The sequence below is a fragment of the Stegostoma tigrinum genome, chromosome 16 (genome assembly GCF_030684315.1).
Source record: "Stegostoma tigrinum isolate sSteTig4 chromosome 16, sSteTig4.hap1, whole genome shotgun sequence".
Classification (NCBI taxonomy): Eukaryota; Metazoa; Chordata; class Chondrichthyes; order Orectolobiformes; family Stegostomatidae; genus Stegostoma; species Stegostoma tigrinum.
Genome location: NC_081369.1, coordinates 56,744,836 through 56,996,556, shown reverse-complemented (window position 1 = coordinate 56,996,556; position 251,721 = coordinate 56,744,836). Strand labels below are relative to the sequence as shown.

General features: G+C 43.1%; 1 protein-coding gene across 1 annotated transcript; it reads left to right on the top strand.

Annotated features, from left to right (window-relative positions):
* Window positions 1-48,673: 48,673 nt before the first annotated feature.
* Window positions 48,674-242,386, top strand: vat1l (vesicle amine transport 1-like). Its single transcript, XM_048546232.2, has 9 exons — window positions 48,674-49,068; window positions 76,680-76,809; window positions 82,047-82,262; window positions 106,987-107,129; window positions 119,469-119,572; window positions 119,728-119,783; window positions 121,932-122,126; window positions 221,885-221,968; window positions 241,566-242,386. The coding sequence occupies exons 1-9, from the start codon at window positions 48,860-48,862 to the stop codon at window positions 241,662-241,664; spliced, it is 1,236 nt and encodes a 411-aa protein (XP_048402189.1). The 5' UTR covers window positions 48,674-48,859; the 3' UTR covers window positions 241,665-242,386.
* Window positions 242,387-251,721: the final 9,335 nt, after the last annotated feature.

The following is a 251,721-nucleotide window of genomic DNA, read 5'->3' as shown; positions in this document are numbered from 1 at the left end:
TGAGGACGAGGGGGATTCTCTATTGGCGGTTATTGCGGGGGCGGTTGTGGGTGAATTAATGCTTTTTCTATTCTTTTCCAAGTGTGTTTGTTTTTAAAAGAAGGGTTGTACACATTTGTACGATTTAAAACCTTTGTTAACCTGAACCTATTGTCTATTGGGTTATGGGGATAAGGCTGAACAGGATACTGATTGTGGATGATTAGCCATGATCATAATGAATGGTGGGGCTGGCTCGAAGGGCCAAATGGCCTACTCCTGCACCTATTGTCTGTTGTCTATTAACAATCCTTATATCTTTGATGAAGTAAGTTTTGTTTGCAGTAAACCACCTCTTTCAATATTATGTAATTCCACATAAGAACCACTCTCCATGTTTAAAAAAAAGTTGCACCTCATGTCCTTTTAAAATCGTTCTCATCTCGCCTTAAAAATATGCCCCCTAGTCTTAAAAGCTCCAACCCTAGAGAAAAGACAGCTGCTATTCACCTTAACTATAGCCCTCCTGATTTTATAAGATCACCACTCAATTTCCTACACTAGTTGATTTGCTTCTGATATTGAGTTACATACAATCTGATATTTATATAATTAGCGATATCACCTCCCTTTTTAAGTTCAAACTTTGTTGTGACCAGTGGACAAATGGGATAAGGAAAGCAATCAGTTTGCATTTCCTAACAGGGTTATAATGATGTATAGCCACACGTTTCATGCATTGTTCTTGTGAACCTTAGCTGGACTCTCTCCAAGGTTTCAATATTCTCTGTATAGAGTTGACCTGAGAGCAACGCCTGTCATTGGACTGGGGACAATCATCTGCTAATGACCACTGGAAGAAAGTGAGCATTTATAAAAAGCTAAAGCTGCCATAGTCCTGCTGGACCATAGGCTGCTGTCTCTTTAGAAGGAGAGAGAGAGAGATGACTGGCAGTGGATAACCTGAGGGTCAATAGGCAAGTGGAGAGGATGAGAAGGAGAGTTCATCTTAGTGACCTGAGTCAGTGCGGGAATTGAATCCACGTTGTTGATGTTACAAGCCAGTCATCCAGCCAATGGAGTACATGTAACTGTGGTGGTAACACCATCACTTTTGATGCTTATGCTCCCATGGTAGTATCTAGGCTTAATAGAGTCATAGATTCATACAGCACGGAAACAGACCCTTAACTCCACCTCGTCCATATCAACCACATTCCCAAACTAAACTAGTCCCATTTGCCTGTATTTGACCCATAACCTTAAATATTTCCCATTCATGTCTCTGCCCAAAATATCTTTTAAATGTTGTAACTGAGCCTGCATCCACCACTTCCACTGGCAGTTCATTTTTTATATGCACCCCCCCCACCCGTGTGAAAATGTTGCTCCTCATGTCCTTTTTGAATTTTTGCCCTCTCACCTTAAAACTATGCCACCTAGTTTTGAACTTCCTTACACTAGGGAAAAATAATTGTTTGCTATTCATATTATCTATGCCCCTCATAGTTTACAAACATCTACAAGGTCACCCTTTTACCTCCAATGTTCCAGTGGAAAAAGTCCCAGCATATCCACCCTCTCCCTGCAACTTTTGTAAAACTTGCAAAACTTTTATGCACCCTCTCTAATTTAATAATGTCATTCCTATAGCAGAGCAACTGGAACTGTACACAGTACTGCAAAAGTGGCTTCATCAATACCCAGAATATTTATTTGGGAAAGGTACAGAACATCTGTGGGACCTCATTGAAATAAAAATGATCATTTTTGAAAGAAGAAGAGAAAGTGGATCAGAACACACAAAAGGAAGGGTGGCCTGAGGTTTTTAACTTTGCCAATGAACTTGATTTCTATAGATCCTTTCCAAGGACAACTTTCTACATTGAAAGCATGCTGGTGTCTGATGACCCATGGTTTGAATATTCATTAATCTAGGGTTTGTTAGAACTTCATACTTACATGGTTGTCCAGGGAAATCTGTGTACGAAAGAAAAGCCAATCTATCATTGTAAATCCCGTTAAGTATTGCAAGAAGCTATCCTATGGGCTTAGAGTTAATCTTGTCTGCAGCATCATCCCACATTCTTGGTGTTTCCACCTATTAAATCTCTTTACCTGGATTGCCACTAATCCGCACATGTGGCTGTACAGAGTTGCATCAGGTTGTCCTTGCTGACTTGTGTTCATACATTCCAAGGTGGGAGGTGGGGGCATTACATGGTTGGTGGGTAAGGCAGAGATGGGGTAGTAGTTACTGAAAAGCTATGAAATTTGTCAGCCCTGTATTCAAATCTATATCTGCAACTGCATCCTCAAAACAGTTCTCTCCTTCAGTAAACTGTGAGAATTTTATATAAGGATGATATGAAAATTGTACCACAGATACAAGCTATTCAGCACAACTCGTCCATACTGATGCATATGTTCCGTGTGAACCTCCTTCAGCCTTATGTCATCATATTCCTTCCTTCCTGTTAACATATCCACCTTCCTCTTATCTGCTCTATTTGTCTCAATGTATTAATTACTTCACATGACCCAAAGCAGGGAAAGCTGAATCGGCAGAAGGGATTGACAACTGACCATATTTTTAACAAAGCCAGGAAATAAATAGCAGGGGAAGTACCCATCAAAATAGTTTCACCGATAGCTCAAATTGGGCTGCTTGAAATAGCTAAACAAGTGCCTAGTGGTATGATTGCTCAACTATTAATCGAGAGACCTAGGGAGTATTCTGGAAACCTGGGTTCAAATCCTCCCATGACAGATGGTGGAATTTGAATTCAATAAATATCTGGAAATAAGAGTTTAATGATGACTATGAAGCCAATGCTAGTTGTCAGGAAAAACGTATCTGGCTCACTAATGTCCTTTAGGGAAGGAAATATGCCATCTTCACTGGTCTGGCCTACATGTGACTCCTGACCCAAACAATGTGGTTGACTCTTATCTTGCCCTCGGGACAATTAGTGATGGATAATAAAAGCTGGTCCAGCAGTGACACCCACATCCAGTCAATGAATAATAATGAAATAATTAACTGGGTGAATGGAAATTGCAATTACAAGATCACTTCTTGATTCAGACTCCGATGAACTATTTGAATTCACTATTTGCTTCAATGATCTCAATTTTATCAGAGGAGTTTTAGTATTATGTATCTGAGATGTTCTGTATTGCAATGATCATATATTCTTTGAAAATCCTGCTTCTACCATTTTACAGCTTTAGTTTTCCCATAGATTGAAACCAAATTGAAATTGAGGTGTTGATGCATTGATTTTTTTTAAAGCTTTGCTCAATGCTCTAATTTAACCTATTAACCTATTCGGAGGAGCTGACTTTATTTGTACTGCAACACTAGAGAGAGTAGCTTCTGTGCAGATGCAGAAACAGTGTCAGAGTCTGAACATCATTGACATCAATGACTTAGGCAGCAGAATCTATTAAACACTAACTCAATTGGGAATGAGGCATAAAGATAGCTTGTTCTCTGTTAGGGTTTTTCCCAGTATAGTAATTGTCCCAGCTTAATTGCTTTCATAACTGGTTGTTGGCACAGATATTTGGACCTTGGCATAAGATTTATGAGCAGAATTAGACTGTTCAGCCCATTCAGTTAGCTCTGCCATTTAATCAATTATCAACTCCGTTCTCCTGCTTTCTTCCCATAACACTTGATCCTGTTGCCGATCAAGAACCTATTTGTTCTGAAGAAAGGACACTGGACCCAAAATATTAACTCAGCTTTCTCTTCACAGGTATTGCCAAATCTGCTGAATTTTTCTAGCAATATCTGTTTTTGTTTCTGATTTCCAGCATCTGCTTTGTTTGTTCAGTGCAAGAACCCATCTGTCTCTGTCTTAAATACACTCACTGACTTGGCTTCCACTGTCCTCTGGTAATGAATCCTGCAGATTCACCACCACCTCGCTGAAGAAGTTCCTCCTCATCTCAGCTCTAAAGCGTCATCCTTTCACTCCAAAGCTGTGCCCTTGGGTCCTGGTCTCTGCTACAAATGGAAACATCTTCTCCACATCCTCTCTATTCAGGCCCCCTCTCAGTATTCTGTAAGTTTCAATGAAATCCCCCCCCCCCCCCCCATTCTTCTACATTCCATTGAACACAGACCCAGAGTTGTCAACCGTTGCTCATATGACAAGCCCTTCATCCTGGCGATCATTCTTGTAAACTGCCTGTGGACCCCATCTAATGCCAGCACATTCCTCCCAAGATACCGAGCCCAAAATTGCACACGATATTCCAATTGCCAAAGACACATCTCTGCTCTTGTATTCTAAACCAATACATGTATGGAAAGAGGAAAAAATGTGGTGAAGAAGAGAATGGCTCCCATACAGTCAGAAACTGAGGAATTTATAATGATTTGATTTGTTTTATTACTGTCATGTGTACCGATGTACAGTGAAATGTATTGTTGTACGTGCTTTTCTGGCAGATCGTACTATACAAGTACATCAAGGTAACAGAAGAGTGCAGGATACATTGTTACAGCTGCCAAAGAGGTACAGAGAGAGAGAGACATCAACATTAACATTACAGAGGTCCATTCAAAAGTCTGATAACAGCCAGGAAGAAGCTGTTCCTGAATCTGTTGACATGCGTACACAAACTTTTATATCTTCTGCTCGATAGTAGAGAGCACAACCAGACTGAGAGGGGTCTGTGATTATGTTGGTTGTTTTCCTGATGCAGAAAGAAGTTTAGATCAAGTCAGTGGATGGGAGGCTGGTTTGCAGGATGGACCATGCTGTGTTCATGACTCTCTGTAGTTTCCTTTAATTTTAGGAAGAGCAGTTGCCGAACCACACTGTGATACCAAGTTGCCATGATGCATCCAGATAGAATGCTTTCTTTGGTGCATCTATAACAGTTTATAAGAATCTTTATGGATAAGACAAAATGCCTTATCCTGCTGAGGAAACAGAGGTGTTACAGTGCTTTCTTGACTGTAGCGTCAATGTGGGTGGGCCATGACAGATTGTTGGTGATCATCACTCCCAGCAACTTCACACTCACGACCATCTCCACCTCAGCACCATTAATGCAGATGGGGGCATGCCCTCCACCTCACCTTCTGAAGTTAATAACCAGCTGCTTCATTTTGCTGACATTGATGGGGATATTGTCTTTACACCAATAGCACTCTATTTCCTTCCAGTATGCTGTCTCATTGTTGTTTGAGATCTGACCTACAACAGCGGCATCTTCAGCAAGCTTGTAAATGGAGTTGGTGCAAAGTTTGGCCATAGTCACGTGTGTATAAGGAGTATAATCAGGGGCTATACTGGAGAACAAAGAAATGGCAAACCAATCAAGACAAATAATATCCCAGAACTTTGGGTGAAACACAGGTCCTAATGAAAAGGAGGAATTGAAAGAAGTTAATGTTAGTAAGGAATTCATGTTGGGGAAACAAATGAGATAAAAGGCAAATAAGTCCTTAGGGCCTTATCATCTTCATCTCAGAGTACTTAAGGAAGTGGCCCTAGAAATAGCAGGTGCACTCGTGGTCATCTTCCAAAATTCTACTGACTGAAGGGCAGTTTTTATGGATTGGAGGATAGCTAATGTGACTGCACTGTTAAAGAGGTGGAGCAGAGAGAAAAAAAAGGCACATTATAGACTGGTTAGTTTTGCACTGGTAGTGGGAATTATGCTAGAATCTATATTTAAAAATACAATAGCTGTGTATTTTTAAGATAGTGGCAGGCCCGAATAGAATCAGCAGGAATTTGTGAAGGGGATGTTATTCTTGACAAATCTGCTGGAATTTTTTAGGAGATGTAACTAGTCGAATAGATAAGGTTTACAGGGAGGGTTTTTTTAATTCTTTGCCTTTCTTCAATAGGGTGTTTCTGTCAACTGTGGAAAAAGCCTTCTCCATTGCCTTGTAAATGCAGAGGCTCTGTGCTGCCCTCTCTGTTGAGAATTATGTGAATAAAGTTAATTGATCAATATTTGGCTGTAGGCATTGATGTTGATCTTCCGCAGTGTGATACATTATAGAAAAATGGTGACAAGACTGAGATTGAATTTTCTTTTACAGTTCATTTGAGAGATTTAAGACTAAAGAACATTATGTTTGGCATGTTTGGAATTCCTAAAGTTGATTTTGAGGAAGTTTTGGAATATTTCTCTATACACCCATTATATTCAGGTCCACAATGAATCAGTGTGATGTGTAATTGTAAAAAAGAAATGGGACTGCAGGCATACTTAGAGACAATGGGGAAATTCAACCTTAACAAAGAGGAACTGGTGGAATTATGTATGAACATTGCATATTTGGCTCAAAGCCATGAAAATAGGAGATGTGAATAAAGTAAATGTATCCCTCACAGTGATGAGTGTTTTGCAGTAGGTTTTAATCAGCATTGTCCCAGAGACCCAGTTTGAAGGAATATGCTGAAATTAATGACATTCTGGAACATTTAACAATGAGATTTCATTAAGAGCTGCAGTTGGAAAAGAGAGCAATTGCCAGATGAGACTGTTGCAGACTGCACCTCAAATTAGAGAAGCTCTCTTGTCAGTGTGACTGTGGTACTAACTCAGGACTCAATCTCACAGCCGCATTTGTCAGAGGCCTTAGGAACAATAGAATCCAGGCCGAAACTCACCAGCAGGAGTGAAAGGGGGCCTGAAGTGAGACAACAGGCCATGGAGAAACCAGAAAGAGATAGTTGCAAATTGGAAGGGAATTCTTTTCTCGAACGGTCTGGGGAAGATTAAGGCCAAGGCAGCCAGGCTCACAGTCACACAGTCAGGAATTTAGATGCCACGATCAATGCTCCCACTGAATATTTTTTTCTGCTGAATTCTGCTCAGATGGCCACACATGGTGGTGGATTTTGGGAGCAGAAGCCAATGCATTGCCATTGGTGTGCACAGATCCTCCCAGCACCCATACAGACTAGAGGGAATATTGGCCAAGGTCGCCAAAAAGCATTGAAATGCCGACCTTACCAGTCAAAGTGCTTTCCAATCATGCCCAGGAGCATGCAAGAGCCAGGAAAATGACAATGATCCAAGTTGCATCTTACATCACAGCCATGCACCAGGTCGAGTTCATGGCAAATTTAAAAGTAGGTGACATGGTGGCTCGGGGCTTAGAACTGGTGCCTCACAGTGCCAGGAACCCAGGTTCGATTCCACCTTTAGACAACTGTCTGTGTGGAGTTTGCACTGTAGGTTTTCAGCCAGGTGCTCCAGTTTCCTCCCACAGTTCAAAGATGTGCAGGTTAGGTGGTTTGGCCATGCTAAATTGCCTGTAGTGTCTAGGAATGTGCAGGCTAGGTGAATTAGCTATGGGAAATGCAGGGTTACAGAGCTGGGTAGGGAGTGGGATGCTCTTAGAGGGTTGGCGTGGACTTGATGGGCCAAATGGCTTGCTTCCACACTGTAGGGTTTCTGTGATTCTATAGTTCAGTAGTCTGCAAAGCCTGAAATGTATATCTTATGGATATAGAAACAGGCGTTGATTTAATCAAGGAGTTGTACTCAGCAAAATCATCAGCACATGGGAGTTGAGAGTAGCTGGGACGAAGGAATGATTCCAGTGCACACATGGTGAAAAATGGAAGTTAAAAATTCGCAACTTACTCTCATCATTGATACAACTCTGAAGCTGTGTCTCAGAGAGTGCAGGAGATCCCCAAGTCACATTCCCCTCCACAAAACTGCCATGAAAACGCCTCACTACTGCAATGATGAGGAGGTATGGTCTTGGACTAGGGTGGACAAGGTCAAATATTTGTAATGTCATTATATTCCAATGACAGCTGAAGTTAGTGTCAGACTGGAATATGCTGACACATCCTATTACTTTCCATTGGTAGTGGCAAAGGCAAAGGGAATGATGGTAGTCAAAAGATTAATCCAGATTTCCAGCATCTGCAGTACTTTGGCTCTTGTCTGAGAAATCACAAAGGTCATAATGCACGGAGGGCCAAATGATAACATTTGGGATCACAAGGTCAAGATAAAAGACAATGTGCAACTGACATTCGGTCAGCAAAGTCAGTGTTTTATGCACAATTTGAAGTACATAGAGAGCTGGCTAGATTAAAAATAACACGGTAAAACACAAGAAAAACATGGGAATTAGTGTTTGTTAATTTCTTTGGAATGGAAAGGAATATTTTGAACGATAACTAAAGAAAGTTGGTCAATGTTGACTCCACCCTATGTCACTTAATTGTCTACAGTTTATATCGGAAGTGTTAGATTTATTTCTAAGGACAGATCAATACACTGTCATCCCACTATATCACGCAGTATCAAAAGGTGCCGCAGAAAATAAGTCTAAAGATTGCAAAGGGATCTTTACAGATATATTTGCTTTGTGACAAACTTGTCAATCAATTCCATATTTCTCATTGTGATAATTTATGTTCTGTTTTAGTATAATCTCAAATTTGATAACAGGCTGCTCAACTCACTGGCGTTTAAACACATTCTTAGGACACAGTTTCCTTTGCTTAAGGCTGATGTGAAAAGCAAAGTGAGACAAAAGCAAGACAATGTAATAGATGGATTCAGTTCAAGAGCTGTGAAGTTTTGCTCCAGCTATACAAAACCCTGGTTCGGCCACATCGGGAGTACTGTGTCCAGTTCTGGTCGCCTCATTGCAGGGAAGTTGTAGAAGCATTGCAAAAGGTGCAGTGGAGATTTACCAGAATGTTGTCTGGAATGGAGGGAAGGTCTTACGAAGAAAGGTTGAGAGAGCTAGGGCTTTTCCTTTTAGAACCACAAAAGAAAAGTGGTGACTTGATAGAGCTTTACAAAATGATCAGAGGTATAGATAGACTGGACTGCCAGAGACTTTTTTCCTAGGGTGGAGGTAGCTATTATGAGGGGGCATAGTTTTAAAGTGAGTGGAGGTAGATATAGGGGTGATGTTGGAGGTAGGTTCTTTACTCAGAGAGTGGTAGGGGTGTGAAATGCATTGCCGGAGAGAGTAGTGGAGTTGGTCTCATTAGGGGCATTTAAGCGGCTATTAGATAGGCATATGGATGATAGTATAAGGTAGCAGGGGAGGTTAGATAGACCTTAGGTTGAGGGTAAAAGCTCGGCACAACATCGTAGGCCAAAGGGCCTGTGCTGTGCTGTACTGTTCTATGTTCTATGTTCTAATAAATTATACCAGCACCAATACAGTCAATATACAATTGGAAAACAATCCTTTGTTAACACTTAGCACAAGCTGAATCAGAAAATTATAAATCTATCTGCATTGTGCACCATCATTTCATAAATTGTGTTTGCAACAGTTTTGTCAGTGGAATCAAAATGGTAGTGCTAACACCTTGTTAGTAAATGGCGCATTCTTCAGCAAAAACATGCCCGCGAGCTTTTATTACTAGTTTTGCATCTTGTATTAACGACTTAAGGAAATTAAAGCATGACCAGGAGAGTGGAAAGAGATACCACCTGCTTGTGGCTTGCTCCCACACTGTAAGGATTCTATGATTCTATGTATCGGAATTCACTGGCCATTGCATCCTGCTGGGAGTATGTGAATCAGGAAATTGTAATATGTTTGTGCCTAACCATCATTTGCTTTTTAGATGAGATTAGATTAGATTCCCTACAGTGTGGAAACAGGCCATTCGGCCCAACAAGTCCACACTGCCCCTTGAAGCATCCCACCCAGATCTATTCATCTATAATCCACTCACCCCTGAACACTATGGGCAATTTAGCACCGAGCTAATGCACCGAGCCTGCACATCTTTGGATTGTGGGAGGAAACCGGAGCACAAGGAAACCTAACCAGATAAGTAGAAAGCGGGACATAACACCAGCGCTTCGTTGGAAGCTCACTGATGATGTTACCTAGAATGGTGACGAAACGTCTGTAAACGAACCTTCCAGCTCAGCGAGCAAACTCACATCCAGAACCTCAACCTGAGCTACAAATCTTCTCAAAACTCGCTGAAACTCATGCAGACACGGGGAGAATGTGCAAAGTCCACACAGCCAATCGCCCGAGGCCGGAATCGAACCCGGGTCCCTGGAGCTGTGAGGCTGCAGGGCTAACCACTCAGCCACCGTGCCGCCCTACAGTTTCCTTTGACACTTTTGACATTCAGGTTTGACATTTTGCTTCATAATTCCAATGGATTTGTGCTAATTCATGTTTACTTCTAACAACTTCAAAAGGCACCTGACCTCTCTCGAAGGGCAACTTATCTCCCTGAAATGTGTCCTCCCTAAAGGTACCTTGCCTTTCTAAAACGGTATCCTACCTCTCCAATGGACTCCACCAAGTTTAAACTTACTTTAACTATGCCTAATCTGCGTGCATCTTTTTACTATCTCCTGGCTAATGAAAATCAAATGTGACTAAAGGCAGCTTTTATTTTGTATGGGTGACAGTTTCTGTGAACCATGGATGTGTATTTTGGGATGTGTCCCATTCCCCATGACCAACGGTCCCCAACTTACTCCATATCAAACCCATGCAAATGGTACCTGCAGAATGCTGGGGTGAATCTTGTGGATTTCAGCCCCAGGAACCATTCTTGTAAAGGTAGAAATGCTCTTCATTATTATCAAAGTCAAGGCCTGAGTGTGGCAGGCTGATTGTACATGGAGCCCACCGAAACTTATTCAGTCCTCTCTGACCAATAAAAGAAATACAGTTTTTCCAACAGGAATCGTTAGGTAGTGATCAAGTGCAGACATTGATGCAATTGCATAACTCCTAACACAGTGCCCAAAAACTGACTGTAGACCAGAGATTATCCCATGTTTTAACTTGCTTTTGTGTATTATCTGCAAGTTGGGAAACTGACTGTGTACTTGGATAATCATCACTAGGCAAAAATTGACAGGAAGCACTTCAGAAGATATTGGCAGAGTTGGCAAGGAAGCTGAAAGCAATATCTCAAACAAGGAGAGAAAGGCGAAGGTATGGAGAATTAGGGAGGGCATTTCAGGGCTTAATATCCAGTTTGGCGCTGAAGGCATGATCGCCAATGGCAGAAAGATGGAAATCTGACATATATAACATGAGCAAATCCTCATTTCAGATCTTTATTTTGATAGATTTGGTTTGATAAACTTGACCAATTTTCGAGGCTTTATACAAATATGAGTATTCTGCGAAATGTATTTTTTTTTCATACGTCATCTTGAAAGAAGCCATATTAATAGTTAGAGAACAGTGACATCTAAATTTGAGGAGCAGCCAGCCAGTAACAGAGGAGTAATTAAAAGAAGCACCTCACTCAATGCATGATGTCATCAAAGTACAGGAGAAAAAGTTACAGGAGGGACCCAAGTCAGACTGAATAAAGAATAGCATCTCATTTTCCACTTGGTGACCCTGCAGCCTTCAGGGCTTAATGACAAATTCAATTATTTTAGGGCCTGAACTCCTTTTCCTCTGTCCTACCCCCAACACTCACACACCAGACTTTGTCATCACATGAGCTGCTACCACAACCAATGCATTTGGAGATAGCAAGACCTGCAGATGCTGGAGCTGAGTCGATACAGTGTGGAGCTGGAGGAACACAGCAGGTCAGGCAGCATCAGAGGAACAGGAAAGTTGACATTTTGGGTCAGGACCCTTCATCAGGACTGGGAACAGGGAAGACAGCTGGGAAATAACTAGAGGAGCAGTGGGGCTGGGGGAAGGTAGGTGGGCTGATGATAGGTGGATGCAAGTAGGTGTAGTGGGGATTGGTCAGTGGGAAAGGTGGAGTGGATAGGGGGAAAGAAGTTGGGCACGTGATGTCAGGTCAAGGAGGCGAGGATGAGAGGGAGGGCTGGTCATGGGATGAGGCTAGGGGGTGGGGAGAATTTAAAACTGGTGAATTCGATGTTTAGGCTAACAGACTGTAGACTCCCAAGGCAGAATATGACATCTGGTTCCTCCAGTTTGTGGGTGGCGTCATTGTCACACTGGAGGAGGCCCAGGATGGACATATCACTCAGGGAGTGGGAGGGGGAGTTGAAATGGTTGGCGATCGTTGTTGTTTATAGGTTACGGAGCGCAGATGGTCTTGCTGATGTAGTGGAGGCCAACACCAGGTGTTCAATTCCCAGCCAATACAAGGAAGCCCAGGTTTGATTCCTGGCCAATGAACTCACATACCACTAACCCTGCCGCACCCGGCACCCGGCACCTTTCCTCGCAACTGCAGGAGGTGCTACACCTGCCCCTACGCCCCCCATCTCACCTCCATCCAAGGCCCATAACGAACTTTCCATATCCGACAGGGGTTCACCTGTACATCCTCCAGCCTGGTCTACTGTATCCATTGCTCCTGATGTGGCCTCCTCTACATCGCTGAGACCAAGTGCAAACTCAGTCACCGATTCACAGAGCATCTGCTCTTTGTACACAACAAATGACAAGACCTTCCGGTTGCCAACCATTTTAAATCCCCATCCCATTCCCTGGATGACATGTCCATCCTGGGCCTCCACCAGTGACCTGACACAACCTGTCTGCCCCACCCATCCCACTGACCAATCCCCATTACCCCTAGCTGCAGTCACCAATCACCATCCCACCCCCTTCATCCAGCCCCACCCATCCTCACTCTATTTACATCCCAGCTTCCTTCTCCCTTCCTGGTGCTGAAGAAGGGTCCTGACTCAAAGCATCGACTTTCCTGCACCTCTGATGCTGCCTGGCCTGCTGTGTTCCTCAATTAGCAGCTATTGATTTTCCCATTCCGTTGTCTGCCCAACTTCTGTTCTGTCTCTCTGAGTTCCACCTTCACCTATCGTTTGCTCCCCTCTCCACCCCCAAACCCTATCCCCCGACTCCACCTTTAACATATATACCAACCTTTTCCTAGCTACAATCAGTTCTGAAGAAGGGTCATGGGACTCAAAGTATTAACTCTGCTTTCTCTCCACAGATGCTGCCCAGACCTGCTGAGTTTCACCAGCAATTTCTGTTTTTGTTTCGGATTTCCAGCATTTTCAGTGCTTTTTTTCTTCAAATCCTCCTTCTACTTGACGTAACTCATGCTTTTTGTTGGTAATTAAATAGTCCTTTGTTGTTATTCAATTGTGTTCTTTTGTTTGATTATAAACAATGGAATTTTATGTTGTTCATTATTCAATGTCCTAATTTAGCCTGATGGTGTATTTCTGTCGAAGTTGCAGTTTCTGAAACTAATTGCTTTAAAGGGATTAATTTGAGAGTTCAATTTGACCTGCAGAGCTAACTTGGACTAACTTAAATTAACTTAACATCTTTTTAAAACTGACCACAAGAGGTCAGAAATGGAGAGGCACAGATATATCAGGAAATTATCGGCCTGGGAGTGTTACAGCGAGAGTTATGAGGGCACGAGGAGTTTTGAAATCAAGGCTAAATCTTGAACAGCCTCATCAATGGAGAATCCACATCTCGACTGGACAATTCAGAAGATTTGCAACCATCTGAGATTGTCAACAGCCAAGGAACAGCTCAAGTTATATTATTGTTAAATGCATACCATAGCTACAATGCAATTTGTGTTAAACTTCAAATAGCCATCGTTTCACCAGTGAATTAATTGGAATCCTATCTGTCAGTGCTATTGTACTGCCAGTGAAATAGCTTAAATAATGGCTTTGAAATGTTCCAGTAGTGTAAACTACAGTACTCTTTTCAAAGCTGACTATTAGAAATTCTTCACATTACTACTTAATTTCTTTCTAAATAAATTATTATGGCAGGACACAATTGTGTAATTTTTGAGTTGGATACTTTGCTACATATTTATGGGATTTGTACAATGACAGGGTATTGTGCATAGCTCTTTCTCCCGATCTGTTTATAGTTACAGCGAGTATTGTCACTGTCAATAATAGCAGAATGCATTAGATTCTTTCTCAAAGCCACAAAACATTTTGTGAACTCCTGAAAAAATTGAAAAGATGTAAGCTAACAGATAAAGATAAACTATGACAGAGAGGGTGCAGAGGAGATTTACCAGCATGTTGCTTTGTTTGGAGAGTTTCAGATATGAAACAAAATTGGACAGACTGGGTTGATTTTAGGCCAGAAGAGGCTGAAGGGGGGCATGATTGTGTTGTATAAAATTATGAGGGGAACAGACAGGGCAGACAGGAAGGAAATCTACCCCTTGGTGGAGGAATCGATGAAAAGGGTTATTCATTTAAGGAAAAGTTTAGAGAGGATGTGAGAAAAAAATTTCACCCAGAGGTGGTGGGGTGTGGGCATCAGGAACTCACTGCTTGTAACAGCAGTAGAGGCAGAGACATTCATATCATTTAAAAAAGCGTTTCGATGGACACTCACAATGCCAAGATCCACAAGGATATGGGTCAAATGCTAGACAATGGGGTTAGAACAGTTAAGTCCTTGTTTTTGACTGGTGTAGACTTGATGGGATGAAAGGCCTTTTTCTGTGTCAAAGATCACTAAGATCTCTGACCTCTAGTAGCAAAATCAAGAATTTGGGAAAATTATCTCAAAATTAGAGTGAAGTCTTATAAAAATAAAACCTAGGCAAACAGACAGGATTTAATAGAAATCTGGACTTGCCAAAAGTCATTGGACACTTTGAAACAAATGCTTTTTGTTGGGGAAGGCTATCAAGATATATAAAGCTAGTAACAGCAAATGGAACTGAGTGTGAATCCCCCAGTCTGATTGAATGGCAGAACAGGAACAAGGGGCTGAATAGCCTCCTCCTGTTCTTATGACTAGTAATGACAGTGCTGCACCGTTGCATTGGGGAGTAACGTTAGATTAAGAATGGAGGCTTTTTTTGAGAGTGCAGCAAGAGCATTAATCTTCAACAATCAACACAATTTCTTACTGGAATTTGCTTGATGGCTTAGTGCAGAAGATTAAATCTGCATTGATTACATGCTCTTTTTCCATTCAAGTTCTTAATGTCAGTACTAGCGAAAAATTAGAATTAGTAGTAGATTTATTGTCACATGTACTCAGCAGGAGTACAGTGAAAAGCTCACAATGTTGCCCCTCTCAGTGTGATCTTAGGTACTAAGTACCTAGGTAGAAATCTTAAACACAAAGTCGAGAAATAAGGAAAAAGTTACATTACCTCATAGTGATTCAGAGTATAAGTTAGAAAGTAAGAAATAAAGTTGAAAGGGCACAGTGCCGGGGACCTTGGTTCGATTTCACCCTCGGGCGACTGTCTGTGTGGAGTTTGCACATTCTCCTCGTGACTGCGTGGGTTTCCTCCGGGTGGTCTGGTTTTCTCCCACAGTCCAAAGATGTGCAGGCTCGGTGCATTAGCTCGTTGCTAAATTGCCCGTAGTGTTCAGGGATGCGTAAGTTATGTGGGTTATAGGGGGATGGAGATAACAAGATGTAGAGCTGGATGAACACAGCAGGCCAAGCAGCATCTTAGGAGCAGGAAAGCTGACGTTTCGGTCCTAGACCCTTCATCAGAAATGTGGGAGGGGAAGGGGGCTCTGAAATAAATAGGGAGAGAGTGAGAGGCGGATCGAAGCTGGATAGAGGAGAAGATAGGTGGAGAGGAGACAGACAAGTAAAAGAGGCAGGGATGGAGCCAGTAAAGGTGAGTGTAAGTGGGAAGGTAGGGAGGGGATAGGTCAGTCCAGGGACGACGGACGGGTCAAGGGGGCGGGATGAGGCTAGTTGGTAGGAAATCGGGGTGCGGCTTGAGGTGGGAGGAGGGGATAGGTGAGAGGAAGAACCGGTTAGGGAGGCGGGGCCGAGCTGGGCTGGTTTTGGGATGCAGTGGGGGGAGGGGAGATTTTGAAACTTGTGAAATCCACATTGATACCGCTTGCTTTCCCCAATGTAGAGGAAGCCACACCGGGTACAGCAGATGCAGTATACCACATTGGCAGATGTGCAGGTGAACCTCTGCTTAATGTGGAATGTCATCTTGGGGCCTGGGATAGGGGTGAGGGAGGAGGTGTGGGGGCAAGTGTAGCACTTCCTGCGGTTGCAGGGGAAGGTGCCGGGTGTGATGGGGTTGGAGGGCAGTGTGGAGCGAACAAGGGAGTCACGGAGAGAGTGGTCTCTCCGGAAAGCAGACAGGGGTGGGGATGAAGAAATGTCTTGGGTGGTGGGGTCGGATAGCAGATGGCGGAAGTGTCGGAGGATGATGCTTTGGATCTGGAGGTTGGGGAGGTAGTACGTGAGGGAGAGGGGTATTCTGTTTTGTTGTTAATGCGGGGACGGGGTGTGAGGGATGAGTTGTGGGAAACTTGGTCAAGGGCGTTCTTGATCACTGCAGGGGGCAAGTTGCAGTCCTTGAAAAACAAGGACATCTGAGATGTGCGGGAGTGGAATGCCTCATCCTGGGAGCAGAGGCGGCGGAGGCGAAGGAGTTGGGAACAGGGAATGGCATTTTTGCAGAAAGTGGGTGTGAGGAGGTGTATTCTAGGTAGCTGTGGGAGTCATTGGGATGGGTCTGCGTGGGATGCTCTGAGGGTTGGTGTGGACCTGCTGGTCCGAAGGGCCTGTTTCCACACTGTAAGGAGTCTATGATGACATATGATGATGTGTCGTCCTACTGTCTGCTTCCTTGCTTGCTCTATTCAATGATAAACATTACAGTCAGATAAACTGATTACAGATAAACATTACATTGCATTAGATCAGTGCAGGGGGCTTCCACATATGGTCTGGCTGGGCTTGTGAGCTGCTGACAGCTCAAACTAGTCCTGTCCACTGTTTCTTCCAATCTGCACGAGCACATAGCTGCTTTGAGGTTTCTCCGAGGTTCTGTGCATGATGATCAGTGCACCAACATATTTACTTCTGATTTCAGAAATTGCTGCTGAATACCAGACCTCAAGGGTCTGTGCACTGAAAATAAAATTTGGAGAAGTATTGGTCCCATCTATTCCATTGGCAGATACAGAGTACAATTGTGGTGCAAAGGCCACGAGCTTTTGTGAAGGAGGAAATGATTAATTGTTTTGCGTGCTAGTTAGAAAGCTAGTTTCATAGCTGAGTTAAGAGTACAACATCTCTTCGTTCCTTTTAAACATTGTATGAAAAAAATGTTTTATGATAACAGGAAGCAATTTGATGAATTAAAGGCATTAACAGTACAGGAAAAGGCCATGGGTGTTCAGGGAGGCTTATTAATCATCACAGTACATAACCTTGCTGAACTTGAGGCCAGATAAATCAATTGTTTCCTCTCCTTGTGATCAGAGATAATGGGAACTGCAGATGCTAGAGTATCCAAGATAACAAAGTGTGAAGCTGGATGAACACAGTTGTGCTCCTGAGATGCTGCTTGGCCTGCTGTGTTCATACAGCTTCACACTTTGTTATCTTGTTTTCCCTCCTTACTGCTTATTCATCATCAGAAACATGATTGTTTCATTTAAGCGTTTCCTTATCTTCACTGCTCATTATTCCAGATAATAAATTGTCTGCTATTTTAATGTATGCTCTACTTGTAGTTCTCTAAAGTTTTTTTTTGCTGTCTTTTGATGTGTGACTTGTTGAATACAGGGATTTTAAACAAGAAAGGGTGTCATTTAATAACACTCTAGGGTCTTTGATTTGCTTGGGTTGATGCCATACAATGAGTTTTGGGTTCTTTACAGACATTTTTTTCAATAGTCTGTTCAGAAATGTTATTATACCCTTCTGGAGCAAGTGCGACTTGAAGCCATGTTTCCTGGTTCAGAGGTATGGACGCTACAACTGCACATGCTGTTTTTTTTTTCCTGAAATGTTCTTAAATATAACTGGGTGACATGGGCAAGTTGGGCCATGTAGTAAACTAAAGTAGTAAACCTTTCACAATGTCCACCTCTCTCTAAGAGCATCCAGGGCACTGATGGATTCCTGGTGCTCCCTCTCAAAGGACATCCATTCACAATCTTAACCTGGTAAGGGGAAAGACAGTCGACAGAGATGGCACCCTCCACAGCCAGGTGCTTGGAGTTGTTTATAGACAACCTGGGATCAGTCCTTTAAATCCTAATGCATGGGGCTTATCTCATTCTTATTAGCTGTGTCTTTCATGCACTAACTTATCTGGCCTCTAGTTCAGCAAGGTTATAAACTGTGATATATACACAGGTAAGGACGTAGTGGCAGTGGAAGTGATACAGTAAATATTCATTGTGTTTTTTTGTTTGGTTGGGATGGGGTTATTCTCTGTGTTGAGATATCGAGAGTTGTTTTTGAAACCTCAAGTGATACTTAAGAGAAAGTGCACATTACTGCGAGTGATACATTCTGGTAAGGTAAAGGTGAAGTTGCCATAGACCTGGTGGATCATAGGGCTATTCACTTTAGAGTGAGATCACTGGTAACAGTTTAGCCTGAGGGTCACCATGCCTCAGGTGATGGAGAGTTTGAGAAGGAGCATTCTTCATGCTCACCTCAGATCTTTTGGGAATTGAATCCACTCTGTTGGTGTTACTATGCATTGCAAACCAGCTGTCTCAGCTAACCAACTACCCCCAAGTACACTGTGAGGGACATCAAACAACTGAACACCAATTAACAGCCTTTGGGACCAGTCCTTTACATTCCTGAGGGGTGAAGTTCATTTTGCGTTGCTAATTAATCCTTACAGGTACCAACTGCTTCAACATCCACCAGAACCAAGTGATACCTATTTAGCATCTCACCTGTAGAACAATACAGTACTCTGTCAGTACATCACTGTCAAATTCATGTGCCTAAATCATTAGAGAGTATAATGAAACCATGGACCCTGAGACAGTAGTGCCACTCTGTATCACTGTGCTGTATTCTTGGTGATCCACACTGGAATATGAGAGAACCCATTGCCCACCAACGTGAATCATTGCACAGGGCAGGGTAAAATCTCTTGCATTGTGATTCCAATGGAATGGAGTCAGCAAATGGCCAATAAATCTTCTAATGTAACTAAACTCTTTGGAATAACTCCCCAGCTGGGCCTAGTAATCAAAAACAAGTAGGAAATCAGGAAGCTTTGTGCCCCACATTAATTTAAGCTTCATCTATTGTGTTTTACAGATGCTATTTCTATCGTCTGAGTCTCCTGTCCTGTCGAGATTTTGATTATGTGCAAATTTTGATTATGGGCCAAATGTTGCCAAACAAATAACACTGTGTGAACAATCCAAGCCATGTGGTGATAGAGAGATGCCTCACAAATTACAAATTGCCCAAGTTCAGTCTGATTTGTGTGTATCTCTGTCCATAATCTTCTACAAATAGCAACACACCCTTAACCTTCTAGTGAGCTTTAATGAAGTTGCTCTATTTGTGTCTTAATTTCTGATTAATCTTGCACAGAAATTAAGTCTAACAATTAGCAGTACAAGCAATTATTAGTAATGCAAATTGAACTCTGACCCAGAAAAGAAATAAATTAAATTGTGGTGAAGCAGCCCTTTAGGTAATTAATCGTTTAAGAAAATTTATAAGATTACATTTTAAACTTTTTTTTTGTTTCTCCCAATCCAATTGTCTATCTCACTCTTTTTCTGTTTCTGTACTTTATGAGGCCTTGAGTCAGCTTGAGTCCTTCCTCTATTGGTTTCTCAATCCTTATAATCACTAGTTTGCGAGATACTCTATGATTTTCCCTGGCAGTGTCGGGTTGATCTGATTTTCTAGACAGAACGTACCTGGGCAATTTTCTACATTATTGTGCAGTGTTGCAGCTGCACTGGGACAGCTTGTCTAGGCTTGTGGCAAGATCTAGATCACATGTCTAGTGGTCAGAATGTTGTCAGAACCCGTAGCTTTTGCAGTATCCACCACCTTCAGCCATTTCTTGACATCACGTACAGTGGATCAAATTGGTTAAAGATTGTTAACTATGACAGGATCCTTCTGGAGGAGGCTGAGTTTTGTCGGTCATTTGATATGTCTGGCTGTAGATTGCTATAAGTAAGTTAGTCTTATCTTTTGCACTGAGTGTCCTCCGTCACTGGGGATAGAAATATTTTAGGGTTTCCTCTTCTAATGAGTTGTTTAACACCACTGTTTGTGACTAGATATGCCAGGACTGCAGAGTTTAGATATAAATCATTGGTCATGAGATTGCTTATCTCTGCGTATTGACTTTTATTCATTCATGGGATGAGGGCATCTCTGGCTCGGCAGCATTTATTGCCCATCCCTAATTGCCCAGAGGGCAGCTAAGAGTTAACCACATTTCTGTGGGTCTAGAGTCACATGTAGGCCAGACCAGGTAAGGATGGCAGTTTCCTTCCCTGAAGGACATTAGTGAACCAGATGGGTTTTCCCCCCTGACAATTGACAATGGAGTCATGGTCATCATTAGATTCCTAAATCCAGATATTTATTGAATTCAAATTCCATCATTCACCATGGTGGGATTTGAACCCCGGGTCCCTTGAATGTTATCTAGGTCTCTGTATTAACAATCCAGCGATAATTCCACTGGACCATCGTCTCCCCTTGTGGTTTATATTGGCTGGGACACAAGTAATGCCATTTTGTAGCCTCGCCGGTTTGATACTCTATTTTTAGGTATTCCTGCTCCTGGTATGCCCTCCTGCACTGTCCATTGAAGCAGGGTTGATCCCCTGGCTTGATGGTAATGGCAGAGTAGGAGATTTTTGGGAAATGTAATTTTGTTAGAGAATAATTCTCTGCTGCTTATGACCCACAGCACTCCCTGGATGGGGGAGACAATGGCCTAGTTATCAGTAGACTATTAATCTAGTAGACCCAGGTGGTATTCATAAGACCTGGGCTTGAATCCCACCATGATAAATGGTGAAAATTTTAATTCAATGAAAAGCTGGAATTAAGAGTGTAAAGATGACCTTGAAAATGTTGTTGATTGTTGGGGGAAAACTCATCAAGCTCATTAACATTCTGTAGCGAAGGAAGCTGCTATCCTTATCCAGTCTGGCACTCCAGACCCACAACAATGTGGTTGACTCTAAACTGCCTTCTGGGTAATCAAGGATAGACAGTAAGTGCTGGCCCAGAGTGTGATGCTCACAACCAATAAGTGAAGAAAAAGAAGTCTCCAGTTGCTGGATCAGTTGAAGTCGATCCCATTTATCACAATGATGGTACCAGACAACATGAGAGAGGCAAGATATACTCCAGAGCAGCAGCTCACAGTTCTGCTCTACCAATCCATTGAGATCCAATACTAGTAGCTACCGTGTTGAAAGGATCTCCCGGAAGTGCCTCCAAAATTTTCAAAGAGCAAAGGAGGAGATGTATCTGTAGCAGACAGATTGGTGAGGATGACTTCAAATACACTTTCAGAACCCCCTTCCCCTCCCCTGTTTCTGAAGAAGGGCCTAGGCGCGACACATCAGCCTTCTTGCTCCTCTGATGCTGCCTGGCCTGCTGTGTTCAACCAGCTTCACACCGATGTTATCTCAGATTCTCCAGCATCAGCAGTTCTTACTATCTCTGAAACACTTTCGCTCTTCTGTTGTTGTCCTGACCACTTGGTGCCATCCCTGCCTGGTAGCCATATATTATAGGACTTAACCGGCCCAGTTGGTCGTGGTCCTGTAAGCCGCTCATCGCGGAGGACAATGATGTTGTCTTGCCTCAGGGTGCAATCTGCAAACAAAGCCACCTTAGTGTTTCCTCCAAGTGGATTTCAATATGAAGGAGCCCTGATTCATCAGACGAGAGACAGACAAGAGTGTGTGTGTGGTGGGGAGTAATCAGCAAAATGTTTCCTTGCCCATATGTGACCTGGTGCCATGAGACTTTGTGGAGTTCAGAGTCAATGTTGACAAGTTCTACAGCAGCTCCCTCCCACCTGTATACCATGGTATTGCCACTTTGACTGGGCCTGCCCTGGATGAACACACCCAGGGATGATGAGGATGTTGTCCCGGATATAGTGTATCAGGTATGATTCCTTGAGTATGACTGGTTCTTGCTTGACTAGCCAGTGAGACAGTTCTCCCAATTTTGGCACTAGCGCCTAGATGCTAATAAGGAGGGTCAACAGAGCTGTACTTAACATTGTTGTTTCCAGTGAATGGATCAATGGTAGGCGGTGCATGCAGTTTCATTCTTCTCTGTCATTGATATGACAGAATGGCTTGGAAGGCTATTTCAGAGAAGATGTAAAATCTCATTATGTTGCTGTGGGGCTGGAGTCAGTCAGGAAGTTTCCTCTCCTCAAGGGTATTATCAACCTAAATGGGTTGTTATGACAATCAGTTCATGGTTATCGTGTACCTCTTAATTTCAGACTTGACTTAATTCAAGTTCTATCATCTGCCATTGAGCAGTTCAAACCCCGATCCCCAGAGCATTACTTGAGTAATGGATTACAAATCTAGCTACACTACCGTTACACCATCACCTCTCAATTAAAGACATGATATATATACAACACCAACTTCTTGAGAGATACAAAAGCCACTCTTAGAAGCCTCAGTATGGGTCATATGTGTCAATTATGATCTTGAATGTAAAGTCATGTTTCCTTGCCCATATTTGACCTGGTGCCATGAGACTTTGTAAGATATTATTGCCATGAGATATTATTGAAATCACAGTCGTCCTACACAGCTATGTGGCTGCTCTCTTATTAGCGGGAGATGATTGCTGTTGAGTTTCATATGAGGGGCTCCATGGCTTGGATAAGAGGTGAGATTGAGAAGGTGGAATCTTTGTGGTAACCTCAGCCAGTGCGATAACATACATTGGTTCTACATTAATTACCATTGAACAAAAATTCAACTAGACTAGCCACATAAACACAAATGTTCCAAAAGAGACAGAGACTAGGAATACTGCAGCGAGTAACTCAGCTGATTCCCCAAAGCCCACACACCAAGAATGAGGTACAAATCAGAACATGATGGAATATTCTGAGCTTGCCTGGATGACAAGCAGTTCTGGCAACACTCAAGAAACTGGAAATCCATCCAGGACAAAGTTGCCTGCTTGATTGGCACCACGTCCACAAACATTCATTCGCTCTACCACCAACATTGAGTAGCAGCAGTGCATATCATCCGCAAGGTACATTGCTGAAATTCACCAAAGATCCTTAGTCAGCATCTTCCAAACTCACAGCCACTTCCATCTAGAAGATCAAGTGTAGCAGGTACATGGGAACACTATCATCTGAAAGTTCCCTCCAAACCACTCACCATTCAGTCTTTTAATATCGAAACCTTGGAATTCTGTCTCTAATGACATTGTAGGTCTACTAACAGCACAAGACTACAATGGTTTCAGAAGGCATCTCATCACCACCTTCTCAAGGACAGTTAGGGATTGGTAATAAACACTGGTGATCCAGTCACACCCATAACCCAAAAGTGAATTTTAAAAAAGCGCTTCAGCATAAGCCACATAACATAGTGATGGACCATGTTTCACAAACTAATAGTAATTATGTATTAATAAGGTGAATCAAATTATCTTTTTCAATACAGCTACAATAAAAACATCATTGCAACAAATCACAAAACTCCCCTAGCGCAGAGCAGGATAAATTGGATCCAGCCAATTACTGCGTCATAAATCCAGACTCAAGCGTTAGCAAAATGATGGACATGTGCCATGAAGTGACGATCACTCAGCAACAAATCATTCATTAATATTCATGTTGTGTTCTGCCAGGATCAGTTGATCTCAGAGCTTAGTCCAGATGTGATTTAATAAAAGCAGCTGAGTTCCAGGGGTGATATGAGAGAGATTGTCCTTGCCATGAAGGCAGCATTTAACAGGTTACAGATTTGAGGTGCATTAACTAAACTGAAGTCAATGGGAGTCAGTGGGAAAACTCTTCTATGGTTGGAGTCATAGCTGGAGCAAAGGAAGAGGTTTGAGGTTACAGAAGGACAATAATCTCAGTTTCAGAGCATTGTCACATGTGTTCCTCAGAGTCATGTCTTGGGCCCAGTCACCTTCAGCTCTTTTTCCAAAGACCTTGCCTTCCTTGGCATTTATTGCCAAAGGAATGAATTGTAATATAATATAATTATAAGTATTGTTGCAATTGTACAAGGTGAGACCACGCTTGGAGTACTGTGAATAGTCTCAGTCTCCTTACTTGAGGAAGGATATAATTACAATTCAGAAAAGGATCACATGTTTAATTGCAGAGAAGAAAGGTTTGTCTTATCAGGAGACATTGAACAGTTTAGCCCATACCCCTGAGAATTTCGAAGAATGGGAAGAAATCTAATTGAGGTATATAAGATGCTGGACAAGATTAATAAAGATGTACCACTGATGTTTCTCTTTGTGAGGCAATCTAGAAAGGGAGATTATAGTTTCGGGATGAGGGCTGGCAGATTTAAAACACGAGGAAGAGGAATGAGCATATGAGGGGGAGTTACTTCTCTCAAATGGTTGTGAATCTGTGGCATTCACTCTCCCGCTATGTGGTGATGCTAGGACACTGAATAAATTTACAGAGGAAGCAAACAGACTTTTAATTAGTAATGGGTTGCATGGGTATGGAGAGTGGACAGGAAAATGGAGTTGAGGTTGAGACGAGATCAGACATGTTCCAATTAAACGGTGGAGCATGCTCAAGGAGCTGAATAGCCCACTCCTGCTCCTAGTTCTTCTGATCTTATAAGGTCAGCAGGGATGTTCACTGACAATTGTGCAGTACTGAGTATCATTCACAACTCCTCAGATATTGAGGCAGTCCATGACCATAAGGATATAAGGGTGTGTGGAAAGGGTATAAGATTGTGTGGGTCATGAGGATGGATCATGTCTTTGCATATCATTGATCGAATTAAAAAGCAAGAACAGCAGAGAAGGGTTAATTTTGAGATGAGAGATAATGGGAACTGCAGATGCTGGAGAATTCCAAGATAATAAAATGTGAGGCTGGATGAACACAGCAGGCCAAGCAGCATCTCAGGAGCACAAAAGCTGACGTTTCGGGCCTAGACCCCCTCTCTGATGAAGGGTCTAGGCCCGAAACGTCAGCTTTTGTGCTCCTGAGATGCTGCTTGGCCTGCTGTGTTCATCCAGCCTCACATTTTATTATCTTAATTTTGAGATGATTTTACTGAATGAGACAATGGTCCCCCTAATTAAGTAATGTCTGTATAAGAGATTTTACATCTACTCGCAATTCATTAATAGTAATGATTTACTACTGTCACTTTTCCAGAACTGTTAGTCAGATAATTCGATTTTTTTTGAGTAATGGGTTATTGATTTTGAGTTTCATGTGCCTGGCCTTCAGCTTTCATTGATGAACTTTGTTCACTTTTGTTGGAATAAATTATCACAGCAGTCAGCAGACACCAAATGGTGCTCTTTGCTCCTTACCCCTCGACATGCCCACAGAAATTCCAGTGGGCTTTACATGATGCCTTACAGCACATAGAGAGCTGCACTTTGTGTAGGACAGGGGAAACACAGAAAGTGCTGGCATGTTTGCTAAAGAGATTAAGAAACTGGAGAATCCTTTTCAGACAATGCATTCTGCCATATTTGCTGAAATGGTGTGGAGGTTTGTTTCCCCGAGTGCTGCACGGTTCTAACACTGAGATTTAACATTTCCTCAGCCTGGTTCCCTTCCAGGGCAGAGTCTGATTTGTTGACTAAGCACCTTGTTAAGGTGAGAGTGACAGCCCTTGATATCAAGGCAGCATTCGACCGAGTGTAGCACCAGGGAGCCCAAGAAGACTGGACTCAATGGGTATCAGGGGTCAAACTGGCTGGTGTTTGGAGTCATACCTAACAAATAGGATGATGGCTGTGGTTTTTGGACGTCAATCATCTCAGCTCCAGACATTTCTGCAGGAGTTCCTCAGAGTAGTGCACTCGGTCCAATAACCCTCAGCTACTTCATCAATGACCTTCCCTCCAATTTAAGGTCAGAATGGAGGATGCTCGCTGGTGATTGCACAATGCTGAAAACCATTTGTGACTCTTCAGATATTGAAGCTCTCTGTGTTCAAATGAAACAAGAACTGGAAAATATCCACAAGTGGCAAGGAACATTCATGCCACACAAATGCCAGGCTATGACCATCACCAAAAAGAAACCATCTAACCATCACTCCCTGTCACTGAATCCCTTCCTATTCACATGCTGGTCATTACAATTGACCAGAAACTCAACTGGACTTGCCACATAAACACGGTGGCTACAAGGACAAGTCAGAGGCTGGGAATACTGCAGCGAGTAACTCACCTCCTGACTCCCCAAAGCCTGCCCACCATCTACAAGGCACAAGTCAGGAATGTTATGGGATACTCCCCAGCTGCTTGGATGAGTACAGCCCCAACAACACTGAAGAAGCTTGACAACATGTAGGACAATGTAGACCGCTTGACTGGCACTATATCGTGAAACATCCACTCCCTCCACCACTGATGCTCAGTAACAACAGTGTGTACTATCTACAAGATGCAGTGCAGAAATTCACCAAGTCTCTTTAGGGAACACATTTCCAAACTCACGACCACTTCCATCTAGAGGGACAAGGGTAGCAGGTGCATCGCCACTTTCAAGTTACCCTCCAAATCACGCATTATCCTGACTTAGAAACATATTGACATTCCTACACTGTTGCTGGATAAAAATCCTGGAATTCCCTCCCCAATGGCATTGTGGGTCGACCCACAGCAGGTAGATTGTAGCATTTTGAGAAGGCAGCTCACCAGCACCCTCTCCAGGGCAATTAGAGATGGGCAATAAATGCTGGCCAGCAAGCGATGCCGACACCCCACAAATGAATGTTAATAAGAAGCAGCCTGGAAACAAATTGAGATGTGGCATTAGTTGAAGGGTTGGGTGGTTGTTGCGAAAATGTTTGGACCTTGGTTATGGGATGGTGAGTAATTCTTTGGAGACGGGTAAGTGTTGGATTGTCAGTGCAATAGTGACTCCAATCTCAAAGGAAGTAGGTCCATTACCTGTGATCTATGGATGGATGGAAATAAGTTCAGTTCGTTGGTGAGGAGAGGCAGTCCAGGCCCATGTAGGCATGAGAATATGTAATGAATGGTAGGATGGTTGGAAGCACTGATGATCGGGGAGACCTTTATGTGTATATACACTGGTCCTTAAGGCATCAGGATAGGCAGATAAAGTGAATAAGAAGACATGTGGTACACTTGCCTTCATTAGCTGAGGAATGGATTTTAAGTGCTGGGAGGTTGTGCTGGATCTAGATATGACATTGATTAGGCCACAGCTAGAGTATTGTGTGCAGTTCTGGAATCCACATTATAGGGACAATGCAACAGCACTGAAGAGGGCGCAGAGGAAATTTTGCATGACTTGCCTTGGCTGGAGACTTTTACTTACAGAGAGAGATCGGGCAGACTCGTGCTATTTTCCTTAGAGCAGGGGAGACTAAGAGTGGGTGTGATTAATACGTATAAAATTATGAGGGACATAGATAGAATAGACAGAAGGAAACCTTTCCTCTTGATGAAGGAATCAACCATGAGACAGCATAGATTTAAGGTGAGGGGCAGAAGGTTTAGTGGGAACATGAGATAATACTCTCTCATTCAGATGGCGGTGGGAATCTGGAACTCACTAACTGTAAGGGTGGTTGAGGTAGAAACCTTCCTCTTGGACACCCTCACTGTCCTCCTGATGTTGTTTGTTTATGATAACATTACGCCCTAATGCACTGGCCACACTGCCCTACATCAAAAACATACTGGAACTGAAAACAAGGCTCCCTAAGCTGTGCAGGCTAGGTGGATTGACCATGCTGAATTGCCCGTAGTATTCAGAGGTGTGTGGGTTATAAGGGGATGGGTCTGGGTGGGATGTTCCAAGAGGCAGTGTGGACTTGTTGGGCTGAAGTGCCTGTTTCCACACTGTAGGGAATCTAGTCTAATCTAACCTCAGCTTTGTAAGACTACTAGGAATCATGGCGGCTCACAAGCCCACAGCCAATCTACAACAAACACTCACAAGAGTTAAAGACCCCCATTCTCACAACATGCAGAACCAACATTGTTTACAAAATATCATGCAACGACTGCCACAAACATTACATTGGACAGACAGAAAGGAAACTTGCCATCTGAATACACCAACATCAGCTTACAGCAAAATGGCGTGACAAACTCTCCTTAATGTTGGTACACACACACAATGAAGGCCATCAGCTTAACTGAGATAAGGTAATCGTAGTAGCCCAAGACAAATTTAGACAAGCACGGGAATTCCTGGAGGCATTGTTCTCCAGCCATAATGCAATCAACAAGCACACAGTATTGGACCCCATTTACAAACCTATACAGACCCTTACGGAAATGACAGTATTCACTATAACAGATCGGACAGTATCAATTCCAAGTGGTGTAGAACAACATTGCTTCATTGGTGGCTCCACTGATGATATCACCTAACATGGTGATGAAGTGTCTAAACAAAAACAAGCCAGCTCGGTGAGCAAGTCAACAACTTCATCCGCAGCCTGAGCTACAGATCTTTGTCAAAGCTTTGAACTAAAAGATTTGTTAATAGTGAGGCTCCTCATTTCAAGATAATATTTAAATCGCCAACCTATCTCCTGTGGGTGATCGATCAGTCTGCTCCCCCATTCCACCACTGTTAAGCCAAGAAGTTGAAGTTAGAGTGAGAAGTTTGGTTTTAATATTTTTAAAAATGTCAAATTCCTATACAACTCTAACAAACATGGGGAAGTGATTCCTCTGATCTACTCATAAGTTAGTATGTCTCAATCGGATCGCCTCCTCAGGCTCCTGTACTTCAAGAAAAACAAACCTGGCCTATCCAGACTCTCCTCATAAGAATGTATCAGTGATAATGGGAACTGCAGATGCTGGAGAATCCAAGATAATAAAATGTGAGGCTGGATGAACACAGCAGGCCCAGCAGCATCTCAGGAGCACAAAAGTCTCTGATGAAGGGTCTGGGCCCGAAACGTCAGCTTTTGTGCTCCTGAGATGCTGCTGGGCCTGCTGTGTTCATCCAGCCTCACATTTTATTATCTCCTCATAAGAAACTTTCTATCCCTGCCAACATCCTGGCGAATCTCCTCTGCAATCGCATCCTTCTGACAGGGTAGTGACCAGAATTGCACACAGTTTTCCATCTGTAGCCCAACCAATGTTTTATGAAGTTGTAATTATGACTTTCTTGCTCTTCTCTTCCACATGGTGGCTCATGAAGGCAATCATCCCTTATGCATTTTTCACCACCCTGCCTACCTCTGCTAATACCTTCAAGGATCTATGGACTTGTAAACCATGATCCCTTTGTTCCTACTCCCTCGGGGGCAACCGTTTTGAAGAAGCGTTGCTGGACCCGCACTTTAACTCCGTTTTCTAATTCCTCCACAGATATTGACGGACCTGCTGAGTTTCTCCAGCATTTTCTCTTTGTGCTCCTACATTTCATGGAGAATAATCCTCGGTTATTTGGTTTCCTAAGTGCCTCAACATTATGCCATTTGAATGTCGAATTTCTTGGTATCAAATTCATGGAGTTTGTGGAAGAATAAGCAAAGTCAAACAACCTCTTCCTGATTTTTATGTGTACTTTTGCCTGAGTGGATATTGAAAATTGCTGCCTTACCATTTTGTAATAGTGAACATTGATAGCTTTACTTAGCACAAAATTATGAGCTGGTGCGGTCACAATTTTATACAGAGGATTATGCTTTGTACCTCATGTAATGAGCAAGGAAATGATTTTAAGGCAGATCATTTATACTGTAATTATGTTTGTTTTAACTCGTTGGGTAAATATCAACTTTCCACAGGTGGCCTTGTTCAATTTTTGTACTGAAATCAACTTGATAAAACCATTTGGGTGGCAAATAAAAGTTCTTTCTAATTGATCCGTCCTCTAGGCTGTGTGCCTGACTGGAGTACTGAGAGAGGGAGAGAGAGAGAGAGTTAGACAGTGAGGTGGAGAGGGGAGAGAGCAAGAAGTAGCGAGAAAGAGAGAGTTCAAGAAAGGAGAATGGTCAAAACATTAAACAGAATATTTATGGAACTGGCTTTACTGGTAAGTCAAGTGCCTAATTCCACCTCTTCTGACATACATATATCTCAATGCTATAATTAGTTATTTTTGAACTGCAGTAATTATTTATTTTAAGTGTGTAATATTACCTTTGAGATATTGCAGTACTTATAAGAACCAATAGTTATAATAATTCTCAAGGCTTAACTTCACAATGGAATTAGTTATTCTGTTTCAATGTACTGTTCAGTAACAGTACAATATAATACTCTGTTATTCACTGTTTAAATGTGATATTGTTAATGACTGATTTTTACCTGGATTACTAGAATACGGCTTTCCAGTAGTGACTGGTTCAAAGTTGTGCAACTGGTAGTTCAGTTTGAACTATTTTTTTTTTTAAAAATTCTTGGCTTGTGGCTTTCATTGGCAAGATCAACATTTCTTGTTCATTTCAACTTATTTCTGAAAGGGTGCTGATGTGCCAACTTTTCTAAAATGCTGCTGTCTGTGTGACAAAGTTTCCCCATTGTCCTGTTCATACAGGACGCGCAAAGGTTTGGGGTGGCATGGTGGCACAGCGGCCAGTGCTGCTGCTTCACGGTACCAGGGACCTGGGTTCAAGATCCAGCCTCAGGCCACAGTCTGTGTGGAGTTTGCACATTCTCCCCGTATCTGCATGGGTTTCCTCCCACAGTGCAAAGAGGTGCAGGTTAGTGTGGATTGGTCATGCTATAGTGTCCAGGGTGGGAGGGTTGGTGTGGACTAAATGAGCCGAATGACCTGCTCCCACACTGTAGGGATTCTATGAAAAGTTTGAAACAGAGACCATGAAGGAACAATGGTTTGTGTCTAATTCAGAAAGTGGTGTGAAACTGAGAGGGGTACCTGTTCTAACACAATCCCTTCAGAGACTGATAGTTTTTAAAAGAAAAGGATGCTCACACAGTCAATGGAAAAGAATGGATTGATAAGATAGCACTTTTCAAAAACTTTTATGGAACAAATAGATCAATATAACCCAAACACAAACCAACAGGTGAAACTATAAGGGTAATGTTACTGTAGTCTTACCAGATCAGAGGGCTGCTTTTTTAATCAGAGAGAGATGCCTGGTGGTCGCCTAACCTGAGGGTCACCACACCTCAGGCAAGTGGAAATTCTGAGAAGGACAAGACTTCATGCTAGCCTCAGGCAGTGTGCAAACTGAACCCATGCTGTTGGTGTCCCTTTGCATTACAAACCAGCTGTCCAGCCAACTGAACCCTACAGGCGAAGGATATTCAAATGGAAAGGCAAATTTCACTTTGAAATGATGCGTGTCACGCAGTTACAAGCAAATGACTTCCTGCACAAATGTGGTAACCAGCATAATCCCATGGTCTTTCCAACTTAGCATGCACTGTGTAGGATTTCTCACTTCCCACTGAATTATTTCAGCCCTCGAATCAGCCAAGTCTTTGAATTGCCAACAGGATGTGCGTTATGTATGAATTCTCTCTAAATCAGATCATAACAATTGGGGTGGCACTAAATCTCTAGGACTCCATATGCTGACCTTTAGAACTGGTCTAATCAGTTCCAACAACACTGAAACAGCAATAATGGGTGTTATTCAATGTATAATTTATTACACTTCGTGTTTTCAGTGCTCTGCACTTTACAAATCTATAACAAACAGTAATACTGATCTGAATCTTACATGATTTTACAAAGCATCAGTTTTGTTCAGTTTGCGGGAAGATTTCTTTCTGTGAGGCCTAGTGAGATTATTCATTGCATCTTACCAAACTTGTCGAATTAGTTACCTATCCACCTACAATGGTGCCCTTCTGCACTGACTCTAGCCCCTTCTACCATCCACCATTTCCAGAAGAACTCACCAAATACCCCTCAAAAGACCAGCAATTATTGTGGTGTCCATGCTATCCTTAACAGGCTGCTGCGGACCTGGATGAGCTCTGGCATTTTCAACTGCCCCTTCTCAGGAGTAGGCAGCCACTCTGGAGATGTCAGAGAAGGTACAGTGACTTCCCATCAGGGAACGAGGGATCCTGGTAGACAGGGTGGCCTAGAGGAGGGATACTCCAAGGACAGCAACACCAGTCTGCCCAATCTCTCTTTGCAATTGAAACTGTCCAGCCCCAGGCAACATCCTGGTAAATCTCCTTTGCTCCCTTTGCAGAATCACTTCCTTCTTCTAATTTAGATTTCATGATTGCTAACAATACTGTAGCTGTGGCCTAACTAACTATTATGCAGTTCCAACATAACCTCCCTACTCTTGAACCCTACTCCTTAGAAAATAACCTCCCAGAGGACTGCTAGTGGAGACCAGGCTATCAGACACTAACATCTGACATCACCACTTGAGTCAGTGCTGCTTCCCTGGTCTATGGAAATGCACAGCAGTGTAGAACGAAAGTCAATGACGTCCAGTGTTCCGTCAGGGCGATCTTCTCTCTGCTAACTCACACTCACTCTATCTCTGCGACGACATACGCCTCACACACATAATCGCTTTCTGCCAACCTCACTATTACTCCTAATTTCTTACCTTAATTTTGTTGATTTCCGCTCCACCCCGGCCCACTCTTTGGCTCCCAACCCTGCATGGCCTCTGCATTGACTACTCATTTGCCCCACTGTCCCTGCAGTAACAGCTGTGGCACACTTTCACCTCAATCAATCCCTCCTATTCTCCAATACAGGAATAAATAGCTCACAACAGGGCAGAAAAAGCCAGCTCGGGTATAATTGGCACCTGACATTAGTCTCCTCACCCTTTAGAGCAGAGAATTCTGTCTCCTTCAGGAGAGGACACGTTCTGCTTCTGCAGGGATTTCAAAGCATCTATATTTTTACTCAGACATGGGATTTAGGTGTCACTGTCCATATCAGCATTTATTAGCCATCTCTGATTGCTCAGAGTGCACTCAAGTTTCAACCACATTGCTACAAATGTAGGTTGGATCAGATAAGGACAGCAGATTTCCCTTTCTAAAGGACATTGGTGAACCAGATGGGCTTTTCCCCTGACAATTGATTCACTGCCATCATTTATGGAAATCACATTCCACCATCTGCCATGGCAGGATTTGAACCCAGTCCCCAGAATGGAACCTGGATCTCTGGATTATTAGTCTAGCAATAATGCCATGAGCCATAACCTCCCCATCTGAGTTAGTACCACTCTTCATTCAACTGCAGCTCTTCCATGGACCTCATTGTCAGTGTCATTCTTTGTATACAACTTTGAATCACTGGTCAGTACACACCTCTCTCTTGTGACCCTTCAGGCGATAGCTGGTGGAGAATGAGCCACCAAGTGAGACCTCGTTAATCTCCGAAAAAGAGGGCTGCAGAGGAAAGTTTGTAGAATGATAGAATCCCTACAGTGTGGAAGCCAGCCATTTGGCCCATTGAGGCCACACCACCCCTCCTAAGAGCATCTCATCCAGACCCTTATCCTTACCATATTCCTGTAACGCTGCATGTCCCATGGCTAACCCACCTAGCCTGCACATGCCTGCACACTATGGGCAATTTAGCGTGGCCAATCCACCCCAACCTGCACATCTTTGGGCAGTTGGAGGAAAACCATGCAGACAGAGGGAGAATATGCAGACAGAGGGAGAATGTGCAAACACACACAGAAAGTCACCTGAGGGTGGAATCAAATCTGGGTCCCTGGTGCTGTGAGACAGATAGCTAATCACTGAGCCACTGTGCCATCCATTAGCAACATTGACACCTCGATGGGAATATGAGGTGTAGAATGTTTGGGAGCACACTGGTGAGCACCTCACTGCCACAGCTCTGCGGCCAGCTGAGACAGAAATGTTCCGGGCCACTGGCACTCAGAGTACTGCCAGACTGTGGGCACCTGTTCAGCTCCGGCAGGAGAAGACCCTGTGGTAACGGCAATCAGGATCTTTGTCCATACACACAGAGATAAATTGGAACAGCGGGCAGGTGTGTGGGCAGCAATAGCCTTCATTGCCCAAAGGCTGCAGTAGTGAGGTGGGTCAGGCCGCCATTTGGCTGTCTCCATGGACAGGTTGGCAGCTGTCATGGAGACCCATGGTCAGACCAGTCAGGATCTGATGGAGAGATGCTCACACCGACTTCATCATCTAGACTTTGGTCCTCAGGACAGAAGATATGATGAGGGGAGCTTTGAGCTCAGTCCAGGTCCCCATTCCTCATAAGAAAACACCTAGCCAGAGGAGAAAACACTCACAGGCCTCTCAGGAGTCTCCTTTCAGGACACTCCAGACATGAATGGGCCCTCCACCTCATCCCAGACTGACCAACTGTGCGAATAGCTGCCTATATATCCAGAAGGATGGGGTCAGATCATTCAACACTGTATTCTTGGTTCCCAGGTGTAATGGTTTATGTCCCTCCATCTAGCTTTGCTGCATGTAGGGAACTTAGCTGAAAGACATCAGCCATGACTCTAAGGCTGATCATAATCTGCTGGGAATCATTTCAAGAATTGAGCTCAGAGTTGATTATTCCCCTTATTTGATTCTATCTGGGCAGTCTACCTCATGTTGGAAGATCAGGAGCTGGGATTAAGACTGCTGCAGCTACCTATTCTACAGACCACTCAAACACACTCCTGACAAGAATGGAGAATGTTGAGCTGAGAGAAAAGCCCCATGGTTCCTCGACTGCTTTCGGGAAATTTGAAATGTTCATAAATGAAAAAGTACACAATGTCAGAACTCATGCACAAAGGAAACTTTGCTTTGTATTTTCCAGATTTTAGTTGTTTTCCAGTGTAAAGTGATAAAAAACCTGTTTTGCTTTTACTGAATCTGCAGTTTGTTGCAAAATTGGATCAGGAACCTATTGAAGGCTGTCATTTAATCTTTGGATTCAAATCACAGCTATAAAACGCTTGTGAAAATCTCTTGAAGCTTATGTCATGTTATGCAACCCTTGAGAGAAATAACAATCTGATTTATAGCCCTCTGTGCAGCTCCAGAACTTCATATATTACAAGATTGTTGCATCAATAAATCCTTTTGAGGACGAATTAGAAATCGGGAAAGAGAGGAGGCAAAAATGTTCTCTTGACTACATCTACTCTACAAACTTCTCTTGGCAGCTCAATAAAAACCTGTGATCAGCACTTACTAGGAAGAGAAGGGCGGCAAGTGCATAGAAGCACCATGACTATCAGTGTCATGCGCCATGCTGACTTGATAGAAGAAAACATAGAACCATAGCAAACAAGCAGGCCATTTAACCCACTGAGGCTGGGCTAGCCCTTTTGAAGACCAATTCAGTGTGTCCACTCTCATATTCTTTCCCGCCATCCCTTTCTTTTAAATCAAGAATTCTTATTATTCTCTTTTGAATGCAACAATTGAAACTGCATGCACTACACCACAACAGTGCTTTCCAAATTCTGGTTGCGTTTTGCATAATTTTTTTTTGCCTTTTGCAACTACCTTAATCTATGCCTCAGGCTATCAGTTTTTCAGACACTGGCAACAGTTTCTGTTTATTTGCTCCATTAAACCATTCATCACCAAAAACCATTTAAGTGGACCAACGATTGACATGGCAACATGTCCAGAGAAATGGTTTTGGCTCTGATGGTGGTTTCTTTCATATCTACCAGCTCGTTCATTTGGGCTGGTGACAGGAGACCCAATAGCTCCTCTTCCCCCTGCTTGTCACTGGGTGACCCCTAAAAGATTTTTCTGTGCTTGAAACCAGGCATGAGTTGAGAGATGAGGCACCATTCCAGCCCAAAATATCCCACCATAGAATTCCCACAGTTTGGAAGCAGGGCATTCTGCACATCAAGTCTGCACCAATCCTCTGAACAGCGTTCCATATGATCCCACTCCCCCTCCTATAACCCTGCATATAGCCCTCCAGCTAACCTGCACCTCTTTGGACTGTGGGAGGTAACCGGGGAACCCAGAGGGAGTCCACGCAGACATGGGGAGAATGTGTAAGCTCCACAGGGATAGGTGCCCGAGGCTGGAGTCGAACCCAGGACCCTGTGAGGCAGCAGTGCTAACCACTGAGCCACCGTGCCACCCTGCACCATGTGCAGCTTAATTGTTAGCCCACCTCCATTGAGCAGCTCACCAATTCCCTCAACCCTCGGAAAATCAGAAGAGGAAATGCTGGAATATTGTCCCAATTCAGAGATATCTGAATTTCCAGAATGCCTTGAAACCACCTCCATCTCCATGTCAAAATACAGAAAGGCCAGAATTGGGGCATATGAAAGGATGTTGCATGCCTTGCACTGAGTGTGTTTTAGATGCATTGGAATGTAATGTAGGTCAGATGGCTCATGTCCCATTATGTAGGGTAGGTGCAAAAGATGGCAGCCCTGCCAACATATGTAAATAAATAATTAAGTGTGATCGTGCTGGTTAAAAGTTCACTTGCTCTCAATATTACATTGCCCCTACCAAAAAATACAAACAAAATAAATGGTTAGGCTGGGTAGATAGACAACAGTAAACAGGCAGTTTTATTTTCACTGTGTGTAAAATGGTGTGCAGGAATGAGGTGTGCAATTACTGGATGGCCGCCCGTACTCATTGGAGGCAGCCAGCAAGAAAATAGCTTCTCCTTTGCCTGCCTGTCAATGTACAAAACCCATCCCTCCAACCCCATAGCATCCCCTCTCACAGGGACCAAAATACTTGCTTATGCAAGCACCTTGATTTATCTTTCTCTGAAAAGCATGGAGCTTTCTTCTTAGCTGTCGCTACAGTTCCACCAATGGAGCTCTGGCATTATCAGCAGTTCCAGTGGTGGACCTTCCTCTATTTGTCAGGGACAGAGGGAAATTGCATGGGAGCTTGATTCGCCCCACCAGTAGCTATGACTATGGCGATGACAAAGACTTCTTACCAGCCAGTTCACCTACCACTGACCTTTCTTCATGACTTGCTAATCCCTGAAAATTTCCAGCCCATAGTTTCAGAATGAGGGGGTCAGACTTTCAAGAGTAAAGCAAGGGAAATGTCCTCCCTCTGAGGATTGTGAATCTTTTGCATTATCCACCTTAAAAAGCTGGTGGATCTTCCATCGTTGAGTGTATTCAACACAGAGATCAATAATTCTGGTATTGACATTTGAGGGAATCAAGGGATATGGAGTTAGGGAGAAAAGGTGGACGTGAGGTAGAAGACCAGACACAATCTTAGCAAGCAATGGAATAACTCAAGAGGCAGCATGTGGGAAAAGCACAGCAGGTCAGACAGCATCTGGGATGCAGGAAAGTCAACATTTTGGACCGAAACCCATCATCGCAACTAGGAACGGGCAGGGGGAGCCCAGAAATACATAGAACATAGAACGTAGAACATCACTGCACAGTACAGGCCCTTCGGCCCTCGATGTTGTGCCGACCTGTCATACCGATCTCAAGCCCATCTAACCCACACTATTCCATGTACGTCCAAATGCTTGTCCAGTGATGACTTAAGTGTACCTAAAGTTGGCGAATCTACTACCATTGCAGGCAAAGCGTTCCATTCCCTTACTACTCTCTGAGTAAAGAAACTACCTCTGACATCTGTCCTATATCTTTCACCCCTCAATTTAAAGCTATGCCCCCTCGTGCTCGCTGTCACCATCCTAGGAAAAAGGCTCTCCCTATCCACCCTATCTAACCCTCTGATTATTTTATATGTTTCTATTAAGTCACCTCTCAACCTTCTTCTCTCTAATGAAAACAGTCTCAAGTCCCTCAGCCTTTCCTCGTAAGACCTTCCCTCCATACCAGGCAACATCCTGGTAAATCTCCTCTGCACTCTTTCCAAAGCTTCCACATCCTTCTTATAATGCGGTGACCAGAACTGTACGCAATACACCAAGTGCGGCCGCACCAGAGTTTTGTACAGCTTCACCATAACCTCTTGGTTCCAGAACTTGATCCCTCTATTAATAAAAGCTAAAACACTGTATGCCTTCTTAACAACCCTGTCAACCTGGGTGGCAACTTTCAAGGATCTGTGTACATGGACACCGAGATCTCTCTGCTCATCTACACTACGAAGAATCTTACCACGAGCCCTGTACTTTGCCTTCCGGTTACTCCTGCCAAAGTGCATCACCTCACACTTGTCTGCATTAAACTCCATTTGCCACCTCTCAGCCCAGCTCTGCAGCTTATCTATGTCTCTCTGCAACCTACAGCATCCTTTGTCACTATCCACAACTCCACTGGCCTTAGTGTTGTCTGTAAATTTACTAACCCATCCTTCTACACCCTCATCCAGGCCATTTATAAAAATGACAAACAGCAGTGGACCCAACACCGACCCTTGCAGTACACCACTAGTAACTGCTCTCCAGAATGAACATTTCCCATCAACTACCACCCTCTGTCTTCTTTCAGCAAGTCAATTTCCGATCCAAACTGCTATATCTCCCACAATTCCATTCCTCCGCATTTTGTACAATAGCCTATTGTGGGGAACCTTATGGAACGTCTTGCTGAAATCCATATACGCCACATCAACCGGTTTACTCTCATCCACCTGTTTGGTCACATTCTCAAAGAACTCAACAAGGTTTGTGAGGCACGACCTCCCCTTCACAAAACCGTGCTGACTATCCCTAATCAATTTATTCTTTTCTAGATGATTATAAATCCTATCCCTTATAACCTTTTCCAACACTTTACCAACAACTGAGGTAAGGCTCACTGGTCTATAATTACCAGGGTTGTCTCTACTCCCCTTCTTGAACAGGGGAACCACATTTGCTATGCTCCAGTCATCTGGCACTATTCCTATAGACAATGACGAGTTAAAGATCAATGCCAAAGGCTCGGCAATCTCCTCCCGGGCTTCCCAGAGGATCCAAGGATAAATCCCACCGGCCCAGGGGACTTATCTATCTTCACCCTCTGAAGGATTTCTAATACCTCTTCCTTGTGAACCTCAATCCCACCTAGTCTAGTAGACTGTATCTCAGTATTCTCCTCAACAACATTGTCATTTTCTGGAGTGAATACTGTTGAAAAATATTCATTTAGCGTTTCCCCTATTTCTTCTGACTCCACACACAACTTACCACTACTATCCTTGATTGGGCCTAATCTTACTTTCGTCATTCTTTTATTCCATAAATACCTATAGAAAGCCTTAGGGTTTACCCTGATCCTATCCACCAACAACTTCTCATGTCTCCTCCTGGCTCTTCTGAGCTCTCTCTTTAGGTCTTTCCTGGCTACCTCGTAGCCCTCAAGCGCCCTAACTGAGCCTTCACATCTCATCCTAACATAAGCCTTCTTCTTCCTCTTGACCAGAGATTCCATCTCCTTCGTAAACCACGGCTCCTGCACTCTACAGCTTCCTCCCTGCCTGACAGGTACGTACTTGTCTAGGACACACAGGAGCTTTTCTTTGAATAAGCTCCACATTTCTAATGTGCCCATCCCCTGCAATTTCCTTCCCCATCCTATGCTCCCTAAATCTTGCCTAATCTCATTGTAATTGCCTTTCCCCCAGCTATAACTCTTGCCCAGTGGTATACACCTATCCCTTTCCATCACTAAAGTAAACATAACAGAATTGTGATCACTATCACCAAAGTGCTCACCTACTTCCAAATCTAACACCTGGTCAGGCTCATTACCCACTACCAAATCTAATGTGGCTTCGCTCCTTGTTGGCCTATCTACATACTGTGTCAGGAAACCCTCCTGCACACACTGGACAAAAACTGACCCATCTATAGTACTCGAACTATCCTGTTCCCAGTCAATATTTGGAAAGTTGAAGTCGCCCATTACAACTACCCTGTCTCTCTCACTCCTATCGAGAATCATCTTTGCTATCCTTTCCTCTACATCTCTGGAACTATTCGGAGGCCTGTAGAAAACTCCCAACAGGGTGACCTCTCCTTTCCTGTCTCTAAGCTCAGCCCATACTACCTCAGTTGACGAGTCCCCAAACATCCTTTCTGCAACTGTAATACTGTCCTTGACCAACAATGCCACACCTCTGCCCCTTTTACCATCTTCTCTGTTCTTACTGAAACATCTAAATCCCGGAACCTGCAACAACCATTCCTGTCCCTGCTCTATCCATGTCTCCGAAATGGCCACAACATCGAAGTCCCAGGTACCAACCCATGCTGCAAGTTCATCTACCTTATTCCGGTCGCTCCTGGCATTGAAGTAGACATACTTCAAACCAACCTCTTGCTTGCCGGTGCCATCTTGCTTCCATGAAACTTTATTTCGGACCACCCTACTCTCAACCTTTTCTATAGTTGAACTACAATTTTGGTGCCCATCCCCCTGCTGAGTTAGTTTAAATCCACCCGAATAGCCTTACCAAATTTCCCCCCCAGGATATCGGTACATAGAGGGAGGCAGGTGGAGCTTGGGCGAGGGTAGGTGGGATGAAGGTAGGTATGTGCAAATAGGAAGTCATCACCAGCTTCAATATGTCTCCACCCCCAACATGTCCATCTTCCTACTCGCCTATCTGCTTCACCCTTTCCACTGACTAACCACAATAACCCCTACCTGCATCCACCCATCTCCATCCTAACTACCATCACCCCAGCCCCACCCCCCTCCCTCTATGTATTTCTGGGCTCCCCTTCACCTTTCCCCAGTCCTGGTGAAGTGTTTTTGTCCAAAACATTGACTTTCCTGCTCCTCGGATGCAGTTGGACCTGCTGTGCTTTTCCAGCTCCACATTTATTGACTTCCAGCAGCTATAGTCCATAGTGCCTTCAAGGGTCAGTATATTCCTGCTCCTGTTTCTTGATATCATTGTGTTGAATATTCATTTTGGAAATGATTGGTGACGCATGCATCTCAAAACGGAAGAAGATTGAGAAGGCTTTGATGCACTGAAGAAGTTTTATGCAATTGTCAGCTAAAGCCCAGCAGTGGAACTTTGTACAATGAGCGTTATAATACCTTGCAAAATACCTTGCAAGAACTGTGACAAACACTACATTGGACAAATAGGCAGAAAGCTAGCCACCAGGACACATGAACATCAACTAGCCACAAAAAGACATGACTCACTATCACTCGTATTCTTATATACAGAAGAGGAAGGACACCACTTTGTTTGGGACAACACATCCATCCTAGGACAAGCCAAACAGAGACACACACACGAATTCCTAGAAGCATGGCATTCCAACCGGAACTCCATCAACAAACACGTTGGTTTGGAGCCCATCTACCATCCTCTGAGAAAAAGAACAGGAAATGACATTACCAATGCAGGAAATGACATCACCAAACCCAAGGAAACCTAAACAGAAAAATAGAAAGTGGGACATAACACCAGCGCTTCGTCGGAGGCTCACTGATGATGTTACCTAGAACGGTGACGAAACGTTTGAAAACCAACCTTCCAGCTCAGTGAGCAAACTCACATCCAATGAGCATTATGTTGAAAAATAACGCTCAACTGCTAATTGAAACCAGTGAACTAAGAATCCCAGGCTTCATTGTAAGGATTTTCTCATAGGCACCAAGTGCACCCAAGATCCCACTAATAACCTGCTCACTTCGTTATATCTTTTAGGCATTGACTGACTTGAAACATTTTCAGCTTCTATGTTGGACTTCCAACACTCAGAGGCATGTGCAATGGTGTTAAATCAGATTTAACAAGTTGGTAGTCCATTTCCCATTTCTCACAGCTTTTACTTCTGTCAGTGAGGAGTCCCAAGGAAGTAAAAATTCACGGCAAAGTATCTTACAGTCTGACACATTTTCAAGATATAACCCAAAGACTGATGTTCCATCATAGAAAGTGGAAAGCTGAGTTTTCTTTGGAAGAATTAAGCAATGCTAAGATAATTTGTTGCTGAATTGGGACAGAATTCAGTTCTGATTGCATCAGCAAGTTTTATCAGATAGTCATACTTGTTGTTAGATTTTGTCTGTTTTATTGCTTGGAAAATATTTTTATTTAGGGCCACTTAGGGGAAGGTTCTTTGTTTTTTATGCCTTGCAGTGATTGTGTTTAAATTTTGAGTTACTGGAGCCTTAGGGTTGTACAATAATATTTGAATTAAGTTATAGGCATGGCAACAGTCTGGACCACATACCTAAATCAATCACCATCAGCATTTTAAAGAGTAAGGCAGAAACTGAAGGTGCACAACTCCTTCAAACTATGCACCAGCAGTCAGCAGATGGGCAATACAAATGTTTCAAAAATAATATGAGGGTAAAATTGGTCTTTAGTGGAAGGAGAATAAATGGGTGATGATAAATTTCTTCCTCTTTTACACATTCCTGAATTTTGAAGTTAATGGTACAGAAAAAAAAGGTGACATTTTCAATTCCACTGCAAATCAGTTTAATCCTCATAGTTCCTGAATCCCAGCTTGGAATAAAGGGCCTTTCTCATCTGCCTAGCAGTAGAATTATGCCAACAGTAAGGGTTCAATTCCCACACCAGCATATGGAAGTCCTGCCTTCTCAAGAAACACACCTCTCATCTGAGCAACTCACCACCAGTTGTCTCTATCTAATGAGGAAGAGCCCTATGGTTGCTAGGATTATAACTACTTATCTACATGTCTATCTGTCTACTTATCTATCTATCAAACTACATATCTATCGATCAATCATCTGTCTGCTGTTTACTTGTTGATCTATCTGCTTAGTTTTCCTGTACCTATTGGCTCTTCGTATCCATCTCTCTCTCTGAATTTTCTAGCTACATGCCGTCTACCTATTTTCAACTGACTTGTCTATCAATGGAAAAAGTGATATTGTTTGTGAGTAGCTTCTCTGTGTTACTCATTGCTTGACGCTTTCATAAACAGGCTGACAGAAAAACAAGAAATGATTTGATTTGCCAAGCTCCTGCATGTTGGTCACTAGGAAACAGGCATCTGTGGTTATAGTCAGGAACATCTCTGAGCCACTAAAGACAGGACAAAAAAAAATCAGCAGTTCTGTGTAAAATGGGATCTTATTTATGAGGCAGTTCAGTATCACAAGTTACTATAAGACCATAATCATAAATCTAATTGCTGTTAGATGCTACAAAAGTGAAAATAACAACAAAAATATTTTCAGTGCAAAGTGATTGTCATTTTCTGCTAAAAATAAACCTCGCCATGATTTTGCCACCTGTAGCGTTCATCCATGTTTCCTTTATTAATTGAAGAATTTGATGCATCTCATTTTCTAAATGGCAGTAGCTGTAAAATAACCTGGTCATCGATACCATGGAGCATTCATTTATACAATATAAGCTGGGAAAAGGTGGTCATTGTTTAGACTGATAAGATATTTGACGATAAATATTGCCGTTCGCTTCTGGATTTTAGATATTCAAAGGCAAATGTACAAAGGTTTGGAATTGCTTACTGTCCTACAAATGATCAAATATAATACAGAGCCATGATTCAAATGTTTCAAGTCATATGATTTTTTAAAATCTTGTTTTGCAACTGACCTCCGGCTTCAGGGTGCTATGGAAACAACAAGGGTATCAGGGATCATGAGTTGGCATTGCAACTGAATATATTTCGTACCTAGATTTACATCCTGGTTTTAAAACATCACTTTTTACAAACATTTAAGGCTGTCTATTTACAGAATAAACTTTAATCATTTCAAAGCATTTTATTGTGCTCCCACATACTAGAATTAGTTTAGAAAATTTTTAGAACTACGCAAGTCAATTCTGTTTCAATGATCATGTATTAAAATATGCAATTTGGGTAAAAATTAAAATAAAACTTGCTTTTAATTGATAATAATGGTCTGTGAAACAAATAAAGTAGGGGAATTCTTTCATGCTTCTGTAACTTGCTAGTTCATTCTGAGGCATTCAGAAATCTATCATTCTGACAAACATCATATGTTGTGCCCCATAACTTCATGGGGTTGGTTTGATTGTCTCAAGTTGCAGTGGAATTTTCCAGAATTTTTTTCTGAAGATTCCAGTCTTTTTTGCATGTCAAGGTTAAACCTGGGAGGATGAAATGTGAGGTCCTGTGTTACTGAACATTAAAAAATGGTCACAGAAATCTTTAGAGCATCTGTTACTCTCCCTCCGCGGTGAGTATATCCTTTCTTAGACAAGGAGACAAAATCATGCGTAATGATCCAGACGCAGTTCCAACAAGGCTTTGCACTGCTACAGCAAGACATCTTTACTTCTTTCAATTGAAGAAAACATACAATTTGCCTTCCTAGTTGTTTGATGTACTCACATCCTGACTATAATATCCAATTGTGAAACTATGCTCATGACACAAAGCTAATGCTCAAGTGGGTGTTTACTTCCAGTGGCTGAAGAAGCAAGTAAACCAGATACCATCCAGCTTGAGACAAAGGGGCTACTTTATCTTGTCGGTATCCGCTGACTAGCTGCCCATCCAAACAAGTCAGAAATAAGCTGTTGGTCAGATTGGGGTGGACATGCGATGTGTGAATCAGGGTGCATCATTGAAGAGAAATGTTGGAGAGTTCCTGAAGCGATAGAAACTCGAAGCTCTTTAATCCTTTCATTGGGCCACATGGCAAAGGGTCTCATTCACCTTAGAGGACCTCCTATTCTTTTCTACAAGATTTGATTAAAAAGGCATTTACAGTGAGCATCTCATTTCATGACTGCTAAATGCCATTAGGGTTTGAATGAGCTTGATTCATGTATTTTAAAGAGGCTTTTTGTGAGAGCTCACTTGACACCCTCTTGCCTAAAGTTAGGGTCTAGGTAAGAAGGTATCATACACAATATTATAGCTATAAACCCAGACTTGGATAGAGTGGGTTCAAATTGCCCCATTCCTAAATATCTGATAACATTTCTGTGAGGCATGCTGGGTCATTCTATGGTGCTACAAGCTGTAAAGGTGCAGGTTCTTGCTTCTATGCTAAGGTTACTCATTCATTCATCCCATTTGGAGTATTGCCAGAAACTATGTATAGAATACTTGTACCACTGCAGTTTCTTACAGTTGCATTTTGTAGTGGTATTTTCATCAATAATAACCACACACAAACCTTGGTTACAGCAATCCATAAATATTTATTTGCAAAATTATTCATACATTTTTCTGCACAAAAACACTTTATGACACATTTTGTGCTGAGCACGGTTGAGGTGACATATTAATAAGCATTAAGAATAAGAAAACAACATTGAATAATTCAAGTGACATAGAGAATGTAGAGAAGTAAAATGAAATTTTGGCTTAAGAAATCTTATCTAAGAATGGAACAGACTTGACTGAGTGAAATATTTTTCTTTCAGTCCGTAATTCACTTCAATATACAATGCTGAAATCCATCAAATGGCACAAGACAATATCAAACATGAATCTGAATTCTCAATTTCTCTCTGCTCTCTGGAGTGTGGTTTCACTGTCCTTTCTTCAATACTTTCTACAAGAGGCCATAGGTGTGAATTTAGACATTTGGTGATATCAGACCTGCTTGGCTATTCGATCAACACAGCATAATCCTGTCCTCATTCAACATTCTCACCACTACTCAATTTACAATCAAGCTGGGGTACATCAACACATCACATTCTCCATATCCCTGAGATACTGAAGACAAACATAACTATATATTGCCAAACTGCAAACAATTCACAAATATCTAGTGACAGTGGGAACTGCCAATGCTGGAGAATCTGAGATGACAAGGTGTAGAGCTGGATGAACACAGCAGGCCAAGCAGCATCAGAGGAGCAGGAAAGCTTGATGTTTCAGGTCTGGACCCTTCTTCAGAAAGTAGGGTCCCGACCCAAAATGTCAGCTTTCCTGCTCCTCTGATGCTGCTTGGCCTGCTGTGTTCATCCAGCTCTACACCTTGTTATCTCACAAATATCTACTGATGGGTAGGGCAATAAATTTAGACTATATCGAGCTTTGAAAGGCAACAGTGTTCAACTTATTTGATGATCAGTTAGTATGTCATCATGCGAAATCTTATGTATGGTGTCAACCACAAGGGGAAATTAGATAATTTAACAACAACTATCTCTTTTATGGTTCATCTAATACAGTAAGACATGCCAAGGCACTTCACAGAAGTATAGTTAAACAACTGATATTGTGACGGAAAAATTGAGAGAGATGGCCAAAAACATTGTGAAAGGTAGACTCTGAGGATTATCTTAAAGAAAGAGTTGCAGAGGCTACAGCAGACAATCAGAATATCAGAACTAAAGGCTTAGAGAACTGTTAGCACAGCTGTTTGTAGACAGTAGACTGAAGTAAGATGAAGTGTCACATAAGTCCAGAATTGGGCCACCACAGAGCTCTCGTAGATTGTAGGGCTGGAGAAGGTTACCAAGAAAGGTAAAAGCATGACAAAACATTGTTTAGGTAAAACCAAAACACTTGAGTTTTGACACTTTTTAACTTGTAAGGAAAGTGAAATACCGAGGGAAGTAATATTTTCCAGATCTTTCAGATTCTGGGGAAGGATAAAGTAAGAAGTGGAAAACAGACACTTTATTACAACAGCAAAAACAAATTACATAGCCTGTTTAATGCAATGCAATATTCAAGGCATTTCGCAAGAATGATTGTCAAATAAAATTGGACATCTAACCACATAAGGAGAGATTTGGATATATGACCAAAATGCTACAACCACAAACAGTGAAGCAATTAAAAGATTGGAGGAATATTGATATCTTAGAGGATTGCAGGGACAGAATAGGTTATAGAGGGGTGAGATCATGGAGGAACTCATAATCAAGAAGGCAAATCTTAAAATCAGGGCATTGCTTAACCAGTACTCTGTGTCGGTCAGTGCAAACTGGGTCCAGCTGATCAATTCTTCTTCAAACCCTGGTACTATTCCTTTCTCTCACAGGTTCTTATTCAGCTTCCCTTTAAATACATTAATGTAGTTCATTTCAGCTACTTCATGTGAGAGCAAATTCCACGTTCTAGCCATTATTTGATTGAAGAAGCATCTTCTGAGTGCTCTCTTGGACTTAACAGTGATCAATTCATATTTATGGGTCCTGGTTTGGCCTTTCACAGATCTATCATATGATTTACCCCTTCACTATTTTAAAGACATTTAGCCTTTACAGCCTTTAGCCTTCACATTCAACGAAAGATATGAGTCTCAAATTGCTCAGCCTTCCACAATTGTTATAATCTTTCAATTCTGGTGACATTCTAATAAATTTATTGCACTCTTTCTGTCTCTCATGGTGTTTGCAATGTGGAGATTATGCTTGCATTCCCCTGGAATCTTTCATGACCTCAGAAATCCCCAAACTGTCCTCCAGCTAGTGAAGTTATTTTGATGCGTAGCCACTGTATCATTATCCCATGTGCACACAGCAAACTTCCACAAACAGCAATGTATTAGCTGAAAGGCACAATTCCACATAATGCTGGAATGCAAATTCCACACACTGGAAAGCTGAAAGAAGAACAGAAAATGCTGGGTTTAAAAAGAAAATTCATCAGGTTAGAGTTTGTTATTCTGTAGAGAGAGACAGAACCTGTGTTAATATTTCGATTCCATGACCAGACAGTCTATGTGAACAAGAGCAGAGCACTCCACCCTTCAAGCCTGCTGTTCCATTCAACAGAATCCTGACATTGTGGAAGCAGGCCATTCAACTCATTGAGTGCACACCAATGCTCTGAAGAGCATTCCACCCAGACACATCCCATCCCATCCCCGTAACTTTGCATTCCCCAAGGCCAATCAACCCAGCTTGTGCATCTTTGGATTGTGGATGGAAACCAGAGCACCGAGAGGAAACCCATGCAGATGCAGGGAGAATGTGCAAACTCCACATAGGTAGTCACCCGAGGATGGTATCAAGCCCGGGTCCCTGGTGCTGTGAGGCAGCAGTTCTAACCACTGAGTCACTGTGCCACAGCTTAGAAGGTCATACTCGATCTGATTTTAACCTCAACTCTATATTCTTTCATATCCCCGATAACTTTTCATCCCCTTGGTGATCAAGAATGTATCTACCTCAGCTTTAAAAATATTCAAAGATTCTGCATCCACTGCCTTTTGAGAAAAGGAATTCCTCAGAGAAGAAAAGAAAATATTTCCTCTTCTCTGTTTTAAATGGGTCACCCTTTTTAAAATTAATGACCTAAACTCCATTCAGTTTTGTGAGAGATAAAAATTGTCCATTACTTGTCTTCATAATAAAGCTGTGGGTTTTGAGGAAGGGTCACTTGATCCAAAATGTTAACTCTGACTTCTCAACACAGACATTCTTTTTCCCCATTTATTCATTGATGGGATGTGGGCATCACTGGCTAGGACAGCATTTATTGTCCATCCCTAATTACCCAGAGGGTAGTCAAGAGTCAACAACATTGCTGTGGGTCTGTAGTCACAGACCAGACCAAGCAAGGGTGGCAATTTCTCTCCCTGAAGGACATTAACTAGATCAGATGGGTTATTCCCAGCAATCAATTCATGGTCATCATTAGACTCTTCATTCCATATAGTTTTTATCGAATTCAAATCCTACCATCTGCTGTGGTGGGATTTAAACCAACTCAGCGATTCAAATCCTGGGTCTTTGAATTAACACTCCGGTCCATTGTCTTCCCTGCTGCCAGACCTGCTGAGCTTTTTCCAGCAATTTCTGGTCCCTCCCGCTCAGAAAGCTCAGCCCAGAGTGACCTGTTCCCATCTTGAGCCATGTCAGTTTGAAATTGAATTTCGGGTTTGCTGTGTTACATTAATTTTGCAATGCAGCATCTGGAAGGTGTTAAATCGACCCTTCCTGCAGTCGGTCCGCCCTGCTGGGAGGATAACTTTACAAAGGAAATCCACATTCCTCCCAGCCACCGCGAGTTATACTCGCTGCATTACGACCAGTTTTGTCTGGCTACGCCAGTGCTGTCGCCTTGGTTCATTTACGGGCTCAAGTCAGCGGCGCACTCGCACTGCCTTGTGCAGGAGGGACATTTCAGCCAGAGCATTTTGCTCCTCAGCCATCCGACCCCAGCACCCATTCTCCAGCGGGCCGTCTCCAGCACTGTCTCCGATGGCTAACGACGGCGTAGATAAGAGCGAGGAGACCGAGCATATGATCGAGAAGGATGCGGCCAGGGAGCGCGGCACTGTGCTGGGGGACACCAAGGAGATTCGAGCCGTCATCCTCTCCGGATTTGGGGGTCTAAACAAGCTGAGGGTGGCCAAGAAAGCGATGCCCGAGCCCCAAGAAGGAGAGGTGAAAATCCGAGTCAAGGCCTGGTTAAGTAACAGCTTTCAGACTAATCTGTAACATACACTTCACCTTATAGGCAACAACACTCTGTATATTCGCCGCTATCTTGTGTCCTTATAGAACGACAGTGTGCTGTACGTTTACCGTCTATATACTGTGTGCGCGGATAGACCGTTAGAATTTCATACATTTATCATCTACATTGTGTGCCTATAGACAGTAAGAATTCCATACATTCACCATCTATAAAGTGTGTGTGTAGACAGTCAGAATTCTATACTTAGCGTCTATACAGTGTGTATAGACGGTCAGAATTCCACACATTTATCGGTTACATACTGTATTTACAGACAGTCCAAATTCCATACATTTACCATCTACATAGTGTGTGTATAGTCAGAATCCCATACGTTTACCCATCTTTATTGTGTGTGTGTGCTGTTAGACAGTCAGAATGATGTAGAGTCACCAGCACCATGTACACTGCGTGTGCTGATAGTCATCCAGCGTCCTATACATTATTATCTACGCACTGGACGTTTACTTATGAAGACCCAGTATCCTATACATTTACTATGTACAGACTGTATATGTTTGTTGACAGTCAAAATCATTTACTAGTATGTACTGTCTGTTTGTACGCAACCAGTATCCTTTGAAATTGCCACCTATATATAGTTCGTGCTTATTCACAGTCAGCATCTCAGACATTCAGCGTATGTATACTGTATTCATAGACAGTAAACATTCTATCGTTCATGTTCCTACAGAGTGCGAACGTGTCAGTGCTTATAGACTGCAAACATCGTATACATTCATAGATTATATACTGTTCTTATAGATTAACACTCTCCCATATATTTGTATCTACATACCGCCTGTGTACTTATTGACGGTTAAAATCCTTCATCTGCCCTACCAATATACGGTATGCTATGCATTTATCATCTGTGTTTGCATTTACGTATACAGTCAGTTTGCCATACATAGACTTATGTATACTGTGCACATTTTAACGAAAGACAGCATCCCATACTTCCTAAATTGTGCAGATTCTTAGAGAAGGCAACCCAGTATGCGAAATATTCGTATATGCTTATGGGGGCTAATCTCATATTTTGGACCCATTTATTGTCCTTTTAGATAAACAGAATGCTATATGTTTACCATCTAAATGCACTGTGTATGATTACCGACATCCGAATCTACGTTTGAGACCGTATCTATAATATTCTAACGCAATGTAGGCAATTTGCAATTGCATTAACGAAATGTATATCATCAATATATACGTTGTCGTACATAAAACAAGCAGCTGTATTTACATTGTAATAAACATTCTACAGAATAGCTTTACTTTTAGAACATTTCACATCCCTCAGAAAGAATTGTATTTACAAGTATGAACATTTTTGGTGTCCTCTTATTTAAAGGGACCCACGGGATTCTAGTCTCATTTGCTGCTGTCCTTTTTCCTCTGTACACTTACTCGAAACGATTTTTTTCATGCTGCGTTTTGTTTTATTGCGATACGTCTTTGATAACTAATGGAATTATCAATTCTAGATGTCGATTGATTCGCTGGATCAAACCATATTCCAGAAACATCAGCAGCGGTCACTGGCTTACCAATGCGTTCAGCACTGGCCGGGAGGGAATTTTTTTATACTAGAGAACGGACATCAGACAAGACATTATACTGGGTGGCTCACATAGCTAAAATGATTTTCAGACTTGTGATCTTTGATTATATTTTCAATGCTGCGCCTCAACTTGAACGAAATCCACTTCAGCTATTTCTTTTGTTTTAAAGCTTAAAGGTGACACCTTTGAATACTGGGAATGCAACGGGAGACAAGGGAAGGTGTTTTAACCTTTAGAAGCTCGCATCGATGTAGCTGTAAGGCGAGGTGCTGAAAGGTACCTTCTGGAGACCGAGCTGGAGTGGTAGTTCAGTAACAGGTATACCTGTATCCGATAGTAAAGCCACGGTAAAGGAGACGGCCGTGCATTCATTTGCAAAATGCAGAGGGTCTTTGATCAGTTCTGTATGAATTCCATTTGGTGCAGTGAGCAATAATGACAGTTGCTAAGTCATGCTTTTTTCTATTGATGCAAGTGAAGCTGCATTTTCAGACGTTATGAATCAGCAAGTGAACTAAATTAGTCCATCAGATGTATCTTTTGGGCAGGAGCAAAGCAATGCAGGTTTTATTTGAAAGAATAAAGGAACGTTGACATGGCAGGCTAAGCTAACGTTTTGTTGGCCATCTCTAATTACCCTAGAGAAGGCGATAGTGAGCTGCCTTTTTTACAATTCATTTACAGGATGAAGGTATCAATGGCTAGACCAACCTTTCTGGCCCATCTCTAATTGCCCAGAGGGTAGTTAGGAGTCAGCCACATTGATGCAGGTCTGGAGTCACATGTCAGAGAGCTGTACGGCGTGGAGACCGACCGTTTAATTCAACTCGTCCATGCCGGCCAGATATCCTAAATTAATCTAGTCCCATTTGCCAACATTTGGCCCATTTCCCTCTAAACCCTCCCTATTCATATAGCTTTTTATTGCTTTTGTGCTCCTGAGATGCTGCTTGGCCTGCTGTGTTCATCCAGCCTCACACTTTGTTATCTTGGAATTCTCCAGCATCTGCAGTTCCCATTGTCTCTCTCCATATAAGTATCCAGATGCCTTTTAAGTGTTGTAATATGCAGTTGTTTCCACACACACACCACTGTCTGTGAGAAAAAAAACTTGCCCCTTATGTCCCTTTTAAATTTTTCCCCTCTCACCTTAAACCTGTGCCCTCAAATTTTCTCTCCCCTACCCTGGGGAAAATACCTTTACTATTCATGCCCCTCATGACTTTATAAACTTCTAAACAGTCACCCCTCAGCCTCTGACATTGGCCAGATCTTCTCCAATGGACATTTTCCCAACCATTAGCAATGGATTTGTACTCATCATTAGACTCTTCATTCCTGATTTTGAATTCAGATTCCATCATTTGCTGTGGTGAGATTCAAACTCAGACCATAACCTGGGTCTCTGGATTACCAGTTCCAGAATAATAGCACCAGTCCATTACTCCCATCTAGCAGTCCTTGGCATTTTGGGAAAGCCACAATGTTGGCAGGGATTGAGTTCCAGGATTTTGTCCCAGCAACAGTGAAGAAATGCTAGATAACAAAATGTAGAGCTGGATGAACACAGCAGGCCAAGGCAGCCTCTTAGGAGCACAAAAGCTGACACTTTGGGCCTAGACCCTTCATCAGAAATGGGGGAGGGGGAGAGGATTCAGAAATAAATAGGGAGAGAAGGGGAGGCGGATCGAAGGTGGATAGAGGAGAAGATAGGTGGAGAGGAGACAGACAAGTTAAAGGGGCAGGGATGGAGCCTGTAGAGGTGAGTGTAGGTGGAGAGGTAGGGAGGGGATAGGTCAGTTCGGGGAGGACGGACAGGTCAGACGGTGGGATGAGGTAAGTAGGAAGGAAATGGGGGTGCGGCTTGAGGTGGGAGGAAGGGATAGGTGAGAGGAAGAACAGGTTAGGGAAACGAGGACGAGCTGGGCTGGTTTTGGGATGCGGTAGGGGGAGGGGAGATTTTGAAAACTGTGAAATCCACATTGACACCCATTGGGCTGCAGGGTTCCCAAGCGGAATATGAGTTGCTGTTCCTGCAACCTTTGGGTGATGTCATTGTGGCACTGCAGGAGGCCCATGATGGACATGTCATCTAAAGAATGGGAGGGGGAGTGGAAATGGTTTGCGACTGGGAGGTGCAGCTGTTTACTGCGAACCGAGCAGAGGTGTTCTGCAAAGCTGTCCCCAAGCCACCGCTTTGTTTCCCCAATGTAGAGGAGGTCACAATGGGTACAGTGGAGGCAGTATACCACATTGGCAGATGTGCAGGTGAACATCTGTTTGATGTGGAAAGTCATCTTGGTGCCTGGGATGGGGGTGAGGGAGGAGGTATGGGGGCAGGTATAGCACTTCCTGCGGCTGCAGGGGAAAGTGCCGGGTGTGATGAGGTTGGAGGGGAGTGTGGAGCGGACAAGGGAGTCACGGAGAGAGTGGTCCCTCCAGAAAGCAGACAAGGGTGGGGAGGGAAAAACTTCCCTGGTTGGTGGGGGCGGATTGCAGATGGTGGAAGTGTCAGAGGATGATGCATTGGATCCGGAGGTTGGTGTGGTAGTACGTGAGGATGAGGGGGATTCTCTTTTGGTGTTTATTGCAGGGACGGGGTGTGAGGGATGAGTTGCAGGAAATGCGGGAGACACGGTTGAAGGCGTTCTAGACCACTGCGGGGGTCTGGTTGTGGTCCTTGAAAAACGAGGACATCTGAGATGTACGGGAGTGGAATGCCTCATCCTGGGAGCAGATGCAGTGGAGGCAAAGAAATTGGGAATAGGGGATGGCATTTTTGCAGGAAGGTGGATGGGAGGAGGTGTGTTCTAGGTAGCTGTGGGAGTCGGTGGGCTTGAAATGATATCTAGGTGGTTGCCTGAGATGGACAGAGAGATCCAGGAAGGTGAGGGAGGTGTTAAAGATAGCCCAGGTGAACTAGAAGTTGGGGTGGAAGGTGTTGGTGAAGTGGATGAACTGTTCGAGCTCCTCGTGAGAGCATGAGGCGGTGTCGATACAGTCATCAATGTAACGGAGGAAGAGGTGAGGTTTAGGGCCAGTGTAGGTGCGGAAGAGGGATTGTTCCATGTAACCGACAAAGAGGCAGGCATAGCTTGGGCCTATGCGGGTACACATGGCCACCTCCTTTGTCTGTAGGAAGTGGGAGGAGTCGAAAGAGAAGTTGTTGAGAGCGAGGACGAGTTCGGCTGGGCGGATGATGGTGTCAGTGGAGGGGGCCTGGTCGGGCCTGCAGGACAGGAAGAAGCAGAGAGCCTGATAAATTTCCAAGTTGGATTTGTTTGTGGCTTGGAGGGGAACTTGTAGGGATGGTGTTCCCATGTCTCTGCTGCCCTCGTGTTTCTAAATGGTACAAGTCGCGCATGGATTGAGAGGGTGTTGATCTGAGACAAAATAAAAATTGCAGGCAACATTCAAGTAGCCTCCGTGGAGACACTAAAGAGGCCAGCATTTGGTCAAGGAGGCAGTTTGTTAATAAGGATTTTAAAAGGCAGGGAGGAGGGTGGAAAGACGGGCAAGGATGCCAAAAGCGTTTACAGAGGATAATCTGAAGCCAGAAGCATTGGGAGCTGAAGACGTGGCTCCCAGTGGAATGATCAAAATCAGTAGTGTCCATGAGGCCAGAATTTGAAGAGTGGAGAGTTTCGAGGGGATTGTGAAGCTGGAGGAGACAACAGCAGCAAAAAGGGGCAAAAGGATTTATAATCACACATGAACATTTTAAAAAACCAAAGATTGCTTGACTGGGAAGTGGTGAAGTGCAGAAAGCATCGAGGAATTGGGATCTCCAGTCAGCTCAGACCTGGGCCTCAAATGTTTTTGATGACCTCCTGTTTAAGGTGGTTTACTGGTGGGAGGCTTGCCAATTGAATAGCTAAGTCCAGTGACACCAAAGTTGAGATAGAAACAGACTTTAATCATCTGGTCTGGCAGCGTCTATGGGGAGAAAGCAGAGTTAACATTCTGATGAAGAGTCACTGAATTTGAAATGCTCACACTACTGTTTAGAAATTCATTCATAGGTTCACGGTGTAACTAGCTAGGCCAACATCCCCATTTTATCCACCTAATCTACAGACCCCTGAACACTACGGGCAATTTAGCATGGCGAATCCACCTAACCTGCACATCTTCAAACTGTGGGAGGAAACCAGAACATCCGGAGGAAACCCTGGGAGAACGTGCAAACTCCACACAGACAGTCACCTGAGGCTGGAATTGAACCCGGGTCCCTGGTGTTGTGAGGCAGCAGCGCTAACCACTGAGCCACCGTGCCGCCCTGATGTTTATCAAATTCAAATTCCACCACCCACCATGGCAGGATTTGAATGTGGGTTCCTGAATATTGTCTGGGTTTCTGGATTAACAGTCCAGCAATAATACAATTAGCCATCACCGCCCTAGTATCTCCTCACAGATATTGTCAGACCTGCTGAGTTTCACCAACAATTCCTGCTTTTCTATCAGGTCTCCAGTATCTGCAGTTTTGTGTTTTATTTTAGATTTGAATCATCCTCCTTTTAAGGAAATATATTCCAACCTCACCTCCATTTCTTCCTCTGAATGTCTTAAATCTGTGCCATTACATGTACCAATAGTCAGTAGAATTAATATGTCGCAGTCTCCCCAATGATAGCTTTCATCCACTTGAAGGTTAGGTTATCCCCTAACCTTAGCTCTAATAGAAAACAATTCACATCTCTTTACAGCTATAACCTGATATCACATCCGACTGAATCTGTCCTGTGCTTTTTCCATTGTTATGAAATCTTTTCTATAATGGAATAGCCTGAGGGTAGAAGATAGAGAACAGCGTTACTGAGGCTTAGATGATCGACAGTTGCATGATTTAAGTGCTGTAGTTTGTCTTTAAAGGAATAATATTATTATATTTTGAATATTGCACCCAGTATGAGTACCAGCAGTTTACAAATAATAAAAAGACTCTATTGAGTGGATTTCTGCTTTGATATAAGGTTTTGCCTTTTGTGACTAGTATAGCAACGCGGTTACGTGGTGTGAAACTGGATGAACGCAGCACGCCAAGCAGCATCAGGGGAGCAGGAAAGTTGACATTTTGCCTCGAGACCCTTCTTCAGAAATGGGGGAGGGGAAGGGGATTCTGAAAGGGTTCCCAAACTGCAACCCAAGGGTATCAATATTGAGTTCACAAGCTTCAAAATCTCCCCTCCCCTGACCGCATCCCAAAACCAGCCCAGCTTGTCCCCGCCTCCTAACCTGTCCTTCCTCCCACCTATCCCCTCCTCCCACCTGAAGCCCCAGCCCCACCTCCTACTCACTAATCTCATCCCGCCTCCTTGACCTGTCTGTCCTCCCCGGACCAACCTATCCCATCCCTAACTCCTCACCTACATTCACCTTCACTGACACTAACCCTGCCTCTTTGACCTGTCTGTCTCCTCTCACCCTATCTTCTCCTCTTTCCATCTTCTATCTGCCTCCCCCTCTCCCTATTTGTTTCAGAATCCCCTTCCCCACCCCCATTTCTGAAGATGGGTCTCGACCCGAAACGCCAAACTTTCCTGCTCCGCTGATGATTCTTCGCGTGTGTGTTCATTCAGCTTCACACCATGTTATCTCAGATTGTCCTGCTTTGGCAGTTCCTACTATCTCTATAGCAATGAGGTAGTTCTACTTGTCATAGGAACACCAGAACAAAGGAATTAAGAGCAGGAGTAGGCAATTTTGCCCTCCAAGCCCACTCTGCCATTTAGCATTTTGTGGCTGATCATCTCCTGGTCTCAACTCCACTTTCCTGCCAGCTCCCCCTAGCCCTTTATCCTGCTCTTCATCAGAAACATGTCTGTTTCTTTCTTGAACTACTGCCTCACTGTCTTACCTGTAGAGGTGGTTGCAGTAGTGTAGAATAATAGAGGTATCACTTCTCAAAAAGGAACAGAGGTATAGGAGGAGGCCGTTCAGCCTATCAAACGTTATCACTGTTTAACTAGATAATGCCTGTTCTATACCTCAGTCTAAAGTAGCCACCTTTGCTTCATCCCTTGATAACATGAACAGACAAAAGTCTATAGTCTTGAAAACTTCAACATCCACTGTTTTCATCAAGTAGAAAAGTTCCGTACTTCTGCTGCTTGTTTCATGAAGACATATTTCCTGAGTGACCAAGTTCTAATTCTGAAATTTCACTAACTCTATTGTGAAATTCACTCCCTGGACCCCAGTCACTGTTTCTTTAAAACAAAATACATTAAGCTTAGGACTGTGCCTCCTCAAACCTGTTCGGATGGACATTGCTGTTCTGCACCTGAATAGCATTCACCTCTCTTGTTTTCTGGCCCTATAATACTCTTAGCTAACAAAGATGTCAATGAGCCCCAGACTCAGCAGCTTTCTTGGGGACGAATTCCAGATTTGAACTGTTCTTTGCACTTGGTAGTTGCATGATGGCAACAATACATTGCATGCATATAGCACTTTCACAGAGTAAAGTGCCCCACACTGAGGAGCCAGATTTTACACTGAGCCACTTAAGGAAATTTGAGGCTAGCTGATCAGCAGCTTGGTCAAAGAGATAGATCTTAAGGTGCACTTTTGAAGCCAAAAAGAGAGAATGGGAGGCGAACATGTTTAGTGAAGGAATCCCAGAGGTTAAGGTCTGGGACATTGAAGACAATGACAGTGATAGTGAAAGATACAAAAGCTTGGGTAGAACAAAATGCCGAAGTTCAAACACCACAATCCAGTCGACTTCAGACAGCATGCAAGGGGAGAACATGCATGCCTACCTGTTCAATTACTAATCTAACCCAAGCAGAGATCTGGACAGCTTTGTAGATAGCAAGGGAGAACAAGAAGATAGGTGCATTTTCATTCAGTATTGACAAAGGCCTGAACTAACGTCGACCTGAGTTTATACGTAGAAATTGGTGTATGACACTAAAAGGGAGGGATTCACATTAAAACAGGAAGAGGAAAACAAAATCAAACAATTAATTAGAGAAACAGTTGAATTAAAAAAAAGCTACAAACGCTAGAACTCTGCAACAAATGAAACATGTTGGATAAATTTAGTCAGCCAATCAACTCTGGGGAAGAGACAAGATAAGCCTATATGCATCAACCTGAATGCCTATCTTATTGTGGTGACCGATTTCTTAACTTGAGGATCCAGATCTGCTTGGCTATCTCTGTGTCCTCTCTCCATCATCCATTCCTGCTCAGCCTCCTCTCTTGCAATTAAACCCCGACTTCTTACTTTCACAGTTCATCATAGTTTCAGGGGTAGGCCATTTGGCCCCTGAAGCATGTACAGCCATTGGTTTAATCTCTACCTTAGCTTCACTGAGCTGCCTTAGTTCCATATCATGTGAAACTCTCACACTTTGCTTCTCCTCTGGCTCAGCTTAGGAGTGCTGTCCACTTCTAATTCAAAAGCTCCCAGGTTGAAGTTACCCCTGTAAGGGCTGGGTAGCATAATCAGAACTGCGGGAGAATTGCAGTTACCCTGCTAGAGGCTCTGTCTATTCTCAGAAGTGGATATACAAGAAAAAAGTGGCATGATTTCAAAGTAGGGCAGAAGGGTTTGCAAGGAATTTTCACCTAGTACTTACTTTACCCCCACTCAAAATTAAAATCAGTAGAACAAATTTTCTGAGATAATGGCAACGGCACCTCCCAGTCGCGAACGATTTCAACTCCCCCTCACATTCCTTAGATGACATGTCCATCCTGGGCCTCCTGCATTGCCACAGTGATGCCACCCGAAGGTTGCAGGAACAGCAACTCATATTCCACTTGGGAACCCTGCAGCCCAATGTGGATTTCACAAGCTTCAAAATCTCTCCTCCCCCCACTGCATCCCAAAACCAGCCCAGCTCGTCCCAGTCTCCCTAACCCATTCTTCCTCTCACCCATCCCCTCCTCTCACCTCAAGCCACACCTCCATTTCCTACCTACTAACCTCATCCCGCCCCCTTGACCTGTCCATCCTCCCTGGACTGAACTATTCCCTCCCTACCTCCCCACTTACACTCACCTCTACAGGCTCCATCTCCGCACCTTTAACTTGTCTGTCTCCTGTCTGCCTATATTCTCCTCTATCCATCTTCGATCCGCCTCCCCCTCTCTCCCTATTTATTTCAGAACCCTCTCCTCCTCCCCCTTTTCTGATGAAGAGTCCAGGCCTGAAGTGTCAGCTTTTGTGCTCCTAAAATGCTGCTTGGCCTGCTGTGTTCATCCAGCTCCACACTTTGTTATCTACAACAGAGTTTCTACTCATTACGTGTCTGAGCGAGCCGCTGTGCACAATTTGGCCACTGCATTTATTACAACAATGACAACATTTTAAGCATTGCATTTGCTGAAATGCTTTGAGACACCTGGTAGAAGTGGAAGTCTCTAAGTGTAAGCCTTTCTTTCAAACCTAACAAAAGTGTTATTTTTAACATTTTAAATTGATTCGGATTCCACCAGTTTTGGAGGAAAGAATTCAGAATTGTACCATCACATTTCTTTGAACCATTTCTTACCTTCATCATCTTCTACCTGCACAAATATATGCCATGCTCTTAGACCTTGTGCTGTTGGCAGCGTCAGTGACCCCTTCCTTCAGGCTGTATTGCTGACATCCTGTTTTCATTGTTACGCTTTCATAGCCTGACCTTCATTCTCACATTCTGTCCAACTGGAGCTCCACCTTGAACCTCTATTTATTGGAATGGTATCCTTATGGTATCAGGTCCATCTCTTCCAACCACACTTGTCTTGCATCTCATTGTTCTTTTATCACACGTTGGTGGAAAAATCTTCAAATGCCCCAATTGAACAGCTGTTGCTCAGCATTTGCTTTCATTCATTTTGACCTAACCCTCAACTTACCACAACTTGGTGTCTGTCTTTGTTTAAACAATTGTCTCTTGGGGAACCTATTAGAAACATATAGTAATATTAAAGATAATGTGAAGGTTTATGTTTTATTTCACACCTGCAGTCTGTTGTATAAGTTTTTGGATTAATGGTTCTGAAAGGGTCAATGTTCATGTAACATTGGTTGCACCTATCCTACTGTGACTGTGGGTTGGAGACAGGGAGTTCCACTGTAACATTTGGAGGGAGCAGATGTGTCTGTACCAGATCTGTAATGATGCTGCCTCACCCAATGTAGTTGCATTTACAGATATCATGCAGTTCACCTCAAATAAAATCAAGGTGCTGCGGATACTGGAAATTTGAAAAAAGTGCAGAAAGTGCTGGAAAAACTTAGCAGGTCTGGCAGCATCTGTGGAGACAAAGACAGTCAATATTGCGAGTCTGTTGTGACCCTTTAAAACCAAAAAAAGGTTCTTCTGGAGAAGAATCAAACTGAATTGTTAACTCTGTTTCTCCCTCCACAGATGCTGTCCGACGTGCTGAGTTTCTCCAGCATTTTCTCTGCTTGTTTCGTCCAGTAGATCTTCTTGCTATCTATGTCCAGTACCTCTTCTGTAGAAGCCCCCAGGGTAATGCATCTTCGACTATTAATCCCTGGGTAGGCCCAAGACTAAATAATGACAAAGGAGGATTTCAGGCAGCGAACTATCTCAAGCAACCCTTATCCAGTATCGCATACTAGTAGAGGTGGGTGTCAGTGACCACAAGCTATCAGGCATGGTTATCAGGGAAAACACCACATTGAGTTCCATTTACCCTTAATATTGACAAGAGGTTTACAGTCAAGACATTGACCTGTTTTTTTTCAATAGCCGTTGGCACATAGACTGCTGTGTGTTTCTCGCATTGGGATTCAATGAAATTTAGAAGAGTAAGAGGTGATCTCATTGAAACACATAGAATTCTAAAGGTGTTTGGCAGAGTAAATGTTGAGAGGATGCTTACCCTCATGGGAAAGCCTAGAGGACAGTCTCACCTCAAAGGGAGCACCTGCTTAAGGGTTGGATGAGGAGGAGTGTCTTTTCTCAGATGGTTGAGCGCCTTTGGAACTCCAGAGACCAATGCGGCAGAGTCCTTGTATGCATTTAAAGTAGATAGGTAGATAGATTCTTGATCGGTCGGGAAAAGGCCATGATCCAATTAAATGGAGGAGCAGGCTCAAGGCCTAATCTTGTTTCTATTGCTTATTGTTTTACAGCTCAGTTCATACATTAATGAGTAGTTTGGCTCCTTTTAGCTTTTTAATGATTTTTGCCCTGCCAAGCAGATCCAAGCAGGATTGATTCATTGAAAATTGCGTTTGATGTGAATCAATTGGTGATAACCATTTGTGATTCAATCCAATGCTTTAAAAATTAGATTCCTCACAGTCTTAACCTTAGGACATTTTATTTGTTACAGTAGCTAGATACTAGCACCTTATATTTTTAGCTAAGTAATGGAAACAGGATTACACGATCTGCAGGCATTGTTGGAACTTGCTGAGATTTTAGACATGATATCCAACAATGGCAGCTTTTCTAATTGCAAATTGAAGACAAAAAGACTAGCTTTTTTAATTCTTCAAACGGAGACCAATATGAACATGCTGTAGAATGGTGTTGCAATGAATGAAAGCCTGCGTCACCATTAGTTAGAATCATGGCTTTTCTTATGAAGAAAGATTGAGCAGGTTGGGTCTGATTTCACTGGACCTCAGAGAAATGAAGACAACTTTATTGAGAACTTAGATAACAAGGTATAGAGCTGGATGGACATAGCAGGCCAAACATCAGCTTTCCTGCTCCTAAGTTATCTCGGATTCTCTAGCATCTGCAGTTCCTATTATCTCTTGTTGAAAACTTACTTGGTTTGTTGGGTAGATGCTGAGAGGTTATTTTCCCATGTGGGAGATTCTAAAACCAGAGAGGATAATCTTAGATTAATCTCCAATTAAGACAGAGATGAAGCGGAATTTGTCCTCTCAGAGGGTCATGAATCTGGAATCCTTTACTGCAGAATGCTCTTGAGGCTGGGTCATTAAGTACATTTAACACTGAGATAAACATTTTTAATCAGTGAGAAAATCAGGAGATATGAAGAAAAAAGGAAAAGGAAAGAGAGTGGCTCAGTGACTTAGTGGTTAGCACTGCTGCCTGACAGCACCAGGGACCCAGGTTCAATTGCAGCTTCGGGTTTCCTCCCACAGCCCAAAGATGTGCAGGGTAGGTGGATTGGCCATGCTAGATTGCTCATAGTGCCCAGAGATGTTTAGGTTAGGTGGGTTAGACATGGGAAATCAGGGGTGGGATAATGGTTCTGGGTGGGATGCTCTTTGGAGGGATGTTGTGGACTTGTTGGACTCAATGGCCTATTTCCACACTGTAGTGGTTCTATGAAAAGGAAAATGGCATGGAGGATAATCAAATCATTGATTGGTGGACTGGACCTGCTTCTGCTCCTATGCCATATGGTCTGTGACCTAATTCCATGGACCTGCTTTTGCTCACTTCCTTTAATACTTTTGATTATCAGAAATGTGTCAATCTCAGATTTCAAAACAGCACTCTGCCAATTATCATTGATAATTGTTCAAGAGTTCAAAAATTATTTCAACTTTGATGCATGAAAATGTTTCCTGAGCTCTTGGCTAAAAGGCCTGACTCTTAAGTTTATGCTGTGTCCCTCCTCTATACTCCACACTAGTAACAATAGTTTTTATTTGCTATTTTGAAAACTTTGATCAAGCCGTCTTTTAGTTTGTCAAAGCCTAAAGTGTGTGACTTTTCTTTGTAATTTAGCCTTCAGAATCTGTGTTGTCGTGATCCAAGCTGATATTCCTACTGGAAAAATCAGATTCTGGAATTAAATCTGTCTTGATTGATCATATTTTGTTTTGTTTTCTTCATTTCACAAGGTGGCCTTCCTTTGAAATGTAAGCATGCATAAATGCAGTTTTGCTTTCAAGAATAAAACAGACATTTATTACACAAAAGAAAGAAAGAAAAATGAGATAACATGAACAAAACTACCTACGTGACACTATTTGAAAGATTTCAAATACCCAGCAGAAGAAAATCCTGTATACTCTCAACACCAAGAGTGTAACAAAATATATTGTAACATAAATCCAGAGAAAGTTATCTGCTTCTTTCCAGTTTCAGCCAAAGAATCATTGAATTATACAGGACAGAAGAGCCCTTTAGCCCATCATATCTGTACATCCAAAAATAGACTACATGAGACGGTTAGCCCTAAGCCTCACAACTCTTCAAGTGTTCATTCATGTACTTTTTAAAGTTGTGAGGCTGCCTGCCTCAACTACCCTCCCAGACAGTGAATTCCAGATCCCTTTTATTTTCTGGACAACAAATCTTTTCTACCAATCTCCTCTGAACCTCTTGCCTTTCGATTTAAAATTTTGCTGCCTTGTCCTTGACCCTTTGACCAAGGGGAACAGCTACTTTCTAACTATTTTGCCCGTATGGGCGTCGTGGTGGCTCTGTAGTTAACACTGCTGCCTCACAGTGCCGGAGACCTGGGTTCAATTCCACCCGCGGGTGACTGCGTGCAGTTTGCACATTCTCCCTGTGTCTGTGTGGGTTTCGTCTTGGTGCCCTGGTTTCCTGTCACAGTCCATTGATGGGCAGGGTAGGTGGATTGGCCATGCTAAATTGCCTGCAGTGTTCAGGGATGTTTAGGTAAGGTGGGTTAGACATAGGGAATGAGTCTGAGTGGGATGCTGTTTGATGGGGCAGTGTGGACTTGTTGGGCTGAATGGCCTGTTTCCATGCTGTAGGGACTCTATGATGTTCCTTGTAATCTTGTTCTTCATTGCTGAAATGCTCTATCCCAGGCAGCAACCTGGTGAATCTCCTCTGCATCCCTCCGGTACAATCATATCCTTACTATTGTGTGGTGACCAGAACTGTATGCAGTACTCCAGCTGTGACCTTCTGTACTGCCCCAAATATAACCTTCCTGCTATTATATTCTATGCCTTGACTGATAAAAGAAAGCATCCTGTATGCTTTCTCAACTACCCTAGTAACCTGTCATGCCACCTTCAGGGATCTATGGACAAACATCCCTGGTTCTCTATTCCACTGAGCTTCCTAGCATCCTCCTATTCATTGAGTACCCCATTGTCTTGTTACTCCTTCCAAAGTGTAGCACTTTATATTTCTCGGGATTAAATTCCACCTACCACTGGTCTGTCCATCAGACCAATCCATGTAACCTCCTGTAACCTAAGGCCGCCCTCTTCAACCACCCGGCATATCTTTGTGTCATTCATAAACTTACCTACCATGCCACTCCCCCTACATTCAGATCAACATAATTTATGAAAATCCCAAACAGTAAGGGATAAAGCACTGACTGCTGCAATGTGCCACTGAATTCTTGGCTCCAGTAATACAAGCAGCTTTCTATTACTACCTTCTGTTTCCTGCCCCTAAGCTAATTTCGGATCCATCTTGCCAAATTACCTTGGATCCCATGAGCTTTTACCTTCTTTGTCAGTTTTTCATGTAGGGACTTGTTAAAAGCTTTGCTGAAATCCGTATAAGTTACATCTACTGTTCTACCCTCATCAACACCCTTGGCCAACTCCCTGAAAAACTCAGCAAGACTTGTTAGACATGAGCTCCTTCTGACAAAGCCGTGCTGACTATGTGAGATCATACCTTGCCACTAAAAATGGTAATTACACTTTTCTTCACTTTTTCTCCAATAGCTTCCATATAACTAGTACAAGACTCACTGGTCTCTAATTCCTTGACCCACCTCCACCAGCCTTCTAAGAAAATAGCACTACATTAGCTGTCCCCCAATCCTCTGGCACCTCTCCTATGTCCTAAGATGATTTAAAAAATTAGGCCAGGGCCCCTGCTCTTCCCCCTGTCGTCTCCCACAGGGCCTGGGATACAACTCACCCAAACCTGGATATATATGCACTCTTAAACCTGCCAAAGCCTCAAGTTCCTCTACACTTCTTAAATCAGTCTGCCGAAGAACTTCACAGCCCATCTTCTGTCTTTGCGTCATTCTCCTCCTGAGTAAAGGCAGATGTGAAATACTCATTTAACACTCGAACAATGTCTTCTGACTTTGTGTACAAATTACCTCCTTAGTCACTAATGAGCCCTACTCTTTCTCTGGTTACTTTCTTCCCTTTGATATATTTATTGTCCTGTGAACTGCAATGTCTTTTTCTATGACTCTCACAATTATGATCTTAGACTTTCTCAGCTTTGAATAGCCATGTCAGAATTCTATCAAACACTCCTGGTCTAGAAGTTTCTATAAACTGAAACCCTTTCACTGAGGCAACTTATTCCTTAACTACTTTGGACAAACTGCATTTTATGAGTGAAACAATTCTTGCATCTAACTTCAATCTGGTCTCTTCAGAACTGAATTCAAAAGCTTTTTACTTAATTTAAAAAATGTCCATCCTAGCTTCTGCTTAGCTAATGGCTTTTTGTTTCCCCTCTCTGGTCAAGAACCTCACAGTATAAACAAACTTCCGTTAACACTCCTGGTGGCTTTCAGTCATTTGCTTTTTGACACGTACTGGTTTAAAAACTCATAAATCTTGGATCTGAAAAGGTTGACATATTAATTATTAGAGCGACTCAGAGATACACTTACCATAGAGGGGGTCCAATTAAGGTTCATCAAATTGATTACAGGGATGGCAGGATTGTTTTATAAAGCGAGACTGGGTGAGCCCGGCATGTGATTTCACTGGAGTTTCAAAGGATGAAAAGGGATTTCATTGAAAAAGTATGAAAATCTGATGGGGTTGGACAGGCTGGAAGCAGGAATGATTTTTTTCCCTTGCTGGGGTATCTGGAACAAAGGGCCGCAGCTTTAGAATATGGGGTAGGCTATTTTAGACTGAGATAAGGAGAAAATTCTTCATTCAGTGGCTTGTGAATCATGTGGAATTCTGCGTCACAGAGCACTGTAGGCAGGAATTTATTGATTACATATACAAAAGAAGCAGATTCCTGGAAGTTAAAGGTGTCAAGGGGCTTGGAAGCGAGCAGGAGCTTGGCACAAAGAAGAAGATAAAAATCACAAGAAACAGGAGCAAATGTAGGCCATTCAGCCCCTTCAGGCCTGCCCTGCCATTCAGTAAGATCATGCCTGACCCACCCCAAGCCTTCACTCCTCTTTCATACCAGCTCCTCACAGCTATCACTGCTCCAAAATTTCAAAAATCTGTATACCTCCTCTTTAAATACATTCAGTGATCTAACCTTCACAACTCTGTGGGATGCAGAACTCCAAGCATTCACTATCCTTTGGGAGAATAAATTGCTTCACATCTCAGTTTTAAATAAACATCCACTTGCTCTGTATCTATACGCCCTAGCTTGAGATTCCCCCACTGCTGGAAACAATTTTCGGCATTTACTCTATCAGAGTCAATCATGAACATGTTGGCAGGTAAAACGGGTTTGACGGACCAAGTGGCCTACGTACACTTCTATTTTTTGAGTTTTGATGTTACACACAAATAGGCAAAACCCAAATGCCACTAGTTTAAAAACCAAACTCTAAAAAAATGCTATTAATGTATATGTGTATAAAATCAAACATGTTTCATTGCGTGGTAAATTATGCTGCATTTTGTCCAAGGGTATGATATCCTTCCAACTGCTCACTGTACTAAAGGCATGGTCTAATCAGCGTTTTGAATAGCTGTAGTACAACATCGATCATTGTGTGTTCTACTCCCCCCCGATAAAACTAAAACATTGTTCTTTCACAAAGACTAAAGAGAACACAGGATAGAGAGTGTCATTTTAGGATTGTGTTATCGTGAAGATGGGATGGTGAGAATGGGAGGCAGGAATCTGGCTGAATCCCTGGGGTTGACTTAATATCTGAACAAGGTAATTAACATGTCTCAGAGATAGTAGGAACTGCAGATGCTGGACAATATGAGATAACAAGGTGTAGAGCTGGATGTACGCTGCAGCATCAGAGGAGCAGGAAAGCTGACATTTCGGGCCTAGACCCTTCTTCAGAAATGGGGGAGGGATAGGGGGTTCTGAAATATGTAGGGAGAGAAGGGGAGGTGGATAAACGATGGATAAAGGAGAAGATAGGTGGAGAGGAGACAGACAGGTCAAAAAGGCAGGGGTGGAGCCTGTAAAGGTGAGTGAAAGGGGGAGTTGGGGAGGGGATAGGTCAGTCCAAGGAAGGCGGACAGGTCAAGAGGGTGGGATGAGGCTAGTAGGTAGGACGTGGGTGTGGGGCTTGAGGTGGGAGGAGGGTATAGGTGGGAGGAAGGACAGGTTAATGAGGCAGGGACAAGCTGGGCTGGTTTTCAGTTGTGGCCGGGGGAGGGGAGATTTTGAAGCTTATGAAATCCACATTGATCCCATTGGGCTGCAGGGTTTCCAAGTGGAATATGAGGTGCTGTTCCTGCAACCTTTGAGTGACATTGTTGTGGCACTGCAGGAGGCCCAGGATGGACATGTCACCTGAGGAATGGGAGGGGGAGTTAAAATGGTTCGCAACTGGGAGGTGCGAACCGAGCATAGGTGTTCTGAAAAGCAGTCCCCAAGCCTCTGTTTGGTTTCCCCGATGTAGAGGAGACTACAACAGGTACAGTGGACACAGGTGAACATCTGCTTGACGTGGAAAGTCTTCTTGGGGCCTGGGATGCAGGTGAGGGGAAGGAGTAGGGGCAGGTGTAGCACTTGCTGAGGATGCAGGGAAAAGTGCCGGGTGTGGTGGGGCTGGAGGGGAGTGTGGAGCGGACAAAGGAGTCACAAAGAGAGTGGTCCCTCCGGAAAACAGATAAGGGTGGGGAGGAAAAATGTCTTTGGTGGTGGGTTCGGATTGTAGATGGTGGAAATGTCAGAGGATGCTACGTTGGATCTGGAGGTTTGCGGGGTGGTAAGTGAGAATAAGGGGGATTCTGTTTTGGTTGTTATTGAGGGGAGGGGGTGTGAGGGATGAGTTGTGGGAAAAGTGGAAGACACGCTCCAGCGCGTTCTCGACTGCTGAGGGGGGAGATGTTGTGGTCCTTGAAAAACGAGGACTTCTGAAATGTTTGTGAGTGGAATGCCTCATCCTGGGAGCAGATGCGGCGGAGGCGAAGGAATTGGGAATAGGAGATGGCATTTTTACAGGAAGGTGGGTGGGAGGAGGAGTATTCTAGGTAGCTGTGGGAGTTGGTGGGCTTGAAGTGGATATTGGTTAAAGACAAAGGGGGTGGCCATGGATACCCACATGGGCCCAAGCTCTGCCTGCCTCTTTGTAGGTTACATGGAACAATTCCTCTTCTGTAGCTACACTGGCCCTAAACCCCACCTTTTCCTCCGTTACATCGATGACTGTACTGACGCTGCCGTGTGCTCCCATGAGGAGCTTGAACAGTTCATCCACTTTACTAACATCTTTCACCCCAACCATAAGATCACCTGGACCATCTCCGATACCGCTCTCTCCTTCCTGGACCTCTCTGTTTCCATCTCTGGAAACCACCTGGAAACCAATATCCATTTCAAGTTCCATTTGCCAGCATTTGACCCATATTCCTCTAAACTCTTCCAATTCACATAACTAACCAGATACCTTTTAAATGTTGTAATTGTACCAACTTTCTCTGGCAACTCATTTTATGCACACACCACCCTCTGCATGAAAAAGTTGCCCCTCAGGTCCCTTTTAAATTTTTCCCCTCTCACCTTAAACGTATGGCCCCTAGTTTTGGACTCCACTAAGCTAGGGAAAAGACCTTGACTATTCAACGTATGCATGCCCCTTATTATTTTATATAATTTGATAAGGTCACCCTTCAGCCTCTGACTCTCCAAGGAAAAGCGTTAATCTGGCCCAATCGTGGCGTTCTAGCTGACAGATATAAACAGGGGTGTCATGGGTATTGTTCACTCTAGGAGCCAGCTCTGAGCCAGCTGGGTCAGTGTCATGTACTATGCATATTTAAGTAAAGGATAACTTTATGGAGTTCATGGATTTATTTCAGAGTCCTTTTAAATCATTCCAGGCATAGGCATTAGACTTGCCCTCCTTATCAATTCTCTCAGCAGTTTCACCGGTGTCAACGTCCAACCATGGCTAATTTTCACACTGTTTGGTGAAAATCCACTATCAACTAGGTCATGAATAATCCTAGGAGTTAAGTTCACTTTGAACCAATCGATTCTGAACCCACTCCATTCATGTCTTTTTTCTTAGCAGATTTTAAAATTCTCACTCAAGCTGGTTTTATTATCTTACCTCTTGGGCAAAGCAGCACCAAAAAGTAAAGAGGAAAAATAACCCAAAAGAACTGCAGATACTGTAAACGAAAAGCAAAAACAGAAATTGCTGGAAAGACTCAGCAGTTTTGAGTCCAGTGACCCAGGCCTGCTGAGTTTTTCCAGCGATTTCTGCTTTGGATTCCATAAAGTAGATATTGTAACGCATGTGAGACAAGGATTTAGGATGGCACTTCTGCTGGGAAGGCCAATTTCTCAGTCTGTGAATGTGCGTAATTGTTTTCGTGTCACCACGACTTTCCAAACCTACACAAAAGTATAAAAATAAGTGAAGTTAGAAGTGGACGTGGTGTTCATGGGCATTCAGAAAGTTTTCAGTCAGGCCCCATGTAAGAGGTTAGTGGACAAGGATAAAGCACATGTGATAGAAGGTCATACACTCACATGGAGAGAGAATTGGTTGACGAAGTGGAAACAGAGCATGCAAATAAATTGGTCTTTTCCCGAGTGGCGGGAATGACTGGTAGGGTACCACATGGATCAGAGCATGGGTCCCAGCTATCCACAATGTATATAAAAGCCCTGAAGCAGGATTGCAAATACAAGATTTCCAAGTTGGCTGACAAGACAAAACTGCATGGGATTGTGAGGTATGAGGAGGATGCAAAGAGCCTTCGAGGTGACTTAGAGAAGTTGAATCATTAAGCAATTAGATGGCAGATGCAATCCAACTTGACTAAATGTGAAACTATACATTTTTGTGTGAAAAGCAGAAAAGAAGAATATTATTTAAATGGTGATATATTGGAAAGTACAAAGGCATCTAGGTGACCTTGTACGCCAGTCAATGAAAGTAGGTGGGCACCTGCTGAAGGATTAGGAAGGCAAATTGTATATTGGTCTTCAATGTAATAGGATTTGCAATCAGAACCAGGGATGTCTTATTGTGGTTATACGCAGCCTTGGTGAGACAGTATCTGTGGTATTGTGTATCGCCTCACCTAAGAAAGCATATATTTGCCATTGAGGGATAATCATGGGCACTCACTGGGCTGATGTCCAGGATGACAGGATTGACCTAGGAAGAAAGATTGGTTTGATTGGGCCTGTATTCACTCGAGTTGAGTAGGCTGAGAGGGGACCTGATTGAAATATGTACAATTCAGTAGGGCTGGACAGACTAGATGCAGGGAGTATGTTTTGCCTGATTTTTTTTTAAAACTCATTAACAAGATGAGTGCATCGCTGGCTATTTATTGCTCAGAGGGCAGCTCAGAATCAACCACATTGCTGCCGGTCTGGAGTCACGTATAGGCTAGACCAAGTAAAGATGGCAGTTTCCTTCCCTAAAGGATTTTAGTGAACCAGCTAGGCTTTTCCCAACAATCAGCAATGGATTCATGTTCATAATTAGATTCTTAATGCCAGATATTTTTACTGAATTCAAATTCTGCCATATGCCATGATGTGATTCAAACCCGGGCCTCCAGAATGTTATTTGGGTCTCAGGATTAAATGTCCAGTGATAATACCACTGGGCCATTACATTGAGGAGTCTAGAACTAGAAGACGCAGCCTCACGGTGAGGGGTAGACCGTTTAGGACTGACATGAGGTACCATTTCTTAACTCAACGTGGAGTGAACCAGTGCAGGTTTTCTACCACAGAAGGTGTTAGAGGACAATTCACTGATTATATTCAAGGAGGAGGCAGATACATTTTTACATTTTAAAGTCATCAAGGGGTAAGAGGAGAAAGCAGAAAGGTGGCATAAATAGAGGATCAGCCATGAGAAATGAGATTGAGTGTCAGTGCAGACTCGAAGGTCTGAGTGGCCTACTCCTGCTCCTAGACTCTATGTAAAATTCTAGTTTACTGTTGGTACCTTATTGCAGTAATAGCAGTTTCATGCTATAAGTATGGTGTCATCTGTCTGCCTAACCCATTGTCTGGTAGAAGCTGTATCTGTATTCTGTCCTTGCTGACTTATTGCCACTTTGTGCATAGACCATGACCTTGTTTTCAGCTCCCACTCCCCTTACTCCATCATTTGAGGCAACATCTTCAGACCTTAATTCCATAAAGAATGCAATTTTCTCCCTGAATTTTTGTTTCGGAGCATTAGCAACAGGACTAGGCCATTTCAGTACCACAAGCCTTTTCCACTATTCATTCAGATTATGACTGACCTGGACCTGGGCTCCACTTGGCTGATTTTCATCCATATGCTTTGTGTAAGTTATTGTGGCACAGTGCTTGAGTCCCTACCTCTGATCCAGATGGCCTGATTTCAAGTCATATCTGCTCCAGTAGTGTGTATTAGCAACTCTGATTAGGGAAAAAAAAATCTCCATATTCTTTGGTACCCTTACCTAACACAAACCTATTCACCTCTTGAAAATTTATCATGTTAGCATCCACAGTTAGCAGGTAGCTGCAGGCCTTGTAGTCCAAGCATCCAGCCTGATGTTCTGCATTGAGAAGTTTAAACCTCATCGTGAAAATTGGTGGTGCTTAATTTTGGTTGGTAAATCTGGAATTGAAGGCTAGCCTCAGTGATGGTGAAAATGAGTTTTCACTGATTATTGTTTAATGACCCAGCTGACTCAGTAATATCCTTCAGCAAAGGAAATCTTGCAACCTTACGTGGTCTGGCCTACATGTGCTTCCAAAGCACATCCAAAGCAATGTGATTGATTCTGAAATGGCTGAACCATTCAGATAAAGGACAGTATACGCTGGACAACAAAGGCTGGCCTGAACAGTAATGCCCACATCCTGTGAGGAATGAAGGGTCAGAGACATTTGAGAAGGAGAGTTGCAGATCTCCTCAAACCCTTTGCTTTTCAGACAAATAAATGACCTGACTTTAAGTGTACGGTTTGGATTCATCCTATCAGAGGAAATTGTTTCTTAGAATCTTCTTTAATCAATTGCATTGCCTAACTTTCTGCCTTCAAAAGCTACTTCAGGACTGACAAATGAAGCAGTTGGTGATCACTTCCCTGAATCTTCTCCCACCAATAATTTGCATTTATTGCTCTTCTGCCTTGGGACATTCCTTATCTAAAAGATGTTGCTTGTGTTGTTGGATCTTGTTTTACCAGACTAGGGAAAGACATCAAAAGGCCTCAAGCAAATGGTTTGTTTAACTCATATCTTGTGTAATTTTGGAGAAGAATTTCCTATTGTAAGTGTTTCCTGCAGTGATAATGGATAATGCAATAAAACATTGGAAGGAATTAACTGTTTCAGTGGGAGGGCAGGCTTAATTACATCACACTGTTGAGAATAGGATTAACCATTTGTCAACAGTAAAATCAGGCTACCTGCCTGTTTGTAGAATCCCTACTGTGCAGAAACAAGCCCTTTGGCCCAATAAGTCCACTCTGACCCTCAGAACATCCCACCAAGACCCATCCCCTATAACCCACCAAATCTACACATCCCTGAGCACTGTAGGCAAATTAACATGGCCATGCCATGACCTAGCCTGCACACCTTTGGAGTGCGGGAGGATAGTAGAGCACCCAGAGGAAAGCCCCACAGACATGGGGAAAACATGCAACCTCCATACAGGCAGTCACCCGAGGGTGGAATTGAACCCAGGTTCCTTGGCGTCATAAGGCAGCAGTGCTAACCGCTGAACCACCATGCCATCCTGTTCTCCGATGTACCGGCAACATCAAATGATGACGAGAAAAAAAATGCTCAGCAACGGACATTTTACTTTGTTTCATAGTATAAATACACATCATTATGAGTTAGTATATTTCGGCGACAGTGCCAGTGCACAGAGGATAGTGACTATCTAAACCAACATGTGGAGCAGGCGGTCTAATTAATAGCTTGTGTACAATTGCCAAGAAAGGTGGTGATTAGCGACATTATCTTACAATTGTACTTATACCAAATGCATAAAAGCAAATTATTATAGATGCTGGATATCTGAAATAAGAACAGAAAAAGCTGGAGAAACGCAGCAGGCCTGGCAGCATCTGTGGACAGAAAAACAGAATTAATGTTTTGAGTCTATTATATGACTCTTCCTCGGATTCAGCTCCTGCCTTGTAATTATAAAGGAAAGCATTGATAATTCTGTTAAAATAGAGGGAATTTGCTTTGAGTCAATTCACTCCTGGCTGAGACTAATTTCTACTCTGATTCAATCACAAAGAAATGAATTCTGTTGCTCAGAATAACTCTTGCCTCAATTTCACATGCAATTTCTTGATCCAGTGCCTGGAGTCCTTTAAGACTAAACCATAACTGCAGGTGCTGGAATCCAAAGTAGACAAACAGGAAGCTGGAAGAACACATCTGGCCAGGCAGCATCTGGAGGAAAGGAGTAGTCAATGTTTCGGGTATTACAAGGTCCTGAAAAAGAGCAGTAACCGAAACAATGAGTGCTCCTTTCCTCCAGATGCTGCCTGGCCTGCTGTGTTCTTCCAGCCTCTTGGAGTCATTAGTTTTGTTTTGGATACAATGAATGGAGGAACACCAGTCAGAGAAGATCACACACCTCCAGGAGAAATGTTTGAATATTTCCTGACATTTCAACAACTCAGGTGCAAGAATAGGAAAACCTTCCCCAAAATATACACTGGGTGAAATTGACTAGGACCTCTCCAGTCACTAGTAGAGTATTCCAAGTAGCCTCCAGCTTACTCGAAATTTGCTGGCTGTGATATCTTGAACCTTTGGCAAATCAATCACAATGTGCAGCAAAGTATTGGCCCTACTGCACTAGAATATATAGTAGGACATTTTTCTTGCTCATTCAATGGCTCAATGAACATTATGCTTTATTTCCTTGCATGTAGACATTGTTGCGCACTTTTAATTGCCCAGAGGGCGGTTGAGCGTTGAACACGTTGCTGTGAGATCTGTAGTCACCTGTAGGTTAGACCAGGTAAGGTTGGCAGATTTCATTCCTTAAGTTATGTTAGTGAACCAGATGAGTACTTACAACAATCTTAGGAAGTCTCATTGTCACAGTTATTAAGACCAGCTATCAATTCCAGATTTAGTTGTCGGATCAGTGGTTAACGCTACTGCCTCACCATGGATTCAATTCCACCCTGGGGTGAATGATTGCATGGAGTTTGGATATTCTCCCTGTGTCTGTGTGGGTTTCCTCCAGGTGTTCCAGCTTCCTCCCACACTATAGAGTTGTGCAGGTTAGGTGGATTGGCCATGGGAAATTGCCCACAGTGTCCAGGATTGTGCAGGTTACATGGATTAGCTAAATGCAGGATTATGGGGATATGGTAGGGGTCTGTGTGGGATAAGGGTGAGTAGAATCAGAAGGGACAAATGGACTCTGCCTGCACTCAGGTTGGGGGTGGGGGTGGTTCTATGATTCTATTAATTGGAAATAATTCAAGACATCATGCAATTTGGAACAACTGCAACAAATTTTGGGGATTAATCCCTGGCATTTGCTGATTTACCATGTCTCAAACAAGAATTTTTTGAGGCATATTGCTTAGGGCAGAGGTAGTTAAGGATCTCCATCAGCTGGACTGGAGTTAAGATGTATCCCAATCTGCAATGGGAGGCAAGGGAGGAGATTGCAGGACCTCGGATATTAATTTTCAAATGGTCTCTGGCCTCAGGAGAGGTGCCAGACGACTGGAAGGCAGCTAATGTGTGGCTGCTATTCAGAAAAGGGATAGGGAAAAATATCAGGGAACTATAGACCATTGATGTAACAGCTGTGTTAGATAAACTGTTGAAAACAATTCTGAGGGAAGAAATGAATTTCCACTTGGGAGACAAGGATTAATCAAGGAATGTCACCTTGGCTTTGACAGGGGGAGATTATGATTGAGAGTGAGTTTTTGAGAAGGTGTGTAGATGAGTGGAGTTACCTGAGTGCAGGTAATGAAGTCTACCTAGACTTCAATAGGGCATTTGACAAAGTTTCATATGGGAGATGGGTGAAGAAGGTAAGAGCCCAGAGCATTCAAAGCAATTTGGCAAATTGTGTCAGAAGTTGTCTCATGGGAACAGGCAGAGGTTGATGGATGAAGGTTGTTTCTGTAACAGGAAGCTGGTGTCAAGGGGTACCACACAGTTAATTGGTGAGTCTTTTGCGGTTTATCTAATCTAGACATGGATGTAGGAGGTTTGATCTGTATGTTCATAGATGTCAAGAAAATTGGTGATGTGGCAGGTAGCAAGGAGGAAGACCTCAGACTACAGGCTGACATAGATGGGCTGGTCACATGGGCAGAACAATGACAAATGGAATTTCATCTATAAAAGTCTGAGCTGATGCATTTTTGGATAGCTAGCAAGGCACGGGAGTAGGATTCCAAGAAGTACAAAGGTTGGAGGACATGCCTGTACACATTCGAAGCCAACAGGACAGGTAGATAAAATTGTTGTGATTATCAATTGAGACATTCAGTACAAGAGCAAGAGATTATGGTCTCTCTATTTTTAATTGTTTATAGAATGCAGACATTACTAGCTGGGCCTGCATTTACTGCCTACTTCCACTTGAACTGGCAGAGTAAATGCTGTGAGGATGCTTCCTTCATGGGAAGATCCAGGACCAGAGGGCACAGTCTTAGAATTAAGGGGTGCCAATTTAAGACCGAGATGAGGAAGAATTTCTTCTCTCAGAGGGTTGAGTGTCTTTGGAACTGCTAGCCACACATTATCATCCCTTAATCATTAATATGCAAAACAAGATATCCCAGTGAATGCAAATAAAGTTCGTAACTAAAACCTGGTTAGATCCGGTATCAAAGTGACAAAAATATGCTGCCCCCCCCCCCCCCCACCGAGACCAACATATCTCAATAAACGCCGGTCCCCGTACAGACATACAATAGACAATAGGTGCTGGAGTAGGCCATTCGGCCCTTTGAGCCAGCACCACCATTCATTATGATCATGGCTGATCATCCACAATCAGTATCCTGTTCCTGCCTTATCCCCATAACCCTTGATTCCACTATCTTTAAGAGCTCTATCCATCTCTTTCTTGAAAGTATCCAGAGAGTTGGCCTCCACTGCCTTCTGGGGCAGAGCATTCCATATATCCACCACTCTCTGGGTAAAGAAGCTTTTCCTCAACTCTGTTCTAAATGGCCTACCCCTTATTTTTAAACTGTGTCCTCTGGTTCTGGACTCACCCATCAGCGGAAACATGCTTCCTACCTCCAGAGTGTCCAATCCCTTAATAACCTTATACGTCTCAATCAGATCCCCTCTCATCCTTCTAAACTCAAGTGTATACAAGCCCAGTCGCTCCAATCTTTCAACATATGATAGTCCCGCCATTCCGGGAATTGACCTTGTGAACCTACGCTGCATTCCCTCAATAGCAAGAATGTCCTTCCTCAAATTTGGAGACCAGAACTACACACAATACTCCAGGTGCGGTCTCACCAGGGCCCTGCACAGCTGCAGAAGGACCTCTTTGCTCCTGTACTCAATTCCTCTCGTTATGAAGGCCAACATGCCATTAGCTTTCTTCACTGCCTGCTGTACAATAGCTGTTGTGACTCTGCATTAGCTTTAATGATCTATTCATTTACATCTTCACATCTCTGTGCTCGTCCCAGTTCGTAGATTCCCATCTTTTACAAACTAGCCTGATCTATTTAGTTGCAAGGGAAATGGCCTTACACATTCATACACTGAACTTCATTTTACACAGCTTCACCACTCACTTCGTCTTTCAATGTCCCATTATTTGTCATAGCTATGCTATTTACTGTGCCATTAAATTTAGTTGTGTTTGTAAACGTATACATACAGCTGACTATTCCTTCATAGTTTACAGGATATTCGTATTTGGCCAATTGCCATACTTCTGACTTGATAATTTTTCTTTTCAGTGGCTTGAATTTCATTGACTTGATGGTTCGACAAGGCAATATAGAAAACCCACCAAAGACACCTTTGGTTCCTGGCTTTGAGTGCTCTGGAATTGTGGAAGGCTTGGGTGACAACGCAGTAGGCTTTGAGGTCGGTATTGTCAGTTTTTCTGCATCAATATTACTATGTCCCCTGTCTTTACCTCTGTTTCTCCTGAACTCCCATGAATTCTTCCTTCTTCTTTTTCCTCACTACATCAAAATTCATCACACCACTTCTTAACACACATTGCTCTGTCTTAAAGTATTAAAAGATCTTAAAATCTCAAATGCTAAGATCTTAAAACCTTTTATTATTACTTGGTCCTGGGAGTTGGACAGTGCTGTCTGGATGAACATTTATTGTCCATTCTTAATTGGCCTTGAGAAGGTGCAAATGAGCTACCTCCCTGAATTGCTGTAGTCGGTGAAGTGACAGGCACACCTGCAGTGTTATTTGGGGAGGAGTTCCGGGCTTGTACCCCAGCGACAGTGAAGGAACAGGGATACAGTTCCAAGTTAGAGTAATTTGTGTGTTAAAGGGTCACTTACAGGTGGTAGTGTTTTCACACATCTACTGCCCTTGTCCTCCCAGATGGTGGGGATCATGGATTTGGAAGAAGCTGTCAAAAGTGTCTTGTTTAGTTGCCACAGTGAATTTAGTAAGAGTAGCACAGCACCTCTTTGTGTGGCGCCCCCATCTACAACCTCAAGCATTCAGCCCCTCACCACAGCTACAGCAGTGAGTACCATCTGCAAGATTCTCTGTGGCAGCTGTCCAAGACTCCTACTAAATCTGCAAACTCTACTATCCAAAAGCACAAGGGAAACAGATAGGTGGGAGCACCATGACCTGCACAGTTCCCTCCACCGCACATGCATCCTGACTTAAAGCCATATTGCCTTTCTTTTACTGTCACTGGGTCAAAATTTTCTGTTTCGCTCTGTGATTTTGTTTACCTCTTAAGCCTACTCTGTAAGTCAATGTGATCATGGTTGAAAGCAAACTTCTTACTGTCATGCTGCATATCCCTGTGATAAAAACTAACGTACATTGTCTTTTTTATTTAAATCCTCAGGTGACAGCTATTATGCATTTTCATAAATGGCAACTTTTGTGTTATTATGAAATTGAGCCAAATTTACTGTTTGCGCATTTAAGAGTCCCTGAGCACAAAACAGCCTGGCAACTCTGTCAAGTATTATAGGCACAACCTATAACTTTACTCAGGTCAGCATTTCAAAAGAATTAAAAAAAAAATTCATTCATGGGACGTGGATGTTGCTGGCTGGACCAGCATTTATTGCCAGATCTCTAATTGCCCAGAGAGCAGCTAAGAGCCAAGCACTTTTGCTGTGGGTCAGGAGTTACATATAGGCCAGACCAGATCAGGTAAGGATGGCAGATTTCCTTCCTTAAAGGACATTAGTGAGCCTGATGGGATTTTCCTGACAATCAGCAATGGTTTCATGGCCGTCAGTAGACTCTTAATTCCAGATTATTGTTGAATTCAAATTCCACCCTCTTCTATGGTGGGATTTGACCCCAGGGCCCTACAACATTACCTGGGTCTCTGGGTTAATCGTCCAGCAACAAAGGCCCACAAATCCACGAAATGGGCCTTTACTGATTATAATGAGATTTAAACACAGAAAAGTGGCCTTCAGTATTCTTTTAACTTTTTTGCAACATTATGTTTGGAATGATTAAATCTGTTTCAGGCAATGAAAATATCAGCCCTTATACTAATAGACTCAAATAGAAATCGCTGGAAAAACTCAGCAAGTCTAGCAGCATCTGTGCAGCAGAATTAACATTTTGGCACAAGTGACCCTTCAACTCAACCTGAGTTGCTTTTCCAGCAATTTCTGTTTTTGTGTCTGATTTACAGCATTGATGGTTCTTTTGGGTTTATTTAGTCCTTATGCTCACCTCACTCGTGCATTTTCCCAACCTACCTTCAATAAGTCTCTCTAACTCCTTCTGGGCTCAGTGTTCCTGACCCTCCTGAAGTACTTCATCCTGCCCCACAGAGAGCCCCTTTACCCAAGTCATTCTGTTTCCCCTTCCTGTTCACACTTGCTCCATCTCCTCACTAACCTTAGTCCATGGTTCATTTCAGCCCACTTAACGCTGCTTGATTGGAAAGTAATAACTGGCTTTGACCAGCCATTATCGCAGATCAACTAATCTCGTTAAAATCAAATTAACTGCACTCAGAAAATCATTACACATAACGATTGTCAGACCATTTTCTAATTCTTCTCAGACTGTCATGTTTTATAGAAACACAGCTGCACACTTCAGTGCAGCAGCAAATCCATCTAAATATTTGCATGAAGAATGTAGCCCAACATGCAAGTCATTGCTTAGGGAGCAAATTACAAGAAAACAGCTTTCATTTTGACAGTGCCTATAATCTAGTGAACCATTGAGAAGTCATTGACATGAGTGGAATAAATTGACTCTGTGCCACAAGAGGATGCATGAGGTTTGGATTTTATGGTGTCCCTCCCGGTATCATCTCCTGGAGGTTTTGGATTGGCAGGTTGATGTCACACTCTCCATCTACCTGTCTGTCCCTGCCCCAACTACAATTTTAACTGAGGAGGAGGTGCCATTCACATACATGCCAGCCTGTGGGCCCGCTGAGGTCCAGAAGAGTCTAATTTACAAAGAACAAAGAGAATTGCAGCACAGGAACAGGCGCTTTGGCCCTCCAAGCCTGCTGCCTGTCACAACTAAAACCCCCAACCCTTCCAGGGACCGTATCCCTTTATTCCCATCCTATTCATGTATTTGTCAAGATGCCCTTTAAAAGTTACTGAGGCAACTGCTTCCACTACCTCCCACAACAGCAAGTTCCAGGCACCCACCACCCTCTCTGTAAAAAACTTGCTTCGTACATCACCTTTAAACCTTGCCTCTCGCACCTTAAACCCTTGGTCCCTGGTCACTGACTGTTCTACCCTGGGAAAAAGCTTCTGGCTGTCCAGCCTGTCCATGCCCTTCATAATCTTGTAGACCTCTATCAGGTCACCTCTCAACCTCTGTCGTTCCAGTGAGAATAACCCACGTTTCTCCAATCTCTCCTCATAGCTAATACCCTCCATACCAGGCAACATTGTGGTAAATCTTTTCTGTACCCTCTCCAAAGCCGCCACATCCGTCTTATCACTTCAGGCCCTCGTGCCAGCTGCCCCTGGGTTTACACAACAGCTGGAGAGATAATGCCATGTTTCAAGCCCATCATCACTTCCTGGGTGAATGGGCACCCCCTTGGGACCCAAACACTCCTCCAACTTACCCCAGCTTGTTTGCTATTGATTGGCTTTGGGACATCAAGCTGAAGTGAAGCCAGATTCGCTCTCTCCACCCAGCCTTTACGCTGGCATAGTGCATAGTAAGATCACTGACTAAAGGTTGGTAGTAACTTGAGAAGGAGGAAGAGGTGGAGAGGTTTAGGGAGGGCAATCCAGAGTTCAGAACCCCTAGGTAACAAATAAGCATGCTCCCTGACCCACTATTGAGTATGGAGATAAAAATAGGATAAAGTACTAAATTGAGAGCCAAGAATGATTAGAGTCCAGAATGACAAGTTGCTTACAGCACAGAAACAGACCAGTCGACCCAACTGGTCCATACTGGTGTTTATACCCCAGACGGGTCTCCTTCCACCCTTCTGCATGTAACCTTGAATCTTTTCACTCGCATTTGCCCGTCTTGTTTCTTCTTAAACACATTAACATTATTCACAGCTCAGCTGCTCCATGGTGAGCTCTACATTCTTTATGTTAAAAAAAACAGTTTCTCCTGAATTCCCACTGGATTTATCAGAAACCTTCTTATCTGTCAGCCCGTAGTTATGGTAACGCCTGTGAGCGAGCATGATCTCTACATTGCATCATTCCAATCAAGCCGTTGCATTGTTTTTTTTTAAAAAAGCTCTCCGAGGTCACATCTCGGTCTTTTTTTGGTCCTGTGCCTTTATGTCCTTTCTATAAGGTTGAAACAGGACTGATTAGGTTAATTCAAATAAAGTCTTACCAAGATTCTATGCAAGTTCAACATAATTTCTCTACTTTATAATTGCAAACTGATCCCAGGTGCTTTGTTTGCTCATTTTATTGCCCTTTTTAAGCTGTGTGGCTACTCTTGGGGATTTGTATGCATGTACCTCAGATTTCTCTGTTCCTGTATCCTTATTAAAATTGTATATTCCCCTCAAGGAATGTTTCTTCCTATCAATACATACTACCTCAAAACTGCCCATATTAAAATTTGAGTCAAATGTCCATTCAGCTAATTTATTAAAGCTTTCTTACTGACATAGGGCTGATTGCTTTGTAAATCCCTAGCTTTTCTGTGTCGTGTTCTTACCTGTAATTATCTTGCAATGATCACTCCACCTATACATACTGTGCTATTGTGCTTCCCTCCACTTCACCTGATGAAGTGGCTGCCCTCCAAAAGCTTGTGATTTTAAATAAACCTGTTGGACTATAACCTAGCGCCATAGAACAGCACAGGCCCTTTGGCTCACTCTGTTGTGATGAGCCTTTACCCTAATCCTATATTCTATCTAACCTCCACCCCTACCTTATACTATCATCCATATGCCTATCTATTAGCTGCTTAAATGCCCCTAATGTGGCCGACTCCACTACCCTTTCCAGCAATGCATTCCACGCCCTGACCACTCTCTGAGTAAAGAACCTACCTCTGACGTCTCCCCTACATCTACCTCCACTCACTTTAAAACTGTGTTTCCTCGTAATAGGTACCTTCACCCCAGGAAAAAAGTCACTGGCTATCCACTCTATCTATACCTCTGATCATTTTGTACATCTCTATCAAGTCACCTCTCATCCTTCATTGTTCTAAAGAGAAAAGCCCTAGATCTGTCAACCTTTCATCGTAAGACCTTTCCTCCATTCCAGGCAATATTCTGGTAAACCTCCTCTGCACCTTTTCCAATGCTCCCACACCTTTCCTGTAATGTGGCGACCAGAACTGGACACAATACTCCAGATGTGGTCGAACCAGGCTTTCATATAGCTGGAACATAACTTCACGGCTCTTGAACTCAATCCCTCTAGTAATGAAAGCTAACACCCCATACTCATACTCATATTCAAGGATCAATAAAATCTGGGCCTGACAGCTGATCCCTCTTCAGTGCCATTATTTTTCTCATTGTTCTTTCACTATGTTAATTGTGGTAAATACCTGTCTCCAATACAATGTTAGTTTCTCTCTGGTTTCATGGCAGTTTTGCATTAAGCTAAAGTCATTGCTGTCAGCTCCTCTGTGCTGGTTGGTTCATCTTCTTTATCCCCTGTTTTCAGATTGGAGACAAAGTCATGGCATTTGTTAATTACAGTGCCTGGGGTGAAGTGGTCTGTACATCGATGGAGTTTGTGTACAAAATCCCAGACGAGATGGGATTTGCAGAAGCAGCAGCTTTCCCCATGAACTTTGTGACTGCCTACATGATGCTGTTCGAAGTGGCTAACCTCCGAGAAGGAATGTCAGTGCTGCTGCACTCAGCTGGAGGAGGAGTGGTAATTATATCTCAGACTTGTTACTTTGGCCGTGTTCCCTTGAAGCCTGACATTATTCAATCACATTAATGGCTATCGTTTCGACTTTGGTGGGAGTATAAATCTGGTGTGAGTTCATATCACCTGTTTGATACAAGTCAAAATGATTGCTGTTGTGCTAGTTGAAGGTGAGAGATACCTCATTGCAAGTGAGAATATCTTTCTAATTGACGCCAGAACCTGTAAAATCAATTTGTGCACTATAAGATGTTTTCATATTGAGTGCCTCCAAAGTGGAGATTTGTTAGCTGGGTGTATGCATCGGGAAATTCAGGCCTATGTAGGAATTGTTTGTCATTGGTATTTTTAATGTAAAGGAAATTACAAGTATCATGAATCAGCTGGAGGTCCTAAAATTCTGACAAGCATTCTCAGTGTGTGAAGCTTTGTATTGTTAGAGTGACAGAATGTAGACTTACCCTCACTGTGTTACTCAAGAATGATTCCAAACTTGTCTAAGTTTGTTCTGCCCCTAAAACAAAGCAGGGTATGTCCAATCTGGCAGTTGGCACTTCGTCAGTCCACTGTTGATTATCAGTAAATTGATGGAAGAGGATCAACAGTGTTACCAAGCAATGCTTGCAAAGGAATAACCTATTCACTTAGGTTCAGCTTGTGTTTTGTCAGGGCCGCTCAGCTCCTGATCTTGTGGTAGCCTTGTCTCAACCTGGAGAAAACAGTTGAGTTCCAGGGATTATAGTTATTGGCCTTGCATCAGGGCTGCATTTGACCAATTTTGACAGCAAAGTGCCAAAACTAGACTCAACAGGAGTCAAAGGAGAACTGTCCATTGTTTGAAATCATACCTGGCATAAAGGAAGGTGGATGTGTAATTGGAGGTCATAGGGTCATACAGCATGGAAGCAGACCTTTGGTCCAACTTGTGCATGCTGACCAGGTTTCCCAAACACAGGAGGCAATAGCCTAGTGGTATTATCGCAGGACTATTAATCCAGAGATCCAGGTAATAACCTGGGGGCCTGGGTTCAAACCCTGCCATGGCAGATGGTGGTACTTGAATTCAATTAATGTCTGTAATTAAGAATTTAATGATGACCATGAATCCATTGCTGATTGTCAGGGGAAAAACCCCATATGTTTCATTAATGTCCTTTAAGGAAGGAAACTGCCATCCTTACCTAGTCTGGCCTACATGCGACTCCAGACCCACAGCAATGTGGTTGACTCGTAATGCCCTCTGGACAATTGGGATTGACCATAAATGCTGCTTAGCCAGCGACACCTTCATCCTGTGAATGAATAAAGAAAAAAAAAAGCAAAACTAATTCCATTTTCTTAAGTTTGGTCCATATTCCTCTAAACCTTTCCTATTCAAGTACCTGTCCAAATAACTTATAAATGTTGTAACTGTACCTGAATCTACCACCTCCTCTAGCAGTTCATTCCATATACAAGCCACCGTCTCAAGTGAAAAAGTTACCCCTCAGGTCCCCTTTTAAATCTTTCCCCTCTGACTTAAAATTGTGCCATCTGGTTTTGAACTCCTCTACCCAAGGGAAAACACTTTTGTTATTTACCTTATGTATGCCCCTTACAATTTTATAAACATCTATAAGATCACCCCTCAACTTCATATGCTCCAGGGAAAACATGTCCTCACCTATCCAGCCTCTCCTTATAATTCAAACCCTCCTGTCTTGGTAACATCCTAGTAAATCTTTTCTGTTCCTGTCCCAATTTAACAATATCCTTCCCATAACAGGGCAACCAGAACTGGACAGTACTCGAAAAGTGGCCTCACCAACATCCTGTACTGCTGCAACATGACTTCCTAACTATTACACTCAATGTCTGACCAATGAAGGTCAGTCTTCTCAGCTACAGGACATTACTGTGCGAGTTCCTCAGATATTGTCCTTCATCAATTCTGTTTGATCTTCTCCCCATCATAAAATCTGAAGTGTGGATTTTGCTGATGATTTCACAATATTCATCAATCCTCAGATACTGAAATAGTCCATGTCTAAATGCACTAAGTTCTGCAAAATATCCAGGCTTGGGCTGATAGCTTCACACCACACGGGTACTGACCAGCTCCAACAAGACAGAATCTAACCATTGCCCCTTGACAGTCAATGGCATTACTATCGCCGACTCCCCTACTATCAACATTCTGAGGGTTACCATTGACCAGAAACCGAACTGGATTAGCCATAATTCTGATTGTATGAGACCAAGCCAGAGGCTAGGTTTCTTGCAGTAAGTAACTCACTTCCTGACTCCCCAAACTTGCTCATCATCCATAAGGCACAATTCAGGGGTGTGATGGAATACTCTCCATTTGTCTGGACAACTGCAGCATTGACAGCATCTAGGACAAAGTTCCCCATTTGATTGATACCACTAGCACATACATTTACTCCGTCTACCATTGATACTCAGTAACAGCCATCTACAAGATACACTGCAGAAATTTACCAAGGCTCCTTAGACTGTATCTTCCAAACGCACAAGCATGACCATCTGAAAGACTAAGGGCGGCACATGCCTGTGGGCCTTCACTTATGTGCTGAGACCAAGAAAAATGAAATTGTTTTCATTTGTGCAGAAAAAAAATATTGAGAGGAGATTCAGGTGGAACACTCATAACTCTGACAATTTTGATGGCTGAAGTAAGGGAGTTTCACTGGCAGATGAGTCAATTAACCCAAGGATATAGTTTTAAATTAATTGTCAAGACCAAACAGAGGTGAGATGTGATTTTTCCACATTAAATTGTTAGGACTTGTTACTTTTTTGCATGAAAGAACAGTGAAATGACATTCAAAGGGAATTTGATAAATATTTGATCAGAAAAAAGGACAGAACAGGGGGAGTGGGACTATTTTGACTGATTCTTCAAAGACCCAGCAAAGATATGGTGGATGAATGGTTTCTTTCTGTACAGTAATATTCCATAGTTCAAACTTTGGATTTGGCATTGAATATGCTTGCTGTGGAAAATCTAGTCTTGCTCTTAGTTAATGTCAATCCTTTCACCACTGAATGTAAAGATCAAACCAGGCCAGATAATGCAAGACCATTTTCTTTTCTCTTGACTGGCTCTGAAGCTTCAAAATAAATTGAACCATGACCAGGAGTAAATTAGCTGCTAGCAGGTTGCTACCTATAATTCTGTTCATAATTTGTAAGTAAATTGACAATCTGAGCAGAGAGGATGTCCATTAAAGGAAAGGGAAACATCACAGAAAACCTGTGATGTCTTCAGTTGCTGTGACTGCTATGTGGTAATGGTGACGCTGTAAAAGAGTTTACGAGGTACTGTGTGTGAGCTGAAGTAAGCTGACATTGGATGGATGATGTGTATGCTTCACGGTGCTACCCTGCGCTGAGTGCTCTTGATAGGCAGAAAATATCATTTGTTTCATGAATAAGCAAAGGAAATGTTTGTCCTTGAGTCATAGAGAGTGGCGGGACTGGGTTTTGTGGGGAAGGGTCCAGGGTTATCTACCGTCCTCTACAAGATGGGAGCAAACCCCAATCCCACTTTTCCAGCTTGCCCTTGGGCACCTCAGTGGCTATTAGCTTTAGCGGTCATTGGCTACTTTTCACCCCTTACATAGTTAGGATGTGTCACCAACGACAGACTGGTGGACTTCCAATGGCTAGTGCCCTCTCCAGCCCGATTTCCACCACTAATAGCAAATTACTCCTTTAAAATGTTTTGAGTTTCTCTGGGACTGCTGTAACAGTCAACAGGCCATCCATAATCTTGAAAGTAAATCAGCTCGTTGCTTTCAGAAATTGTCAGCTTCTCTAATCCTTCTATTGTTGGTAAGAATAAAAATAATATATAAAAGGCAATTATGATTTAGTTCAGTGGAAGTTGTGAGTCATTTATTTTTCTTGTACAAGGAAATAATATCATGAGCTTACCACTATCACTTTAATTATACATTCTGCAACCATGCCACTTACTGCCTTGTGAACCTGCTGCTTAATGAGTTGTTCCAATAAGTAAAGCTTAAGGGCTAACTTAATGTTGATCTGCTGCCTCTTGAATACTTGGGGGAATCCTGTTGATGAATAGGTCTGCCCTACCCATTGAAGCTACTTAAAAACTTTCTGCTTCTTGTTCTGGACACACTGTCAAATCGATCTCACTTTAAGGTGTTGAAAACACTGTGAAAACTCACTTGCAAAAACAGCCTGAACTGCAAAAGCCACAATTATATCTGATATTAATGAAGAGGCAACAGAAGTCATAACAGACGATGTGATCGTTCATAGATCGCAAAGAGAAAGGAAGCGGTCACTTTATTTTTAAAGTACATGTTCTTTTCCCCAGTTCTGCAAACAAAGGCAGATCTGACCCACAGCAACACGGCCTCGGTCATGGGTCAGGCACTGAGGCAGGTCACAGATCCATCCAGCCCGGAGTGGGATCAGCCACCTTAGTTCTAGTACCAATCTGGTCTACGTGAGCTTGAGAATCCAACCTGCAGTGACAACATGCACTCTTTCCCTTGCCTGTTGTAGCATAGAGTTATGTTTGGTGCCCAACTTCATTCCATCGCACAGCTGACCAGGAACCTGCCCTGATCTTACCACGTGCCATTCCTGTATTTACAAGTTGGCCCTTGATCTGCTTGGCTGCATTATTGATGCATCTTTCTTGGCCAACATCCCTCACCCGCCGTCCTCACAATAACTGCCAAAAGAGAATCCCCCTCATTCTCACACGCCACTGCACCAACCTCCAGATACAACACATCATCCTCAAACACTTCTGCCATCTACAATCCGACCCCACCACCAAAGACATTTTTCCCTCCCCACCCTTGTCTGCTTTCCGGAGAGACCGCTCTCTCCGTGACTCCCTTGTTCGCTCCACACTGCCCTCCAACCCCACCACACCCGGCACCTTCCCCTGCAACCGCAGGAAATGCTACACTTGCCCCCACACGTCCTCCCTCACCCACATCCCAGGCCCCAAGAATACTTCCCACATGAGGCAGATGTTCACCGGCACATCTGCCAATGTGGTATACTGTGTCTGCTGTACCCGTTGTGGGCTCTGCTGCATCAGGGAAACCAAGCAAAGGCTTGGGGACCACTTTGCAGAACACCTCCGCTCGGTTCATAATAAACAACTGCACCTCCCAGTCGCAAACCATTTCCACTCCCCCTCCCATTCTTTAGATGACATGTCCATCATGGGCCTCCTGCAGTGCCACAATGATGCCACCCAAAGGTTGCAGGAACAGCAACTCATATTCCGCTTGGGAACCCTGCAGCCCAATGGTATCAATGTGGACTTCACCAGTTTCAAAATCTCCCCTTCCCCAACTGCATCCCTAAACCAGCCCAGTTCGTCCCCTCCCCCCACTGCACCACACAACCAGCCCAGCTCTTCCCCTCCACCCACTGCATCCCAAAGCCAGCCCAGCTCGTCCCAGCCTCCCTAACCTGTTCTTCCTCTCACCTATCCTCTCCTCCCACCTTAAGCTGCACCTCCATTTCCTACCTACTAACCTCATCCCACCCCCTCGACCTGTCCGTCCTCCTGGACTGACATATCCCCTCTCTACCTCCCCACCTATACTCACCTCTACAGACTCCATCCCCGCCCCTTTAACTTGTCTGTCTCCTCTCCACCTATCTTCTCCTCTATCCATCTTCAATCCACCTCCCCCCTCTCCCTATTTATTTCAGAAACCTCTCCCCATCCCCCTTTTCTGATGAAGGGTCTAGGCCCAAAACGTCAGCTTTTGTGCTCCTAAGATGCTGCTTGGCCTGCTGTGTTCATCCAGCTCCACGCTTTGTTGTATCCTGAGTGGGCCTTGAAACTCTGGCTCAGAACCAGGGAGGCTACCCATTGTGCCTCCAGACTTGTCCATATCATAGCAGGCTGAGTTTGTCAAACCATAAGTGTTGGCAGTACAATGTTTTGCCTGGCTGTAATTGTAATGCTTATGCTAATTGTATAATCCACACACAGTAACACACCACACACCATATTCAATACTCATGTAAAATTCTTCTCCATCTCCATTACATTTACTATGTTTAATCACTGATTAAATAATGCTTGGAACCTCAGCGGGCTGGCAAGGCTCAAGACTGGCATTGCAGATGCTAACCAGAGACAGGCTGCCACTGCATGCTCAGCCACCCTTACCCCGGGGTTCATGTGCACTGAACCCAGAGCCACTGCTGCTACTGCTCACACAGGCCGAGGGGGAAAGAGACAGCTGGGCCCTAGCCATATCCTCGGCTTCGCGGTGCCTGCATCATGTGACCACTGATGATCTTCCCTCAGAACCGGTGTCAGTGACCCAGTGTCAGAGACTGTAGGAGCACTAACCAGTGACAGAGGCCCAGCTATTGAGGGGCAGTAATAAGGCTCAGTAATACTGTATCCTCAACTGATGGACATTGCTGTGTTTAGCCATATAGATACAATGTGTATGTGTGTGAGCATTTGACTTCAGTTCAATATCAGGAGAAACAGGGCAAAATCTTAACAGAGTCTGAGCAACATAGTGAGATCTGTGGCAGAATTAGACAAGGATTCTGTTGAGGATTATCTCAACACAGGGAGCATCTCATACCTTTTATCCTTCTGCCAAGCAGTGATGAGCTTCCTGTTAGGTAGTGTGAGCTACCAATGAAGGGAGCTTAAAGTCTGTTAAATATCTTCAGAATGGCACCTCATTAACATTCATCTTCCTACTTTACTAAACATGCCAAATGAGCAGGATGTTGAGAATCCTTGATTTGAAAATCAGTGTGGGTACCTGTGACTTCAACTCCAGTGGATCCAATGGATCTGCATGTTGCATACTGGACACTGACATCTCAGAGCTTGTTCCAAGGTCACCAGATATGTGCAGCTCAAATGCATTGACATTGGCATCAGACAAATGCCAAACTCTAAAAACCCTCATTGCCTATCTCTGATTCACTAACAGCGTGCTTCTGTACTTTAGCGCTTCACCTTGGGTTGCGCCAGGAACACTCATTGTAATGCTGGAGCGAGGACACTGTGTATTCGGTGTCACATCTCCAGCTCATAGACTGGAGAAGATTGTATCTCTGGGGTCTTCACTTGCTGTCATTGCCCTCACTCACTCAGGACCTCCCCGGGTTTCCCAAGGGACCTCCCTTGCCTTTTTGCACTTTGCTCCCTCACCTACACCCACCAAGTGCATGTTACTTTGTGCTGCATTTTTGTTTAATATCGAACATAGAACAACACAGCGCAGAACAGGCCCTTCAGCCCTTGATGTTCCGCCGACCTGTGAACTAATCTAAGCCCCTCCCCCTACACTGTCCCATCATTATCCTCCCTAGCCTGTTCTTCCTCTCACCCATCCCTTCCTCCCACCCCAAGCCGCACCACCATTTCCTACCTACTAACCTCATCCCATCTCCTTGACCTGTCCATCTTCCCTGGACTGACCTATCCCCTCCCTACCTCCCCACCTATACTCTCCTCTTCACCTATCTTCTTTTCTCTCCATCTTCGGTCCGCCTCCCCCATCTCCCTATTTATTCCAGAACCCTCACCCCATCCCCCTCTCTGATGAAGGGTCTAGGCCCGAAATGTCAGCTTTTGTGCTCCTGAGATGCTGCTTGGCCTGCTGTGTTCATCCAGCCTCACATTTTATTATCTTGGATTCTCCAGCATCTGCAGTTCCCATTATCACTCACCCATCATTATCCATATGCTTATCCAAGGACAAGAGCTGAAGGACAGGAAGCTAGTCATATTGCCTGCAGGCCTCAGAAAGGTCAAGGTGAATACATCAGAGGGTCCTGGGACAATAAGTCCAGTGTAGCCTTTGATACCAGTCCAGAGGCTTGGACACGGTCAGTCAGCCGTGTGGAATGGTCAGCATCTCCACCATGTTAATAGGGAAGTGGCAAATGTCACGGAGTCCTCCACCCACCTTGCCCTATTATGGAATGAGGGAGAGGCAAGTATTATGGGAGATAACTGTGCATGGCACAGCTGTTACTATTCGTGCAGGTAAGGGACGTGTCCTGAGTGAGTGAATGAGCAGTGCAGATGGGACGGAGTGTAGGTAGAGTTAGAGCGTGGGATGAGTGAGAACACGTGAAGGAAGATGTTGGGTGGCACTGTGACTCAGTGGTTAGTGCTGCTGCCTCGCAGTGTCAGGGGCCTGGGTTCGATTCCCACCCTCGGGCAACTGTCTGTGTGGAGTTTGCACATTTTCCCAATGTGTCTGCGTGGGTTTCCTCTGGGTGCTCCGGCTTCCTCCCACAGTCCAAAGATGTGCAGGGTTGGGTAGATTGGCCATGGGAAATGTGGGATCACGGGGATAGGGTGGGGATTTGCGACTGGGTGGGATGTAGTGTGAAGGGTCAGTGCAAAGTTGATAGCTTGCTTCCACATTGTAGGAGTTCAATGTTGAAGACAATGAGAGTGATAAAGCATGATTCTTATTGGAAGGTGTGTATAGCTGCAGAGATAGGATTCAAGGTAACAGAGAGAAGATAGTGGAACTGGCAGTTCTGGATTGACATTGCTTGTTTGGATGCACAAAGGCCTTTTAAAGGTGTGCAGGCTTAAGAAATACCAGTTTTTTGGAGGATACCCAGTGAACAGCAAGTAGCACTTAGCCAAAAAGTAGTAAGATTCAGCCCACATTTTAATGTCATTCCTGCTCAAAGTTTGGTTGCACTTGTATCAAGTTCTTCGATCTGATTTTTTAATCAAGGATTATTATATGTAAAATATATGAGTTAACAATCCTTCCTAAATTTTGGGAAGATTAATGCCATTGCCTTTAGTTCCTGTCAGAAACTGTCTTTCTAGCCATTAAATTCACCCATCCTCTTTGGCAATTGCCTTGGTAAAGATTGGAACTAGAGCCAGTTGGATCTCATTGACTATGAGACCCTTGATTGGGGTTGTTAATGTGGGCCGATCAGGGAGCCCTGGCTGACAGATATAAGCAGGAGATTCAGAAAATCGCTTTAGTCTAGGGACAGGTTTTGAGCTGGCTGGTCAGAGTTCATGTACTGTGCACACATAAATAAAGGGTGACTTGGTGATGGGACACAGGCCTCCATGCAGTTATTTCGCCTAAGAGTCAACGTGGTTGCCCACAGACTTTGACATCACACTCAACCTGAGTCCACAAGTCCATTCCTCCTCTAAGACCTCTTACTTACATTTCCCTAACACTATTCAATGCTGCCGCACCTCATCAGCTGCTGCAATACATTCCTCCCCAAAAATGGCAGTGACTGAAAAAGGTAGCTCACCACTACAGCTGTCTCAAGGGCAATTAAGAAAATACACCAAGCCCTGGTCTTGCCAGCAGCACCCACATCCCGTGAATGAATATTTTAAAAAAGCCCACCATGATTGTCACACATTCCTGTAGCATTTACTCCCACCTACATACAACCCCCAAACTCCACCTTCAGCTACTGTCGGTGGAGCCCTCAAAGATCGTGCTTCAAGCGACCTTGATGCTTCTATTAAGAGGGAAATGAGCCAAGAATGATCGCTTCACAGTATGTACTCTGACTATCAAATCCTCTTGAATGGATTCCTGGAGATTTCAACTGATGACGTGACTGTGCCCACTTCAGTTGACTGTTTCTGAATCCTCAACAACCTGATATCATTAGGACAAGAATTTTCTTCAATCTAGTTGCACCACTCAAAGTAGAAATGGTTGAGAATCATGCTATGAAGCCTTTTGTTGTATGTGCTCCAGGATAACATGATTTGAGGCAGGCTTTATGACAAACTCTCTGTGCCCAGCAACAAATCCACATAGATTAGAGGAAGTTACTTTGTTTTAACTGGTTCGGTTGCAATTGCACTTAAAAAAAATAGAATAATAAAGTGTAATTACATAAAGTCCAGTGGTGGTTTATTTGCCAATTGAACTGCACCAGTGTTTATACCCCACTCCTTCCGCTCCCCTATCAGCACAATCATTTTCTCCCTCACATACTGGGGGTGAGACATAGTAATAGCTCTCTGAAGAGATATGTCAAGCCACTCAATTGAAAGGCAATTTAAGATGGGAAGAACTGCAGACCTCGCGAGCAATGCTTACGCCTGGTGTCACTTGAAAGCCTTGATTCTGTTGATAGTAATGTCACCTGCATCAGAAAGTTTCGGGCTTAAGGTGCAGGACCTGAGTAAAAAATGCAGGCGGACTCTGCAATGTAGCCCCGGATATTTCAGCCGAAACTTTAAACTGAGGCCCTTACTTCTTTTTCAAGTGGCTGTTAAAAAAATCACATGAAAATGTTTTGAAGACAAGCTGAGGAGTTAGCCCAGAGTCCTAAGTCAGTATTACTTCCTCAACCAATATCATTGCAGGAGATTGGTCATATTCAAATTGCTGTGTGCAAATTGGCTGTTCTATGACCTGCCTCAGATCAGTGACTGCACTTCAGAATGTACTTAATTGGCTGTAAGGTACATTGTAATTGCAAGTTTTTCTGAGTATGTTTGTTATAACTATTCCTGTGGAAATGCTTGAAGAAGTTTCTCCTGAATTTCCCTGCTGAATTTAATGAGAATGATCTTTTCTTTCAAAGCAGAAATAATAATACCATCTGAAGCAAAATTGGAAAGGTACTGCAAAGGGAAGAGTTTCCAATGGATAGGTAAAAAGATCAGGGGAATAAGCTTCCATTAAGGTGCTAGCACGGGTATGATGGTTGAAATGGCCTTCATCCTCTGTTGTCATGGGATGAGCATTTCATGTTCATCAGGACATTTTAATCACATATTTACAGCATTTAAAAGGCATCTGGATGGGTACTTGAAGAGGAACTGTTTAGAGGGATATGGGCCAAATACTGGCAAATGGGTCTGGATTGGGTTGGGATGTCTTGTCGGCATGGGCAAGTTAGACCGAAGAAACTGTTTCTGTGCTGCGTAACTCTATGACTGTATGTGAATTTGACTATAGGCTACAGGCTAGGTTCACGTGCACATTGATATACTAATCTGATGTAGTGACCATATTACTGTGGCTTTTAAGGTACTCATGGATAGGGAAAACAGCAGTCCTCAGGTGAAGGTGTTAAATTAGTGGAAGACAAATTATAACAATATTAGGCAGCAACTGGAGAATTTTGATTGGAGGCAACTGATTGATGGTAAATATACATCAGATATGTGGAAGTGTTTCAAGTAGCTGTTGATAAGAGTTTAGGAGTGGTACATCCCTACAAGAATGAAGGATAGGAATGGCAAATGATGTGAACCTTGGATGACCACAGATGTTATGACTTTTGTCAGAAAGTGAAAGGAAGCATGCATAAGGTCTAGGAATATGGGGGCTGATGGAGCCTTGAAGTAGATGAGGAGAGTTGGAAAGAACTTAAGCAAGGAATCAGAAGGTCACGAGAAGTCATTAGCGAACATGATTAAATAGAATCCCAAGACTTTTTACCCATATATAAAACGTAAAAGGGTAGCCAGGGAAAGGATTGGCCCACTCAAGAACAAAGGAGAGAATTTATGTATGGAGCTAGAAGAGATAGGTGAAATCCTCATCAAATACTTCATGTCAGTATTCACCAAAGGGAAGGAATTGGGCGAAGGATGATCTCAGGGAAGGGTGTATCAAGTTTAAAACCAAGTTGCTACTAAAAAGGAAGAGGTGTTGTGCATGTTAAAATGTATTACGGTAGAAAAATGCCTGGGTCCTATGCGATCTATCCCAAAATATTGAGGGAAGCAAGAGAACAAATTGTTGGAGAATTGACAGACAATGGCGTATCCTCTTTGGGCCACAGGTGAGGTCCCAGACAATTGGAGAATAGCCAGTATTGTCAAATTGTTTAAGAAGAGTAGCAGGGACAATCCTGGAAATTACAGGACTGTGAGTCTCATTTCGGTGGTAGGGAAATTGTTAGAAAAGTTTCTCAGGGACAAAATCTTTTACACATTTAGTAGCAAATGGGCTTATTAATGATAGACAGCAAGGTTTTGTGTGAGGAAGGTTGTGCCTTACTAATGTAATTGAGCTTTTGAGGAGGTGATGAAGATGCTTGGTGAGGGAAAAGTGGTTGATGTTGCCAACATGGACTTCAGTAAATCCTTTGACAAGGTCCTTCATGGCAGACTGGTGCCAAAGTCGAAATCAAATGGAATTGGGGGTGAGCTGGCAAAGTGGATACAGAACTGGCTTAATCGTAGGAGACACAGAGCAGCAGTGGAAGGATGCTTTTTGGAACAGAGGGCTGTGAGTAGTGGTGTTCCAGAGGGATCAGTATTGGGACCTTTGCTGTTCGTGATCTGCATAAATGATTTGGAGGAAAATGTAGCTGGCCTAATTGGTAGGTTTTCAGATGATACAAAGATTGGTGGAGTTGTCGATAGTGAGGAGGATTGTCAGAGGATACAGCAGGGTATGGCAAATGGAGTTTAATCCAGACAAATGTGAGGTGATGCGTTTTGGAAGGTCAAGTATGGGTGGAATTTATATGGTGAATGACAGAACCGTTAGGAGTATTGATATGCAGAGAGGTCTGGATGTGCAGATGCACAGATCACTGAAGGTGGCAGCGCAGGTAGGTAAGGTAGTAGAAAAGGCCCATGGTATGTTTGCCTTCATTGGAAGGGGCATTGAGCATCAGGATAGGCAAGTTATGCTGCAACTTTATAGAATTTTAGTTGGGCTAAACTTGGAACATCACGTACAGTTCTAGTCACCACACTAACAGAAGGACGTGGATGCTTTGGAGAGGGTACAGAAAAGATTTACCAGGGTGTTGCCTGGTATGGGATATTTTAGCTATGAAGACGGGTTAGATAGATTGGGTTTGTTTTCACTGGAATGTGGGAAGTTGAGGCAATCTGATAGACATTTACAAGATAGTGAATTGCATGGATAGCATGGAAAGTATGAGGCTTTTTCTCAGGGTGGAGGGGTCAATTACTTGGGGACACAGGTTCAAGGTGCAGAAGGATGTTTGAAAAAGAAGTGCATGGCAAATTTTTCACACAAAGTGTGGTGAGTGCCTGGAGTGTCTTGCCAGAGGTGGTGGTGGAAGCAGACACGATGCACTGGGACAAATACATGAATAGGAAGGGTATAAAGGGATATGGATCCTGTAAGTGAAGACAGCTTTATTATGGAAGGGCAAAATATGTTGGCACAGGCTTGGAGGGCTGAAGGGCCTGTTCCTGTGCTGTATGTTCTATGTTCTTAAATGGTAATCCACTGATTTGAATAAAACTTAGACAATTGTAGACTTTATGTGAAATGTCTTCGGGAACCATAAACATCTCAGGTGCTTTATGTGGGAAGGAGCACAGATTTTATTTACATATTCTCATTTTATATGTACATGGTGCTCAGGTTAGTAATGTCTGAACTTCATCTTTGAATTCTCTACATGCAGATAATTTGTCACTAAGCTGAATGAAACTGTCAGATGCATTGTATGATCAAGCTGCTATACATACAACTTACTTAATGCACAAGATTGCGCTGTCTGTGTTTTCATTTTGATACAGTCTGACAAAACTAACAATTTCTCTGTTTTCCTGTTGATTCTCCTCCTCGTCTTTTTCCCTGAATTGAATTGAATATCCTTTATTGTCATGTACATTCAAAACAAAATGCATTGAAAGGTTTGCCCTGGCACTCGTACAATAGCGCCTTTTACAGAATAAAATAAAGAAAGATAATTTAAAGAGAGCCCAACTTTCCTTGCTCAGCACTATACCAGCGCCTGAATCCCGCTCCGGACTTTACAGCTTATGCTATGCTGCCGAGAGTGTCCTGCTCTGGGCTAAACCAGTTCATGTCATGCTGCTGTCAGAGGGCCTACTCCATGTGGAAAATGAAGGCCCCGTTCCAGGCCTCACAGGCCGACTGACCAACTCAGCAGCCGCCGCTCGAAATGCTGCCACCACTGAATGGGAGCACATCGAAGCCTCTTCCCCACCGAAAAGCTCTCTCGGCCACTTATTGCCCCGGGACACTGCCCTAGCAATGCCTCGGTACACAGCCTCACCATCGGTCCAGGTACGTGGCCCCTGTGGGACTTGCTCCGACCAGTACCTAATCCCTTGATATCAGTCCGGCCTGTGCTCACTCCGCTGCCACTTCAGGATGAAACGCACGTGCTCAGCTCCCACCTCGTCACCGATGCAATTGCTTTCGTTCAGGTGAAATAATTGAAGTTAAAAAATAGTTAAATATTGGGGGTGACGGGGTGAGGGTAGGAATACTACAAAGTGGAGAGGGAGAGAGAAAGAAAGGAAAGGAAAACGACAAAAGAACTGACAAGTAGAGGAAACTGTATAGAGCTGGATGAACACAGCAGGCCAAACAGCATCAGAGGAGCAGGAAAGCTGACGTTTCAGGCCTAGAGGGAACTAGGCCCGAAACATCAGCCTTTCTGCTCCTCTGATGCTGCCTGGCCTGCTGTGTTAATCCAGATCTACACCTTGTTATCTCAGATTCTCCAACATATGCAGTTCCTACTATCTGTGACAGAGGAGGGCTGACTAGAGCATCTTACCCTGCCACCATCTTTCCAGAGATGCGTTGTACTTTAATTATAGATTGGCTTGAGTTTGTTTTATTCTGGGTCTTGTTCCTTTTATTCCCATGCAGCCACGAGTTCAGTTTTCCCCTCTTCATGTTGCTTTATTTGACGCAGTTTTCCAGAACTGAGGGGAGGAAATTATGACAGACTTGCAAACACAGATTCAGCCTGAGCTGGAGAATTGCTTCCAGCCTTGGCTGCCACTAGGCGTGTGATAATATTGGAGAGTGCGCAGAAAGGATTTTTGAGAGCAGCTCCAGAGATGAAGAAATCAAGTTTACTGGCTATCTGGAGCAGTTCTGGCTGTTCCTCTGGAGAAGGGAAAGCAGAGAGAAGATGTAGTAGAGGTCTGATAGGATGGATGGAAAGATTGGTAGAAGGATTGAGAATCAGAGGACGCCGATTGACACCAGAACCAAAGGTGGCGTGAGAGAAAGCATTTTTATCCAGTGTATGGTTGGAATCTGGAATGCAGTGCCTGAGAACATGGTTGAAGCAAGCCTGCATCTATTGCATTACTAGCCCAGTGACATTACCACTGTATAGAATCACCTCTGTCTGCCACACTCACTTTCTGTGTGTCCCAGTATCATATTTTATTGTGGTCACTCCTGTGATGTGTCTTGGGATATTTTATTACGCTGAAGGCATGACAGAAATGCAGAATGCAGTCTTTTTCAACTTATGTTACAGTTGTTAAGTGTATTAAGGGAGGTGGCCATTGGAAATAGTTGCCTTTCAAAATTCTATGGATTCTGAAACAGTCCTTGGTAGGATACTTAAATAAAAACAATTGTTTTACACACAGCCAACATGGATTTATGAAAGAGAAACTATGTTTTACAAATCCGCTGGGGATTTTTTGAAGGCATAACTAGTAGAGTAGATGAGGTAGAACTAGTGATATATTTGGATTTTCAGAAAGCCCGATATGAGTGAATTGTGTGCTAAATCAAAACATAGGTGGTAATATCCAGGCATGGATTGAGCATTAGTTAGCAGGCAGGGAACAGAATAGGAGCAAATAGGCCATTGTTATAAAATGTTTGAATCCAGGGATCAGCACTTGGGTTTCAGATGTTCACAATGTATATAAAAATGATTTAGATGAGGGAATTGGATGTAATATTTCTGGGTTAGTTTTTATATAAGGCTGGGTGAGAGTGTGAGCAGTAAGAGGATATATTGAGGCTTTAGAATGATTTAGACAAGTTGAACAAGTGAGTAAATTCGTGGCAGGGGGCTAAATGTGAAGTTGTCTACTGTGGGAGATAAAACAGAATGGCAGTGTATTATTTAAATGACAATAGAATGGAAAAGGTTGATGCACCAAGGGTGTGCTGTTTCACTGGTCTTTGAAAGCAAGCATGTAAGTACATCACATTGTTAGGAGGGCAAATAGTATGTTGGTGTTCACTAAGAGAGGGTGGGAATACAGGATTGAGGAAGCCTTACTATAATAAAACAGGGCCTTGGTGAATCCACACCTAGAGTATTGTGTCTGTTTTGTGCTCCTTCCATAAGAAGATAAATACTTGCTATAGAGAGAGTGCAGCAAAGGTTCACCAGACTGATTCCTAGGGATGGCAGGTGTGTTCTATGTGGAGAGATTGGATTGATAGGGTCTGTATTCACTGGAGATAAAAGGTTGAGAGGGAATCTTACTGGCTTGTAGAACTCTGATAGGGCCAGACAGACTGGATGTAAAGATGATATGCCCCTGACCAGAGTCTCAGAACAAGGCATATACAGTCTCAAAAAACTTAATAGCACATTTCAGACTAAGATGAGGAGAACTTTCTTCAATTAGAATATGATGAATCAGTGGAGTTCTCTGCCACAGTAGGCTATGAAGGTGAGTTTATTGATTGCATTTAAGAAATAAGTTGACTAATTTCTAAAAGCTAAAGGTGTCAAGAGGTATATGGAGAGAGTGGGAATATGGTGTTGAGATAGAGGATCAGCCATGATCATGTTGAATGGCAGATTGGCTCAATGGGTGGAATGGCCTGTGTTCACACCAATATCTAATGTTTCTATGCATTTTTGTGGGAATGAGGGAAGATGGAGGCTTGGAAAGCTGGAGTAGATACAGAAATATGATGAATAAGAAAAAAATAAAATATTATGGATACCGAAATATAAAAACAAACTTAAAATTCTGGAACCACTCAGCAGATCCAAGCAGCACTGCTGAGAGAAGAACAGATTAAACAGTCCAGATTTTTAACCCGTTCAAAGCACAGTGTTAACATCTGGCCTGCCATTTTAGCAACAATGACTACGCTTCTGATTGTCTGGCCTATAGAGATTACTCACAGTAATGGTATTTAGAATCAAGGGTGAATTTTAAATCCTCAAAGAATGTAATGAGCCATATTTGAAGCCAAAATCTCCTAATATTTTATGATATAAGCAGATGAAGGCCTAATAACCTAATTAAATTTGAATCCCCTAAGTATTGCAGCTGAGTTTCTCGTGACTACAAATCTAGCCTCTCATTCCTCTTAATATGTCTAAATGGGCATTTAGGAGAGAGCTTTGCCTTGAGAAACACTGAATATAAAATTCCTATTTAATTTGTTTCTGTTGAGTGAGATATTATCTCTTTCCAAGCAATGTTCCACTCTTGTATCTTCTCCTCCAGCTGGCTATATAGTATTTAACCCATTTATTCATTCATGGGATGAGGGCATCACTGACCAGGCAGCATTTATTGCCCATCCCTATTTGCCCGGAAGGCAGTTAAGAGTCAACCACATTGCTGTGGATATGGAGTCACATGTTGGCCAGACCAGGTAAGGCTGGCAGCTTCCTTCCCTAAAGGACATTAGTGAACCAGATGGGTTTCTCCAACAATCGACAATGGATTCATGATCATTGTAAGGTTCTTAATTCCAGACATTCATTGAATTCAGATTCCACCACCTGCTGGGGTGGGATTCAAACCTGGGACTCCAGAGCATTATTTGTGTGTCTGTACTAACAGCCCAGTGACAATACCACTGGGCCATCACCTACCCAATGCTAGGATAAAACTAGAAACCTGTTGAATCTGGACATATTCAACAAGTAACAAGCGAACTGAGGAAGAAGAAACAGAGTTTCAGGTTATGTCCTAATTTTCATTGGAACTGGAAGAAATTTGAGTATGAACAGTTTTTTAGGGGATACAGTATAGAGCTGGGATGAAGTTAAAAGTGAGGCTAGAACCAACATTAAAGGACATGAGAGAGGTCAGCAAATGAGACTGATGAGCAAGATGGTCAAAGAGATCTAGGCTCTCAATGGGATTTGACTCCTTTCCTGAAGGATGACTCAAAAATGTAAATGTGTCTAGAAATGTATCTTTGCGGGGTGTTTGGTCTGGGCTTATAGCTGTGCTATCTGGTTCATTCCAATTCCATAAAATTATCATGGGACTATGTAGAGAAAAGGATTGGAGTAGGTTATGTCATTAAGTGTGTGGCAGATGTAAAACGTACCATGGAACTTAGAAAGATGATTTCAGTGCCAAATCGGCCAGATTTCCTGCTAGATTTTATAAAAACAAAATTCTTAAACATCCCATGTTTCAGGAATCAATACAGATCTTTTTTTGTTGGTTTTGTTTTCGGCTGTTTAGTTGCTGCAACATCTGTGATTAAATTTACTTGCGCCCAGGAGCCAAATCTCTCAGTTTTGCCTGGTGAACACAAACTGAGCAACTTCAAAAACTATTCACTGAAAATGGCCAGATTTTGCTCACTGTCTTCTCTTTTTTACTTCTATATTTCCTCCAGCCTGTGAATTCTTCCTTTTCTCCCTCAGTTTTTCCACCCCCCTCTGGCCCAAGTCACGAATAGGAAATCATGTGGGTTCTGCTTATTGTTCTCTAAATTTAAGCAGGACCCTGAGGATGAGCCCTAAACCTGGGGCAGGTCTGAGAACCCCTGCCACCTCAGTTATATTTGTCATCAGGGCTGCCATCCCTTCAAAGAACGAGAATATGGCTTCCAAGAGCTGCTGGTCAATCAGGAGGCTGACAGCTCCTCAGTAGAGGTGTCACCACTGGCACTGGTGGTGACACCTAGGGCTGCATCCAGCAGTGGTGGTGCAATGATGGACACTGCCCTCATAACATGCTTAGTGGAGCTGTGAGGGTGAGGATGAATGCCTGTTGCCGTGGGTAAGTCAGGCAAGCCTGGGTAAGATAGGAGAATGAATGGTTGGTGGGAATGTTGCCACCTGAATGACCAATTAAGGACCCCTTGCCAACCCCTCAGACAAGCCTCCAGGGCACCTGGTGAAAGGTTGGTTGCGTCAGGGAGAGGGTCTTAATTGTCCACTCAAGTGACTCATTTGGCCCCTTGGTGGGTAGCTATTTTACACCTTATCAGCTGCAGATAAAATGCCCATTGATAGAAGGGGGAGGTAATGGTCAAGTGATATTATTGCTGGACTGTTAATCCAGAGATACAGGTAATGGTCTTGGGGCATGGCTTCAAATCCTGCCACATCAGATGGTGGAATTTGAATTCAATGAAAAGATTGGAACCATCTGATTCACTAATACCCTTTAGGGAAGGAAACTGCCATCCTTGCCTGGTCTGACATACATGTGACTCCAGACCCACAGCAATGGGGTTGACTCTCAACTGCCTCCTATGCCCTTTCCTATTACCCTTGATTCCCTGACTGATCAAAAACCTACTAATCCCAGTGGTACACTTAGTGCACTGTTTAAAGTGGTTGCATGGATTCTTGCATGCAAAGCATGTTGGGATGGGCAATAAATGCTGACTGAGCCAGTGATACCCTCATCTTGGGAATGAATTTTAAAAAGGCTGAGTCCTTCCCACACCATTTTGCAGGCCCCCTAGAGATCTGGCAAAACCCTGGTCAGTGGCCACCCCTTTGTTTTTGATGATTCTCAAGAAGTAAATGTTGCTAGTGTTTTATTGGTTGTCTCTTCATTGTCCCTTGACAAATTGGTGAGCTGTCCTCTTGAACTGTGAATAACTAATCTGTTGTAAGGGATGGATTTCCAGGAATTTGACCCAACAATGATCATGGTGTCAGTTCACCCATTTGGAATAGCGTGATAGGAATCAACACAAACAATTTGGTTCCAAAATAGTAAGTACAATGCAAGTGCAATAAGTATCCGAATAATGATTGAGAATCCCATCAAATCTTTCTGTTAGCAATAATTCACAATGAGATCATGTTGTCAATACTTCCAATAAGGGCTTTGAAGAATTTCCAGTGCTGGTGATAAGAGGTCCACCTTTTCTGAAGAAGGGTCTCGACCTGAAACGCCAGCTTTCCTGCTCCTCTGATGCTGCTTGGCTTGTTGTGTTCATCCAGCTCTACACCTTGTTATCCCAGATTCTCCAACATCGGCAGTTCCTACTATCTCTCCACATATAACTGTTGTTCTGCCTTTCCTGAACTGGAACAAACTAGTAGAATAAGGAAAACTGACCAAGGAGTTTGAATCTAATCTTCCATTGCAAAGATACTTCACTTAATTTTTGCATTGGCTACAGTCAGCAGCAGGGGGCATCAGGACCTGAAACTTAATGATAAGTTGTTAATGAATTTAATTCCTGCTGTGGTTCATATTTGAGACCACAAGACATAACGCCATAAGAAGTACAAACAAGAGTAGGCCATTTCACCCCTTGAGCTTGCTCTATCATTCTATACCATCATGGTTTATCCAGTCTTCCTCATGTCCACTTTCATGCCCTTTTCCCATAACCTTTGATTCCCTGGCTGATCAAGAACCTACCAATCTCAATGTTATATTTAGCTTACTGTTTAAAGTGGTGGTATAGATTCCTGCATACTAAGTGTCAAGACAGTTGCAAACATGTTGCAAGGGCGTGCTATAATACCTAATATGGAATTTGCATAGAAGGCTTGGTAACAAAATGATGTCGTTGAGCCTGGAGACAAGAGTTCAAAGCCCACCACATCTGCTTAAGCATGTAAATGGCATTAATTGAATAAATTTGGGATAAAATTAAAGGTGGCATGATGTAATATCACTGAACTAGCTCACCAGAAACCCAGACTAATGTTCTGGGGACATCAGTTCCAGACCCCACTGTGGCAGCTGGTGGAATTTAAATTCAATGAACAAAATACCAAAGAACTGCGGATGCTGGAAATCAGAAACAAGATCAGAAATGGCTGGAAAAGCCATCTGTGGAGAGGCAGTAGATTTAATGTTTCATGTCCAGTGACCCTTCTTCAGTTATAAAATCATAGAGTCACACAGCATACAAATGGGCTCTTTGGTCCAAACAGTCCACACTGACCATATTCCCAAACTAAACTAGCCCCACCTGTCTGCATTTTGCCCATATCCCTCCAAATTCTCCCAATTCATGAATTTGACCAAATATCCTTCACCTTATCTATATCTCTCATGATTTTATAAATCTCAATAAGCTCACCCCTCAACCTCCTAAGCTCCCGTGAAAAGAGTCCCAGCCTTTCCAGTTTATTTTCATATCTCAAACCGTGCATTCCTGGCAGCATCCTGGTAAATCTTTTCTGAACTGTCTCCAGTTTAATAATGTCTTTCCTAGAATAGTGTGACCAGAACTGCACAGTACTCCAGAAGAGGCCCCACTTATGTCCTTTCTCACCTTAACTTGATGATACAATTCCTATACCTAAAGGTCTGAGCAATGAAGAGAAGCATGCTAAATACCTTCTTAACTATCCTGTCTAATAACTCTACTTTATCTCCACAGATGCTGCCTGACCTGCCATTTTCCAGCAATTTCTGATTTCAATGAATAAATCTAGAATGACGAAGCTAACTTCAGTAATTATGTGACTATGAAACCATTTTTAATAGCCATAAAATCTCATCTGGTACACTAATCTCATTAAGGAGGGCAATCTACTCTCCTTACCCAGTCTGACTGATATTAGCTCTCAATTTCACAGTAATGTGACTGGCTCTTAACTTCCTTGCAATGTCTTAGCAAGCCACTCAGTTGTACACAAGAAAGCAGTTTACTATCAACTTCTCAAGGTCAACTGTGGGTGAGGAATAACTCCTGTCCTTGCCAGCAATACCCGTAACCTGTGAAGAAATGCATGGGCTTCCTTTGGGTGCCGTGGTTTCTAGAGAATGTGCAGGTTAGGTAGATTGACCATGCTAAATTACCCATAGTGATCAGGGATGTACAGGCTAGGTGGGTTAGCCATAGGAAATGTGGGGTTATATGATTATGTCGTGGGGGTGGGTCTGGTTGGGATACTGTTTGGAGGGTCAGTGTGGACTTGATGGACCAAATGGCCTGCTTACATGCTGTAGGGATTCTACGAGAACAGTTTAGGAATTTCTTGTGGATTGACCTTGAAAGGAAGGAATGAGAATAGATTTCTGAAGAAGGGCCTAGGCCCGAAATGTCAGCCTTCCTGCTCCTCTGATGCTGCTGGCCTGCTGTGTTCATCCAGCTCCACACCTTGTTATCTCAGATTGTCCAGCATCTGCAATTCCTACTATCTTTGAATGCCAATACTGTGTTCTGTTCCACACATCAGACTCTAGGAAAGATGTGAAGGCATAAGAGGAAGTGCAGGAAGGAGTAAAGGATGTACAAGAGTGGGTTCAAGGATAAGGGACATCAGTTATGCATTTCGATTGGAAAAGTCAAGACTTTAAAGAGAAGGCTGAGAGGAAATTTGATATAGGTATTCAAAATCATAAGATGTCTGGATGGAGTGGATGGCGACAAAATGCTCCCTATTTGGTCAAAGGATCAAGCATATGTGAGGACACAGGTTCAAGGCAATTATTGAAAGGATCTGTGGTGACATGCGTAAAATACATTTATCATGCTGGGAGTGGTTAGGTTCTGAATTACACTCCCTGAGATTTGGAGCTGGGGGATGCAGAGGGGTGTGAGCAGATTCATTAGAGGCTTTAAGCAAACTGTTGGATGATTTTTTTGGAAAAGGAAGAACGTGCAGGGTTACTGGGAGAAGGTGAGGAAGCAGCATTTGGTACACTGTTCAGTCGGCATGTCAGTACAGAAGCAATAGACTGAATGGCCGCAACCATTCTGAGAGTGGTGAGGAGTTCCGCAGTTCAGAGCTCCTGTTTTCAGCGCCCGCAGCAGATAATGCGATTGTATAGAGTTTGATGATGAGGAATGGGAGAAGCCTTGTGTGGAGTGTGAACACTGTTAAAGATCGCTTGAGCCAACTGTACTGTTTCTGTGCTGTAGGCTTAATTTAACTGCATGCCAAGGATGGATTTTCATGGTGCTGGAATCGAAAACCCTAAACTGTATTTATCTTTGCACAGAGCATCCATATGTTAAAGTCTCTATATATAGAATGAGAGACCTTTGATTTGATTTTACTTTGATGTATATGTTCAGCTTTTGAGAGTCTGTAAAGAATGACCTTTTCAGGTAATTGAACATTTTTCCATGCTCCGAAAGTAATTGATCAGAACAAAACAAAATATTCAGGATAAAACAGAAGCTAAGACAGAACAGGAAAGTAAAAATAGAAAGAGAAAAAAAACAAGCTGCGAATACTTGTCAGATCAGTGAACATTTGAAAGGAACACAAAAAGTGGGCTGACATTTTGTACATGGATGGGAACTTATATTTCTGTGTAATGTGTTTGTGGGAGCAGAAACAGATAATGCGTCAAAACACAAGTGTTTTGATCAAATAGCTCATAGGATTACACGGAATATATAATATTGAAAAGGATCGTTTTGCCCAAAAATCCTGTGTTGGTTTTTATGTTCCGCTCGAGTCTCCTGCCTCATCTATCAGAATAACTCTCCATCCCCAATCTCCCTTTCATACCTACCTGTTAAATCATCCTCTGCAAGAAGGTCACAGTTGCTTTATCTGTGGCACCATCCATGTTTAGCATTCAGCAGGTGAAACTGGCTTATCAGTGGACTAAGTGAGCTCACTTCTGTTGACATGCCAGGTGCGGGGTTTTGTGAGCACAGCAAGATCTCAAGAACGCAATGTGATTCTGGCTGAATGATCTAGTATTAGGAATCAGCTGAAGAATGAATTTTGCCCTAACACAGGGGAGCACACCACTGCGCTTCTTCAAACCAGGGGTGTAGATCCTTTTATACCTGCCTGAGGGGGCTCGGGGTTAACAACTGATTTGAAGAGCCTCACCTTTAGCAATGCAGTGTTCCCTCAGTACTGAACTGGGAGGGTCAGCTCGGATTTTGTGCTCAGCTTAATCGGATGGGACATAATTCCTTTTTATTTCAAATATTCATAAAAATGTACAGACAACATCACTGAAGCAGTTCGCTTCTGTATAATAGCTTATGGTGAAACAAACATTGGATTTGATTCTATCCAACAAACAAACCAGAGGTAACAAAGTGGGGAGCTGGATAAACCCAGCAGGCCAAGAAGCATCTTAGGAGCACAAAAGCCCTTTCTAGGCCCAAAACGTCAGCTTTTGTGCGTCTGAGATGCTGCTTGGCCTGCTGTGTTCATCCAGCTCCACACTTTGTTATCTCGGATTCTCCAGCATCTGCAGTTCCCATTATCTCTGATACAACAAACCAAAGGCATTTCTTGATTGTGCAAGATTATATTTACATGCATTTGAGGACTTGGAAGGTCCAATAACTAAATGAATCCCCATTTAACTTCGGCAGAAATACCTCAGCCTGTGGTCTTTCCCCACTGTATCGTGACAGCAGCTGCGCAAGCTTTGATGTGTCCCTTAGCACCTCGTCCTGGACCTTTGAATGTGCCAGTCTGCAACATTCAGTTAGGGTCAACTCTTTGCTCTGGAAAACCAACAGGTTTGAGGCAGACCAAAGAGTTTCTTTCACCAAGATGATGGTCCTCCAGGCAGAGTCAATACTTGAGTTAATTCACCAGGAAAGGTGCTGGATAGAGATCCTAACAAGGCATTCTCATGCTGGCTCAGGAAAAGTACAGGACCCAACTGAGTCATGGTAACTGAGCACCAATTAAAGCTTAAAAAAAACTCCTTGTTGCTAATCCTGTGGGATGTGGACAGCAGCTGATTATTGAAGTTCTCTCCTCGGGTGATTTCTTTGGAAGTGTCTGTACATCGGTTTTTTAATCCACTGTCAGATGTTGAGGCTGAGATCTGATTTGATTGTGATTACTGCAGGGCCAGGCTGTTGCGCAGCTCTGCTCCACCGTTCCAGATGTGACTGTATTTGGAACAGCCTCCTCCTTTAAGCATGAAGCCATCAAGGATTCCATTACTCATCTCATTGACCGGAATGCGGATTATGTGCAGGATGTGAAAAGGTAAGACAGACCAAGGTAAGGCTTGAATAATTATCACTGAATTCTCAGCATCGAAAACTGGTACCAACAGGGGTCGCTTTAATGGTGGTGGCGCCATGATAATATCAGTTAATGAGTAATTCAGAACCCCAGGCTAATTAGATTAGATTCCCTACAGTGTGGAAACAGGCCCTTCGGCCCAACAAGTCCACACTGCCCCTTGGAGCATCCCACCCAGACCCATCCCCCTATAACCTACACACCCCTGAACACCACGAGCAATTTACCATGGCCAATCCACCTAGCCTGCACATCTTTGAACTGTGGGAGGAAACCGGAGAACCCGGAGGAAACCCGTGCAGACACGGGGAGAGTGTGCAAACTCCACACAGACAGACGCCCGAGGCTGGAAGCGAACCTGGGTCCCTGGTGCTGTGAGGCTGCAGTGCTAACCACTGAGCCACCGTGCCGCCCTAAATGCTGTGCATTCATGGGTTTGCAACCACCTTGGCAAATAGGGAAAATCTGGGCTCTAATGGTGACTACACAGTCACTGTCAATTATCACTAAAAAGAAATCACATCTGAATCACCAATGTCCTTTGGAGAAAGAAATCTGCCCTTTACCTGGTCTGGCCTACATGTGACTCCACACCCACAGTGATATGATTGCCTTTTCACTGCCAGCTAGGCAGTTAGGGGTTGACAATAAATGCTGGTCTAGCCAGTGATGCCTTTATCCCATGACCAACTATTTAAAAGAAAATTGTTAAGTCAGATTCTTTAGGAAATAAAAGCGACAAAGGTGAAAATTGAACTGAAGAAGTGCACATTGGCTCCAACAGAGCTTCATCCGGGGCTTGCGTTTGTACTACACCCAACACAAAGGGTTTCTGGATATTTAAGGTGTGATTAGGGGTAAGTGTTGAAGGAAGGATGTCATTCTGATAGATGATACAGGAGACCAGAGTGAGAATATTTGAGCAAAAAGGCCTTTTCCTATGCCATATGTAAAATGTAATCCAATGAACTATTCAACCAAAACACTTACATACTAATTGGAGAGAGGAAGAATATGAAGTTTTTATTTCCAATGTGCACACACAATTGTTCTGTCATTCTCATATTCTGATTACTTAATCCACTCCATCAATACCCTTTCTCCTCCAGACGTCCTCCCTCCACCATTGCATAACGACTGCAGCCCCACACTTCACGTCAGCTCTGATGAAGAGTCATCTAGACTTGAAATGTTAGCTTGGTTTCTCTCCCCATGGACGCTGCCTAAACCGCTGTGATCTCCAACACTTTTTGTTTGCTGTACATTCTTTATGAGTGATATCTTTGAGGTGGATTTTTGTGCTCATTGAGGTTAAGAATTGACATTTGCTAGAGAATAAGATTTAGAGTCACAGAGACGTGCAGCACGGAAACACATCCTTCTGTTCAACCTGTCCATGCTGACCAGATATCCTAAATTAATCTCGTTCCATTTGCCACCATTTGGCCCATATCCAAATCAATCTTTCCTATTTGTATACCAATGCTGATGTATTTTAAATGTTGCCATTGTACCAGTCTCCACCACTTCCGCTGGGAGCTCATTGAATGCATGAACCACCATCTGCATTTAAAAGTCACCCCTTATATCCTTTTTGTATCATTCCCCTCTCACTTTAAACCTATGTTGTCTAGTTTTGGACTCTCCTAGCCCGAGAAGAAGACCTTGGTTATTCAACCTATCCATGCCCTTCTGATTTTGTAAACCTCTACAAGGTCACCCCTCAGCTTCCAAGGCTCCAGGGAAAATAGCCCCAGCCGATTCAACCTCTCCCTCAAACACTTGCAACATCTTTGTAAATCTTTTCTGCATCCTTTCAAATTTAACTACATCTTTCCTATAGGAGATTTATCATTTGATTTAGAAATCCAAGAGCAGACTTCCAGATTGAAATAAAGCAAAGAATTGTGGATGCTGGAAATTTGAAACAAAAACAGAATGTACTGGAGAAACTCAGTACATCTGACATTATGCTCGGAGAGAGAAACGCAGTTAATGTTTTGGGCCCAATGATCTTCTCTTCACAGATGCTGCCAGACCTGCTGAATTTCTTCAGCAACTTCTGTTTTTGTTTGGAGAAGACTTTCAGCATTGGCAGAGTGGAATGAAGAAGACTGTTTTAATACAGTCCATGTGATTTTTGTCTATAGTGAAAAATGCTACAACTTTTCCAGCCATTTTTTAATGTGAAGAGATGGGACTTTTTAATTCCAGTTTATTCATTTCAACAGTGAGCTAATTGGTGAGAAGTCAACATGGTACCCTTTAGAAGTTTAGGATATCTTATGATATTGACTTCTGATGTCAGCTAACACAAAAATTTATTGAACAAAAATTAACCCCAAAGAACTGTGGACGCTGGAAGTCTGAAAGAAAAACAGAAACTGCTGCAGAAACTCAGCAGGTCTTGCAGCGTCTGTGAAGAAAGAAAAGAGTTAAAGTTTCTGGTCCAGAGACCCTTCTTCAGAACTGATGCTGCCAGACCTGTTGAGTTTTTCCAGCAATTTCTGTTTATGTTGCAAATATTTACTGTTTGATTTACGACAACATAACAGTTTTGTTAATTTCATCAGCATTCCTCATGCAACATCTGGCTTAATAAATTTCCAGTAAAATCACTGATCTCTTCTTGTAGTTGTCTCAGCCACAAAGGAAGCCAACTTGAAAAGGAGAAATAGTTCAAGAACATGCTGATGGGAGTACTGCAGCGTTGTAACTATGTTGATGAGTAAAGCAATCGAAGAGTAGGGTTGGGAGAAAATCAATTTAATTGTTTAAACACATCAAAGATCTGAGGAATGCATTCATTCCAAACGTTGCAATCAGTTGTTTCTCTGGGTCACTCCTTACTCGCATCAACCCCCTGCACCTCAATTGTACCATTATCCAGTCCGTTCTGACTGTAGCATGTTGTGCACTGAATTATTTTGAAGAAAAATTAGGTCTTTTTGCATGGCTTTGGTTGAACACTGTCTGTAAATCTTTCAGGCGATACTGCAACATGACAGAGACATTGAATTTTGATCTCCATACAAGTTCCCAGGGATACAAACTATATTTGAATCTGTTTATAAGAAGTAGAAATTTGCCAGAGGGATCCAGTAATGCTGGGTGATTGAAGAATCAATAGGCAATGGGAATAAAGAAACATAATCTAGTCAGAATGGGGTGGAAGATATAAATGAAAGTTAGAATAGTGATGGGGTTGGAGGGTGGGGGAGGGGGGAGTGGCAGGGAAGATAGAAGAGGGAGAAAAGAACCAAGGACTGAGAAGAGGAGGAGAAATTCCTTCATGTAGAGAATGGGAATCTGTGGAATTCTCTGCAATGACAAGTGGCTGAGGCCAAACCGTTGAATCTTTTCAAGGAGTAAAATATGATTTTCGGGTTTAAATGACAAAAGGGTTTGGGGAGAAAACAGGAACAGGGCAATGAGTCGGATGATCGTCCATAATGGCATTGAATGGTTATCAGACTTGAAGGGCTGAATGGCCTACTGCTGCTCCTATTCTCCGTGTTTCCATGGCAGCTGTTTTCAACCAAGCATTTAATCACCTCTCTAAATCTTTCAGTCTTGACATTTGTTTCTCTCTGTGGAATACTTGGGACTTTTCAACAATAATCTCAACAACAGCAACAACAGTAACTTGAATTTATATTGCACCCTCAATGTCCTCAGGCACTTCCCTGAAGTGTTGTTGGATGCAGTTTAAAACAAGGAAAGAGATATTGGGATTGGGAAAGTAAAAACCCTGGTCTATGTTTTAAAGATGGGATTCCAGAATGTGGGGCCTTAACAGCCAAAGGCTTGATCACTGATAGTGAAGCAGAGGGAATCTATAATCCACAGGAGGGTGGAATTGCAGCAACAAGGCTCTGAGGTATGTATGTAGACAAACAGCAGGCTGGAAGAACACAATGAGCCAGGCAGCACCTGGAGGAATGGAGGAGTCAACATTTTCCGTCCTTGTTCCTCCCAACCCCTTTATCTGCAGCTTCCCCAACCCGCAAACCCAATCCCGAAAAAGGGTAATGTCTGAAATGTTGACTGCTCCTTTCCTCCAGATGTTGCCTGGCTTGCTGTGTTCTTCCAGCCTCCTGTTTTGTCTCCCTTGGATTCCAGCCTCTGCAGTTCTTTCGTTTCTGAGATTGTAGGATTGGAGGAGATGTAGCATTGAATGAGGCCACGGAAGGGTGTAAGCAACATGAAGATAAGAACTTTAAGCATTGATGAATCAAGAGATGTGTGAGGCACGTTTTTCACACAAAGGCTGGTGAGTGCCAGAGGAGTTTGTCGAAGCAGACACAATAGTAGAATTCAAGAAGCACTTGGACAAACACATGAATTGAAAGTAAATAGAGGGATATGGATCCTGTAATTGCTAACAGTTTTAGTATGGAAGTGCAAAATGTGTCAGCTCAGGCTTGGAGGGCCAATGGGCCAGTTCCTGTGCTGTACTGTTCTTTGTTCAGTCATGAGGATGCTGGGTAAGGCAGCGGCTGTGGGTTATGACATTGAGAGAAGGAATTTGGATCAGCTAATGATGGCTAGCAGGTCATTTGAAGTTATTGAGTTTGGAAGTAGGAGATTCCACCAGAAGATATACTGAGGCAGAAATAGAGTCAGTTAACAAAGGAGGTGGATGTAGGTATTGATAGGGTATAAGTTCGGAAGCTCAGATTGGTATTAAGGCTACAAAACGTCTGATCCAGCCGGACACACAGTTTGCAGAACAGAAATTATTAGTGCTTAACGTGTAAATAAAATATAATAAATGAGTAAGCCTCTAGCTCAGAGATATTGACACTACTCATTGCACTAGACAAACTTGCATGTTGTTTCCATAGCAAAGTGTTCCACACTTACATCCAGTTTTTGCTTTCCTTTGATATCACATTCCATGCCATTTTGCCCCATGTCAACATTTCCAATATAATGGAAATTCCACTTATTCAATTCCCCAGTCCTCCCTTCTCTCCCTGACTTCTGATTGCTTTGCTCCACCATCTATACCATCCCAATACACATATCAAACATCTTCCCCTCAGCAGCCTATGCCCCCTTCACTCCAACCCTGTCTCTCAATCTTTTTACTCCACCTCTTTCCTTATTCTCTTCATCTTTGACTAATCTTATTTATTCCCTGCCTCGTCCCCTCTAACCCTAACCCATCCCCTCTGGCTAGCAAAGTACTTACAACTCAGATGCAGGCTATTTGGCCCTAAGGCACTGTCATTGGTCAATACTTCCTTCCACCTTCTTCACCTGACCACATGTACATATTCTTCAATTACTTTCTCTTTCCTGTGCTTACATGGCTTCTCAGTAAATACACCCCTGCTTTTTGCTTTAAGTATTCTTTGACTCATCCTAATGATTCTCTGGGTGGAGGCGTTTCTCCTGAGTTCCCAATGAATCAGTTAACTCACTTGTGTGTGGTCAACATGGACTAGTTGGACCAAAGGATCTGTTTTCAAGCTATATGACTCAATGACTCTATGACTAAATAGTCTAATTCTGCTCCTCTATCTTATGGTCTTATGGTTATTTCAATTCAATTGACTAATGATCTGCAAGCTTATCTCTCAGTATTTTTCTCTCTGTCTTTTCTTTTACCCGTCTCAGTTTTTTTTGTTGTTTTACGAAACACGTAGGAACATCGCGGACACAATATGATTTGTATTTATTTCAAGTGGGTAGATTAGATATTTAGCAGCACAAGGTGATTTCTGAGACAAAGCAAAAAAAATGAGATGAGGACGGAGAGACTGTGTATGCGGCAGGGAGGGTGAGATCGAAGGATAAGATGTGATTTGTTTGGCATATCCCCGATTGTCCCTTAAGGAGAGGAATGAGACCAGAGGGAGAGGGAATTCTCTATGTCTACTTTATCAAATCCTTTTATAATCTTGGAGATCTTTATTAAGATCATTCCTTGGGGCTGGAGATTCCAGCAAAATGGGGCATGCCAAAGCTAGTCCCTGACCTTCAGTTCCCTCCCCCATCCTCACTGGGACTCCTTCTCCATCTGACACATGTAAAAGCTGGGGGTGGTGATGGCTGTCCCTCAGTCAGTGACGTTCTTTAGACCACAGAATGTGGCAGCGTGAGATCTGCAGAAAAAGGCCTGTTCACAGCTAATTCTCAACCATCCCGCCTCAAATCTGGTATCCAACAGTGAACTGTTGTAGCCTCTAGCAAGACTTTTAGTGGCACATTGCCTCTCATCATCAGGGTGCTTCTGTCTGCTGTAGGTTAACCCGCAATGCCCTTGGGAAGGGATCCTGACCTGGTGACATTGAAAGAATGACAATATAGTTCCAAATCAGGATAGTGTGTGACTCAGAGGGGGACTTGCAGGTGGTGGTGCTCCTATTTATCTGCTGCCCTTGTTCTTCTACAATGAAGCAGTCCTGGGTTTGGAAGGTGCTGTCTCTGGTGAATTTCTGCAGTTCACCTTGCAATAGTAGACACTGCTGCTACTGGGCATTGGTGGTGGAGGGAGTGGATGCTTGTGGACGTAGTGCCAGTCAAGTGGGCTGACATGTCCTGGATGGTGTCAAGTTTCCTGAGAGTTGTTGGAGCTGCACTCATCTAGATGAGATGAGGCGTGTCTTCCATGACAGATTTGTGCCCTGTAGATAAGGCTCTGAGGATTCAGGAGTAACTTCGCAGAGTATTCCTAACCTTTGACTTGCTGTCGTAGCCACTGTGTTTATGTGGCGAGTGATTGCATTGGATGGCAGAACAGGCTGGAAGGCCTGAATGGCCTATGCCTGCCTTTATTTCCAATGTTTCTAAGAGTTCTAAACTTTATAAGCCTAAAATGTGACAATTTCAAACATTCGGCAACCAAAAGACAGCCAAAGAATGAAGCACCTCTTTGAGCAGTTAAGGCACAAACACAAATTTTCCACTCTCAAGCAAACTGATTGAAAGACGTTGCTTTAAGAACACTTGGATGTTTTCCATAAATGAACAAAATAAATCCCAGTAATTTGGCAGCGACCAGGAAAACAGATGTTCCAGGTTTGGGTGCTGCAATATTCTTTCACCTCAGGGACGTTTGTTTCAAAATTGCATCAAGATATGTAGACTTTTGATGTCTTTTAAGATACCTTGCTGGAACAAATTAAAGCAATTTCAGAACCGTTCTCAACTCACAGAATAAAATCGGTCTCAAATTGGACATTTTGTTTTGTTTGTTAAAGAATCTTACTTTGTCAGCATTATGCTGGTTAAGTAATACATGAAAAAGAGCCGCAAGCTAATTGATTTATGATACAACCATCAGGGAAATACTTTATCATATCTATGAGTACCAATGAGTAACCGGAACGCATCAAGATTTCCTGCAGTTGAGTTATGCCGTGACTGTTTTAATAAAAAGCTGTGATAGGATACCTAAAACACAATATGCCAAATTTTCATAAAACTTTAACTATTCTTCATTTTAATTCTTTATATCCTTCGTTCTCTCCTTTTGTTCATTCCAGTGTTCCCTTCTTTCTCTTCCTTCTCAGTTTCCTTTTTCTTTCTTTCCTTTCACGTTCCATACCTCCTGCTTCCTTCCTTTCTAAATCTCTTCCTTTCCACTTTACTCTTGCCTTCCCTGATGTCTTTGTTTTCCTGACTCATTCTCCACCTTATTAATCCAGCTCTGATTAATCCACCATTTCTAATGTCAAGTACACAGCAAGTTGGAAGAAGACTGTGTTTCAGTCAGATGAAAGTTCTTACCTTCGTCAATGTTTTCTAGCTTCTCTTCATTTACTTAGACTTAGAAGCTTCCTACATCTAGTGACACAAGAGACAGATGTAGCAAGATAATAAAATGTGAGGCTGGATGAACACAGCAGGCCCAGCAGCATCTCAGGAGCACAAAAGCTGACGTTTCGGGCCTAGACCCTTCATCAGAGAGGGGGATGGGGTGAGGGTTCTGGAATAAATAGGGAGAGAGGGGGAGGCAGACCGAAGATGGAGAGAAAAGAAGATAGGTGGAGAGAGTATAGGTGGGAGGTAGGGAGGGGATAGGTCAGTCCAGGGAAGACGGACAGGTCAAGGATGTGGGATGAGGTTAGTAGGTAGGAGATGGGGGTGCGGCTTGGGGTGGGAGGAAAGGGTGGGTGAGAGGAAGAACAGGTTAGGGAGGCAGAGACAGGTTGGACTGGTTTTGGGATGCTGACCTATCCCCTCCCTACCTCCCCACCTATACTCTCTCCACCTATCTTCTTTTCTCTCCATCTTCGGTCCGCCTCCCCCTCTCTCCCTATTTATTCCAGAACCCTCACCCCATCCCCCTCTCTGATGAAGGGTCTAGGCCCGAAACGTCAGCTTTTGTGCTACTGAGATGCTGCTTGGCCTGCTGTGTTCATCCAACCTCACATTTTATTATCTTGGATTCTCCAGCATCTGCAGTTCCCATTATCTCAGACAGATGTAGCACATGTGAATGCCTATAGTTCTTCCAGGAGCAGGTCACCAGCCTATTGTCAGAAGCTTTGGCTTGAGGGATGTCACTCTGCATCAAGTGTTGCTAACCAAGAGACTCATGAATTTTTATTGTCTGCAAAGGATATACAGGCTGATTATCAACCTGTTTGGCTGCATCATGAATGTTCATTATATTCCCATCAAGTCCACAAGTGCATCACAAACATGAAACTCAAACCTCTGATTCCGAGATAAAAACAATGTTGTTGGAAAAGCCCAGCAGGTATGGCGCATCTGTGAAGGAAAGAAATGTTTTGGGTCCGGTGACCCTTCCTGAGTTCCAGAGACATGGTTGCTGCCCACTGCACGAGAAAAAAATAGGTATTGTTTCTTCACTTGCCTTCAGCTTTCCCTTTGACACCTCACCCCGTCTCATTTTGCCCCAGGTCAACTTTTCCAATCACCCATTTAGTACTGTCCTCCCCTCCACTTATCCAATTTTCCAGTCCTCACTTCTTGCCGTGATTCCTCACTATTTTCAATATAAGTCATTATCTTCTGCCCCCTCAGTCTTATGCCCCTTCTCTCCTACTGTTCCTCCACCTTTGTCCTCTCAAGGTCCATGCTTCATCCCTCAGCTCCTTATTTTCTTCCCTTGATATATCTTCTTTGTTTCCTATGTTATCCCTTTTTCCCATCCATTGTAGCTTTCCCCTTTACTTGTTACTTTGATCTGTCTCTCTATCATTTCTTGCAGCCCTTATCCAATGTGCTGAGAGTAACTGCAGCATAGTTGAGTCATTTCACATTGAATGCTGAAAGGCCCGCTCTTGCTGATATGTTACTTGGCAAGAGGTAACCGGCAACAATACTGCCTGCTGTAGAGACAAAAGATGGATGACTGAGTCAGACATTAGTAATATTGATGGCACTACATTAGCAGAACAAAAAATGTCTGATAGAAGAGGATAATTGAAGAAATATCACTGAACGCATCTATTATACTTGCGGGAAATTCATGTATTTGCAAGACATTTAATATTTTATGAGCAGGTCTACACAACATTATACAAGGTGAGTTAAAGGATATGTTACGAAATTGCAAAAAGGAATTGTGGCATTAAGCCACAAGAAAATTCCTCCCAACTTCTCAGGCAATTCAGGTCACACATAGCAGGAGTAAGTGAAGGAAATTCAAGTGTTTGGAGTTGTTTCAACAACACTTTCGGATGCCAAGGAAGGGCATTTCCAGGAATAAAAACCTTATGGTTAAGATGACAAGAGATAATTGAGAGGATAAAACCTCACAGCTTGGGATTTTTATTCAGGTCCCATGTTTTTCAGAGATAGTAGGAACTGCTGATGCTGGAGAATCTGAGGTAACAAGGTGTAGAGCTGGATGAACACAGCAGGCTAAGCAGCATTCTGAAGAAGGGTTTGGACCCGAGACGTCAGCTTTCCTGCTCCTCTGATGCTGCTTGGCCTGCTGTGTTCATCCAGCTTTACACCTTGTTATCCCATGTCTTTCAGAGTTTTGATTTGCAATAAACTGATCAATGTAGACATTGCGAAGCCCTTGCTAAAGTTGTCATTTTTCTAGTGATCAGAAACATATCACATTGACCTCACAGCCTATTAAACATTAGCCTCCCTCAGTTCCTGGTTATAAGCTGGAACCAACGTAGAGGTAAGATTCAGATTAGCTGTGTCCAAGTTGAGAGTCATAACAGTCTCAAGAGCTGAAAGGGTTCTTCCTGTCTCTATAAAGGAGAATAAGTCTCATTTAATCTTTCCTAATGGGTAAAGCAAGGTGATTTTCTCTGATGTTGAAGCCAGAATTTAATGCCCCACCTCAATGCAGATTTGGTGCTGGGTGGTATATTCAATTAGACAGGAAGGTAATGCTTAAGAACCGTTTTACCCCCACTTATTTCCAGGACAGGAAAGCTCAATTAATGACTCTTTAAGGCACTCATCCCACCATAAGCTGAGAGGAAGAGACTGTACTGTGCAAGAAGCCTGAAAAGTAAACCTTCAGTAGGCCTGGGGTCCCTTATTGTCAATCCATGTTTGAGGGACATGGAATCAAGAAAGCAGGCCTGCTGAAAATCATCCCCTACGTTCAGTGCTAACTCCCCCTCTCTCTGTCTCCTGTGACCCACCTCCTACTGTTACTCACCTTGGATCCTTTGTGCTAAGGGTAACTAATTCTAGGCCTCAGGTGGGCATATTACCAGCAGTAGGTCATTGCTTCTGATTGCCCAATGAATCTTGGAAGTAGTTTGGGGAATGTATTATTTCTGCACGGGGGGTCTTTAATCCCACAGAAGTCCCACTGCTGTCCAGCTACCTGCCTGACTGGCAGAAATGTTGTGGCCCTTCATAAAAGTAAGCGAAGTGGGCTTCTTTTGGGATGACATGATGGCTCAGTGGTTAGCACTGCTGCCTCACAGCACCATGGACTGGGGTTTGATTCCACCCTCAGGTGACCGTCTGTGTGGAGTTTGCACATTTTCCCTGTGTCTGCGTGGGTTTGCTCAGGGTGCTCCGGTTTCCTCCCACAGTCCAAAGATGTGCAGGCTAGATGGATTGGTCATGGGAAATTGCCCGTAGTGCTCAGGGATGTGTAGGTTAGGTGGGTTATAGGGGAATGTGTCTGGGTGGAATGCTCTGAGGGTCATTGTGGACTTGTTGGGCTGAAGGGCCTGTTTCCACTCTGTGGGGATTCTAAGTACCTTTTGGGTCAGACCCCATCACCTGCATTAAGCTTCACCCAGAGATACAAGTTCTTATTTCAAAAAGATTCAGTCATTTCATATAATGCCCAGTAGCCCATTAATTAGTCTGCAGGCTGAAATAAGTCAGTTCATCTATTTTGTTTATGATGGTCCTGATCAAAACAAGTTTTCTTCCTCAGTGAATGAATCTAGGATTATTGAATCTCCACAGCGAGGAAGCAAGCAATTCAGCCGATTGAGTCCACACCAACTCTCCAAAGGGTATCCCACCCGGTAACTGAATTTCACATGGATAATTCACCTAACCTGCATGTCTTTGGACTGTGGGATAAAACCAGAGCACTTGGAAGAAACCCGCACAGACATGGGGAGAACGTACACATTCCACTCAGACAGTCGCCTGAAGGTAGAATTGAACCCAGGTCCCTGGTGCTAACCACTGAGCCACCACGTTGCCCTATTTGGGCAGAGTGTATAATTATTTTGTTGCCTATCCCTCATTGCCCTTGAGCAGGTGTGGTGAGTTGGCCTCTTGAACCATTGCTCCCAATGGAGTGTAAGGACACCCACAGCATTGTTAACGAACTCATTTCAGGATTTTGACCCAGTGACAGTGAAGGAAAGCCCAGTATAATTCCAAGTCAGGCTGGGGTGGCACTTGAAAGGGGACTTGTGGATGGCTCCAATGTATCTGCTAGCCTTGTCTTGTGAGCTGGTGGAGGTTGCTGGTTTGAGTAGTGCTGCCAGAGAGGCTTTTGCAAATTGTTGCAGTGCATTTTACGTCTTGTCCACATTGCTGCCAATGTACATCTCATGGATGGAGTGAATTTTGAAGATAATGGCTTGAGTGTGTATAGGTGCGATTATGCATGAACTATCTAGCAACATGAATGACATAGAGGGACATGATAGAACACCAGTTTTTCTGTAATGACTGGTGTTTGTCAGTTGGCAGTAGGAAGACTGAGATTGTTTTGTATTTTTGTAGCATTAAGTTAATGGTGTTGGATGATGGAACATTGGCATGAGGTCGTTGGTAGAACTGGCCTCTTAATGTGTGGTAAATTCTGTATTAGTCTAAGTCTAAAGATAGCTTCCATAGTAAGGTCTATTTGTGGTTCCATTGTAGAATCTCTCCAGATGGAGTCGACATTGTCCTGGATTGCCTGTGCGGTGAAAATACCGGAAAGGGTCTTGGGCTCTTGAAACCACTTGGAACATACATTCTGTACGGTAGGTGCTGCACTGGTTCACACCCAGTGAGTACTTCAGTCTGAGCATGTTTCAGAAGCAAGTATTTAAATAATAAATGGTTTGTGTTGTTGCATTAATGTGGAAGAATATTCGTATCTTGCAAGCATTACAATCGTGTATTCACCAAATTCCAGGCTCATCAAATATGGTTACCGGAGAAACAAAAAGCTTCTTCAGCTTTGCCAAATCAGTAAGTATAAAAAAATTAATAATTAAGTAGTATGTTGAGTTTTGGCTTGCTGTGGTAAATGCGTATGTTTGTGTTATGTGTGCAGTTATGTTATTTTTGGCAATAGGGCAAGAAATTTCTCATTTAATATATTGTAACTTTACTGTGCTCTGATGCATAACATATAGTTTCCACCAAATAATCCACTTCAGCCAATGGCTGATTCCCACAGCAAAAGATCTAAAGAAGCTTAAGGAATTTTAGCATTTAAACTGCTGGAAGATATTAAGATTCTCCATTTTCGTTGGCATGACTGGTGTTCATCAGTTATCAATGTGCATTCAATGACCCTGAAAACATGATTATTGTTACGGTAAGAAAATTGAAGCTTTGAGAATGTTTTGTATTTTTGATGCTTTAAGCTAAACAACAACAAAAGTAAACACAATTCTAGTTTTATTTACGAATAAAATAATTTACTTGTACGCATTCTAAAGATTACACAGACTTTTACAGCATAAAAACAGGCCATTTTGCCCAACAAGTTACTTTTTGCACATTTGTTCATAGTTGGCAGAGTATAGTCAGTATTCGGCTAACACTTGCTTGCAAAGCCCAGTGTACTTTTAATGTGATTTCATGATTGGGCAACACTTGCTGAATAGTGCTGAATTCCATAATATATATCTGCATACAGCCAACTTAAGATAACACAGTCAAGATTGTAATTTGTCTCATTTACACTTGCTCGAGATGCCATGCATTCTCACACAGGAACTTGTTCTTTACAACCAAAAGAATGTATTCAAGCACTGTATCCTTTTTAAATTACCTGTGAGTGTGGGATATCCTATAGTACCTCTTTCCTTTCTGCAATTAGAATCAACTTGCCAATGACTGGCGTCCTTTTGTCTAGTTGTATAAATTGTCACAATCGTTTGAAATTTAGCATTCTGGATTTTCCCTGATGTGTGCGGGGGAAAAGGCAGTATAGAAGGAGGCGATTCAGCCTCTGTGCTAGATCTCCAGATAACAAAATGCACTTAGTTCCATCTCTCTACTTCTTCCCCTTTTAAGAAATATTCATTCTCTGCACTACGAAGAGACTGTACTCATTTCTGTATGTCCACTGGTCGAGACTAACGGTCAGCTCTCCTGGAGAGTCATGGTGGTGGGTGGTAATATTAGGCTGTGCCAACATAATTCAGTCTCCATTTTAAAGCCAGGCAACCTGTCATGTTTCAACATATTTAAATGATTTTGTTTTGCCACCCACAGTTAAGTTAAACAAGAACCAATTTTGAAGGAGAGAAGAAGAACAAAGAGTTTTCATGATAAATTGGAAGAAAAATTGACAGAAGTATGCTGAAAATATGACAATAGGCAATGAGGTTTTGTCTATAAGAAGTGAATATGAACATATTAATATGTGAACATAACAATTCCTGTCTAACCACCTAGTTGAGGCAAATAGCTTAGATACTTTTAAAGGGATGATAGATCGATAGATAGACAAATAGTTAGATAGATGGATAGATAGAATGTTAGAGAGACAGATAAACAGACAGACAGGCAGAAGGTCGGACAGACAGATGCATGGATGAATCGATGGATGGATGAATGGATACAGAGAAAGAAATAAAAATCATGCTGATGGGATGACATAAAATAGAGGGGGAGGCTTGTGTGGGGCATAAGTACTAGCATGGAGCTGTTGGGCTGAATGGCTTATTTACATGCTATGTCCTCATTGTAACTGGACCATTGAGTGTAAAGGTTCAAGGTTAACCTTAACTTTTCATGGTAAACGTACCCTCTGACACACTACACCTTGATGAACCCTTTATATTAATGCCTAATTCACGTAAAAGGAATTTTCTAAGTGCTGAATCCCACCTTCAAAATAAACACACAATCTCATTTTAAAAGTACCTTTTGCTTTTTCCTTTTATTTAGCCGAATAAGTTAGATTCATTAAACCATAGCCCATGATGTACCTGTAAATCAGTAAATAAAAACCCTGTTGTGCTTGTAGCTCATTAAATCATAATGTCATAGCAATGTCCTGCCCATGCTCATAGAATCATTGAATCTGTAACTCAAGGGAGAAATGCAAGGATGACCTCAAGATCAGCTAAATGAAAGTGAACTTTCGTTTTCCTTTTACAGTGGTGGCAAGTTGAGAAAGTGAACCCCATTAAACTCTATGAAGAGAACAAAGTCATTGCTGGATTTTCATTGCTTAACCTCCTCTTCAAACAAGGTCGGGGAGCCCAGGTGAAAGCAGTGATGGATAAGCTCATATTGCTGTACAACCAGAAGAAGATCAAACCCTTGGTGGATTCATTATGGGCCCTGGAGGAGGTAAGGATGTCATGTTGTGGAGATTGTTTGTTAGTGGCTGAGATGAGAGACAAGCTCTCTCAAATCATAGTAACTGAGCACATGGGTTGACCCCGAATTTTCTGCTAACTGGTGCAGTTTCCTTGAATTTGGCTGGACCAGCAAAATTGATACCAAAGTCTTTAACTCATGTTATGTTGAATGGTATGAGCAGTGGAAAATGTGTTAATGGAACTAACTTATGTAAACCATAACAATGAGGAAGCCATGCCTCAACTGATTTCATGTGCAATAATTCTTCAATTTAAGAACTTCTGGCACATTAAGAATTTTTACATTTGCAGAGAAACTGCAAACCAATAAGAAAAGTCAACAGTTTGCATAGTTTTTGATGTAATTTAAAGTTGAGCTGCTCACAACTAGTGGTTAAGACACTGAAGAAAAATACTTTTCCTTTGTGATGCACCATTTTCAATTGTACTGTTAAAACTGTACCACAGTATGATTCTAATGAGAGCAAATAACTCACCATGGATTGCAGTGATGAAGTACATGCTATGCATTGTTGTTGAATTCTGGGAAGCGGGCGCTTTTCATGTGTCTCTCTGTCAAAGGCATAAGGTTCTGCAGTAAACTGTGCTTGTCAGTGAATTAGATTAAGGTGTAGTTTTTGATTTATTTAATGTTCTTTACTTTCTGTGCATTTTACAATGTAATAATGATGTCAAAAAAGGGTTTAGTTTGACATTAGTTTGCATTAACAATGGTTTCTGTTAAACCCAGTGGATTGTGCTTGCTGTTTCTCATTGTGGTCAGTACTGTGGAAACATCACAGAACTTTGAAATTTCAGAGCTTCTCCATTCTCATCTCATCGAGGTCACAGAGTTATTATGGCATGGAAAGAGAACATTGTGTTCACGCTGATAATCTAACATCTATCCAGTAGGATCCCATTTTCCAGCACTTAACCCATAGCCTTATATGCAATGGCATTTCAAGTGGTCATCTAAATGCTTCTTAAAAACATTGAGGGCTCTTGTTTCAGTCAATCTTTTAGGCAGTGTGCTCCAGACACCCTCAATTCTCTGTGTCATTGTCCAGCAAGTTTATTTAAAATCATAAGCTTTCAGCAGGTCAGGTCGCCTGATGAAGGAGCAGTGCTGTGAAAGCCTGTGATTTTAATGAATCCTGTTGAACTGTAACCTGGTGTCATGTGACCTCTGACAACACCAGCATCTCCACATGATGAATTCCCTGGGTGAAAGACATTTTCATAAAATTCCCTCTATACCTCCTGCTCATTACCATAACACTATGTTCCCAGGTTGCTGTCTCTTCTACTAAGGGGAAATATTTATCCCTATCTGCTCTATTTATGCCACTCATAACTTCGGACACTGCAGTCAGCATGTCCCACCGTTCCCTCATCAACAATCCCCAGTCAAACTTCTCTTTTTAAGAAAAGCAACCCCAGCCTATCTAGAGATAGTGGGAATTGCAGATGCTGGAGAATCTGAGATAACAAGGTGTAGAGCTGGATGAACACAGCAGACCAAGCAGCATCATAGGAACAGGAAAGCTGATGTTTTGGGCCTAGACCCTTCTTCAGAAATTGGGGAGGGGAAGGGGGCTCTGAAATAAATAGGGAGAGAGGGGGAGGCCGATGGTAGGTGGATAGAGGAGAAGATAGGTGGAGAGGAGACAGACCGATCAAAGAGGTGGGGATGGAGTCAGTAAAGTTCAGTGTAAGTGGGGAAGTAGGGAGAAGATAGGTCAGTCCAGGGAGGAGCTATCTTCTCCTCTATCCATCTTCTATCTGCCTCCTCCTCTCTCCCTATTTATTTCGGAACCTCCTCCCATTTCTGCAGAAGGGCCTCGGCCCAAAACGTCAGTTTTCCTGCTCCTGTGATGCTGCTTGGCCTGTGTGTTCATCTGGCTCTACACCTTGTTAGCCCAGCCTATCTAGGTTTTGTTAATTACTGAATCATTCCTGCTCAGGTGTCTGCTCAGCTAACTCACTGGAAGATGGTAGGGAAAAGTTTGATTATACCTCTGCCTATGAGGATGGTGTAGGTAACTAGGAAATGACCAATGAGCTTCTCGTCCTTAGGCCTGTGTCAAGCTCAAACATATAGGGGAATGCGTTAGTTGGGAGACAAAGCCCCAGAGTGGAAAGCCATTTAAAAATAAGGAAGAATACTTCGAAATTAATGTGCTCGAGCCCTGCTTTGAGGGATTTAAAACACATTAAATGTGTCATTGATAGTAGGAAGAAGGGTCTAGATCCGAAACATCAGCACTCCCGCTCCTCTGATGCTGCTTGGCCTGCTATGTTCATCCAACTCTACACCTTGTTATCTTAAATGTGTCATTTACAATTTTTTCTCTTTTCTTTTCCTTCGGGGATGGTTAACAGCAAAATGGCAACTTGTTTTCAACTTTATCTAATTTTCTTTAGCATTTTTGTGGAACAAACTGAACTTATACCAACATATCTACCAAAAATAGATGAAGTGCCACAGTAGCTCAGTGGTTAGCACTGCTGCCTCACAGTGACAGGCAGCCATGTTTGTTTCCATCTTCGGTTGACTGTCTGTGTGGAGTTTGCATATCATCCCTATTTTTGCGTGAGTTTTCTCTGGTGCTCCGGTTTCCTTCCACAGCCCAAAGATGTGCAGGTTAGGGTGGATTAACCATGATAAATTGCCCATAATGTCTGGGGATGTGCAGGTTACATGGATTAACCATGGGAAACACAGGGGGGATGGATCTGGGTGGGAAATCTTTGGAGGGTTGGTGTGGTCTGAATAGCCTACTTCTGCATTCTATGATTATAAGAAGTATCATTAAGTAGGGCCCCCAGTCGGCTAGACTGATCTGCTGTCTTGTGAAAAACATGCCTATGCAGAGTATAAAACATACCTGAATTTCCTTACAATGACAGTTCCTGTAGAATCAAATTTTTACTCTCAGTTGACATTAAAACTGCAATAATTTTTCTATTTGATCTGCGATACTTATTCATGTAGACAGCCTTTTAATTCAGATTCAGAATGTTAAAAGTATCGATTTGGGTATGCAGTCCCTGTGCACCAAGATTTTCTTGTGTGGTAATCATTTGATAAAATTGCAGGAATTAGATACTAAACTGGAGTAGTTCACTTTCTTGATTAACCCGAGATCCTCTCGCATTGTGTGGAATAACCTAATCAGGGCCTGAACTGTAATTTTCACCAGCAGTTCTGAGCAGGGAGAAGCAGTCTCGCCCTACCATATCAACCCAAACCTACACTGAGCAAGAGCTTGAACCAAATTGAGGTGTGTCAGTTCGGTCCTAGCTGGACGGCCGAATTGTGATGCCAATAGAGCGGCTTCAGTTCCTACATCAGCTGAGGTTTCCATAAAGGTTCTGCCTTCTAAACCTTGCCCCTCACCTGAGATGTGATGACCTTCAGGTTGTACTCACCACAGATGGTCTCTGTGTGTGAGAGAGCAGAACTATGGTGACTTACCAGAATTAAGTGACTGAACAAAGTCATTTGGAAACCAAAACAGTGTTTTTCGCACAAGGAACATTAAACCCTGGACCTTCCACTGTGTGGGATATTTCTCCTGAACTTGAGTGGGATTTCTGTTACTGCAGCGTTTAACTTCTGTCATGGTCAAAAGTCACACAATTCCAGGTTATAGTCCAACATTTTTATTTAAAATCACAAGCTTTTGGAGCATAGCTCCTTTGGCAATGCTCTGAAAGCTTGTGATTTTAAATAAATCTGTTGGACTATAACCTGGCATCTTGTGACTTTTGACCTTGTGCATCCCAGCCCAACAACAGCATTCCCACATCTTCTGTCATAGACTGTGCCCCTGGCTTCCCTGTACCAACCTTTCTCCTGCTCAGCGAATGAGTTCTAGTTAACCACACGGTGTTAAGTTGCATGACAGTTTTAGTTGGGACGTTGTCATCTTAAAAATGCCCACCCACTAAAAATTGCTCACTGTTGTCTCCCCGAGCTGCTATTGTTAGATGGCTGTTTTCTTGCCAAATATTTAAAATTGAGTCCCAATTATTTCCACAGCTTGGATATATGGAGAGGTTGAGTCTGTTTGTAATGTTTAACGGTCTGATGCTTGAAACTTTTAACTTATCATGATAATTGATGTGGATGTTGCTTGTCAATCCTTAATTTGAAAAAAAAAAGCTATATTTCTAACAGATATATTACATCAGTTCACATTTATAGCAGGCTGTTTCCCAAAGAGAGGATATGGAATAAGTGCTGTTTATGTCAACCAAACATTGCAGCATAATTTGTGTTTGGTGCTATTTTAAGTGGGGCGGGGTGGACTGAGACCAAGTTAAATTGTTAGCTGCACTCTTACTGTCGGCTAAGGAAATAGAACTTCCTACAAAAATATTTGCAACTGAACTTTGTGTACCAATTCAAACAAAAGTTAAACATTGATGTTTACAACAGCTTGCATTATTATGGTGTTCTGATGGTACATTGGGCTCTTCGCTTACTTTTGGAAGAACAAATATGAAGTTTAAGAAGTTCTTAACTTGGTTAGTTGAGTAGCCTGAGGATTTTCCAAAAGTTTGGTCAGAATAATAATTAAACTGAAGGCAGTTAAGGCCAAATATGTGAGACTACATCATTGGAGACAGCCTTGTTTCATTTGTCAACCTCCAGTCAAGTCAGCCTTCCAAAATACTTCCCCAGTTGTCCCTTTGCAAGATATAAGATGCATTCTGTTCAATCTGTTTAGAACCAATTACTCCCTTTGTATGGCTCAGCTGAGAATAAGTTAAAATTTCACATAAAAGCAGAAGGTGCTGGAGAAACTCAGCAAGTTTGGTAGCATCTGTGTAGAGAGAAACAGAATTAGTGTTTCAAGTCCAAAGTCTCTCCTTCAGCACTGAAGCGGGCTGGAAAATGATGGGTTTTTTGACAAAGACAAAGGGAGAGGAAGAGGGTGTGGAACAGATGGTGAGGGTGCTCACAGCAAAAGACAAAGGGAGTTCTACTGGTGATCAGGGAGTGGTGTTGATGCAAAATAAGGGTGGATGGTTGGTTTAAAGAAGCACAAGGACTTCACCTCTCAGAACCTTGGGCAGTGAGGAGGGAGGAGATAAAAGAACAACTGCAACACCATCTGCAATTCCAAGAGAATGTGCATGGGGATGGAGTGATGAGGGAGTGTTAGGAATGATGAAGATGTGGACCGGAAGAGAACGGACACTGCAGAATGCTGACAGCAGATGGAAGGGCCAGATGTGTAACAGTCTGCCACAGATGGTGGAAATGGTAGAAGAAAAGAAATACAAGTAAATTGTGGCTTCACCTTGAATGTGTGTTTGGGTCTGACTTTACATCTCTGTCTCTCTTTCACCACCATTAGCACTCCCTTTGAGTTTTGCTCTGAGCACTCTCACTATGTAGTCCACTTGTTCTTCCTATTCACTTCCTTAACAGCATTTAAACTATCATTTCACTGCTTCCTTCAATTCAAGGAGTAGTCTTTGATTTGATTTGATTTATTATTGTCACATGTACCTGGTTAAGTGAAATGTTTTGCATTGCATGCAGCATAGGCAGCTCATACCAGGCGAAGATCATAGGGTGATAGAACTGAGCGGGGAATACAACGTTATGGCTCCAGAGAAAGTGTACAAAAAGCAAGACCGACATTAAGAAAATATTGTTAGCAATTTTAACAGACTCAGAATTGAGGTTCAAAAACACAGAATAGTTATAAGAAATGTAAGAATTGGGTTGCTGTAGAGAGCTTGCTCTGTGTCAGTGCTACTTTGATCCAGTATCTGTCATTAAACTCGAAACATTAACTCTGTTTCTCTCTTCACAGATGCTGCCAGACCTGCTGAGCTTCTCCAGCAGCCTCTATTTTTAATTCAAATTACAAGCTTCTGCAATATTTTTCTTTTAACGGATTCCATAATCTTGCCTTGTATAAAAATTACATTTTCAATCCTCTTCACCCTTCTTTCCTTCTCCATAAACAGATTTTTTCGTGCAATTAGACTGAAACTTTAGCAATTTCCCTGGGTAGTTGTGGTGGTGAGGAGGCGGTACAGGCCTAGTGGGTAACATAGTTCCGTGTTATAGTGGAAAAGTATGCCAGCGGTAACTCCCTGATACTCATTGAAGTAGTGCCAAATGGGATATATTACATCCACATGTGAAGGCACATGAATGAGTGATGATTTATTGTCACTTGTAGTTGACAATGAACCTTGAGATGGGACCTCGACTTAAAATTTCATACAAAAAACACGTCTTCTAACAGTATAGCACTCTTCCAGTAATATACTGGCACGTTAGACTTAACTTTTGTGTTCAGTCTCTGGAGTGTGATGAAACATGTTGTCAAGAGCTGGCGATTGGCAATATTTTAACCAAAGAAATCCTGCTGAAGAATCTCCCCAATATAATTCCTGGCAAAAAAAGTTTTTACAATTAAGTTGCTGAAGGACATTATTACTTTAATGTGAGTTGTCATTGTGGATGGTGAAGGACATCTGTTTAGTCTAATAACAGAGTCTCATTGCAATATCGTTGGCAATACCTTCTGGTTTATTCCAGCTACAATTTGGAATTGAAGAAGATTGGAAATAAATCTGAGAAAAAAGTAACATGAAATGTTGCCAATTCCTGTAATGTTGTGGTGTGTGGTAGTGTCTCTATGTCTGGGTCAGGAAGTCCAGATTCATATCTCACTTGCTCCAGAGGTGCATAATAACATCTCTGAACAGGTTGATTAGAAAATATCTGTTAGCTGTGTAGCTATTTGCTTGAAAGAAAGACAAAAGGTGTATTGTTTTGATTAATTATTAATGCTTTCCCTAAGTTTATAGAGTGGGCAAATATCCGTCAGGATCACCATTTTGTCCTCTGACACTTCACGCTCAAAATTAAGTAATAATTCTCTACAGTATAGTACACTAATAAAAAACAGTAGCTGAGTTTAAAGAAACCACAAAGTGTTACATGTAATGTATCCACTGTGGCTCAGTTGGTAGCCCTCTTGAGGACATGTCTAGTCATAGTCCAGGGTCTGAATGCAAAACTTAAAGCTGACAACTGATGTACTGCTGGAAGAGTGCTGCACTGTTGCAAGAGCTATTTTTGTGTGAAAAGTTAAGTCGATGTCCCGTCTACTGTCATATCCCTTATGACACTGATTCAATGAGATCAAGGGAGCTATCTCTAGTGTATGGACACTACCTTTTTCACTTAATCAACATTGCAAAAACAGATTATCTGGTCATTGTCACATTATTGGTTGTGCGAGTTTGCTGTGTCAAAATGGTTGTTGCATTGCCAACATTGCAACAGTGACAGTTGCACAAAAGTAGTTAATTTGGCTGTAAAACACTGACATGTTTGGTGGTCTTGGAAAGCACAATACAAATGCAACTTGCACTTTCCTTTTCTGACTTTTTCATTCTGATGGAAGTGTTGACAAAATTGTCACTGGCTTGTTTATTTCAATGTACAGTCCCTTCTATGTCGTTGTCTGACTACAGACATTATCTCGATGGGAACATGGGTAGTGATCATAGAATTAAGCAATATCTGCAGAACGGGAGTTGGCAATTCAGCCCATTCACCTCATGCTAGCTTTTTGAATGAGCAATTCATTTCGAGCCATTCTTGTAGTACACCAAAGCTTACATTCATTTGAGTAAATATTAATAAGCTTCTGAAACTTATGAAGAGAAACCATCTTTGACAGGCTCAGAGTCCAGTTCCTTGTGAACTTATGTCACTATAACGCTATTACATCTTTCACAGTAGCTCAGCAGCTGATCTTGTAGTAACAACTGTTCCTCCATACCTCCACCTCCCATAGCCCTGCACGTTCTCTTCATTTGCAGATGATAAAAAAAAACTTCCTCTTGAGCATTTCAATTGAACTGACCTCTACTACAGTAATGAGAAGTACATTCCAGATCCTAAACCCCGCCCACTGCTTGGAAGAAGGTCTTTTGCCAATTATCATAAATTTGTGCTCCCTGATTCTTCATCCTTCTCTGAATGGGAATGGTTTCTCTCTAATTACTCTGTTCATTTCTCTCTATTCATGATTTTGAACGTCTATCAAAACGACTCTCAACCTGCTCTTCTTCATATAAAACAATACTAACTCCATTCACATGCCCAAAATCTCATATTCCTGGAAACATTTTCATGAATGGAATGTCGAGGCTCAGTTGATTAGCCATGGGAAATGCAGGGTTACAGGGAAAAGGTAGGGGTTGGGTCTGAGTGGGATGCTCTTCAGAGCATCGGTGTGGACTGGATAGGCCAAATGGCTTGCTTTGACATTGTAAGCGTTCTGTGATTCGATAAATCTTCCTTACCCTCTCGAATGCCTTCAGATTCTTTGGAAAGTATGCTGTCCAGAACTAGACACAGTGTTCCTGTTGAAGCCAAACTAATCTTTAATTTAGTTTTAACACAACCCCCTTCCCCGAATGCTCTGTACTTTGATAATAAAGCCCAGGATTCAGTATGCTTTATTGATCACTCTGTCAACCTCTTCTGCCACTTTAAATGATTTGTTTATGTATACACCACAGTCTCCTTACACTTGCACCCCCCTTTAGAGTTGAACCCTATATTTTGTATTATCTCTCTCTGTTCTCCCACCAGAATTACTCACTTCTCACTTCCTTGCAGCAAATCTCATCTGCCACTTACCCATTCCTTGTATCAATTTGTCTGCGCCCTTTGCAAGTTCCACACTCTCCTCCGACAGTTCAATACTTGAGCTGAAAGGACCATTCTTTGTTGGAATATCTGGCAGGTCAGCCGGTAAATTGAGACTAACGGATGAGGTGCCTCCACATTCTGGGTCACATTCCTTTTAGTTTTCCAGGGCTTAGCTTAAAGAAAGGTCAGCCCTGACCCAACCTGATGGAGCGGAAACTTCGTTTAGCTGACAACTGAACTGACCCCTAGCGACTAGGAATTCCATATTTGACTAGAGGTCTCAAGGATGGGTGATGTGAGAAAGAAATGCGTTGTGCTGGTACAAACTGGCTGAGCCTCACTGTATCACCGGGGAGACAGCTGGTTTAAAGGCCATTTGGTAGACCCACTTGCAGTTTGCTGCCCATAGAGCTACTTCAGTCCATTTTGTTCACCTGGCTTGGCAGGTCGGTTATTCAGTGTCATTCCATGACATTTGTTTTTATTCAGTCATGTGTCCGGCCAGCATTTATTACCTGTTCCCAATTGCCCTTGAGTAGGTGGTGGTGAGCTGCCATCTTGAGCCACTGCAGACCATTTGCTGTAGGTGGACCCACAATGAGGGAGATTGGTGCTGCCAGCTGGTGCCAATGTTGGGTGAATATTTCAGGTCCTGCCCACTGACACTCCAACAATGCATTGATCCTAGGTAGCAACAGTGGCAACTATTTGGAAGAAACCAAGCAAACCATTCCTTCCTAACACTCTGTAACTCTCCTCTGGCTTCCTAGTGGGAAGGAAGTAACATGATGACCCACTAAATCATGACTGATTGACATTTTATCGATACTTTTACTGTGTGGGTGACTCAGATTGTGAAATGGAAATGTCACATAAACAGGAAAGAGCAGATTGGTGAGTTGGTACAAATTTAGAATCAAACGCAATTGAATAATGGGACAAGCTGTGAGAAATAGCACAGCGCTGTCACAGGTAGATAGGATAGTGCAGAAAGCATTTGGTACACTTGCCTTTATTGGTCAGTGCATTGACTGTAGGAGTTGGAAGTTCATGTGGCGGCCGTACAGGACATTGCTAAGGCCACTTCTGGAATACTGCTTTCAATTCTGGCCTCCCTGCGGTAGATGGTGTGAAACTTGAAAGGGTGCAAAAAAGAATTACAAGGATGTTGCCAGGGTTGGAAGGTTTAAAATACAGGGAGAGACTGAACAGGCTGGGGCTATTTTCTCTGGAGTATCTGAGACTGAGGGGTGACCTGATAGAAGTCTATCAAATTGTGAGGGGCATGGATAGGGTGAATAGTCAAGGTTTTCTCCTTAGGGTATGGGAGCCCAAAACTAGGTGGCATAGTTTTAAGGTGAGAAGGGAAAGTTTTAAAGGGAGCTAAGGGATAGAAGATGGTGCGTATATAGAATGAGCTGCCAGAAGAAGTGATGGAAGCTAGTACAATTACAACATTTAAGAGGCATCTGGATGTATATATGAATTGGAAGTCTTTAGAGGGCAAATGGGACTAGATTAATTTAGAATATGTAGATCGCAGGGTGGAGTTGGACTAAAGGGTTTGTTTCATGCTGTATATTTCAATGACTCCATGACATGAAGAGAGTGGTGAAGTAGGATTTATAAAGGATAGCAGGAATTAAATAATTAAATATCAATAGCCCACAATGCTGTAGTGGAAGGGCAGAGGAATGGGACAAAATGGATAAATGTTCCAGGGATTTGGTACAAGCACAGAGGGCTGAATGATCTCATTTTATGTTGTAAACCCTACAGCGATATGTCCAACTTTGGGCTTCAAACCAGACAATAGAATGTCAGTCCACCCATTATCCCCTCAGCCTGATTTCACATGCCCTGATTTCATTTGGAAGGTGTGCATCTCTTTATTTAAATTGGTTCAGAGGGTGTGGGTATCACTAGCTGGGTCAATATTTATTACACTTAAGTGAATGCCCAGAGGGCTGTTAAGAGACAGTCACATTGCTTCTGGAAATTTAATTCTGAACATTAAGAAAGTAGTGGGGTGTAGCCTTGAGAATTATTTGTCAGTTAGTGTGATATCAATCAATGACTTAAAAAATGGAACAGTTTACTATCTTCCATTAAAACTGAAGGCAATAAATGGAAGAAAGGTTGAGCTCATGAAGGCAAGATCACGGTTACCAGATGTATTGGAATGCACTGAGAATGAAATAATAGTTAATGAGAAGAAATGGAAACATCTGTATATTTTGACTTTTGTAAAAGTTTTATAAAGCTCTTCACAAAAGATTTGACACAAGCACAATGACGTAAGGGATGAAGGATGAACGTATTCATTGTAGAAAACAGAAGTTGTTATAAATGGATTTTATATTTGAGCTGTAAGCAAAAGTGATTAATGGAGCCCAAAAGGATTGGGTCTGGATTTGGGAAATCCATAATATTTATCAGTAATCTTGACAGGTAACTTGTAATTGTTTCTTTCTGATAACAGAGTGCTGTACATTGAGGCAAGTTCTGGTAAAGACACGCTAAATGTGCTGCAGAGATTTTGTGCCGTCACTCAAGGATTTCTGTAAATTGGGCTGTTGTCTATCACTGCTGTGAGTACAATTTACAGTTCTAGTGGCTTTACTTGAGCAATGATGTCAGAGTAGGTTCACCAGATTGGTTTTAGAATTGAAAAGCTTGTCTTATGAGGAGAGATTGAGGAGTTTTGGCTTAAACTCCGTAGAGTTTAGAAGAATGAGAAGAGATCTCATTGACGTATATAGGATGCTAAAGGGAATTAACAAAGTGAATGTAGAGAGGATGTTGTCCCTTGTGGGGCAACCTAGAATGAGATCTAATATTTTAGGTAAGGGGTGGAAGATTTAAAACAGCAATGAGGAGGAATTACTTCCATCAAAGGATCCCGAATCTGTGGAACTCCAAAATATATCAGACATTGGGACACTGAATAAATTTGAAGAGCAGTTGGACAAAATTCTAAATAGTAATGATTTGAAGGGTAACGGAGGGTAGGAAAGTGGTTTGAGGCTGAAGTGATCAGCCATGACCATATTAAATGGCAGAGCAGCCTCAAGGGGCTGAATTACCTACTACTGCTCCTAGTCCTTATATTAATGGATGCTTTTGTCAAGATCAGAAGTAGGACTGAGATTTAATCAAAGCTTTTGTGTGTACCTCCAAGTAATGCATCAGTCTGGGCATTCAAGTGGACACTGTGGAAGAAGTGGGTGAGATGGGGGAAGGGACGTACAAAAACAAAGATGCTGGAAAAGCTCAGCAGGTCTGGCAGCATCTGTGAAGGCAAAAACAGAGGAAACATTATGGGCCCAGTGCTCAGAACTGAAGACTGTTGTTGTTGAAGGGAGGTACAAGTTTGGGAATGCAGAGGTGGTGGCCCAGGCTACAATTCTTAGTGAGGTCGGAGGACTGTCCCTGATGTTAGACCAACAACATTAGTATCAAACTGGAGTAGCTTAATAGCAAAGTATAAACTGAGATCAGGGCACTCCAAAGGTTGCAATAAGCCCATGTTGACAAAGGTCAGAGGTGAGAACTAAACACAAGTATTGTAATGTATCTCAACATCTCCACTATGCTAATCAATATAATGGTGAGCGCACCTTTGCAAGAGAGAGCCCAATGACCAATCACCGCAGGAGAACACACTGAAATTATTTCATAAAATCTAATGACATCTGAAGCTGTCAAAGCATTTAACGCTTATCTGGCAGAATGCTCTCAAGCTGCCAGTTAGCCGCTGCTAAGGGTCACAGTTCTCTGGTAATCTGAAAACCTGCCTAACCAACAGAAAATATGCCGAGGGTGGTGGGGGAGGGAGTGCAGATTCTGCCAAAGTGCAGACAATAGCCTGTTGCCTGTGGGTTTGTGAACCAGCTTGAACCTGAACCCTTTCCCAGGATGGGAAAGTTTGCAGAGGCCCACCCAGAAGCAAGAAATCAGTAAAGCTTGAGAATGTTGCAGATTGCTCCGAAGCAGAACAGTGCTGAGGTACCACCAGTGTGTTCATTTCCAAGTATTTTCCTTCTGGCTTTTTTAACATGGGATGTTTAAATCTTTTGTGAAGACGACAACGTTTTCGCAAATCCCAAACCCATTCCCAACTGATAGTTAGGAGGAGGACCTCAAGGTTGGCACCAGTCCTCAACTGGAATGGAAACACGATATTGGACACCTGATCCAATCTGATCAACTCAACGGGTTCAATTTACCAGTTCGCCTTGTTCTGTTTACTAGCATGAGTCGCCGTGAAATCACCGAGTGGACTTGGATAGGTTAAATAAGTGGGCAACACTTATCACATGGTGATTAATGTGGGAAAATGTGAGGGTTTTCACCTTGACAGGAAGCATAGAAAGTTGGAATCTAATTGAATATCCTGCTTGGATAACACAGTAGTTCAGTGATTAGCACTGCTGCCTCATAGCACCAGGGACCTGGGTTCAATTCTACCCTTCAGTGACTGTCTGTGTGGAATTTACACATCCTCTCCCTGTCTGCATGGGTTTCCTCTGGGTGCTTTGCTTTCTTCCCACAGTCCCATTGATGTGCAGGTTTGGCAGATCCTCAATGCTCAATTGCCTGTCGTGTCCAGGGATGCGTAGCTTGGGTGGATTAGCCAATAGGAAATGCAGGGTTACAGGGCGAGGCTTGGGTTGGTTGAGATGCTGTTTGAAGGGTCAGCATGGACATGTTGGACCAAATGACATGCTTCCACACTGTCGGGATTCTATGATTCAAAACTGAAGTTCTTCCTCTTGTGAAGCCAAAAAAGATAATTTATAATATGCCAACATAATTGCTTAGAAACATAATTGTGTCTTTACATGAAATTGGCCCTTTGACACAAGCTTTATAATAAATATTTTAAACATGATATTAGTGATCGGTAGCTTTCAGTGGAAACAATCAGACATAATTTCTATTTTAATGGCCACTGGATAAGGAGTGATATTTGCCTGACTTAATGTAATAAGGGCAATTACATGGCTCCCAGCCAGACACTGATGAAGAGAGACATGGCAGCTGTACATCCTTATACAGTTCAATATTAAAGTTCACGGATGTCCTTTACTGGAATGTGGAGAGACAAGGGCAGACAAGTAAGCCAAGGCAGCATTAAAAGGCCAGGTCAGAATTCATGAATATTTAGCTGGGATATCAATATTGAACCATTGCGAAATTAAACCATGACTGAAACAATGAGAACAAAGCAATTTCCCAAAGGTATTATTGCAGGCTTGGAGTCTTCTTTCTGCTTATTCTTCCATTTTCTGTCTTCTTTTTAATTACAGACAGTCTCCCATGGCACTGTTCTTAGTAATCCTTTGTCAAATCTTGTCTAATTATGCTCCCTATACAGAGCTTCAGACTTCTTTTATTCTTGTTAAAGGACACAATATAAAATGCAAGTGTTGTTTGTCTTGAGAGAGGAACATCACACCCCAATGTTATATACTGTTACTACAATTTAGATGGCAAGACAACATTTAAATAGTGCCATGCTAATAATCTTTCACATATTAGGTGTACAGGGGGACTGATTTTTTTGTGAGGGGTAGGGAGGAATGTGGATTCAAATCTCACTGTGGCATCTGGTGTAATTTAAGTTCAATTAGTAAATGAGCAACTGAAAGCATGTTTTAGTGGCTCTGACCATACAGCCATTTTGAACATTATAAAAAGCCATCTTGTTACTAAGGCCCTTGAGGAGAGGACAACACCTTCCAAACATATGACCATTACTGCTACAAGACAACAGCAACAGATACATGAGGATTCCACATCCAGCAAGCTCCCCTCCGAACTACTCACCATCCTGATGTGGAAATATTTGGGGAGGTGATGGCCTACTGGTATTATTGCTTGACTATGAATCTAGAAACCTGGGGTAATGTTCTAGTGGGCCTAAGTTCAAATCCTGCTACAGCAGATGGTGGAATTTGAGTTGAATAAAAATCTGAAGTTAAGAGAGTAATGATGACCATGTATCGATCGTCAGGAAAATCCCATCATCTTTTATGAGGGGACCTCTAGCTCGGCAGGATTTATTGCCCATCCTTAATTGCTCTCATTGCTGTAGGTCTGGACACAATACAGTGCTAGAACAGGTAAGGATCGCTGTTTCCTTTATGAAGGATATTAGTGAACCAAATTGAATTCATTGTCGTTTGTCAGAAAAAAAACCCGTCAACCAAGAGTCAATCTCATTGCAGAGGGTCTGGAGTCACATGTAGGCCAGACCAGGGAAGGATAGCAGTTTCCTTCTCTAAAGGACATTAGTGAACCAGATGGATTTTTTCAACAATCAAAAATGAATTCAAACTGGTTTGCCAATGTCCTTTAGGAAGGAAATGGTCACCCTTACTTGTTCTGACCTACATATGACTCCAGACCCATAGCAACATGATTGATTCTTAACTGACCTCTGTGCAGTTAAGGATGGGCAATAAATGCTGGCCTCGCCAGTGATGACCTCATTCCATGAATGAATAAAAAAAATTGCATTCCTTCAGTGTTGCTACCCTAAAATCCTGGAACTAACAACATTTTGAGGGTACCAAACAGACAGTGTGGTTCATAAAATCATATGAATCAGGAGCGGGAGTGGGCCATTCAGCCCTTGAGCCTGCTGCATCATTGCCATTTAATAAGGTCATGGCTGATCTGATTGTCACCTCAAATCCACATTCCTGCCTATGCCTGACAACCTTTCAATCCCAGGCTTGATATTCAAAACTCAGAGGCAAACAGGGACATGATAAATGCTGACCCAGCTAACGAAGCCCATGAATAAACAAAACAAGTGATTGCTCTCTTTACCTGAACAGGCCGACACGTGACTCCACACCCACAGCAGAGTGAAATACAAGCAAGAAGTGCTGGCTGCACCTATCCACTCAGAGAGAGAAACACAGTTACCTTCTCAAGTTCAATATGACTCTTTTGGACACAGCTTCATCCTCCACAGATGCTGGCAGACCTGCTGAGTTTCTCTAGTACTTTCTGTTTTTTGTTCACATCGCCTTTATCCTGCTGCACTTTCCTTTTACCCCAACAGTGAGGTAGACTCTTCACTTCCTCCTGAAATAGTCCAGCAAATCATTCAGTTCAAAGGCAACTAAGGATCGACCACTGATGCTATGATACTTCAGATGGTCTCAGAAATTTTGGAATTTTTCTTGTCCCTGATGCTTAAACTGCCTACACCATTGTGTGACTGCTGAATAGAAGGCCTTCAGTTAAAGGGGAACAAAGAATTTGAATTTGTGTAGCACCTTTTGAACTTTAGGAGATCCTGAAGCAATCCATGGCTAAAGTACTTCTGTGAAGTGCAATTGGAATGAAGGGCACTGGTAATTCTTGCATCTCACACTCACATCCAGTGATATGACAGTGTCTGGACAAACTACAGTAATCACTTGATAATAAAGTGTGAGGCTGGATGAACACAGCAGGCCAAGCAGCATCTCAGGAGCTTTTGTGCTCCTGAGATGCTGCTTGGCCTGCTGTGTTCATCCAGCCTCACACTTTATTATCTTGGATTCTGCAGCATCTGCAGTTCCCATTATCTCTGATACAGTAATCACTTGGTTGTCTGGAGCATGAGTGTTGCTGATAGAAGAAATATGCTTCAGAAGCTTGCACTTATCAGAATAGAATTGCAAGAATAACAGACCTCAAAAGGACCCAATCAGCATCCTCTTGTTTGGATGAAAATAATGTCCAAGGATGTGGAGAAAAAGAAAGAGATTGGTACATTAATGATAATAATGCTCAGTTAATAAGCCAGTACAGGCATGATGGGCCAAACAACCTCCATCTGCAATTCCATGAATCTTCACAGACAGTTAAAATCAGACAGGCAAGAGAAAAGTCCACCCTGCAGTGAAAACATGCTGTGGGCAGAAAGGCTGATATGGTAGAGAGTGGGACTTTGGCCACTCACCTGGGGGAGTTGCTAGACACTGTGATTGGCTGGCAGCTTCAACTGTCCCAGCAGCGCCACAGCTCCATGGTGGCCATTGTCAGGACTGCAGGCAGGCCAGTCGAGGAGTCCTAAGACGCCAGAGTGAGATAGCAAGGAGTATTGGTCAGGGAGAATTTCCCTAACTTAGGGAAGGTTCGAGTGGTAAGGACAAAGCTGGTGAGGGGTTGAGTTTTGAAGTATAGGCAGATTTGAAGGAAGCGGGCGTTGTCGTCTCAGAAGTTTCCTTGAATGGACAAAGGACGATTTCTAAAGATAGTAACCCCACTTTCACTTGTGATGTTTTGAAAAACTTTTTTAAAAGGCCTACCTGCCTGTGCTAAACATATCATGACTTGGACCAAGCAATACTGGAGTTAATTTAGCTTTTAAAAAGCTTGGTTGCCTCTGAATTATCTGCCTATTTCAATGCCCTCCCGCTGGGAGTTAGTGCTCACACCTGTGTGTGTGTGTGTGTGTGTGTGTGTGTGAGAGAGAGAGAGAGAGTAAGAGAGATGTATTACAGAAGCTTTTGCATATGTCTGTGCCTACGTCTTACGGTGTTACGGAATTTCATTCCTTTAGCCTTGATTGTTTCATTCTGTTCACCCGACAATTTCATTCCTCCTCTACTTCCTTCTTTTTAAATTTACATCCGATTCCCCTTTGAAAGTTACTATTGAATCTGCTCCCATTATCCTTCCAGGCAGCACTTCCCAAATCATCACAGTTTGCTTTTTTAAAAAAAATCTCCAGGCTGGCTGTTCAACTCAGTATCTTAAATCTTTTCAAAAACAGAAACTGCTAATGAAACTCAGCAGTTCTGGTAGCATTTGTTGGAAGAAAGCAGAGTTAACATCTTGAGTCTGGTGACACTTCATCAGAACTCTGCTTCTTTCCCACTGATGCTGCCAGATCTGCTGAGTTTAGCCTGTAATTTCTGTTTTCATTTTAGATCTCCAGCATCAATATTCCTTTGTTGTATCTGAAATCTTCTGTCTAGTTGCCAACCTTCCTACTAGTGGAACGGGTACCTCTCCTCCACGAACTCACAACAGCATTGTAGAAATTCTGGAAATCATTTTAGTTTTAGATCTCGTTCCACCCTCATTTCAGAAAGGGTAGAATAATTGATCTTTCGTTTTAGGTCAGTCAAAGCTGTGTTCAGCCATTAGTCACTGTGCAGGCGTACTGAACAATGAGCTTAAAATTTTTGTCTTCATCCTCTCTGTGAGATGGGAGAATTTTCCTTTCAGCAGATCCTGATGTGGAATCAAAAATAAATGGGGTGGAGGAGTCGGTCACTGATATTTTTGAAGGATTTCAACTGAAAGTTCTGCTATGCGCAGAGATGTGCCCATCTTTTCAATTTCTGCCTGTCTTTAGGGTCTAGACACTCTTTCTTAAAAACAGTGCAAATGCTCTTGTAACTCTGGAGATTACTGCTTTTAACTGCCCCTAACTGATAGAAATATGACCTTCGCAATGAGTAGGAGCTGTTCAAATAAAGGAGGCACTGTCATTTATTCCTGCCACAAGGGGCTTCCACAGTTCCTCTCCTTGTGATTCCCCGCAAACCTCATGTTATCCTCCACGCCTTCCCCATCCCTACTGGCTTTTCTGTCCGTCTATCCGTCTCACTCTCTACTAAACATGCAATTAGGAGAAAGCTAGTGAGTCAATCCTCTCCCAGCAGCAAGTCCATACAACTATCCAGTCAGGCAAGGAGAATGCTCCAGAATACCTCCATCATTAGTATGACCTGATTGGCTCAGCAGCAAGAAGCCAGCTCAGAAATCCACACAATGGTCGAGTTGGTGAAATTAAGGATTAACCAGGCCTCAGTCATAAATCAATAACAGTAGCACCCTTGATGGATAAAAGGAATGCTTTTGTGTCAAGTCTTCAGATCTTTGGCTTGGCTTTGTCTTTTGAATGTGGTGGCTAAGTGGCTAGCGCTGCTGCATCACAGTGATAGGGATTTGGGTTTGGTTCCTGTCTCGAGCAATTCTCCCGGTGTCTGTGCAGGGTTTCCTCTGGCTACTCTGGTTTCTCCCTCAGTTGGGCCGAATGGCATGCCTCCACACTGTAGGGATTCTATGAATGATCTGTTAAAGTGATGCTCCATTTCCACCCTCTTGATGGACACTTAAGACCACATGGCCAGGGTCTCAACAAAGAGCAGGGAATTTATCCCTGGTGACCTGGTCAATATTTATCCCTCAAACAACTGAAAGAAAGATTACCTACTGTTCATGCCCTGACTGTTTGCTATCTTCAATTAACCTGCCACAATGCGACAGTATTTCAATGGCTATAAAGCACATTTGACATTATAAACTACACTGTACTAAAACAAGCCATCTCTTGCATTTAATTAGTACAGGGATCCAAAAACATGACTGCCAACAAATTCATCAAAAATATAGATTCTTCTTGACTACATCCAGCATTTTGCCCAGGCTAGTGATGCTTGAATTAGAGTTGTTCTGGGGCCAGTGTCTCTGTGCACCTCTGCACAAAATCAATTGATTGCTGCATTATTCTGGTGTTTATAGTCTGTTGAAATGAGATTTTAAAGTGAGCCAGATATTACTTTACTACAGTAGACAGATTTTGTTTATAGGAAACTGCAGCTGACCCCTGGGGTGGGTAAGGGGTTTAGTCAATTGTTTTCGGGCATGTAGCAGATGTTCGGGGAATTGCTGCATCTGAGGTGGAACACTTCGCTTTGCTTAATACCTCATAGGTTTCAATAAATGAGTTTCCTGACCTGGATCAGAATGAGCTGGAGAAACTCAGCAGATCTGGCAGCATCTGCAGTGAGAGAGGCAGCCAATGGTTTTGAATCCAGCGCAACTCTTCTTTGGAGCTAGTATATTGACCTCTTAAAGAACTGAAATAACATCTGTGTAATCTCAGATTACATCCTAACATAAGTGAACCCTCATTTAACTGCAGATTATCTCATTATAAAGCTCACTTCTGATTGCAATTAATATTAATTATCATTGGTATTTTGCTGCACTGTTTATCAAATAAGTTCCGTCTCATTTGCAGGCACTTTTGGTCATCCTTGTTTCTGAGTCAGAAGGTGGTGGGTTCAAGCCCTGCTATAGCCCTGATATTGATGCTATCAGTGCAGTATTGAGGGAGTGCTACACTGTCAGAAGTGCATCTTTCACATTAAATAGAGAATGCGCTCCCCTACCCCTGCCTCTTTGGAGGTACATGGTCTAATGCTACCATTGATATAAGAGCCAGGAGCTGGCCAAGCTAATGTATTTGCCTCAATCACCAACATGAGGAAAATGAATAACTGGCCAATCATGTTTTTGCTGTTTATGGATTTTTATGGTGCATTTGTGGCCATAACTCCGGGGACTGCACTTCAGAACTTTATCCATTAGTCGTGGGAGGTGAAAGAGGCCACATTATTTGTAAATATCAATGTAAATCATAGATAACAAGGAGTGGAGCTAGATGAACACAGCAGGCCGAGCAGCATCTTAGGAGCACAAAAGCTGACGTTTCGGGCCGAGAGCCTTCATCAGAAATGGGGGTTCAGAGTTGTGGATCCTGCGAAGAGTGGGGAGGAGGGAGGTCCTTTGTGGGTCTTGGAGGGGAGTCTCTGAGCTGGGGTGGGCTGGATTGCGGTGCCTGGAGATGCCGGCGTGTTGTTGCGGGTGTGTGTTTCGGGAGTCGCGGGGAGGGGCGCTTCTGGGGGTTCTCAATGTTCTGGATGTGGATGTTGTTGCAGTTGGGGCCAGCTTGGGGGTGCTTGGGTGTGGGCTGTGGTCCATTGGGGGTGGTCTGGTTCCGTGGGTGGGTGCGGGGGTGGGGGGTGAGTGGTGTGGCTGTGGTGCCTGGTTTGCTTCAGGACGTGGTCGAGCGGTTTCGAGGCTGAAGAGATTTCAGAACTCTCTTCCCTTCCCCCATTTTTGATGAAGGGTCTAGGCCCGAAACATCAGCTTTCCTGCTCCTAAAATGCTGCTTGGCCTGCTGTGTTCATCCAGCTCTACACTTTGTCATCTCGGATTCTCCAGCATCTGCAGTTCCTATTATCTCTGACACAATGTAAATCATGCTCCAATCAAGGCTGTCAACTTTGATTGATCACATGATGAGGCTTCATCACACGATCTCCATGCCTCACTGATTGTCAAACATGGTCAGAAGACCATAAGGCATAGGAGCAGAAGTAGGCCACTTGGCCCATCGAGTCTGCTTCATCATTTAATGAGATCATTATTAATCCGATAATCCTCAACTCCACTTTCCTACCTTTTCCATGGAACTCTTGATACTCTTACTGATTAAAAATCTATCTCCTCAATGAATATACCAATGACGCAGTCTTGACAACAATCTGCAGTAAAAAATTTCATAGATTCTTTATCATCTAAGAGAAGAAATTCCTGCTGTGTCTTAAATGGGTGACCCCTTATTCTGAGATGATCGTCTGTTCTAGACTCTCTCACAAGGGGAAGCAATTTTTCCACACCTACAATTTGCGTAATTTGATAAGGTTACCTCTCATTCTTCTGTATCCCAGTGAGCACAGGCTCAACCTACTGAGCCTCTCATCATCGCTACCACACTGCACCTCCCAAGTGAAAACCTGAGCATGGCACCTACCCACTTCGATTTTCAGCAAACATTACCTGTCCCTCCTGTGGCATTGTATGTGGATCCAGTATTGGACTGTTCAGCCAGCTCAGGCCCCACACAACACCAGAGTGGAAGAAAGACATCCTAAATCTGTAATAAAGAGGAGGAGGTACCTTCCCACAATAATCAGAGAGTTGCCAGACTTTATTATTATTCTCCTCCTGATTTTATAAACTTCCATAACATCAGAGCTTAGCCTCTGATGGCCCAATTTACAAATGGAGCTTATTAACAACTAGGTGTACAAAATGATCAGAGGTATAGATAGAGCAGACAGCCAGAGACTTTTTCCTAGGGTGGAGGTAGCTATTATGAGGGGGCATAGTTTTAAAAGTGAGTGGACGTGGATATAGGGGAGATGTCAGAGGTAGGTTCTTTACTCAGAGAGTGGTCGGGGCATGGAATGCATTGCCGGAGAGGTTAGTGCAGTCGGCCTCATTAGGGACATTTAAGCCGCTATTAGGAAGGCACATGGATGATAGTATAAGGTAGCAGTGGAGGTTAGATAGACTTTAGGTTAGGGTAAAAGTTCGGCACAACATCGTGGGCCAAAGTGCCTGTACTGTGCTGTACTGTTCTGTATTCTATGTCAACAAACAAATTATTAATGCAATGCACATAAACATAGATTAGAAATAAATGAGTCCAAAAAGATAAATATTTCTAAAAAATATATATGGATTGGATTCCAAATTGTTTGAGAAGCGTGGATAGTTCCAGAATCTATTAGCACTAGCAATTCCAGGGATATGGAAATATATGGCTCAATATGATCTTAAATGTTCTCTTGAAATTGTGTATTTTTTTCCTCCACAAATGACCTGAAACAGAGATGAGGAGGGATTTCTTTTCTCAGAGGGTAGTCAAGATGTGGAATTATTTAACACAGAAGATCATGGGATTTTAATCACTCAGCACTCCCAATCTCTGATTTTAGACCATTTTTCTACTCCTTTCAGTTTTGTGGAAGAGTTATAGCAGATTTGAAACATTAACTCTCTCCACAGATGCTGCCAGATCTGCTGGCCTTCTCCAATGCTTTCAGGGTTTAATTTATATTTGGGGTTTTTAGGTGATTTCCCTGCTGCAACAGCATAATTTCTTTATTTGTTTCCAGGGCAAGCTCGACTTCCTATTCTGGATTGACTTAATGGTATTAATATTCAGATTAGATTAGATCCCCGACAGTGTGGAAGCAGGCCGTTCAGCCCAACAAGTCCACATCACCCCTTGGAGCATCCCACCAAGACCCATTCCCCTCTAACCCACACACCCCTGAACGCTACGGGCAATTTAGCATGGCCAATCCACCTAGCCTGCACATCTTTGGACTGTGGGAGGAAACCGGAGCACCTGGAGAAAACTCATGCAGATACAGAGAGAATGACCAAACTCCACCTAGACAGTTGCCTGAGGCTGGAATCAAACCTGGGTCCCTCGCACTGTGAGGCTGCAGTGCGAACCACTGAGCCACTGTTCCGCCCCAGCTACCCAGTGTGGATCTGGAGCCAGATATAGGCTGAAAGCAAACTATTGCTGCTGAAAATCTGGAGCAAACACAGAGATTTATTTTTTAAAAAAGTCCTTCATGAGATGAGGGCATCACTGGCTGGATTAGCATTTATTGTCCAGAGGGCTGTTAAGAAAATGCTGGAGAAACTCAGCATGTCTAGCAGCATCTGTGGACAGAAAATCAGAGCCAATGTTTCGAGTACAGTATTAGTTCTTAAGAACAATTGGACTGGGTAAGGGGTAACAGCTTCTTTTCCTCAAAGAAGACCAGTTGGGTGCTAATATACAATCGAACAGCTTTCAATGCCATTTGGTGGTGACAGCTCAAAAATAGTCTTATTTATTTAAGTTGGTTTCACACCTTGCTATGGCAGAATTTGAAGCACAGGTATGTTCTCACTGTAGTGGTGGTATTGAAATTAAATGGTGCATCAATAAAGCCCCATCACTAATTCAAGAATAGGACACTTTTCGAGGATGCATTGACTAACACCACAGCGGCACTGTGGCTTAGTGGCTACCACTGCTGCCTGACACCACCAGGGATCCTGGTTCAATTCCACCCTCAGGTGACTGCCTACGTGGAGTTTGCACATTCTCCCTGTGTCTGTGTGGGTTTCCTCTCACAGTCCAATGATGTGCAGGATGGGTGGATTGTCTTGCTTTAGTGCCCAGGGATGTTTAGGTTAAGTGGGTTAGACATAGGAAAATCATGGTAGGGTAATGGGTGGGATGCTGTTTGGAGGGGTGGTGTGGACTTGTTGGGCCAAATGGCCTGTTTCAACACTATAGGGATTCTATGGAACATTTAGTCCTCAATCAACCTTGTGGTGGGAGGTTGCCCTTCAAATTGACTGCTTTGTATCCCACACTGATGATAATTTGTTGCTGATGAGACACTTTGGAAAGTCTGGAATGGTGCTATATAAATACAATTTTTTTCTTTTTTGTCCCCCTTTGTCTATTTTTTGTTACATTTTTCTTTTCCTTGCCATTTTTCTCAGAGTGTACAAATAGATATAAGATATTACAGGTTGATATTCAAAAAGGTACAGGGAGTTCTTCTTGTTAACATTTTTAATAGAATCTTACAGCCAGGGAATTGATTCAACATTCAGTCTATCGATCCTTTGCCAGCTTTTTGAAAGAGCTTTCCAATTAATACCATCCTCCTGCTCTTTCTGCAGAGCTCTGTAATATTTTTCCTGTCAAAATATATACCCATTTTCCTCACTTCAAATTTAAAAGTTACAAGTAAGGTCAAATCACCTCTGTCTAGATGGCTGCTTTCTCATTACGTGGCTAAGGGATTCTCATACGTGGCTAAGGGATTGGTTTGGGAAAGAGGGATTCCATTTCATGGGGCATTGGCATCAGTTTTGGACCCGGGGGGATCTGTACCATTAGGATGGTCTCCACCTGAACCGATCTGGAACCAGTGTTCTAGCGAAAAGGATAAATAGGGTGGTCAGTAGGACTTTAAACTAGTGAGTTGGGGGGAAGGGAAAGTGAAAGAGACAGGGAGTATGGAGTTAAATGGAAAGATAAGCAACAGGATAGCATGTGTACAGGTGGATTTAAGCTCGAGGCAGACTAGGAATACAGCAAAAAGGAAGGAAAGCTTAAGATATCTTGGGATTTCCAACCTCTCTAATAATGATAAGAAAGCTAGCATTAAGACACTTTATCTAAATGCTTGTAGTATTCACAACAAAGTAGATGAATTAGCAGCACAAATCCTCTTGAATGATTATGATGTGATAGGCATCACAGAGACATGTTTGCAGGGAGCTGAGCAGTTAAATATCCAAGGATTCACAACATATCGAAAAGACAGGGAGGTGGGCAGAGGGGGTCGGGTTGCCTTGTTAGTTAAGAATGGAATTAAATCTACGGCACTGAACGACAAAGGGTCAGAAGATGTGGAGTCTGTGGGGGTGGAATTGAGGAACCACAAAGGCAATAAAACTATAATTGGAGTTATGTACAGACCTCCTAACAGTGATCAGGACCGGGGTGCAAGATGCACTGAGAAATAGATAGGGCATGTCAGAAAGGCAAGGCCACGGTGATCATGGGGGACTTCAATATGCAGGTGGATTGGGTGAATAATGTTGCTGGTGGATCCAAAGAAAGAGAATTCATGGAATGTTTACAGGATGGCTTTTTGGAACAGCTTGTGATGGAGCCCACAAGGGAGCAGGCGATTCTGGATTTAGTGCTATGTAATGAGCCAGACTTTATAAAAGACCTTAAAGTAAGGGAACACTTAGGAGACAGCGATCATAATATGGTAGAGTTCAGTCTGCAGTTTGAAAGAGAGAAGGCAAAATCGGATGTAATGGTGTTACAGTTAAATAAAGGTAATTACAGGGGCATGAGAGAGGAATTGACGAAAATCAAGTGGAAGCAGAGCCTAATGGGGAAGACAGTAGACCAACATGGCAGGAGTTTCTGGGTGTAATTGAGGACACAGTACAGAGGTTCATCCCAAAGAAAAGAAAGATTATCCGGGGTGGGATTAGACAGGCATGGCTGACAAAGTAAGTCAGGAAATATATCAAAGAAAAAGAGACAGCCTATAAAGTGGCCAAGAGGACTGGGAAATCAGAAGATTGGGAAGGCTACAAAGGCAGACAGAGGATAATAAAGAGAGCAATAAGGAAGGAGAAGATCAAATATGAAGGTAGGCTAGCTAGTAATATTAGAAATGACAGTAAAAGCTTCTTTCAATACATAAGAAACAAACGAGAAGCAAAAGTAGATATTGGGCTGCTCCAAATTGATGCTGGAAGGCTAGTGATGGGAGATTAGGAAATAGCTGAAGAACTTAATAAGCACTTTGCGTCAGTCTTCACAGTGGAAGACATGAGTAGTATGCCAACAATTAGGGAGAGCCAGGGGGCAGAGTTGAGTATGGTAGGCATTACAAAAGAGAAAGTGCTAGAAAAGCTAAAGGGTCTAAAAATTGATAAATCTCTTGGCCCCGATGGGCTACATCCAAGAGTTCTGAGGGAGGAGGCTGAGGAAATAGCGGAGGCTTTGGTCGTGATCTTTCAAAAGTCACTGGAGTCAGGGAAAGTACCAGATGATTAGAAAATTGTTGTTGTAACTCCCTTGTTTAAGAAAGAATCAAGGCAAAAGATGGAAAATTACAGGCCGATTAGCCTAACCTCGGTAGTTGGTAAAATTCTAGAATCCATTGTCAAGGATGAGATTTCTAAACTCCTGGAAGTGCAGGGTCAGATTAAAACAAGTCAGCATGGTTTTAGTAAGGGGAGGTCATGCCTGACAAACCTGTTAGAATTCTTTGAAGAGGTAACAAGTATGTTAGACCAGGGAAACCCAGTAGATGTTATCTATCTAGACTTCCAAAAGGCCTTTGATACAGTGCCTCACGGGAGGCTGCTGAGCAAGGTGAGGGCCCATGGTGTTCGAGATGAGCTACTGGCTTGGATTGAGGATTGGCTGTCTGACAGAAGGCAGAGAGTTGGGATAAAAGGCTCTTTTTCGGAATGGAAACCGGTGACGAGTGGTGTCCCGCAGGGTTCAGTGTTGGGGCCACAGCTGTTTACCTTATATATTAATGATCTGGATGAAGGGACTGGGAGCACTCTGGCGAAGTTTGCCAATGATATGAAGATAGGTGGACAGGCAGGTAGTACTGAGGAGGTGGGGAAGCTGCAGAAAGCTTTAGACAGTTTAGGAGAGTGGTCCACGAAATGGCTGATGAAATTCAATGTGAGTAAATGTGAGGTTTTGCACTTTGGCAAAAAGAATACAGGCATGGACTATTTTCTAAATGGTGAGAAAATTCGCAAATCAGAAGTGCAAAGGGATCTGGGAGTGTTGTCCCAGGATTCTCTAAAGGTTAACTTGCAGGTAGAGTCCGTAATTAAGAAAGCGAATGTAATGTTGTCGTTTATCTCAAGAGGGTTGGAATATAAAAGCAGCGATGTGCTTCTGAGGCTTTATAAGGCTCTAGTTAGGCTCCATTTAGAATACTGTGTCCAATTTTGGGCCCCACACCTCAGGAAGGACATACTAGCCCTGCAGCGTGTCCAGCAGAGATTCACACGGATGATCCCTGGAATGGTAGGTTTAACGTATGATGAACAGCTAAGGATCCTGGGATTGTACTCATTAGAGTTTAGAAGTTTGAGGGGAGATCGAATAGAAACTTACAAGATAATGTCTGGTTTAGAAGGGGTGGACGCTAGGAAGTTGTTTCCATTAGGCGGGGAGACTAGGACCTGTGGGCACAGCCTTAAAATTAGAGGGGGTCAATTTAAAACTGAATTCAGATGACATTTCTTCAGCCAGAGAGTGGTGGGCTTGTGGAATTCATTGCCGCAGAATGCAGTGGAGGCCGGGACGTTGGATGCCTTCAAGGCAAAGATCGACAAATTCTTGATCTCAGAAGGAATCAAGGGCTATGGAGAAGAGTGCAGGGAGGTGGTGTTGAAATGCCCATCAGCCATGATTTAAATGGCGTAGTGGACTTGATGGGCCGAATGGCCTTACTTCCACTCCTATGTCTTATGGTCTTATGGTCTTAAGATGCATGGTGCTGGTTAACTTGAGGGTCACTGTGCCTGAGGCAAAGGGAGAGGATGAGAAGGTGGGAACTTTATGGCAACCTCAGCTGGTGCAGGAATTGAACCCACACTGTTGGGCATCACTGTCTATCATAAACCAGCTGTCCAGCCAATTAAGATAACCAACCGCTTTCAACATTGAAAATGAACCTGCCTCAACCATCATTTATAGCATATAACCTCAGATCGGCCTCATTCAATCATGGCACCACCCTGCTGGACCCTCCTTTTCTTACCTTGCAGAAGTTCCTGTACTCAGATGACGGTTTACTGAACATTTCATGCATCAAGATGTTCTGAGGCGATCTTATGAGACATGATATGTCTTTGGCTTTCCTCTGCCCTTATAGAAAACAATAGAAATAGAGTTGGCTATTTGACCCAATGTTAACTCATTGGACAAGTTATCTAATCAATCCTATTCCCTGAGCTTTTTTCAAAGTTTTGTAAATTTTATTTTTTCTTCATCTTCATCTGGGGAGGCAATGGCCTAGTGGTATAATTGCTGGACTGTTAGTACAGAGATCAAGATGATGTCCTGTGTTCGAATCCTGCCACAACAGATGGTGGAATTTGAATTCAATAAAAATAATCTGGTGATGACCATGAATCTGTTGCCAATTGTTGGAAAAACCCATCTGTATTATCTCCCAGTTGTTAATTTGTGAACACAGTTTGAGGAAACTGAAACTGTGAGCATGATAATCAAGTGGTGCTGGATAGGTCTCCTGTCTCACAGATGAAGGCTGTATCATTGAAAAGCTGTCAGGAAGGATGATAAATTCCACAGCTCCAGACATACGAAACAGATCATTGCTCCACAGTATCTGCTGTCATGGAATACACAATGAAAGAGTTGCTTTGGACCTTTGTGTGACTGCAAGTTTCTGCTCTGGTAATTCAGTCAAACTCAGAATGTGAAGCACTGCGATTTGTTGTGGCTTTTTGGCAAATGGGTTCAAGTCCCATTCTGGGATTTGATGGTTGAGGAAGGTACATTCATAACGTGGCCAACTTGTTGATTGTTAACTTGTAACTCCTTCTAACCGCAGGTTGACTCTTAACTGCCGTCTGGGCAATTAGGGATGAGCAATAAATGCTGGCCTAGCCAGCGATGCCCTAATCCCATGAATGAAAAAAAAACAACCACAGCGTGTTAAGAGCAGGAGGGATTCCTGGTCAACGATGTCATGAAAAGAAAATTGGAGCCTTTACCGTCACTATCATTGTTCCAGACCATAATAAACATTTAAATGTGCATGTTGCCACAGCAACTCCAGCATATTGACGTGCTGATGAAGGGTGTAAACCCGAAACGTCGACTTTCCTACTCCACTGATGCTGCCTGACTTGCTGTGTTCCTCCAGCTGCACACACTGTATGGACTCTCAATGTGCTATTTGGCTGGAGAGCTGGTGTGGATCAGATTGGTGCACTGGCTTTAATCTCTGTTGCAGGCTGGGATAGATTCGCGAAGCTCCTCCTTGCCTTATCTTTGTGAGAAGTCGTGATGCTGTGCATTGGACTTACTGTCAGGCAGGAGAGCTGAAGAAGCAAAAGAATTCAAACCAAATCTAAAGTGGTGTTGTAATGATTAGAATGAGGTGGATCTTATTGACGATGTGATCCTTGATTGGGATTGTTAACCTGGGCCAATCAGGGAACTCTGGCTAACAGATTGACATTTCTTGCATTTTCTGCACTTCTGCCCTCAAACCCCCTCCCCCAACAAAAATAAAGACAGAGACCCCCTGGTTCTCACATATTGCCATACCACCTCCACATCCAGAGTATCATTCTTCGCCACTTCTGCCACCTACAATCTGACTCCAACACCAAAAAGATATTTCCTTTCCCACCCCGATCCACCTTTCGTGGGGACTGCTTCCTCTGTAATTCCCTCATCTGCTCCACATTCCCCACCAACTCCACCACACCCAGCACCTTTCCCTACAACTGCAGGAAGTGCTACACCTGCCCCTACACCTCCCCCCTCACGTCCAAGGCCCAAAGCAAACTTTTCATATCCAATTGGGTTCATCTGGACATCCTCCAACTTGGTCTCCACTATCCACTGTCCGGATGCGGACTCCTTACATCGGTGAGACCAAGCACAGACTCAGGGACAGTTGTGTGAAGCATCTGCTCTCTGTACATGACAAATGACAACACCTTCCAGTTGCCAACCATTTTAACTCCCCCTCCCATTTCCTGGGTAAGATGTCCATCCTGGGCCTTCTCCAGTGTCACAATGAAACTACCCTTAAACTGGAGGAGCAACACCTCATATTCTGCCTCGGAAGCCTACACCCCTATGGCCTAAACATCGAATTCACTAGTTTTAAAATCTCCCCACCCTGGCCTCATCCCATGTCTGAACATCCCGCTCAGCCCTGCCACATCAATCCCCACTACCCCCAACCTGCATCAACGTATGACCGTCCCATCTACCTTTCTCCAGTCCTACCCATCCTCCCTCTGCCTCCTTGATCCGACACAAACTGTCCATCTTCTCTCCCACCTATCCGCCCCACCCTTCCCCTGACCGATCCTCACTACTCCCTGCCTAAACTGACCTATCAACATTCCACCTACATTTCTCAAGCCCAACCCTCCTCTCTCTAATTATTTCCCAGCTCCCTACCCCCTCCCCATTTCTAAAGAAGGGTCCTGACCCGAAATGTCAACTTTTAAACTCCTCTGATGCTGCCTGACTTAATGTGTTCCCCCAGCTCCACACTGTGTTTGCCTGTCCCATTCCTTGTAACCCTACATTTCCCATGAGTGACTTACCTAGCCTGCACGTCCCTGGATTCTATGGGCAACTTAGCGTGACCAATCTACTTAATGTGCACATCTTTTAACTGCGGGAGGAAACTGGAGCACCCAGAGGAAACCCACGCAGATATGAGGAGAATGTATAAACTCCACACAGTCGTCCAAGGGTGGAATCAAACCCAATACTGATGCCTTACAGTGCACTGTAAGGCATCAGTACTACCCACTGAGCCACCGTGTCAATCATGGGAACCAGTTACAATGGCAATGCTAATGGCCTATTCAACATGCAGGTTATTTGGGGCTCTTAGTGTGTTTAGACATCCTGGCTGCTTTCAGGGGAAGTTAGGTCTTCAGACATCAGCACAAAGCTTTTTGCTCCTCACCAAAGTCTCATTATCTCTTGTGATGAGGTTCTGGTGCAACTGTTGACAAGTACGAGAAGCATTGTTCATTGCTTGTGTTTCTGATGTTGCAGCTAGTAAATATGTCTAATATGTATAAACTGGCTGATGAACTATACTGCAGGGCTGAGGCAAGGGCAGTGATGGATGTGCAACAAATTCTAACCTAGCTAGCAACAACTGATAAAAACAATTCAGTTGAGCAATTATATACAAATAAGGAGCATTTTAAGCAATTTAGCCACTCAAGCCTGCTCTACCATTTAATAAGATTATGATTGATTGGATTGTAACCTCAAACCCACATTCCAACCTATTCCTGAGAACAGTTCACTCCCTTGCTCATGAAGAATCATCTCTGCCTTAAGAACATTCAAAGACTCTGCTTCTACTATTTTTCCGAAACAACCTGTTCAGAGATGTTATTATACCCCCCGGAGCAGATGAAACTTGAACCTGGGCATCCTGGCCCAGGGATAGGGGTGCTACCATAAGAGGGCCTAAATCTATCACCTTTTTAGGAAGAGTTCCAAAAGACTCAAGATCCTCGTTAAAAATAACATGCCTCATCTCTGTTTGAACTGGAAAGTTCTTATTTGTAAACAGTGACCATTTGTTCTAGCTTCTCACACAGGAGGAAACATTTTCTCCATATCACATTATTTGACTTTTGGCTAAGAAAGAATGACTTGTATTTATTAAGCTAAGAGTAGAAGAACATAAAAACCAGGAGCAGGAATGGGCAATGGGCCCACTCCGCCAATTAATACAACCAGCCCCAATTGATCTTACTTCAGCCTCAACTCCACTTTCCTATCTGCTCCCCATAATCCTTAAACCATTACTAATTAAAACTCTATCTGACTCATCCTTCAATTTACTCACTGCCCGAGTGTCCACTGCGCTCTGTCATAGTAAATTACACAGATTAATAATTCTGTGAGAGAAGTAATTCCTCTTCAAATCTGTTTAAAATCTCCTTAGTCTAAGTCAATGAGTTGTCATTCTAGATTACCCCACGAGGGGAAACATTCCCTCTATGTCAACTTTGTTTTTCCCCTTTAGCACCTCAATTACATTTTTAAAAAATTCTTCTCAACTGCTCAATCTCTTCTCACAAAACAAGCTTTTCACCTGTGAAATTAACTGAGTGATGCATGATTTAAATGATATCTTTCATGATCTCAGGACATGCAATTGTGCTTTACAGTCAATGAAATACTTTCTGAAAAGTAGCCTTTGTAATAATGTAGGAAATACAACAATTTATTCACATAAAGGGTGGCTAATGTTGTCACACTTTTCAAGAAAGGAGGGAGAGAGAAAACAGGGAATTATCAACCGGTTAGCCTGACGTCTGTTATGGGAAAGATGCTGGAGTCAATTATAAAAGATGAAATTACGAATCATTTGGATAGCAGTAACAGGATAGGTCAGAGTCAGCATGGATTTACAAAGGGGAAATCATGCTTCACTAATCTCCTGGAATTTTTTGAGGATGTAACTATGAAGGTCGATATGGGAGAACCAGTGGATGTAGTGTACCTGGACTTTTAGAAAGCCTTTGATAAAGTCCCACATAGGAGATTGGTGAGCAAAATTAGGGCACATGGTATTGGGGGCAAAATACTGACTTGGATTGGAGATTGGCTGGCTGACAGGAAGCAAAGAGTAGTGATAAATGGGTCCCTTTCGGAATGGCAGGCAGTGACCAGTGGGGTACCACAATGTTCGGTGCTGGGACCGCAGCTGTTTACAGTGTACATTAATGATGAAGGCACTAAATGTAATATTAGCAAATTTGCTGATGACGCAAAGCTGGGTGGCAGGGTGAAATGTGAGGAAGATGTTATGAGAATACAGGGTGACTTGGACAGGCTAGTTGAGTGGACAGATGCATTGTAGATGCAGTTTAATGTGGATAAATGTGTGGTTATACACTTTGGTGGCAAGAACAGGAAGTCATATTACTATCTAAATGGAGTCAAGTTAGGTAAAGGCGAAGTACAACGAGATCTATGTGTTCTTGTACATCAGTCAATGAAAGCAAGCATGCAGGTACAGCAGGCAGTGAAGAAAGCTAATAGCATGCTGGCATTCATAACAAGAGGAATTGAGTACAGGAGCAAAGAGGTCCTTCTGCAGCTGTACAGGGCCCTGGTGAGACTGCACCTGGAGTATTGTGCGCAGTTTTGGTCTCCAAATTTGAGGAAGGACATTCTTGCTATTGAGGGAGCGCAGCGTAGGTTCACGAGGTCAATTTCCAGAATGGCAGGACTACCATATGTTGAAAGATTGGAACGACTGGGCATGTATACACTTGAGTTTAGAAGGATGAGAGGGGATTTGATTGAGATGTATAAGATTATTAAGGAATTGGACACTCTGGAGGCAGGAAGCATGTTTCCACTGATGGGTGAGTCCAGAACCAGACAACAGTTTAAAAATAAGGGGTAGGCCATTTAGAACAGAGTTGAGGAAAAACTCCTTCACCCAGAGAGTGGTGGATATATGGAATGTTCTGCCCCAGAAGGCAGTGGAGGTTAAGTCTCTGGATACTTTCAAGAAAGAGATGGATAGAGCTCTTAAAGATAGTGGAATCAAGGGTTATGGGGATAAGGCAGGAACAGGATACTGATTGTGGATGATCAGCCATGATCATAATAAATGGTGGTGCTGGCTCAAACAGCTGAATGGCCTACTCCAGCACATATTGTCTATTGTCTATTGTCTCACAAGCAGCAATCAGAGAATAAACAGGTAATCTATTTTAGGTTGTAAATACAGAATATTGTAAGAGAAACTCAAGATCTGGCAATATGTCTGAAGACAGAACTAAAGTTAACACTTTTAGTCCACTATGTCTCTTTTACAGTAGGTGTTGAGTGAGGATTAATGTTGACAAGATCATAGAACCCCTACAACAAAGAAAGAGGCTATTCAGCCCAATACGGCTGCACTGACATGCCAAAGAGCATCCCACCCAGACCCAGCCCCAACCCACCCCATCCCTGTAACCTCCACATTTACTGTGGCTAATCCACCCAGCCTGCACACTTCAAGGCAATTTAGCATGGCCAATCCATCTAACCTGCACATTTTTAGACTGTGGTAGGAAGTCGGAACACCAGGTGGAAGCCCATGCAGACGTGGAGATCGTGCAAGTTCTACGCAGACAGCCACTCCAGATTAGAATTCAACCCGGGCCCATGGTGCAGTGAGGCAGCAGTGCTAACCACTGAGCCACCATACCACCCATCAGGAAGGGTTCTTCAATTCATAACTTTCAAGACCACCTGACAAAGCAGACACTTTAAAGTTCCATCTAAAATACAGCACCTGAATAATGCAGGACTCCTTCAGTTCTTCACTCGGAAGGACAGCCCTAGATTCATAATCAAGCCCTTGGATTGAGTTTTGAACCTACAACTTTCTTACATGGTGAGAGAATGTGACCCACTGATCCATAGCTGACGACAGTGATGGCTTCAGGGAGCAAATTTTGAAAAACTGTGGGAGTGCAACCTTGTGGTTTTTCCATTGAATTAATGTCTAGAATATATCTTGAATCATTGCTGTTTACTCACAAACATTCTTCATGCAAGTCATGCAGAATTACCCTGACAGTTTGATGCATGTAAATTAACCTAACTGATACGCAGCTAAATCTTCAGTGTCATGCTCATTGCTTTTTCATTCTTCGATATGTCTATCCTCAATCCATACCTGGTGTAAGGACTTTATAGGAGCAGGAATAGATTCATGTCCCCTCAACCTTGCCCTGTTATATTTTTTAAAATTGGTTCTGCTCTGTCTTTATTTCACTGTCTTGCCCATTTCTCTTGTGCCATGATTCCCTGAGAGATCAAGAATTTGTCTATCCCTGCCTTAAACATATTCAGCAGGAGAGCAGCTTGAGTTGTGAATTGCAGCAATGAATGACCGTCTCAGGGAAGAAATTGTATCTAATCTCACGTCTAAACTATTGGTCCTTCATCCTGCATGTGCCTTACGCTTTAAAAAAAAATACAGCATTTACCTTGTTACCTCCCAGAATTTTGTACTTTTTAAATGTGCTCCCCTTTTATTCTTTGAGACTCTACAGCATGCAAGTAAAGCTATCAGCCTCCCATCAAAGTTCAACCCTGCCATCCCAGGGACTAATCTGGTGAAACTTCACTGTAACCCCTCCAGTGCAAGTATATCCTTCCTGAAATATAGAGGCCCAGTACACCAGATGTGGTTTCACAAAACCCGTTTCCAATTGCTCAAGACTCTATATTCTCGTCCTCCAATCCCCTTGCACCGAGGCCACCATGCTATTTGCTTTCTAACTTGATCGTTGTATCTGTCTTTCACTTATGGCCCTGATTATCAACATTTAAATGTTTCATGCATTTTAAAAACATAGCCCGTCTTTCTAGTCTTATGAGCAAAGAGAATAACCTCAGGCATCTGCACATTGTACTCCATCTGCCAACGGTTGGACTATCTAGATCTCCTTTCAACCCGTTTATGTTCCTTTCCCAGCTTACATTCCCACCTGGCTTTATATATACATCAATCTTTTATGCATTACTGTTGATCTCTGTGTCTAAGTGATTTGTTCAAGCTGGGGCCACAACACTGATCCTGTCAGCATTCCACTTGTTATATTGTCAACTTCCAACTGCCTTGCTTATTCTTGTTCATGTATTATCTCTTTATGTGGCATCTTATCAAATTTCTTTTGGGAATTTAAGTATAGTTACATCAATTGGGTCCCTATTACCTGACTAGAGTCATGGAATCATAGAGCTATACAGCAGGGAAACAGACTCTTCAGCCCGACTTGTCCATGCTGACCAGATATCCGAAAATACTGCTGTCCCATTTGCCAGCATTTGACCTATTCCCCCTAAACCCTTCCTATCCAGATGTTGTAAATTCTACCAACCACCACCACTTCTGGCAGCTCGTTCCATGCACGCACCACCCTCTGCATGAAAAGGTTGCCCCTTAGTTCCCTTTTAAATCTTTCCCCTCTCACCTCAGACCTATGCTCTTTGCCACCCTGGCGAAACGACCTTGGCTATTCACCCTATCTATGTGCCTCATGATTTTAAAAACTTCTGTAAGATCACCCCTCAGCTGCCGATGCTCCAGGGAAAACAGTCCCAGCCTAATCAACCTCTACCTAGAGCTCAAACCCTTCAGCCCTAGTAACATCATCCGAAATCTTTTCTGAACCCTTCCAAGTTTCACAAAATGTTTCCTACGGAGAGAGACCGGAATTGAATGCTGTATTCAAAAAGTGGCCTTACCAATGTCTTGTGCAGCCACAACATGACCTCCCAACTCCTCTAATTAATGCACTAACCAATAAAGGTAAATGTACCAATTAAACCTCCCCAGCCAGCAACCCCAGAGGAGACAGCCACACTGAACTCTGCCGCATCTTCACCATCCCCCCAGACCTCCCACTGACTGAGGACGAACGGTCAGTCCTAAGCAAGGGGCTCACCTTTGTCCCCCTACAACCACACATCAACCAATACCAGTCACGATTGGACATAGAGCAGTTTTTCCACTTGCCTTCGCCTCGTCGCCTACTTCTTCAACCGGGAGCCTAACCCTCCCTCCACTGACCACTTCACCCTCCTCCAACACAAGTCCCCCTCCTGGACACCACCCCCAGGCCTCCTACCCTCCCTCGACCTCTTCATGTCCAACTGCCGTCGAGACATTAACCGCCTCAACCTCTCTACCCCTCTCACCCACTCCAACCCCTCCCCTGCAGAACGGGCAGCCCTCCGCTCCCTCCTCTCCAACCCCAACCTCACCATCAAACCTGCAGACAAGGGTGGCGCAGTGGTAGTATGGCGCACTGACCTCTACATCGCCGAGGCCAAACGCCAACTCTCCGACACCTCCTCCTACCGCCCCCTTGATCATGACCCCACCCCTGAGCACCAAACCATCACCTCCAACACCATCCATGACCTCATCACCTCAGGGCACCTCCCACCCACAGCCTCCAACCTCATTGCTCCCCAACGCCGCACGGCCCGTTTCTATCTCCTTCCCAAAATCCACAAACCTGCCTGCCCTGGTCGACCCATTGTCTCAGCCTGTTCCTGCCCCAACAAACTCATCTCCACCTATCTGGACTCCATTTTCTCCCCTTTGGTCCAGGAACTCCCCACCTACGTCCGTGACACCACCCACGCCCTCCACCTCCTCCAGGACTTCCAATTCCCTGGCCCCCAACACCACATTTTCACCATGAACATCCAGTCCCTATACACCTGTATTCCTCATGCAGATGGCCTCAAGGCCCTCTGCTTCTTCCTGTCCCGCAGGCCTGACCAATCCCCCTCCACCGACACCCTCATCCGCCTAGCCGAACTCGTCCTCACACTCAACAACTTCTCTTTCGATTCCTCTCACTTCCTACAGACAAAGAGGGTGGCCATGGGTACCTGCATGGGCCCAAGCTATACCTGCCTCATTGTAGGCTACGTGGAACAGTCCCTCTTCCGCACGTACAAAGGCCCCAAACCCCACCCCTTCCTCCATTACATTGATGACTGTATCGGCGCCACCTCTTGCTCCCCAGAGGAGCCCAAACAGTTCATCCACTTCACCAACACCTTCCACCCCAACCTCAAGTTCACCTGGGCCATCTCCAGCACATCCCTCACCTTCCTGGACCTCCCAGTCTCCATCTCAGGTAATCAGCTAGAAACTGATGTCCATTTCAAGCCCACTGACTCCCACAGCTACCTAGAATACATCACCTCCCACCCACCCTCCTGCAAAAATTCCATCCCCTATTCCCAATTCCTCCGCCTCCGCCGCATCTGCTCCCTGGATGAGGCATTCCACTCCCGCACATCCCAGATGTCCACGTTCTTCCAGACCCGCAACTTTCCCCCCACAGTGGTCGAGAACGCCCTTGACCGCGTCTCCCACATTTCCTGCAACACATCCCTCACACCCGCCCCCGCCACAACCGCCCCTAGAGGATCCCCCTTGTCCTTACATACCACCCCACCAACCTCCAGATACAACGTATCATCCTCCGACACTTCCGCCATCTACAATCCGACCCCACCACCCAAGCCATTTTTCCATCCCCACCCTTGTCTGCCTTCCGGAGAGACCATTCTCTCCGCGACTCCCTTGTCTGCTCTACACTCCCCTCCAACCCCACCACACCCGGCACCTTCCCCTGCAATGGCAGGAAGTGCTACACTTGCCCCCACACCTCCTCCCTCACCCCCATCCCAGGCTCCAGGATGACCTTCCGTATCAAACAGCTGTTCACCTGCACATCTGCCAATGTGGCATATTATATCCATTGCACCCGGTGTGGCTTCCTCTACATTGGGGAAACCAAGCGGAGGCTTGGGGACCACTTTGCAGAACACCTCCGCTCGATTCGCAACAAACAACTGCACATCTCAGTCGCGAACCATTTCAACTCCCCCTCCCATTCCTCAGATGACATGTCCATCATGGGCCTCCTGCAGTGCCACAGTGATGCCACCCGAAGGTTACAGGTGCAGCAACTCATATTCCGCTTGGGAACCCTGCAGCCTAATGGTATCAACGTGGACTTCACCAGCTTCAAAATCTCCCTTTCCCCTATTAGATCCCAAAACCAACCCAGTTCTTCCCCTCCCCCCACTGCATCCCAAAACCAGCCCAGCCTGTCTCTCCTTCCCTAACCTGTTCTTCCTCTCACCCATCCCTTCCTCCCACCTCAAGCCACACCTCCATTTCCTACCTACCACCTCATCCCGCCTCCTGGACCTGTCCATCTTCCCTGGACTGACCTATCCCCTCCCTACCTCCCCACCTATACTCTCCTCTCTACCTATCTTGTTTTCTCTCCATCTTCAGTCTGCTTCCCCCTCTCCCCCTATTTATTCCAGTTCCCTCTCCCCATCCCCGTCTGTGATGAAGGGTCTCGGCCTGAAACGTCAGCTTTTGTGCTCCTGAGATGCTGCTTGGCCTGCTGTGTTCATCCAGCTCCACACTTTGTTAAATTGTACCAAACACCTTTTTTCACTATCCTATCTACCTGAGATGTCATTTTCTAGTCTCATACTCAAAATAAATTTGACTATATTAAGTATAGCAACATTTTAAACAAAAAGGCACTGGATATTTTGTTCAAAAATGAGACCTCAGTCAGATTTTGCTAAGATGAGGCATTCAGTTTCCATTGGCAATTGTCATAATGCTCATGAAGTTATAAGCTCTCTGACTGTTGAACATATTGGGATTATTGTTATTATGTACTAATGACAAAGAGATTAACAATTAATGTTTACTGTGGTTATTAAACAGCAGACAAAGGCTGGCTGTATTCAGAGCTCGATTCCCTGAGGTGCTGTAAATTAAAAAATGTTTCCATTCAGAAATTTTTCTGTGTAAAAAAATGCACAGGAAGGTCTACAGAATATAGTGAAGGACACTACTGAGGTTCAAGAGTAGAGAAGAAAGAAGCATTTGCATTTATATGGTTCCTTTCTTTCACATCTTCCAGACGAAACACTGTACAGTCAGGTACATCCATTTGTTCTGCAGGCAATGTTACAACATCAAACCTCGAAACCAGTTTTGCTCTCGGACGGGAGAGTCCGACCACTGACCCAGCGCTGACATAAGGTGGGAATGAAGATTTGCTTTGGCATTTCATCCTGCCTTCGGGACATTACATAACACTGCACAGTCAAAAACCTACAAACAGTAATGTGATGATGATGATAGGGGATTTCAAGATAAGGAGACATACTTTGAGGTGAGAGGTGAAACATTTAAAAAAGATGTGTGGAGCAGTTTTTTAACACAGTGTGGTTTGTGATTGAGGACTTCCAGAGGAAGTGGTGGACGTGGGTACAGGTACATCATTTAAAAGACTTTTGGGTAAGTACATCAATAAGAAATATTTGGAAGGATATAGGTCAAGTGCAGGCAGGTGGAACTGGTTTAGTTTGGGATTATGATTGGCATAGACTGGTTGGACCGAAGGATCTGTTTCTGTGCGGTAACACTATGATTCTGAATCTATTATCTCTTTCTGTCATATTGACGGGGGAGTAAGTTTTGGACCAGTTCACGGGGGATAGCTCAGTGAAAAAGCAAAATACTGCAGACGTTGGAAAGCTGCAATAGAAACAAAGGTCTACTCAAAGAATTAAGAGTTCAACATTTCAGGCTGATGACTGAGGATAACTTTTGACTCCTCTTCTAAATGATGCTTTTGGTTCTTTTACATCCATATTCGGGGCTGTTGAGACCTTGATGTAAGACCCATCCAAAAGGCATCCAAAAGACAGTGCAGCGCTGGGAGTGTCTGCCTTTCAGACAGGAGAGTCTGACCACTGACCCAGCGCTGACATAAGGTGGGAATGAAGATTTGCTTTGGCATTTCATCCTGCCTTCAGGACATTACATAACACTGCACAGTCAAAAAATTACTTTTGAAATGCAGTCACTGTAGTTTTGTGGACAAATATTGCAGCCAGCATTATGCACTATGATTTCCCACAAATAATGAATTAGACAAAAAAGCCAGTAGGAATATTTTCTCTCTGATGTTGTTTGTTGTGAGAAGAATATTGCTGAATGCACCTTGAACAATGGTGCTGGGTCTTTTAGACACGACTGAACAGACGTCTTTTCTGAAAGACAACATCACTAATATGACAGCTATTTATCTACATAAAAAAGATAATAGTGAGGAGCAGGAGTAGGCCATTCAGTTTTTTGAGCCTGTTCTGCAATTTAATATGATCATGGCTGATCTCACCTAGACGTCAACCCTACTTTCCTGCTTGGTTCCTGTAATTAAAAAATCTATCTCCTCAAATTTATTCAGTATTCATTATCTAGCTCCTTTTGGAAGGAATCAATTGCCTGAAGTTTGCTTGTTGTTAATGTGAACATGTCTGTTGGAGCAGTGGAACTCACAAAGCATCACAGTGACCACTACCACCATCCCTTCCCCCTCCAAAGTATTGTTCCACCTCAATAACTTAAGATATAATTCACACTGCTGCACGTATTAGTTTTAGCATAATGTGGATTTGCTGCCATTCTGCTCTTTCAAAATAGCAATCTCCAGGGCCTGCTTGATTTAGTGTGGTAGAGGAAAGCCATTTGCTAGTCTAATGAAAAGAGGCTCTTGCTTTAACAAGATGCTGCTAATTTCATGACAGCAGCTCTGCACGAGTTGCATTGATGTGATAGACATTACTACAGAGGCAATAGCGTGACCTGGGATGATCAGGGAGCTCTGGAGAAACTCAGCAGGTCTGACATCACTGTGCATAGAGAAACAGAGTTAATATTTCAAATATGGTCATAGAATCCCTACAGTGTGGAAGCAGGCAATTCATCCCAACAAGTCTAGACTGATCCTCCAAAGTACACCCCATCCACACACCCACCCTACGCCTGTAACCCTGTCTAGTCCACCTAACCTGCGAATCCCTAGACACTGTATCACAGCCAATCCACCTGGCAGATCTTTGGACTGTAGGAAGAGACCAGAGCACCCAAAGGAAACCGGAACAGACGTAGGAAGAATGTGTAAGCGCCACACAGATAGTCACACAAGATTGGGATTGAACCCAGGTCCCTAGCACTGTGAGGCAGCAGTGCTAACCACTGATCCACTGTGACACTTCTCCCTCAGTTCAGAAGAAGTCACACCAGACTGAAAACATGAGTCTGTTTCTCTCTTCATAAATGCAGCGGGACCTGCTGAGTTTCTCCAGCTTTCTCTGTGCTGCTTTGGATTTCCAGAAGCTGTGGTATTTTGTTTCTGCATGAATAGGTAGGATGTAGACATTGAGATCCTTAACTGTTCACCTACAAAGACTGTATGACATCACCACGTTGGACAGTGCTTATGGCACTCCTCAGCTTTAACCCTCCCTGATGCTCATACAACAGGGGAGACTGATAAAATATGTTGTATGGAGAGAGGCCATTTGGCCCAATTTGTTTGCTTGCCCAATAAAGGGTCACCCAGCCAGAACCCACTTTCCTGTTGTTCCTGAATTGCTCATTAAGTTGCGTTAATTTTAATTTTAGAAAGTACATATTTGTATACTTTTAAATTATCTGAGTGTTTTTACCTGTATCACCATTTCAGGGTGTGATTTCTAGACCCCATCATCCTTTGACGTTTTTTGTATAACCCTCTCCAAATATACTGCCAGTTATTCGAAATTTATGGCTGTTGATTATTATAATGAAAACACTGTACAACTCTGCAAAAGGAAAGCAACCATTCTTATCCAATCCATTTTGACCTCTCATAATTTTATGTACCTCACGTGAATCTTCTCTTACCTCCAGAGAAAATAACCCTTGCTGCAGACTCGGCACCATCCTGTTAAATTTGCTCTGTACATCCTCTTGTCCAATCACATCCTTCCCTTAATATGAAGACCGTGGTTGAGAGAAATACCTGCCAAGGTTCAGTTGTCAGCAGGCCCCACCCTGTGAAGGCTGTGTGTTCAAGTTCCATTCCAGATTCCTGAACACTAAAATTCAAGCTAGTCGTCAGTGCAGTATTGAATATTGCGGGAGGTGACAGCTTTTGAATGAGAATTAAATTCTAAGATGGAGATAAGGATTTCTCAGTTCTATTTTTGAGATGATAGTAGTCTTGTCCTTAGTGTCCTCACCAATATTTATCCCTGAATCAACATCACAAACACAGATTATTTGCTCACCATCTTATTGCAGTTTGTGGGACCTTTCTGTGTGCAAATTGACTGCTAAATTTCCAACAATATGCATTACTCCTTTAAAATTATCAGCATTATGTGTTTGCTATGAAAAGTATTTTATTGATGGAATTAATCAGAGTCATAGAGTTGTGCAGCACAGAAAGAGACCCTTCAGTCCAGCTCATCCATGCTGACCAGGTATCCTCAGTGAATCGAGTCCTATTTGCCAGCATTTGGCCCATATATCTCCAAATCCTTCCTATTCATGTGGCATCAGATGCCTTTCAAATGTTGTAATTGTAGCAGCCTCAACCACTTTCTCTGGCACCTCATTCCATACATACACCACCCTCTGTGTGAAAAAGTTGCCCCTTAGATCTCTTTTAAATCTTTCCCCTCTCACCTGAAACCAATACTCTCTTGTTTTGGACTACCCTAGCCTGGGAAAAGACCTTGGCTATTCAACCTGTCCGTGCCCCACGTGATATATAAACCTCTACAAGGCCACCCCTCAACCTCCAATGCAGCAGTGAAAATCGGTCTATCTATTGTTTATGCTTTATTTCTTTCTTGATTTGGATGGAAGTGATGAAGTAGTGCCTATACGGAGGTGTGCTGCAGCCTCAACATTATTAGCCATTGAGATAACACACAAGCTGCCAATGACACAAAGATTTATGGTTGGATAGAAATGGAAAAATTAGAGAGGCATTGATACATTAAGAGAGCGGGAGGAACATAACAGATAGATTTCATTACAGCTAAGTGTGAAGTTTCTGCTTTTGAACGAAAAAAGTTCAATCTGGGAGGTTAGGTGTTTGTGGGATGTGAGCCTGCAAAGGAAAGTGAGGAGAACAATCAAAATAAATTGAAGCTGATATTTCTTATACGAGACTCATTCATACTTGGGAAGTTCGCAACTTTATTAGTTCTCATTGGGTGGCACTGGACAAATGTGAGCTAAGGATAAGACTAACAACACAAAGGATAAGACCCCGATTGTGTCAAAAATAGAGCTGAGGATTTTTTTTTAATCTTCTTTCTTCTTTCTATCTTAGAGTTTTATTCTCATCCAAATGCTGGGGTAAAACAGACAACTTCCCCTTTTGTTGCCTGTTACCCCAAAAAACATTAGCAGAAAAATAATTCTCAACCTAACTTTCACCTCCTCATGTTTTTCCTTCTTGTTGCAAAGTCAGTAACTCTTATTTCAGGCTCAGCATCACCAGGCACTCCTATAAGTGGACCTCATGTTCCTTTGAAATGGAGAACATCTTCACTTCCCACACCACCCATTGTCCTGATAAACAATCTTACGATCCAGGGATCTTGATACGAAGGTCTGCCGTTCTGGACTGGATGTTGCACATGCTACCATGTGCATCTTCTTCCTATTCTGATAGGTAGACTGATTTTAGCCTCAGAACATATATCAACAACAACTGGCGTTCATATTGTTTCTTCGAAGAGTGAATCAGAGTTAAATTTCTGAGTCTTTGAGCCGTAATGAGCTTGGAAAGCTGACTCTGTTTCTCCCCCCACTGGTATTGTCAGGCCTGCTGAGTTTCCCTGTTTGTTTTAGGTTTTCAGCATCTGCAGTATTTTGCTTTGTGAAACAGTACCTTTTACAAAGCAAAACATACCAAGGCAGGTGAGGCACAAAGGGATGATGCATTCTAAAAGAGGAAAGACGGGGAGAGAAAGAGAGAGGGAGGGCGGAGGAGGGTAGTTAGCGTTTGGGCAGTTTCAGTACTTTCAGCTGAAAGTGTGGTGGCCAAGAATGGAGCACTTAAAATTGTAGTTGCATGAAATATCAGATTTAGCTGAACCCAGGAATTCCAGTAGGTTGTGGGGGAGAGAGGAGAGGACAGATGGAAAGGGACAAAGCCATTGTTGAAATTGAAAATGAGAATTTCAAAATTATGGTGTGGTTTAACCAGCCAGCCGACATGGTGCTGAATGAATGGAACTTGACATGAGTTAGAACATGAGCAGCAGAGCTTTGGATGATCTCCACATGATCCAACAACCTGGTTCAGTTTGCATGCTGTAAAAAAGCTTATATGAATGAAGAGTTTTCCAGTGAGAGATATACCTTTCATTTAAATCACTCCTCATACAATATAAGTAATTAAGTATGAAGTTCTGTTTCTTTCTTATGAGCCAAGTTCGTTTTACAAGTCAAGATGCTTGAATTAACCAGCACTGTTACCCTTAACAGCCTGCATTCATCCATGCCTTAACCTGGAATCTCAAAGCTCCCTAGACTAGTAGGAGAGAAGATAAAACTTTTGGCTTTTCGAAGCATGAACCGGATTGCTCCAGAGGGATATGGAGAAATAAAGACTGACATCTGACTTCTCCCTCTGCTCTCTTTGTTCAGGATAAAATTAATGGCTCAAAAGAAAATTGTAACAGAATTTGACAACTCTCTCATGGTGTGGTATGCGCAGTTAACCAGAGAAAATGTTTTCACTCAAGACAGAGATCATAGCCTGAGTCCATCAATATCAGACAGTCACTAACAAATCCAATCGGGAATCCAGCTGGACCTTCTATACCCAGAATGTGGGACTCAGTGAGCAACTTGTCAAGGCTCATTCAACAATCTACCAAGTTTACAAGCATTACATCCGAGAAGACAAACGCAGCAGGTAGATAGGAACACCTCCACCAGCAAATTAGCTCCAAGGCGCATGCTATCCTGACTCAGAGTGTAATCACCATTCTTTCAATGTTGTTGAGTCAAATCCTGAAACTCCCTTTCTAACAGCACTAGTGGGTGAATCTACACAATCTGGACTACACCAATTCAGGAAGGCCGCTCACCAGTGTGTTCATAATTATAGAATCCCTACTGTGTTGAAGCAGGCCATTTGGCCCATTGAGTCCATGTTGAACCTCCAATAAGCATTCCATCCAGGCCCACCCTCCTACCCAATCTCCATAACCCTACATTTCTCATGGCTAATCCACCCATCCCTGGACACTACAGGACAATTTAGCATGGCTGATCCTGCATATCTTTGGACTATGGGACGGAACAGGAGAACCCAAGGAAACCCACGCAGACACAGGGAGAATGTGCAAACTCCGCACAGTCTTTGGAGATGGGCAATAACTGCAGACCTAACCAGTGATACTCACATCCTATGAGTGAATAATGTAAGGCAGGGATGTATTTAATAGGAAACTAGATCAACCCATGAAGGAGAAAGGACTAACAAGGTTTATTGATAGGGTTAGGTGAAGTGAGATGGGAGGAATTATATTTAAATACAAACACCGAAGTGGACTATTGGGCCAAGTAGCTTAGTCTGTGTTGTATGTATTTTGTCTTATATTATCAGTTTGGCCAAGTCTGTCTGCTAAGTCTGTCTGTTAAAATAAAACCACTTTAGCATTAAGGAAGTGAACATCTTTAAGGTGTGATCACTGGCTTCCCACAGCCTCCAAATCAATGAGATTCACTCGAGTCTTTGATAACTGTACCATTGTCTTCCAACCATGTCTTAATCAGCTGTCAAATTGGATTTTTTTTAATCTCATCAATCCTTGTTAACGGAATCTAATTTTGTAGTTAAAACAAAAATAAAATCACTCAACCTCCTTTCCAGGCCAAATAAACAAATGTCATTAAATGTAGCAACCTACAGAAATCCTGACATCAGTTAGTTCCCTAATGATAGTCAATCATTCAATAATTTGAAAAGACAGTCTTGGGGGGAGAGATGCAGATTAAGCCCAGTACCCATTCTCTCAGCATCATTTTGGTTATATTTGAAGAAACATTGTACAAAGTATCCACTTTCAGCTTGTTTAGCAATATTAACACTAATGTTTAATAGTATATTACTTTTCATATTAACAATGATAATAATTAACTCTAATCTTAATAAAACTATACAGCTCAATTTCACTGATTCGTTAGCTTTCAATGGCAAAGAGATCATTCTGGGCTTTTTTTATATCATTCACCAAATGTGGGCACCACTGGCTGGGATAACATTTATTACTTTAAATGCCCAGACAGCAGTTAAGATTCAACCACATTGCTATGGGCCTGGAGTTACATGCAGGCCAGACCAGGTAATGACATCAAATTTCCTTCCCAAAAGGACATTAGTGAGTCAGATTTCTTTTCCCCAATGATCAACAACAGTTTCATGGTCATTTGATTCCAGATAATTTTGACTGAATTCAGATTCCATCATTTGCTATGGTTGGATTCAAACTCAGGTCTCCAGATATCTGGGTTTCTGGATGAATAGCCTAGCGATGGTACCAAATCGCAAATTTCTGGAAAAGCTCAGCAGGTGTTCCAGCATCTATGGAGAGAAATCAGAGTTAATGTTTCGATTCTGAGGAAGGGTCACTGAGCCTTTCTAGCAATTACTGCTTTTGTTTCTGATTTCTAGCATCTGCCAAGCTACCAGTTGATGTGGTGTATACGGATTTCAGCAAGGCGTTCGATAAGGTTCCCCACAGTAGGCTATTGTACAAAATGGGGAGGAATGGAATTGTGGGAGATATAGCAGTATGGATCGGAAGTTGGCTTGCTGAAAGAAGACAGAGGGTGGTAGTTGATGGGAAATGTTCATCCTGGAGACCAGTTATTAGTGGTATACCGCAAGGGTCGGTGTTGGGTCCACTGCTGTTTGTCATTTTTATAAATGACCTGGATGAGGGCGTAGAAGGATAGGTTAGTAAATTTGCAGACGACACTAAGGTCGGTGGAGTTGTGGATAGTGACGAAGAATGCTGTAGGTTGCAGAGAGACATAGATAAGCTGCAGAGCTGGGCTGAGAGGTGGCAAATGGAGTTTAATGCAGACAAGTGTGAGGTGATGCACTTTGGTAAGAGTAACCGGAAGGCAAAGTACAGGGCTAATGGTAAGATTCTTAGCAGTGTAGATGAGCAGAGTGATCTCGGTGTCCATGTACACAGATCCTTGAAAGTTGCCACCCAGGTTGACAGGGCTGTTAGGAAGGCATACAGTGTTTTAGCTTTTATTAATAGAGGGATCAAGTTCTGGAACCAAGAGGTTATGGTGAAGCTGTACAAAACTCTGGTGCAGCCGCACTTGGAGTATTGCGTACAGTTCTGGTCACCGCATTATAAGAAGGATGTGGAAGCTTTGGAAAGGGTGCAGAGGAGATTTACCAGGATGTTGCCTGGTATGGAGGGAAGGTCTTACGAGGAAAGGCTGAGGGACTTGAGGCTGTTTTCATTGGAGAGAAGAAGGTTGAGAGGTGACTTAATTAAAACATATAAAATAATCAGAGAGTTCGATAGGGTGGATAGGGAGAGCCTCTTTCCTAGGATGTTGACGGCGAGCTCGAGGGGGCATAGCTTTAAATTGAGGGGTGAAAGATATAGGACAGATGTCAGAGGTAGTTTCTTTACTCAGAGAGTAGTGAGGGAATGGAACGCTTTACCTGCAACGGTAGTAGATTCGCCAACTTTAGGTACATTTAAGTCGTCATTGGACAAGCTTATGGATGTACATGGAATAGTGTACGTTAGATGGGCTTGAGATCAGTATGACTGGTCGGCACAACATCGAGGGCCGAAGAGCCTGTACTGTGCTGTAATGTTCTATGTTCTATGTTCTACCTTTAGACTGTAGCCTATCCCATGATTTTATGAGATGGTAGATAAAGCTCCACCTCTCTCTTCAAGAACCCTTCTAAATCTCATTTAATTAGTAAATTTTCATCCATGACTAAGAAGGACAAAAATTGAACTTAATTGTCAAACACCTGCTGATTTATAGCATCATGAGTAAAATAATGACACAATCCTGGAATCATGGTTTTCAATCTTTTCCTATACATAAGAGGGAAGAAATAAAAGTAACATTTTAAAATGTTATTCATTGTAAGTAGAAGCTTGTTTCTGATGGACAGCATATTTTTCCTTTATTCGTTCATGGGATGAGGGCATCACTGGTTAGGCAGTACTTATTACCCATCCCTAATTGCCTGGAGGGCAGTTAACAGTCAACCACATTGCTGTGGATCTGGAGTCACATATAGGCCACAGCAGACAAGGATGGCAGTTTCCTGCCCTAAAGGACATGAGTGAACCAGATGGGTTTTTCCGACAATCGGCAACAGATCCATCATCATCATTAGATTCTAATTCCAGATATTTTATTGAATTCAAATTCCACCATCTGCCCTGGTGAGATTTGAACCCAGGTTCCCAAAATGTTATGTGGGTCTCTGGATTAGCAGTCCAGCAGTAATACCACTAGGCCATTGCCATTCTTTCTTACCTACTCTGCCTCATCACAACATTTCTTTGTACTTTATTAATAACCATGGTTTTAGCTGTGACACAGTTGATCCCACTTTCCTCTCCGAGTCAAATGATTGTGGATTCATAATTCCACTCTTGGGATTTAAACATAAAAACTAAACTGCCAATTTAAGGCAGTGCTGAAGAAGGGTTACACTGTTGGAGATTATGAAACCGCAGTTCTGTCTGCTTCTGAGGTGCATGGTATATGGTTCCAGGGCATAATTTTAAAGGATACCTGGGGAGTTTTCCCTGGTAACCTGGTCATATTTATTCCTCCACAAACATCGAAAATCAAATGATTCAGTATTTACCTCATTGTTGTTCCTGGAATCTTGCTGACTTCTGTGATTTCTATGCTACAGCAGAAGCTAAAATGAAACAAAACCATTTAATTGGCAGTAATGTGTTTTGGTATGTGCACTAAAAGCTGCTTTATAAATGTAAAGTTTTATTATATTGCTGCTCTCAGTATTCTATTTTGTTCCTATGATATCATCATACACATAGGCCAAAATACACTGTATCTTCTTCCATTTTGTTTATCCTTTCTCAGGATCCTTGGAGCTTGGAATTCTGAATCTTTCTGAGTCTCTCTATTGGCTGCAATTTTAGTTTTTTTAAGAGAAACATCCTTGTTGAACAGAACACAGAAGATTGATTGTATTTCTTTGCAATTAATGACTTGTTGGTGAGATCTTGGGAACTTACATCAGTTTTGAGAGCCAAACCCTGTCAATCAAGGAAAATGGGCTTTGTCCCAGTTTCGTGAATTTTTACACTTTACTTCCTCTTTGTTTGATCTTATTGTAGCCACTCATCCCAGCCTTGACACTGACTTTCATTGAAGCTCCTTTAGGTTCTCAAACAAAAACAGAAATTGTTGGAAAAGATCAGTACGTCTGGCAGCATCTGTGGAGGGAAATCAGAGTTAACATTTTGGGCACAGTGACCATTCCTCAGAACTCCCTTTAGGTTCCCTTGGTTTCTCTAATATGAATTGAAGGAGTCTTTCGCAGATCCCTTGACATTTGACTGAATGTCCATTAATATTTAATGTGATTAGACTTGTGGTTTACACTGAGAGGCTTTAGTTATTTAGCTGTTGGGCTCTGCTGAAAAGGGGCTCTTGGGGAAGAGATGGAGCCTGAGGACCATTTGGATGTCCCTGCCAGAATGAGTACAACTACAGTGGACTCCTTCTCTTCTGCAATGTATCATCCTATGATTTTGTGAAATGGATTTCTGATAAGAACATCAATTAGGAGCAGCAGTAGGCCATTTGGTCTCTCAAGGCCCCTTCGGCCTTTCAAGCCTGCCCTGCCATTCTGTAAGATCTTGGCTGAACAGCCCCAAGCTTCAACTCCTCTTTAGTACCATTCCCTAACATCCCTCAGCTCATTAACATTTCTAAAGTTTCCAACCTTCTCCATAAATGCGTCCAGTGACCGTGCCTCCACAACTCATCAGCTGGTAAGTTGGGCAGAGTCATGGCTGATGGAATTTAACCCTGATCATGGTGCGTTTTTGGGATGCCTTACAAGGATAGATCTACACAATGAATGGTAGGTCTCCAGGGAGTACTGAAGAACAAAGACAAGTCTCTGATGAAGAGTCTAGGCCCGAAACGTCAGCTTTTGTGCTCCTGAGATGTTGCTTGGCCTGCTGTGTTCATCCAGCATCACACTTTATTATCTTGATTTACAAGTCCATAGATTTCTGAAGGTATCAGCAGAAGTAGACAGGGTATTGAAGAAGGCATATGGAATGCTTGCTTTCATTAGCCGGGGCATAAAATATGGGAGCAAAGAAGTCTTGTTGCAATTTTATAAAATGTTGGTTAGGCCACAAATGGAATATTCCATGCAGTTCTTGTCACTACGCTTTGGGAAGGACATGAATGAACTGGAGAGGGTGAAGAGGAGATTCCCAGCATGTTGACTGGGATAGAAAGTGTCAAATATGAGGAGAGACTGAATAGGTTGGGTTTGCTTTCCTAGGAGCAAAGGAGTCTGAGGGGCAATTTTATTAAGGTGTACAAAATTATGAAAGGCACAGAGAGAGTAGGTCATGACAATCTTCTTCCCATGGCGGACATGCGCAATACACGAGGATAGAAACTGCAAGTGAGTAAATGGTTTCGGAGAGATCTGAAAACATTTCTTTTTTCACCCAGAAGGTGGTAGAAACATGGAAGTCGCTGCCTGAGAGGGTGGTGGAGGGAGATACTCGCATAACATTTAAGAAGCATCTGGGATGAGTACATAAAAAGTCATATGGACCAAGTGCAGGTGAATGGGATAACTGTAGTTTAGTGTTTGTTGTTGGTGTAGACATGCTGAGAGCTGAAAGGTCAGTCTCTATGCTGTATGATTAGATGACTCTCCATGACTTTATGACTGTCTTGGTTAGAGAATTCCAGACATTCACTACCCAATGCGAAAAGAAATTCCTTTTCATCTCAGTTTGAAATATGTGTCCCCTGATTCTATAAATATATCCCTCAGTTCAGGTATCTCCCACAAGTGAAAACATCTTTTCAACATCTCTCCTGTCAAACTGCCTCAGAATCTTCAATAAGATCATTTAAGCAGCATTTAGATATTCACTTGTATTGTTGTAACGTTCAGTGCTATTGGTTAAAAGTTGGTGTCGTCAGATTTTTATTGATCAGTTTAGATTTTAAGGGCTGAGTGGCCTCTTTCCATGATGTAAACATCAGAGTCACACTCATTTTTCTAAACTCTCATGAATAAAGGCCAGATCTATTGAGCTGTTCATGATAAGTCAGCCCTGCATCCCAGATTAGCTGAGTAAATTTCACTTGGGCTGCGCGCAATGATAACAAATCATTTCTTAAATACCAGGACTAGAGCTGGGTGCAGTACCCCAGGTGCAGCCCTCATTAACAGCCTCTACAGCTGTAACAAGACTCCCCTGTTTTTAAATTGCAACAGAGGGCAATATTCTTTTTACATTCCCAATCACCTTCACAAGGAACATAATGTATGCCATAAGTTTGAATTCCTTGGTCACTATCAGGTCTCAGTCACAGTACAAGCAGAATATTCTTGTTGACCAGCTTTCTTGCTGACTTCGTGAAGTAATGTCTGTATTGGATTATTTCAGTGAGAATCAAATAGCTTTGTTCTGTGTTCAAAAATGCCTTTAAGTACACTTCTAATTAGATGATATTGAGTCCGCATTTACAAGCCTGTTGTACGGCAATCCATCCTATTGTTTTTTTTCATAAAATCATATTGCATCTCAACTCACTCAAAGTACGAGAACACTGGAGGTAACCAGTGTTATGCCCTTTGTTTAAAGGTGCTTCCAAATGTATCAGAACGATTATTCAGTCACTGGCTGTGTTGACAACACAGAAGGTTAGGGAAGGATTGCAGATAACAAGTTGTGGAGCTGGATGAACACAGCAGGCCATGCAGCATCTTAGGAGCAGGAAGGTTGACGTTTCGGGCCTAGACCCTTCATCAGAAATGGTGGAGGGGAAGGGGGTTCTGAAATAAATAGGGAGAGACAGGGAGGCAGATCGAAGATGGATGGAGGAGAAGATAGGTGGAGAGGAGACAGACAAGTCAAAGAGATGGGGATGAAGCCAGTAGAGGTGAGTGTAGGTGGGGAGGTAGGGAGGCCATTGGTCAGTCAAGGGAGGACGGACAGGTCAAGGGGGTGTGATGAGGTTAGTAGGTAGGAAATGGGGGTGTTGTCTTGAGGTGGAAGGAGAGGATATTTGAGAGGAAGAACATGTTAGGGAGGCGGGGACTAGCTGGGCTGGTTTTGGGATGCGGTATCAGAAGGGGAGATTTTGAAGCTTGTGAAGTCCACATTGATGCCATTGGGCTGCAGGGTTCCCAAGCGCAATATGAGTTGCTGTTCCTGCAACCTTTGGGTGACATCGTTGTGGCACTGCAGGAGGCCCATGATGGACATGTCGTCTGAGGAATGGGAGGGGGAGTGGAAATGGTTCGCGACTGGGAGGTGCAGTTGTTTATTGCAAACCGAACGTAGGTGTTCTAAAAAGCGGTCCCCAAGCCTCCGCTTGGTTTCCCCAATGTAGAGGAAGCCACACCGGGTACAACAGATGCAGTATACCACATTAGCAGATGTGCAGGTGAATATCTGATGGATGTGGAAAGTCATCTTGGGGCCTGGGATGTGGCTGAGGGAGGAGGTGTGGGAGCAAGTGTAGCACTTCCTGCGGTTGCAGGGAAAAGTGGTGGGTGTGGTGGGGCTGGAGGGGAGTGTGGAGAGTCCTGGAGAGAGTGGTCCCTCTGAAAAGCAGACAAGGGTGGGGAAGGAAAAATGTCTTTGGTGGTGGGGTCGGATTGCCGATTGCGGAAGTGTCGGAGCATGATGCATTGGATCTGGAGGCTGGTGGTGTGGTACGTGAGGACAAGGGGGATTCTCTTTTGGTTGTTATTGCCGGGACGGAATGTGAGGGATGAGTTGCAGGAACTGTGGGAGACATGGCCGAGGGCGTTCTCGACCGCTGCTGGGGTTGGGGGCTGGTGGGTGCGGTGGGGCGGTGTTGGGGGTTGGCATTGGGGGAAGTTGTGGTACTTGAAAAACGAGGACATCTGAGGTGTACAGGAGTGGAATGCCTCATCCTGAGATCAGATGGGGCAGAGGCGAAGGAATTGGGAATAGGGGATGGCACCTTTGCAGGAAGGTGGGTGGGTGGAGGTGTGTTCTAGGTAGCTGTGGGAGTTGGTGGGCTTGAAATGGATATCAATTTCTAGGTGGTTGCCTGAGATGGAGACAGAAAGGTGAGAGAGGTGTTAGAGATAGCCCAGATGAACTTAAGGCTGGAGTGGAAGGTGTTGGTGAAGCGGATCAACTGTTCGAGCTCCTCGTGGGAGCACGTGGTGGCGCCGATACAGTCATCAATGTAATGGAGGAAGAGGTGGGATTTGGAGCTAGTGTAGGTGCGGCATTATTTTCCAAAGGCAAGAGTTTCTACAACAACTGACCACTTCTCATCAGTTTGATGAACATGGCTCCAGTGGCAATGTTGCAGCACCTCTGGTAATACTTAACAGGTGGTTAAAAAATAGTAAGAATTAGTCTAATCCAGAATATGGCATTGTGCAATATTAAAGAAGAGGAATGGGGAGAAAAGGCTAAATTCCTTTAGTTGAAAAAGCATACTATAGCTTCTTTATCCTCAAAAATATCCATCACTGAGTTGAAGCAAATTAAAACAAAGGACGTTGTGTGAGAACTTAGTGACTAAGTGGGCTTGCTGATTATTTGGGAGGAGGTCTACTTGAGTTGCAAATCACATCAGCTTATTCTAGGAATACTTCTCGGCATCCTGTCTAGAATGGTACAGTCAGATGGCTGAGTGTAAATCAGTGACCAGTACTCTTGGAGCCAATGGTGGGGTAAAGAATGGAGAAGGGGAAACATTTAAAAATTCCAAGGCATTCCACAGACTTCAGTGAAGGTCAAATAAAAGCATAGAGTCATACATCATGGAAACAGACCCTTAGTCTCATTTGCCAGCATTTGGCCTATATCCCTGTAAACCCTTCCTATTCATTTACCCATCCAGATATCTTTGAAATGTTGTAATTATATTGCCACTTCCTCTGGCAGCTTGTTCCATAAAAGCGCCACCCTCTGGGTAAAAAAGTTACTCCTCACCTACTTTTAAAACCTTTCCCCTTTCAAATTAAACCTATGCCCTCTAATTTCGATGTATGCCAAAGTAAATGGGTATCGTATATTGCTGGAGGAAGAGCTGGAATGCAGCAGAGACTGGTCACCTTATCAAGAGAAAGATATGTTGGTGTTGGAGGCAGCATTAGAGAAGGTTCACTGTGTTCATCCTGAATATGAGGAACTTTCTTTTGAGCAGATGTTGATTAGCTGGACCTGTATTTGAGTTTAGGAGAAGAAATGTTGGTTGAATGTGATTATTCAGGACAACAGCCAACATCTTAACCCATAGAAACAACAAGAGGAATGCAGAAATAAGAATTGCATTAATGTAGCACTCCTCACACGGGCCGGATATCTCAAAGCCCTTTACAACTAATACTTCTGCATTATGCTTATTGTTGTACGAAACTCAACAAACTCTGCACACAGCATACTGCCAAGGGCAACAATGTGATATGATGAGACAATCTGCTTTTTCCTTTCTGATGTTGTTTTGAGAATGAAGTATTGGACATACCTATTTTGCCTACTTCTTTTTCACAACATATTGGGTATAAGTGACAATTGGTAAAGAAATCAAGACAAAGGGAGGGAGAGATTTTTGACAATTTTCATTAAAGGCATAAGAACATAAGTTAGCCCATTCGGCCTATCGAGTTTGCTCTGCCATTCAGTGAGATCTTGACTGATCTGATAGCCCTCAACCCTACTTCATGGCTTTTCCCCTTATACCTTAATTCCCTCGCTAATTAAAAATCTGTCTACGTCTGCCTTAAGCCAACTGAAGATGGTTAAATTGGCAGTTTTCCAATCTTCCGGGACTTCTTCCAGAATCTAAGAAACTTCAAAAATTGCTATCGTTGCATATGGTATTTCCATAGCTAGTTCCTTTCATATCCCAGGATACAATCCATCAGCTCCAGGGGTCTTTTTGGTCTTAAACCCCATTAGTTTCTTTAGTATTTTATCTGTTGTTACTTTTTGTATTTACTTCATCCCCACCTTTTACTCTTCATTTTGTATTTTTGGAATGCTATTAATGTCCACCATCATGAGTCAAGCAAAAGAAAACAGACTAAGAGAAGAGTCTCAGCTATAATAGGTCATTGGCTAGAAGATGCCAAAGCCTCAAGCATCAACCTTGACTAATGAAGCTGGAGCTAATGAAGTTGTAGATGCGGGTCTACAATTGAGTCCCAACAGAGTGACCATCTTCTTTTTGTTTCTAACTTCTAACCGCATGGCCTCATTTGATGGCCCCTTAAGAATATCCTCAGTAAGTGCTGTTGTTATGTCCTCCCTTATCAGAAGGGCAACTTCCCCTCCTCGCTTACTTGTTCTTTGATGTTTCTGTGTTTGACGGAATCAGGTGATAGAAGAGTGAGAATTTGTGTGATAGTTATCATGTTTAGACAGGTCCATCATTATTTTGATGTGGAAAAAATGATTAATTCTTAAATCTTTGAGATGCAATCAGGAACTGCAGATTACACAGTCATACATACAGTATTTAGTAATATCGCAAGTTGAAGAAACCATATGGGAAAAGTGTAATCTTTTATGACAAGCTCATAAGAGGCAGCAGATGTTCGAGTTAATTCACAAACCTTAGAAAGGATAATTGCATTTTCTTCTGTCAATATATTACCAATGGGATCCACCTGTAATAGGACATTATCACTATTTGTAACTTGCAGTGTCTACAAATTTATGTGACATTTTACCATGAAAAATCTTGGGTGCTAACTATGCAATAATATATCTTCAGAGCTGTTACAATCAAGAGGGGAAGGAATGTTCTTAAATATGCTGCAGTTCTGCTAACGGTACATATTGCTCATGATCCATTCTTACTTGTTGCAGGCAATTTGTGTTGTGAACCAGCACACTGAAAATTGTTAAGTTCAGGTCACACTCAGTTCCAAAGAGTTGCTATGTTTGGTTCAACTGAGTGTTAGGGGAAAGGCTTGTTGTAAAGTTTTCAACAGGGCACTTAGAAGAAGTAAAAGATCACTCCGAGCTGTGTGTGTGTGTGTGTGTGTGTGTGTGTGTGTGTGTGTGTGTGTGTGTATGTGTATACAAGGGAGAGCGAAGCAAGGTTCCAGGCAGGGGCGGCTCGGTGGCTCAGTGGTTCGCACTGCTGCCTCACAGTGCCAGGGACCCGGGTTCGATTCCAGCCTTGGGTGACTGTCTGTGTGGAGTTTGCACATTCTCCCTATGTCTGCGTAGGTTTGCTCCAGTTTCCTCCTACAGTCCAAAGATGTGCAGACTAGGTGGATTGGCCATGCTAAACTGCCCGCAGTGTTCAGGGGTGTATGGGTTATAGGGGATGGGTCTGGGTTCGATGCTTCAAGGGGCGGTGTGGACTTGTTGGGCCGAAGGGCCTGTTTCCACACTGTAGGGAATCTAAAAAAAAAGAACATTGCAGCTTTTAGCTGTACTCAAAGGAAGGTAACAACTTCACTGGCTCTGTGTAGAGAATGCCCCCAAGAAGAGTGTGGTGTCCAAAGAGGTCTATTGAGTTAGGGCTCAGCTAAGGTCTGGAAGCTGTGGGCATTCAGAAAAGTCTAGAAGCAATCAATAGTTCGGTACTGCTAAGAGTTGGGGTATTAAAACCCGCAAGCAATACTTACCTTACATAACTGAGCAAGGTTAAATATCAAGGGAAAACCCCAGGCCAGTGCTATCTTTGCCTAGCTAGATGTTGGTAAAAGTCTGGAGTTGCACTTGTGGGGTACAGTTTCTGGAATCCAGAAAGAAAAGGGAAGTGCCAGCACAAGAGCATTCAGTGTGGCTGTACCTGACACAATGCATCCTGAGGGATTTTCAAAGTCAGGTTGTCAAAAGCGAACAATTGGAATTCCTTGTGAAGTTTGAATGAGACTTGTTGAGCTATCAGATCACTGACATCTGGAGGGGTCTGAGGGAAGGAGGAATTGCTGTCAAATCCGTGGGATCTGTCTTGATTACATTTCGTATTCCTTGTAATGTATGTGTGTTGTTGAATCATAGCTTGTAACTCATACTTGTGTCATTCTAATACTAAATGCTAAAATGTAAATTGCACATAGATTGTATTGCCATTTGAAAGGGGGTCACTTAGCTGGGCAGTTGTTTTGTGAGACAGAGTAATGCCAGCAGCATGGGTTCACTTCTTGCATTGGCTAAGGTTACCATGTAGGGCTCTCGTCTCCCCCACTCCCCTCACCTGAAGCATGCTGAGCAATAGTTTAAACCACCACCAGCTGTCTGGCTGGCTGTCCCTTATGGAGGAGCAGCTCTATGGGCGGGTAAGGCCATAATAATGATTTTATTACTGTACTAATTTTCAATAGTAATATTTATACTTGTTTGTGCAAAACATGGCAGCACAGTGGTTCACACTGCTGCCTCACAGCAGCAGGTACCTGGGTTTGATTCCAGTCTAAGGTGACTGCCTGTGCGAAGTTTGGATATTTTTGCCATGCCTGCATGGGATTCCTCTGGATGCTCCGGTTTCCTTCCATAGTCCAAAGATGTGTAGGTTAGGTGGGTGCCTATGCTAAATTGCAATTGCCTCTCGGGAGGTGCAGCTTAGGTAGATTAGCCATTGTAAAAACCCCATTTGGGTTAGCGAGTGAGTCTGGGTGGGATGCTGTTTGGAGGAATCCTTCTACACTGTAGGGATTCTAAAGTTTTGTTGATTTACTGCAGTTGGATAGTCAGAAGAAATTTTACAAGGTTATTATGCAAAGTAGAATCACAGTATAGGGTGCAATATGCGAACATGGGTAGCAGATTCGCTGGCTGGCAGAAAACGGAATATATATAAATGGATCATTTAGCGTTTGACAGGATATGACACAGAGGTTTCATGGCACTGGATGGCCAACTTTCTCCAATTTATATCTATGACTTTCATGAGGGGAGCAAATCTACGGTAGCTGCATTTGCAGATGGCACAAAAATATGTAGGAAAATGTGTGTAAAAGAAGCCTTGATGAGGATGTCTTCTACTGTAGACAGTGTGAATGGGCCAAAATCTGGAAGATGGAACATAATGTGGGAAAACGTGAAAATGTATAGTCTTACAGGAAGAATATAAAAACTATTTATTACCTAAACAGTTAATGATTGCAGAATTCTGAGGTGCAAGGGATAGGTTTAAGTGTTCTCATGCACGTTAGTATGCAGGGACAGCAAGTATTTAAGAAGGCTAATGGAATGTTATCCTTTATTTTGAGAGGAACTCAATGTTAAAATAAGGATGTTATGCTTCGTGATATAGAGATTTGGTGAGATCTTATCTCAAGTATTTTTTGCAGTTTTAGTCTGCTTAAATAAGGATGGACATAAATGCATTGGATGCAGTTCAGGGAAGGTTTATTAGATTGATACCTGCAGTGAATGGATTGCTTTCCTGATTGAACTTGAAGGGTTGGATAGACTGGGCTTGCCTGTACTGGTGCTTAGAAGAGTGAAATGTGATTTGATTGAAATGTACAGTTAGCTCCGTTGGCTGGTTGCCTGGTTTGTAATATAAAGTGACACCAATAGCATGGGTTCAGTTCCTACTTTAGTTACCATCAAAGACAACTTCTCAATCTCTCCTCTTGCCTGAGGCATGGTGACCCTCTGGTTAAACCACTATCAGTCATCCCTCTCTAATGAGGGAGCTGGAATACAGTGATTTTATTTTTATAAGACCCTGAACAGTATTGACAAGATTGAAGTGGAAACAATGCTTCTGCTTGTGAGTCCAGAAATAAAATTTTAGAATTGTCTTTGAGGATAGGACGTGGAGGATTTTATTTTTCTCTCTTTGTGAGACTTTGAAGATATCTGCTTCAGGAGGTGGTGGAAACAGGAGCCATTAGACCATTAGGCCATTTGATATAGGAGCAGAATTTGGCCATTTGGCCCATTGAGTCTGCTATACCATTTGATCGTGATTGATATGTTTCTCAATCCCATTCTCCTGCCTTCTGACATAACCTTTGGTCCCTTTACTAATCAAGACCCTATCTATCTCTGTCTTTACTATACTTGATGACTCGGCCCCCGCAGCCTTCTGCAGTACCATGTTTCACAGATTTACCATCCTCTGGCTGAAGAAATTCTTCCCTATATCAGTTCTAACAGGTCATCCCTTCACTGTGACTCTGTGCCCCAGGGTCCTAGTCTCTCTGACAAATGGTCTGTTCAGGCATCTCTGAATTCTGGAAGCTTCAATGAGATCCCTCCTCATTCTTGTGAACTCCATTGAGTACAGACCCAAAGCCCTCAACTGCTCCTCATATGACAAAATCTTCATCCCCTGGATTATTCTTGGAAACTTCCTCTGGACCCTCACAAAGGTCAACATATTCTTCCTTAGATAGGGGGCCCAAAATCACTCACAATATTCCAAATGCAGTCTGACCAGAACCTTATACAGCCTTATCATTACATCCCTACTCTTGCATCTAGCCCTCTTGAAGTGAATGTGGACATAGCATTTAGCATCCTAATTCCCACAGAATTACGTGTTGACCTTAAGAGAGTTAATCTGAACTATGACTGCTAAGTCCCTCTGCGCTTCAGATTTTCAAAACCTTTCCCCATTTGGAAAATTGTCTGTGTTTTTATTCTTCCTCCCACAGCGTATAACCTCACACTTTCCCACATTGTATTCTATCTGTCACTTCTTTGCCCACTATCCTAGACTGTCCAAGTCCTTCTGCCACCTTGCCACTTGCTCAACACTACCTGTCCCCCCCCATCTTTGTGAAATCTGCAAACTTAGCAACAATACCCTCAGCTCCTCGTCCAGGTTGTTAATGTACAACATGAATAGTTGTGCGGCCAACACTGACCCCTACGGAACACCCCTTGTCACTAGCTGCCATCCTGTAAAAGACCCCTTTATCTCTACTCTTTGCCACCTGCCAGTCAACCAATCATCTATCCATGATAGTACCTTGCAACAAACACAATGGGCTCTTTTGTTATTTAGCAGTCTCCTGTGCAACACCTTGTCAAAGGCCTTATGAAAATCCACTGGCTCTTCTTTGCCTAACGTGCTTTTTAATGCCGTAAAAGAATTCTAACAGATTTTTCAGGCACAACCTCCCTCTGACAAAGTTGTGCTGACTTTTAATTTACCATTCACTTGCACGTATTCCTCAATCTTTAATAATGGACTCTAAAATCTTACCGATCATCAAGGTCAGGCAAACTGGCCCACAGTTTATTGTCTCCTGCCTCCTTCCCTTCTTCAACAGGAGAATTACATGAGCCATTTTACAGCCTTCTGGGACACTCCCTCACTTTAGTGCTTCCTGAAAGATCACCACTAATGCCTCCAGAAATCCTTGGTGTGTAGTTCTGCTGGTCCAGGCGATTTACCTACCTTCATACCTTTCAGCTTCCCCAGCGCCTCTTCCTCAACAACGGTCACTATTCTCACCTGTGCGCCCTGAATCTCTTGAAGTTCTAGTATGCCACTGCTAACTATCTTTTGATGCAAAGTATCCATTCAAGTTCTTTCACATTTCTTTGTTCCCCATTACTGTATCCGCAGCCTCATTTTCCAGTTGTCCAAAGCCTGTTCTTGCCTCTCACTTATATTTTATAGATCTAAGACAACTCTTGCAATCTTCTTTTATGATATTAGCCAGCTTAACCTCATATTTCATCTCCCTTTTATTGCTTTTACAGTTATTGCTAGTTTTAAAGGCTTCCCAATCCTCCGGGTTTCCTCTCACCACATTGTATACTTTTTCTTCTGCTTTTATGCTGTCCCTGACTGCCATTGTTAACCATAGTTGTGCTGCCTTCCAATCTGTATGTTTCTTCTTCCTTGGGATGAATTTCTGCAGTGCCTCCTAAATTACCCCCAGAAACTCCTGCCATTGCAGCTCCACCATCTTCCCTGCTACGCGTTCCCTCCAATTAACTCTGGCCCAGCTCCTCCCTCATGCCTTTGTAGTTACCTATACTCTAATGTAACACTGTTACATCTGAATTAAATATGTTTTAAGATGGAGGTAATTGGATTCCTTTTAGGCAAGGCAATGTCTGCAGAACTCATTCCTCACACCCCTCCCTGCAATAACAACCAAAGCAGAGTCCCCCTCGCCCTCACGTCCACCCCACCAACCACCAGATCCAACGCATCATCCTCCGACATTTCCGCCATCTGCAATACGACCCCACCACCAAAGACATTTTTCCCTCCCCACCCTTATCTGCTTTCTGGAGGGACCACTCTCTCCGTGACTCCCTTGTCCGCCCCACACTCCCCTCCAGCACCACCACACCTGGCACTTTTCCCTGCAACCGCAGTAAGTGCTACACCTGCCTCCACACCTCCTCCCTCACCCCCATCTCATGCCCCAAGAAGACTTTCCACATCAAGCAGATATTCACCTGCACATCTGCCACTGTGGTATACTGCGTCCACTGTTCCCATTGTGGCTTCCTCTATATTGTGGATACCTAGCGGAGGCTTGGGGACCACTTTGCAGAACACCTACGCTCGGTTTGCACTAAACAACTGCACCTTCCAGTCGCGAACCCTTTCCTCAGACGACGTGTCCATCCTGGGCCTCCTGCAGTGCCACAGCAATGCCACCCAAAGGTTTCAGGAACATCAACTCATATTCTGCTTCAGAACCCTGTAGCCCAACGGTATCATTGTGGACTTCACAAGCTTCAAAATCTCTCCTCTCCCTGCTGCATTCCAAAACAAGCCCAGCTCATCTCCGCCTCCCTAAACTGTCCTTCCTCCCAGCTACCAGCCTCCTCCATTCTCAAGCCCCAGCCCCATCTCATCCTGCCCCCTTGACCTGTCCGTCCTCTCTTGACTGACCTATCTCCTCCCTACCTCCCCACCTACACTCACCTTTACTGGCTCCATCCCGGCCTCTTTGACCTGTCTGTCTCTTCTCCACCTATCTTCTCCTCTATCCATCTTCTATCCGCCTCCCCTCCCCTCACTGTTTATTTCAGAACCCCCTTCCCCTCCCCCATCTCTGAAGAAGGGTCTAGGCCCGAAACATCAGCCTTCCTGCTTCTCTGATGCTGCTTGGCCTGCTGTGTTCCTCCAGCTCTACGCCTTGTTATCTCTGTGCCACATTATGCTGTTTAGAAACTAGAAGTTGGTGTACCTTCAAGGTTCAGCAATCATCAGTAAAAGCTGACCTTCGTATCGCCCAGTGGAGATAAAAGGAAAACTGCAAGAAATCAGAACTCCGCAATCAACATATTCACATAATCTAAAAATACACTGCAGGTCTGTCAGTACCTGATAAAGAAGAAAAATCAGATTTAAATTTTACGTTGCAGCTACATTCTGCTGTGCACTATCGGCATTTGCAGCATTCATTTCACCTGCCCTAGTTCTGGGACTGTATTTAAATTTACACATCAAACATCAGTATGTCAATCAGTGAGAACACAGTGGCTTTCAGTTTACAAATGGTCAAGTTCTGGCACTGAAGAAGCCAGCTGTTGGAACTATTAACTCTCATTGAAGAAGTAATAGTAGATTTTCAGTAGCAGATGTGGAACGTCAATGCAATTGTCCATTGTCAAGCATTTTTTTTCTCCTCCTTCCTCACAAAAACTTTGAAGCCAAAGGCAATGCCATTAGTTGATGACAGCTTTGCTTCTTTGTTCATATTTGAGCCTGACTGAAGCTAAATCCTTCCTCTCTCTCTGACATGAAAGCGTCTGAAAAATAAAGGAGGGATAGAGTCTGTAAATTTGGTTCTCGACGGTAATGTAATCAATGGATAATGTACTGGAATCAATACAGGTTCTGTTCTTGGAACCGTAGCAAGAATTTTGTGCTCCCAGTGTTGTTGAGCTGGGAGGATGGAAGGCCACAGAGTTAGGCTGGATGGTGGCTAACCCCAACCCCTGCTGCCTCTCATCCTAACTGAACAGTCAAAACTCATGCGTGTCTACCAGCTGAGGCACTTGGCTGGACAGTTAAAGATCACTTCAGGTTCTCAGGCCACTACTGTTGGGATTAATCTAGCTGCAAGAGGGATTACTCACTGTTTAACTCATTAGATGGCAGAACTGATGTATGAAGAAAGACTGAATTGACCAGGACTATATTCACTGCAGCTTGGAAAAATGAGGGGTGATCTAATGGAAACCTATAAAATTCGAACAGGACTAGACAGGTTAGAAGCAGGAAGAATGTTCTTGATAACTGGGGAGTCCAGAACCAGGAGTCACAGTTTAAGGAAACATGGCCGGCCATTTTGGAACGAGATAGAGAGACATCTCTTCACCCAGAGAGTGGTGAGCCTGTGGAATTCTCTGTCACACGAAGTTATTGAGACCTAAACATTGAATGTTTTCAAGCTGGAGGTAGATACCACTCTTAAGGCTAAAGGAATCCAAAGGAATGGTGAGAAACAGGGAACTGAGTTGGATGATCAGCTATGATGTCAGGGGCAGGCTTGAAGGTCCACATGGCTTACTCCTGTTCCTATTTTCAATGTCATATGGTGCCTGTCTTGACCTCCAGACGTTCTGAAATGCTTTCCAGTGGACAGTGAAACCTTTCTGAAGCGTGGTCACTGTTATAGCTGCAGAATCAGTCAGTAAGTCACAGCTTTGAAGGACCACCTTTTGAAGTTAGTTATCCCTCATGCCTTTGTGAATATTTCTCTCTCACTTAACATCATGAAGGCAGACTATGCGGTGAATATAATGTTGTTGTTTTTTGGGAGCTTGCTGTGTGCAAGTAGCTTGCAGCATTGCAATATTGACTGCGCTTCAAAATTACTTCATTGACCGGAGAGCACTTTGAGACCTCTTTCATGAAAAGCACCATATAAATTCACATCTATTCTCCAGTCCCGCCTCCTCCCCCCAAAACAAATACCCAGAAAATCTGTTTTTTTCCTCATGATGTTGATTAAGGGTTGACTATTGACCAAGACATTAGGGCTTCCCTGCTCTTTCTTTTAAACAGTACTATTCATTACAGCAGGAGGAGCTAGTTTAGTTTGGGATTAAGGTCGGTTGGACCAAAGGATCTGTTTCTGTGCTGCATGACTCTCTGACTCTATTCCAGAGGACCGAGAAGACCTCAATGTAATGACACTTGACAAGCTTGCTAAATATTTCACAGGCATCATTGCAAGAAGGAGAACAACAATTGATGTCATGAGGCTGGCAGATGTAAACAACACATGAGAAATGCAGTAAACCTTTGCAGTATTATCTGGCACAGAAACAGCTGTAGCTTGAATTGTCTGGCATATGATCAATAAATAAGAAGATTAGGTGGAACATATTGTTCATCAAAGCAGGTCAATTTAACAACATTTTTGATTGAAAGTAACTCCCAAAGGAGATGGATGCTGATGACTCAACAATGACTCATGTAGGCCAGGACATTTTTTTTCTTGTTTATTCTTGGGATGTGAATGTTGATGGGATGGCCGTCATTTATTGTCTAAAGTGATTAGCTGCCACCTTGAACCTTTGCATTCCATGTGGTGTAGAGGCACCTAGAGTGTCTGATTTTTGTGGTCGTCCAATGCAACTAGTTAATGTTTTCTGGGCTGTGGGAAGTTTTGCAGTGGAGTTTCCAGGGAGTTAGTGTTGGGATCTTTGTTCTTCTTCACCATATGACCATAAGACACAGGGACACATATTAGGCCATTCAGCCCATTGAGTCTATTCTGCCATTCAGTCATAGCTGAAAATTTTCTCAACCCCATTCTCCCACTTTTCTCCAAAACCTTTGATCCACTTAACAATTAACAACCTATCTATTGCTGTCTTAAATATACTCAATGACCTGACCTCCACAGCCTTCTGTGGCAATGAATTCCAAAGATTCACAACCCACTGGCTGAAGAAGTTTCTCTTCATCTCTTTTCTAAAGGGTCTTCCCTTTAGTCCAAGGCTGTGCCCTTGGGCCCTAGTCTCACCTGCTAATCATAGAATCCCTACAATATGGAGACAGGCCGTTCGGCCCAACAAATCTACACCTCCCCTCTGAAGAGCATCCCACCAGACCCATTCCTCTACCCCCGCATTTCCCATGTCTAACCCAAAAATGCCTGGACACTATGTGCATATGGACATAGCCAATCCACCTAATCAGCACATCTTTTGACTGTGGGAGGAAACCAGAGCACCCGGTGGAAACTCATGCAGTCGTGGGGAGAATGTGCAAACTCCACACAGGCAATCGCCCAAGGCTGGGATCAACCCTTGGCCCTGGCACTGTGAGGAAGCAGTGCTAGCCGCTGAGCCACCATACCACCCAAACAGCTTCCCAACATCCACTGTATCCAGGACTTTGAGTATTCTGTAAGTTGCAATTAGATCTACCCTCATCCTTCTAAACTCCATCGAGTATAGACCTAGAGTCCTCAAATGCTCCTCATATGTTCCTCACACATATTAATGCTTGACCCTTTTTTAGTATAGGGCAAATTTCCAAAATTTGCAAGTGACACTAAGCTTAGGTGAATTGTAAATGTAAGGATGATAGTATGCAACTTCAATGGGACATTGACACATTGGTGGAATGGGCAGATAGGTGGCAGATGAAGTTCGATGCAGAGAAATGCAGATACATTTTTGTATTCAAAATATGAGCAGAAGTTTGAAGAGGGTGCAGGAGCAGCTGGACCTGAGTATTTATATGCATAAGTCATTATTGTTGGCGGGGCAAGTTGAAAGAAAAAAAATAATAAAATGTATAGTTATCTCAGATATATTAATGTGGGTGAGAGCGCAGGGTTATGGAATCTATGTCGAAATTATATAGGACACCAGTCTGGCCTCAGCTGGAATATTCCTTCCAGTACTTGGTGGCATAATTTAAGAAGCTGAAGACATCAGGGGAAGTGTAGATGAGGTTTACAGGAATGGTTCCTGGTTTCAGAAATTTCAGTTATGAAGATGGATTAGCGAAACAAATTTTTTTAAAAAATTGTTCTTCTCGGTGAAAGGAAGGCCACAAGGAGACCTGATTGTAGAATTCAAAATCATGAGGGGTCTGGGCAGAGCAAATAAGGTAGAAGGGATCTGAAGAAAGAGGACCTCTGGATTCAACACATTAACTCTGCTTTCTAACCACAGATGCTAACAGACCAGCTGAGTTTCTCCAGAAATTTCTGTTTGCTTTTCAGATTTCTAGCATCTACAATCATTTTTATTAAATTGTGGAACAAAATAATCAGCCTTATTTTCTGGGTTGTGAGCATCTGTGGGTTACTGGGTCGCGCAGCGGGGAAACTGGTGCCACCCATTCAAGCTAACCAAAATCCCAACCAAACTAGTCTTGCCTGCCTGCACTTGGCCCATATCCTTCAAAACGTTTCTTATTCATGTACTTATTCAAATGTCTTAAAATGTTGTAACTGTACCTGCATCTACCACTTCCTCTGGAAGTTTATTCCACACACAAACCACTTTCAGTTTATAAAAAATACCCCTGAGATCTTTCTCTTCTCACCTTAAAAATATGTCTGCTGTCTTGAAATCCCCAACCCCAGGGAAATGACACCTGCCATTCACTATCTGTACCCCTCATGATTCTGTAAACCTCAATAAGGCCACCTCTCAACCTCCTATTTTCCAGTGAAAACAATCCCAACTCATCCAACCTCTCATTATAATTCAAACCCTCCATTCCTGGCAACAATCTGGTAAATCTTTGCTGAACGCTCTCCAGCTTAATAATATCCTCCCTTTAACAGAACAACCAGAACTGGACCCAGTATTCCAGAAGAGGCTTCACCAAAGTCCTGTACAACCTCAACATGACGTCCCAACTCCTGTACTCAAAAGTCTCAGCAAAGAAGGCAAGCGTGCTCAATGCTTTCTTAACCACCTTGTCTACCTGTGATACAAACTTCACAGAATTACATATGCATACCCTTAGGCCTCTGTTCTACAGCGCTATCTAATGCCCTATGTTTTATTGAATAAATCCTGTCCTTGTTTGTTTTATATAGAACATAGAACAGTACAGCACAGAACAGGCCCTTCAGCCCACAATGTTGTGCCAACCATTGATCCTCATGTATGCACCCTCAAATTTCTGTGACCATATGCATATCCAGCAGTCTCTTAAATGTCCCCAATGACCTTGCTTCCACAACTGCTGCTGACAACGCAATCCATGCTCTCACAACTCTCTGTGTAAAGAACCCGCCTCTGACATCCCCTCTATACTTTCCTCCAACCAGTTTAAAACTATGGCCCCTCGTGCTAGCCATTTCTGCCCTGGGAAATAGTCTCTGGCTATCAACTCTATCTATGCCTCTCATTATCTTGTATACCTCAATTAGGTCCCCTCTCCTCCTCCTTTTCTCCAATGAAAAAAGTCCGAGCTCAGTCAACCTCTCTTCATAAGATAAGCCCTCCAGTCCAGGCAGCATCCTGGTAAACCTCCTCTGAACCCTCTCCAAAGCATCCACATCTTTCCTATAATAGGGCGATCAGAACTGGACGTAGTATTCCAAGTGCGGTCTAACCAAAGTTTTACAGAGTTGCAACAAGATCTCACGACTCTTAAACTCAATCCCCCTGCTAATGAAAGCCAAAACACCATATGCTTTCTTAACAACCCCGTCCACTTGGGTGGGCATTTTAAGGGATCATTTGGATCTGCACACCAAGATTCCTCTGTTCCTCCACACTGCCAAGAATCCTATCCTTAATCCTGTACTCAGCTTTCAAATTCGACCTTCCAAAATGCATCACCTCGCATTTATCCAGGTTGAACTCCATCTGCCACCTCTCAGCCCATCTCTGCATCCTGTCAATGTCCCGCTGCAGCCTACAACAGCCCTCTATACTGTCAACGACACCTCCAACCTTCGTGTCGTCTGCAAACTTGCTGACCCATCCTTCAATCCCCTCATCCAAGTCATTAATAAAAATTACAAACAGTAGAGGCCCAAGGACAGAGCCCTGTTGAACACCACTCACCACTGACTTCCAGGCAGAATATTTTCCTTCTACTACCACTCGCTGCCCTCTGTTGGCCAGCCAATTCTGTATCCAGACAGCTAAGTTCCCCTGTATCCCATTCCTCCTGACCTTCTGAATGAGCCTACCATGGGGAACCTTATCAAGTGCCTTGCTGAAGTCCATATACACCACATCCACAGCTCGACCCTCATCAACTTTTGTAGTCACATCCTCAAAGAACTCGATAAGGTTTGTGAGGCATGACCTGCCCCTCACAAAGCTGTGTTGACCGCATTTAATCAAGCCATGCTCTTCCAGATGGTCATAAATCCTATCCCTCAGAATCCTTTCTAACACCTTGCAGATGACAGACGTGAGACTTACTGGTCTGTAATTGCTAGGGATTTCCCTATTTCCTTTCTTGAAGAGAGGAATTACATTTGCCTCTCTCCAGTCCTCAGGTACGACTCCAGTGGAGAGCGAGGATGCAAAGATCTTCGCAAGTGGCGAAGCAATTGCATTTCTCGTTTCCCAAAGCAGCCGAGGACAAATCTGGTCTGGGCCTGGCGACTTGTCAATCTTAATGTTTGACAGAACTTTCAGCACATCAGCTTCGTCTATCTCTATCCATTCCAGCATGCACACCTGCTCTTCAAAGGCTTCATTCACTACAAAGTTCGTTTCTTTCATAAAGACAGAAGCAAAAAACTCATTTAGGGCTTCCCCTACCTCCTCAGACTCCACACACAAGTTCTCTATGCTATCCCTGATCGGCCCTACTCTTTCTTTGACCATTCTCTTATTCCTCACATAAGTGTAAAATGCCTTTGCGTTCTTCCTAATCCGTTCTGCCAAGCCTTTCTCGTGCCCCCTCCTGGCTCTCCTCAGAACATTTTTGAGCTCCTTCCTCGCCTGCCTATAATCCTCTCGAGCTGAGCTTGACCCTAGCTTCCTCCACCTTACGTAAGCTACCTTCTTCCTTTTGACGAGAAGCTCCACCGCTCTTGTCATCCAAGGTTCCTTTATCTTACCCCTTCTTGCCTGTCTCAGAGGGACATACTTATTCATCACTCACAACAACTGTTCCTTAAACAGTCTCCTCATGTCTGTAGTGCCTTAACCACGGAACAATTGCTCCCAGTCCATGCTTCCTAACTCATGTCTAATCGCATCATAGTTTCCTCTTCCCCAATTGAATATCCTCCCATTTTGCCTAATCCTCTCCTTCTCCATAGCTGTGTAGAATGTGAGGCCGTTATGGTCACTATCACCAAAATGCTTTCCCACCACAAGATCTGATATCTGCCCTGGCTTGTTTCCGAGCACCAAGTCTAGAATGGCCTCTCCCCTCCTCGGCCTGTCAACGTACTGAGTTAGGAAACCCTCCTGAACACACCTGACAAATACAGCTCCATTCAAATCTTCTGCTCGAAGGAGGTTCCAATCAATATTGGGAAAGTTAAAGTCACCCATTACAACAACCCTACTACGTCCACACTTTTCCAAAATCTGCCGACCTATGCTTTCTTCAATCTCCCTGCTGCTATTGGGGGGCCTGTAGTAAACCCCTAACAAGGTGACTACTCTCTTGCTGTTCCTAATTTCCACCCACACTGACTCAGTAGGCAGATCTTCCTCGACAATGGAAGCTTCTGTAGCTGTGATACCCTCTCTGATTAGTAGTGCTACACCCCCTCCTCTTTTCCCCCCTCCCTATTCTTTTTAAATGCTCTAAACCCTGGAACATCCAGCAACCGCTCCTGCCCCTGAGTAACCCATGTCTCTGTTATGGCCACAACATCATAGCACCAGGTACTGATCCATGCTCTAAGTTCATCACTTTTATTCCCAATATTCCTTGCGTTAAAGCAAACACACTTTAACTGATCCCTTGGCTCCTTCCCAGGAAAATCCTTCCCACTAGCTGGTCTACCTCTTGCTACTGCCTCACCTGCATCAACTCTCACCTCCGGTATACAGCTCAGGTTCCCACCCCCCTGCCATACTAGTTTAAACCCTCTCGAACTACTCGAGCAAACCTTCCACCCAGGACATTGGTCCCCTTCCAGTTCAGTTGCAACCCGTCCTTCTTGTACAGGTCCCACCTTCCCCAGAAGGCATCCCAATTATCGACATATCTGAAGCCCTCCCTCCTACACCAGCTGCGCAGCCACGTGTTAAGCTGTTAAGTGTTCCTCGCCTCACTATCTCGTGGCACCGGTAGTAAACCAGAGAACACTACTCTGTTCGTCCTGCTCTGCAGCTTCCATCCTAACTCCGTGAAATCACTTTTTATATCCTCAATCCTATTTCTGGCTAGTGCCAATATGTAACACGATTTCTGGCTGTTCGCCCTCCCCTTTTAGAACCTTATACACCCGATCGGAGACGTCCCGGACCCCGGCACCAGGGAGGCAACATACCTTCCAGGAATCCCGACCCTGACCACAAAATCTCCTGTCGATTCCCCTAACTATCGAGTCCCCTACCACGAGTACTTTTCTATTCTTCCCCTTACCCTTCTTTGCCACAGTGTCAGGCTCAGTGTAGAGGTCAGGTAAAAACTAACAGTCAATATGGCAGCCGCATGTAGGGGTTTTGCTTGGGTGAGGTACTTGAGGGAGGCTAATAGAAACAGATGAGAGCAAAGAAAGTCCAACACTATGCATGGATTAGTTGGTAGGTTGCCAACTCTGAATAGGCATGTTCCAAGATTTCATCACATCATCTACAAATGTCCCACTCAGTCAAAAAACCTTCCTTTCCCCATACCAAAATATAAAATTCTGTTTAATGGACTAATTGTTTTTCTTCTAGATTCCTCACAGCAATCATCAGGATTTTAATCACGGATTACTTGAGACTCTCAAATTAATTCCAGAAGGTTTGGCAAGGCTATTAGGAGGTGAGGAGTGAAAACAGGGAGAGAATAGAGTTTTGATTTATTTTGAGGGCTGTTTTCTTTGCCTTTCTAATGAATCATTTTATATTCTGCAATTTTTTTCCCACTTCCCTTTCGATTGCGCACAGTGTGACATCCTGACGAGTCACAATTTCAGAGTGACTGGCTAGCTCTAACGTCAGCAACACGGAGTTTGTGGTTGCTAGGAAACGTGGATTTGCAGCTCTGCTCAAGGGGATAACGTGCCTTGTCTGCTGATTGAGCAGAACCACCCGAAGGTCTGTGTATTCCTTCAGCAGGAGCGACTCCTGCTCACTCAGGAGTGACCCAGTAATGTTGTGAGACCTCAGGAGTCAGTCCAACCCTTTTCCATCCAAGATAATAAAATGTGAGGCTGGATGAACACAGCAAGCCAAGTAGCATCTCAGGAGCACAAAAGCTGATGTTTAGGGCCTAGACCCTTCATCAGAGAGGGGGTTGGGGAGAGGGAACTGGAATAAATAGGGAGAGAGGGGGAGGCGGACCGAAGATGGAGAGTAAAGAAGATAGGTGGAGAAAGTATAGGTGGGGAGGTAGGGAGGGGATAGGTCAGTCCAGGGAAGACGGACAGGTCAAGGAGGTGGGATGAGGTTAGTAGGTAGATGGGGGTGCGGCTTGGGGTGGGAGGAAGGGATGGGTGAGAGGAAGAACCGGTTAGGGAGGCAGAGACAGGTTGGACTGGTTTTGTGATGCAGTGGGTGGGGGGGAAGAGCTGGGCTGGTTGTGTGGTGCAGTGGGGGGAGGGGACGAACTGGGCTGGTTTTGGGATGCGGTGGGGGAAGGGGAGATTTTGAAACTGGTGAAGTCCACATTGATACCATTAGGCTGCAGGGTTCTGAAGCGGAATATGAGTTGCTGTTCCTGCAACCTTCGGGTGGCATCATTGTGGCAGTGCAGGAGGCCCATGATGGACATGTCATCTAGAGAATGGGAGGGGGAGTGGAAATGGTTTGCGACTGGGAGGTGCAGTTGTTTGTTGCAAACTGAGTGGAGGTGTTCTGCAAAGCAGTCTCCAAGCCTCCGCTTGGTTTCCCCAATGTAGAGGAAGCCACACCGGATACAGTGGATGCAGTATACCACATTGGCAGATGTGCAGGTGAACCTCTGCTTAATGTGGAATGTCATCTTGGGGCCTGGGATGGGGGTGAGGGAGGAGGTGTGGGGCAAGTGTAGCATTTCCAGTGGTTGCAGGGGAAGGTGCCAGGTGTGGTGGGGTTGGAGGGCAGTGTGGAGTGAACAAGGGAGTCACGGAGAGAGTGGTCTCTCCGGAAAGCAGACAGGGGTGGGGATGGAAAAATGTCTTGGGTGGTGGGGTCGGATTGTAAATGACGGAAGTGTCGGAGGATGATGCGTTGTATCCAGAGGTTGGTAGAGTGGTGTGTGAGAACGAGGGGGATCCTCTTTGGGCGGTTGTGGCGGGGGCAGGGTGTGAGGGATGTGTTGCGGGAAATACGGGAGACACGGTCAAGGGTGTTCTCGATCACTGTGGGGGGAAAGTTGCGGTCCTTGAAGAACTTGGACATCTGGGATGTGCGGGAGTGGAATGTCTTATCGTGGGAGCAGATGCGGCAGAGGCGGAGGAATTGGGAATAGGGGATGGAATTTTTGCAGGAGGGTGGGTGGGAAGAGGTGTATTCTAGGTAGCTATGGGAGTCGGTGGGCTTGAAATGGACATCAGTTACAAGCTGGTTGCCTGAGATGGAGACTGAGAGGTCCAGGAAGGTGAGGGATGTGCTGGAGATGGCCCAGGTGAACTGAAGGTTGGGGTGGAATGTGTTGGTGAAGTGGATGATCTGTTCGAGCTCCTCTGGGGAGCAAGAGGCGGCGCCGATACAGTCATCAATGTACCGGAGGAAGAGGTGGGGTTTGGGGCCTGTGTAGGTGCGGAAGAGGGACTGTTCCACGTAACCTACAAAGAGGCAGGCATAGCTGGGGCCCGTGCGGGTGCCCATGGCCACCCCTTTAGTCTGTAGGAAGTGGGAGGAGTCAAAAGAGAAGTTGTTGAGTGTGAGGACGAGTTCAGCTAGGCGGATCAGGGTGTCGGTGGAGGGGGACTGGTCGGGCCTGCGGGACAGGGAGAAGCGGAGGGCCTTGAGGCCATCTGCATGCGGAATGCAGGTGTATAGGGACTGGGCGTCCATGGTGAAGATGAGGTGTTGGGGGCCAGGGAATTGGAAGTCCTGGAGGAGGTGGAGGGCGTGGGTGGTGTCACGGATGTCGGTGGGGAGTTCCTGGACCAAAGGGGAGAAAATGGAGTCCAGATAGGTGGAGATGAGTTCGGTGGGGCAGGAGCAGGCTGAGACGATGGGTCGACCAGGGCAGGCAGGTTTGTGGATTTTGGGAAGGAGATAGAAACGGGCTGTGCGGGGTTGGGGAACAATGAGGTTGGAGGCTGTGGGTGGGAGGTCCCCTGAGGTGATGAGGTCATGAATGGTGTTGGAGATGATGGTTTGGTGCTCGGGTGTGGGGTCATGATCGAGGGGGCGGTAGGAGGTGGTGTCGGAGAGTTGGCGTCTGGCCTCGGCGATGTAGAGGTCAGTGTGCCATACTACCACTGCGCCACGCTTGTCTGCGGGTTTGATGGTGAGGTTGGGGTTGGAGCGGAGGGCTGCCCGTTCTGTGGGGGAGAGGTTGGAGTGGGTGAGAGGGGTAGAGAGGTTGAGGCGGTTAATGTCTCGACGGCAGTTGGAGATGAAGAGGTCGAGGGAGGGTAGGAGGCCTGGGGGTGGTGTCCAGGAGGAGGACTTGTGTTTCCATCCAGTTCTCTTTCAACATCATGTTACAGACAGACCCTTGTTCATGTGCCCCACCCTAGCTTCTGCTGAAAGGGAAAAGCCATGCAACATCAACTCATATTTAACGAGGAATCTCCAGCTCTCACCCCAGTTCGATTTTTGCCCATTTTGACCGCAAAGAAAATAAATATGTTTCATGGTTGAATGTTTCCGTCCGTTGGCATTATGAGTCCAGATGTAGGAGATCAGTCACCTGGATAGCAGGTTTGAAATGCAGAGCTTGGGTTCATTTCCCACACTGGCTGTGAGGTTACCATGATGGATTCTGCCCCTCAACCTCTCCCCTTACCTGAGTTATGGCGACCCCCCCAGGTTAGATTGCTGTCAGTCCATCTCCCTTTCATGAGGGAGCCTCCACATGTGGCAATTTTACTTTATGACTCCAGAGAGTTCTCATGGTGTTAATTTGTCAGGTCCATGGCTGTCCATAAACTCCATCAATTTTACAGAGTGGCCTCCTTCTGTACTTTTTTTTTGGTTACATTTTCAAATTTTCTAATTACCTGAAGAGGAGAAAATGCAGGGATGTGCAGAAAGCAGATTGGCAGTAATTGAATAGCCAAAATAGACCTGATGGTTTGAATGACCTCCCCCTTGGTGGTCACATTTTCCTCATGCCTTAGAGAATCAGGAATAGTCGGAAAAGCAAAGTAAGCTCTTCTGTTTTGCAATCACGGAGGTTATTTCCCAAATGAGCTGATTTATGCTGTATCCTGGGGTAAAGTTAAATGCACATTTCTAATTCATTCATATGCCAATGCTTTATGTATGAGCCTAGAGGAACCATTAAAATATGTTAGATACAAATAAAGCCAACATGATCTGACCCTTCTCTCTCTCTGTTGCTGTGCTGTATCAATCTGAAATTAAGGGTTACAGGGAAAGGTTAGGAAAGTGGACATGAGGAATTGCAGATTAGCTACAATCCTATTGAGTGATGAAGTCAGGAACAAAACATTAGTCAGGAACAGAAACTTTCACTTTCTCTGGTGCTTGGCAAGGGTAGTAATGAAACACTCTATCATTTACAACTATTAAAATTCACACACAGTTCTTGGTTCACAGCCTAGTCTAAAATAAATTGGCTGATCACAGTTATTTCATCAATTGGGTTGCAAGAGTTGATTAAAGATCTTGGGATAGACAGAAGAAATCTGAACCAAATCCCCATAATTGTCGAGTAACTCCTGTTTTCAACAATATGTAAAGAAGTCAGGTGCCTCTTCGGAAACACAAAACCTTGCATTGTTATTGTACTTTTCACCATCTCAGGATGTTCTAAGATGCTTTTATTGCAGAAGACATTCAAGGTGGCAGGACAGGAGGAAAGACCTTTTAAATAGGCATACAATATTGCAAGCTTCACTGAGGCAGAGAGAAAAGAGCAGGGAGGTTATAGTGAATGTATATAGGATGCTAATTAGACCTCACTTGGCATATTGTGAACAGTTCTAGGCTCCACACAATAGGAAGGAGAAAGGCCATAAGTCCATAAGAAATAGGAACTGGAGTGGGCCGCTCAGACCCTGGAGTATACTCCATCACTCAATAGGATTGTAGCTAATCTGCAATTCCTCATGTCCACTTTCCTGCCCTTTCCCTGTAACCCTTGATTTCAGATTGATACAGAATCTATCTCAGCATTAAGTATACATAAGGACACACAGAGACAAAGAGTTTCAGATTCATAATCCTCCAAGAGAAAGAACTCCTCCTCATCTGAGTCTTCAGTTGGTACCCCATTATTCTGAGACTATGCCGTTTAGTCCGAGACTCTCCCATGAAGGGAAACATCCTCTCAGCATTTACCCTTTCAGGCTCATTAAGAATCAATGAGAACACTTGTTATTCTTCTAAACTCCAGTGAGTTGAGTCCCGACCTGTTTAATGTTTGCTCATAAGACAATCCCTGCATACTAGGGAACTGCCTCCAATGAAATTACATTTTTTTCATAAATAAGGTGACCGAAAATGCTTACAGTGTTCCTGATGTGTTCTCCCCAACACCTTGAAACAAGTAAGACTTCCCTACTCTTACACTCTAGCCCATTGAAACAAGAGCCAACATTCCATTCGCCTTCATGATTACTTGGTGCCCCTTTGTGCTGGTGTTGTGTGTTGTGCACAACTAGCCCCAAGTCCCATTGTTTTGTAAGTTCCTGTAGTTTCACTCCATTTAAATAATATCCTGTTCTTTCGTTCTCTCTTCCTAAATGAACAACTTTGCACTTTTCCACATTATACCTCATTTGCTACTTCTTTGCCCATTTATGTAACCAATCTATATATTTCTGTAAACTGTTTGTATTCCTCTCCTTTCCATCATCATCATGGTGTCATCTGCAAATTTGGCTACAGTTCATTCACTTCCTTCCTCCAAGTCATTAATGTATACTGAAAGCAGTTGCTGAGCTGGTGGAGTTGAATAAATGCATTGTCAAAGTCTTCCTAGTAGAAGACATTAAAAGCAGCCCAAAATACTAAATAATCAAGGAGCAAAAATGGCAGAGGAAATAAATACAATACCTATCAGTGGAGAAAAAAGCTCAAGAGAAACTAGAGGTTGATAAGTCACCTGCAATTAATGAATTGAATCCAAGATATATAAAGGAAGTAGCTACAGAGATAATGGATTGACTGGTAGAAATCTTCCAAGAATCCTTGGACTTTGGAAAAGTCCCAAAGAATAAGGACATTGCCAATGTAACAATTCTGTTGAAAAAGGGAGGGGAACCTAAAACTGATAACTCTGGGCCAGTTTGCTTAACATGTTCACATCTGTTATACAGGATGCTATAGCAGACTGTTTAGAAATGTGTAGTTTGTTCAACATGGATTCATGAAAGAGAAATCAGGCTTGACAATTTTCTTGCAGTTTATTGAGAACTGGATAGATAAAGGAAAATCAGTTCATGTAATGCATTTGGATTTCTAAAGGATGTTTCATAGATACTGAATAGAAAGCTTCTTAATTAGAATTTGAAAACATAGTTTTGGGGCCAGTATATTCTCATGGATACAGGATTGGCTAAGGAATAGAAGACAGAGAATTTGGATAAGTCGTGGAGAGGACATTTTCATAACGACAGCCTGTAACTCATGGAGTGCCATGAGGAATTAGTGCTGGAGCCACAATTATTTACAATATATATAAAAATGGCTTGGATAACATAAGTGAATGTGCTATCACCAAGTTGCAGATATTACAAAAATAGAAAAAACTAAGTGGTGAGGATGAGGAAAGCCAGGGGAGTTAGTCAGGTTGTAAGCAGCAGCTGGAATATAGTATGAGAAAATGTGAGGTAATGCACTTTAACAAGAAGAATAGAGGAGCTGAATATTATTGAATTGAATTAGCTTTCTTATCACATGTACTCACATAATTACAAGTTGCTCGTTTATAGTGCCAACTTAGTGACCAAGGTACCTAGGTACAGAATCTTAGGCACTAAGCAGTAAAACAAAGAAATCAGTTAAAAGTTTAGATATTACGTCCATCTTAATAAAATCTGGTAAAACATAGAAATACAGTTATTGGTTCAACAGCACAGTCCCTGAATGCCTGGCCATACTGGGCTCACACTCCTCACAAGGGCTCGAAATACTCACTTCGCCCCTGCCACTACCCCGAGTTGCCATCTCCCACTCTCGCTGCCAGCTGCCCCAGATGGGCAATGAATGCTGCCTGTCCAGCGAGACCCTCATCCTGTGAATGAATTAAAAATAAACAAAATGGGACATAGAAAGAAGAAAACTTTTGAAGGAAGGGTCGCAGGTGATTGATTCATTGTCACATGTACCAAAGTACAGTGAAAAGCTTTATTTATGAGTAGTACAGGCAGATCATAGTAAGCGAGGATGTACAGATCAAAAAGACTTAGAGGCATACGGGTTACATTGCACAGGGAAGCGCCAGGCAAGATCAAAATGAGCAAAATCAGTGTTATTTGAGGCTAAAAATCCCATTCATCATCTAATAACAGCCAGGAAGAAACTGTAGGTTGCATCTCACAATTGGGAGTAAGTCATAAAACAGAGGAGCGGATGAATTTTGCCACATTGTGGCCACTGACCCCCAAGGACTCCTTCACCTTAAGCTCTCTAAGCAAGTCTGCCATATTATACAACACCAAATCCAGAATTAAAACTGAAAGAACGGAGGAAGGGTCACTGGACCCAAAATATTAACTCTGATTTTTGCCTTCTCAGATGCTGCCAGACCTGCTGAGCTTTTCCAGCAACTTCTGTTTTTGTACCAAGCCCAGAATTGCCTGTCCCCTAATGGGCTTTGCTACAAGCCCATATTTTACACTTTGAGTATACATGTCAATGAAATTTTGCTTTTCATTGTAAACGAAATGAAAATTCAAGTCTATTAAAACATCAACCTCAAAACAAGCACATTAATTCATTGATGAAGTCAACATGCTGACATCACAGTGGTTCCATGACTACTGTTACCACAGCTCCTGAGGTTTCTCTGACATAAATGGAGGAGGTCATTGTGCACCTTTCGAACAGTGCAATGTATTGATTGCCTCTGTCTCAAATGAATCAATACGTCACTGAACTTCTTGTGTTGTTATCTGTGTTTATAACACAGAAATAGGCTATTTCATCAAAACACCTTTGGTGGTATTTGTGCTGAAGATGTAGCCTCGTCTCACCCTGCTACATCTCATCATTTTATTATTTTAAAGGGATGCTTTAATTAAATTGTTGGTTTTGACAGAGTTAAATGGCAACCCTTTCCATTATGCTGGGCATAATGGCAGGTAATGACACTCTCCAACAAGAACAAATCTGACCAATTCCTTCCTAATAATTATGGGATTGCCATCATGGCACACCCCTACAAGTATCATTCTGAGTGTTACTATTGATCGCAAACGGAACTGGATTATCCATTCAAATACAGTGGGAGGGCTGTTCTGGTGCAGTGCTTGAGTCCTTACCTCTGGGCCAGAATGCCCAGGTTCAAAGTCTGTCAGCCATTATCAAGGCACGGGTCAGTAGTCTGATGTAACACTTCCCACTTGTCTGGATGAGTGCAGCTCCAGCAGCATTCAAGAATCTTGACATCATCCAGGACAAAGCTGCCAGCTTGATTTGTACTACATCAATGAACATCCATTCCTCCTACCATCAACAGTGCTCCAATAGCAGCTGTGTGTCATCACCCAGGTTTCTGAGCAACATTCTAAACCCTTGGGCACTGCCATCAAGAAGGATAAAGGCAGCAGATACATGGAAACATCACTATCTTCAAGTTCCTCTTCAAGCCACCCAACATCCTGAATTGGAAATGTATCGTTGTTCATTCCGCATTGCTGGGTGAAAATTGTGGAATTCCCTCCCGAACAGCCTCGTTCATCTGCTTGCCCCACATAGACTGAAATGCTTCAAGAAGGCAGCTCCCTGAGGGCAACAAGGAATGGACAATTAATACTGGACGATGCTTACATCCCAAGACTGAATTTTAAAAAATACCAATATAACATATGTAACAAGCTTTCTCCTTGTTCAGGCAAAACATGCCATCTCATATAATTCAGAGCTCCAGAACATTGCTGGTTCCATTAGAAAGATTTGGGGATGAGACCATAATCAGAACCTAATTTCAACTTCAGAGAATCAGTCAGTGCCAATAGACAATAAACTGGGGGAAGTAAGGGCCAGAGGAGGTTTGGTGGGTGAAGAGAAGGGAGGAACATGCATTTTCTTGCCCCAGTGTTTTTTTTTCCAGATATGGATCTGTTATTTCCTTTCACCGTTTTATTTCCAGCTTTTTCATTAGCCCTATACCCCTCCAACATCTCCAGCCTGCTCCATTTCTGGCCTCCATCATGCCTCTCATTTATTTCACACCTCATTGTATCCCTGCCTTCTGTTGCTTATAACCATTAAGTTCTGGAATTGACACATTAAGCCTCTCCACCATTCTTTTGTCCTTCAAAATGGTTCTCCTTAGAGCAAGTTTTGTGTTACCTGCCTTACTATCTCCTTATGCAGCTCAGTGTCAAATGCAGTTTTATAATGCTCCTTGTACATTTTACAGCATTAAAGGTGATGTCTAAATTGAGGCTATAGTCATTGATCTCCCTGAAAATTCGTTTGTGATTGTGACAGCAGTAATACAATCCAACATATTACTCTCCAACTTTAAGTACATTTAAGTCATCATTGGACAAGCATATGGATGTACATGGAATATTGTAGGTAAGATGGGCTTCAGATTGGTTTCACAGGTCGGCACAATATCGAAGGCCAAAGGGCCTGTACTGTGCTGTTATGTTCTATGTTCATTTAGAACATTGATGGATTTTACAGAGAATTTCTTTTAACACTATTGTGAATCTGTAAGAACTATATTATTTTCCATGAATTAAATAAGTGAAAAGAGCATCAGGCACAAACAGCAACACACAAGATGTCTGATATTTCTTATGCCTAGTGGTGTGATCCCAGCTGATATTAGTACTGGACAAATCAGATCCCAGTCTGAAATCAAGCTTGATTGTTTATATTTTGCTTCTGTTTTTATTTTAGTAAAATCATCTCCCACCGAAGCATGCTATGATGCAGATTTGATTTTAACAATAAAACATAAGTTGACTGCACAAATAAAATAAAGATAACAAAGAAAAACCAATCTATTTACATATCACATATCTTTTAAAATAATATTCGGACAGATGGTAAAAATATAACCCCATTGGCCTGAAAAGCAGCCCTTTAGAATACTCACACAGGAGCAAATTCTGTCTGCTCTCAGCCCATTAGGGCTTATTTGACTGTGACCTCAGCTCCCAGTCTTGAGAATCTGAAAGTGATACAGCATCTACAGTATTTTATTTTACTTCAAAACTTGATAGCTTTCTTCTTAGAGCCCTCATACAATTAGTAAACTTGCTCAGCTTCAGAATCTTTTCAGGTTTTAGCCAAACACTTCTGGTTTAGAACCTATACTAAGTTCTTTACACTGATGTATTCTATTTCTTAACAATCCCAACCAGTACTCTCTCATGGGAGCTAAGATAACAAAGTGTGAAGCTGGATGAACACAGCAGGCTGAGCAGGATCTCAGGAGCACAAAAGCTGACGTTTCGGGCCTAGGCCCTTTGTTATCTTGGATTCTCCAGCATCTGCAGTTCCCATTGTCACTCTATCATGGGAGCAACTACTTTAGCCAAGACCACTTTCAGCTAAGACCTCTATAAAACTGTCAGACTGAAATAAAGAAAAAATATTTTTTTCTAAGCAATGTAGGTTCCAAAAAAATCAATCCCTGACCTTTTAAGCCTAATGTGCAACTTTTTACTTTGTTTGCTCATAAAATTCTCCCAATGTAAACAAAAAAAAATCTGTGGGGACTTTTTCTAACAATACATTTTAAAAGAAATCATAATAGCTGTTCAGACACTTACAAGTTAATCTTTTAAAGCCTTTAGACACACAGAAAACCCATATACCTCTGTTTCAAATTCAAATGCGTGCATTAGGAGGTTACAAATGCAATAAAGATAGGGACTAAGTGAATGACCAAAACTGTAACAAATGAAATGCAATATGGAAAATTGTGAAATTGCCCATTTTGTCAGGAAGAATAAAAGAAGCATATTATTTAAAGAGTGAGAGATTGCATAACTCTGCGGTACAAAAGGATCCAGGTACCTTATGCATGAATCACAAAAGGTTAGTGTATAGGTCCAGAAACTAATTAGGAAAATGAACAGAATGTTATCCTTTAACATAAGGAAAATTGAGCACAGGACTCCAAAAATAAGGAGATCATGCTTAAGTTATACAGAGCACTAGTTGCACCATATCTGGAATCATGTGCATAATGTACTGATTACCTTGTTTAAGGAGAGATATAAATGTGTTGGAGGTAATTCAGAGGTTTGCTGGGAATGGGGTGTTTTCTTATAACGAAAGGTTGAACTGGTAATCCTTGCATCTGCTGAAGTTTAGAAAAGAAGAGGAACTTGACTGAAACATCAAAGATCTTGAGGAGTCTTGACTGAGTAGCTGTGGAGAGGCGGTTTTTTTCCTTAGAGGATAATCTAAAACTATGTGGTCAATACTTAAAACAGTGAGGAAGTTTTTTTTTATCTATCAGAGGGTTGTGGCTCTTTGGAATCTTTTCCTGAGGAAGTAGAATCCTTGAATATTGTTAAGGTGGAGATAGATAGATTCATGCTAAGCAAAGGATATAAAGGTTACCAGGGGTTGGTGGGACTATGAATTTGAGGTCACAATCGTATTTGCCGTGACCTTATTGAAATGTGGAGCAGACTGACAGGTTTGGGGAAATTGTCACTGAACCCTCTTAAGAAAATTCATCCATCTCAAGGACCTCGCCCCTCACTCATCTGAGCTGCATAGAGTCTCAACCCATTTCAAACACATCCCTCTGGGAGCTTCCCCTGACCTTGCAGTCCCCATCCTTCTTCACTGACCATCTTTGACTTCCATATTTACCCGACTGCTGGGACTGTTTCTTTTGGACCCTACTGGTGATTGCCCGCCATGTGAAATCCAGTTTCTGCTTCCAGTCACATGGGCCTTTCCATCAGCAGTGTATGCACACAAAGGCATCACACTTTTAGTCTGTAAATATTCAAATCAGCCACCTTTGTAGGGTACAAGGAGTTCCAGTCTATTATCAATGTAATGTAAAGTGCCGAAAGGAGAATGAACATATTGAAATTATTTGGTAAGGTTAGCTCTGCAGTTTGAAGCTGCATCATTACTTGGGTTAGTTGGAATTGCTGACGCTGGAGAATCTGAGATAACACAGTGTGGAGCTGGATGAACACAGCAGGCCAAGCAGCATCAGAGGAGAAGGAAAGCTTGACGTTTTGGGTCGGGACCCTTCTTCTTCCTTTTCTGAAATGCCAAGCTTTCCTGCTCCTCTGATGCTGCTTGGCCTGCTGTGTTCATCCACCCTCACACCGTGTTATGTCATTAATTGGGTTAGTTTGTTTTGGCTTATGCAGTAGGAATCCAAATAGCTTGGAGCTAAATGTACTTAACGTTAAGGCAAAAGAATCATAACAATCCAAACCAAGAAGAGAAATTGCTGGAGAAACTCAGCAGGTCTGACAACATCTGTGATCACAGCATCATAGCAATCTAGACCCTTTCGCATATAAGTCCCTGTAATTGCGTCTCATTCCAGAGGTTTTGTTTTGCCAATATGGTGTCACTTTCATGAAGAAAGATATGGCATAGATTCTAGAACAGACAACATTGTACATGCCAGTTACATGAGATTGCAACATGTGATCTGCCTGTTCAAAGTTCCAGTCTCACCTTCGGTCACTCTGTGTCATGAAGTCAGTGTAGTAAGTGTTCAGTCAGTTAGCTGTATACATGTGATATACTGTAACATCATTAGGCATAGAATCCCACATATATCTAAGATATTGTCAGGGGTTAAACATTGCTGTACCTAAACTTTATGACATCTGCCTCGACAAGAATCCAAGGTATTTGTTACATTGGAGTGACACAAAGAAAATCACAAATTCCTTCAGCGTGTCAAATATACTCTTGTGCACATCAGATAAGAGCATCAGGTGTAATTCGGAAATGCACACAGCTAAGATCTGCTATGACACCTGTCACCCCATTGATCGCTGGGTTGATTCAGCTGATCTGGCTGGCTAGGCATGTGACCCCTTCCCTCACAGCTCCATGTGCGTGCCTTCCAAAACTCAGCACTTGGTCACAGGGTGATTCCCTAGAAGAGGCCTGCTCCTCCAGTCTAGGAAATATGATATTGTGATACACTCCCCTGCTAGGTCAAGCCTCCAAGACCATTTGTAGGATGACATAGAGAAGTCTAGCTCCAAGACTTTAGGCATATCCAAATCACACTGTGCACATGGCCGTCTGCCATTCTTTAAAAAAAGCGATCTTGCTAGCTGGGAATACAAATCAGAAATAAGGCTGTGGCACTCTGCATCTCTGCACTTAGCTCTTGCCTGGTGTGACTTCACTTTAGAGGTAAAGGGCTGCAGCATTTCATCCTGAAATGCATTAATATTTGTTTCATTTTCCTACACTCGATGCTAGATTGTGTTGGTTCCAGTTTTACTCCAGGTGAAAACTAATGATTATATCTTTGCTAAAATGCTACTTTAGGTTCATCTGCTTATTGTGAAATGAAGTTTTGGTCATCACCTTTTTAAGTTATACAGCAATTAGGACATTGACATAAAGATGGTCCAGAGTTAAAAATAAAGGCTCCATTGTTGTACAGGCAGAAAGTTAGGTTCAGGTGCTCATGACTCAAATCTCATTGCCCACATTTTATGGAAGTAGAGAAGAAGCATTGGGGCCCAATTTCCCAGGCCAAAGTTCTGCACTCCAAGCTCGCCTGAAAAATGCCTCACCCAAAATGGGATTAGGTCATTTATTAATCACCTGTAAGCTTTACCCAAAACAGGCCTGAAGCCCTTTGTGCATGTTAAATGGGCAGGCATTCATTCTGCTCTGATTTTCTGAATGTGGATACGTTGGTCAAGGTACTATTGCAAAGGTACTGCATATTCTACCAGCTGTCTAGCACACCCAACGGCTGTAGCTGGTTATTCTTCCATTTCCCTCCCCAACCCTACATGTACAACACTGACTAAGAGAATAGGAGATTCCATGATTTATGAGTGTTGTCAGGGCAACTGCAGCATCATTTTTGCCTGGCCACAGACTTTTAATGATGGGAAATACACAAAGAGTAATTGTTACTACAAGTGACATATGTCTTTCCCATTGCCTGGGGAGCTATCAAGAATCCCACATCCCATCATTTGGGAAAGGCCTATTGAATCACCTGACTTGTCAGCCAGGGCTTCTGGGAGGAATGTAAGGGGAGGGATGTGGTGGAAGTTCCCTCCTGAGGTCTCCAATAATTGACAATTGAAGACACCAATGAGGGCAAGCTTGGCAAGTGTGGCGGTCTTTTTTGTTGAACATATTCACAGGATGTGGGTATCTGTGACATTAATTGCCCATCCCTAATTGCCCAGAGGGCACTGAAGAGTCAACCACATTGCTGCAGGTCTGGAGTCATATGTAGGACAGCAGTTTCCTTCCCTAAAGAACATTAGTGAACCAGATGGAGTATTCATCATGAATCATCATGAGGCCCTTAATTCAAGATTTTTATTGGATTCAAATTCCAATCTGCCATGGTGAGGTTTGAACCCAGCTCCCCAGGAAATTCCCTGGTTCTCGGAATTAACAGTCAAGCAATAACACCAATGGATCATCACCACCCCCAAGGCCTGATCCATCCCATGTAAAATTGTGGACAAGTTTGGGAAGGATGGAAAAGCAGTGAAAAGGTCCACTGGGAATGTTATGCCCCCACACCAACTATGGCTACAAACCAATTAATGGAGCTCTGTAAAATTCTGCTCTCAGTGAGTTCTACCTGTGGCTTGATGAAGGTTTGCATAATGTTCCCATTTTTCAATTCTGCCTCTCAGAAATGAATTCAAGTGCTTGGTCTTTGTTTCTTGTACCACGGCTAATGAAGGATGCAACTTTGAGTGGCACTCTTCGGAATAGAACTAGTTATATGTTTGATTTTGGGAGACGTAGGATTGTCTCAATGCCAACTGATCACACAGTAACCAGAATGGAAAAAGAAAGGGTCCCCTGCAGCGCTAATTAGTTAGAAACACATTTCTTTGTTGGCAATCAAGCTGTGTAACAATCAAAGCCACTGAATGGTGGGGAATGACAGAGACCCTCTCAGTTACTAGTTCTGTTTCATTGTAGGTACCAGGCACAGCGAAAGTACCCAGACAGCTGAGAGAGTAGCTCTCTCACCTTTGTGTCAGAAGGTTCAGAGTTCTGATGAAGGGTGCCTGGACTTAACATGTTAACCCTGTTTCTCTTTTCCACACATACTGCCAGATCTGATTTCTGTAATTTCTATTTTTGTTTCTGATTTCCGTCATCCACATTTCTTTGCTTTATTTTAAGGTAAATAGTATGTTGGCTTTGAATCCAAGGGAATTTAAGTACGGAGGAAAGATATTTTGCTGCATAAAGCCCTGCTGAGATTGCATCTGGGACATTGTGAACAGCTTTACTCTAGTTAGGTGAAGAAGGATATGCTTAGCATTGAACCTAACAAGTGTTCTCATGATTAAGTCCAGGAAAGTTCCAATGGAGAAAGAGCGAGGACGAGGCCTGCATTCTCTGGAGTTTAAAAAAACTCAGTAGTGATCATATTTATACACAAAACATTCACACAGGGCTACACAGACTAGATGCAGGAGGATGTTTCTCCTGAGTAATGAGTCTAGAACCATGAGATATGGTTTCAGAAGAAGGGGCAAACGTATAGGCTGAGCCTACCCAATCATTGATCGGCACTGCAAACTCATTGGGTCAAATGGCCTCCTTATTCTTCTACACCTCATGGTCTTACTGGAATAGTCAAATAAAATTACCCTCCAAGTTACATTAGATCTAAGCAGGTCAAATGACCAAAATCGGGAATAACTGCTACACAGTTAAAAGAGTTGGAAAAAAGAATACCTAAAGGTGAATAGCCAAAGCCATTTCCCCAGGGTAGGGGAATCCAAATCTAGAGGATGTAGGTTTAAGCTGAGAGAGAAAAGATTTAGAAGGGACCCAAGGGGCAACTTTTTCAAGCAAAAGGTGATGTCTGTATGGAATGAACTACCGGAGGAAGTGGTGGATGCTGGTACAATTATAACGTTTAAAAGGCATCAGGATGGGTCATTGAATAGGAAGAATTTAGAGGGATATGGGCCAAATGCTGGCAAATGGGACTAGATTAATTTAGGGTATCTGGTCGGCATGGACGAGTTGGATGTCTCTATAACTTCATGACTCTGCGATAAGTCTGTCAGAAATAATATTAATGTAACTGGCCTGGCATGTCAAACTGAGGCTACATTATCGTTCCAGGTGGATGTGAAGTTAGACACGTGACACTATTTTGAGGGAGAGCAAAATACCCCTTGGGTAAGTCAAGGTAGACAGACAGGAGCCTGGAAGAACACAGCAAGCCAGGCAGCATCTAGAGGAAAGGAGAAATCAGCGTTTTGGGTATTACCCTTCTTCAGGACTGTCTACCTTCGATTCCAGCATCTGCAGTTATTTTTTGTCTCTACAATCACAGTCAAATCTGAGCATTCCCACAATACCACCTGTGGGAGCTTGCTGTGTATTAGTTGCTGCTATGTTTCATGCATTACAAACAGTAACACCTCAGTATACTTCCTGTGTCCTGTAGCAATAAAAGATGCTATAAAAATGCAAGTCTTTTCTGCTGGAGGCAATATTTCATGGCACTGTTAGCCTCCAGGTGAAGTAGGACGCATCTTGCATCAATGTAAAATCACATAAAAGTACAATTGAATTCGCTACTTTTTTAATATCTGAAAATGGAATGATATGTACACTTTTCCTTTGGTTATGCAAATTTCCTTTGAGCCTGGCAATATTTGCATAAGCGAGCAAACAAAAATACATCCTAATGGACTATTGCTAAGATCCCTAGCAACATGGCAAGTGAAAATGCAAAGCAAGTATTCAGTGCTGCACCGACAGCAATTTAATTTGCTGAATGTACGTCCAAGAGTGATTCTTTGATCTATAATTGCCTGAAGAAAAACACAACATTCCGAATTGGGTTGCCTGAGGGACCTATAAAGGAATGTGGATTTAAGAAGTTTGGCATCATTAAAAAGATTAGCAGAATGGAACAGATTCACTGAATGGTGGATAAGTGTTCACTGAGCATGCAGCCAAGCTAATTCTCATATTGTTTTCTAAGAAACAATTAGAATAACAGAACTATTGGCTATTTGTTGGCTCCCAGTGTAATACTCATAATTGCAGCTTAACGTCTATTTGTGGACTGTCATGTGTCAACTTAGCTCAAGATGTAGCATTCTTGCCCTCTAGACGGAAGGTAATTTTAGTTTCGTACTCGACATCAGTTCCCTGGTCATTATTCATGAATTTATGATGGACACATTGATCTATAGCTCGATCCACTAGTTCATGTCAATATTGGAGGTTCAGGAGCCTAACTCAAATAAGAAAACAGAACATCTGCTTAATTTTCCTCCCTTAGTGAATACCACCGAAAAAAATGTATTGGCCGTTTTATTACCATTTTTGTGAATGTACTGCTTTTCAGGAGCATTCACTGTCTCTTCTGTAATCCCCAATCAAAAAAAAAAGTCAAGCAATATCGCTCACAATTTTATAATGTTCAGTCCTCTTTTTCAACACAAACACATCCAACTCCCACTTAAAGCTGCCCATTGCCCACAACCTTGTCTGCTGAATATGGTCTCATATTTGCTCCTCGCTTGAAAAATAAACTCTCCTTAGATGAGGAGTCAGGCAGAAGAGTGGCAGAGTGTATTAAAAAGCCAGTAAGATTCATCAGCCAAGAATTGAACTAACTGTGATTGATAGCATTGCAATGAATGGTTGGAAGAAGGAATTTCTGAGGAGTTCTAATGTTTGCTTGAGGTAACTTTGCTGGAAAATTCACAGAAGCTCTGGAGCATTGAGATAAACAGAGGCTGCACCCTTTCTCCAGTATTCCTGAAGATTTGCTGTTGATGTCACAAGCAATGATTGATAAGAAAGTTATCATAGCCTTATCAGAACATAGGGCTACTCCCACATCTGAGAGAGGTAACTGGTTGCAGTTTAACCTGGGGGTTAGAATGCCTCAGGCAAGGGAAGAGGCTGAGAAGGAGAGTTCTTCATGGTAACCTCATCATGTAGGAATTGAACCTACACTGTCGGTATTAATTCTACATCATAAAGCAGCTGCCCTGCTGACTGAGCTAAGTGGCCATCAACTGATTGATAGAACAAAAACAAAGTTGCTGGAAAAGCTCAGCAGGTCTGGCAGCATCTGTGAAGGAGAAAACAGAGTTAACGTTTCAGTTCCGGTGGCACTTCCCCAGAACTGATAGTGGCTGGGAAAACGGACACTTACGCAGGATAATAAAATGTGAGGCTGGATGAACACAGCAGGCCAAGCAGCATCTCAAGAGCACAAAAGCTGACGTTTCGGGCCTAGACCCTTCATCAGAGAGGGGGATGGGGAGAGGGAACTGGAATAAATAGGGAGAGAGGGGGAGGTGGACGGAAGATGGAGAGAAAAGAAGATAGGTGGAGAGAGTATAGGTGGGGAGGTAGGGAGGGGATAGGTCAGTCCAGGGAAGATGGACAGGTCAAGGAGGTGGGATGAGGTTAGTAGGTAGATGGGGGTGCGGCTTGGGGTGGGAGGAAGGGATGGGTGAGAGGAAGAACAGGTTAGGGAGGCAGAGACAGGTTGGACTGATTTTGGGATGCAGTGGGTGGAGGGGAAGAGCTGGGCTGGTTGTGTGGTGCAGTGGGGGGAGGGGACGAACTGGGCTGGTTTAGGGATGCGGTGGGGGAAGGGGAGATTTTGAAACTGGTGAAGTCCACATTGATACCATTAGGCTGCAGGATTCCCGGGCGGAATATGAGTTGCTGTTCCTGCAACCTTCGGGTGGCACCATTGTGGCAGTGCAGGAGGCCCATGATGGACATGTCATCTAAAGAATGGGAGGGGGAGTGGAAATGGTTTGTCGACTGGGAGGTGCAGTTGTTTGTTGCGAACTGAGCGGAGGTGTTCTGCAAAGCGGTCCCCAAGCCTTCGCTTGGTTTCCCCAATGTAGATGAAGCCACACCGGGTACAGTGGATGCCGTATACCACATTGGCAGATGTGCAGGTGAACCTCTGCTTAATGTGGAATGTCATCTTGGGGCCTGGGATAGGGGTGAAGGAGGAGGTGTGGGGGCAAGTGTAGCATTTCCTGCGGTTGCAGGGGAAGGTGCCGGGTGTGGTGGGGTTGGAGGACAGTGTGGAGCGAACAATGGAGTCACGGAGAGAGTGGTCTCTCCGGAAAGCTGACAGGGGTGGGGATGGAAAAATGTCTTGGGTGGTGGGGTCGGATTGTAGATGGCGGAAGTGTCGGAGGATGATGCGTTGTATCCGGAGGTTGGTGGAGTGGTGTGTGAGAACGAGGGGGATCCTCTTTGGGCGGTTGTGGCGGGGGCGGGGTGTGAGGGATGTGTTGCGGGAAATCACACACCACCCCACCAACCTCCGGATACAACGCATCATCTTCCGACACTTCCGCCATTTACAATCTGACCCCACCACCCAAGACATTTTTCCATCCCCACCCCTGTCTGCTTTCCGGAGAGACCACTCTCTCCGTGACTCCCTTGTTAGCTCCACACTGCCCTCCAACCCCACCACAGCCGGCACCTTCCGCTGCAACCGCAGGAAATGCTACACTTGCCCCCACACCTCCTCCCTCACCCCTATCCCAGGCCCCAAGATGACATTCCACATTAAGCAGAGGTTCACCTGCACATCTGCCAATGTGGTATACTGCATCCACTGTACCCGGTGTGGCTTCCCCTACATTGGGGAAACCAAGCGGAGGCTTGGGGACCGCTTTGCAGAACACCTCCGCTCGGTTCGCAATAAACAACTGCACCTCCCAGTCGCAAACCATTTCCACTCCCCCTCCCATTCTTTAGATGACATGTCCATCATGGGCCTCCTGCACTGCCACAATGATGCCACCCGAAGGTTGCAGGAACAGCAACTCATATTCCGCCTGGGAACCCTGCAGCCTAATGGTATCAATGTGGACATCACCAGTTTCAAAATCTCCCCTTCCCCCACCGCATCCCTAAACCAGCCCAGTTCGTCCCCTCCCCCCACTGCACCACACAACCAGCCCAGCTCTTCCCCTCCACCCATTGCATCCCAAAACCAGTCCAACCTGTCTCTGCCTCCCTAACCTGTTCTTCCTCTCACCCATCCCTTCCTCCCACCCCAAGCCGCACCCCCATCTACCTACTAACCTCATCCCACCTCCTTGACCTGTCCGTCTTCCCTGGACTGACCTATCCCCTCCCTACCTCCCCACCTATACTCTCTCCACCTATCTTCTTTTCTCTCCATCTTCGTTCCGCCTCCCCCTCTCTCCCTATTTATTCCAGTTCCCTCTCCGCATCCCCCTCTCTGATGAAGGGTCTAGGCCCGAAACGTCAGCTTTTGTGCTCCTGAGATGCTGCTTGGCCTGCTGTGTTCATCCAGCCTCACATTTTATTATCTTGGATTCTCCAGCATCTGCAGTTCCCATTGTCTCTGATACTTACACAGGATGTTTTCCCAGCCACTAATAGTTCTGAGGAAGGGTAACCAGACCTGAAGCGTTAACTCTGTTTTCTCCTTCACAGATGCTGCCAGACCTGCTGAGCTTTTCGAGAAACTTTGTTTTTGTTCCTGATTTACAGCATCTGTAGTTCTTTTGGTTTTTAACTGATTGATAGAGCTCCTGTGGGATTCAATCTCATTATTTAGAATCTAGAGCTGTGCTTTGCTCAGCATTGCAAAACAGAACTGACCAATAAGTTGGTGGTATTTATCCATTAGAGGAATAATAATGTCTATTGAACAAGTATTAGTTTAGTGTGGGACTTCATAGGGAACTCCAGTATATTCTCTGTGGCTGACCTGCCTGTGAGAGATTTCAAGCCTCTCCTCCTTTTCTATTTTCATCATAACCTTGCTAATCTCTATTTTATCAATCTTATTGTAGCAGCAAGAAATATGAAATTACTCACTTTGATGGCAATGGAGGAGCAAAATTTTTTTTAACCATCTGGCACTCCTTGATGTTGATATATTTGAGTGCACTCATACAAGGAACAAGAAGCAAATATCCTATTGGTCTTCTTTGCAATGAAATTGTGACAGAAGAGTAAGGATTGTGCTGCTACTATACACTGCTGAGATGAAAGTTCATTATTTGCTACCAAAGACTGCATAATTCCCAACAGAAGTTATACTTTGAAGAAATAAAAGACATCTTTCAGTAATGCTTCCAAAATCCAGCCCAAAGACAGAAAACATCTTCATATCATGAGCCAAAACCCCTTAAATTTTCACATGTTTTAAAATCACTGTTTGATTATCCTTGCAAATTCGTACAACTTAAATCAAGCTAAATTTTGACCTGAGGCAGGACCACACTACAGCTACTCTCAGGATGCTTTAAGAACTCAAAAATGGCTTTTAAAACCCTCTGTTTGTGCCCAATTAACCCGTCTTAATTAAAAGTTGCTGCTGGCATCCAGCTTGCTAATAATGTGCTAATCGTCAGTTTGGTTGGATCTGTACATCTTCGTACATTATTTCTCGCCGTAAGATAAAGTAGCATCTCAAGAGTGTTCCATTTTATCTTGAACATGAACATACTGTTATTTATACATGTCTCCATATCTTTAGTGCCAAGGACAGTATTACTGATAAGGTCCCTAGCTGTGCCTTTTCCTGACTTTCTCAGTCTGTTTTAACCATACATTTCAAAGTACAGAAAGTTAATATTGTAATTAATGAAAATTATCAAAAATATGGCCTTTATTCACAACTGAGTATGGACCAGTTCATTAAACTACAGAGTAAATGAGGTGCTTCATCTCATTAATCACCTACTGCTGGCTGAAACCCACTTGTAAATCTGTTAATTGCATCAAACCTAATGGTTTCTGTATTTGTATAAAATGGCATTTTGACCTTGTTAGGCTAGCAGACTGTATGTGTTTATAAAAACCTCTACAAATGGCTAGATCAAGGAAACTAAAGCTAAAACTAAAATCTAAAATACTGATCTGCACAACATGCATGCACACATATACATACAAAGATTGGTTACAGGTAAAGATAGCACATTGTGGTTAATTCAGTTGAGTTTACTATTTCTTGTCTCCCTCATGGCAAGCCTGTCTTTTGAAAGAAGTTGATGCTTTAAAATCAAGCAAGGATCTTCTAAAGTGAAGAATTCCCAGAAAGCTGTGAGTTCCTGCAGCTGAATTTCTCAGCAGGTGGTTCTCAGGTGAACTGTATGTTGCCAATCACTGCGACAGTGTGTTGGAAATCAAACACACCTTCAGGGAGATTCATGTGAGGAAGGAAATGTTGATTTTTATCATGAAATATTAGAAATCCATTTGCTCTAAAGTAACTGTTGTGTGTCCTATTAAGTGCCTGTGTAAGTGATATAACTGGAATGCAAGGCAGAGATTTTTGCATTGGCAATTTTGAGTTAGAGAGTCACACAGCACAGAAACAGACCCTTCAGTCCAAGAAGAACATAGACATAGAAAAGTACAGCACAGTACAGGCCTTTCGGCCCACGATGTTGTGCCGTGGAATAATCCTAATCCAAAAAAAAATAACCTAAGCTACATTCCCCTCAATTCACTGCTGTCCATGTGCATGTCCAGCAGTCGCTTAAATGTCGCTAATGACTCCGCTTCCACCACTACCACTGGTAAACTATTCCATGCGCTCACAACTCTCTGGGTGAAGAATCTCCCTCTGATGTCTCCTTTATACCTTCCTCCTAACACCTTAAAACTATGACCCCTCGTGGCATTCAATCCTGCCCTGGGGAAAAGTCTCTGGCTATCGACTCTATCCATGCCTCTCATTACCTTGTACACCTCGATCAGGTCCTTCTCTCCAGAGAGAAAAGTCCGAGCTCAGTCAACCTCTCCTTGTAAGACAAGCCCTCCAGTCCAGGCAGCATCCTGGTAAATCTCCTTTGCACCCTCTCCAAAGCCTCCACATCTTTCCTATAATAGGGCGACTGGAACTGGACACAATATTCCAAGTGTGGTCTCACCAGGGTTTTGTAGAGCTGCAGCATAATCTCACAGCTCTTAAACTCGATTCCCCTGTTAATGAAAGCCAAAACACCATATGCTTTCTTAACAACCTTATCCACCTGGGTGGCAACTTTGAGGGAGCTATGCACTTGAACACCAAGATCCCGCTGTTCCTCACACTGCCGAGAATCTTGCCTTTAATCCTATATTCAGCATTTAAGTTCGACCTTCCAAAATGCATCACTTCACATTTATCCAGATTGAACTCTATCTGCCATTTCTCAGCCCAGCTCTGCATACTGTCAATGTCTCGCTGAAGCCTGCAATAGCCCTCGATACTATCAATGGCACCTCCAACCTTTGTGTCATCAGCAAACATACTAACCCACCCCTCAACCTCCTCATCCAAGTCATTTATAAAAACTACAAAGAGCAGAGGCCCAAGAACAGAACCCTGTGGGGCACCACTCAGCACTGAGCTCCAGGCAGAATACTTACCATCTACAACCACTCTCTGCCTCCTGTCAGCCAACCAATTCTGAATCCAGACAGCCAAATCACCCTGTATCCCATACCTCCTGACTTTATGAATGAGCCTGCCGTGGGGAACCTTATCAAATGCCTTGCTGAAGTCAATGTACACCACATCCACTGCTTGACCCTCGTCAACCTGTCTCGTGACCTCCTCAAAGAACTCAATAAGATTTGTAAGGCATGACCTGCCCCTCACAAAGCCATGCTGACTCCCTTTAATCACGCTATGCTTTTCCAAATAGTCACAAATCCTATCCCTCAGACCATTATCCCAAATTAAACTAGTCTCACCTGCCTGTGCTTGGCCATATCCCTCCAAACATTTATTATTCATGTAGTTACCTAAATGTTGTTTAAACATTCTAACTCCACCTGCATCCACCACTCTCTCTGAAGTTCCTTCCACAAACTAACCACTCTTGGTAAACATATACCACCTCAAATCTTTTTTTAAATCTTTCTCTTCTCACCTTCAAAGTATGTCTGCAGTCTTGAAATCCCCGTCCCTAGGGAAAAGACATTTGCCATTAACCCTGTCTGTACCCTTCATGGTTTTATAAACCTCTATAAGGTCACCCCTCACCGTCCTATGCTCCAGTTTCAGTCTATTGTTTTTCTTTCTTTCACGATTAATTTGGGGTGATTTCTCTCAGTTTGCCTGCAGATTCATTTTGTGGGCTGTTGCGGTCAAGAGTGGAGAATTAGAGTCATTGGGGTTTTACAAAACGGAAAATGGCCTTTTGGCACAGCATATCCATTCCAGTCATGAAACATCCATCTATTTTAATCCCGTTTTCCAGCTTTGTAACGTCTGGCATTTCAAGCATTTTTCTAAGTATTTCTTAATTATTTCAAGGATTCTTGCCCCAATATCCTTTTAGACAGCGGGTTCCAGATGTCACAACCTTTTTCTGAATGAAAAGGTTTTCCTCAAACCCCCTCTAAACCTTCTGCTCCTTACCTTCAAACTGTGGACCCTGGTTATTGACCTGTCTATTAAGGAAAAAAAATTCTCCCAATCTACCTTAACTATGGTCATCAGAACTTTGTACCCGTCAACCTCCTTTTTCAGGTTCTTGCTCCAACTAGTTTGGTTTTTCTAAAATTTGCTTCACCCAGGCCAGTCCACGTGCTTATTAACATGCCCTCCCGAAGGGCATTGTGGGTCAACCTACAGCGTGTGGATCGCAGCTGTTCCAGAGGGCAGCTTGCCTTCTGAAGGTCAGCTACGAGCGTGCAATAAACACTAGTGAGCGAGTGATGCCCATGTCCCACCAGAGAGTAAAAAAAATGGCATTTTACATTGGAAGGATGCTATTTGACCCATAACATGTCTGCAAACCCTGTAAAAGAACTCAGTCTTGTTCCCCTGCTCTTGACTTTTCAAAAATTCTTTTCTGTCAAGCCCACAGATGCCGGTTTGATCAGCCATTCCATGTCCCTGCACTCATCTGCATTATAAGAAACACTGTTTTTATTTGAAAGACCACTAACGGCGAGTTAGAAGGAAAATACAAGCAATAGCAGTCACGCACTGCCAGGTTTAGGATCTGAAAACTTGCCTCTTATAGACACTAGGAAAGATTGACTGTTCTTGATACAAAAGCAGTCTTTCTTGGCAAAGCATGACTGAACTGGACTGTATAATGCTTCAATCTTCTTTGGAAATTCATTAACTACAGAGATCATTACCGCTCGCGCTCGCTCTCTTGCCCTCACCTTGCTTGGCCTTATTTAAATAGCAAACCTGCATTGTGCACTAACACTTTTTGATCCAATGACTTACACAGTCACATCCAAAATTTCCTGTCGTCGTGGCTTCAGAACACTAGGTCAATTGCTTAGGTTAATGGAGCCATAGGTTTGTATTTGCAGACACTGGAACCTACAACAATTTGCTTAATTGTAAGTGTAATAAACAGACTTCTTAACCAGCTATTTGAATATGTTTCATTTCTGTCTGGAGCTGAGCTAATTAGATGCTGAAATACAGCCTTATAATTAATGCATTAATCAAAGACCATTTCAACTTCATTTATCCATGCACAGTCACCTTGCTCACTAATTAAACCCTTTGTTTGCATATTAAATAGAACATTTTCTGCAAGCTTACGAGCACACACATATAGATGCAAATAATAAAAGCATTTAGAATTTTGTCATATTAATGATTTCCATTCATGTGATCTGCAAACTTTCCAGCACCACAAACCTTAAAACCAACCTCAGCAACAGCGCAATTGCTTAGATTACTGTACATTTTGTGATTTCTTAACAAAGTATGTCGAAACGTCTCAAAGATTGATAATAGAATCCCCATACAATTGTGAGATGGACTTGGATTTAAAGGCACAATTGCAAAGTTTGCAGGTGGGACAAAGATCATGGAAAATAGTACCAAAGGTTAAGTGATTACAAACAAGAGGAAGTAGAGTCAATAGCACAGTGGGTCAGACAGCATCCGAGGAGCAGGAATGTCAATGTTTTTGGCTGAAACCCTTCATCAGAACGGGAAAGGGGCAGGGGAGCCCAGAAATAAATAGAGGGCAGGGCTTAGAGCTGGGGGAAGGGTAGGTGAGCTGGAGATAGGTGGATGCAGGAATGGGGTTATCATGGTTGGTCAGTGGGAAGAGTTGACATTTCCTGAAACGACTTTCCTGCTCCTCGGATACTGCCTGACCGGCTGTGCTTTTCCAGCTCCACATTTATTGACTCTAGCTTTCAGCATCTGCAGTCCTCACTGTCTCCAAAAGGGGGAAGTAAACAGATCCATGAAAGATTGAGCTCAACATTGAATCATAGAGCGCAGGAGAGCTCCGATAGTTAATAGAACAAGATAAAATGCTTGGTAGAAACTAAAATGTTAAAGGGACATTGTAAACCAATTTGTGTACTTTTAAAGAAGGTGCAGAGACAGATGCTATCAGAAAAGATCATCTGACAGAGCTGGGTGTCAGAAAGATCTGTGAAGAGTGGACATGGTATAGGTGAATCTAAAATCATTGCTATAAATAAAACAAAGAAGTGCAGATGCTGGAAATCTGAAACAAAAACAAAAATTGCCAGGGAAAGACAGCAGGTTGGGTAACATTTGTCGGGAGACAAACGGAGTTGACGTTCCAGGTCCAGTGACCCTTCTTCGGAACTCTGTTTCTCCAACAATTTCTGTCTTTGACTAAAGTCACCACCAATGGGTTTAACTCTGACAAATTATCTTGTGAATGATAAAACTCTGGAGACCATTTGGCCATTGTCCCAATTCCACTCGATAATGCAACTTATGCAATGAAAGATTGCTTGAGGAGATACTGTGACAAAACAAATTGTTGCTGAATATAGGAAGGTTGTGTGATAGTGGCAATGTTGCTGGGCAAGTAACCCAGTACCCCAGGCTATTGATCTGGGTTTAACTCCCACCAGGCCGTTGGTGAAGTTCGAATTTAATTAAAATCTAGAATTAAAAATCAGGTCTAATAATGACCATGTGACTACTGTCAATTGTTGTAAAAACTAATCTAATGTTCACTAATATCCTTTAGGGAAGGAAATCTGCAATCTTTACCTGATCTAGCCTACATGTGACTCCAGACCTCAGCAATGTGGTTGACACCTAACTGCCCTCTGGGCTTAGGGATAGACAATAAATACTGGCCTGGGCCAGCAATGCCTACATCCCACAAATGAAGTTAAAAACAGGCTATGGCCAATTGCCAATCCAGCCAGAAAACAGTGTGACTTCAAACTAGTGAAACAACAGAATCTCCACAGTTCTTTTGGTGAAAATGAAATAGAGCCAGCTTTATTCCCCCCAATGGAGCAAAAGAAAACAGTAGCAGTAACAAAATTTGTCCATCATCCAGAGTTATCCTGGCTTTGATACATTATTTCTTACAGCAGATATGTAATATACCTTTGAGGAACATGTTTACAATGTCATCACTATATCACAGCATGTGACCTCTTGGTGTAAAGTTCTCAGTCTCCATCTTACTGACCTCTATCTTCTTGCAACATAACCTGCTAAGGGAAGTGTGTGCATCCCAATTGTTTTGCTTGAGTCCAGACAAATACCTGTGATTCTAATGTACACATGTAAACACCAGGAGGAGTCATAAAATCTTCAATACTACATGACCCATGTCTCATTTCTCTTACAGGATCTAACATGAGTATCACAGCATGATAGTTGCAGATCATCAGATATTATGGCTCACTGTCATGGGCTCCAACTCTATTTCCTCATCCGCTCCCTGAATCCATTAATTTCTCAAGAGACTAAAAATCTGTCTCTGCAAAATTGCAGTCTGGAAAGTTGTGCCAAAAAGACGGAATGGTACATTTTCATCTCTGAGCTCCTGATTGAACCTGACTGAACAGGATTGCCTGTTATATAAGCCACATAAACTGGATTTGAAAATTTATCTGAGAATGTTGCTACCCTGGGTGAATGTCTTTTTAAATCAGTAAAGTAAACACTAGCTTTTCAAAAACTGGAAGGTTGACCACCTTCTAGGGACCAACCCAAGGAGAGAAATTTTATCCAATTCCACCCTCGTCCCACCATCTGTGGTAAGTAAACTAGCAAGATCAGGTGCAAAGCTGTTTTACAATATCATACCAGGTATCCAATTAATGATGTACACCTCCCAGATCCTATAGCCTTTCTACCCAGTCAGTTTATTCCATCATGGTGCATGGGCATTGCTGGTAAGGCCAACATTAGTTGCCCATTAGAGTCAGCTATCAGAGTGGCAGTATCTCTGACATTCCCCTTTATATCTGTCAGCCAGGGCTTCCTGATTGGACCAGATTAACAGCTCCAGCCAACGAACTCATATTCTATGAGGTCCTGTTGGCTGTCCTTGTTACAAGTACTACATTTCTGGCTTTGTGTATTTTGATTGGCATGGGACGTGGGTGCAGGTCTCAAACTGTCTAGTTCCATTGCAGAATGTGGTGTCTTATTCACTACCTCTTGCAATTTCTATTGCGTTGGGCCAGCTTCTCAATCTCTCGTGGCTTATGGACACAAGGAAGAGTCTGGATTCTGGAATCCTTGGAAAAATGAGTTTGGTGGGTCGTCGCTGTGTTTTCCATGACAATTCATTGCTCGCTCACCCAGTATGCAATGTATACAGAACCAATGGCCTGAACCAATGCAGTACATCGCATGTGAATATTTTCTTTGGAAGAGATTATTTTTCTGAACTGAAAGCAAGGCAAAGTGACTTGCTTTTAATCCAAGAATACACATGGGTCTACTTCTGTTATTGTGGAAAACGAGTGACCTGAAAACATCCACCAATGACCGATAGGACAGAGCAGGTAGTTCAAATTTGCCTGTTACTGACCTGGAATTTACATCAGACCATCATTATTCAATTTATTTGTGTTCTCTCCTTGAAAGAACTCTCATGACTTTATCTATTGTTTGCAGGTGAAGGAAGCCATGCAGAGAATCCATGACAGAGGAAACATAGGGAAACTCATCCTGGATGTTGAAAAGTCCCCAACTCCTTTGGTAAGTGATTCCTGAAGTTTTGAAGCAAGTTGGGGCAGCAACTGGTTGGCACTGCTGCCTCACAGCGCCAGGGAGCTGAGTTCAATTGCACTTTTGGTCAACTGCAAGGAGTTTGCACATTGTCCCCATGTCTGTGTCAGTTTCCCCCCATAGTCAAAACGTGCGCAGGCTGGGTGGATTGGCTATGGGAAATGCGGGGTTACAGGGAGTGGGTAGGGGGATGGGTCTGCATGGGATCCTCTTCAGAGGACCAATGTGGACTTGATGGGCCGAATGGCCTGCTTCCACATTGTAGGGATTCTATGAAATATGTCAAAAAGCCAGTATGCCGAGGCATAAAATCAGAATTAGATTTCACTTTCATTTTCTTTTCTTTGAACACCATCAAGAAGTAATTATGAAAACATTTGTTTTTCTCAGAGTGTTGTGAGTCTTTGAAATTTTCCTTCTTCATAAGGCAACAGTGCAGAATTTTAAAATATTTTCTACGGCAGCAGTAGGCAGATTCTCGATTATCAACGGCAGGAAATTTATCGGGGGTGTGCATGGATGTTGAGTTGAGGTTAAAATCAGAACCATGATCTTATTGAATGGTGGAGCAGGATTGAAGGGACAACTGGTCTACTGTTTTGTTCATATTAGTGATGGAGTGGGAAAAGGGGTTAGGGAAAGGCTACTTGCTGAATATCCAAGAGGTTAATCCACTTGGGTGGTTGTTTGCTCTCCAGGTGGCTCCAGATAGGCATTGTGAATGAACAATGGGCCAATCATGGACCAATGGAATGCAGGGGTGCAGATGAATTAAGGTCATGTGGTAAAATCTCACCCAACCATGTTGACATTACTAATCCCAGATGAATATGAGGAAACATCCTTGAGTCTTTCCTTTCCCTCTGTCTTTTCCTTATTGTGCAGAACTACAGAGAATAAGCAGCACAAAATGCATAATTCCACCGAACCAGTTTATGGTGGTGTGTATGATTCACTCAAGCCTCTCCTTGTCATAGCTGATTTAACTCACATACTATAGCCCTCTATTCAATTCTCCTCATAATGTTTGTCTAATTCCTCCTTAAATGCATTCTTAATATTTGCTTTGACTACTCCCTGGGTTAGCATGTTCCACACTCTGATCACTCTGCATAAAGACGTTTTGTCTGAATTCCCTATTGGATTTCCTGGTGATGATCTCATACTCCTGTCCAATTTTGCTCTTTCCCAGAAGAGGAAACATTCTCTCTGGAGTGATTCAAAATTTTCATAACTTTAAAGGCCTCCATTAGGTCATCACAACACGGCCCCCTCATTTCAACAAAGAGACTTACTCCAATATTTTCTCCCAACTGTGTCCTTACATTTCTAATATTATCATTGTAAATTCCTTTTGTATGTTCCCCAGGAATTTACAATACAGATAGAGGCCGTTAGGCCTATTGAGTCTGCACCAACCCTTCACAGGGGATTCCACCCAGGCCCACCTCACCCCTGACCACCATTTCCCATGGCTAACCCACCTAGCTTGGACACTACAGCCAGTTTAGCACGGCAAACCCATCTAACCTGCACATCTTTGGGCTGTGGGAAGAAACCAGAGTACCCAGAGGAAACCCTCACAGACACAGGGAGAATGTGCAAACTCCACACAGACAGTTGCCTGAGGCTGGAATTGAACCAGGATTCTTGGTACTACAAGGCAGCAGCGAGCCACGGTGTGTCCTTTTTTTATCTGGCAACAGAATTTTACACAGTACACCTCAAACTGGGTTAGATACAAGTTTAGCATTCCTTTTCTACTTTGATACATTTTCCCACTACAAGTAACCCTAATGCTTAGTTTAATTTCTAATCATCTTTTAATGTTGTGCTGCTACTTTTTATGATGTGTGGATTTGTACTCCAATTTGCCTCTCTAATCAAATTAAATCCTTATTTTAGCGACAAGTGATATCCTTGCTTTAATTACTAAAACATAATGCCTTGCATTTATCTGCGAAAATTATTTCTCTAATTATATGCCCATTTTGCAAGTTCAATAATGTATTTGTACAATTTGTTGCACTTCTCTTCTGTACTGTCTCTTTCTCACTTCCACACTTGTTTTTTCAATTTCTTTCACTGTCAGTCTATTTTTGAAATGACCCTTCTCATTTCATCTCTTCTTCTCTCGACCTTCTGCTCATCTAGGCTTTCAAAATGATGTATGCCAGGACTTAAACAATCTCAGCTTACATTCTGAAATTCTTTTCCCAAAACTCTTTTCCCTCTGTCATCCTTTGAAATGCTTCTGAATTTTACAAACCACTGGCATAACTTGCCCTAAAGTCCCTCATATAACACAGTGTGCAGCTGGAGGAACACAGCAGGCCAGGCAGTAAATAATTTCTGAAGAAGGATTCTGATCCGAAACGTCAACTTTCCTGCTCCTCTGATGCTGCCTGGTCTGCTGTTCTCCTCCATTTCCACACTGTGTTACCTCTGACTCCAGCATCAGCAGTTCTTACTATCCTTAATATCCCTTACTTTGGCTCAGCATCAATTTTTCTGATTGTACTCTGGTGAAAAGGTTTCAGTACACTTATTTTTGCATTTGCACTGTTCCTAGGTTCTCTTTCAGGTTCCAGTGCTTCTAGAATGTCCCGTCAATGGAAGTGGGAGATCTTTAGCTTACAAGTTCTATTATGAACCCTGTCTGTATTAATCCCACATGAAGACTAAATTCTTTACGATGCCTTTTCCTGTCGCTCACAAACTTATTGCACACAATGCTGTCTGAAGCCTGCATAACAAAATGTGAAGCTGGATGAACACAGCAGGCCAAGCAGCATCTCAGGAGCACAAAAGCTTTGTTATCTTGGATTCTCCAGCATCTGCAGTTCCCATTATCCCTGTCTGAAGCCTGCATCCTTTTAAGACTTTCATATCCTTTCCTAGATTTCATCATTGTGCTGTGAAATTTTAACGTTATTTTTGTAACTCTGAGGCGACCAGAGGCTGATATGAAAGCAAAATATCTGCAGATGCTGGAAATCGGAAATTAAAAACAAAAAGTGCAAGAGAAACTCAGCAGGTCTGGCAGCGTTTGAAGTAGAGTCTGTTTTTATTTGCGATCAATGCTGGGGCTGTTTTGATTATTAATATCACAGAATCACAAAGAGGGGGCCATAACATTTTTTTGGGCTAGATATAAATTGCATGAGGTTTTTCGAAGGATTCTTACCATGAGGCTTTGTGATATTTCTCCTGTATCTTATCAAACACACCTCATTAACTACCTACCTCATCCCAATGGCATCCCTCATGTCTACTGCTGGGCCTATCTTACAATGCATCATTCCTCTAACGTCTCATCACTCAGTGTATTTTTGCCAAATCTTCTGCGCCTGTGCCATCTTTGAACAACCTCCATGTGCCCTGTCAATTGTTGAAAGTCTGGTGTTGCCCCTCACAGGTGGCGTAATGGCAAAACAGCCACAAGCCCACGCTGCTCATGGCATATAGTCGGCATGGCTGGCACTCAGCCGGATGTACTATCCCATTCTGTCACCAGGTTTCATAACCAGGTCACACGGTTTATCTGTCCGTTAGCTCCATCCTGTCTGGCCACCCTCTCCAGGTCACCCCCATTCTGTTCCCAATACCCACTGTAGACCCACATCTTATCAATGGCCAGGAGGGAAAATTCTCCGGCAAGGCATTAGGCAATCCCAAACAATGAATTTTTATTCATAGTCAACAAAAGGAAGTGCAAACAAAGGGAACAGAGGCTTCAGTTCATCCCTACAGTGTAAAGCAAATGTTGGTATCATGTTTATTTTACAATCTGTGATGATCTGTTGCGCCCAGCTCCCACCTTTTGGAACTGCGTATCATTCAGATCCTCCTTGCTTGCCACACTCGATGCAGCTGGGTTCTGTAATGAATAAGGAGAGCTTACTCTTCCTCCTCGGAAGACTCCAGTTCCTCAGCATCCAGGACATTGCCTCATGGCCTAGTCCACTTGCAATGACCACAGCAGACCAGGATGATGCCTCATTTGTACGGGACCCTAAAATGCACCAAGTACACAAGAATGCTCAGAGATGCAGGAACTGTGGCAATTGCCAGGGTAGTGAGCATAGTCCTCCAGGGAATGATAACAGTGATCAGAAATCACCTGAACATGAACCAAGTAGAACCCCTCGCTGTTGATTAATTCTGCCTCTCACTGCCAGTGTGTGCAGTCGATAGCGTCCAGTGCCTGGTGGAAGCCAGCTACTTTCCTGAAACCTACTGCCTGGGTGCAGCATTTCCCTTGTCATAAGGATATGAAATGGGCTAGTGTGCCCTTGCACAGATAGCACTGGCCTCTATCCTGCTGCATTAATGGGGATGTGACTGAGAGGTGCCCAAGGTGCCCTGTTGCTGCCTGGAAGGAGCCGGTCACCCTGATGTTCAATGCTGCAGTGACTCTCACAGCCACCAGGAGAGAACGGCCTCCCACCCCTGCAGCACTCAGATCCCCCTTCAGCATCCAGCTTCTTGCACAATGTTACAGAGCCTAGGCCTTGCTCAGCCTCAGTTCATGGAATCGGGGCCAAAACATACTCTGGGCCTTCTGCACATTCCATACATCCCAAGGGGCCCATAGCCCGAGCTCTTCCTGAGCGAGGTGCTCCACATCTTCTAGCCCTGAGCTTGCTGTCGACCCTGCTCCTCCTGTATTCACTGTCACTTTCTCAGCAAGGCAAACACAGCAATAAACATCTCATTAGCAGCAACAGAGCCCAGGACTGTCAGTGGGAATGACGTACATTGGGATCATAATGAATGAATTACGTTCTTAGGTCTCAGTATATTAATAGTGGCATATCCTGCAGATGAGAGCTGTACAATCCCTTCTGTACAGTGAGATGCGCAATTCCCTAATAACAAGGGCCATGTCTCCAACATGTATTCACCTTCAGGCTCAGCTTGTACAGAAACTTGGTGAAGGCGTCACACTGGATGAAAGACTGGCATATTGCATCAAAAAGAGAGTGCGTGCTGCTGTCTGACTCCCTTCCCATCTCTGACCCACATCCACCATAAAACTTTACATTGCATTCAATAAAGACCATTATTAAGCTAATGATAGATAGTGAAGCAATGATCTGCACCTCCCACAGCACTGTTGGAAGTTGCACAACTAATGAGTCACCTTTGGCTGGCGTTCACCTCTTTTTACATCATTGCTACTAACTTCAGCTTCATTAAAAAGCCAATGATATATTTGCAAGGACCATTTTTTTCCTTTCATGGGATGAGGGACTGGCTAGCCCAGCATTTATTGCCATTCCTAGTTTGCCCAAAGGGCAGCTAAGAGTCAACACATTGTAGTGGTTGTGGAGTCACTTGTAGGCCAGACCAGGTAAGGCCCTTCCAAAATTTGCTGGAACCTAGGGCAGTCCCAGCAGATTGGAAAACAGCAAATGTGATGCCACTGTTTAAAAAAAGGAGGTAGACCAAAGATGGGGAATTATAGGCCGGTTCGTTAACTCCTGTAGTGGGGAAAATGCTTGAATCTATCATTAAGGAAGAATTTGCAAGGCATCTAGACAGAATTGTCCCATTGGGCAGGTGCAGCATGGGTTCATGAAAGGCAGGCCATGTTTAATTAATTTACCTGAACAACAGTGGACAACAGGAACCCAGTAGCTGTGGTGTATCTTGATTTCCAAAAGGTTTTCAACAAGGTGTCGCACAAAAGGCTGCTGCATGAGATAAAGGTGCACAGTGTTATAGACAATGTATTAGCATGGATAGAGGATTGGATAACTAACAGAAAACAAAGAGTGGGGATAAATGAGTACTTTTCTGGTTGGTGATCATGGACCAGAGGTATGCTCAGAGATCAGTGTTTGGATCACAATTGTTTACAATTTACATCGATGCTTTGGCATTGGGGACCATGTGTAGTTTGTCAAAGTTTGTGGATGACACTATGAGTGGTACAGCAAAGTGTGATGAGGACACTGAATGTTTGCACAGGAACATGGAGAGATTAAATGAGTGGGCAATGGTCTGGCAGATAGAGTTCAATCTTGACAAACATGAGTCATCGATTTTGGTAGGAATAACAGTAGAAAGAATTATTATTTGAACAGTAATAAAGTGCAGCATGCTGCTTTGCAGAGGGACCTGAATGTTCTTGTGCATGAATTGCAGAAGATCGGTTTACAGTGCAACAGGTAATTAAGAAGGTAAATGGAATATTGTGAGATAACAAGGTGTGGAGCTGGATGAACACAGTAGGACAAGCACCATCTCAGGAGCAGGAAAGCTGACGTTTTGGGCTTAGACACTTCTTCAGAAATCCCTTCATTGCTAAAGGGATTGAGTTCAAAAGCAGAGAGGTTATGTTTCAGCTGTATAGGGTGCTGGTGAAGCCCACATCTGGAGTACTGTGTGCTGTTTTGGTCTCCTTACTTGAGAAAGGATGTACTGGCACTGGAGGGGTGCAGAGGAGATTCACTAGGTTGATTCTGGAGCTGAGAGGGTTGTTTTCAGAGGAGAGACTGAGTAGACTGGGAATATTGGAATTTAGAATTCATTGAAATTTAGAAGAATGATGGGGGATCTTATAGAAACATTTGAATTATGAAGGGAATAGACAAGATAGAAGCAGGGAGGTTGTTTCCACTGGTGGGTGAAACTAGAACAAGAGGAAATAGTCTCAAAATTAGGGGAAGCACATTTAGGCCTGAACTGAGGAGCAACTTCTTTACCCAAAGAGTTGTGAATGTGTAGAATTTCCTGCCCAGTGAGGAAGTTGAGTCTTCCTCATTGAATGTTCTTAAAGCTAAGATAGATTTTTTTTTAAACAGTAAGGGAACTAAGGGTTATACTGACAGGGTGGATAAGTGGCACTGCGTCCATGAAATGATCAGCCATGATCTTATTGAATGGCGGAGCAGGCTCAAAGGGCCAGATGGCCTACTCCAGCTCCAGGTTCTTATGCTCTTATGGTCCAAGTCACCTTTGACCACCATTTGAACTCCAAGCCCCTTCACTCTGCATGAATAGCAAATAATCAATAAATGATTGCAAGTTAAAGATAGCTGGAATTTACACTATGTGCCCTGACAATATCCTAACATCCAATAAATGTGGATCCTATACTTTCGCCTACCAAACCAATAGTAAGTCCATCCATCCTGGACATTGTCCATTTTCCAGTTGCATTTCACATCTAAAGAAGTGATGGCAGGGCACACAGATCTCAGTGGAAACCATCAACACCAGGTCCTGTGCTGGTCACCAGGTACCCTGCCATGACTCATTTCCACCCATTCCTCCCTTCTGTGGAGAGAATAAGTAGATTTGCTGCTTTTCACATTCCCAATGATTACAATACCCAAAAGAAGTAGGGCTTCATTCTCTCTTTGAGGAGTGCATAATACAGTGTTACATCTGCAGAGAAGATGCAGAGAGAGAGCAGACTTTATATTTGAGAGGACGTTCAAAAGTCTGCCTACAGCTGGGAAGAAGCTGTTCTTAAATCTGGCTATATGCGTATTCAAACTTTTATATCTTCTGCCTAATGGAAGAGGATGGAAGAGAGTATAACTGGGGTGAAAGGGGGCTTTGATTACGTTGGTTACTTTTCCGACTCCATGGAGTCAGTGGATGGGAGGCTGGTTTCCGTGATAGACTGGGCAGTTTTCATAGCTCTCTGTAATCTCTTGTGGTCTCGAGAAGAGCAGTTGCCACACCATGCCGTGGTGCATCCGGATAAAATGCTTTCTGTGGTGCATCAATGAAAATTGGTAATAGTCTTTGCGGACATTGCAAATTCCTGAGGAAGTAAAGACGTTGTGCTTTGAAACATTAGAAATGACCAGGAACATAGGAATTATGAGGGAATTAGGGGGTGGCAATGGCCTAGTGATATTATTGCTGGGCTGTTAATCCAGAAACTGGACAGCATTCTGGGATCCCAGGTTCAAATCCCACCTTGGCAGATGATGGAAGTTGAATCCAATAAAATATCTGGAATTAAGAATCTAAGGAATACCATGAATCCATTGCTTCAGAGATAATAGGAACTGCAGATGCTGGAGGATCCAAGATAACAAAGAAGCCTTCCTGCTCCTAAGATGCTGCTTGGCCTGCTGTGTTCATGCAGCTCCACACCTTGTTATCATGAATCCATTGCTGATTGTTGTAAAACTTCATATAGTTCACTCCTGTCCTTTTGGGAAGGAAACTGCCATCCTTAACTGGTCTGGCATACATGTGACTCCAGACCCACAGCAGTGGTTGACTCTTAACCTACCCTCTGGGCAATTAGGGATGGGTGATAAACACTGCTCCATCTAGCAAGACCCTCATCCCATAAAGGAAAAAAATAAAGTCCTGTTTTTCATCAGAAACCAAACAATTTATTTCTTGAATCTGTTGCTTGATTCTGCCTCCACTGCATTTTGGGGCAGTGAGTTCCATAGATTCATAACTCTAAGAGAGAAGTAGATTCTCCTCATCTCAGTTTTGAACCTTCCTCCTCTCATTCTATATCAATGGCTTCTTGTTTGAGAACATTTGTGAATGTTTTGGCACTGGTGACCCTTCCTCAGAACAGGAAGGAAGGGTCACCAGACCCGAAACATTAACTCTGTCTTTTCCTTCACAGAAACTGCTAGACCTGCTGAGCTTCTCCGGCAGCTTTGTTTTGGCTCCTGATTTACAGCGTCTGCAGTTCTCTTGGTTTTTATTTAACATCTCTTTAACGTTCATTTGTTCAATGGACTGGTTCAAATAGAGTTAAATAATTCCATTAGTCGATGTTTTAAGCTGTACTGTACTAAACCTGAAAAGATGTTTATGGCATATTTCATGACCTCCGGATGTTCTGAAGAACATTATAGGCAAAATGGTAATGGTAAGACATTGTCTTTATGTTGCAATTTAACACTTGTCAGCTATTTTACTCACAACAATGATGCAACGACAAATAACATACATTAATGAAGAATTGAAGTTTGAGGAATAAATATTGAGCAAGAATTAGGGAAAAAGGTCATATATTCTTTAATATTGTACTAAGGAATCTAATATGTTGATTTGAGAACGTAGATCCAGGCTTCAATTTAATATTTTATACATAGGTCAGTCTAGATGATGTCACGTTAGATTTTTCTGTCACGTTTTGTGATTAGAGTCATAGAGGTCTACAGCATGGAAACAGGCCCTTCAGCCCAACTTTCCTTTTCTGCCTGATTTCTACAATTAAACTTGTCCAATTTGCCTGCAGTTAGCCCATATTCCTCCATGCCTATCCAATCCTGTACCTGTCCAAATATTTCTTTAATGACAAAATTGTACTCGCTTCCCCTACAATCTCTGGCAGCCTGCTCCAGGCACCCACCATCCTCTGGACCCGTGGGTAACTCTGCTCTTCACCTAAAACCTGTGCCCTCATTAGCTGAAAATAGACACAAAAGCCCAATGGCATGACGACATCGCACAAGCGGGTAGCAGAAAGAGATCATTCGGCTTGACAAGCCTGTGATAGCCCTTTAGTAAAACTATTCAACTAATCTCACTTGCCTGTGCTTTCACTGCAGCCGTGAATGATTCTTTTTCTCCTGGTGGTAATTCATGTCTCTTTAAACATGTTACTGTTAGGTTTTCCTCATACTCTCAGGAACACCAGCTTAGAACAACTTGCTCTCTGTTATAAAATAATGTTTCCTCACATCACCTCTGATTAATTTGTTATATATTCTAAATCCATGTCTGCAGACTCTCAACTGTTCTGTCATTGGAAAGAATTTTCCATATCCTCCACAATTTCCTTTGCTCTGTATCAGCATCACTTTGTGTCAAAATCCCTCAATCAGGGATATGCCCAACAACCCTCCATACACCTTGTACTACCCTACCAAGGGAAAAAAGCTGTTGGCTGTCTACCTTTGTTGATTCTTTTGAACTTGTTCCAGGTTCAGTTCATCTGCATTGGTAAAAATGATGAGCATCGCTCAGTAAAATTGCCCCCAGCATCTCTTCTCCAGTGGAAGTCACAGAGGTAGATTATCCTCATGAAAGTATTTGGTTAGATGTGGCAATATCTCACACACTTCTCCTGTTTGCTCTACCCTGACTTCAGGTGAAGTGCAGCACTTTTTGTGGGATGACAGAGACTTTGGCTGGATGGTTGCCAAAGCTCTCAGTCACCGGGCTTTGTACAGTTCCTCTTGTCCCATGAAAGAGTAATTGAATAAGATCAATGACTGTGATTATTGGTACCAGGATAGTAGAAAGTAATCTGGTTGTATGTCCTTCCTTCTAACATCTTGCAGCTCCTCTGAGATAGAGCCGACTGCACAGGACTCCACATCTAGCTAAATGGGATAGGGAGGGTCAACTGAAAAAAATAAAGTCAGTAGCTTCTAAATCTTGTTGGCCTCTCTGAGTGATCTGATAGTTGCATACATTGCCTGTTACAGTATAACAGTACCCAGACGGCCAGACGAAGACAGCTGCCTCATTCACAAGGTGATGACGTGGCTTACAATAGCAGCTGGTGCCGTGATAACTGGAATTAGCTATCAAGCATCAGCATTTTCTGGACAGCTCGGGACAGAAGGTTATAAATAGAGAAAGCCACTTTATTGGCTATGGTATGCTGCGATGATAATGCAGTGACTGAGACATGTGATTGCCTTTCTGCTCAGCGCTGATTGCAATTTTTGGCTCAGCAATTGTAGGAAACATTTCAACGATACAATCAGCTTCCCCATGAAACCCCATAAACCTCAGGTTCATTCTTAGAACAACACAAGTTTAGTCTACCAGTAGCTGATTTGAGATTATACACACAAATATAATGGAGGGCTCTTTGAAACAAAGTGTATGGAGGGTTGTTGGGCGTATTCCTGATCGAGGGATTTTGACACAGAATGATGCTGATACAGAGCAAAGGAAATTGTGGAGGGCATGGAAAATTCTTTGTAATGACAGAACAGTTGAGAGTCTGCGGACATAGATTTAGAATATATAACAAATTAATCAGAGGTGATGTGAGGAAGCATTATTTTATAACAGATAGCAAGTTGTTCTGAGCTGGTGTTCCTGAGAGCGAGTGAGATTAATTGAATAGTTTTACTAAAGGGCTATCACAGGCTTGTCAAGCCAAATGACCTCTTTCTGCTACCTGCTTGTGCAATGTCCTCATGCCATTTAGGCTTTTGTATCTATTTTCTCCTAATGGACATGAAATCAGGAATTTTCAGCTTACAAAACAAAAAGAATAAAGAACTGCGGATGTTGAAAATCAGAAACAAAATCAGAAATCGCTGGAAAAACTCTGCAAGGGTTCTGTGGAGAGAAAACAGAGTTAATGTTTTAGTTTCAGTGACCCTTCTTCGGAACTGACTGTAGCTGGAAAAGGTTGATATACATGCTGATGAGGTGAGGGGAGGGGGAGGAGTAAATGGTAGTTGGAGATGGAGCTCAGCGAGCCAAAAACAGTTAAGGAAAGGTCACCGGACCCAGCATGTTAACTCTGATGCTCCCAGACCTGCTGAACTTTTCCAGCAACTTCGGTTTTTCTTTCTGATTTATAGCATCTACAGTTCTTCCAGCTTTTATTGAGGCAGATAAAAAAAATGAGTAGAGATTGGCCTGGGGGCATATCAATAGCTGCTAATGGGGATCATTAGTGGCTGTCATTCGGTTGTTTGTGGTAGAAGCCCATGTGATGATAAGGCCTGGTATGTGCAGTTTGGGGTAAGGACGTGTGGGAAGGTGCTCAAGTCCTAACATTATTGAACTTGATGTACGAATCTTTCTCCTGCTACAGTCAGTTCTGAAGGAGGGTCACTGGACCCGAAATGTTAACTTCGTTTTCCCTTCACAGATGCTGCCATACCTGCTGAGTTTTTCCAGCAATTTTGGTTTTGCTTGTGAACTTACACTCCATGTTGGGTGTAACTATTGGAAAATTTACCCTTTAAATCCCATCAGCCTGGTAGTGGTAGCGGTTCCAGGTTCCGGGAATTCCAAAGCTGCCTTCTGATTCACAAACATGTAGCAGTCTCCACCTGGTTTGTCCATATAGATTTCCTTCAGACTCATCTTTTGTTTTTCTTCTTCTTTCCTTTACCCTCCTCCTCTTCCTTGCAATATCATTCATTTCGGCATTTAATCACCAGTGTCTTTCATATGGTCCACTCTTTGATATATTCTTATGTCCTCCAGAATTTCTGTTTTGTATTCTCTTTGCTTAGAAACTGTTATATCTGATGAAAAGTCATCAAACCAAAATATCGGTGTGGTTTTTACCAGCGCTGCACTGGCTGGTCTGTACTCTCAGTGGCTCCCCCTGTTAAGCTCTGGTAAGACTGCCAACCAGATTTGTTTTTCTTTATTCATTCAGGGGCTGAGGGCATCATTTGCTAGACAGCATTTATTGCCCATCCCTAATTGCCCAGAGGGCAGTTAAGACCAACCACATTGCCGTGGGTCTGGAGCCACATGGAGGCCAGACCAGGTAAGGATGGCAGTTTCCTTCCCTGATAGACATTAGCAAACCAGATGGGTTTTTCCAACAATCGACAATGGATTCACTGTCATCATTAGATTCTTAATTCCAGATTGGTCAGCAGCTCCAAAGGATGGGAACTCCCTACTAGACAGAGGCCGAAGCTGAGCTCTGAACTAGAGTGGCCGCAGTGTGTTATGGCAGTAGGCTAAACTTCCTCTGGGCCTGTCAGTGAGCCCCAGTTTGTCATCACTTGTGGTAAGCAATCCACCCGTCCAGTTTCTGAGCTGAATGTGCGTCCCTGACTGCACAGTGTCCTTGCTCCAGCATTGCAATGATAGTTGCCAGTGCAGTTCATGGCATTAAAGTACAGAAAAGCTGTGTAAGTGAACCAGAAATGTGGGTTGTTGTCTCTAAGAGGCTGGCAAATGTCAGATGCCAGTGTCTACAGGTGTGGGTTTGTGCCCATGGAGCATGTTGGTCTCTAGTGTCTAACTTGGATCAATGGGCAAACTGATTTCCATGTCAAGATTTCTCAATGTCAAGCTTGTTTGGCCCATTTTATAAGGTAGGAAGTTGAATGTTAATGAGGCAAGTTGGGCCATTGGCAAGGTGTTTAACAAGCAATTGGCCCCTTAATTGGCAACTCACCACTGTCTAGGAGCAAATTGTTTATCAAAAGCACAAAAGATGGTGTGAGTTTCTTCTGAGACCGAAACAAGCCTAATCGGGTTTTATGGGTGATTGAGGAACAAAATTCACCATAGCCCAGAGGTAGCAGGAGCTGCAGATGCTGGAGAATCTGAGTTAACAAGGTGTAGAGCTAGAGGAACACAGCAGGCCAAGCAGCACCAGAGGAGTAGGAAGGCTGACGCTTTGGGATGAGACCCTTCACCATAGCCTATGTCGCTCAGACTCCTGTTAGGTTCTGAGATGCTGCTGGGTCTGCTGTGTTCATCCAGCCTCACATTTTATTATCTTGGAATCTCCAGCATCTGCAGTTCCCATTATCTCTCTCTCCTGTTAGGTTCTGCTCTGTTTACCCATATTACGGTAAGAAACGATAGCAGGTGGTGCACACAGCCCAGATCATCACGGAAGCCAACCTTCCATCCATGGACTCTGTTTACATGGCTTGCTGCCAGGGAAACGTGGCCAACATCATCAAAGACCCATTGCACCCTGGTAATGATCTCCTACAACCTCTTCCATCACGCAGAGCATACAGAAGCCTGAGCACACGCACCAGCGGGTTCAGGTACAGCTTGTTCCCCACGGTTATTAGACTGATGAATGGACTCTCTAGCCTCAATTAATGCTGATCTTGCTAATGTTGATCTCACCTTGCTCACACCCTGTGCAGTGTAACCTGTATGCCTCTAAGTCCTTTTGATCAATACATCCTTGCTTACAATATTCTGCCTGTACTACTCATAAACAAAGCTTTTCACTGTACTTCAGTCAACGTGACAATAAATCAATCAATCAATCACAACCTTCCCTAATTTTAAAGATGTCAGCCTCATTTCTCAGAAGGAAAGTGCCTAGTTTTTCAATCCCGATATGTCCAATCTCTGCAATTTTAGCATCATTTGTTGTGGACCTTCAATGCGCCCTGCCCTGTGCTTCTGTATCCTTTTCATAAAATAGTGACCAGAACTGCATGCATTCACTCTGCATGGTTTAACTAATGTTTGATACACGTTTCACATGTCTTCTGTTCTGTCCATCTGGAAATAAAGAGCAAAGAACACTATAGCACAGGAACAGGTCCTTCAGCCCATTAAGACGGCGCCGACACATGACACCTTTCTAAACTAAAAACCCTTTACCTTTACACAGTCCTTATCCTTCTATTCCCTGCCTATTCATATGTCTGTCAAGATGCCTCTTAAACATTGGTATTGTATCTGCCTCCACCACCTCCTCTAGCAGCACATTCAAGGCACTTATCACCCAATTTCTTTTTAAAAAGTGTGTATCATATTTCTTTTAAACTTACCCTCTTCTACCTTAAACCTATGTCCCTGAGTAATTGCCATTTCTACTGTGGGAAAAAAAAGACTGTTAGTAGGCACCCTATCTGTGTTTCTCACAAATCTGCAAACTTCTATCAGCTTGCCCCTCAACCCTCGATGATCTAGTGAAAATGAACCAAGTGTGTCCGATCTCTCCTCATAGCTAATACTTTCCAATCCAGGCAACATGCTGTTAAGCTGTTCCGTACCCTGTCCAAAGCCTCCAAATCTTTCTGGTAGTGTGGTGACCAGGACTGTACATAATATTCCAAATGTGGCCTAACCAAAGTTGTGTACGGCTACAACATGACTTGCCAATTTTTATACTCTGTGCCCTGTCTGATGAAGGTGAGCATGCCCTATGCCTTCTTGATCACCTTATCCATTTGTGTTGCCACTTTCAGGGAGCTGTGGACCTGTTCACCAGATCTGTCTGTATGTTAATGCTGGTAACGTTCTGTCATTTACTGTGTATGGTCTTCCTGCATTAGAGCTTCCAGAATGCAACACTTCACATTTGTTTCAGAGATAATGGGAACTGCAGATGCTGGAGAATCCAAGACAACAAAATGTGAGGCTGGATGAACACAGCAGGCCCAGCAGCATCTCAGGAGCACAAAAGCTGACGTTTCGGGCCTAGACCCTTCATCGGGGCGGATGGGGTGAGGGTTCTGGAATAAATAGGGAGAGAGGGGGAGGCGGACCAAAGATGGAGAGAAAAGAAGATAGGTGGAGAGAGTATAGGTGGGGAGGTAGGGAGGGGATAGGTCAGTCCAGGGAAGACGGACAGGTCAAGGAGGTGGGATGAGGTTAGTAGGTAGGAGGTGGGGGTGCAGCTTGGGGTGGGAGGAAGGGATGGGTGAGAGGAAAAACAGGTTAGGGAGGCAGAGACAGGTTGGACTGGTTTTGGGATGCAGTGGGTGGAGGGGAAGAGCTGGGCTGGTTGTGTGGTGCAGTGGGGGGAGGGGACGAACTGGGCTGGTTTAGGGATGCGGTGGGGTAAGGGGAGATTTTGAAGCTGGTGAAGTCCACATTGAGACCATTAGGCTGCAGGGTTCCCAAGCGGAATATGAGTTGCTGTTCCTGCAACCTTCGGGTGGCATCATTGTGGCACTGCAGGAGGCCCATGATGGACATGTCATCTAAAGAATGGGAGGGGGAGTGGAAATGGTTTGCGACTGGGAGGTGCAGTTGTTTGTTGCGAACCGAGCGGAGGTGTTCTGCAAAGTGGTCCCCAAGCCTCCGCTTGGTTTCCCCAATGTAGATGAAGCCACACCGGGTACAGTGGATGCAGTATACCACATTGGCAGATGTGCAGGTGAACCTCTGCTTAATGTGGAATGTCATCTTGGGGCCTGGGATAGGGGTGAGGGAGGAGGTGTGGGGGCAAGTGTAGCATTTCCTGCGGTTGCAGGGGAAGGTGCCGGGTGTGGTGGGGTTGGAGGGCAGTGTGGAGCGAACAAGGGAGTCACGGAGAGAGTGGTCTCTCTGGAAAGCAGACAGGGGTGGGGATGGAAAAATGTCTTGGGTGGTGGGGTCGGATTGTAGATGGCGGAAGTGTCGGAGGATGATGCGTTGTATCCGGAGGTTGGTGGGGTGGTGTGTGAGAACGAGGGGGATCCTCGTAGGGCGGTTGTGGCAGGGGCGGGGTGTGAGGGATGTGTTGCGGGAAATACGGGAGACGCGGTCAAGGGCGTTCTCGATCACTGTGGGGGGAAAGTTGCGGTCCTTGAAGAACTTGGACATCTGCAATGTGCGGGAGTGGAATGTCTTATCGTGGGAGCAGATGCGGCGGAGGCGGAGGAATTGGGAATAGGGGATGGAATTTTTGCAGGAGGGTTGGTGGGAGGAGGTGTATTCTAGGCAGCTGTGGGAGTCGGTGGGGTTGAAATGGACATCGATTACAAGCTGTTTACCTGAGATGGAGACTGAGAGATCCAGTGTTTGTTTGGATTAAACCCCATCCATTTCTCTGCCTAAGTTTCCAACCAAACTATGTCCTGTTGTACCCTCTGGGAAATGTCCTCACTACCTGCATCTCTCCCAATCTTTGTTTTTTCCACAAAAAAACTAATTAGACCATCTGAGATAATAGGAACTGCAGAGGCTGGAGAATCCAAGATAACAAAGTGTGGAGCTGGATGAACACAGCAGGCCAAGCAGCATCTCAGGAGCACAAAAGCTGACGTTTCGGGCCGAGACCCTTCATCTCTGATCTGTCAGCTTTTGTGCTCCTGAGATGCTGCTTGGCCTGCTGTGTTCATCCAGCTCCACACTTTGTTATCCAGGGTAACAACACTGATCCTTGCACAACACCACTGGTCACAGATCTCCAATCTGAAAAACACCCTTCCACTGCTACTTCCTGCCTTCTATGACTGACCGAATTCTGATCCATCTTACCAGCTCATCATGGATCCCATGTACTTCACCTTCTGTATCAGCCTGCCACGAGGTACCTTGACAAAAGGCCCTGCTGAAGTCCCTACAGGCAACATCTACTGCCCTGCCCTCATCAATCATCTTCGTCAGTTCCTCAAAAAACTCACTCAAGTTTGTGAGACCCAAAACCATGCTACCTTATTGCTAATAAGTCCATATTTTTCCAAATGTGAGTAAAGCCTATCTTTAAGAATCTTTTCCAATAACTTCCCTACCACTCATATGGGGCTTACTGGCCTGTACATTTCCTGGATTATCCCAGTTGCCCTTCTTAAACAGAGGAACAATGTTGGCGATTCTCCAATCCCCTGGGACCTCTCCCACGAGTAAAGAGAATACAAATATGTCATACAAGGCCTCAGCAATTTCCTCACCTGCCTCCCTCAGCCTTCTGGGTAGATCCCATTGGGCCCTGGGTATTTGTCTACCTTAATGCTTTTCAAAACATCCAACACTTCCTTCTTTATGTATTGACATGCCCTAGAATATCAACAAAACCCTCCCAAGAATTACCATCCACCATGTCCTTCTCCTTTGTGAATACTGATGCAAAGTATTTGTTAAAGACCTCACCCACTTACACCAGCTCCAGGCATAAACTCCCTCCTTTTTCTTTGAGTGGATCTATCCTTTTCCTAGCTACCCTCATGCTCCTTGTGAATGTATAAAATTAAATTTGGAATTTTCCTTAATCCTGTTTGCCAAAGACATTTTAGCTCTCCTAATCAGAGATAATGGGGACTGCAGATGCTGGAGAGCCCCCGAAAAGTCAGCTTTTGTGCTCCTGAGATGCTGCTTGGCCTGCTGTGTTCATCCAGCTCCACACTTTGTTATCTTAGCTCTCCTAATTCTTTGTTTGAGTTCTTTCTTGCTATCTTTGTACTCTTTGAGGGCTCTGTTTGCCTTCAGTTTCTGAAGCACTACATACACTTCCTCACTCAGTTCTGATTTTAACTCTGATTTTTTTCTTCACAGATGCTGCCAGACCTGCTGAGCTTTTCCAGCGACTTCAGTTTTTGTTCCTGATTTACAGCATCTGCAGTTCTTTTGGTTTTTACATATGCTTCCTTTATCTTTTTGACCAAGCTCGCAATTTCTCTTGTCATCCAACGTAGCCGAATCTAGCCATCCACATCCTTTGTTTTCATGAAGAATGTGCTGGCTCTGAACCCTAATCAATTGGCCTTTAAAAGGTTCCTACCTGCCAGATGTGGATTTATTCAAAAAGTCACCCCCAAACTACATTCCCTGGTACCTGTCTAATGTTATGGTAGTTAGTTTTCCCCCACTTCAGTAATTTGATCTGTGGACTACTGTTATCCTTATCCATAAGTAAGTTAAAATTTACAGAATTATTATCACTGCTCCCGAAATGCTTCCCCCACTGAAAATTTGATCACCTGGTTGGACTCATTCCCCAATACTGGGTCTAGTATAGCCCCTTCCCTAGGTGAACTAATTACTTATCGTTTTAAATAACCATCCTGGACACACTCTTGGGTTCTAATCTTGGGATTACTTCCTGTGCCACATGCCAGAGAGGCCAGGAATAGGAAGATAATACTGCTAAACACGTGGCTAAAGAGCTGGTGTAGGAGGGTGAGCTTCAGTATGTGGATCATTGGGAAGGTGAGACCTGTACAAGAAGGATGAGTTGCACTTAAACTGAAGAGGTACCGTTATCCTAATGGTGAGGTTTGCTTGTGTCATTCAAAAGGTTTTAAATTAATGTGGTGGGGGAACAGAAACCAGAGTTGTAGGGCAGCAAGTGAAATGACCAAGGAGTCAGAGACTAAGGTGTGACACTAAGACTGTGAGGGTGGACAGGCAGGAAGAGATCACTGAACATGGCGGTACTGGTAGTCTGCACTATATTCGTTTTAATACGAGGAGTGTGATGGGTAAGGCAGATGAACTTAGAGCTTGGATTAATACACGTCACTATTATGTTGTAGCTGTTACAGACACCTGATTGAGGGAAGGACAAAAATGACATTGTAATGTTTTGGGATTTAGATGTTTCATTCAAGATGAAGAGGGATGTAAAAGAGGTAGGGGAGTTGTGTTACTAATAAGGGAGGATGTTTTGGAGGGTCCGTCCAGTAAATCCATATGGGTAGAGTTTAGGAATAGGATGGGCGCAATCACTTTAATGGGACTGTACGACAGGCCTCCCGACAGTCAAGGTTTTGGATGGAGAGGAATTTGTTAGATATGTCAGGATGGTTTTTATTTAAATAATACCTGATGTTGGTATGTTTTACATATGGCCTTGCAAGTGGCGCAATATTTAATGGTTGTTATATTTCTATTTTGTGATCCTCAACCTTATCTAGATTTGCACCTTCCAGGTCATGCATCTTCCATGTTCTTTCCACCAAACGATGCGACCAGTCTCTGTTTATTTTAACATTGTGACACAGAGATAATGGGGTAGCAGCATGTTTAGTTTTGAACTGGGGTCAGATGTTTGTGATTGTCCCCCTCACAATAGTTATTGAGAATTTCATCTCACTTTGACATGTATGTAAATATGTCGGCTTTCTGCCGCAGCCTTCACTGACGGTACTTGGTCTCATTCATAAACCGTTAAAAACTGTACTGCACGTGGAGTCATCCATCTTTTCATTGCTTCCAGATGGCAAATGACAGCACAGAGACCAGCGAAGCAGGTGAGGAAGAGGAAGATCATGAGGGAGACAATGGAAATAAGGAGCGCATGCCCTTCATCCAATAGTTGCCTCAACCAGGGGAAAGAAAAGGAGTTTAAACAAAAACCTACCTGTTTGAATTTTCTCTTTGTTAGTCGCTGGAGCCAAGAGCGATTTGAGGAGATCTCCCTGGTGCGCAAGTGAACAAATGCTGTTGTACTGTGTGTATTTGTGTCTGTCTGCAGTCAGCCAAGCTACAAGCTGTTTGAATCTTAGTGACCTGAACTGCTAAAGTGCCATATCCTTTTCAGTGCAGTATTATGAGCAACATTCTGTGTCAAGATCAATTGAGGAAGAGATTCGTTGTGTATGCTTCTTCTTATATTTAAAGTGGGCACAGTTCTGTCCTATGTGAATCTCTTGCTATTTTTAGTACGTCTCCAAGTACCATTCAAGTATTTTGTTTTCTCTCTGTGTTGATTTCTTGTGTATGGTTCTGTTAACCTGTTAGTGCCTGTATTTATTCTGATATACATCACTGACCAGCGACCATTTAATACGTGAACGTTAAGTATTCCAAAACATGCATCTTTCACCAGTACAAGTGACAGGAACTGCTTCCAAACTTGCCTTACTGCGAAAATGAAAAATGCATTGACCTATTTATCAAAAGCCTAAATGATGTGAATGGAGATCTCAGTTTCTTTACTTGTTGCATTGGTTGCATTAGTGCTTTTGTTATTTTGTGCCTATCAAACAATGTTTACATAAAAGTTTTAAAAAATAAAAAAAAACAATTAGCAATTGATTACTTGTCAAGTGTTCATTTTATGTTTCAGAACAGGAAGACAAACGTACAAGAATTGAAGTGAAAGAAAGGATTGGATGGATGATGTGTTAAGTCTGTCCCACACACTGGCCGGAATTTTTAGCTTGAGTTCTTGGCTGCTTTGGTGAATGCCCATCAAATCAATCAGGCAGTTGAGAGGCCAGCCACGGGCCTTCCACAGAACCAGGATCCCAAGTGGCAGGAAGTCCCGTGTGTTGGTGGCTCAGTGGCACCACTGGAGTAACCGTGACTGCCACCAGAAAAAAAAACATTCATCAGTGGTCAGGATCATGGAGTGACTCCAGGAGAGGAGTTAGTCATAGCGAGAGTGGTTTTGTAGAGTGGGAAGCGGGGAGTTCAGGAGGAAGGGAAGAGGCATCTTTTCAATAGACCTCGACTCTCCAACTTCCTCATGCCGGGCTCCTCATTCGCGTGCTTTGAGTGCCTTTGATCAAGGGCCTCCTCAAGCAGCCTGCACAGATTTGCATATCATGCTTGCACATGGTGACTGACTCAACAACTGTGGAGTTAATAACAAAGGGACTAGCATGAGGCAATTAAAGGTCACTAAGTGTCTAATCAATAGAAGATAAAGGATTCAGTTCGAAAGGGGATGCAGTAGCAAAGGGACCTGAGGGTCAATATGCACAAGTGGTTAAAGGTGACAGGGCATTTGAATAGGCAATGGGTTTATGAACTTTTTTAATAGAGGCACAGAGTACAAAAACAACAAAGTTATCATGAACTTTTGATAAAAATACTAATTTGACTTCAGCTGAAGAATTGTGTCTTAAACCTGACTGTCCACACTTTAAGAAGGATGAGAAGGCATTTAAAAATGTGCAAGAAAGATTCATGGGGCTGGATCCTCAGATGAAGGGTCTCAGTTATGTGGACAGAGTGGGATTGCTGGTGCTGTTCCCTTTGGAGAAGAGGAGATTGAGAGGAGGTTTGAAAAAAGTGCTCAAAATCATGAATGTCCGGACTGCGCAGATAGCAACTGTTGACAATGGTGGAAAGGTCTGAAACCGTAGGACACTGATTAAAACTGTTTGGCAAATGAAGTGAAGGGGACATGAGGAACATCTTTTCTCAGGCGGTGAGTGGTTTAGATCAGAAGTTCACTTTGTGAGAGAGTGGTGCAGGCAGATTCAATCACGGCTTTCAAAAAAGGAACTCAATGATTACTTGAAGTGAGAAAAGAATTCAGGTGACAAGGAAAAGGCAGGGGAAGAGTTGCTCAGTCGCTATTTAGAAGCAAAAGCATGGACAAGATAGGCAAATTGCCTCGATATGTGCTGTAAGCCTTCTATAATTCTATTACGACTCTAATTCTGTGATTAAAATATTCTTGCAGATTCTAATCTGGCCCTTTCCTTCCCTCATTTTTCTTTCCAGAAAACATAGAAAATAGCAACAGTGGTAGGCCATTCAGCCCTTTGAGTTTGCTGTGGCACTCAATAATGGCCAAAGCTGATTATCTAACTCAATACTCATTCCACTTTCACCAGTGACCACTGATTCCTTTAGCCCTAAGAACTACATCTAACTCCTCCTTGGAAGTATTTAAAATCAGAAGCCACACAGCACCAGGTTACAGTCCAAGAGGTTTATTTGAAATCACAAGCTTTCACAACACTGCTCCTTTGTTAGGTAAAGATAATAACTTGATGTCATGTGACTTCTGACTTTGTCCACCTCAGTCCAATACCAGCAACTCAGTATCCAAAAATATTCAATGTTTTGGCCTCAACTGTTTTCTGAGGCAGAGAATTCCACAAACTCACCACTCTCTGGATGAAGTGATTTTTCTTCATCTCATATACTGGTGACTGTGTGGGTCTTTTGTTGTACTTGTATTCAGAACTGAAAAAAAAAATTAACATTGCTTTTGATTACGGCCCTTCCATCGCTGACATTTTTCTTCCTTTCTGGATATAGACCAGGCCAATATTCTCTATAAGAAATAATGGGAACTGGAGATGCTGGAGAATCCAAGATCCTCTGATGAAGGGTCTATGCCCGAAACGTCAGCTTTTTTGCTCCTGAGATGCTGATTGACCTGCTGTGTTCATCCAGCTTCACACTTTGTTATCCAGTATTCTGTATAAGTTCACTTGGCTACCCTTGCAAAACCCACTAGGACTCTTCTTCATATTCCCAGTTCCTCTGTTTCCGTCTCATCTCTTCTGCTGATGACAACTTTCATTCCAGGTTTCATGTTTATATTTCTTTCATTTCAACGAAGGGCTCCCCCCATCCCAGCTATGTGGTTAATAGGTTTCTCGATGGTCTTCGTTCTATTTTCTGCACAAGCATTCCCCTCTTCCCCTCCCAGAAACAGGATAGGGCTCGTTTTGCACTCACCTTCCACGCCAAGAGTGTCCGTATTCACTGAATCATCCAGCAACACTTCCACTTCCTCCACAGTGATACCACCAGCAAACATATCCTCCCCTGCCCTCCCATTTCTGCATTCCAAAGGGACTGTTCCCTGCGTAATATCCTAATCCATTCCCCAATTACACCCAACACTCTTGCTCTTCCCACAGTAACATTCAGTGCAAGCACAGGAGATGCAAACACTGCTCTTTTTTTAATTGTTTTCCCCTTTCTCACTGTATGAAGATGAAAGCACTGTTTCCAGCGAAGCATTGATTTACTTGCACATGTCTGAATTTAATGGAATATATTCTATGCTGCTCACAATGCAGTGTTCTCTATAATTCAGAGAACAATTGTGGGTTCAGTACCTGTTTTCCATTACAGTTTTCTCCTGTCAGCAATGGTTATCTCTAAGCATCTGGATCACCATCCCATCCAGTTGGCGTTCTGATCTTGAAGTCCTCAACTCCTGCAATATAACAACAGAGCTCAAATTAAGTTTGAGGATGGAACTCATCATTTGATTCAGCACCTTACTACTTTGCAGACTCAGCACAGAGTTCAACAGTTTCAGATTATATCCTATATCCCCAGTTATTTTGAATTGCAGCTGTTGGTGAAGATTCTGCCTTTTACAGTTAAAGCTCCTCCATACAGCATTGGTCTCAATTATTTAAGAGGGGAAACCTGGTGTCTTTCACATAGTTATGCTGTCTTTATCCAAGGAAGGATGCACTTGCCCTTGTTAGAATGCAAGGGAGGTTTACTAGACTTATTCCTGGGACGGGCTGTGTCCAACAGGAGATATTGAGTAGGCAAGTCCTGTATCCTCAAGAGTTCAGAAGAACGTGAGGTGAGCTAATTAAAATATGTTAAATTCTCAGGAGGCTTGACAAGGTAAGTGTTGGAGGGATATGTGTCGTAGCAGGGGAGTTTAGAACGAGACGTCAAGAATGAGACCAAGATGAACTGAACTTGCTTCATTCAAAGGGTTAACAATCTTTGGAAATGTGTACCTCGGGGAACTGTGGATAGTCAGCCGCGAGTGTTTTGAAAATAAGATTGATAGAATTTGGGATATTGAGGGAATTCAGGGATATGGGGATACCACAGGAAGGTGGAGTTAAAGTAGAAGATCAGCCATGATCTTATTGAAAGGTACAGCAGCATGAAGGACCATTTTGCCTATTTCTTGGTTTTTAAATTATTACCTTCTGTACAGTATAATCCCTGACCGAATCAATAGCCAGCCTCCTTGCTGAAAACAATGCAAAGAGATAATAACAGCTAATACCATCAAATATATCTTGTGAAATAATGGTTTTTAAGTATTTCTTGCCTTCATAAATCATATTTTCCAAAAGTATTTCACTTATAACAAAGAGATAATAAGAACTGCAGATACTGGAGAATCCGAGATAAAAAGATGTAGAGCTGGAGGAACACAGCAGGCCAAGCAGCATCATAGAAGCAGGAAAACTGATGTTTTGGGACTGGACCCTTCATCAGATCCTTCTACATTCTACATTTTTGATGAAGGGTCTGGGCCAGAAACGTCAGCTTTCCTGCTGCTATGATGCTGCTTGGCCTGCTGTGTTCATCCAGCTCTACACCTTGTTATCACTTCTGACAAAATCTAGTTGCTCTTTTTATGCAGGAAAATAGGGTAGCCTTTTTCTTCACAAGGAGACTATTAAACTTGAGCCAATCAATCAAAAGGTTTGTTTTCTACACAGAGGGTGCTGCTTGTATGGAATGAACTGACAGAAGAAGTGGTAGGGGCGGGGACAATTTCAAAGCATTTGGAGAGGTACATGAATAGGAAAAGTTGAGATGGATATGGGCCAAACAGAGGTAAACGGTAGTGGTTCAAGTTAGGAAACCTGGTCAGCATGGATGAGTTGGCCCGAAGGGTCTGTTTCTGTGCTCTATGGCTACTTAAATGTCAAATATCCCTCTATTTGACAGTATTGATTAAACAGGAAAGATTGACAAAAGGCAAGCCCCCTTCTCTTTTTCAAATACTACCTGTTACTGTTTAATGTGGAGGTGTGGGTGTTGTGCTGGGGTGGACAAGGTCAGAAGGCACATGACATCAGGTAATAGTCCTCAGGTTTATTTAAAATCACAAGCTTTCGAATCACAGATGAATTGAAGAGAAGCACCCAGGCACAGAACTTATAGGCAGAGAAATCAAAAGATCATACAAAAAGAGTAAGTGGTGTGTCAACAGTTGAATACCAAAAGGCTGGTTCATGTTCCCTCCCAGTGGGGAGACACTTCAGCAGTCAAGGACATTCAATCACCAATCTCTGAATAAGGGTCCTCCAAGGCAGTATTCGAGATATGAAACAGCATAGAATCACTGAGCAGAAACTGATAGCCCAGTTCTGCTGCCATGAGGACGGCCTCAACCTTATGCTGCAGCTGTACATTATGCTGCAGCTGTACAAAACTCTGGTGCAGCCGCACTTGGAGTATTGCGTACAGTTCTGGTCACCACATTATAAGGAGGATGTGGAAGCTTTGGAAAAGGTGCAGAGGAGATTTACTAGGATGTTGCCTGGTATGGAGGGAAGGTGGTACGAGGAAAGGCTGAGGGACTTGAGGCTATTTTCGTTAGAGAGAAGAAGGTTGAGAGGTGACTTAATTGAGACATATAAAATAATCAGAGGGTTAGATAGGGTGGATAGGGAGAGCCTTTTTCCCAGGATGGTGACGGCAAGCACGAGGGGCATAGCTTTAAATTGAGGGGTGAAAGATATAGGATAGATGTCAGAGAGTAGTAAGGGAATGGAACGCTTTGCCTGTAACGGTAGTAGATTCGCCAACTTTAGGTACATTTAAGTCGTCATTGGACAAGCATATGGACGTACACGGAATAGTGTAGGTTAGATGGGCTTGAGATCGGTATGACAGGTCGGCACAACCTCGAGGGCCGAAGGGCCTGTACTGTGCTGTAATGTTCTATATATGTTCTAACCATGATCTTGAGTACATGTCGCAATACTGGTGACCCCCTCCAGACTATTGTGTATCTGTAAAATCTTCCTTACTGTCCCGTTTTGACACCATCATCTTGATAACTTGTTATGGCCTTTCTGCCTTAATTAGTTTGTACAGTTTCAGATTACTTGTTACTTTGATTGGTCCCTCAGCATGCAACCCTTATATCTATCATGTTATTTAAATCATTTGGTTTGTCTCCATCACAACATTTTATTTTTTTTGTAAGTATCTCTTTGCCTCAATTAATCAGATTATAGGTCATCCCTTCACTTGTTATTCAGCTGTTGATACTTTACTCACACCATCTGATACTTCTGATCACATGCAGTGACTTATTATGTAACCTGGTGACACTCCACTTACATCATTTTTATGATCTTTTGATCTCTCTGCCTTTGAATTCTGTGCCTATGTGCTTCTCTTGACTTCACCTGAATTCTAACATACTCTTCTTTCTCCTTTGAGATACACCTTAAAACCTATCTCATCTACCAAGAATTCATTCACCTATTCTAGTAACTCACCTCCTGACTCTCAGAAACCTGTCCACCATTTATAAGCTACAAGGTGGGAATGTGAAGGAACACTCCTCACTAGTCTGGATTACTGCAGGTCCGTCTGTACTCAAGGGGTTTGTTACTATCCAGGACAAAGCAGCATGCATGAGTGACACCACAGTTATAACCATCCACTCCCTCCATTACTGATGCTCCAGAGCATCAATATATAGCATCTACTAGATGCACTTCAAAAATTCGCCAAAGATCCTTAGCACTTTCCAAACTTTCCTGCTCCTCTGATGCTGCCTGTCCTGCTGTGTTGCCCCAGCTCCACATTGTGTTATCTCCGACTGCAGCATCTGCAGTTCTTACTATCTCTTTTCAAACCTATGACCACTTCCATCTAGAAGGACAAGGGCAGTAGATGCATGGGAACACCACCACCTTTAAATTCCACTCCAAGCCACTCACCATCCTGACTTCAAACTATATCACTGTTTCTTCTGTGTCATTGGGTAAAAATCCTGGAATTCCCTCCCTTACGGCATTGTGAGTCTACTTCAGCAGATGGACTACAGCGGTTCAAGAAGGTAGCTCGCCACTGGCTGCTCAAAGGTAACTAGAGACAGGTAATAAATGTTGGCTAAAATAGTGATACCCAAATCCTGTGAGTGAATATTTAAAAAAAAAGTTTAAAACTTATGATTCTTGGTGTCAAATTATTTTGATAATGCATTTTATGATGTTGATGGTTTTATGCGAATCATTTTTAAGAGAACACTGCGTTCCTGATGTCTCCACACTATGATATTTCTGTGTCGTTATACAGGAATTATCAAACAGGCAACATGGCAAATGTGGTGGTTCTATTTTGAAATGAATTATAAAGTGAACTTTGGTCAAGCTCAAGCTTTCCTCTGATATTCAACTGTGTTTGTGACAAACATTGAAGACAGTGGAGAAACCCAAGCACTTGAGTAATAAAAGCACAAAACTTGAAAAGAAATCCACGATATATTACACTAAAAGGGCATTTAATCAACAACTCCGTTTGGCAAACTTTTATTTGGGGTCAGAGTAAAGATGTAAATCAACATCAATTTGCATTTAAGTAGTACTTTCCACATAGCAAAACACCCCATGGCATCTTATAAAGGATTCCAAGCTTGATATGGTGACACATAAGGAGTTATGAAGTGGTGGCAAGCTGGTTTTAAGAAGTACTTTAGCAAGAAATTGTTGCACTCAAAATAGCAATCTCTGAGGTGAATTGGTTTAATATTGTGTACACTTACATGAAGACGTCAAAGTACAGTAAAAATGACATTTAAAATACAATGCAATATGGAACAAAATTCTAAGTTTTAAATAAATCATTAAAATACCATATTGTTTCTCACCACTCAAGTGATCCTCGTTCAATTTACTTTATAAAATAGATTGAAATAAGTTATTTTGTCCCCTTTCGTTGGAAGACCAATGGAGAATCATAACATTTACTTGTTAATAAAAGGTTACAAGCCACAGGGCTATTCTTTCATTCAAGAGAGATGATTGGTGGTGGTTTAACTGAAGTGTCACCTCAGGCAAGTTGAGAGATTGATAAGATAACTCTCTACTTCATAATACTTGTCTTAAAAAAATCAAATTATGTGGTTAATAAAGTACAAAAGGAAATATGTGGATTGATAAAGACCCAGACTGTTTGCCACATAGTGACAAAAATGGTGGCAGTGGCCGCAGCCTACAAGCCCTGATGCCAAAAATGGCAGTTCCTATTTTCACTGGCCAGGAATGAAGTGAGTTCAGGCCTTACCCATGTCCATTTCAATAACATTATTGAATGGAACCCAGAGTGCATAGGACAGACCATTTCATAGCAGGACTGTGCTCAATTCATTTCTCATGAATACTTAGACTATCTCCCTTTTGGAGAGCTGAAGTACACTTCTGATATGGCTCCAGGATACTTTGAGGTAGTGTTCAAGATCCTTTTGGAAGGATTCTTGTGCCCTTTGAGAGGAACGTGGGATCTGGGTATCTTTTATTGTGAAGTCAGAAACTCTTCAGAACTTATAGCTATAGAGAGCATTGTGCTTGAAATGTTCAGAAGCCACTTGAGATTGTCAAATCTGTAAAAAAACCTGTCAAGATCTATCAAGAAGTGTCCCAGCTGTCAAGACCGATATAGTGTTACGACAGGAGACAGACAACCGAAACAGATCAGCCTTTCTACCTCTGTACTCGTAACACGTCAAAATCAAACCTTCAAAGATCCGCAACAATTACATGAGTGATTTTTTTTAACTAGTCCTTTGCATAACCTGTCTCATACTTTGTGAATAAATAATACCCAGGCACCGCTTTTGTACTTTCAGCAAAAAAACGTATCTATTTATTAAATGCACAAAAAACCTTAGCAGAGGGAAAGTTAAATGCAGCAATTTGGTTAATGTTTATGCTTTAAATCTGAAACAACTGTTTTCAGACACCATGCACACAAAAGATGGGCAGATGGATAATCAAAGACAGTTAAGGGATAATGAAAGAAAGTGAAAAAAAAATGCCAGGGTACATAGCTGGCTTTCACAATAGTAGTTTCATAGGCATAAATGTGGATGCCTGATTGCTTTTGTGAAATGTTTATCAGGGTCACCTTCTCAGTTCACCCAGGTAGCAATACTTTTCACTCAGTTTTCTAGACAACATAATTGTAGCTAGAGATTTCAGTTGGGATGATAAAGTTCTACAGCAGGTTAAGCTTAATAAGGAAGAGGCATTAGATGTTTTGGTGGGCATACAGATGCACAAATCCCCAGGGCCTGGTGAGATTTATCTCAGGCTGCCACATGGGAGGATATTGCTGGGATCCTGATAGATATGATTAATACTTCACTGGTCAATTTGAAATGCCAGATGACTGGAAGGTAACTAATGTGATTCCTTTGTTTCAAAAAAGACAGCAGGGATAGATCAGATAATCACAGGCCAGTTAATCTGATGTCACTGGCAGGGAATTCATTAAAAAGAATTCTGAGGGACAGGATCAATCAACATTTGTTAAGGTTGATTACTTGATCAGAGAGAGTCAGCATGAATTTGTTGGAGGCAGATCCTGAATGACTAATCGAGCTGAGTTTTTTGAAAAGGTGATTAAATATATAGAAGAGGATAATGCACTTGATGTAACTTACATGGACTTCAGTAAGGCCTTTGACAATGTTCCACATGGAAAGCTGGTCCAAAAGGCAAGAGACCATGGGATCCAAAGCAAATTGGCAAATGGGTACAAAATTGTTTTGCAAATAGGAGGCAAAAAATGATGGTCTAGGGTTATTTCTGTGATCGAAAGCCTGTGACTAGCAATTTACAATAAGGATAGATGCTGGTTCCTTGCTCTTTATTTATGTGCATTAATGA

Bases quoted from the DNA above. Each gene is read 5' to 3' on its own strand.
- vat1l (XM_048546232.2), top strand. From the start codon at position 48,860: ATGGCTAACGACGGCGTAGATAAGAGCGAGGAGACCGAGCATATGATC. The intron at 49,069-76,679 runs GTTAAGTAACAG...TTTTCTTTTCAG, and splicing joins AAAATCCGAGTCAAGGCCTG to TGGCTTGAATTTCATTGACT. The intron at 76,810-82,046 runs GTCGGTATTGTC...CCCTGTTTTCAG, and splicing joins ACAACGCAGTAGGCTTTGAG to ATTGGAGACAAAGTCATGGC.